This window comes from Galleria mellonella, unplaced genomic scaffold (genome assembly GCF_026898425.1).
Source record: "Galleria mellonella isolate WM207_F2 unplaced genomic scaffold, CSIRO_AGI_GalMel_v1 utg182, whole genome shotgun sequence".
NCBI classification, from domain to species: Eukaryota; Metazoa; Arthropoda; class Insecta; order Lepidoptera; family Pyralidae; genus Galleria; species Galleria mellonella.
The window spans coordinates 2,601,954-2,863,437 of NW_026442023.1; the positions used below are offsets into that span (position 1 = coordinate 2,601,954).

General features: G+C 31.3%; 1 protein-coding gene across 5 annotated transcripts; it reads left to right on the plus strand.

Annotated features, from left to right (window-relative positions):
- Positions 1-45,618: 45,618 nt before the first annotated feature.
- Positions 45,619-211,499, plus strand: LOC113513009 (fasciclin-2). Of its 5 annotated transcripts, XM_052893594.1 has the most exons (17): positions 45,619-46,079; positions 195,363-195,525; positions 196,289-196,449; positions 196,807-196,931; positions 197,575-197,715; positions 198,204-198,338; positions 199,026-199,333; positions 200,541-200,662; positions 200,904-201,054; positions 201,489-201,681; positions 202,408-202,682; positions 203,080-203,227; positions 203,807-203,999; positions 207,177-207,369; positions 207,651-207,719; positions 208,330-208,350; positions 209,079-211,499. In XM_052893594.1, the coding sequence occupies exons 1-17, from the start codon at positions 46,013-46,015 to the stop codon at positions 209,206-209,208; spliced, it is 2,595 nt and encodes an 864-aa protein (XP_052749554.1). In that variant the 5' UTR covers positions 45,619-46,012; the 3' UTR covers positions 209,209-211,499. The 5 variants fall into 5 exon arrangements, with proteins under 5 accessions (XP_052749554.1, XP_052749553.1, XP_052749555.1 ...); XM_052893593.1 differs by lacking the exon at positions 208,330-208,350 and having other exon boundaries at positions 207,615-207,719; XM_052893595.1 differs by lacking the exon at positions 208,330-208,350 and having other exon boundaries at positions 45,620-46,079.
- Positions 211,500-261,484: the final 49,985 nt, after the last annotated feature.

The following is a 261,484-nucleotide window of genomic DNA, read 5'->3' on the forward strand; positions in this document are numbered from 1 at the left end:
GCCGTCCTTCCTAGAAACTATCATGCTTAATTCCTAGCGAATTAATCATGGTGGGCTAACTGACCTGTCTTTTCATCCTCACTTATTATCCTTTACTGGTGCCCAGCTAACGTATACGAATAGATATACGATGCGCAGGCGAGATTATCATCACAGATTCATCTACAAAAAAAAACCGGTGTTTAATAGATAGTTCATTCGGTACTAGTCCGGACTCAAATACTCTAATACAATTTTAGAATTATTCCAATTACAAAACTATTAGAAAATATGAAATTCATATTTTAATAATGTGTTCTCCATTTATATTGTTCTGGAAAGGTTAAGTATATTGTATTACGTCATAGGTAAGTAATAGGTATTTTTACGATCACGCACGTAGTTAATTATAATGGTATTTCATTCGTTTATCGCCTATTTTTGGGTATGGATCGCCCACATATATAATAATACAAATGAATTTTCTCCCCCGAATGCTCAGGCTATGGGATGAGCTCACTGCTGAGGTTTTCCCTAGAGACTACGGTATGGGGTTCTTCAAAAAGGGTATATTAAGGTTTCTTTAGTGTCGGCAACACGCATGTGACACCCCTAATTTTGCAAGCGTCCATAGGCTACAGTGACTGTATACCATCAGATGGGCTATATGCTTGCTGGCAGATTCGTGGTTGTCAAAAAATTAAAATGAAAAGTGTCCTTACACTTTTTGTAATTACATTATCTATACAAGCTGTTTATTGTGACTTTGTTCATGCAAATCCGTTCTCGGTTATTGTGCTTTCATAGTTTGTTTCAATAAAATTTAATAAAAATGTAAATAAATGAACAATTGTCTCGACCATAAGATGTCTGTTGGTGTCCAATAACAAATGAAGTAATTACAATGAAGCTTAATTAGTTTTTGATTAAGTTTTATTTAAACATATTATAACAATTTCAGTGATAGAGAATCTTTCTATTGATATCAGAATTTTGAGATTCGCTTTTCGCCTATTTTAAACATACCTCTTTTTTCAATATTATCCCCTCTCCCTTTCCTTTCGATATAAGTGAGTTTGAATAATGTTGATACACGTGTTTGTAATTTTGTATGGATGTAAAAATTTCAAATAAATGTAATTGTTATTATTACTTTAATGCTAAAATTTTTAATACAAAATCTCAATGATCAACGAAATAGCATTTGACGGGACCCAATGTATTTTTTTATCCTAATATTTGTATATCAATAAAACAACAGATTAAATTATGAGGGCTCCGATTTTGCAATTCGGTTGTTAAAAACATCTATTACATTATTTGGGGAAAGTACTTAAACACAAGTAAGTACCTATGAACAAGTATTACGTTGTTTTTAGTAGGTATTTTTCTACAGACCACTAGTTGCATACCGCCATTTTTGTATGTATATATTCGTAGCTAGCGATCCGGCCCGGCTTCTCTTATGTAGATAAAATGTTCGAAAATAATATATGCACTACATTACACGCTGATAATATAGTTTTTAAAGGTGAAATAATTTTTAAAGTCGGTTGAATAGTTTTTGAATTTATTCGTAACAAATAAACAAACAAACAATTAAATTATTCCTCTTCATAATTTTAGTATACATAGGCATATATAATATGTTAATTTATAGTATATAATTATTTATAGTATTAATTTATAGTGTATAATTATGTAGTTAATCGAGGATATTGTCAATCTCTATATCAAAGTAAAATTGTAACGTTATTATATAATTGTGTAATCTTCATTATTATGTTGTTTTGTCATATAATTAATGAAAGTTTGTTTAGTGTATGTGTAAATAAAATAAATAAAAATAAAAAAAAAATCTATTCAGTCGTATAAGCGTGATTAATTAATCAACAACCATCTTTATAAATTTTCCCATTTATAATATGTAGCTTTTACTTAGCGTTCATTCGTGGGACCGGGATATTATATAATGATAAAAAAATATTTTTTTTATAACACAGGGGGCAAACGAACATGTGGCTCACCTGATAGTAAGTGACTACCGCCGCCCATGAGCAACCGCAATATCAGAGGAATTTAAGTATGCTGCCGGCCTTTTAAAAAGGAATGTGCTCTTTTATTGAAAATTATTATGTCGCATCGGTTCGGAAATACTGTTGCTGGATGTTGTTTCAAAAGCGAGGTTGTGCGTGGACGAAAGTGCCGTGAAAAACGTACGCTGAAGGGCCGCCTATATCCTATATCTTTCTCTATTCAATATAGTGCGTGCAAATTTCATAGTGAATGGTTAAACCTTTAAGGTAACAAACAAACTCACATTTGCATTTATAATATTAGTAAGGATTTAGTGGCAGTAAAATAAAAATAAACGTTATAAATTGATTTTCTATTTAAAGATGCCTTTTTCTTCAGCTATATGAATGGATTTATTTTTAATATTCCGCCATTGCAACGACACGTTTAGTCAATAAGGAGACATTTCCCTTCGCGATTGCTTTTCTTACTTTACGCTTAAAGCAAACAGGGGGCGTCGTGTTCGCGTTGTTGATATTTCAACGAAATCTTCACGTGTCCTCTTATTTGCGTTTTCATTTTAAATATAAATGTACTTGCTATGAAAACGTATTTGAATAAAATATTTGACAGCAATCACCGTGACGTGTTATTATTGTTATGTTACTTTATACATATGTCTATATAATATTTTATGTATGAGAAATGATCTATTGTATTGTTGACTATACTTCAAATTATCTGCAATATTCTCTTTATTAATCAATATTTATTATTTATAATTAAAAATTAATCTCAATAATTTCTTAGCCGTGTAGGTCCTGACATAGAATAGGTCACCCTTTCCTTTCTCGTGGGTGTCGTAATAAGCGACCGGCTTACGGTGTAGGTATGGGCAGCAACGTCCCTATTAATTTTTTTTTATCTAACTTAGAATGGCAAACAAGCTGAAGGCCCACCTGATGGAAAGTGGTAACCGTCGCTTATAGACATGAGCAGTACCATGGACATAACAGAGTATACTGTTTCACCCATGATACCCCCCATGCGTTGCCATTCCTGAGGACTCGGGTGTTATTCCTCTGTACCCTGTAAATTCACGCCAAATCTCACCCTTCAAACTGAAACACAGCCATGCAAACACGAAATATTATCAAAAGCCAAACTGCGGTTGCTAACTCGTTTGCCAAGCATAGAAACTACTGTTAAACCCTCCTTACGGGGAAGCCTATGTTCAGCATTGGACAGTTAATGGCTGATACCACAATCTTAGATTATAAAGATAGTCTCCATACAAATGCTTCAAGAAAAATGGGTCAACTTTTTCATACAATTTTGCGTGATAAATAGTTATGAGTAGTACATAAATATAGAATTATATTTATTTGGTTTTACAACTTTTTCATTTTTCTAACGCGTAAAAACTCATTTTATTTATTAAATAATTTAATATAAATAGGTCAAGGTATATTATGTGCGTAAATATATAGAGCACTAATGAAAAAAAGGAGTTAGCTAATTTGACAACTAGCTGACAAAAAGTTGACCCGTTTTTGAGATTCGAGGCTCTATCTATGTAGACCGCAATATTATTTCTCTGTAATATTTTTAAGTCTTTAAGCTACATTTCTTTTGCTAAATGTGGAAAATAATGTAAAGTTATAGGTAAGGCTAAGGTATCAAAAGACATGCATTGTCTAATTAATGCTTTGATTGGTTTCATTTCGTGGAAAAATACCGAAAAAAAAAACGCCACACAACCAACGACGTGAGCAAATCTAGTAATTTATAAAAAAAGCCTACGCAAATAAAATTATACTCAGCTTAGGAGAATTTCCAGTTATTCTGGAAAATATTTTTTGTAAATAAGGGATATTCAATTACCAAGGGGCTTAGGTATACACGAAATACGTAAACGGTTCAAGTCAGTTACGGGCAAAATATTTGAAGCAGGAATATTGGTATATTAAAAGACTGTTTACTCGTATTTCGCTAATAAAAATACGTAGGTTTATTATTTATTCAAGAACTTAATGGTTTTTGTATATATAATCTATAGATTGTAGAGAATCGTAGTTTATAAGAAATATTATTTGTTTAGCTCTCTTGCTTGTATCAAACACGTTTGAAGACCTTACCATGAATTTTTATGTAGTTACGTGTAGCTAAATTTAGTACTTTTGTAAGTAGGTAGGTACTATTTTTTTGTTTTTTTAATGGGTGAAAATGGATTGGTAACCCCACCCGCGCTATCGGTATACACAGGCGGGGCACCAGTGAAGGATGATAGGTGAGGATGACGTAGGTCAGTTAGCCCATCGTGACGAATTCAACAAGAATTGTTCACGATGGTTTCCAGGGGGACGGGATAAGGCATATTGCTAGCAATGGGGTTGTCAAACTCCATTGCTAACAATTCCTTTCCCCCCAGGTAGGTACTATTAGACTTTTAGGTATTACTAGTAATTCGTCCCGGCTTTGCACGTGTGCAATGTAGAAACAATATTATGTCAGTGTAAAGTGATTAAAAATATTAATATTGTATTCATCAAAATAGCTTTCTAAACTCCAAAACATTTATATTTTTTTAAACATTTTAATGGTTATAGTAAGCTATCTCAATAATATAGAATGCCATCTCTGACTTTTTCATAGTTCTAATAGAGTGACACACTCTATCTATTGACGACAATTTCATTAAAGTCTGTCACGTAGTAATTAAAAATCTAATCGTACAGACGGCGGAAGCGATTTTATTTTATATTATTATTAGGCGTAATAATACTTGTATTAGTAAATATTTGCTGAAATGAAAAAGTTTTATTTTAATGTTTAAGTAATTTATAAGTTTACTTAATTAACGTAACGTTAAGGTTAAGGTATAAATATTTAAAAAATATTACTATTTGTATAGTTATTTTTGACTCCATTTTGTATTAGGTCGAAGACTTTTTTCTGAACTTTTTTTTATTTTTTTTTTATACAACTTAGAATGGCGTACAAGCTGACGGCCCACCTGATGGAAAGTGGTAACCGTCGCCTATAGACATGAGCAGTACCATGAACATAACAGAGTATACTGTTTCGCCCATGATACCACCCATGCGTTGCCATTCCTGAGGACTCAGGTGTTATTCCTCTGTACCCAGTAGGTTCACGCCAAATAATAGAGAATATACTAAAGACCTCGACTATGCTTAAGGATTTGTTTATTATTTCTCATACCATTTATGTTAATTTGTTTTGTTAATATGATTAAACTTCAATATACCAATATTATTGATTTCTTTTAGTGTAATTTATTAAGTGGTTATATTTATGTCAGTTAACGTGACAATCATTAAGTAGTTGTGGTTTGGGTTTGAAAACGTTATGGTTACGGGGTCATGTTTATGGAGTTCCATGATAGTAAGCAACGTGTTATTTAAATTTGTGGTTTATGTTGTGTGATGTAGGCGTAACACCTTAGTCTTTTTTTAATGCTATTTAGAATGGCAAAACACAGTTCTTAGGAATGGCGATGCATGATCGTTATAGGATTCTGTGGTGTTTTTAGTTCAGCTCCGATCGTTGTAGTTGTCTATCACTTTATTTACTATTGTATGTTTCATAAAAAAATTTACTAACTAATTTTGTAGAGTACTTTAAGGTGACTTGGTTTTCTTAAACCACTACGATTACTGACACAAGACTAACAAGACATATAGTATATGTAGTAGATATTTTGATACTATATATACTATCATCATGTTAGCCTTTAACTGCCTACTGCTGGACATAAGCTTTCCACTTGGGGATGGGGGGTTAACAATAGTTGCCACGTTTGATAGGCGGATTGGCAATCGCAGTTAGGGTTTGGAGCCATTCTCAGAAGGATGGTGCTGCCCATTCCTCGCCCTCCCTTAGTCGCCTCTTACGGCACCCACGGAAAAGGAAGGGGTAGTCTATTCTATGCCGGGACCACACGGCTAACTACACATACTGGGTAGAAAAGGATTGTTAGTAATGCGGACTATTAGTCCCATTGCTGGCAATATACTCTATCAGGTCGACATCGTGATCCCCACTGGAAACCATCTCGCTGAATTCCAGGTGTATTCATACGATAGGCGACCGGCTCTTTCATCTCACCAATCATCCCTCACTGGTGCCCCGCCTGCGTATACCGTCAGTATAGGTGCGGTTACCATTCCATTATCATCCATTGAAAAAAAAACTATATATACTATATGTGTGTATAAACATGTTTTACGCTTATAACAAATAATAAAATCCGATAAAAATGTTCCACATTTATAATACCTAGCTATATTGATAAAGGACGTATTACATGTTTGGTGAAAACATGGTGTTAGAAGTTGATAACGCGCACACATCTATTTTCTTTACCTTTAGTTGTTCGATCACCCTAAAGTTCAATATTGCACTGCAATCTTTGTGGACCTCTACCAAATAGTTTTTGTCAAGGAAAATGTGATTTCCGGTACATTAGGCGCGAGCTTTGTCCTCACTGAGAGTCGACAAAAAGTCCTCACAGATTGCCACTCGATCCCGAACTAAAGTAATGAAATATTTCAGCCAAAGTAAAATAAAGCAAAGCGATACAATACACATTGTCGCTTTTAATTGTATAAAAATAAATCTTTGTTTGATTTCCTATTAGGAATATAATAGATAGATAGATACTCTTTATTCTTTCCTCCAAAAGATTACAATAGTAAACTTATTATAAATATAAACTATTACAATTTAATTAAAATGTAATTGTAGTGTAGCATCATTACTTTTAATGGCTAGGAGTTCGTATTTCGTTAGTGAAAAAAAGTAAATTGGAACAGCCTACAGCTGCTTATTCATTCCAAATCGATATTACTTCCTCATATATATATTTCTTTATTTTGTTAAGATAAATAGGCAATATATAATTAACTATAATCTATATAAAATTAACTATATATCTAAAGTTTAGAAAATCAACGTTTTAGGTAGATTTCTTATAATATTTGAATATTTTCAATTGTAAACGTATCACCCGAAATTTCCACGAGCAACCTGCGAGAAAGAGTTAGTCTTTACATACGTCGTTATATCAAAACGAGAATCGTAAACATCTGATGTTACGGACGTGTTCCAAGCTAAAGTACTCGGCATTGCAACGTTCCACGTAGAAACCATAAAATAACGAAGAAAAGTGACTCCTCTGAATGTAGAGCGACCGCGATGTCTACTCACATCGGGCTGTGCTCATCTTTTAAATGGATACATCAAGAATGCTCATCCCAACATTTTATTACAAAGTTACTAGGATTATTTCTAAGATACGATATAAAGTTTGTAGTCCACGAGATTAAGTACAAGTACCTACATTTTGCTCAATAAAAAAGTAGCGTTTTCAATTGTAAGAAAACACCGATGAGCAATAAGATATTTTGTGGATACATTCTATTGAAAGTAATTGAAACTAGAATGCGGAATCATATCTATATTTTAGTTATTAATAATAACATCAAGTAACTCGATTACATCATGTACTTTTTTTTGGTGCTGAATTTGTTTAAAAAGGAAAATATAGGCAAATTGATAGCCGTAACAAGCCTCTCTAGCCAGTAAGCGGCTTAATATAGAATTTAAAATTATCATTTTCATGAGTATGAGTATTATATCTTGTTTCTCAGTTTCAAGTCATTTCTTTGAATACATAATATTAGAATATAATAAGCAGGGATAGTAGATGAGTACGTTATATTACGCTATGATAATATTGGAGTCAATATTAAAGCAATATTCTCTGTCTATAAATGTAAAATTCCCCTTTGATATTACAGCTAAATTGACTTTTCTAAGCGCTAGTATAAATTATTTTTGTAGTTACAATTTACAATTACGTGAGAACTGTTTTACATTTAATTCTCGATAAACTATCAAATTGTAATTTTAGAGATATATTTAGGGAATATCCTACCATACTAGCCGTTAACTGTCCACTGCTGATTATAGCCCCACTCCCTGAGGAGGGGATTTGCCAGTAGTTGCCTCGCTTGGTAGGCAGGTTAACAACCGCAGTTAGGCTTTGGTGATGTTTAAATAGGGACTAGGATAGGCTGCTGTAATTTTGGGGAATAGTACCTCAAAATCCCAATAGTATTGTGATTAACAGATACCGTACCAATTCCGGTATTCGTTCACCCATAAACAGAATTTTAAAAATATATAATGACAAATTTTATAATATTGATATATTTGCTACTAAACCATTAACATTCATTAAATGGTAGCTAAACAATTAGTAACCTCCTCCCTCCCTCAATATTATAATTAATACTCGTATAATTAAAAAATTATAAAATAGCTGTATATTTAAATATCTTCTTTTCTTTTTTGTTTTCTATAATTGGTATCTACTGGTGATGTAGTTGTGGCAATGTTATTTATAAATTTAATATAATGAATAGATATAATGGTTAGCTCCACTTCTCGGCAATATTTTCATATTTATATACTTTCTTTCTTTATAGAGCAATCTGTAGTTAACATTGTTGGTAGTACTAAGTATTAATCACATTTAAATGTAATTTTATTATAATATAATTATAAATATATTATAATTATTGTATGACTGTTTGTTAACTTTAATAAAATAAAAAAAAAAATTAAGTAATTGGATAGATTTTTATGTTTGTTAAAGTTAGATCATATCTTATAGCATAGAATAATTTTTATCCTAATTCATTCGGGTATAACTACGAGACGCAGCAGCACTATATTAGAACGTCCATGAAAACGTAACATTTCTACTGAATTGTTTATGTAAAACACAGCAAATCAAATCCGTTTCACATGTCAGTGAGGGCAGTTCATAAACAATGTAGACGAGTTCAGGATTACCTATGAAACGTTCGAGTGCGGCCCAGTCTGAACAAAGGATCACTTTACGAGCAACAGATTTTAGTTACGTTTAAAATTTAGTTTGTGCCGAATTCGAAACTTTACCGGATACGATAGGCAGTCTAGCGTTTTGTAAATCGTGTAATACGTTGTACAGTTTTCGGGAGAGTTTAACAAATGAGATTCTATTGTGAAATAGACCGGATCGTGTTGCATTGCGAAACAAATAGATAGCTTAACTTTTATCAGGGCTGCCACTAAATTTACTTTGTATTATTCGTTCATTCACAGAAACAAAAAGAAATGAAATTTTTAACGGACAGTCATTGATATTCTGTAAATGAATTTATGGGAATACTATGAATACTTGATTCTGATTTGAGTTTGTTACTTTTTTTATTTGTATTTTATACTTTAGTTTGTATATTTTATTTTCCTAATGTAATACTAGGTCTCTTACAAGGTACGTATAGGCATAGAGCACTGAATATTAATAATATTTATTCTTATATATTACATACATTTTCTTGCTTCATTCTATTATAATTATTTAGATTAATTCAAAACATTTTCCATTAAAATACAATCTCTTCATCTTAATAGATCACCACAGGGCATTTGTAATGATATACGACGGAATCAAACAAGACTTGACGGATTATAGTCCAGCGGCTTGATTCTCCTAAAAAATAAATCGTTTAAATAGAAAAGTTGTTTTTATATAAAGTTTGAAAATGTTTGTGTGAAAGTAAGTTCGTTTGTTTATTTCTTACCTGATCGCACCTTAACGGCTTAACCAATTACTATGAAATTTGTTGAATACGTACTATATGGGATGTAGAATGCTATAGACTACTTTTTCTCCCGATCAATAACATATCTCGGTCATGCGGACGAAGTCGCAAGTAAAACTAGTAAATTTTAAAATTAAAGTACATTCGTTTGTTACCTTTATGCGTTTTAATAGATCAAATAATCAATATTAAATTTGATATACATGTAGGGTTTGGGATGGAGGAGGTTATAGTTTACTTTTTATTTAAATCAATAAATATACCAGTTACGTAGTCAATTTCGCGGTTAAAAAACAAGTAATGTTATAAAGTAACAAACAACTACAGAATATTATATATACATATACATATACATTTATATATACAATTATATTATATTGTATAATTACATTTTATATATATATATATTTGATAATACAAGTATGTACAGTTAATCCGAACCAATTTACAACTATATAGCTTAACACTTGCCGGCTAATTTATACAAAATGTTTGCAAACTCTGAAAACCAATGCGCTCAGAGTTTGCGGTGTACCACGAAACATTTATGTGCATGTAATAAATTTGTAACAGCTAGTTCAACGTAGCTAGTGCTCGCGTCTCAAATTATAACGAATGGTTGTATAGATCATACGGCTAAGCCGAGTCAGGTGTTCGCGACTAGCTGATGCTTCGTAATTTCACTTCCCCTTTTATCGGATTTGTTGTAGGCTGTATTATTTATGGCTGGAATTTTAATACTTTATTTGGGTCATATTTTTAAATAGAATATTTTGAATAAGTATAGAGTATGGATATTAGACATAAAAATATTGAGATACTTTTACGTCTCAGTGCTAGCACTTGTTCTATCAGCCGTTAACTGTCCACTGCTGAACATCGCCTCTCCATAAAGAGGGTTTCACCAGTAGTTGCCATTCATGGCAGGCAGGTTGTTAAACGTAGTTTGGTTTTTTATGAAGTTTTAAGAGGTCTGTTGCTGCCTATCTCTGGATCATTAAGTTTCCTTAGTCGCCTCTTACAACATCCATGGGAAAGGAAGGGGTGGTCCATTCTATGTTGGGACCACACAGCAACTTCAGTTGTATCATATTAACCCTTAATAGCCTGATTTTTTAAATCAAATTAAAAAAATATATAAGTGTAGGTTACACTGTGTTTACTAATGGGGGAAAATAGTAAAAAAATCAAAACGATATTTTTATATATTTATTTTGAAAAAACATTTGGTAACATGTAAACAGCCAAATATTAAAATAAAATCGATTGTAGGCGCCCAATGCGATTTATAACCCCGGTAGCAAATTTTAAACTTCAGGTATTTGAGAGTTAATATAGGACCAATATTTTTTTTTTAATTGGCAATGCTTCGACGTTTCCTCTGGTGTAACGATGTTGCCAGTATTCATGTGCTGCGATAATCACTTACCAACTTTTTAACTTACCACCTTTTTAATGAAACAAATTATTGGTATTGTTTATTTAAAATATCAACATACGAATAATTTAATCCTGCTAATGAAAAAAAATGTTTCGAATTTCTTATTAATTTCATTTACATTGTCTTTTTAAGATAATTCCTTTTCATTAAATTCTGTTGTAAGAGACTATTTATTTATTTATTTTATTTATTAGGCGCACATAACAGAAGTTTACAAATACAAACTTAAATTATAACATACAAGTACATTAATGTATTGATCAGGTAAACTTGCCACAACATGTGCACACAGCATGATCCAATAATAAATGCGACTGCAACAAAGCCATTCGGTTGCAACTATTAGTGAAAAAATTAAACATAAAAAGAAACATAAACATAAAGAAAGTTAAGAAAAAACAAAACAAAATTATATAAGAAATTTCTAAATATTAGATAACTATTAGATACCATGGTGCATTCTGAGTAACTTAAAGCAATGTTTAAATGCTTAATCAGTAACTTGAGACATTTCAAAGCGGCTTTTCATCTACGAGAACCTTTTACTACATTATATATTTATCATTTTTGTAGTTTCGTTCCTACATACAGGATGAAATATAACTAATACTCTAATGCTATTATTAGTATAACCAATTTACTAATGGACTTCAATAAATAAATAAACCAAAGAATAAAAGCATGTTTCACCACGCTATTTATTTTTATAACTTAATTTAAAACGACGATATAACATCAATCGTTAAATGTGTTTACACAGCATCCGCGAAGCACTTACGAGTGTAGTTAACTTGATTTGGTACAGTTCCATAAGGATTTAATTGTTAAGAAACATTGGGGCGGCCGTTCCTTTGCCAAATGACATTTAGTATAAGTGCACCGAATACTGCTTTTGTGAATTGAAATTGTATATAATATATGTGTACGCTTCATTATAGTGGATTTAATGTAAATACGAATAGATGTCGTAACTGCGTGCCAATTTTCTTAACATTAAATGGGTTGAAAGTGTCTATTTGAACTTTGACTAAATTTTGAATTAGCATGCAGGTTTTTCCTACGTAAACAGTGACAACATTGAGAGTGTCAAAATTGATATGGAATCAACGTGATAGTAAAGTATTGTATATTGTATATTGCTGGCACTTTTAAAAAATGTAATATTTTTTGATTGAAAAAGAAATATTACAATTTTTAAAAGTGCCAGCAATTGTACCAATGGTCTGGTCCTTAAGCTAAAATACCCTGTGTAATAAGAAACCAGGTAATTAATATTTGGAGGCACAACCCAGAACACTTAGAACCAAGATAATTAAGAAAAGTTCATTTTCCAAAATTGGTCCGACCGAAATCGAACCCGGGACCTCATTAACACAATGCGATGCGGGCACCACTGCGATACAGAGGGGGGAAAGGGATTGTTAGTAATGGAGACTGAGAATCCCATTGCTAGCAATATACCCAACCAGGTCGACCTCCTCGCGGTTCCCCCTGGAAACTATCATGGTTAATTCCTGATGAATTCATCATGATGGGCTAACTGGCCTGTTTTCATTCTCATCTATCACCCTTCACTGGTGCTCCGCCAGCGTATCCGGTTAGCGCAGGCGGGGTTACCATACCATTTTCACCTCTCAAAACAACACTGCGATACAGAGGCTGATTTTAGTTCAGAATCAGTGAATATATTTTTTAGTCTCAGGAATGGCAACGCATAACATCATAACATATTCTATGATGTTCATGATGCTGTTCAGGTAATTGATTATACATTATTATTACCTATAGATGTGATATAGATATAGAGATAAAAAGGATATATTAGGAAAGTTATTTTTTGGAAATAATTTAAAAATATATTATTAAAATTACTATTTAAAAAAATCATCTCTGTTGTGGTACCTAATACAATATATTAGTATATTTGTCTTTATATAAATTTATATACGTATATTCATATGTATGTATTATTTATTTGCGTCTATTTTTGTAAGTATATTATTATTTGTTTTATTTATACTGCAATTAATCAGTCCCTTTTCTCTTTCTTTTTTAGTCTTATTATTTTTCTGTTACGACTTGATCAGACACAATTTTTATTATTCTTCTCCATCCTAAAGTTGCCTGGAAGAGATCTTTACCTTGCTTTTATGAATAGGTTTATGTAATTATTAATTTTGTTTGTGTATATACAGTTAATCTTTATAATTTGTATCATTTTATGAAGGTAATAACGAAGAGTTTTCATTCATTTATTCATTATTAACTTTTTTGTAAATTGTATTTTTAGCTGATTTGAAGGTTTGACTGTAACATATATAAATAAAACAATCTGTGCCTTCGTGACCGTTGTTGCTATGGAGATAGGGTGAAGAAATCTTGTCCCGTATAATCACACGTCGACTCGCCCTTCTGTGGCGTCATATCGCATTTTCCAACTCATAAAACTAAGTGGATTTCTCGACGTTTCAATAACGTTGCCCATGTCGCAGGTTTGCGGCATAACATTAAACATTAAAATAGTAGAGTTACATGTATTTACATATATACAATAAAATTATGTAAAAATAAATACTATAGTAGTAGTATAGTACATATAAGTATCACATAATCATAAAATTCGCCTAGTGTTCAAGCTAAGGTACTCTGTTTTTTTTTTAATGGATGATAATGGAATGGTAACCCCGCCAGCGCTATTGGTATACGCTGGCGGGACAACAGTGAGGGATGGTAGATGAGGGTGAAGCAGGTCAGTTAGCCCATTGTGACAAAATCAACAATAAACCAATCACGATGGTTTACAGGGGGAACCGCGAGGAGGTCGACCTGATAGGGTTTATTGCTAGCAATGGGGTTGCGAATCCCCATTACTAACAATCCCTTCCCCCCGGTACTCTGTGTTATGAAGAACCAGGCAATGTACGACTGAGGGCACAATCCACAACATCTGGATCTGAATCATTTCATTAAACTTCATTGAAATTAAATAAAATGAAATATTTATTTGCTTTAAACAGACATTTAACGTAGTAGAGGCATTTTGGAATCTATTTAATTGCCTTAAAATTGTAGGCATACAAATTTTCATTTCTTAAATTGGTCCAATCGGGAATCGAATCCGGGACCTCATTTATACAAAGCAACGTGCTTACCACCATAGAGGTAGTTTATATATTGACGCTTGTAATTGCATCATCGTCATATCAGCCGTTATCTGAACACTGCTGAACATAGGCCTCTTCCATAGACTGCCATAAGGAACGGAGCTATTCCTTATGGCAGTTTAACATTGGGGGTATTTTGCACCAAATTAAATATACATACACATGAATATATGTATAATATAGATTTATTGACTATGTTATATGTTATTATTGTAGGAATTAATTATTCTATTAGTACAATTTTTTTTATACTGGCATGACACATTGTCTTCATAACCACTTGATGGTAGGAGATTATGAAAACTGTTCGTGTGCTGCAGGTCCAATGCAAATTGCATCTAAACTGCGGCCCAAAATATGCCAGTTTATATAAACGCTTTCCCACACCTCTCTTAAAGGAATCCAAGTTATATTTGGCAGGAAACAGATACCGGGAGATAGGAGCTGCCAAACTTTTAGGTCCTAGTATAAATGTTATAAATAGTGTATGGATCCATCTTCTGGCCAGTTCCGATAGTTCTGTGATGAAATTAAAGCGGAAGGGTAATTTCGAATTATGACTCAGAACATTCCCCACGAAATAGGTAATAAAAAAAGCAAAGGGAGGCAATATCATGACGCAGTTGTAAGGGTTCGAGATGTTTAGAAAACTTCGAATGTCCTCTAATTCGAACAACGCGTTTAAATTAAATTGAAGGAGTTCATTAGAGTATATATGTTTATATCGCAGAGCATCGCCGTGTAGTTTCGGCATAGAATAGGCCACCCCTTCTTTTGCCGTGGGTGTCGAAAGAGGTGACTAAGGGAACTTAATGATCAAGGGATGGGTAACAGCTTTCCTTTAAAAATATAACTAAAAGCCTAACTGTGATTGCCAATCTGCCTGCCAAGCGTGGCAACTACTGGTAAAACTTCCCTTGTGGGCAAAGTTCATGTTCAGCAGTGAACATCTAACGGTTGATATAACGATAATTAAAATTTGCCCTTAATATGGTGGAATGTACAGTCTTTATGTAATTTTTTTATACTATTGAAGAGAATCAGAAAATATAAAATTGTTCCATCTAGTGGAATACCTAGTTTCAAAATAATTAATATTGTTTTCACCAAATTTTATAATTTAATCTAAAATCGTACTAAGGGCACCCGTAGTCGTACCTTGATTTACTTGTTTATTCTACTTTAAGAGAACTAACTAGGACTAGGAAACGTCTGTAAATAGAATTCTATAATTAATTTATAGTAAATACAATTTGAAGATATTCGATAAATTAAATTAATAACGAGTGAGCAGTCGGACACAAGGGCAGTAGATCCAATTTTACGACAGTAATTTATACAAATGTCCCAGTATCGTCCTCCATTTAGGTATTGATAAATTTATGTTATTCATTAGGTCTGTATTTGAATAAACTTTGAACTGATGGACTATTTCTTGGATTAACACATTTACGTTGATAATATAACAAATATAATATATTCCTATTTTTAAATACTCACAAGGTTATTTATAGAAATATACTGGTAGCCCTCTCTTAATATACAATTTGAGCGAAACTTAGAATTAGGTTAATTAATTCATTAGAGTTAATTAATACATTTATTTGCTTGAACGGAGGTATATTTTATAGATGTTACATCTAAAGGAAATTTTAGTTCATATTTTATTCTGCCACAATGTAAGCGTGCACATATTAAAACATTATTAAAACTTATTACACACATTGAAAAAAAAAACTATCGGAATTTTATACATACATATTGCAGTAGTATTTTACTTTTTATATACTTAATAGTTATAGTGATCAATTCAGTAATAAAATAAATTTAATAATAAGGATATACATAATTAATTAAAAAAATGACAATTTAGTTCAATTCTATAACAATATCAGAACTGGAACTTTAAGGTCATAAAAAAATTACAATCATCATAAATCATATCTTGTTATTCTTATTTTACAAGTTCATTTTGTTTTGCAAGAAGACAGAGAGTCAACTATATAGCTCCCTGTCGAGGTTTTTCCAAGAGACTACAGCATAGGGTTCTTTAAAAAAGGGGTAAAAAGGTGGTTTCTTCAGGGACAGACGGGTCGTATGCTTGTTTGCAACCCTAGTAGTATAAAAAAAAATTGTGGCTAATTATTTATTTTGTGTCTTATTCTCAGAAATGAATGACGATCGATACTATTTTAGAATTGACGATTACACCTCTTGATATACATCAAATAAATATAGTCGAATTGAAAGCCTATTTTTTAAGTTGGTTGATAATTAATTCCAACATATGTCATTAGCCATCTATAATTAAAATGTCCACTCGTAATTATAAAATTGAATATAATTATGGAGAACTTTTTATATCTACTGACTTTAAATTTTTAAAACGAATTTAAATATGCAAAACTGTGTCTGGCAGTTAAATTATATTTTGCATAGGTACTGTGAACATTTCTTCATAACGTAATAATAGCGCTCGACTGTTTTAGATCTCGAATGTAAAATCGGAGAATTTGTGACTTGTGACATTTTTTTCTGTGCATACTATGTTGATACGGCTTTTACTTGAGTGTGTAATGAACATAGTTTCTATATTTTTTTTTATCAATAATACACACATACACACATATCTGTCACGCCTGTCTCCCATTAGGGTAGGCAGAAACAATGGAACGCCAAATGCTTCGATTCAAACAAACTTCTTATCAATAAATGTTAAACATATATCATATATATTACTATTTTTTTGGATTAAGAGAGTGCCATAATTATCTAAATAATAACTAATAATACCCGAGGTTTTCCCAAGAGACTACAGAATGGGGTTCTTCAAAAGGGGGGTAAAGAGGTTTCTTCAGGGTCGGCAACGCGCGCGTAATACCTCAGGTATTGCAGGTGTTCATTGGCTACGGTAACCGCTTACCATCAGATGAGCTGTATACTTATTTGCCACCTCAGTGGTATAAAAAAAATATATTCAGTAGGAAATTCTTACATTTTAGTAAAAAGTTATTTTAAACAAGTAGCGCTAACTGGGTTAATATAAATACGCGTATACCTTTAAAATAAATTCAAAGGAGGAAATTGTTATTAATAAAGACCTCCACACGACATTTCTGGGAACTATCGTGGTTAATGCCTGTTAATGCCATATTGTGTATATGCCATGGGCTCGCCCCATTCCAGAATTGTCTGGTGCCCATCTTAGAATCGGGTGTAGTCATAACGATGCTTAAAGACATGTTTGAGAATACATAATGTGCCTCTTTAAGGAGGTAGCCCCCCCTGGATCTTACGCATATTGCCAATAATGGTAAAATCTAATCACATCGGGCCAAGTAATCTCATTTCATCTCCACCTTGATAGGTTAAAATTTTTTTTAGTTAGAGGTGCATATATTTGGGTGTGGAGTACAAGTTAGAAGACATAGAGTAAGTAAGATAGACGGCTTAAGAATGCTACTGAAATAAGAGAGTGGCTGATCATCGACTGGGTAACTCCAAACATCTTCCGATCGCCCATTCGATGTTTGATCGGTCATCGGTCATCAAGAGTGGCACGGGTGTCTATAATGGGTTAGATAGGTTACCAGTAAGATAACGTGAACCCTTACTGGTAATCCAATACGTGCGAGTTTACCATCACGTTTTCATTCGTTAAAAAATCTGAAAGAGTGGGGCCTGAACGAATATTCATTAAAACAAAAGAAGGTAAAGCATAAATATTCTCCTGGAATCACATATTTATTAAAATCTGAAGCACATGTTGCCATTCTATTTAGTTCCTGAATATTTCATGAGCTCTCCTGTAGTCAAACTAATGACTCGGTATGTAAATTAAGTAGTGATAAATGTATTTATTTAAGTCGCGATCTTATTGCGACTTATTTTGATTTACGGGTGGTTCACAGAATAAACTAATTTTTAATTTAGAATACTAAACAAGGTAATGGCTCACCTGTTAAAAATTAATAAAACTTCGCCTAGTTTTAAAGAGTACCATGGACAAATGTGTTGCTATTTCAGAGTACTATAGGGAAATAAATTGTTAGTAACAGATTCTAACATCCCCATTGCTAGCAATATACCATATCAGGTTGATCTATACGCGGTTTTCTCTAGAAACCATTGTGGTTAATTCTTATTGAATTATTCATGATGGGTCAACTGGCCTGCCTTCATCTTCATTTATCACCTATCACTGGTGCTCCGCTAGCGTATACCGACAGTGCAAGCAGGGTTACCATTCCATTTTCACCCATTAAAAAAATCAACTTTATAATTTCATACTTCAAAAAACACAGCTAAGCAAGTACAGCTGCGTAAAGCAGTTGAATAGAAATATTCAAGCAGACGATCTTTATAATAAAGCTTCCCTCTGATTGGTTTGTTACGATATTGCACCAGAATATATTATTTATTAATTAATTAGATTAACAATGAATATTCAAATTTTTACAAGTCTATAACTTTATAATAATTGAAAAATTGCCGTATAACTAGAGGTATATATTTGTAAAGTGGTAAATGTTCGCTCGTCATGGTTATTTGAATAATTTAATTAGCACGTAGCACGGGATGAGACTAAACTTACAGATTAGTAGCAAAGGGTAATAATATATAGGAATATCTATATATTGTAGTTACAATATCTATAAATAGTGGCCCAATAATAGGTATATTAGATATCGGTTATACAATGTATAATATCGAAATAGAGAACTCGATCGAAAATTGTATGATATCGAAATAGGTGATAACTTTTTACACACTTCAATGTCACACCTAATATATAGATATCGGGGGGAAAGGGATTGTTAGTAATGGAGACTGAAAATCTCATTATTAGCAATATACCCAACCAGGTCGACCTCTTCGCGGTTTCGCTTGGAAACCATCGTGAATAATTTTTGTTGAATTCGTCACGATAGGCTAACTGACCTACTTCATCCTCACCTATCACCCTTTACTGGTGCCCCGCTGGTGTATACCGATAGCGCGGGTGGGGCTACTATTCCATTATCATCCATTAAAAAAAATATAGATATTTAAGCGATACTGATATTACCCATGTCTACAATCAGGTACGATGAAGTCGTTAAATATTTACAGGTAGAAATAGTTATAAAGGAGTTAAGATTCTTTGCAAATCATTATGATTATTTCTGGTATTTATTTTGGCCTATTATTTCTCACTGGAACACTGCCAATGTAAATCAATAGTACATGCGCGTATTATTTTAGTCTTTTTGACATTTTCTGTAGCGAACAGAAATAGAAATTAATAATAGGTATTATTGAGTTACTTTTGGTTGTGCCATATATTGTCTATAATAACTTAATGTTTAAAGGGTAAATATTATTTGACGTAATTTTTTGCAGCTCATTTTATAATGGGATACACCTGCAATATTATCTATATAATATAGCATTTCCTGCCTCTCTGATCAGCGAACTATGAAGAGAGCTACGTTGAAATCTTGGTTGCGTTTTACTATCTAATACGAAAATGTCAGCTGAAACTGTCCAAAAATGAATATGGCTTGATTATAAACATTGTCATAAATATTATGTTTAATATCGATTCACAATAAGCGTAACGTGTAATTATATGTGACTCGAAAAAAAAAGTAGTACTGTCTTACTCAATGTTGTTAATTATACATGTAAATTTTTTTATTACAATTGGTTGAGTCGTTAAACCCCATGAGGTGACTGAGAAATAAACTCACTTCCATACAATATCAGTAAGGATATTATCATATATTTTTTTACGAAAATAAATCTTCTTAAATTTTGATAAAGACAGACTGGGACCATTACAGACGTAAACAGCCATTTATATCAATACACAAAAGTACATATAATAAAGTAGTCGAATTGGGAATCTTCGCTTTGAATTTATCACAAATTGATTACTTCGCAATCATCAACTGTGTAACAAATAATATACTTACTTCGTTAAATTGGGAAACGGAACGAGACGTTTTAATTAAATTCGATCTATCAAACGCTGATAATATAGATCTTGAAAGATTGGAATTAAGTTGAGATGATGTCAATATTTTCTGGAACAATTTGATAGGCCTTTCACAATTTTAATGACGTATAAATTGAATCGAAAATTGCGGTTAAGAGCATTAAGTATAAACCGAAAATATAACATTGGTATTATTTCCGTAAGCTATTGTTTTTCAGATGAATTGTTTTATAGTAAACTGAATAAAGACTTATTGTATAGAAATAGAATTGTATTAATTTAGTTATATAAGTGCATTTTTGGATAACATGATATTCTTTTTAATGTAGGAATTGCTATTTTTTTATTTGATTTTATATTCTTTCACTTATGACATTTTAAATAAATAAGTTTATTTGATATTTGAGACCATTTTTGTACGACTAATCAAGAACTAACGTGACAATTGGATAAAATGCGTTCAATATCTATTATAGTTTGGTCACTAAAAGAATTTTGTGGTCAATGAGAATCTCATGTTAATTTTTTATTTTTTTCGTACAAAAAATAAATAAAAAGAATTTTAAAATTCGAAACTAATTTCGAATTGAGAATTTTCCTTTTTGAAGTCGTTTAAAAATAAAGTATGTTGGCAAATTGTAACCAGTTCACTCATCTGTATTCCATAGGCAGTGAAACATCGCGCGGCGAGCGTGCCGAGCGGGAATCAAACACATTAGTGCATACACATGAGCGAACTAAATGATTCTCTAAATGATTCTAAAACTATGAGAGCGGATATATTCGTCCCTAGATCTAGAGACTATATACGAGTATATATTTATACACTTGTTGTAATCCGCATTTCGTGAATTAATGTAGCAAACACTGGTGGCGGCGTGATGGGCCGGATCTTTGAGCTCTGTTAAATTAGGTTGAACACAATGATGGCTAACTTATTCGTCACACTCGTGAACGGACATTGCTTAACTGGTTCTGCTTATGTTTACTTGTTTATTTTTTAATGAATAATACATATTAATAGAATTTAATGATAATTATTGCTATAATAGGTATCTATACAAAGGAAAAATATGTTGTACATAATAATTTGAAAAGAACAACTGTTGAGTTTCTTGAGAGTTCTTATGCACATTCACAACCCAATATTATTCATAAAATTATAAAAAATTTACGATTTGGCAGAGTTTGTAAATAAGTTTCATTGAATAAAGATTATTTCTATTCTATTTCAAAAAGTATCTTATGTGTTTATATAGGATAAGGTCCATTTGTGTACTAAATTTTATTCAAATCCCTTCAGTCGGTTTACGTAAATATATATCTATGTTGACACCAAATCCCTTGTGGTGTAGGCAGAGATAACTGAATACCAAAGGCTTTTGTCCTTACATACATCTTTTGTTTCGTGCATTTTCATAATTCGTTTCATACATACATGCCGCTGGTTTCGGAGACTCTTAAGTACATTTAGAATATGGTCTATCTAAACATGATAAGCGTAGTTAAAGATTTATTATAATTAATAAAGGATTTGCTTTTAATTAATAAATAATAAAAAAAAAAAGTAAATCACGTTCGATTATTATAAACTAACTTTTACCCCCGATTTTGTTGGCATGACCCGAATATATTTATTCAGAGGAATAAAAAGTAGCTTAAGTAGCCTATGACCTTCTTCATGCCATATAACACATGTATACCTACCGAATTTCATAGAGATTTGTTAAATCGTTCAGGTACTTTAAGGTATTAAACAAACAAACAATCTCACTTTCACATTTATAAATAATAACTAGCGAAATGCCCTGATTTTGCGCGAGTGCAAACTAGTATGTATTGTACATACAAACCATCCATACAAAATATTTTAATGACATTGAGACTCGTGCCAAAAAACATTAAATGGTTTAGAAAAATAAGCAGAAAAACAAACAGACGTGGACAGAGATATTGTTCACATTTTTAGAAATAATGATATAAATATAATATAATTTCTCAGAAACGATTTTGATTATAGAAAGTGGATTAAAAATATATAATATTTATATTATTAGTAAGGATAAGAATTACTATATAGTTCTCTGTCTTCAAACAAATTGAATGTTAATACTGCTAATATATCTAAGTATAATAAAATAAATATGAATATATTAGGGCTGGAGCTAATACGTTTTTTTTTAATCAACTCAATTCACCCGAATGCTCTTTGAAATGCACAACTAAATCCTGACAATGCACTGACAAACGCTCCCTGTCGTTCACATGTCAGACAATATGACAACCGTCAGTCAGGGGACACGTGGTGCTGACATATTGACTTCAGATTAAAATAATAAAAAAGAACGTCACGACTCAGAACTCATGGTTATCAGTAGACAGCCAGTAGTAGAAATTGTTTCAGTTAATTATGCAGTTATTGTTTTGTTTTGTTAATTGAAAAAAAAAGCATGTGTCAGAAAAATATAATTTGGGATATTAAAATATTAAAGAAAATGTAAGGACTCAGAACTTGAGTAAATCAGCTGACAACCAGTTGTAGAAATTGTTTTAATTATGTATTTAATTATGATTGTAGTGATAAATCCAATTAGATTCCAATTTTAGATATCTAAATGTTAAAGATTTTGTTAATCTAAAATTAAAGGTAAATGTAAGGTTCTTTTTTTAAAAATTAATTTATCTTTGACATATTATTAGAAGTAGGCCTGCGACAGTCAACATCATTAATAAAATAACGTTTTGAATGACATTGTGTTATCAAACTGTAAAAAATCCTACCATTGCGGATTTCATCTCGAATAGGAGTGCTATATTGACAAATACATTTTTGTATATAAAAATTACTAATATGTATTTTGAGAAATTATGTAGTAATAAATAAGCCTCTGGTGTTGCTTGTTGTCATGATTACCCATGGGCGGCGGTAGTTACTTATCATCAGGAGAGCCACGTGTATTTGTAATCAGTGTAATATAATACAAAGTATAAACGACTTTTTTAGGTCAATTTTCAATAAATTGGAACCGGTTTGTAAGCAATAATTATTATAGTTAAGTAATTAAAGTTTGTATGTATTAATTAATTAACTTATTTATTTATTCATTTATTAGTGGAGCTAATTTCTATGCTATGTTACAAATTTTGCTGAACTTGTCAAATTAACTAAAATCCATTAGCGTTGTTCCTGCCATAATTTTAAGTACATTTTTTTAAGATAAATTGTACCTAAAATTATGTATGAATTAATTAATTATATATATATTTAAAAGAAAATAATGTAGTCATATCATAGTTATGTGTAATTGTAATAATGTTATAACTACAAACAGGGCTATTTCTCTTATATGCATAGAATATAGTACGTATATATTCGTTAGAATTGAATACGTGTTTTTTTAAGATGCTGTTGGACTCGGTTCAATATTTCCAATTATTGTTTAATATGCAAAAGTGAATTTGCGTTACTCACCTGTCAAAATTATTTGATTTAAAATTGTAGTAAAGTAAAATAAAGTAAAATAAATAAAATAATAAACACAGATACTTAGCATATTTTTTGTAAAATTTGAAAATTTATATTATATAATAGTTAGGTTTTTTTATAGCAACTGTTGATATCGACATATTGGATGAAGGCATACATATGTAGGTAGTGGTACAAGACTATGGATATTCTTTTATTATAATTTTCATTGTGTTGTTACTTAGAAAAGGCATTACAATTTCCAGGTTCTGTTGATATAAGGCTAGCGTCAACTCTTATTGTGTTATGATTACTTGTTCAGTGTTTAGAAAAAACTCAAATTAATAATCTTTCAACGCTAATAAATAATATAAAAATAATGTAAAAATATATTTTTTTTTGTTTTATACAACTTAGAATGGCAAACAATAGACATGGGCAGATTAGTAAGTTATTAGTTTCCTTTAGTTAACTTAAAGGAACATTAAAACTACTACCAAAACGTAGCTTTGCGCAACTATTTAATGGGTCATTATTGTTTATAGTAGTTTTAAAAATTTAAGAGAGCGTTTCTGCAGATGCAAATGTTACAATGTTAACTCTTTTAATGGTAACTCTTCAATGCTTTTTAAGACTATTTTCACATGAAAGAATTCTTGTAAAAACTCGACTATGATGCATATAATGTGAAGAAATATTACTTTTATTTACCATTATAGTGATATCTTAAATAATTTTTCATGATACTTGAATAGCAAACAAGCTGACTGCCCACACTAATTATGGTAACATTGTAACTTCGTAATTGTAATGCCATTGACTATTTAACCATTGTAGTCACTGTTTTGTAAGAAATAGTATTAGCACAATGACCGCCTTTTTCTATGTATCCTTTGTCTAGAATTTAATCTGTATTTTATGTTGTTTTGATCTGATTTCTAATTACTTTTTTTTATACAACTTAGAATGGCAAACAAGCTGACGGCACACCTGATGGAAAGTGGTAACCGTCGCCTATAGACATGAGCAGTACCATGGACATAACAGAGTATACTCTTACGCCCATTCCTGAGGGCTCAGGTATTATTCGTCTGTACCTTATAAATTCATTGCCATATCCTACCCTTCAAACCGAAAAACAGCCATGCAAACACAACTGCTTCACGGTAGAAACACGAATGGGACAGAGGTGACCAAACAATCGACTTTTGTACAAAGTCTGGTTACTTACTTCTGTATACTTTTACGTTTTTTTTTCTGTGTACATATTGTTAATCTTTATAACCTGTACCATTCTTCGAAAGGAATAATAAAGAGTTTTTATTCATTCATTCATTCATTTTTATAATATAAAGTATAATAAAATGTTAAATAATAACTGTTTAAATTAAAAATGTTTTTAAATCTATCAAATTTCTCATGCAATCAAATATATTTCACCTTGTTAAATATATTAGATAATTTCAAAACAGTGAATAGATATTGTTGAACAATACAATGCACATTTTCCCCTAAACGGTCCGGGACAATAGCAGTTAAGTCGAATGCTAAACACGTGTCAAACGTCGTGACATCGCTTTTAACATATAAACGACAGTGTGCAATAAAATAACCGTTTCGTATCTGATCACGGTAGGGGAATACAATAGGCTTAGTGCAGTAATACTCAACTTGCTCTTCAGCGGACTGTCAATGAGGCCGCATTCGGGAATGCACGCTACCCGCAGTGTAATACAATAATTCGGCAGTGCACGATAGTTACATTTTTACTACTGTCATAATTCCAGAGACATAATATATGCATAGGTATGCATACCACATAGGTTAAAATTAATCTAAAGTTAGTATTTTTTGTTGAAATTATTTAAAACCATATAAAAGAAGAGCTTATGGAGAAATAACCAATCTACTTAATGCTTTTTGTAGTTGCACATTTCGTAACAACATTCTTTATATATCTATTAATATTTCGACAGTTTGCTGTGTTATTGATGTAGGTATAGTGCGTAACTACGCCTAAATATCGTAGAAATGGTATCCCAGTAGTCCAAGATACTCTTCTATATTAGGTAAATTATTGGATAAATTCTTAATATTTTTGCTTAAGTATTTGCTTTTATTAAAATTTAATTTATTTACTGTTTTGCATATAGTTTTAATACTGATTTTTATTTTTTCGATGGAGAGTATTATCGATTGAATTATCACAAATATGTACATTTAATTTTTTTTTTATAAAAGTTGGAACGGTATATTACTTAATTGATATAATTTAATTGAAGTTGGTATATCATCTATCTAGAAGTCTGATATCCATGGTATCATATAAGTGTTGTTCCTATTTCTAATAACTACAAATTAATGCCACGTTTTCAACAATTTTTATTAAAGTTAAATATATCGAATATTTATGATTTTGAAGAGTGTTTAGAACAGCGAGGAAGACAAATTACTAGCAAAGTAAAGCAATGTATGCGCGAGAATAAATGGACGCGTCCGTTGATTGTGATCTCGTAATAAATTGGCGGTATTCTGAAGAGAGGTGACATTAATAACAGTTAGTACCTGAAACCGACAAATATTTTATACAAGCTGTTTCCCGCGATTTTGCTTACATGGATAGTACAAAATATATGTTAAAATAGGATATAGCCTATCGGTATATCAAATTTCATTTAAATCTTTTCAGCCGTTCAAGCATTTGATTTAACTGAGTAACAACCATATGTATATAATACATATAATTTATAATATTTTCATATGTATAATACTATTAGGATAATTGCAAATTAACTAGAAATATAAAGACTAAATAATTCCTGTGGGTTTTTCAACAGTAATAAAGGGCATTAAACATTTTTGTTTATGTGAAAGAGTGGCGGAGAGTTCGCGTCTCAACAAGGATGTTAAGTGATCACCGCCAGCAATTGCCGAACGTTGTCGGCCTTTTAAGACTGAATAAACTGTCCTCTTGAAAATCCCCTTTCCTTACTCCGTCTTCATCACGATGAGGCATGTAACCTGCTTTCATCCTTACCTATTATCCTGCTGCCCCGTTAGCGTGTATCAATAGTGCAAAATTTATTTAAAAACTTACTCGTAAATTAATTAAAGAACATCGCCATATGTAAACGATATACTTAAGTAAAGTTAGCATAGATTACTTGATAGTATTGTGACTTTCTGAATACAAAAAACAGCGTTCTTAAGTTTGGTCGTTGATAACAATGTAAACTTAAACTTAAATATAATGTTTAAATAGATTTGAATAAACTTTATAGGATATATAAAATTCATAGAATAGTTTTAATTCTTTTTCTTTAAAGTAAAGCCCCAGAATACAGTTGGTAAACGCAAGGACGCAAAGAGACGAGAGTACTATGTCCATCCAAGAATTGTCCGATGCCCACTCCAATGTACAAAAAGAGCTTTTGGCTATCTGTAAAAGCCTGTTTGAGAGTATATGGCGTTTTCTTTTTGATAGATATATCACCTGCCTCTTGGAAAATTGTCTTAAATACGCTATTGGGTAAACGATAATGTTTAACAACAAAGTTTTGTTTACTATAAGCTATATCCGCCTGAGATATATGAAACATCCTATATAATAAGATATAACCGCTATATTTTTTTTTAAATTTGTTCATTAGTCTTTGCGTGAAAGAGTAACACACATCCATCCAATAATTCTCACAAACGTTAGCATTTATAAATAATAGTAATAGAATTTTTGATTATTATAAGCAGCTTTCGTTGCACGATCAATACTATAGAGATGATCAGAACAATAGATGTTCACGGGCCGACAGTTGATTGTATCTGGTTTAGCGCTTTGCGATAAAGCGTGACGAATAGAAACACCCTGTACACGACAATGGGGCGATGTGTCCAATGACGTAACAAATGGATTTATACCTATTAGAAATTATTGTAGCGTGAAATATAGGAATATTGTTAAATTCTTGTTAGCTAACTCATATGTCGAAGACTATTGTTACTAGCAGTATACTGTAAATTTGCCCGCTTGAATTAGTTTATAGAGTACTATAGGATATGGTCTATCTGTGTACTAAATTTTATTCAAATCCGTTCAGCCGTTTAATCCTTTATGTGGTCAAAATACAACATGGAACTAGGTAAATAAAATCAGTTCTGAATTGATATCGCGTAATATGTATGCAAATACAGATGAATTAAGGATTACTCCTTTTTAAAATAGTAATCCAGTTTACTTACTTTTCTCATAATAGATATGTGCGTTATTTACCAAATTAAATAAAAAAAAATATAAAGCAATGTTGATTTATTGTTTAGAATCATGAAATATAGCGTGCGAAGAAGAAAATACATTTTCCTAGTAATAAAGGTTAGTTTTCTGTAAACTTAGGAATAGTTCTTTAGGACAGGTTTTGATTAGATTTTTATATAGCTATAAACTATTAATATTGTGTAACACTAACATTAACGAAACTGACAGTTTGGCAGACTTGACAGACAGACAATTTTGTTTTCCATTTTTATAGTATTTTTAGAGAATTTTCATTATATTAGTTGTTTACTGTCCACTGCTAAACATAGGCCTCCTTTTTGAGCGGTTTTGTCAGTAGTTGCCACGCTTGGCAGACGGGTTGGCAACCGCAGTTAGGTTCTCGTGATTTTTTTTTAATGGGTGTAAATGGAATGGTATCGGTACACACCGACCCACGCTATCGGTATACATCGACGAGGTACCAGTGAAAGATGATAGGTGAGAATGAATGCGGGTCAGTTGGCCCACCATGATTAATTCGACAAGAATTAAACATCATGGTTTCCAGGGGGAACCGCGAGGACGTCGACCTGGTTGGGTATATTGCTAGCAATGGGATTTTTAGTCTCCATTACTAACAATCCCTTCCCCCCAATTTTCGTGATGTTATAAGAGGGACGCTGCTACGCATCCCTCGACCATTGAGTTCCTTTAGTCGCCTCTTACGAAATCTACGAGAACAGAACGGGTGGTCCATTCTATGCCGGGACCACACCGCTTTCGAACTATACGATATTACACGGCTTAGGGATTCTTACGAGTATCTAATATCGAAAGAAAGTTTAATTTCGACAATACTAGTAACTACGATCATTATCATAATACTTAAAAATTCTGATTGATCATTTGAAAAAGGTTTCTGTTAACAGACGTTAGTCATGTAATAATATTCTTATTAAGCTGTCGTTAAAAAAATAGATTTTAAAGGCAAAAAGTCATTTGAAAATTTTTGAAGCAAAAAATTAAGTAGGAGCAAATTTATCACCAGTTTTAGTTTGCTAAAAGAATACTTTATAAATAATCAGTCAAAAACATTAAAAAATAATTAATTAATTTGCTTTTGAAAATTGACAGATAATTGCAACAAATATAATCTGCATTAATTTAAGGCAAATGTGAATAGGCTATTCGTGGGCCCACGAGCTCTATCTTAAACCACCTCATCACTTTCCATCAGGTGAGATCGTAATCAATTGCGGGACCCTTCAATAGTAAAAAAAAACATTCAAGCAAAATTTATGAATGTTCTAAAAATATACTTGTAGCATACTTTTTTTATAACACAGTGGGCAAACGAGAATGCAGATCACCTGATGATACTCATAAGTTATTACCGCCGCCTATAATCACCCACAAAACCAGAGGAATTGCAGGTGTACAGAACTTTTATCCCGTATATATTACACATATGTAAAGACATAGGTTACAGGTAGTAAGTATTTTTGACCTGATTGAACTTCCAATGCTAATGCAATTAGTGTGACGAAGTTTGAAGAGCATTAGGCACTACTTTACCAGTGTGTGTGTGGTCTTGTATCCATATAAGTACATAAGTTTGTATGAGCAACTCCTGTTTCCGTTATAACTTGCATATTCATGAGTCTGTGAGAAGTTGTCGAGTGAGATCAGTAATCTGCTAGCGTGGAAAATTGGTTTACAAGTTGCATTTGTAATGTTAACTATGAGCTACGAGGATGTAGTTTGTTTGTGAAGATTTTATCTAGGTATATTTATTGCTATCTTTGACTGTAGTATTAAGTCGGCATGATACACGAAATTTAGTAATTTTTTTACAAATTTAGTTGTATATTTTGTATAAATATAAATAGAATCAACTTCCAGCAGCAGTATTTTCGAACCGATACGCCAACATAAAAGAGGACAGATATTTTAAATACACTATCAGGACTTAGCGTGATGGAAAATTTACTTGTAAATTTTTCATCGTGTAGTCTCGATAGTGTATTCGATTATTTCGAGTTCATACTAAAGTCTTATTCAAGGTTTATATCACAGCGATTTACCTCGCTCTGCGGGCCGCAGCTTAATTTAGGTCTGCACATTCTCTTTGTACATCTGTAATTTAGATAGATAGATACTTTTTATTGTATAGACTATATCCTAATTTCGAATATAAGTTACCTTATATATGTTTAGATATATTTCTCTCTAATTTTATTCTTGTTATAGTCTTCATTGTTGTAGTTATTTTTTTATGTAAAAAGTCTTGGATTTTTTACAACACAGGGGGCAAACGAGCATGCGGCTTACCTGATAGTAAGTTACTACCGCCGCTCATGAGCACCCGCAACATTAGAAGCATTGCAGGTGTGCTGTCGGCCTTTTAAAAATAAGGTTGCTCTTTTCTAGAACGTTACGATGTCGTATCGGTTGGAAATACTGTTGCTGGAAATTCATTCCAAAAGAGTGGTTGTGTGTGAAAGGAAGTGCTTTAAAAAACGAGTACGATGTAAAAAATTTGTACGATGGTAAAAATCAGCAGCAGGTATCAATCCGAATAATCCCTCAGAACACTCCCCATAGTCGATAAAAATGTTTTTGAAGGACGGGCTATGGCAGTAAAATTACCGAACGGAGGAACAACAATTTCGTTTTCAGAAATGGCACCGCATGAGGGGTACTGTGGACGTCGGAGTATATTTTGTGATAACTATGGTACTGTTCATGTCTATTAAGCGACGATAACCACTTTTCATCAGGTAGAATATCAGCTAGTTTGTTGTGTCAGAGTTATCATATCAGCCTTTAACTGTTCACTGCTGAACATAAGCCTCCTCCTAGGGGATTTTGCCAGTAGTTGCCACGGTTGGCAGGCGGATTTGCAACCGCAGTTAGGCTTTGGAGATATTTTAAGAGGTATGCTGCTGCTCATCTCTCGCCCTCTCTTAGTCGCTTCTTACGACACCTACAGAAAAGGAAGGGGTGGTATATGCTATGCTGGGACCACCGGGGAGATCAGTTATATCTGTATATAACTCGGATACTATAAGATGTAAAGTATTTTAACATGATTTTCATGTAAAATTTGTCAATAAAAACACGTCCCTTATTGACTAATTCTATTTTAAGCGACATTGACCCGATTGTGCAACGACCCTTCGCGGTAGGTCGTAAGCATTCCGTGTGAAGACTCGCGTGACTGGAACTCTTGAAATAACAATCTTTTATATAGGTTACCCTTATGTATATAAGCCAGCACTGGGTTTCTATGACAGCGATATTTTTGTTTATTTTTATTTTTAAGTTCTTTCATAATATGTCTACTTTTTACTCTGGTTTTGGCTGAAAATAAATAAGTACAGACTATCTATGTTTCGCACTTCCATCTTTTTACTTCTATGTATGCGAACATTTCAATGGCCGTGTGGTTCCGGCATAGAATAGGCCAGTTCCCGTGTGGACACCCACTAAGGGAGGACGAGGGATGGGCAGCAGCATCCCTCTTAAAAAATCTTTAAAGGCCTAACTGCGGTTGCCAACCCTTCTATGCCGGGGCATACACATAGTTGTAATGTTTCCTATGTATAAATTTATGATATAACCAAATTCTGTCCTAAATACCATTCAAAACTCTTCAACCGTTTATATGTAAATAAATAACAAACATCCAGATATCTTTATAAGTTTTTACATTCGTAATATTAATAGGATTAAATAAATATTATTTAAACGCTGTTAAGTTGGTACCTACCAAAAAAATTCTTTCCATCCTCATTTCTAAGCTCGAAAGGAAATTGCGTTACTTGTAGGAAGTTAAAAACAAATGGTTCTTAGAATATTAATTTACCTCGATATACTGGCAATTTGACTTATTAAAAATCTTTTTTTTTTCCTTTTAAACGAAGGCCAGGAAATTAATTTAGATGCACGATATTGATACACGCCTGAACGTTTGGTACTGGCAACATACATTGTTAATGAATTTGCTCTTGTTTCCTCATAATATGCTTTTTAATTTTCTAATATTAATAATGCGTTTGGTTTATAAATATAATAGTTGTTAGCCGCGGTTTCATCTGCACATGATTAATTTTTCATAGAAACTGCCACTCGTTTAAGTATTGCCCTGTATTAAAATCAAATGATCGTAGGATTAAATTTATTCTCATAGTTGAAGAGTGGGATATAGTAATGAAATTACTTTGGGTACAGAGGCATAAAACTTTACTTCTCAGAAATGGAAATGCAAGAAGAGTATCCTGGGCGATACAGTATATGTCCATAATACTGTTCATGTCTAGAGGTGACGGTTACCACTTTTCATTAGGTGAACAGTCGGCTTGATTTCCATTCTAAGTTGCATAAAAAAAAAAACTTTTTAGGACTTCTGTCTTGATCAAATTGATACTTTAGTTAAGATTGAAGGTTATTTTCTTCAAGAACAACACTTAAAAATGAAACAAGAATTGCCCGGTGTAATTATTCGGTAACGCTGTACGCATGACTGCTCATGAAGAAATCTTTTGAGTTTTTATAAAGCTGTAGTAGTAACCTTTGGGAGTCTATTTCAAGGAACTCATTCCATTATCTGAGCATTCGTGGAAGTATTTTTTTCTACAGTTAATTTTTTTAAAATTTATTGGAGTTGAAAATATTTTTTATTGATTTATCCAAAGTTTGTATTCTCCTACTTATAAAGTGTGTTAATATCAATTGAATGTTTGCAAAAAAAATGTATCTAATCTGTTCTAATATTACAAATGTGAAAAAGTCGAAAGTTAAATAAGTACCCAGATGCAAGTACGTTTTAGACCTAAATACATATATATTTGTATATGCACTCGTTATATATAAATGTATATATATATATATATATATATATACATACACCAGTGACGGATGATAGGTGAAGATGAAGCAGGTCAGTAGGCCTATCACGACAAATTCATCAAAAATTAATCGCGATGGTTTCCAGGGGAAACCGTGTGGAGGTTGACCTGTTAAGGTATATTGCTAGTAATGGATCTGTTAGATCTTACTATTAATAAACTCTGTCCCCCACATGTATATTCATTACCATATATCTTATAGTGTCTCCAAAAAATACATTTAAACCATATATATTTACATTAAATTATAATTCTCGCCATGCGAAACAAATGGGGAAAACTCGATATAAATCATTAGCATTAAAATTTACAAATAACTTATATTAAAAAAAAAAGAAATCTATTTTGCAATTAAACAATAACATGCGTATTTAAAAATAATACACGAGGACTGTCAAAAGCCCCGAGGTGCAATATCCGTTACCAGGGCAATTGGAATGATTTAAAACAACTCGTGCATTTACCAACTCATAGTTTTAAATGTAAAGTGACGATGAAATGTGAATAATGGACCGTATAGTTTACAAATAATCGATAATCGTGCGTCAACCGATAATATCGAGAGTATATCGATATATAATTTCACGATCTAAACATAGAAATAGAAGGACCATTCTAAAAGGGGAAATTAAATTAATAACGTAATATACAGGTAGGTATATGACTTAAGTGGGCGTTATAAGCGTGTACATATTACAAATTCTTACAGACTACTCGTATTTTCTTAGGTTCATTTGTATAAATTAGGATAAAAATATCTTATGTATTATTTATTAATCTGAGATATAGTTCTCTATTTAAAGTTTAGATATTTAAGCACGATACAGTAACAATCAATTGATTAATTTTCCAAGACTTAATTATTTTAGGAACAATAATTATCCTCTAAGTAGATGATGAAGGCTTGAATTTATTTATTTATGTTACAGTAAGTAACGTGTCTATGGTTGATTATACTAAACGTTGTTGATCAACAAGTAATAACTTATTGATGGGTTATATTTACTACGGATTTCTACCTATAATTATACAGCACTAAAGTCATAATACACTGGCCAGATGGCTCGGTATAGTGATTTATATCGAGTTTATCTTCTATGCATTATGTATATTCACCTTATTGATACTTGGCTATATTTTAAAATTTAAAATCATCTATTCAGACACGCGTATTATTTTTATAATGTTGCTTATAAGCAAAATTAAATGAAATTTAAGAAACTTGATATTATTGAATTAATTATAGAACGATTCTTTATAATTAAACCTTAATCGATATATTGAAAAAAATATGCTTAATTGGTTCAGGTGACGTAAAACTGTAAGTAAAGATACTTAATATTCCAAATTGAACAAAGAGAAAGCACAAGCAACCGATATAGAAATGAATTGAAGATTAAGCTGAAGTAAAAGAATTTTATATGTTTGAAGAGTATACTATGAAGTCAGAGCATTTTAGATTTTTGTAGATCTAAAATAAAATCTGAAGTAAAAGTAATTTACATGTTTGAAGAGTATATTGAAGAAAAAAACATGAATAATAGTTTACCTGTTCGAATATTTTATTAAAGGGAAGGGGAAGAAGTTTAAATATTCAAAGATTATATTGAAGTAAGAACATGTAAGATGTTTCAAGATAATGCTGAAGTGAAAACGTTTTGTATTTTTTTCTTTACTGTTGTAGGTTCTTGCGATTGATCACGATCTCACCTGATGGATAGCGATGATTTGATATAAGATGAAGCTCGCGGGCTCGCGAATAGCCTATTCACATTTGCCTTAAATTGGTGCAGATTATATTTAGATGGAAAAACATAAGAAAGATTACTGTGCAATATAACTTGACTAGTAAGCTAGTAGGTATCGCTAAATATTGATAGATATAATATATATATATATATAATAATAATAATAATAACAAATTAGGATTTAATATCATAAAGAACAGCAATTTTAATAATAACAAAATAATGTAGTATGTAAGTATGGGAATACACTCTACCGATCGGGAAAATATAGATCAATTCCACAGAATTATATGAATCTAAAAAAAAAATTTACATTTTTAAATTACCTATAGAATTTTTTTTATAAGTATTATAGTGGTATCAACTGCTAATTATAAGCTGCTTATTAATAAACTTATTCAGCCATTGGTAAACCGGGCTTTGAGTTTTTCCAGGCAGATACTATTGACGAATCAGGCTTTAGTTTTTTTCAGACGGAATGATCGACATTTCAAACAATCGGACTTTTGATGCATTCGTTAAAAAGTCATTGGAAATTCGGAAATGAGTATTCGGGATTACGTAATTGTTTTTCATCATTTGGTATAGTAACGAACCCATCTACGAGTATATGCGTTATTGGAACACAAATTTACTATTCGGTATGATATTTATTGTTATGTCAATTTATATTAATAGGTAATTTTTTTTGTGTAATGTACGTTCGTTACCACTGTCCTCAAACGTTTTCTATTTTTACTGAATGGTAAGCTTACGGAAAATTCCACATGGCACTAAGCTTGTAATTTATATAAATTTTATTGCGTAATAAAGGATAAAAATAAATAATTTTATTAGTCATTATTATGTGTACGACTAATCGACTGACCAATGATATGGACTTCCACAAAATAACGCCTAGTTTAGTAAAATATTTAAAAAGAAATGTTTATTGTAAGGATTTCTTATATGATCTACTTGTAAGGATTCTCTAAAAAACGGATATGTTTATACATTCTTTCCTTCTGCAATGTAACAATAAATGTTATTATTAAAATTGTTTCGGGTATTAAATTTAGTTAATGCGATAAGGCACAAAAATGATTACTTAACATTTTTAGACGTGATTGTTTAAATAAAATGCAACAAAAATCGTCTCCTCAATCTCCGTTACAGGCAAATTATTCATCGTTAACACTCTATTAGACGAAATGGCGCCCTAAAATGCGAGCAAATAAATAAAAGCAATCGCTGCTAATAAACTTTATTAGAATATACGACTTCCAAACTTAATTGAGTGCAATTGGAATTCGAAGTTCGGATAGTGTACCACCCTAGCCGAACACCGCATTTCTAGGACTGCACCGCATCGCACGTTATGACTTGGAAAATGCGACACTTCGTAGCCCTAAGGGGAGAGTAGACAGTATTTATGACGTCTCTTGATTTATTACTAAAACCACCCCAGCGTTGAGACGTTTTATTATTCTTTGTCGCGACTCGCGAGATAGGTCGACGAACTTTTCTGAGTCATACCATAACCTCGAATTCTTCACATGGAATTTGGAACATGACTTTTTACTTTCAATAATAAACTGAGACAACTCTAATGTACTTGAAACATTTTTCGTGCTTGGTTTGTATGTATGTATGTGGATATGAATGACGATGTAGGGCAAAATTTAATTTTTTAATATTATTAAAAGGAAGTATTATATCAGGGAAATTAAACATTTTTCTCAATGGAATATGAAATAAAAAACGACAAATGTTTTTCTGTCGTTTGTTTTGTTAAAGGTTGGCAAGCCCTGACATATAGTACTATCAATATAAAACATCAGTCTTTAGTTGATATCGAAACAAATAGACAGGTAGGCAGATAGCCTTACAGTTACGATTACAAATTTAATACCAACCAGGGCCCACTCCCTTATGCTCGTGATATTTGTACTATATACAAGTAAAATAAGATGTTTTTAAGAAAAACCCACAAAATAATTCACTAAGAACTGTCGTTAAGCTCGTTGCAAAGCAGTGATGTCGAAAAGGGTGTGATCAAAGTATCTACGATAAAGTAGGTACGACGCATGTCAATTTACCAAAACAACAAATCTATAGAAAGAACTCCTTCGTAAATCGGACCGTAAGAGTGACGAGGGACGGCCTTTGTCGTGATATACTTATTTCCTTGTTTTTATAATCTTGAATTCTTAAAACATATTTTTTATGCAATTTCAAAAGTCAAGTAAGTGAACGGCTAACTTGATAGGAAGAAGTAAACGGTTATTATCATACACCTGAACACTGTAAGTTTCATACTATCTTTAATGCCTAGATATAACTGAATACTAAGGTATTTTTTATAAGGTGACAATGGAATGATAATTACGCTGGAGCGATCGGTATACATCAGGGAGACATCAGTGTATGATGACAGGTGAGAACGAAGTCAGGTCAGTTAGAATTCGAATTCGTTAGGATTTAACCACGATGGTTTCCATGGGGAACCACGTGAGGTTGCCCTGATAGGGTGTTACGTAACTAAATATTTTTTTAATGCATAACAATGGCATGGTAACGCCGCTTGCGCTAACGGTATACACTGACGGAGCACTAGTGAAGGATGATTGGTGAGAATGGAAAGACAGGTCGGTTAGCCCATTGTGATGAATACACCAGGAATTCAGCACGATGGTTTCCAGTGGGAACCTAATTGCGTATATTGCTAGCAATGGGGCTGGTAATCCATATTACTAACAATGCTTTTGCTTTGTAACTAGATATTAATAGGAGAAACCAGACTAAATTCTCGTAGCTCAGAGCAGAACAGGTTTTAAACAATTAAAAAATCACCTAGAATTAATTCCTTTCTATTTTTTTTTTGTGTTTACGATATCTTCGCTAATTCTGAATCAATTTTCATAATTGTTTTTACAATCCCTAGGATTTACATTCGTATTGGTTTTATTTTATTATAATCGAAGCAGTTGTTATATTTTTCTGAGCACAATTTTAAATTATGTATCGTGTGAACTAGCACAGAACTATATATACACTGTGACGCTTATATGTAAATCAAAGATTTCCTTGTTCTTAGATGTAAATCAAATACTTCGTGGCACGTTGTGGTGCTAGCACAGATTAATATGTCACGCGTAGACGTGGAAAATAGGTTTTATTATTTTGGCGCCAATTTTTTTTAATCTACTATCGATCATAGACTATGAGTCATAAATTAAAGATAGTACCTGCTACTTAGCCTGCTACATTATGAGCAGATATGACTATGTAATAATGTGTCTTACCTACAATATATGCTATTTTAAACGCGTGGAAAATCTTCATAAGACCATCCCAGCTATTGGAGGGAGGGTCGAAAGGGTATGTGGGATTATTATCCATTAAACACAAACACGGCACACCTACTAGCGCATTGTCAGATTTCTGGATTTCCTATGTTGACTACCGGAAATCTTGTGCAGCTAGAAGATATGCTTACGTCAATTGTTAAGTCAATTACGTCAATTGGTAATGGGTCATATTTCAATTGTTATACCTCAATTTTACCAAGAATAGTCTAAATTTGTTAACGTAACCACAATCGATCAGAGTTTAGAAAATCAGATAGATTGGAATTCACGACCGTTGTTGTCTTCGTATTAGTTGGGCTTAGAAAGTCGAGATAGTACCTAAGCTATAATATTTTCACTATGATAAATGTAAAGGTAAATTAGTATATTTACAAATTATAATTATAAATTAATAACATCAACACACTACAACACACACAACAACACTGGAATGTTATATTCATATTTAAACAACATTTCTACTGTAAATCATGTTACGTTACACTATATTCGACACACGTATTTAACCAATTAATAAATCCAATTTCTCGTACTAGAACCATTTTACAATATCATTAGTCGGATTTACGTTGTGAATATTCCAGCATATTCGAATTTCATGCACGGCTTACGCATATTGCTTTATTTAGAATTTCGTAATAACATTTTGCCCACCTTTCCTTAACGACATCGTCCGATCCAGATAAGTCCAGTGGACTGAAAGTAATACGTCGGGACATAAGCGAGGGTGCAGAGATTCAGTGTTAAACAGGGTTACTAAGCTACCGTATTGACGGAAATAAATTCGTTTAATCGTATTTTGCTGGTTCGAAAATATAAAAATATTACAGTAAAGGTCTGTTTAAAGATACTGTTATTGACTGTGAACTTTTTATCCTTATGTTTTGTGTGTGACCATATACAGACGTGGTACTTCGTTCGTGTTTCTGTGTAACCGTCTTAAGTAATGACGCCGGCTAGAGGAGTAATATATTCCTTTGTCGAAACCTTGTAAATATTTTTACTCACACATTTTTAAATCTTCGGTTTTACCTATGTAATATCTTAGTAAGGGTTTTGTTACCTATGTAACAAAACTGTTAGTGGGACTGAATTTATATTAATTTTCACCAGTGTGTTTAGTTGTTGTATATAAGCCCCATTAGGTTAAGTGCCGACTGGGTTTTGGTTTTCGAAATTCATTCTAAATAGCCAATGGTTATCTTATTAGAATTTTTTCTTTGTCCGCTAACCGTGACTGGGATATGTTGTGTTATTGCCTATGTTTTACTGCGCAAATGATACGTGTATACCAAATTTCATGACAATTGGTTAAGTCGTTAAGGCGCCAAAAGGTAACAAATAAACAAATTGACTTTCACATTAATAATATTAGCACGGATTCTCCAAGATAACGGTTTGGTTTCTAAAAGTAAATTTATATCTATCAGTGTAAGAACCAATCAATTAGCATGACCTCTAGTATAGATTAAAGAAATATAAATTTACAAAATTGCGTTTACGGCCACTGAAATACAACAATGCTTCGAATTATACTCAAATTGAAGTCTTTAAAATAGAATGGTAACGAGTTTTAGATATCGCGTTTAATAGACCGTTCAGTATTGAAATATGAGTTTTCGTGGTATTTGTCCAAACAAAACAAGGGCTAGCCCGAAGCCCCTTTTCAATTAATTTATTGAAAACGCAGAATGGTTTTTGGGGAAATGGTAAAAAAATAGGTGTACATTGAAGGAATAAATGTCGAGACTAAATTTAGTTTTCTAATACGTAGGCCTAATCTTATTCTTTTTTATCATGAGCGAAACAGTATACTCTATTATGACCATGATATTGCTTATGTCTATAGGCGAAGGTTATCACTTTCCATGAGGTGGGCCGTCAGCTTGTTTGCCATTCGAAGTTGCAAATCTAAAAAGGCTAGGTGGCGTCCCGCTACTTTCTTGTCAGTAAGCGACTGGATTGGATGATCAGATAGACATTTACGGGTGGGGAGGGGGAATTCGGATGTCCTCGCAGTCTTCAAGTTAGGTTATCTATACTAATATTATAAAGAGGAAAGATTTGTTTGTTTGTTTGTTCACTATAAACAGTTATTATTCAAAAACCAGAGGGAGACTTTGTACAAAAGTCGATTGCTTGGGTACCTCTGTCCCATTCGTGTTTCAACCGCGAAGCAGTTGTGTTTGCATGGCTGTGTTTCGGTTTGAAGGGTGGGATATGGCGTGAATTTACTGGGTACAGAGGAATAACACCTGAGTCCTCAGGAATGGCAACGCATGGGGGTATCATGAGCGAAACAGTATACTCTGTTATGTCCATGGTGCTGCTCATGTCTATAGGCGACGGTTACCACTTTCCATCAGGTGGCCCGTCAGCTTGTTTGCCATTCTAAGTTGTATAAAAAAAAACTACTTAATCGATTTTGAAAATTCTTTTATCTATAGAAAGCTACATTATCAACGAGTAACATAGGGTATATATTATTTTTGAAAATTCTATCCTACCGTGTAAAGCCTGGCCGGATCGCTAGTATGAGTTTATTAGATTAGAATTGACAAAATCCTTGTTGCGATAACATTGAGAACTTTTTTAAATAATAAAATTCTAGATTGAATTGTGTTAAAACGAGAAATATGTTTTGATCTATAATTAGAAAGCATGTTATTAAAAAAAAGGAAAACGAAGTAAAACGCTTCTTAATTTTTTATGCCTTGTAAATATCTAGTTGAAAGTTTGAATGAGGTATCTTATTAGATTTTATTTATAATGGGGATGTTTTGTACACGTATAACAAACGAACAAAGGTTAAATGTTAAATGTTTTAAACAATTATAACATAGCCTACGGTTAACCAAATTAATATAAATAAACTACATATTTGGCGGTTGAAATTAATTTTACGTTGATATAAGATGTATATTTTATTATTTAAAAAAATACATATATTTTTTTTTATGATAGATTCTCTTTCATTATTTTGTTTTAGTATTTAAACTTGAGGCATGCGAAATGTTACGATAGGATAAATCGTAATCACTGTCTAGTCTGATGCTAGTGTTTTCCTTGTATATAAGTGATTTTTCGTTTGATATTATTTATTATTATATAACGTATATACGTATCTATAAAGTATATATATATATATATATATATATATATATATATATATATATATATATATATATATATATATATGCATAGCTGTATTTCAGTTTGAAGGGTGGGGTTTTTTTTTCTTTATACAATGGATACGGTAGTGAAGTTACAGAGCATTATTTACGAGTCGACCGTAGACAGGAATAAGAAAATGTAATTGACGGTGCAACGTAATGAATAATATTAAATTAAAACAGTAATTTAAAAATAAAGTACATATAACACTCATTTTATCTGCATTATACATATTTTTTTATGCCACTTAGAATGGCAAACAAGCTGACGGCCCACCTGATGGAAAGTAGTAACCATCGCTTTTAGACATGAACAATACCATGGACATAACAGAGTATACTGTTTTGCCAATGATACTCCAAAACGTTGAAAAACATTTGATTAAAGATTGCAAAACTTATAATTTTTAAAACCCGAATGACTTTGAACAAATATTCTGTTGTGAAAATAGTATGTGGAATATCTATTTTAACAACTTTAATTTGAAAATTAATCAAGTTTGATTATGATTTCGAAGAACCTAAACCCATTATAAATTTCAAAGCGGATATATCACCGGAAAGATAAAATCAATTGAAAAAGAAAGCGCCATTAAGTGTAACTGATAATTTTGAGTGAATATTAACACTTTAGTGGCATAGTTGTGCTAATTGTATTAAACTTTATTGAACCTTAATAATATGAACCATAAAGGTGAAAATGAAATAATGTGCCCTCAAATAGAAATAACTCGACCATCATATAATAAATGCTACAAATATTGTAATTTGAATCATGACTTTACTTTCAGTGATTTCACTTTTATTAGGTCGGCTTAAGTGGTAATGTATAATGCGTAATATTTTTTACTATTTTTTTTTTTTTTATTTGGTTATATATAGTATATTATTTTTTACTATATTATTTTAAAAAATACTGAAGATATTGAAATCTATTTTGCTTTCAATATATGAAGTTAAAACCCAATAAGAATACCCTCTCATTTGAAAATTAGGGTTCGGGTTCTTGTTGGAAGTACAACACCCCTGAATTAGATTTTGGATCCCATATTGACATGATGGCTACAGTCACATTTTATCATCCCACCGCTCGTCATCGGCAGGGAATTCATTCTCACACCTTAGAACGAAAATGGTCACACACAGTGTAGTCTTAGAGAAGTGATTTTCCTGTCGAGGTTTCTCTTAGAGACTACAGCATCTGGTTCTTCAAAAAGGGCGTAATAAGGTTTCTTAAGGGTTAGAAACGTACTCGTAACATCATTGGTATTACAGATATCCATAAGCTACGGTAATCCCGTTTACCATCAGATGGATCGTATGTTTGTTTTTCACCATAATAGTATTAAAAATAAGTAAATAAAGGCATCAATGTGGAAGTAACTTGTAAAACAACATATAGCAATAAGACAGTTTGAATTGAATTGAATCCCAAGGGACTAGGAGATCACTATAGACAAAGTTAAAGTCAAGAGATCAGTCTCGTGAGATGGAAAATGTCAATTTCTTATGTAGAGAGACCTCTGCTCTGTATTAGAACGAGAATAGGTTGTTTTTGTTATGTTTATTATTTAAATAATTAATCCAAAGATTACGTGATATTTGTTTTTGAAAAGCTATACATATAGGTGCCTTCTAGACAAATATTACTTCAATAATTCATGTCAGTCGTTGACTGTTCACTGTTTAACATTTAAGGTATAAGGAGGGTTTTGCCAGTAGTTGCTACACTTGGCAGGCGAATTGGCAACTGCAGTTAGGTTGCTGGGTTTCCCCCCTGGCCCGGTTCGCCCCTCCTTAGTGAATGCAGTTAGGTTTTTAGTGATGTTTTAAGAAAGACGCTAATCGATTTCTCTTTCTTTAAGTACCTTTAGTCATCTCTAACGACAGCAACGGGAAAAGAAGGGGTAGCCTATTTTATGCCGGGACCACACGGCTATATCACTTATTAAGAGATAATAAGAAATTTTAATAATGCATTTGTAATTATAATTAGAAAAGAAACCCTTTAAATAGTAAAAATCTGTTTGTATCCCCGTCAGACAAGAATGAACCCGGGTAACTTCAACAATGGGATAAGAACAGGCATCCAATTAGGATTGACAGCTTTCGGGAAGTTCCGCCACATTGAAAATATAAAGAGGAAACTATCGTCTTCGGAAATATTGCTGTATTTTTATGTTTGAATGCTTTAACGGAGAGAAATGTGTTTCAAGCAATCGGCGAGTAATGTAGTTTTTTAGAAATCTGTTATGGTATTACAATAGTGAATGTTTTCGTGATTTCATATTTAAAATACTAATTCATACCCGCTTCTTCGTCTGAATGATCGGGATATTTATTTTTATCGCAACAACAAGTAGCTTATATCCTTCTCCATCCCATATAGTATGTGTAAACCAAATTTCATAGCGTTTGGTTAAGACGCCACAAGATAACAAATAAACTCACTTTCACATTTGTAATATTAGTAAAGATGTATGTATGTCCGAGCATCGAGTGCTAAAAATTCTACCTACTAAAATCGACCCTCTAACTATTGGCTGACGAGTTTTTTTTTTTATTTTATACTGTGCAAAAGTATTATTCTGATAAAATAAAATATATAAATATTAAAATGACAGGTTGTGCAATTCAAAGATTACAAGATTAAAATAATTCACCAGAGGGAGACTTTGTACAAAAGTCGATTGCTTGGGTACCTCTGTCCCATTCGTGTTTCTACCGTGAAGCAGTTGTGTTTGCATGGCTGTGTTTCGGTTTGAAGGGTGGGATATGGCGTGAATTTACTGGGTACAGAGGAATAACATCTGAGTCCTCGGGAATGGCAACGCATGAGGGGTATCATGGGCGAAACAGTATACTCTGTTATGTCCATGGTACTGCTCATGACTATAGGCGGTTACCACTTTCCATCAGGTGGGCCGTCAGCTTGTTTGTCATTCCAAGTTGTATAAAAAAAAAAAATATACATTTCGAAAAGGGAATCATTTTTAAAAAGAATGTTGGTTTTCTTATTCTATTATTTTTTTTCTTATTTAATTGATTCGAATATTTGGTATAATATGTAGCTACAGCTTGATAGGCTTAAACGTTTATAATATAAAAATAATATGGCAGTTTTATAAAAGCCATAAAAAAGAATTTACAGATTATTCTGTCAAAAATTTTCAAAATAAGTTACGCTCTATAAAAAGTCAGTTATGTCATGGATACGTGATGCGTTAGATGGCGTTATATCCAAGCAATTTGGGCCAGGTAGAGCTTAGATAGGTATTAAGTATAAACGGCTATGATTTATCTAGCGGGGATGGTGGGACTCATGGCGGGGCGCGTACGTGCAATGAGTAGACTGTATATTATACATTGAAAGGTTTTATGAGCTACGGTAGATTTATAAATTATTCATGTCTGCACCTAATCGATCATTTTAATATTATGTACTAATATTATGAGAACTTTGTTTGAAAATGTACAGGTGAATCCAAAATTATGACCATCTTTTAAGCACATGATGGAAAGTGGTAATGGTCGCCTATAGACATGAGCAGTACCATGGACATAACAGAACATACTGTTTCGCCCATGATTTCTCCTATTTCTGAAGACTAAAGTGTTATTCCCCTGTACTCTGTAAATGCACTGCTATATTGAGCCTTCAAACCGAAACACAGCCATGTATCTGTGTGTTAAATTTATATTGTGTTTGAATAACAAATTACATATATTTTCTCATTTATAGTATCAAGAGAATATCAAATTAGAAAATTAATCGAAGAAATTTCTTAATAAATTTGATCTTATCTTGTAGTAAATTTTGACATAATTTTATATTAATATTTATATCATAATAATATAAATACATTGAATATTTAAATAAAAATCGTAAAAGTAATTAAAAGAAAAATTCGTTTATATTTTGAAATATATAGTTAAGTAAGGTGAATTTAAAATTATTGATCATATTAAGTCGGTATTTTTTAATGGATGATAATAGAATAGTAACACTGTGCTATCGATATGCACAGAATGAAAGCAGGTCAGTTGGCCTATCGTGACGAATTCATTAAAAATTAACCACAATGGTTTCTACGAAGGGTCACAGTTGTTACGTCTACCTTCACGGTCGAGGTTATATTACTAGCAATGGGGCTGCCAGCCCTGTTACTAACAATCAAGGGGGTGCTCTACCAATGAAATTAAATATTTGCATGAGCTGACTATTTTTAATTCCTCATACTAATACGGCACAGTAAACATAATTTATATTACACACGAATAAATCACGTTTCACTCTTATTTTCAGCGTTATTGACAAGTATTTTAATTTCAGTTTAGACTTCCGCGATACAACAAATTCATTTTGCAACGGTTTGCGCACAACTACGCCAAACTCGTCTTGATCCTTGCATAGCTACCTTGTGCAACGCCGACGCCTTGTAGTTCTACCGGCGGCCGCATGTCGCTCTCATCGCGTCAGTACTGTCTAGCACTTGTGTGATACGGACGTATACTGCTCGCATATTAGAGCTCTTACGCTGCACACGAAACAAGTTTTATACTTTACATACCAGAAATTTCTAATCTAACAATTAAAACAAATAAAAATCATGATCGATTTGAGTGTATTAGTGCAAAAAACATTTAATTCGTCGCGGTAGAGACGTTTCTTGTGCATTTTGTGATTACTTTATCAACTTTATCGGATGATACAATACAAGGTGTAACAGAGACTCGAGTGTAATTGTTTATTATTTTGAAACAAAGACTTTCCGTTGAAGACGTGAAGTTTAAATAAAACTCTGTTTTCTTGGTTTTCTGAGGACGCAAACGAATAGTGTGTTGAAAAGAGACAAGATGAGGGCCCAGCGCGTTAGAGCGACAGGTGTGGCGGCTTTAGTGGTTTTGTTGGCATCAATAACAGGTAAGTTAGTTTTATACTGTTTTAAATTTCTGATATTACTTATTATATCATCAATATTAGAATTTGTTTAACAATCTAAAGTTTTTCGTTCTAAGTTAGTTACTAAGTTTAACTAAGTATGTATTTGTATAAAAAATATATGTTGTTTACTTATTATTTTATGGTTATGTTGGTAACACATGTATGATAGTGATTCATGCCATTTGTAGAAATTATCTGATTAGTGATTATCAATACTTTATTATTATTGTATTAATCGTAATAAAAGATTTTTGTCCAAAGATAGTAGCAGACTTATTTGAATTTATAATTGTGAATTTCTTATTTTTTTTGGGATCCTTAAAGTTGACCGTTGCACTTAATCTATATAATTATTTGTATTGAGGTAAATAATCATTTAAATTTTCAATTGTTCATTTTTAAATAAGTAATGGACAATAGTTTATTTTCATTAATTATATGACTTTCATTATTGACTTAATTATTTTTAATTAATATATTATAACTATTACTATTATGGGTGAATTTCATTAGTCAATAGATGGAATCTGTAATGGTTTACAATAAATGATAGTAAATATCTTATTTATGATTCAGAAATAAATCGATATTTATATGTACATATTTAATGTAAAAACATCATTATTATGTTAGGTTATAGCTACCTATTACAAATAAAAAATCTATGATTATATCTATAATTATGACTGTTTGCACAAATGTACATTATTTGTGCAAGAATTAACGCTATATATGCATACATATATAAGCTTTATACACATATATGTATGCATATATACAACATATAAAAAATATTTCCAGATTTTTAATCCGGAAATATTTTATATACCTATAAAAATATCTCCAAGAAAATTATTTTTTTATATTCATTAAACACCAAGATCGATTTTAATATACTAAAATTTACAATTTAAAAATAGTAATTTTCATTCGAAAAATTTTAATAGGGGTAGGTACCTATATACGAGTACAATGTTTGGTCAGTGGATACCTTTAGTTTTTTTATAATATGAAGGTTGGTACAAAAAAAAAAATAAACAGTTAAGCTAAAACGTGACCGCAAGCCAAGACCCAGTTGTGCAAAAACCATTGTCGCCCGTTAACCGAACAGATGGTACAATACTACGGAAACTCACTTTCGTGGAACAATTGCGAATTCTGCCACATTTGTTCTGGGCTCGTTCGTGCGTTACTTTCTCGTCTGACCGTCAGGGAATCAATCAATCGGAAATCTGTATCCGTCCGTTTATTTTATTGTGACTCGAGCTTGTTGCATCGTTTGTCTAATATTTATCTAAATTGGACAAGCGTATAATGATTAATCTCTTTGAAGCCTTTACCAGATTTACAAAGTGACTGAAAGAATGAGAAAGTGTCGGAAAATAGAGTTCGACCATGCAAAAGGATTCTTTTCCTCTTAGACTTTCAAAAATATGCTACATTTGCATTTTACGAATGCTCTTAGACCATCTTACCTCTCTTGACTGCATTCGTTAACAATTTGTACATTGACCCTGTAGTGTTCTTTAGTTTAAATATACTTGGTTTTATGTTCCAGCTCTTATGTGCTTTGTGCTTTTACAATTTAACTCCACTTTCATATTAATACAAATAGTTGAAATTAAAATAAAAATTGAAAAATATATAGATGTCTAAAAAGATATCAAATCAAAGCAACTACGTTCACTTAATGACACAGCAGGGATTGCATTAACTGCGTGAGAAACTTTTACCATTATTTGATTTAATTGACCAAGACCGCTATTATATGGAAATTGAGTTAATACTAATGTAGACCGATATTACATTACCCAACAATATGTAACTCTCCCGTTTTGGGGTAGATATAAGATTATTTGATCTCATTTTGTTAGATGTCACTTCTTTTGCTTAATTTACGTTCATTTAATCGTTCTTTTAATTTTTTCATACTATATAATGAGAAACATCATCAATATCAACAGCTACGTTAGATTCATTAATTACTTTAATTACTGTATGTTACTTATCATTAAGTATTACAATAATGGCTACATATACCGATATTCCTTTATGATCTAAGTTACAATTAAACCATAATATTGCTTGATTAACATGTGTACTCAGATACTGTGTACACGAATTCCAAACATCTGCCATGTCATTACCCTTACTCATTTAGACTGTTAACGTTGTGAGATTCTCGTAATGGCATGTTGATGGCTCTTTCCCGACCATGACCGTTTGCCAAACGGTCATGAACAGCGGTTGAAACAACAGAGATAGTATTTGAAGTAGTTAAGATGTTATCTTAACTATCAGACAAGAATATTAATATAATTTCTGGAAGCCGAAACTGGAGACAAATTATACGCTTCACGTGAAATAAACTTTCGTCTCTCATCAGCCAGTTAATAGAGTAGTCTAGTTGACAATTTATGTGTAATTACATGCTTCTAAATCTTCTTGAAGGTAACTTTGAACTTGCCGTATTTTATAAGACCAAAACTACATAATTTAGTTTTGTTTGTATTGGTTATAGACTTAGAATCAAGTATTCTGTTGACTAGATAATGATAAGATAATAATTAGTAATTATACGGTAGAATATAGTTTTTTAGTTGGATATTTTGATGCAAGCTGTTAACTTGCATCAAAATATCAAACTTAACATAATAAGGATAAGGTATAACTATCTTATGCTTTAACAAAATATTTAAAATAGAAATATATTTTGTGAAAAATAACGAAATTACCAAGCACATGATTTCATTTCATTTATATTCTATTGTTACAAGAGTGCTGAAATTTATTACGAGTTATGATGATGGATTATCTTTGTGTAAAATGAAAAGCTTTGATTTTTTTCATAGTTTGGTTAGACACCAAATATAATACTTTGTATATTTTGATCGATATATTCAAAGAACTATAAGAATGTTAACATAGTATTTATTCAGAGCTTACTGAACGCAAATAACTAAGCTGATTGAGTCAGTTATATTATGTGCTATATATTTTTTAAATTCTTTTAGTTGTGCCTTGATACCGGTTAAAGATGTTTTAAAATCGTAATAATTTAGTTCTTTTTCTTTTCAACATTTTGAATTGTTAATAGTAAGTAATTTACAATTAAAATTGACTTGTATTTATTATTAAATCATACAAGAGATAAATTGATATTTAGCTTTGTTCATTAATATTTTATAATAAGCTTAAGTCTGATGGATAGAAAGAAAATTTAAAGTTTGCGTACAATATAAACATAAGCTGCTGCTCATTAATTAAATTAAATTCTTAAAACTTGTTTAAATAGAAAAATGTGTTCTATGGACATTATATGGTAGAATTAAAACTAGAATAAAGTGACAGTTCTATATTTTTTAGTTTTCTTTAAAAATAGTATTTATTTTATTTCTTATCATTCTTCGTAAATTTTTGGGGATTTTTTTCTTTAGCCTAATAATGTTTTTGATTGTTTTAGTTTTATACTCCTATTTTTATTTTATTATCTGAGATCAGGGCAATACTTACATTTTCATTTTTCATTCATACTTACCAGACATTCTTTTTGATCTCTTTGATGTAACATAAATCTTCTTTGTTAACTTTCTTATTCAGAACTTTCCTTGATTCATACTTTCGTGGTCTCCGCACAAGTTAGCCGTATCAAGACAAATCGTTGGAAATATAATTCCTTCAATATATGTTTAAAGCAACAATTATAAAACCGTAATGAAATCACAGATTAAATCTTTTTGAAATGTGTTTACAAAGCGATCTATGAATAAATTTTCAACAGTTGAAAAGTTTTTTGTGGCAAGTAACTTTTTGTACAATTAGAAGTAGATACTTATAGAAGTTACATTTTCTCTTGTGTTGCAACTTGACCACTAAACCGTAAATGGTTTTGTAATTTTGACTGTGTACGTAAATGAATCACGTCACATTTGCCACCAACAGTACATTAATTCGTGATGTGGGTCGATGTGATGTATCACACGTGAACGTTGTCAGTCTTCTTAACACGTTTTAAACGCTACGTGACAATATAATCCACGATTTTACTAGGCAGTCATAATGTCTTCACATATAGTCGGATTGCTTCGCTTAACGGTATGATGAAAATAAAAACAGTCAATTCCTGGTTGTCAAGCTACAGTTCACTAGTTAAATCTTTTTAAGCGACTTCAAAAATAAGCAGTCTTTCAATTTGGTTGTATTTTTTTATTTTTTATGTTTGTTACCTCATAACTTCGTCAGTTATAAACCGATTTGCAAAATTTTTCTTTTATTTGAAAGATTTTTTTATTGGATGAAAATGGAATGGTAACCCCGTCTGCGTTAACGGGATACGTTGGCGGGGCACCAGTGAAGGGTGATCGATGAGGATGAAAACAGGTCAGTTAGCCCATGATGATAAATTCATCTGGAATTAATCATGATAGTTGGAAACTTCCAAGGGGAACCGCGAGGAGGTCAACCTGGTTGGGTATATTGCTAGCAATGGGATTCTCAGTCTCCATTACTAACAATCCCTTTCCCCCCTATCTGAAAGATTAGGCCCACAGAAATTTTATTAAAATTGATTCAGTAGTTTTTAAAGCAAAATAATTGATTTTGCTACAGTTGAAGTCGTTTCTTATGGAACGCAATCTAAAATTATTTTTATTTACACTTTATCTTTCCTATCTCTCTCATATCATTGTTGTAATAACATTTATCTATCTTAATTATTAACTGAACTGTTCAATCAACTGGTTGTAATAATGCACGCAATAAGAAACCAAACTAGGAACCATCTATGCTCATCCTATTTAGAAAAGTTAATTTCCTAATTTCCTAAATTGAATAATAGAACTCGTTATGTGGCCTCGTTTAGTTGCAGGAGCGTGCCTTAGGAATTTAATTACATAATTAAATAATATCTAAATTATATCAAATGCACTTTAACTGTTATTGTTGTGATAAATATAGAAAAATGTAGGTAAAATGTAACAAAATGTTTCACCTTGTTTATATTGTCTCGAACGTATTGGAAATCAATTTGGTAGAAGTAAACCTACGCCTACGATCATCTCATAGATTAATCATTAAGTTTATTGACTGTGTTCAACATTACTAATCTATTCTACATATACATATATATTGGAGTATTCGTAACTAGGCTATGTCATCCGTGATAAATTTTATCTTATCTTAAGGTAGTCCCCAATCATGAACAAACATGTATTGCGTAGACGAAATATTCGTTATTATCAGCGCAAACTATTGATTTGTCTTTATTGGCATTTAAATATAAATTGTATTTATAATTTATATACAATTTATATTATTTACATTTTTTACCTTTATACCTTTAGTTTGTACTTATGAATTACAAAGGGCGGTCTTATCACTAAAGCAATCTCTTCCAGATAACGTCTGGGTAGAGGAGAAAAGAAAAAAGACGGTAGCTATTTGGTGCTAAAATTGTAACTAATAAAAAAAAAGGAAAACGCTCATGTTAATACAAACATATGCAAATAATCATATGCACACCTTACATCTTCGTACGTATAATAGTATATGTTATATAAATAAATATATAATAAATACATAAAATACGTAAAATACACATACATATTGTAATGTTAATATTTAATATTACAAAATTATAAATTAAAATTAAAATTTCTTAATTTAATTTACATCTTGGCTTATCAATATTAATTCATTGTCCTTATTTAATTAGTTGGTTACATTTATGCTGTTTCGTAATCAGAAATAAAAGATTCAGGATATTTTAGAGTAATATAATTCATTTCAAAGTGTTAAAATAATTGTAATCGTTTCATTATAATTAATATTCGTGATTAAAATTAATTTAAATATGCTTGAAACCTCGCAAGTGTAAAATTATATAACTTTGATTAAAACTTTTAAACAAGATTATTACAGATTTTGCGCAAGATAATGGTCCAGCTGCTATTAGCTATGACTATATGATCAGTAATAGATAGTATAATACTATATGTATCAGTATTGTGACTCATACAAGTATAATGAAATGCTGGATGTTTAAATAATTATTCATATACGTATAAAATAATTGCTAAGTTTAGAATTAAGTGTTAACAACACATTTGATTTACATTGATTTGCTGTGTGGTTCCGGCATAGAATAGGTTACCCCTTTCTTTCTCGTGGGTATTGTAAGAGGCGACTAAGGGAGCGCGAGAGATGGGCAGCAGCGTTCTTCTTAAAATATCTCCAAAGCCTAACTGTGGTTGCCAATTCGTCTGCCAAACATGGCAACTACTAGCAAAACCCTCTAAGGAAGAGGCCTATGCTCAGCAGTGGACAGTTAAAGGCTGATATGAGGATATGATGAACACATTTGATAAAATCGTATTCAATTGTACAAGAAATATTGTATAAGAAAATTGTTTTTAATACTACTATCAAAATCATCAATGCCTAGCGGTACTTTGTACCGTGTTTATATACAATCGCAAGTTGTCCCTCACTTAAAATGGTCAATTAAAAATTTTCCGCTAAAAATAGTTTGTGAGCATAATAGGTCTAAGAGACCATGGGAAAGTCGAGATTTATGTTCGTCAAAATGACAGCAATCATCAAAATATCTCTGACTACACCATCTGATATTACAACTGTATGCATCAAGCGCTGATATTAATCAGATTTAAGTGCTTATTCTTAGTATTCACTAATGTTCGCGGTTGTAATGTCTGATTTGTCTTGTTTTTTAATGATATGTCTATATCCACTTTCTATCAGGAAGCTTTTAATGTATTGTGTCTATAGAAATAAAGTTATAATAATCGTTTTGGTATTTTTCATGGGTCTGTTTATGTCCCTTGGGAGACTCAGTAGTTACCTCCTTTAAACTATCTATGTATGTCTTTTCGACTTAAAAAATAAGAAATAATTTAAGAAATAACTACTAGAAATAACCTAGAAAACTGACTTAATACTAACGTTGCAGTGAATGCTGTCACATCTTGAGCTTAACTAAACCAATTAACCCTTATTATTATTATGTCAGCCGTTAATTATTTTCCTTCCTTCCTTCATAAGGAGGATTTTGCCCGTAGTTGCCAGGCTTGATCGGCGGGTTGGCAACTGTAGTCCGACTTTGAGGAAATTTTAAAAGGGACGCTGCTGCTTATATCTCGATTTTTTTTTTATACAACTTAGAATGGCATACAAGCTGACGGTCCACCTGTTGGAAAGTGATAACTGTCGCCTATAGACATGAGCAGTACCATGGACATAACATTGAGTATTTAGTTTCCTAGTCGCCTCTTACACGCTCACGATTAACCTTCACTGCGTAATAATTATAATAGTCTTTTTGTCCATTTATGGATCCCTGGGATTAGGACAATTCTTATTTTTCTTTTCGAAAAATATTTGAAAAATGAAACTCATTTTGACTGTGCATTTTTTCTAGATCATTTAAATATTGTTCAGTTGCTTGATCTTATAGAAAGAATTTTGATGAATTCTTACAAATTATATCTATGAATTTAAATATGATTATTAATAAGTATTGATAAATATTTAAAACGTAATATACCTAACAAACAAGCTTGTTATTTATGAGCATACAATACCGGATGCTTAACGACATCTCTCAACAACTTCGATTTTCTTGCTTGTGCAAAAACAGTTTCCACTAGACTGATTTCCCAGGAAGAACATATCCGTTTTCTACTATGTATAGAAATTTACTTTATCAATACTGCATCGGTGAATCACCAATTCATTAATTGACTCTAGTAATTTCCGCTATAAACTAGGATTAAATTCGAAGTTCCATACTGCGGATAGTTTCTGCAAATATCACTTAAAACAGCCAGTTCACTCATTCCCAATTCTCCTATATGGCAATGGTAACTGGATAACTTAGCTAATTGGAAAATGCAATGTATTTAAGCTCATAGTTTTCCGTACAGCTATCAGATATTAAATACAATACGTGATTTGAGTTATTAGTTTTTTCTAAAGAAAAATGATGTATTGCCACGATAAAGCGTAGCTTTTGCCACAAATTATGTTTTTGATCAAATTGTCTCTATTTGAATGTTAAAAATTAACATGTACTCTTCCACATTTATAATTTTTGTTACGACCATAATTTTTCAGTTTCTAAGAAGCAAACAAATATTAAAATGATCAATGACGAATCACAAACGAATACCATAATCAATAACAATTCCTGAAGATACTCAAGTTTTCGATTCATCAAAATCATCATCAATCATTAGTGTAAAAGAAAAAGTAAGTCTTAATTATAACTAATCCAAGTACAATAAGTAATTCTTTTTCCTGATTCTTTAAAACTTAAAGGTTTTAAAAATATTTCTCGTTGCAGTGTCCACAATTTTAGATATCATTAGTGACGATTTTTTTTTTTGCATTAAACAACATTTAACTCTATAAAATATTTAAACATAGTATATTTATATATACAGTTAACGTACTATTGCAACATTTTTAAATAGAAACTTACCACTGTTACTAGAAGTGTAAGATTAGTCATGCCTTTTGCCTTGAAAATTACTAATTTGCTTCACTTATATAATGTGGCGTATCTACATAATTTGGAGGGAAAGTAGTGTGATTTTCTTTATAATTCACTTCATTTAGGCGAGTATGGTTCAAATTCGCAGGCATTTTTATTTGCAATACCTTTCATGGTCGGCTGGCTGACGACAGTGGACTCTTGTAACGGGCAACGACGACATAATTATCACTCATTCTCCGCACAATTGGGCAGCAATTGCTTTGCGTCTGTAAAAAAAAAAAAAAAAACTTTAAGCAAGTTTTAAATTGCATTGGTATTTTGTAATATTTTTGTTATGTCTTTACGCAAATTATGCAGGTGCAAATCAGATGAAGTAGTATCGGTATTGGGTCTCGAGTTAATTTGGGAAATGCAACCCAAACCCAAATTCGTTCGCAGAAAATTGATAGTTGTAATTCTGACAGGAAAAATACTTGTTTGCTTTTAGTTGATTAAAGAAAAGTGTTTTTATTTATTTATTTTTTACTTTTTTCTTTTAGTTTATTTATATGACTTCAATGTTTTATGAAATTATTAAATTTTTATAAAAAGATTTTATACTTTTTTTTGTTGATCACAAAAGTTGGATATAATACGTCTATTTGTCCGACAAATGATATTTTACAAAATTTTACAAAAGACTATATTGTAATATGAGCAAGAACCTGTTTATTATTCAGTAATACTACTGAATAAATGCTTTATGTTAATGGAAAATAAAATAACCAAAGCTGTTAAAGAGTAAACGATTTAATGTTCATAATGTGCTCGTGATATTCCTGATTTTCCAGATTCATAAACAACAACTATCAGGCTTACTCTTATTATCCGGATAAGTTATATGCTTGACCACCTTTGTAATTTATACCACAAAAACCGACTATTATAAACTTTGCTGATATAAAATAGGTTTTCAAATACTTTTCTTAAGAATTGTGACCTCAAATATAATCTATAGGGAAATATAGTTATTAAAATTGGCTTTGATATTCTAGATTAGATTATTTAGCTTCAAATTTGTTGTCTTGTACAGAAGTAAGTATTAGATTTATTGGTCTTTGATATAGGTAAATATAGGAGTTTGGAACTACAAAGCGTTAGCTTGGTCATAAACTATGGACGATATTTTGCGTTAACACATAGAACGATATTACATTATTCATAACTGAGATGAAGCGTGTACAATTACTTATTAAGATTTCTAGAGCATATAATGTGATTACTACGTATAGAACATTTCTATACATGCCTAATAGATAGACAATATCGTTAATAAAAGAGCACAAAGTCAATTTCGTTTCACCTTTGATGATTGAGTGTATTCACGATATAGACTCGTGAACAAAATTGATGTACCCATTTATAAAAAGTACCCAAACAATCACATCAATAGACTGCTTTTGAAACAAGCAAACTTATCTTAAGGAATATCAGAACTAAACATCTTGGAATTGGAACACAAACAGTGCAACGTTCGGGATTCTTTACTTAAATTAAACCTTATGTCATCGACACAAGGTGTATCAGTTGCCACTAGTTAGCTTACTGGCATAAAACTTGCAGAGATATAAATCAGTAACGTCGAAGTTAGATAGGTATTTACTTGACTTATTGAAGATGAAGTGTAGTGCTCTCTGTGTGGTGACAGAATCAGAATACAATGTGTCACTACTCTATTTCATCACTTGAAATACTACTTGAATTTTAATAGATGTAATAAGCCACTCCAAAGAACATTACGCTTAAAGATACATTAAAAACGACATAAATGTAATACATTAATAAAGATAGATGAGTTTTAATTAGTGCTGTAAAAAAGGATACTGCTATCTCTAGTATAACAATATTTTTTTCGAATTGTGTTTAAGCACTGGAAAGTGATGGTAGTACTTAATGGGTTAATATTAAATTCAGAACAGTAACAATATTATGCCTATTATCATTACAATTATTCGTATGCCTCGATATTACATGAATTTCTATTGTAGCGGCTTCGAATCGTAACACGAGACACACACTTACAAATTGTCTTACTATGTGATAGATTGAAAAGAAATACATACGACGCAAAACTTGTTCGATCCTGGTACAAATATTACTAATATTAACTTTCTTTTCTCGATAGCAACAAAAAAGGGAACGTTGCATAAAAGGTCTCCTAAATCACTTTTTCCTAGTCTTCCAATAAAGCGATCCGCAAAGCAATATAGGAGAATACGGGATATTAAGCGTTTCAATTTGGCCTGAATTGTATTCTATATATTATTAAAACGCGCGTCCGCAGTTTGACAAATTTAGTCTTCGCCGTCAACAAAAACGGACAACGTTGGACAATTCGTGCCATGAACATAAAAACGTCACATGCATTGTGTATTATGACTTCGTAAATTGAAATGATGGACACTGCGGCACAAAATAAAAGTGCGATCTAAATCTTCACAATTATAAATGAAAAATGATTTGAAATTGAAGCAGTTGTGATCTTAGGTTGGTTTGTCGCTAAGTCGTTTGGGTTTATACTGTTATGAATCAGAAACACAGACACAACAAACTTTATAAACTTTAAGAGTAAAATATAACTAATTTAGTAGATTCTAATACTATTAAATGTTAATATATCAAGATATAACTCAAGAGTTGAGCTTTTTTTTATACACCGAATAGCAAATAAGAAGTTACATAACGAAATCCTTCATTCATTTTTCATGTTTCTCTAAAGAATTGTATTTGTTTGTGCATGCATTAATTTATCAGTCAGTTTCTTCTTTCAGTTAGTAGAATCTAGGTAAGATAACATTAAAAATTGAGGGATCCTAATATCATTATATTATACGTAATAATTGATTGATTTATTGCATTTACTTGATATTGAATTTTACATAGAATTTTTTTGTTAACAGTAATATAACCAGTTTCAACTTTATCAGTAAACATGAACATTTAAGTGCTTGCCGTATTCAAAGTAACTATAAACTGTTTTAACACTTGACTGATAAGTGAGTTTGACAGGTCGTAGTGTGGTTTTGTTTAATATTGTAAACATATTTAACTTTTAAATAGAAGTGGACAAATGTATGGGAATACAAACTGACAGTATGTGTATTGGATTCCATTCGCTCTCTCTGTTGTTATTGGAATAGTAACTTAGTTGTCTCTAGGTAATATATCCGCCGCGTCTGAACTTTTAATAAATATAAGTATTATCTATTAATGTTTGGAATGTGGGGATGGAAAGGATAAACTGTATTGAAAAAGTAGCGAAGACAACATTTTTCTCCATATCTGGAGGTACTGAGAAGAGGCAAAATTGGGTCAAGAAATTTAACGAACTTCATAAGGCAAAGACAGAAGAGAAAAAGGAAATTAAAAAAATATTACATGGGTGAAATAAAAATGAATGTTGTTGTCACGTCATATATATGAGTCATGAAGATGATCTGGGACAGAGACAATTGGAGAAAAATATATGAGATAATGAATTTTTTTATGCCAACTGAATAACAGTTCACTTAAAGCCCGTATTTATTTTAAAAAAGTTATTATTATTTGTTACGTGATCTTAGTATAATACCTGAGGTTTCCTTTATTTCACAACGGGTTCTAGTGGTTGGGAGGCCGGTGTGCACCAAACAGAGTGTGTCCGAGACCGGAATGTCGACGGCGACCGTACGCTGCGGACCTTGACGCTGCTTTATCCGTTTTGCCTGGCTTTTATTTAAATAACAACTGCAGTGTTGTCAGATTGGGATTTTTTTGCAATTTTGGCTAAATATTTGTTATTTCAAATTCATGATCGGCAATAAAAATCAAGCATCGCGTAGTAGTTACGCGTTAAGTAAATAACAGTGCCAAACAACAAACAAGTGTAAAATTAATTAAATATTTTTTCTTTAGGAAATGAAATAGTTGATGAAATTTTTGGAGAAACAGTTTATTGTGGAGAGTTAGGGTAATCTAATTTTAAATTTTGTCCCTAATGTCAAGATTCACTATCACCAATCTAAATGGAAGTAATTAGGTATATCTCTTTTGTTTATTTTTTTTTTATTTTTCTCGTTTAGAAAAACAATATTTTGTCCATCAGTATTTTTAATATTCTGCGATATGTTTGTTATTTCTGAATACTTACTGTGGTGTCTAATCTATACTTAGTTTGTAAATATCGAAAATAATTTCCTCCTATTGCATATTGACTACACAGTGAAAATATCTGTTTAGGCATCTTGTGGGTATTTAGTTTTGTTCACGTTTTTCTTTTGATTTGTATATTGTATATAAATTTTATAATTGTATTACTTTCCTCGAAAACACAGTAATTTTTCATGCCAACCTACGTCTTTTTTTCTATATAATTAGTTTACTCTGTTATGTCTGTGTATGTTTATGTCTATAGGCCACGGGTTACCTCTTTCCAGGTGGGTCGTCAGCTTGTTTGCCATTCTAAGTTGCATAAAAAATATTACCAATGTGGCTAATTATCGTCGATACTAATTATCCCCTTCTCACAATAGGTAAGTACATGATATATTTTTACAGTATTTATATGTATACTGTCACTATTCCCAAGATGACAAATGTTTTAATTGAGATCGGCTTAAACAATTCTTGTGAATTCCCACCATAAATCTTCATGCTACATTGCTAAAGTTGGTCGACACTCAGTTTATCTATGAATCTGTATCTTTGTTTCGTATATGTAATTGTGTTAGTTAGAATTATTGCATTATCTGCTACAATATACACAAGGAGTTTCGCCTCTAAATGGGATTTCAGACAATCTGATGAGTTAATTGTGATAGTTTTGTTAATGTGATTATGAATCTGTACAAAATATTAGGTATAGTTAAATTTTATCCACTACGTATTGTGCTTAAGTTACCTATATAAAAAGTGTGTAATATTATTATATTAAAATTAGATAAAGTTATTTATTAATCTGTTTTTATTGTATATAAATGTTTTTAGTTTTTTTTTTTTTATATTATTTTAATATATAATAATTTCATGATTAAATATCATGATTTATTTATTTAACCGCGCTGATATTTTGACCTCATTACAAATTATTTCACTGAGTGAAAAATAAATAATTTATCCATAATTTATTATTATTCATCAAGTTCTACTTAACATTGCGTTAAGTACTTAAGTCACGTGATAGAAGAAACTCGTAATCAATCGTATGTTTCCAAAAATAAAAACATATCAAGAAGGTATTTTATACAGTATTTACATTACACTCTTTTTTAAGTGATCTTTGCCTTGGCAAATATTGAATTGAACGAAGAGAAATGCAATTCACTTTGCAAAAATGTTCTCACGAGCGTAAATGCTCTTTCTCACAATTGTTCTTGTTGACTATTCGTATATTCGCCACCTTGTCTGTTTGTATTTACTTGTCATCCGATCGTATTCCTTTGTAATGTATGTTTTTTCTTTGTACAATATTAAATATTTTTGTTTAAAGAGGGTGTTGAATATGAAGAGGATGGTGGTAAGAAATGGTACATGGATTATGTAAAAGATAATACTACTAAAATAAGAAATAAAGTATACCGCGCTATAAGCATCACGCCATGCGTGTATCATGTATGCTGTTTTTCGCTTGCGAGAGTAAAAATTTTTAGTATATATATATATATATATATATATATATATATATATATATATATATATATATATATATATATATTACTAGAAAATAATACAGCAAGGTAGTTACACCATCTTGTATTATTATTTTCTTGTTATACATATCAAACAATGAAGACAAGACGCCTTTAAATTGGACTCCTCTATCTGTTCTTAGCTTCTTATTTGGTCCTTTGTATACGTATAGAATATATGGCAACTAAGATAGCCAGCGAAGTTCCATTTAGAAGCTGACTTTTTCTGGTATCTTCACAGGCTTTACGTAGTGACCTTACTGTTCCTATGTTTTGTAGACCTTTCAAAATTGTGAATAATTGAATGAATGAATGTATGAATGAGTATACTTTATTTGCATTATACAATATAGGAAATAAACAAGACAATTTAAGTAAGGCGGTCTTATTGCTGAGAGCAATCTTTTCAAGACAACCTTAAGGTAATGGACTAATTGTTGTACAAGTAGGTATAATAGTGCTTTATAATTAAAAATCATCTTTTGCAAATTAAAAATATATAAAAATTATATACATATATACACACATATATACGTACATATACACATACATATATATACATACACATACACACACATATATATACATACACATACATATATACATAATCACATACATACACATATCAATCAAACAAAATTATATAATGCATATATGTTAAATATGTACCCAATATTAATAATTATAGGCACAAGGAAAACAATCATAAAATAAATAATTATATAAATACATAAATAAAGAATGCCAATTTTTTAAATGAAGAATAATGCTATAATAACTAATGCTAGAAACAGTGAAGGAATTGTGATAAAATTTAGTGGAATGAGAAGGTGTCATAAGGGAAAGGTTTTCGGAAGAACGTAATGTTAAAGTATGGGTAGAGGAGATGAATTTAAAACGTTCTTTAAGATAGGCAGGTGCACCAGGGTTAATAAAAATAATATTGTGCAATAACTTTCAAAAACATTCCAATTAATGGATACGAAGGCAAAATGATGAATATAATATTAGTTTCCGTATTTTATTTGTATTTATGGCGGGGAAATAATGTATACTTTATAAAACAGCAGCAATTCTTATTTGTGCAATGAGAATATTTATTTATTTAAAGCAAACATATAATTTCTCAAAGGTCGATTGTAAGAGATATGTATGGGATAAGTCCGCCATTGTATGTCATCTTTTTATCTTTTTTTTTTGTGTCCAATGTGCGAGTAAATTATGTACAATAAAGATATTACAATACAATAACTTTAACAATACATATAACAATTACAATTAAATAATTTGTTAGACAATAAAGTTAGCACTGATTCATAATAAAAGTGAAAGAGACATACAAAAACAAAAATATATTGATATAAGTGGACCGATAAAGTACCTAATAGAAAGCATAAACTTAACCAACACAGCAGTTGAACTACTTACTTACCCAACTTGAGAAAAGTGCTTTTCTTTATAAATGCCGCTCAATGATAATTTTTATTATACTTTTAATGCTACTTAATAGGTACAGCTATGTAAGCTTTATATTATTTACTACGTTTTAATACTTTTTATTCACAACTACCTCCATATATGATATATTTATCTTGAATATGTTGTTTGATCAGGATAAAATAAATCCATTATTAAATAGGTATTATAATAATACCTTTTTTATTATTAATAGATTATATTTTTGAATAGCACATCAATATACGTGTAATTGCAATTTCTTTTCGTAAATTCAATTTTTGTATGACAAAAATTGAACTTTCAGATTTCAGCTGAAATTGCATTCCGAATTTGGTGGCACATTTATAAAAATGACTAGGTATTAAAAAATTTATTATTAAAAACAATATTTAATATTAAAAATAAAATTTTATTCAATAAAAAAATATTCTTATTTATTTATTGAACGGGTTCTAGTTTTAAGAAAAGTCAGTTTGGGTTAAAGGAATATAGGTATGAGTATGTAATGGCAGATTTGACACAGTTGCCATCGAATTGAGTTCGGATCGCGGTCGTGATCGTGTCACAGTGAACGCAGGCTAAACACGCGATACGCTTATAATTACCTAACGTGAGAACAGACAAAAGATGATCTTTTGTTTGAAGTGTAAAGATATTTCTGAACACAATATTTGGTTACGAAAGACAGACGTGCTTTGAGATGTTAAGTGAATGGAAAATTCACAACAATAGAATCTGAATCCAATGGTTTTACTTTTTACAGAGGTTGTTTTAATATGTTTGTTTGGAAAGTAGGATATATTAGTATTTTACAATACACCTTAGTACTTTAGTTAGCATTTTTATTTAAAAAAATAATTTGTCATATAATTGATTTTTAAAAATTATCTCTTTTTTTCTTAATAGGATTCATCAAATGATATCTTAATTTGTTCTTAACGTTATCAATTAATATAATTTGAACACATAGGGAAGAAAAAGAGTAGTATAATAGTATGTGTGTGAGGGATGACCTCACAAACATACCACCTTACATTTACGTGAAGATAGGAAAATAAGTAGTGGACAGCAGTAGTAAGACAGACAAAGAAACATAGGAATAGAAAGAAGGTTAAAAAAAGCGAATAAATTAAAATTACTAAAAAGAAATATATAAAAGAGGCCCACGTTGTGGACAGTATGCTTCTTAAACAAGTACGGTATCTATTCCGGTACTAGCCAATCTTATAGTCATGTGTTTATTATTATTTCATCTATGTATAGATTTCTTTACCGATTCAAAGATATCAGTTCTAAAATAACTGTTTATGTTGGAGCACTCTATTAACAGTTATTACAGTAATATTTGCCGATGTTGATATGATGTTTGATGCCGATTTAGCGGACGTTAGCGGCTACTAGCTGGCCAACTGCCAGATAATAACCACTCAACCCCATCTTACCCTGGTTCTTATTGGGTTCATGACCTAACAAGTTGCAATAGTAAAGAACGAAGAAATTCTGCTGACTTCGAACGGCTATGCATTTTTGTGATTTTTCAACGTTTATGTACACATAAACGTTGATGGCTATATACTATGATATGGATACCGATCCGATATCTATATATTGAGTTCTTCTGGACATTAATAGCGAAAAGTATGGCACCCATTTTGATACCATCCATATCGGTTATGAAAGATTTTACCGATTTTTCTTTTAAACACATATACATATCGACGAGTATATGGATTATATCAAATGAATTTTTAGAGTACAGATATATACTGATTTAATCCATATTTGTGCTTTAGACTATATAATAAAGTCCTTAAGCCGTGTGTGAAATATTTTGTAATGTAACATTCGCTGGAATATTAATTTCAAGTGAATTCTTATATTTACTTGCGATTTTAAAAATCCTTTTTATATTTTAATATTTATTTTACAATAAAACGTGTACTATAACTACATTAATTACATTTTGTTGTTTCACTAAACTGCAGATAAATGTAATTACTACAATACCCTGGAGGTATGCGGCAAAGGAAAATGAAAGAGTAGTTAGAGCTCTAAGAGCCTGAAGCACTTTAAAAAGTTTCTTAGCAATAAAGCTGGCACAAAATTATCTATAGAGGGGACAAAGAAAGAGTGCGTCTCATAAAGAAACCATTAACTAGACATTTTCATCCAAAATAATATTTAATAGTACTTAAATGATCATCAGAAAGTGCTCGATAAAGAGATTCAATGTGTTCTTTTGCTCTTTACTGAATGTTAAGGAGTTATCGAGATATGTGATGCAGGTTATTTATCTTATTGCTGGAGAATGAAGGATTATGTTTTTGGATACATTGGCGTAATATTTAAGTTAATGGTTTGGTAAATTTTAATAAATACACTTATAAAGCAATGTTTTTTAAGAGAACACAGGTTCTTATCATATCAATGTTTTAATTAATGAACTAGTTATATGAAAATAAAGGAATTAATAATAATAATTAATTAGATTAAAGAAAATTAAATTATTATCAGTAATTCATCTTTTTTCTCTTTTGAGTTCTCAAGGTTGTCTGGAAAAAATCACTTTAAGCAATTTAGGTCCGCCTGTGTACATTTTTGTTATAATTTAATACTTATATCATAAGTAAATGTATAAAAGCCTGTAAATAAATAAATAAAAAAATATAAATTTTAATGTAATTATATTTACTAGCAAAAATACAGTCAAGTTTTCAGTGATTTTATCACGTACATGTCTGGCGTGATTATGTGGCGCTTCTTATTTATTTAATATAATTTATGGCGTCTGAAAGTTAATGATTTAGTACTGTATCGAGGAATAGTATTTATTGTTATTATTACAGCTGTTAATTGTATACTGACCATAGGACTCCCCGTGTTGGGGTATGTTGCCAGTAGTTGCCACGCTTGGCGGGTAGGTTAGCAACTGCAGTTACTCGTAAGTTTTGGTGATGTTTCAGAGACGCTGCTGTTAATCCCTCGACCAATAAGTTACCTTAGTCGACTATGATGTATGACTTTATAGCAGAAGTACATTATTGCATCTTACAGTAGGAACATCTTTGATGTTAGACGATACCGCAACTCGTATTTACGTTGTCATTCGCAGATACGCGAGGGCTCTCATCTCAAATTAGAGAAAACTACAGTAATTATCAAATATAACATAATGATTTGTTGACATGAATGTATATATCATAGTGTATTCTTTTATATCTATGATACTGTGCTTTATATATATTAAAATATACATCTACTCGTTTTCATATTTTTGCAATAAAATTACCTACCGGTTTTCATCAGGCGGCCCGTCATCTTATTTGATATATCATACGTCATAAAATAATAGGCATTTACATGTGTTGGATATATTTATGTAAAATTTTTACATTTGGATATTTTTAGACATTATATTATTCAATTTAACTAATGAGTAATCGTTGAAAATTTCATCTAACTCCCCTCGAGTTAACGAGCTAAGTCAATTATAAAGGTGACTGCGATTAGATACGCAGTCTTAAGAAGTTGTCATGATAACAACTCCAGGGCTGTCAGTTTCATAAATATTAATAGGTCTACTCTGTCTACTTGTCTTTGTCTGGTATTAAAATTAATGTTCAATTGGTTGGGTTGAGTTAGAGCGCCTTGAATGCGCCCGGCGCAATTAACTTACGATTCCCTATAAAATTTGAAGCGTCATACCCCGATGCTGGTTTCTGGGTGCAATCTTTTATTGTTATGAGTATGTTTTAATACTTGGCTTGTTCATGCTTTTACTAATTCATCCTTATGTGAATGCGAGATTGTTACTTCGTGGTACCTTAATTAATTGTCATTGAATTTGGCTTAGTTACATGTAGTGGTTGGGATGGAGATAAAGACTTATTATTCTTATTAATGGACTGGGATATGTCTCGGCTATGCAGACGAAATAGCAGATATAACTTATATATATATATATATATATAGCACTACAAGCCATATCTATCACTTGTTTAATTCGTATTGTAAGCAGACTACACTTGTCAAGCGTAACTTATAATTAAGACGTTAATGTTGTATGTACTATTTTATGATAAAATTGTAGAATAGTGCAAGTTATTTTAAATATGATATTAAAGTTTAAGTTCTACCAATTGACACTATTAATACCAATTCTGTTTAGATAGTTTGGAACTATATGATGGTGTTATGTAATTTGCCCAAATTTACTATTAATTTATATTCTTGGTTGTTTATATTTGTTATTTCTAGTAAGTGAAAATGTTTATTAATTGAAATAAAGTTCGGGCGAAGGAAGAATGAAGTTTGCAACAAGCGTTATAATTATGTGGTTGCAGCAATCTCGCAGCATTCAAACAACATGAAACTGTTCTATTCTAGGTTATATTATTATATAGAGGAGAACTTTAAATTGCAATAGTTTCGACTATCGTTGTTTGAAGGGATCTGATGTGTTTAACTGTGCTAAACTTCTGCAGTTTACTAAATAACACTTTGTTTATATTCACTTAGAGTTCCTGAAGAATGTTTGTAACAGTCGACGCTACAAACAATATCTACTATTTGTAGTTTGCATTTAAAATATATCTGGCTTCTAAATTTCAGCTAAATTAAAACTATCTTCATTTGTATATATAATTAAAAAAAAAGATTTAATTTTTTATGGAACTTGGAATCATAAGAGTACTGACTGACGATTTAACTGATGGAAAGTAAAAATTCGACATGCAAAATTTAATAAACAGTATTTCTTTGACAAAAATACGTATACTCAATCAAAATATGTATACTTTGTGAACATATATACAAAAAATATACTACAAATTGCGTTTCTTTGTAAATCAAATTACAATTTCAACTTCAAAACAAATGTATTGTGTAGTATAGTTAGATTTACATTCAATTTTATAAAACAAACTGAAATGAATTCATGTAATCAACATGAATGAGCATAATTATAATTCTAAAATAATTTGGGATTGTGTTAAAAAAACTGACTTCAGTTGTGACAAAACCAGTTATTATGATTTAAAAATTAATCTACACAACTGATTTTGATAAATTTTTGATGGGGCATATCTGAAAGTATATCCTTTCAGATAAAAAATTTAATTTTCCAAATCGGTTTATATAACTCATAACTCACAACATAACCTTCAAGAAAAGAGTGTATTCCTTTTTAAAAGGCCGGCAGCACACCTGTAATGCCGCTGGTGTTGTGGGTGATCATGGGCGGCGGTAGTCACTTACCATCAAGTGAGTCGCATGCTCGTTTGCCCCCTGTGTTGTAAAAAAAAAAACACGAAGTTATGATGTAACAAACACAAAAAAATACAATCGAATTGAGAAAGAACGTCCTTCTTTTTGAAGTCGTTTCACGAAGAAATACATGAGGACTGCTATAGACTATATATGGCATTGTTTATGATTCTATTTATATTTATAAGCCACAGTAAGACTATCTAAAAGGCGTCAGATTATTGTCCATTTTAAGCAGAATAAAAAAAGAAACTAAAGAGCATATGCGATTATTCTAAGGGGTTATTAATTTTATTTCTTCGTTCTTGAGTATTGTTGTCCAAGAAACCTCTGCAAACTTAGCTATTCCCACTTGAACTTACACGCTAGCGCATGCACAGCTATAAAAGTTTCATCTACCATTATTACTCATAAAAGTTTATATGTTTTTAAGTAAAACAGACAGTGTTAATGTGTCATCAAGTCGTTATTTACGATGTATCTCAACAAGATCCCGCAATTAGACATCCTGTGGGAGAGGCGAGGGGAGGAATTTGGAACTGCATTGTAGTTACGTGATGAGAAGTTGGTATAGCACTCCTGTTCATGCAAACCATAGACTCAGATGGACGTAGATGACGCAATTATTACTAGCAAGAAAACTAAATGTGTAATTATTTAACTATTTATTATGATGTAAGCTTTTGTAAGCTTATAAAGTTTGTTGATATCAAAGGGCCTTCCGAATTGACTACTTGTAATAATGTTTTTGTTAATACTTAAGTTAAATTTTTGATAAGAATTCCATATAGAAATTTAATCTTGATCCATGGCTCTTTGGAGCTTTTACATCTCTTACTTATCGGCTCTTCTTACGTTATAGCATGACGGTTAATAGATGACTATAATAATAATAATAAAAAAAAAAAAATATAACTTATAAAGATTCAATGTATTCATTAAAAACGGTTTGATAGTTGAAAGTATCAGTTATGATTGTTTAATCAATTCGTCAAATCGAATCGATCAATCAAAGTCATATAAGACTACGGGAATTTCATTCAATACAGTTCTGTTACAGTAACAAATCCCAAACTGATATAAGCAACATCCGCGCCATAATATAATGCACAGAGTATAGATAAAAACATATATTTAGTGCGATACCTATTGCGATACCTGAGTTCTCAGGAATGGCAACGCATGGGGGGTATCATGGGCGAAACAGTATACTCTGTTATGTCCATGGTACTGCTCATGTCTATAGGCCACGGTTATCACTTTCCATCAGATGGGCTGTCAGCTTGTTTGCCATTCTAAGTTGTATAAAAGAAATCTGTTGAAATCTATGTCATCGACTTTATTTTTGGTGATGGAATGAAATCTTTAAAAGGATGCATGTATATTTAAATTTCATTCTGTATAGAAATGACATAAAAAATAATAATAAAAAAAAAGAAATTATGAATGTAGGTACATTTCACTACTATTTCCACTAAAATTAAAGGATGCGATGATTGTTCACATCACACGTCACAATGACTCATCTGTTAATAACCGTCGGTTTGGGCAACATTTATTGACATTAACAAGTAACGCGTCCGGTACACTCGGTGTGTGTGACATATCGTGTTACTTTTGAATAAACAAAGGGCACAATTAGGGTCCCAAACTAAGGAAGTTTAAAGTTGAAGTAGTCTAATGAAAACAGCTGTATTGGTTAGAGAATGACCATATATTGGGAGATTGTGGGAAGTAAAAGTAAAATCTAAAACAGTATAAATTTTATTATTTTATTTATATACTTTATTGTACACGCAAATAATAATGTTCGTGTTTATAGTCGACGATTCGTTCCTACTTTCCATCAAGTGAGCCGTCAGCTTGTTTGCCATTCTAAGTATCAGAAAAAAAAGAAAAAATAAGTATACATACATATAGTGACTGAAACTGAAATAAATATACAAATGCGATCTTAACTCTGTAAGAGACTTTTTCTTGTATTGTAATAAAGAAGCACCAATGTCAGTTTGTTAGTACAGTGTTAAATATGTGAGAATTTAAAAACGAAAGAATAAATTTACATATAATAGTTTTTTTTTTATTCGAAAGAGTGGTAAATGACCATCCGGCTTATCTGATAGTAAGTGATCTACATCAGTCCATTGACACTAACGATACCATAGGAGTACTCTGTGTGTTGCTGGTCTCTTAAAAAAGAATGGTATTTAAAAAGAATGGTATTTTCTTCTTGAAGTCCCTAAGTCGTATTTGATTGGAAACATCGCTGTAGGTAGTTCGTCTCACATTATAATTCATAATCATCATCTTCAACATCATATCAGCCATTAACTGTCCACTGCTGAACATAAGCCTGGACTCCTCTCTTGTCAATATTTACCATGCTTGACAATGCGGTTGCCACCCTGCCTGGCAACCGCATTTAGGCTTTTGGTGATCTTTTAAGAGAAACGCGGCTGCCCATCTCTCGACCATTAAGATCCCTTTTACGACACCCATGGAAAAAGAAGGAGTGGCCTGTTCTATGCCGGGATCACACGATAAATGTGTACAATATTTAATTAAAATTGTATTAGTAGACTTAGATAAATAGACGAATTCATGCTTATTAATTATAAATTATATACTCGTAGAGAGCTAATCTATTGTTTCTATTTAGAATCCTATCACCTAAAAACAAACATTATTATTTATCAGGTAAATGCTATTTTGGAACTTCAATGGAGGTTGAGCAAATTGCTCAGCTGTATATCGAATAGTCCATAGAAGAACAATTGCTTCGGGAATGGCCAAAGTTATTCGATTAACGACATTGCCGTATCGAAATAGAATTTAGATTTCTTGTAATGTACCTGTCTTAGTTCAATGTCTGGTTATATATACAGAGTGAAATCAATACAATCAATATGTAATTATAAGAGAGTATTATCATATAGATTATTAGAGAGTATATTTTAACCAGTGAAATAGAATATTTTTTCCAAACAAACATTGGAAAACAATTCAATTTCACATACTTATTTGACAGCTAGATGTGTCTTGTACATATTAGAGATTAAAAATTTAGTAACGTTTTGTGACTCATGTTTTTTGTAGTAAGAATGTTTACTTTCACTGGTAGGGTACTTGCTTAAAAAGATAGAATAGGCTATCCCTTTCTTTTCTCGTTCTTTTCTCTTTCCGTGGTTGTTGTAAGAGGCGACTTAGGGAGGGCGAGGGGTGGGCAGCAGCGTCCCTCTGAAAACATCTCCAAAGCCTAACGGCTGCCAATCCGCCTACCAAGTTTAGTAACTACTGGCAAAACCCCCTAAGAGGGAGGCTTATGTTCAGCAATAAACAATTAAAGGGTGATATGTTCATAATGATAAGTTTATCCTATTAATATCAACTCCTTTTACTATTTTTTTTAATTACTTTACTTAATGAACGAAATTGACTTTAATTTATATAAAGCACTGTGCATTCAGCTTTTTTATCATCATCATTACAAAAAAATTGTAAAATATTCAGCCAAAGTTCATCGTAATTTATATTACGAATTAAAGGAGACGTTCCTTTAATTGGCGCAATTATGAATGCGTCACGGCCCCATTCCGCAGCTTAGCGTTGTTATCTAAACGAGACATTTTATTATTTTAAACTAGCGTCTGCATTGTCCGTATGTAGAGCATAAATTATTTTGATATTCTTTGTCATCCGTTTAAAAATTTCCCGACGTAATATTATGCAACGGAACTGCAGGATACAATTTACGAAAATATTGCTGAGAAGAGTTTGAGATACGTGTAGTTGTATATAATTCCCATGTAAATGCATTTTTACATGCATTTGTTAACTGATAGGTACTTCATCATATCAGCCATTTACTGTCGACTGCTGAACATAAGCCTTCCCCATAAGGGAACTTTTGCCAGTAGTTGCCACGCTTGGCAGGCGAGTCAGCAACCGCGGTTAGACTTTTAGTGATGTTTTTAAGAGAGATGCTGTTGCACATTCCTCGATCATTAAATCCCCTTAATCACCTGTTACGACACCCACGGGAAAGGAAGGGGTGGCCTGTTCTATGCCGGGACGACACGACGAATCATTCTTATCTATGTAATATTATGAAGATAAAAAAAATATTTTGTGTTATGTTAGATATGTAAAAAAGCTTATTATAATGGATAAATTAAAACAATATTGCATCGATTTTAAACAATCTTGCTTATTGCAACTCACATTGTCAGCGAGTAATATGGGTTGATATATTATTAAAAAAAAACCGTGACAAAACCGTAGTGGGTCGTTAGACTACATGTGAATAAGTAAAATATCGAATTTAAAAATAATAACGAATAATAGTTTTCAGTTCAGTTCAGAAATGCTCCAATTGTATATTGGAGCATTTCTGAATTACAGAATGGGTCAACAACTGGTACCGTATCAGTCCCTCAGGTGTAGGTATCGAAATATCTCAAGAGATATTTGGGAAATCGGTATGGGAAACAACTTAGAAACGATAATCGAATCTGGAACCCAATTTATGGCCGGTAATTATTTATGCATTGTTCTATGACCGTACAGAATGTTGACCTCAAAAGGGAATTAACGTGAAACATGTAGTTATCACAATTTGATTTGGTTAGCTTTTAACATATTAATTGCCATAATTGGTAAATTAAAAAAGGTTGCAAGTTTGATTATATTTGATAAATCTAAATTGCTATGAATATTGAAGTCAAGAAACATTGCCATTGTAATGTGTATTTTTTATGCAACTTAGAATGGCAAACAAGCTGACGGTTCACCTGGTAGAAAACGTTATTCGTCGCCTATAGATATAAGCAGTACCATGAGCATAACAGAGTATACTGTTTCGCCCATGATACCCCCGATGCGTTGCCATTCCAGAGGACTGAGGTGTTATTTTTACACCTTTTGTACTTTTGTACCTTGTAAATTTCCTGTAAATATGCAACGAATTGAATGTAAATGAAATAAGAATTGATTTGTATGGTTTGTCGGGTCTTTGCAATAGCTGTTTAACTAAAGAATAAGCCCCTTATTCATAAAAAATAAAGCCTCCTACAGACCTATTTTAACAATTCTATTTTAAATATTTGTCGCTTTCTTTCAAATTACAAATTTATTGCAAAAGAAGAAGACAAAACATTTCAATAGTTAAAACAGGTTTATGTTTAATATTTATGGTAGAAGTTTGACATTTTTATGAATAACGGGGTATAAGAATAGCAAGTATGAAGCCACTGTTTTATTTTTGTGCAGTACAATACACTTGTTTCTTGAATATATTCAATAATAATGTCTACCTGCAAAAAGTTTGCCAGTTTTTTTTTTTTCAATGGACTGCCCATTGCACTGTCGCGTCGAGACGACATGCCGGCGCTCAACACTTGTTCCGGGTTATTTAACATTTTATAAGGGCACGAAATGTTACTCGGGGCGTGGTAATGCGTTTAGGGTCTTAGAAGGATACAGTATACATTCAATATATGTACATCTAACTAGATATTATCATCACTACGTAGTATAAAACAAAGTCGCTTCCCGTCTATCTGTCCCTATACATGCTTAGATCTGTAAAACTACGCAACGGATTTTAATGCAGGTTTTTTTTACTAGATAAAATGGGAAGGTTTATATGCATAATACGTGCGTAATATGCAAGTGAAACACTGATAATTTTAGAGATTTTTTAATGTGATGTAATGTAATATACACCCATGCAAAACCAGGGCGGGTCGCTAGTATAAAATAAGATTGGATTTAACTGACATGGCTATTATATTGAACGTTGTATAATATTATATTAATAACGGATTGTACTTTCGATAATTAATGATAATATTATTTCAAAAACAACGATTTCCAACGTGAAACATTTAATATGTGATCAAACAGAGATGAGTTCTACCGATTGCCAATTTGCCAATAAAAAAAAGTACATAATCGTTACAAAATTGGTGTATACTATGGATTTATTAGTATTTTACATATTTTAATTTTTTTAAGGGATGACCATCGAATGGCAACCCCGCTTGCACTATTGGTCTATACTGGCGGGACACCAGTGAGGGATAAGTGAAGATGAAAGTAAAGATTAGCCCATCATGACAAGTTTACCAATGAATCAATTACGATGGTTTCCACGGGGAACCGGGAGGAGATTGACCTGTAGTAGAGTATTGCGAGTAATAGGGTTGCTAATCCCCATTACTAACAATCCCTTTTATCTCCATTTTTTAAGTTAATAACAATAACATTGTAGTAATAACAAAATGGTTTTAGTATGATAATAATTATTTAAATGTAGTTACATCTATTTCAACGCTACGTCGCATACTAGGGTCGGTAGAACCGAATAAAGGACTCTACCTTTTTTTGCTTCGTTCACTTTTAAATCTCGGCACATGTATACACGCCGGTTCCGGAGGCTCTTGACTTGTCCCTCAGGTAGAACATATTATTTCTTGTTAGAGTATATTTTCAAGTGTTCTCTAGTGTATGTACATCAAGCAATCCAAATAAAAAATATAAAGTATTCACTCGTGTATTACCAATGAAGTAATATGTATATATATATATATATATATATATATATATATATATATATATATATATATATATATATATATATATAAAATAAGTAGTTACATAATGTTATATATGTTAATTTACGAGTACCTAAGGGTCATAGATAATACAATATATATAGAATAAATAGGCATATATATATATATATATATATATATATATATATATATATATATATATATATATATATATATATATATATATATTCATTTCATTGAATTTTGAAGTAAAGTTTTTCCAATAACTGCATCAATAAATCTTGAAATGTTACGATTTTGTTGTAAGTATTTACGTAAAGTAATGTTTAAACTAATTTGGTTTATTCATAAAAAGTTGAATGTATTTACAAGATGCAAACACGCCTATCTAATAAAGTTGTTAATTACCATAAATCGAGCTGAATAGAAATATTACATGCCATTTTCACAACCACTTGCATCTACAAAATACGTTGCAAAGGAAAAAAAAAACAAAAGAAATTATAAACAATAGTGTGCGTGATGCAAGGGAGTCTGAGGAGCGAGCGTTATACAAGGAGCATTGTCCTGTCCCCAGAGTTGGCGGGGAAGTCGGATTTTTGGACCCTCCTTAGGGTGTGGCGTCAATAGTAGCGGTATTGTACCAATATTATCTTACATAATATTATAAATGTAAAAATGAGTTTCTCTATTTAGAATAGAGAAGGGCGTAGGTTACTTTTTATCCAGGTCAGTCAATATTTCAGTCATGTGATAAGATCGTTGTAAAAACTACTTACTACAAAGTAAAACTTCGCTATAACTTGCTGTTGGCTGTCCTTGTGAATATAGTTCATTATGCAATGAGTACGGAATTTCCTTGGATTGATGACTGTATGCAAATAAATATGTAACAGAAAGTAAAATGAATAGAAATGGTAGAGCCATGGCTAATAGCTAGTCCATTTATTGTGTACTAGCTGTATTCTGCGGCTTCAGCAACGTGAAATACTATATAAAGTTTTCTATGTACTAAGTTAGGATTATATGTATTAAGTAGGTTATCTACTCATATACCAAATTTAATTCAAATCCGTTGAGTAGTTTTTATAAAAAAATATTACCAATTATAATGGGACGCTATAATGACAACCACTTGTTAGAATTTCTATTATGTTATATAGTCGATTGCGTATTGTAAAATGATGACCGTCTTTGAAAAATGCTATTTAACTATCTATATTTTCTATCTTTATACGAGAGTTACTACACAATATATTTAGGTAACATATTTTTTTTATTTTTAAATGTTTATCTACTATTATTATGTTTTGTAGCTTCTTAACTCACCACCGCTGTAAGCGAAGCCATAATTTATTCGATACCATTATTTTGTTATCTTTTCTTTCTTCGAACTCGATTTAGAACATGCATCATGCATTACATTACGTCATGAATTATGTGCATTATTTTTTTTGTTTTTGTTTTGGTTCAGTATCGTCAACTTTAAACGAATGTAAATATTTGATCATAGTGATGCGGTCGATAAATCTATTGTCTATTTTATTTATTTTAAATCTATTGTTTTTTTTTAATTATTATAAATTGGACCTTGGTGTCATTTGTGTGACCGAGATATTATTATATTGATTATTGGCAATAAAAATGGGTCTATATTCTTTTTTATTACTTCTGGGGAATATTAGCTGGACTATGAAGGGCTCTTTTGAACTGTTTGAAATACGAGTATTATTGCAATAGTCTTAGATTTCAAAAGTGAAATTTATTTAAATTTATATTGTATGATCTTATCTGTATAGCTATGTAGAACTACGATTCCCGTATTCGGTACTGGTCGGTCATACTCATTAAAAATATTAAAGTTTCTTCGACTCTTTGTTGTTAGAAAGTTGAAACATTTCGCAACGGGCATGAAATCGACCTAGAAGATTACAATACTCGAGCATAAATGAAACGATTTTACTTATTTATTTATTTATTAGAAAACGTAGGAAGTGGAATTTAAGAGCAGCCAAATAACAGTTAAATTAATAAATTGTTTAGAAATTAAGGCTTTTATTTCATCATCGACCGTACGGTTGAATCCGGTCAGGCGAACTAATTTAATTTAGTTAGGAATTAAACTTTTCTAAGTTAATACGGGTTTGGGTATTCAAGGTTATGCTCTCAGATTTTTTTTTGGATAATTCTATTATGTACTATTATAAAGCCTGCTAAGCGTGGCAGCTACTGGCAAAACTCCCTTTATGGAAAAAGCTTATGTTCAGCAGTGGACAGTTAACGGTTGATATGATAATGACTTGCAGATGGATGTTTATTACTTTTTCACGTTTAAATAGCTCAATGGATTTGAATAAAATTTGGTATACAGTTAGGTTGTATTCTAGCTTAACACATAGGGTATTTTATAGACTATTTCACGCGAGCAAAGTCGTGGGATAGCTAGTTTCTTCTAATGTAAAGTAGGATGATAATTCTAGCTTTACAATGAGACAATTATTGACATTTTAATTAAATATTACCTAATATTTTTATATTCTTGCAAGCTTCAAGAACTCTCTGTTCATCCAGATCACTAACATTTTTAGCATCAATCGGTCCAATAATCGCTCTTAATGTGTTCCCGTCTGAAAATAACTTAATGGCTATTCAATTCTCAAGTGCATCTTGATTTATTTACCGTATGTAATTGAAACTGCATCCATCACTGTATTATTTCACTGCCAAGTAATGAATAACTGTACTGTATAACCGCTTTATAAGATAAATTAACTTTGTAACATCTTGATCCTGTTTAAATTTCAACGGTATTAATTACAAATTATATGAAAGGATTCCCAAAGGATTAACAAGGTCAGCAAATAATATTCAAGAAAGTGGTAGATGATTTTGTCTGATCTATGTCTTGTAATTTTTGTTTCTGATAAGTTCACAAGAGGGAAACTTTATTCAAAAGTACGGCAATAAAAATACAGGGTACGCAGGCATAATATCTTAGTTGTGAGGAATGACAATGCATAAGGGGTACCATGCATATTATATTGTATTCTGTAATATTCATGGTACTGTTCATGTGTATACAGTTATCATTTATAAAAAAATAGGTTATAACCATAACTTAGTGCGATTGGACATATTATTATTTCAACTGATTTCAAAAATCACGAGGTTCCAATTCGGTTATATTTTTTTTATGTTTTTTACTTGCATCAGTTTAAAACCGATTTGGAATTTTTTTTTATCTGAAAAGATATATTTAAAGATTAGTACTATAGAAAATTTATCAAAATCGCATCAGTAGTTTAATTTTTAGATCAAAATAACTGGTTTTGTCACAAATGAAGTCGGTCTTTTTGTGAGGTCTTTAATACAATAACAATTAGTGATAGAAAATAAACCCAATTTTAGTTTTTATTTCATAAAAATAAGTAAGTACATTTAATTTGATTTACATGTCAGATATTTGTAAAATTTGTCATGCATGTAAATTCTTTTGCATGATTTCTAAGATTACAAATAAAATCTTTTATTTTCCGAATGAAAAGATTCCTGTTGGTCTGCTGGCATGGAATAATTTTATTATTGTCAAACGTATCCCTCCTCTTTGTACGGAAAATATGATATGAATTCTTAGTTACCGTGTGCAATGAAAGGCAAAGCAGTAGAAAATGTATACATTTGATATTATAACATGTATGAACACAATGGATATCTTTATATATAGGTATCTATATATGCTGGTTTTTAGCTAAGATTTTGTCTCTGTGACCGCAACATTTTCATTGACTGAGATGAAATGTATCCTATGTCCTTTTCAATACTATACATATAGTAAATTATATTTTGTTGAGCCGTTAATTCGACAAGAGATAACAAACTCTTTTTTGTATTTATAATACATATAAAAATATATAATACACACACATACACACATACATATATTAAGGATTATGCATACTGGTTACTAATTTCTCAGCTCTAGACATAATACCTAGTTCCATTCTTAATAAGTACTTTAGTGAAAAAACTTTTTTAAATACTTTGTTTTGTTTTTGTTGTTATTTAAATTTCTGTGTAGAGCGATAAGAATATACAAGTAAATGAGTGTTGAAAACAAAACAAATGAAATTTGCGAGTTGCGTATAAAAATTACGAGGTATACAAAAGTTGACATTAATAATTTACAAGTTTGCTGCAAAAATAATTCCAGTTATTATAAACGTAGGTACCTATTGTTCAGGCGAGTACTGAGCCTATAAACGAAAAGAATGGAAGAAACGTTGGCTGTAAAGGTATATGAATCGGTTAGGGTCGTACAATGACCCTGATTTTAAACATTACTACCTGGTAATCTGGCCGCATTGCGGTACAGCTTAGCAAACCAAGAAATTGTTTATGGTTTTACTATTGTCTTTGTCACGTATTTAATACCAACTTTAAACTGTAATTACAGCTTTAAATTGCATACGTTTCTACTGTTTGTATAAGTTGATAAATTTATTATAAGTGATAGATTATTATACAATTAGAGAATCAACCGTGATAATTATAATTAATGCCTTTAGGACAGAGTGAACTTTGTGTTGAGAGTATGAATTATCTGGCATGTAAAGTAGACGGAAAAAATTTAAGAAGAGTAAGTGATGGAGTAACATCATTAATATTTTTTATAGTAAGAATTGTCCTATCTTTTTAATATCATGTGCTATGTATTCTAAAAAGACATCTGAATCCTATATAACAAAACGTCACGAACATGTGGGTACAAAAAGATTTAGATATAACTTTTTTTTTTTAATTTAATAAGTATAAATAATAATGTTAATCAAGTAAATGGAGTAATCAACAATTCTCATGAAAAAAAAAAAGAAAATAATAAGGCACCGAGGTAAATGTCGAGCTTTTAAAGCGACGCATTTCATTTTAAAGAATACTCATTCTAAGAATCCTTACATATTTTTGTTTTTTTTTTGTTCGAGGTTTGTTAAAAATACTATGGAATTAAGAGTTAATAATTTCCTGCTTAACAATGTCTTTAGAAAATATTTAACTTCTTTATTGTCAACTGACATAACATTTAAGAGGTTCTATATACATATATATTAATGCGACTATTTGTTTGTGTATTTTTACATTGATTTCCAGTACTGAAATAAGTCTGTGGGGAATTGGTAACATACAGCAAGATTAGAGCCTTTTAATGGTTAAAATTAGGTTGATGGGTCTTAATAAATGAATTTTTCAATATACATAAAGTATACCAATTTAGTTCCGTTATTTCACGATATTTCAATTATTTAAATTTTACTTAAAAAATAATAAAAATATTTGTTTCTTTAAAACAATTTGTAGCTGGTCTTTTTTGTATAGATATTTGTATTTTTATATTATTATTTTTAATTTTCTTTTTGGTATATGTTTTTGACATCTTTTTTGTGAGCTCATAGATATAGTTTCAAATGATATATGTTCTTCAAAAGGGGGGTAAAGAAGTTTTTTCAGGGACGGCAACGCGTGCGTTGTACCCCTGGTATTGCAGTCGTTCATAGCCTATGGTAACCGCTTACCATCAGATGGACCGTATGCTTGTTTGCTACCTCAGTGGTATAAAAAAGTTTCATTGTTATCCAGTTACAAAATTGATAAGATTTATCGTAATCGGTAAATATTAAAAACAGAGTGCCTTTTAAAACAGGTACAGGACTGTATTATGAAATTAATGTTTTACCTTACAGATTTATAAAGAAGAATTTAAAAGAAGCTAAACTCGATTTTTTGTGGCTAAAACTTATTAAGTCATTCAAATCTTAATCCGCCGCTTTGAATATTTCATTTAATGACGGTTTTTTACCTCTAGCTAGACCATCTTTTACGGTGGATTTTATCTAATGTATTTACTTAGGATCTTTTTATTTAGAGATAGACAATTTTAATTAGGGAAATTTTGGTTTTGCATACATTTATGCTTAGGTTTTAGAAAAAGAGATTGATTACATACTAATTTAGTAAATAAAGATATATAACTGATCCAGCAAGATTCCACTATGGCCTTATTTTCTGGGCGTTAGGTTGAATTTTTAATAATTGATTAAAAATTCAACCTAACGCTATATATATATATATATATATATATATAAGATTTCAAAATTTCCTTTCAGATAAAAAAGAATTTTCCAAATCAGTTTATAACTGAGGTAACAAATATAAAAAAAAATTCAACTGAATTGGGAACCGTCTTCTTTTTGAAGTCAGTTAAAAACACATTTCTTTACAATGTTTTCTTCCATATAGTCATTTAAAACATTACCTACTGATCCTTATGTGAATACCGAAATTGTTTGAAATCCGTATTATAACGCGTTATATTATCTGTGATATTCGTATTAAAATGTAAACCACCATCTTTAACTTAACTGACAGAGACACCCGCAGTGGTCATAAATTAATACAATTAAGCGTAGACTCAAAGAAAACAATACTGTCATAGAGCAATTTCGAATTATTACCACAGCATATCCTTCAATTAACGTTAGAGACGTTATTTCAATAACTTTTATTTTTAGAGTCATTTGCTTACTTATCTTTATTGTTAAGACGTTGTTAAAACGGTTGCTTCCGAATGCTTTATTTTAAGCCTCTTAGATTGGTACTCTGTGGGTGGGTAATTGCTGTCGTTGTATCTTTTAATGGCTGGATATTGACACTAAAATTTATAGTTTACTTTTATATATAACTATATTCCTTTGAAAAAGCTTTAATATGCTGCATGGAAGTTATGAAATTTAATATCGGTGTTGCTAAGTTTTATCCATATAGAATGTTCTATTCAAGTCCTTTTATGATGACAAAGGGAGCAAATTTCACAGTACACGTATTAATATGAGCAGTATTCACTATTACTTGCTTTCTAGGAACCATTAGTTCGTTACTTGCTTTGATACAAATTTTAGATATATATTAATAATTCCACAATACATAACCTGTTTCCTCTGCCTGTGAGACTATGTCACCCCTTGTCCGTGGTTCCGTATCTAGTTCCAAAGAGACAAAGGTTTAGAAGGGCAAAGTTACCCGTGGTGCCTCCGGAAATATTGCGACAGGTAGATGTAAATTACTATGTCACTTGTAATAATGATTATAATATGTTAATTGTTAACGTTACAGAAATACTAATAGACTCAATATTTAATGTAACAAAATTGTAATTAAACGATGTCTGTACGATAAGAAATATTTAGGAAAAAATAATATGAGGGGTCTCATAACAATAATAAAAAAAAAAAAACTCAGTGTCTATCAGTTTATTTGTCTGTTTACTTGTATATTTGTTCTAGCAACACGCAAAATCTTCTTCACCAAATTAGGTGCGGTTTTCACAATTGTACTCCTGAAGGTGTAACTTAAAATCTGGTGTAAATTCCATGTTTACACATACCACCAAAAAAATATTTATTTAAATGGGTTTTCTATTTCCACGTATAAGAAATAGCGAGATAAAACTAGTAGGCGAAACATAGAGCTAATAGAACGTGATTGGCAGAACAATAATAAAGACAATGTTTACTTTTTTTTTTTAAATTAATCGTAACAAAATTTGTGTAGGACAAATACGTAAAATTATTTTTTTTTGTTTTATACAACTTAGAATGGCAAACAAGCTGACAGCCCACCTGATGGAAAGTGGTAACCGTGGCCTATAGACATGAGCAGTACCATGGACATAACAGAGTATACTGTTTCGTCCATGATACCCCTCATGCATTGCCATTCCTGAGGACTCCGGTGTTATTCCTCTGTATCATATCTCACCCATCAAACCGAAACACAGCTATGCAAACACAACTGCTTCACGGTAGAAACACGAATGGGATAGAAGTACCCAAGGAAACGACATTTGTACAAAGTCTCCCTCTGGTAAATCTGGTAAAAATATATAAAAATAAATTAAAAACGAGTAGAATTTAAAATCTTTTATGTTGATATCCTTTTAAATAAAAATTTATTTTGCATAATGAATGCTTTATATATCACTTTTTAAAAAGGGATAATCTTTTCAGGGTTTACGAATGGGAGTTTCTTATTCTATTATAATTTCCAAATGTTTTTTTTTTTTGCGAAGCAAAATATATATTCACTATTATTTATATATTGCATTCTATCCAGACTGTAAATAGGAGTGACCTTAATATCTGACATGTTCTTGTAGAAATTTTATATTGATCGGAATGCATATAGGTAAATGCCATGGCACAGATAATGTAAAACTATACTAGTAGCTATAAAGTTAAAACACCTTGTTAGTGACTCACACATGTTATCTACACGTCACTGTGTGTAGATAAGTATAGTGGTGACACATCGTCAGTAATTGAGTTTATACTTTTTATTATGTCAAATGAATGAATGAATGAATTGTGCTAGCAAATTAATTGTATAAGTTATTCAGAATTTTTGTTCAGTTTAGTATAATTTAAATCTCTAAGACTTAACAAATAAAGAACAATTTTCCGTTTACTTCTATATAAGTACATATAACAAAATTGTAATTAGACAATGTGTGTATATAGGAGATATTTAACAAAACTCGATATGAGGTTATTATAAAGGATTGAGGCTTAATAAGAGAAATAGGATGTTCATCATATTAGCCTTTAACTGTCCACTGCTGAACATAAACCTCCCCCTTAGGGGTTTTGCCAGCAGTTGCCACGTTTGGCAGACGGATTCGCAACCGCAGTTAGGTTTTAAAGATGTTTTAAGTGGGACACTTCTGCCAATTCTTCGTCCTCCCTTAGTCGGCTCTTACGACACCCACGGGAAAGAAAGGGGTTGCCTATTCTATGCTGGAACCACATGACCATTGGCCTACAGTATGTTATTTGGTATAAATATACTCGTATTTGAATTTTTGTCTATCTGTCCCTTTATATGTTTACTTTGGTATTACGCAATAATTACTGCACCAAATCGGATACGGTTTTCACAGTTGTACGGTGATGATGAATTCAACTGAAAATCTGTTATGTTACTTATTTTCAAAAGCCACGTGAATTAATAACAAATTTTTATTGTTTAGTTATACTGTATATCCTTGTATGTCTATAGTACTGTTTACGACGCTTACCACTTTCCATTAGGTGGGCAGTTAGTTTGTTTTACATTTTAAGTTAAAAGTTATTAAAAAAAAGTTATTAATTATATTTACATAACCTTTATGATAGGATTATGTTAAATGTTGCGCCATTATTAATAAGCTTTGTGAAGTGATCTTATAATTTTAAAATTGTATTGCTTAACAAATTAAGAACTATACCATTAAAGGCGTATTCACATTCACATAGACCGCCGTAAAAAATACACAGTTAACCGTAACTAACAATGAAACCACATCTCTCATGGTTAGCGTGGTAAGCAATTAATTCTAAATCCATTGTTTCTGTTTACTCTTTATTTTTAAATTAACTGAGTGGCTATTTTTTAGTAGAGAAGTCAAGAAAATTATAGTGTACAGAAGCGTAATATCATAGTCCTCAGGGATGATTTAAGAAAAAGTCATGAGGGATATCATGGTCGTCACAGTGTACTTCTGTGTCGTTTTCATGATTGTTAGGAATATTTGTTGTCATTTTAAGTTTTATTCCATTTAAATCGATCTTTTGGAAGATAAATTTTAACTTTTTTAACTTTTTTTTTTAAATATTATATAGATTAAGGAAATCAAGTTTTTGGAACATCATTTGTTAAGGGGATTTTAGGTACCCATATACTTTTATATTTTTTATCACCTTTAGAAACTACGGGGCTTTTTATTACCTAAGTTGAGCATATTCTTTTATTTATAACACTACTCTGTGAAGTTTTAGCTTAAATTGATTCTATACGAGCTCTAAGAAGTAGGATACAATTTATTAATTTAATACATTTTTAAATAATAAGTAATCTTCGTATAATTTTCATAATTGTTTTTCTAATAAATAGAACTTATTATCATATTGTTCCCATATTAATTTTGTTACGATTTAATAAATTGTTTTAAAAAAATATTATTATTTTAAAAATATTAATGATATCGTCAATCTATTGAACACTACTATATTACTGCTACAATTACTGTACATATTTTCACTAATATTAATTTAAAATAATAATTTAACTTTTTGATGAATTTCATATATAAATATATTTAAAATTTTATATTGTTTTGTTGCAGGTATGCAGTAGTACTCGGCAAGAATCATGAACTAAGTTACTCAAGTAAGAAGTAACAAGATAAAATATTTCTTTTTTTATTTTGAAAAGAATTTATAGCACAGGTGTAAATATTTTTCATAAAAAGAAGTAATCTTCTAAATATAAAGCCGGGTAAAAATGTACTAATAATTTTTTTACCTAAGGCAAATATGCTGTTGGGCTAATTTATGGTGTTAACCATCGTCTAAACACACGATAGATTCTTATAAACTGTGAGAATACTATATGGAAGTTAATTTTAAACTTTTGCATTATTTATTCATATTTTAAATATATTATTGGGACTTACTTGGATCGTGACCACGGTGCAATCTACGTTGAAATGTCGGCAATAAAAAAACTGGTATGTAAGTGCTATTTACTTGTAAAAATTTTTTCATCGCGTAAAGTCCCGATTGTGTACTTAAAATACTGTATAACGGGAGCATATAATTACTATAGTGGATTTAAATGTAGAAGTTATGCATAAAATATTTGAGGTTATGTATGGCCATCGCCACGATTTTTTTTTTTACAACACAAGGGGCAAACCAGCATGCGGCTCACCTGATGGTAAGTGACTACCGCCGCCCATGATCGTGTTCAATCCACAAAAAAAATCGACTTCAATTGTGGCAAAACCAGTTATTTTGATTCCAAAACTACTGAACCGATTTTGATAAAATTACTATGGAAGCAATCTGAAAGTATATTCTTTAAGATAAAAAAGATTTTTCCAAATCGGCTTATAACTGACGTTGTTATGAGCTAATAAACACAAAAACAACCGAATTGAGAACTCCCTTTTTGAAGTTGGTTGATAAAGCAGTATTTACTGCTCCTGAAAGTACAACAAAAGATAAAACAAATATCAATACAATAGCATCTCATCCCTAAACTTGGCGCGGACAAAAGATTTTTGTTCTATCATATTTCGTATAAGTATATACCCTCGAAACAACTATTGGAACAAAGGTGCGTGCGTGACGAAGGGCCTTTAGGTTGTTATGAGGATTTTCAACTTGCGTTTTATAATAATAAAGTTTGTACAACAGAAATGGGACAGATTTGGATAAAATACAAATAAGTTGTACTAATATGACGTAAAAAATATCAAAGGAAGAATAATGCCACTTAAAAGCAATTAGTTAATTTACATTAACATAAATTAGTGTTGTCAACCGCCTTGTTTTCCCAGAAGTTGTTATAGTTTTCTCCCGGGGAGTTCTGGATAGTTTTTAAAGCGTTCTGATAATGCCATGTATTTAAAAATTCGCCCTCTAGACACATACACTTTATAATATTAGAATATTTTTCCAAAACTTTTAATTAAAAAATAATGGTTATTATTACTTGAATTTCATTTAACCTATTTTCAGTACATATTATTTAATTATTGCGTATTGTTTTCACACTAAATTGCCCTGACGTAAACTTCCAATCCTTATTTTTGAAATTCGGAGGTCGGCAACTCTAACATATCTATGTTGGGGTTGCCGATGAATCAATTTTACAAATTTGAGAATTTGTAAAGGTGAACAGAATTATCTAAAGAATCTTCAATTATTTCTTGAAAACAATACTAGATATTTTATCCTTCTCTTATACCGTTTCTCCAACTAGTGAAGGTGGACTATTATTACTCAGGATTTGTCCTTGTCTCTTGCGAAATAATAAATAATTCGGCTGCATTCGTAATGTAATTCGTACACTCACGGATGTTCTAACTTTTCTCTATAATAATTATTTATTTATTTCTTTATACAAAGATAGTTACAATACAGGGTTTGGTATCTTTTGTTAAGCAAAGATTGCTTGTGTTAGGAGAAACCGCTCTTTCAAAACAATTAATTATTTGTCTACTAGATTATAATTATATCTATAAATTTGTTCATTATTTTCTTGACTCATTTTTTTGTTGCTACTTGTATTTTACTAAATACATTGGTTTCTAAATATATTGAATATGCCTATTTTCTTGTTTGGATCTTTGTCACTCATTTACGCTTGTTACACAACTTACGTATATTTAAGCGTAAATAAATGAAATTTTGTACATATTTGATATTAACGTATAGGATACTCTTTTTTTTTAACACAGGTAAATGCGCTTTATCTCGGTGACATACTGTACCAATTTCTTTTAAAATTCATAAACTAATGTATATTATCGTAACTTCGCTCTGTCTGATCTACAAATGCTATCGATAGTAAATGTATTTATAAAGTCTTCGATATAATTACAATCGTTTTCATCAAATATGCCTAAAAATATTTTTCTCATTTTATGGATTACGTTGTGTTTTTTTTATAGTTTATATTATGTATAATAAGTACTTTATTGATTATTTAAAATGACTACACGCTCCATATCACAAACGTATTTGGTTATGTACGCTGTACGGTAGTAGGTCAGTAGCGAGGAGATTTACAAAGTTTGCCACGATCGTAGCTCATTGTATACGTATTTAGTTCACTGAACAGGTTAGGTAATAGGTACTGGCCTGTGAAGATTTGAAAAGATAATACTGTAAAAAAATTGGTTAAAATAGACATAACAAAAAAAAAAGTTGCTTATTGTACTGTTTGTAGTATGATGGAATTGAACTTTTTTTTTTGATGGGTGAAAATGGTATGGTAACCCCGCCTGCGTTAACGCGATACGCTGGCGGAGCACCAGTGAAGAGTGATCGATGAGAATGAAAACAAGGCCAGCCCATCATGATGAATTCATCAGGAATTAACCATGATAGTTTCTAGGGGAAACCGCGAGGAGGTCGTGGTTAGGTATATTGCTAGCAATAGGATTCTCAGTCTCCATTACTAACAATCCCTTTCCCCCGAATTAAACGTTAGAACTATATGGATAAAATAGTTTCTGACTTGAAAAATTTGTATTTTTTGTTTTAAAGTAACGCTATATCTTTGAAAATAATTATAAAACAATCTTAATAAATCCTTTATAATTAAAACAGATTCCTTTTATTATGTTTCTATAAACTTTGTTAATATTGAAGTTGGTAGTTTTGTAAAAAAAATAAAAATAAATGTATTATATAAATAGCTTTTTAAATGTGGTAGATTACATGCTTTGAATAATTTATTTATCATTTATAACAAATCCTATAATAAATGTTAGTAAAGAAACAGCCAATCCCACTTATTAGTGTGTTATTTCTAATAGTCGTGTGGCTATGAAAAACCGGTTAATTTATCGACCGTTCCAATAATAGCGCCTTAGGTTTATGGCTCAACGGTCGAAATGCGAGGAATTTTTATCACAAGCGCCGGTAGTTGTTCAAGTCGCATGCCGCCATGAATTAATACGTGATGAGGCATACACGCCGAATGGTCGTAATGAAGAAGAATGCTTTGTGGGCCTTCACCTTGAGAACGTTCGATATTTACGTCCGTTTTGGAATTCTATATAGACGTATGTCGTTGATAATAAAAGTCATATAACTGGCATCTTAAAATTATTAAAATGATTTAAAAAAATGAAAATAATTATTTTAATTTTAGAAATATTTATATTCATAGTATTAAGCTGTGTATAGCATGTGTAAGCCACATAATATTTTTATACTTAGACGAAAATTAATGTATATTACTGCATTTTTTTATTATGCAAGTAAGGAATACTGTTTTATATAGGCATGAAATAATTTAAGATTGTTTGTTTTCCAGAAAAAAATCTAATTATGGTAAAACCAGTCATTTTGATTTAAAACTAAACTACGCAGCCGACTTTAATAAAATTTCTATGGTAGTAAACTGAAAGTATGTTCTTTCATATAAAATAAGAAATCTAAATCGGTTCATAATGGATAGAGTTATGAGGTAACAAACATAAAAAAATACAACCGAATTAAAAACCTCTTTCGTTTTGACGTCGGTTGAAAATTGAATTAAATTCTGGGGCAAACTTCAAAATATCATTGAGATGAAAGTTGCGATTTGATTCGAATATTTTTTTTATCGAGTTTCATTGATTCACGAATACTATTGATACAGTGTTTCGACACTTAAAAGTGGGGCATCGTTTTTTTATTGTAAAAGGTTTAAAGAAAGTTTCCTTTTATTATTATTTTTCGAGGAATGGATTGTATTTGGTTTATATTTATTACTTCGTAGTAACATTCGGTATTCACGACAGCACATAAAAGTTTTATTGGCCCGTTAAAAATGTTTCACGATTACTATCAGATTAAATCAGATCTTTGTAAACTATTTAATTTATATAAGTGCTTATACTCGTATAAGTTATATGGTTTAGGGTATCGCATATTTACATTGTTTGAATTAATTGCAATGATTGAAAAATAAGAAAAATCTTCCTTAGTAGATGGAGTATGCAACTCTGTGCCTTATGTTTATTACTAACTTTTTGTGGATTTCAGAAATAGGAAAACCAATGGAATAGATAATCGAGATGAAACGTATACAAGATTTTGAGTTGGACCTTCAGGAAAACATATGCGAAAATCGCATCTAATTTGTTACAGTAATGTTTGGGTGATACTGGACCAAACATATAGACAGACAAAATTTCTAAAAACTATTGTTTTGGCTTCTTAAGCTCATATTATTTTTTCTTAAATATCTCCCATGCAGTTATTGTTTACTTACAAATTTTATTATATCAGATATAAAATATGATTATTTCATCAAATTGGTAATGGTCTCGCCTTTGTTTTTAATTATAAAAACAAACATCGCTCCCAATATGGCTAATAACAAATCGTGTTATTTTAATGCAAAAAATTTAAATGCGCTCGGGCACTTGTAATAATAAACACAAAACAGAAACACAGAAGTGAAATTAAGCAATGCATAAACACCCGAGGCCAGTAACTTACCCCTGGCTGTATACTGCGACCCCTTGATCCCAATTCTCTTTAGTGTTTTACAAAGTCGTGCAAACACGCCCAAGCCTTTTAGCATTTCGCGCCTATCCATTCACCGTGTCCCTAATCCAATCCAAGTACTGACCACATCATTAATTTTCTACAATATCGCACCCTCAAAAGCTTCGACTTCGATATGTCAGCGGGAACTATTTATATTTCTCGAGCCAACAAAGGCGCGCACCATAAATAAAGGTTCTACACCCCTTGGGGATGGCGCCTTACTGCCTTTGATACGGCCCCTTTCTTATTTTGATGCGGTCTGATGTAACTGACTCCTCTTAGTATCACTTGCTTTGTGCGTGCTTCATAAATCATTACGTACCTGTTACGTGGAGCTTTGTGCCTGAGGATAGTTTCGGGATGTGTGTAAACGAGCGTGTAATATACTTTAGCAATGTGTAACGCGTTAAATACAAATTAGGTGTATTGACATAGAATTAAATTATTTTTAGAAAAAGAAAAATAATCAACTGACTTTATTTTTCTTAAAGAGTGTCTTAAAGTAGTCAAGATTAGTTGCTGTTTGTAAGTAAAAAGTAATGAATATTATTGCTATAGATTTTATTTCTTTATTTCAAATCGTTTAGGTAGCGCACGCCATATTAAAAGACATATTTAATTTTTTAAGACTTCAGTTACATTTATTGTGATTAATTAAACATAAAAAAGTATTTTCATAAGTTTCAAGCACTTAAGAATAATACACTTTTCTAACTGTGAATTTATACTAATATTATAAATATTAGTATAAATTATAGAGGAATATAAAGACTCATAAAGATGACATAGATAATCAATATACTTACTTCTATTGTATCTACTTATTTATGAGTATAGTCTATGGTTATTATATTATATAAAATTATTTTTATACTCAACATTCTTAAACTGTACATGACATGCTAAATTAATGTTTATTTATGAAGCTAGAATGAATAATTTATCAGTACTTCCAAGAAAATTTATAGACTTTAAAGGTATTTCACCTTTACGATTTACCAAGATCAATTTTTAATATACTATTAAATGCGCTTTGAATAGACAAGTATATAAGTAAATGTCAATAGGTATACGTGTACTCGTAATTACATTTGTCGCATTCAAATTAGGTTATTATTTCAATAACCAAAAGTTTTGTCGATCTTAAGTTTGTTGAACAATAGTACTATGGTGATTTGGCATATATTACTGCTTCTGTTACCTACAGAAGTGTACAATAAGAAGCAAGAATCTGTACATTAAATATATTTTTTTAAAGTTTAAAATATTGCTCCACAGAAAATATCGTTTAAATATATATCAAAATTATTATGAAATTATTGCGGAAGGAAATCGTGTTGGCTGCATAAAAAACATTAAAAACGATTTAGAATTGACAAATGTATTGCGCATAAAAAATGAACATCTAAAAATATCATTGAATGGAATGGAACTTCTTTTTTTAAATCGCTTAAAAGATACGGTATTTCTCGATATACATATTAACATGCAGAATGTGCACAGTTAGGGTTAAATATCATGGAATATTAAATTTATGTAAATATATATTTATTTTATTTTTATTAAATTATTGTACATTATTAACGTTCTCAATTACAGTAAAGAATTCATAAGTGAACACAGTTATATATGGCCCTTGACAGGGCATATCAATTTTTTACAGTAAACAGTAATATGAAGTTACAATTTCATTATAGTTACAAATACATATAAATATCAAGTTTTATCTATTTATTACAAGTTGTTTATTTAATAATAATCTTACTAGATATATAAACTAGAAACATACATATTATACAAAGCTCTGTACCAGAACTTTGAGTTAAACTCTACAACGAGAATAATTATAGCCTCCACATCAAGTTTCAATTGCATATCTCATAAGTTACGGAAATAGAAACTGATGCGCTTTGTAGAATTTGATATTTACAATAGTCTTTGAAAATATGAGAAAGTGTAACACGATCATTTGCATTTTACATTTTATTGTAACTTTTTAGTCAATAGTACAGTTTTTGTTTCAAATTTTGTAACAAAAATTGTCTGTCTATTGTGATAGAAGATTGCAAAGTTGTAATTGAGATTTAAAGTGATTTTAAGTATTGGAAACCAAAACAATATAACCTTCTAGGAATAAATAAATAAATTTTATTGTCACGATAAATTCTTAAATGAAATAAATATATAAGGAAATTATATTATTTTTATATCCCGGGCATTATTTTGGGTTATAAATGAAGCGAAATATTTTACAGAACCCCAAACGCAACGAGGGAATCTAAAATATAATACTGAGCAAAGCGGTGGATTCAATAATGTAGCCCGAGGTAAAAAAGACCGAGCGTTTCATACTATTTCATCCCCCTCTTCATCAGGGTTTATTTAATTCATGATTACGCAATTATTATTTTTAAAACAGATGGAATGAACATTGAAAAACATATATCAATATTTATGCGGACAGTTTTTGTTTTTGTTTTTGTTTTTTTAGTAATTTTGAGAAGTAATAAAGATAACTATATACAAAGTTCAAAATATAGAATACCATAAAAGATAATATTTTTATCTTCAGTATTAGTTATTAGCGTTATCAATATTGTATTTGCCTGTTTTCGGTAATAGCCTCTCCTTTTGATCCTCGGCGTTTCAAACACTTAACTTTGAAGCTGCGCTGTGAAGATAAGCTGATTTAAAAATAGTCTCGGCTTAAGTCGTCGAGTGCTGGTTTCTGTATTTTGTATGATTATAACATTATGTGTATTAATATTACGTATTATTTATAATTACATGAAAATTTTTATGATGAAGTTTCTTGAATTATCACAGAAACACTCAAATAAGGAACGAATCGAAATATCGATCAATTAATCGATTTTTATTTGTACTACTGGACATCAGCAGATTATTTTATGGTCATGTTAATTATAATTTTGTTTAAATTTTCATTAGGTTTTTATTAAAATGGACGATAAGTACTTTAAGTAAGATATAGATGTAGTTAGGGACATATGGTTTAAGTGCTTCAACTTAAAAACCTAACCTGTTGTTACTAAACCTTAATTAAAAATGTTTTAAATCGGTCAACAGCTTGTTTAGCTGTTGCAGTTCTACCACAGTTGTGCTGTCATCAATGTACCTTTTTGTAACATTAACTTTTTTTATTTATTTTAAAAACTCTATCGAAAATGTTTAATGAGACTTATTTGATGGGCTCCGAAAAAAAATTTTTGTATTTTGATATTAGAGATATATCTTCTTAGAAGGACATAACGCAATTAAGCATAAAGTTTTTCATAACTACTCAAATCAATCATAGCGTAAAAATTTTCCTTGATGGGAAATATCAAGAAAATGAAAAAGTTAAGAATTTGTTTTAGCATAAAATATTAGTATCTAGATCTTTCTAAGATATAGATAATATATTATAGAGAAATATATTATATACAAATAATAGAAAAAAGGAAACCTTCGTGGCATATACCGTTTGTCAAGATTCAATATTGAATGATATAATTTTAAATACATTATCGGGACTTAACGCGATGAAAAATTTGTAGGTAAATAGTACTTACATACCTGCTTTTTTATTGCTGACGTTTCGATTTAGATTACTTACACTACGTCATGGTCACGACAGGATTGAAGTGAGCGGCGTCTTCGTCTAGCAACCTGCGCAGTGTCTTCGGGTCGCAATAGTGTATTTAAAATATGTGTAAAAAACAAAAATGATTATTTTAAAGTACTGTAATGATTTACAATAATATTTTATGAATAGTTAATAAATTTGAAATGGATAGATAAATAAATAGATAGGCACTCTTTATTATTTCCTCCAATAGATAATAGTAGTAAATTTACAACTACAAACAATTATAACAAATTATATCACAGTGATAAAATAATAGGAAACGTTATCCTTAAACGCCTTCTCTTTCAGGCAATTTCTGGATAGAGAGAAGTAAGTTTTCCGCGACTTTAACTGTTTGAATTAGAACTTATATATTAAAAGTATTAATTTAATTTAAATCCGTTCTGTAGTTTTTGTGTCAAAGTGTAACAAACATTCATCCATCCTTACAAATTTTCGGATTTATAATATTTATTAATATTATAAATTCGAAATAAATAGAATTAGTAGGATTTTTAAAACTCTAACTTTAAAACCACGCACAACCATTCTTTGGAATCAACTTCCAGCAGCAGTATTTCCGAACCGATACGATAATATAACCTTAAAAAAAAGACTATATTACTTTTTAAAAGGCCGGCAGCACACCTGCAATGCCGCTGGTGTTGTGGGTGATCATGGGCGGCGGTAGTCACTTACCATCAGGTAAGCCGCATGCTCGTGTGCCCCCTGCTTTGTAAAAAAAAAACTTAAGTTATTTTTATTTCACATTTACATGTAGCTAAATGGAAATCAAGATTTTAATTAATTTTACTATGCTTGTTGTTTTTAACAATTGTTTTAAGGTCATCTAAGTGTCTTATTTCCGTATTTCGGTTATACTTTTTTTATGAGATTAAAATGACTAGCAGGTATAGAATAAATATATAATATAGGGCTCACACGACCATTATACCTACCTATTACAAAAATAATTAACAAAAGTAATATGTTAAAATTATCGTGTAACCTACAAAATTACGAATAGAGATTACCTTCTCTTTTTCGTAGTGTCTTAAAAACAAAAATAAACTTTATCGTATTCCCGTTATTTCTGTTAAGTTCTCGTCTAAATTTTGCTTAATAAGTTCAAACAACACTAATTCCTTTCTGGTTAAACCGGATATGTACACATGAATCATTGTTTGGCGAGATTAACTTCTAATTATTCAAACAACGCCGTCTAATTACCAATTCTTAACTGTTGGCAACTTGCTGCAAATGTGATTTATCTTTGAAAGTTTAGACCAGCAAATTTTAATGAGAAACACTCTATATTATTCTCGTGTATAATTTGTTAATATCTGAATTCGATCCTATGGAAACTTTAAGAGTTGGGTTGGATAATAAATTTCCAAAGTGACATTTTAAATTAGGAGCTTTTCAATTCGTATCCTTTTTTTGTGAATTTGTTATGTAGTTATTTCCGTGTGAGTTTCATTTTCAACTAACCGCAAAAAAGAAGGAGGTCTTTAATTCGGTTGTATTTTTTATATTTGTTATTTTGAAAATTCGTTAGTTGTAAACTGGTTTGGAAAATTCTTTTCTTTTTTTTGAAGTATACCCTTTTAGTTATCTAATACTAGTTATCTAATCTCATATCGGTCTCACAGAAATTTGATCAAAACTAGTACAGTAGTTCATTTTAAATCAAAATAACTGTTTTGCCCATGATTGAATTTTTTATGGAACACAATTATAAATTGTAATTATTTGACAGTTGAAGTTGTCGTTTTTTACTGCGTAAACTGTTCGTTACGAAATAAAATTTACATGTAAATAAATATGCGATTTTGCGTTCTAAATTCAAGTATTTACAATGTAAATGGTAGTTTCGAAAAATCTCATTGCTTATGTGTGTGTGTGTATTATGGATGTGCGTGCGTGTGTACGTGCATGCGTTATTGCGTGCGTGCGTTCGTGCGTGTAAGTGTGTGTGTTCACACGTCACTGGTTCACAATTGTAGCCCTTTTTTGCGGATTGTCTATGTGGGTATACAGCTTTGTTCATATACTTTTGAGTAAATAAAATATTTTTAAATTTTTATTGTAATTACGTTACATTTTATTGTAATTATTAAGTCTCAATACTGACGAGACTCGTAATTTATAGGTAAATTATATATATGGGCATTTAATGGCAGCATGGCGTACACTGTCATCATACATTGAATATTTAATGTCATTAATTACGATGCTTCTACCCGTGCTTCTACTGTAATTGTACAGCATTTAGTTGCAAGCGACTGACTAAGTTGTGTTAAGGTGGCTCCTATTCGCATTATCCATGCCGATAATTTCAACGGAATCCGATTTTTAATCGTTTTACGATTTTACTTATTTATAAGGAAAGAGTTCTTTCCATTGTGTTTCTACTAGATAGAGTTTGACTTCAATAGCAAACTAGCTTCGACTCATATTTACTAAATTGTGTTTAGATGGATTCTGTTCACATTATGTGTGCCATCAATTTTAATGAAATTTTATTTTTAAACGCTGCATACAATTTAATATTTTTTAGATTGTGTTTCTATTATTATATTTTATTTTTGTAGTTGATTTAGTGATTTATTATATTTAGTTAGATCTATAGGATCTATGCCAAATTTTATGGATGGAAATGCCAAAAGCTAACAAATATATAAATAAAAAAATCTAAATTTTAAACATTTATAAATTTGTACTATAAGAATTGTCATTCATGTATCTGTGTGTATAGATAGACCAAGAAACTACATGCGTTATGGAAACAGGACCATCGGAACCTTCCTTTGTGAATAAGTTATTAACGTTTCAACCAGTCCTTTCGATTTATATATAGACGTGAGTTGTTGGTAACTATTTTAAAATAGCTACACATTAAATAGATTTTAGAAAAATAAATTTGATCTGCAAACAAAATGGGAATAGGATAGAGAGGTTGTGGTAATCGTCGAGGTTAATTCGCCATTGTTGACCACCTGCTATGGCTTCATTATTCTCGCTAGTGTGTTAGAATAATTTCGGTAATGTTTTTTTTTTTTAAATTTGATGATAATCAATCATATCCGCTGGCACCAATGAATGTTGATAGGTGAGGATGAAATCAGGACAGTTAGCCTATCATGATAAATTCATCATTAATTAACTACGATGCAGTTGCCCTGCGAGAAGCTGAAGACCGTGCAAAATGAAATAACATCATAAGAGAGGCAACAGACACCTTTCAAGGACACGACCTTCAGTAATGAAGAAGACGAAGAGGGAGAGAGAGAGATAACTACGATGGTTTTAAAGGGACCGCAGGGTCACTGATTTGATATACATTGTTAACAATGAGGCTGTTAGTCTATCCCTAACTAACTATCCCTTCCACGAACATTACTATTAGGTTCAACTAAAGTCTATTCGATTTGATCCTAATATGATTGTGTCAAAAGTTACACTGACTTTTGTTTCTCGACAAGGTTAATTTGATATGAGAACTTGGGTTATTACTATTACGCAATTACTGTTTGTCGAGATCCATTTATATTAATGTGACCAACATCCCGTCACCAGATGTCAGTTTCAAATATTTTTTGTCCACTTAATGTGAATGAACTTTCATATAACTTCGCTAAGTTTTGTCAACTATAAGACCACCCCGTAGTTTGTCATCACATCGCATCAAGTCGCCTGTCAGGTTTCACGCAGTTCACATTCAATTTATGACTTTTTAGGTTTAATTTAGAGGGAACGATACTTGAAAATATTTTAAATTTTCCCATTTTATTTTGAACCGACTCTATAATAGAATAGATTCGGAATTCGATTGTACTTTTTGTCTCTGATGTCGTCATCAACAAGAGATCACCTCTGTCCCACTCATTATTCTGCCGCAGAGCGGCTTGCATAGCTGAATTTTAGTGTAAAGTGTGGGATGTAGTAATCCATAGTTCGTGTCATGCGATGATTATCACTTTTTATCATGTGGACCATCAGCAGGTTTGCTAGTTTTAATTACATAAATAATTCGATAGATTCGAGGTGGTCTCATACTACATTGAAATAGCTGTTTTTCGTACATATGCAGTATGTATTCGTTCACATTCGTGGGGTCTAGCATAGAACGGGCCACCCTTTCCTTTTCCGTGGGTGTCGTAATAGGCCACAAAGAGAAGTAAATGGTCGAGGGATGGGTAGCAGTGTTTCTCTTAAAACATTACCAAAGCCTAATTGCGATTGCCAATCTATCCGCTAAACGTGGCAACTACTGGCAAAATACCTCTCATGGGGAAACCTATATTGCCCGTTAGACAGTTAACGGCTGATATAATAATAATAAAAAAAAATGCAGTGTGTGATCTTCGAAAAATCGGAACCGATTCAGATGATCCTTTTTCATCGAAAGGGGTTTATCCCGTGTTGGTCTTATACTAGCTCGATCAAGATGGACATAAGTTTTTCTGTAAACTAAAATCTTATGATTTTGAACTATAATTTTTGTAAAGGTGAATGCCCGCTATAACGAAACTTCATCGGACCGTGTCAGGTAAAGTTAGTGTCTAGCGGACACCACAATATTGTCATATTAAATAAAAAACCTTGTATGCCAGCATTTAAAACTCATATTACATTGCACGCAAATCAATCTAGTGGTCATACTCTAATAGCATTAAAGTTTTAGTTATGTTAAAATTGATTATCCACTGTTGTATGTTTCGGTGGTTTTTTCCAATGGCCTTAATTATGAAATGTAAGTAGAAATGTAAAAAAATGTAAACAAATATAATTACAGCAAAAACATTGAAAATGTAGTTTTTTTTATTTTGTATACTACAATATATAGTAAGAGATTAAGTATAACATGACTAGGACGAATATTAAAAATATACATATGGAATTCTATCATTAACATATACATAGTGAGTATTGACCTTTATTTTTTTTTATACAAATATGTATCAGATATGAGTATATCCTTAAAAAGTATAAAACAGAATCCTTGTCTATGGTTGCCTGTTTCTCTGCTTATTATTTCTAATCCACAGAACTGTTTTAGGTACAGATTTTACTGTTATTATCGATTGACTTCAAAAAGAAAGAGGTTCTCAATTCATTTGTATATTTTTTTTATTTCTTATTTCATAACTTCGTCAGTTATAAATCGATTTAGAAAATTCTTTCTTATCTGAAAGGATGTACTTAAAAATTGTTTCACTAGTTTAGCTTTAGATTAAAATAACTGCTTTTGTTACATTGGAAGTTGTTTTTTTTGTAGGGCACGAAAATACGAAGGGTATGAAAATACTAAATAAAACTTTTCTATTTTGAAACTTAATGGAAATTTTGTGTTCAGCAGATAAATTTAATATTTCGTTATAAATTGCGCCCATACAAACCCGGGGCGGGTAATTTTTTTCATTCCATTTCCAAATTCATATTTATATTGACTTCATTTTAATATATAAAAATGTCGTATCAAGATGTTTGTTCACGTTAATCTCCGAAACCGTTTACCTGATTTGGAATTTTGTAAATGTAAATACGCATTCATGAATGTTGACAGATTCTGAATTTTACCAGATTTTAACAAAATGTGGCGACTGGAGTGTGCCAAAAGATAGATAACAAACATTTTACATATTTTTACTACCATGTATATCTGTGGTAAAAAACTGTAGTTGTAAAATAATGAAGCAAGCACAGCAGTGCTTGTTTCATAATTATGCTTTATCTCGTTTTCAAGTGGTCTCCAACTCTCCAGGTATTTTTTGCGATAAAAAAAGCGGTTGGGACATGTGGTTGCAATTTTGTGGGCAAGTTGTCATGGCAACGGCAACTTACAGAGCGTTTATTCTTGAAGAATATTATGGACCGAATAATCGTGTATGTGTGTGATTTAATTTATATGAATTATTACTACTTATATGACCTGTTCAACCTTATTTAATTATTAATAAAAATAAAGATATTACACTTATTTAGGCAACAAAAAAAGAAAGTATCTATGTATGTATACATATATACATTTTAAAGCATATACGTATTTATTGATCGAAAGACTAAATTGACGTTAATACTATTTAAAATAATATGTGCAAAAATTAATCTCTGACTAAAGACTGATATTGAATAACTGAATGTATTTGACCTTTATTATATTATACTATACTATTTTTGTACGTCATCGCCTCACTTTTATTCGAGCTGTGCTAGGATGCAGACATACATTGGCTTTCTAGTTTCAAATTAGTAAAAATAATATAAAATAATATTGGATTGCTGCTCTTAAGTTTTATTTACACATAGTCCAATTTTCTTAAAATAAAAACATGTATGGTTGTGTAATATGTTTAAATGTTAGGACATTTCGATATTAAACTCAATATTTTAAAACTAATTTTGAATCTGTATTTCCCTAATAAACAGCTTAAAAATAAATAAACCAATAAGTTTCGACATGAAAATTAATGTGTATATATTTGCTCATTTCTGACCACATGGTACGTATGTACAATTTTCAACAAGGAAACAAAACATTTGGCGTGTTTATTTAAACTGCAACGTTTTCTCAAAACAAATATTCTGACATAGTATTATGATTACTGGCAGATTTTCCTATAGGTACGCAATTTCATTCAATGATTTCCAAATGGAAGACTCAAGTATTCGTGGATTAATCTTTCATACAAGCTGCTGGTGTTGCACAATTAGCCCTAACTACCCTAACATTTAGTTCACATATTGCTGACACAGCGTACTGTCGCTCAATCATTGCTCACACTTCTATCTTGTTTTGTTTTCTCGGAATATTGCCACAGATTGGAGGAGCCGTGTGCGCGAAATTGCTTGTACGAAACTTCGTCTAATTGGATGTTTTCCTGAGAACTGATACCTATATACCAACAAGGGCTTTTTTATTGATATTGCTGTACTAGTCTTTACCTGCGATTTCGTCTGAGTGACCGAAGTAATATTGATTGACTAAGATAATGTTGTTTATGTTCTTTTCCACCACATATAGTACACGTATGATAAATTTCATAATGAATTGTTGAGCCGTTAAAACGTAGATATCAAACAAAATCGCAAACTCATTTTCACAGGGGAGAAGGGATTGTTAATAATGGGGATTATTAGCTTTATTGCTAGTCACCAGTCAGGTCGTACTCCTCGCGGTTCTTCCTGGAAACCTTCATGTTTTATTCTAAGTGGGCGACATACATACATGCTTAGAAAGTTTATAATAGTAATAGGATTAGTAATGGGGGGGAATGAGATTGTTAGTAATGGAGACTGAGAATTCAATTGCTAGCAATATACCCAACCAGGTCGACCTCTTCGCGGTCATCCCTGAAAACTATCATGGTTAATTCCTGATGAATTCATCATGATGGGCTAACTGGCCTGTTTTCATTCTCATCTATCACCCTTACTGGTGCTCCGCCAGCGTATCCTGTTAGCGCAGGCGAGGTTACCATACCATTTTCACCCATAAAAAAAATAGGATTAGTAATGTAACATAAGGATAATTAAACAAGTTTTTTTATTATCCGCGTAATCTCGTTTTAACGATTAAACCAAAATTAATAAGTACCAAACTTATTGATATGCATGTAATAATGCCAGTTTCTCAATCTTGAATAAAGTACGCATTTATCGCTTTACTTTTTCACGAAAGTTATATTTTTACTTGGAATATCTGTGAATACATGAAAATCCTAACTAATATTGTAAATTCGGAAGTGAGTTTGTTTGTTTGTTTGTTTGTTACGCTTTCATGCCTAAACTACTAAGTAGATTATGATGAATTTTGGTATAAAGATAGATAAGACTCTGGAGACAGTTACAGGCTATTTTTTCTTATAACATATAGGAGGTGAGGTGAGGGACGGAGGAAATTTTTGTATGAAACTTTTTATTATGTCGTCCGATTTAATTAATTTACTAACTCCTTTAAGGAGTAATTTAGGGGGTAAATTTTTACTTAAAGGGGGTAAATTTCTTTTTGTAACTATTTTATCTCTACCTATATCAACAATCAGAATTTTCCGAACTCTGCATTGTATTAAGAAAAAATGACGATTTAAAAGTGCTTTTAAACAAGTCTATTTGAATAAAACGATTTGATTTGGAATTTGCAAAAAAAAAAAAAAAAAATAAGGACGCGAGCGGAGTCGCGGATAAAAGCTAGTCACTTTATAAATCAATACTTTTCGATTTGTTATAGGCAGGTCCGTACTTACAAATAAAGTAAACAATGAGTTCGTAATCTTTATTCTGGTGCACTTGTCACGTCGAGGAGTTGGGGGTCCCTTTATGTATTCAATAACTTTGATTTGGCACGTATGCACGTTCCATAGCACGACTCGTTCCCTAATGCTTAGTGATGTTCTGGATCAGGTTGACTTGAGTAGTGAATTGAACATTATTGGCTACTTAGTTATTCGAGTACTCAGTATACGGAATTTGGATATACGACACTCGAATAGTGTATGTAGGTTTTGTTTCTGTTTCATGGTTACATTATTTTTTTTTCTTAATTACTGAAAGCTTGTTATTAAATAACTATTTATTAAATATTAAATTAATAATTTTAATTTAATACAAAAATATTTAATAATTGAACTATTATTATGTTTATTAAAATTAAGATTCAAAATCCTTTCGCAAAATATTCTAATCCGTTATTATTATTATTATTTTTATACTTGTCCTTTAAATTTTCAGCTTTTAGCGCTGATAATTATTATTATTATGAAGAGTTCAGACATCCATACAAGTATTCAATTACTTGTTTGAGTCTGTAATTCCGAGTCAGCAGAATAGCAGAATTTGAGTTCTTTTTACAAATGCCAAAATACTTGAATACTTATAATGGAAAATTGTGTTCCAAAACCGACTTCAATTCTGGCAAAACAAGTTATTTTGATTTAAAAAACTAAGTAATTTTAATAAAATTTCTATAAGATCACTCTGTAAGTATATTTTTTACAGATAAAAAAAGAATTTTCCAAATTAGTTCATAACTGACGGAATTATGAGGTAACAAACATAAATGAGTGGATGTCTGAAGGAAACTTAATAGTCGAGGGATGGGCAGCGGTATCCCTATTCAAACATCACAAGTCTAACTGCGGTTGCCAATTCGCCCTCCAAGCGTGGCAATTACTGGCAAAATAGGGGGAGGTCTATGTTCAACAGGGGTCAGTTTATGGCTGATATAATAATAATGAAAGGGGGGAAAGGGATTGTTAGTAATGGAGTCAATTAGCCCCATTACTAGCAATATACCCTGTCAGGTCGACTTCCACGTGGTTCCCCCTGGAAACCATCGTGGCTAATTCTAGTCGAATTCGTCAGGATGGGCTAACTGACCTGCTTTCATCCTCATTAGTCATCTATCACTGGTACCACGCCATTGTATACCTATAGCGCAGGCGGTTACCATACCATTATCACCCATTAAAAAGACAATGTAAAGAAAAAATATACATAAAAAATATAACCATAAATGGAGAACTTCTTTCTTTTTGAAGTCGGTTGAAAAAGGGCGAGCAGGCACATCACTACTGTTTGTTATTGTAACAAGCACCCAAACGTTACGTTTGTTTTGGCTGCAGAGAACAAAGGTTTCTCTATCTTGGAATTGGCGTCTCCCTCTTGATCTTTTACGGGAGCACTTGTTGAACTCATTGTATACAATGTAACAGTTTGCATTATTGCACTTTATTTACAACCAGATTTATGGCAGGCAATTTTACCCAGTTTACTATTATCGTGTTCCCGTCTCGAATACTATGTCAGTATGTAATGTCTTATCTATTTTTATTATTGCTTTACATTCGATTAATATTAGTGTTTTTAGAATTGAAATTTAAAACACTTTTAGGTTATACGAAAAGAAAAAACTTTGTGTCGCAGGCGTCTATAAGCTACAGTAACCGTTTACCATCAGACGGGCTGTAAGCTTGTTTGCCACCTTTGTGGTATAAAAAAAAAAAAACAAATAAATAAATAACTGCCAGATGAAGACACAGCTTACTGCAGTCCTGTCGGGATCACGACGTGGTGCAATCCACGTCGTAACGTCGGTAATAAAGAAGCAGGTATGTAGGTACTATTTACCTGCAAAGATTTTTTCATCGCGTTAAGTACCGATTGTATATTTAAAATAGTCGAATGTGTAAGCAACTCCAAAATTAAAAAAAATAGGGGTTTTTTTTATCTAATAATAAACATCGTGAGTCATACTGTATTTTAATTATTTATAAAGGCTACAATCACGTAGTCAATTTGGAGATGAATAAGGTGTTTCTATCGAGTCCGAAATTAATGAAATAAGTTTCTTTTTTGGATAGTTAATGATCCTTGATATCACTATTTTATTATAATGTTATTACAAATTACGTTATTTTTTTTATTTATATAGTTTAATTTGTTTTGATGACCTGTAATACTGGTCTTCTTATACCTATCTCAGGCACCAGTCTCTCACAATTATATTTATAAATTGATTACTTTAATATAAACATGTTTTATTGTATTTTACTGCGATGAATTGTGAAGAGAAAACAAATCGATTATTATTATTATTAAATGCCAATAAATACCTTTTTCTCTAAAATGCTTGAAAACTGGACGAATATCTATTATTTATCCCTCTGAGGAAATAATGTTAGCATGTTCCGTCTTGCTGAGTGGATCCAGTAGTTAAAACTTAAGCAACAAACTTTAGAGTACTAACTTTACGAAGACAGTTCGAATTTATTACCGTTCTCAGCAGATAAAATGCAATTACTTGTTTATTCAGAGTTCCGTAGATAAATTTGCATTATATTTTTGTAGTTGCTTAGCTTTTGATCTCTTTAGGGACATTATAAAAGTAACTGATGGCTTTTTTGAATAACAATACCTCACTCTGTAAAATAATGAATAGAATTCAGTATTATTTTCATAATTTTAGAACCAGTATGGTATCTATGAATATACTATTTCCCTTATTGATAAAAACTAAAACCTCCTAGAAATCTATTTTAACTATTACACTGTTTTGTCACATTCTGGCAAATTAAAAATTTAGTGCAAAAGAAAGAGACAAAAGAATGTAATAGCTAAAATAGGTTAATGAGAGCTTTAAAGTTTTTTATGAATAAAGGAGTTAGTTTATATCATTGTAATGAAATTAATATATCTATTCATAACACAAATGATTATTTCGTACAAATTTATTTTGGTTTTGTTATTAATATTGCTGATGATAATAATCTCCTTGCTCCTATGATGTTGGTATACCAAGAGAGTGCATCATTCCGATCTCTGTCGTGAAATATCGATTCATGCGTTGTTATTTTTTAGTGTAATGATAGTTATACTTGTGCTTCAGAATATTTGGGATGGTAAAAGTGGTACATTATTATATTCTAATTTATAATCACCATGTTTTTTAAATCACTTTTATCAGGTCAGCTATATTGTATTATATTTACAATAGCACTTATAGTAAAACGATTCCGTCATTTTTGTCAGCATATAAAGTCGATTTTCAAATGTAGATTTCCAAAATCTTTAAATGCTGTTACAAATACATGTTTGTTACTCCAATTTATTAGTACTAGAGATAATTAATAATCTTAAAATGTATGTATTAATGTTAATATCTATCAAAATTATTGTTTCATTTATAAATTGATTTAGACCAATGCACCGTCGCTTACTTTCTCTGTTCAGCGTAACGGTTGACTGGTAGAGAATGCCATCAGGCATTAAATCCGCTTTGTTTTAATTGTAATTAATGTGAATTGTGTGCAAAATAATAAATATATAAATATATTATCATAGTTAAATGGAGTAAGTTATGCAGAGAACAGCTATCTCTATTGGGGTACCCATAAGAGAGGGTTATTTCCAACTGACTTCTACAAAAAAGGTCATTTATAAATTATTTTTTTCTGAGATGATATATGAACTGTTAGATTGGTCCCATAGAAATTTTGTCGAAATCGGGCCAATAGTTTAGAATCAGACAACTGATTTTGGTACAATTGAATTCAGCTTCTTTTTTTAACTATTTTAAACTATTTGAGGATCTCTAAATATCTAGCCGACTATATAAGTACAGTGAATATATACATATTTAACGGTATTAGAAATCTAGGTGTGTTAATCGACTTTAGATGCAGACCGTAACTTCACAGACATAGATTTAAAATACCGCAAGTGCACCCATTTTAAGTGCCCATTTTATGCCTTTGTTAAGTACAAAGGCTTTCTCGTACAGGTTCTGCGAGCATTTCGTTGTGAGCTTTCGACTGCAGATTGATATAGAGGATTTTAATGATGCATGTCTTTAGAAATATTTTAGGTACTGTTTGTTCCTATTAATTCATGCAGCTACTAAAGTACTTTAGTATAGAAGCAATAATTAATTACTATTAAGCCGTCAAAAATCTTCATTTCTAAGCAACTTTGATAGAAACTAGGTCATCAATTTGGTTGTATTTTTTACTAGCTACATCCCACAGTTTCACATGAATCAGTACAAATAGTACTCTATATGCATAGTTAGGACATAACTTCATTTATCAGGGGGGAAAGGGATTGTTAGTAATGGAGACTAAGAATCCCATTGCTAGCAATATACCCAACCAGGTCGACCTCCTCGTGGTTCCCCCTGGAAACTATCATGATTAATTCCAGATGAATTCATCATGATGGGCTAACTGGCCTGTTTTCATTCTCAACGATCACCCTTCACTGGCGCCCCGCCAGCGTATCCCGTTAGCGCAGGCGGGGTTACCATTCCATTTTCATTCAATAAAAAAACCTGATTTACCAAATTTCATTCGTAAAGAGTAAAAGACATTGAATAGATGTTTGTATTCTTACAAATTGTCGCATTTATAATATTAATAGGATATTTGAATGAATTGAAAGTTTCAGTGTATGAATGAAGATCAAACATTTCAATCCGATTTACATTTCGCACTGCGGATCTCTAAAAACAACAATAGTTGTGTTCACGTTCATTGTTCTCAAGATCAAGCTATCGTTTTTACTACTGCTACATTGTAACTGAAAGTGTTTAATATGAATGAAGAAACGAAAGCTATAAATTACAACGTCTGTTTACCATTTGATTTCGATCGTGAATTGAAATAGATAGATGGATAACTTTATTATTATATCTATCTATAGCATCTATACAAAACAACATAGATGAACATGTACAAAAAAGGAAAGTACATAAAAATACAGTAGGTGCAAGAATAGTCAATGAAAATACTAATAAATTAAAAAAATAAAATATCGAGTTATCGATTTTTTCCATGTATATTATACAATATCTGAATTACTCGTAAATGTAATTCGATTTTAATAGAGACATTTTTGACTGAACAAAGTCGTTTGTATCGAAACCTTTATTTCACTTGTGTTTCTTTTAACAATAACTTGTGCGTAGGTACATGGCTGTATTCAATTTGAAGGGTGGGGTATGTAATATGTCAACGTATGAGGGTTACCATGGATGTGTACAGCAAACTGTAAAGCTGTTGTAGACAGAATGGTGCACGGACCATACTATCCTAGTTTATAAGTGACAGCTCCCACTTTTCATCCGATAGGTTATCAGTTTTAATGGTCATATAAAATAATTTGTATAACAATAATTCTCATTAATAATTATTGTTATTACTATACACAAATAAAAAAAGATATGAAAGTAACTTTACCTTATATTTGATGTTTGATAAAAAGTTACCCCGCAGGCTAAAAGTTCGACTTCTTTCTGAGAACCTTTGAGTTTTTTTTTATAAGGACATTTGTGGCGAATATTGAATAATTGATCCGAATATTCGTCATACATTGTAATCGATTCTATAAATCTTTGATACGAGTTTGTGTAGTTTTATAAGCAATTTATCGTTCAAAAGAAAGGAAAAAATCGAAGAGGGACCGGTGCCAATATAAACAAGACAAACATAAAGTACCTACCGATTTGAAGATTGAAAGCGACTTCTTAGGAAACTTCGCCGAAAACTGTCCAAAAGTTATGATTTATGTGCATTTTGATGATTTCCATCACAACTTATTCGAAGGCAAACATTATATTTCATTTGGATTAATAAAATATAGTTTTATCTTATATATGTATATGTGTAGAGTATAGTGCGTGTATCTGTATGTAGTATTAGCCGAATCCGCGGCTTTGCTTGTATGCTCCTCAAATTAGCTATTTACCTTCTCCACGTAATTTGGCCTTAGCTATTTACGTGGGGAGAGATTATGTAGTATATTCCTAGGTTACGATATCGTTATACTACTCTGACTTCAAAGGATGTGGTCGTAAGTTGAAAACTGCCCGAAAATTCGAGAATTAAAGTTATATTATTGTTTAAGATGTTGTTACTTCTGGTAACATAATAGCCCCTATCATGTTGACCTCCACGTGCCGCCCCTTGGTAATCACGGTGCTTATTTCCCGGCAAATTTATCACAATGAGCGAACTGATATTAATTCATCATGGGTAAAGGATTGTTATTAATGAGGATTAGTTGGAAACTGTTTATTTATACTTTATTATACAAATTACATAAAAATTATGACGATGTAATCATTATTATAATTTATTTTGAATAAGGAGGTAAAAAAGGCTAGCTTAACTCCGAGAGTTCTCTTACAGTAAACTTTGATTGGTAAGAAGCATTAATACCAGCGGACAGTGTGCGTATTATAAGTGGAAATAGTATGGTTATTTCTACTAAGAAATAAATGCTTTTACAAAGAAATAAAAAATGCAGACTTTTAATCTACATATACTAAATACATACATATACGTACTGTCGTTATTAATTTTTGATGAAATCGTCACATTAGGCCAACTGAAGAAAATGGTAAGAGATGATAGGTGAGGATGAAGCAGGTCTTCACCTTCGCCTATCATCTCTTACTAGTGATCAGCCAGCGTATATTGATATCGCAGGCGGAAGTCGTCATTCCATATACATTAACAAAAACGTTCTTCTGTGAGGGTAAATACTGCTATCAAAATATATGTTAATACATATCGTCTATTAATATAGATGGTGGTAAGTTCGCGCTTTGCTATTCAAATATGTATACACGGAAATAACAATGGCTGATGTTATAGAATATTCTATCTAATTAATATGAGACAATACCTGCTATCAATATGAAACCATAGAAATGTCTTACAAAGGATTCTCTATAATCACTATTATGGCTTCATTGATCACAGTTTAATTTACTAAATCAATACCTATTAGATATTAAATATTTTATGGGACATTTGAGTTTACATATAGGGCATTTGAGGCCTTACATGAGGATTTACATATAGAGTATTGGGTATTACAAATTAACCATGTATATTTTATATGTCTTTGATTTCAATAAATGTATAGATAGTCAATACAGTTTGAACATTTTTTTTGTAATTGGGAATGGAAAACGAACTATCTTATGGCCTGATGGAAGGAAGGAATGAGTGATGGTAACGGACACATATAGACATAAATAGCAATGTGGAATTCACAGAAGTCATTATGAAGTTCTCTTCCTCCTGACATATCATTCCTGAGGATTGAGATAAATTTTATTGCCTAACTATCAATTATAATCATTGAAACCTTTCACTAGAAGCATTTAAACTTTCTCTAAAAAACCAATTTGTTTCTGTCTACGGGAGTCCGGTGTACAATGAAAATCAGCTTTACCCGATCACGCCTGCAAAGTTCCCAGTCCTCTCTCATCTAGATAAGTGAATTTATTGAACTACAAGTTAGAAAGTAAACTCATTGTTTAGATAAAGATTGATAAACTTGATTATACCTCCTTTTGTTGTGCGATTTAAATTAACGCGAAAGAGGGACTGAGTGAATTCACTTACCTACGATTTTAGAACGCCTGTACGATTCTGTATTACCTTTCTATATAATTTGGAAAAAATTCTCATTAGTTTTTTAATATAAATTATTAGATGGATATTTTATTAGTTAATTATTATAGTACATATATTATATAGAACGAAAATAATAATTACTATCCATTGAAGGAAATGTCCTATCAAGAAAACTGAATATTTAAAAAAAATATATGTTGAAAAATTTCTACTAATGGTAAGGGAAGTTCAATATTCTTTTGCCATTTTTAATTATTCCAGGTCCATATTTAATTAAATGAGAAAAATTTAGTTGATTCACAGAAGTAGCTATATGTAATTTTGGGCTAGTAGAAAGGATGCTAATGTATTCGACATCTTATTTTTAAAACTTATTTGCTATATACATATATAACGGAAAATTAACGAACTCACTGTGTTTTGTTCGAGATATCAAGCTTCATAAAAAACTTGCATATTGCATTGAAAATACGTTGTTTTTAAGTGAATCGCTGATAGAGTTCTTTTCATTAGATTTTTAATAGACAGATTTTACAGAACACTTGTAAGAGGCAATATTGGGACACGTTTGTCAGAATATTGGAAAAAGGAGAATAGTAGTTGGTAGCTGAAACTCAATATTGCTGGCTCGGTGCAGCGTTGTTTGGAGACATGAACACATGGTATATATTCGCACGTTCTTTGTCCAGTAGTAAGTGTTAAGTCATGACTGCTCATATAGGTACGTTAAATTAATACAGTTATACCTACATTAATAGATTTAAAATATTAATAAAATATTATATATAAGTATTTATAATTTTTTTTGTCATTTTCAAAGTATTTCATTTATAGAAATTAATTGATGCTTTCACTACAATTATATATAAATTGATAGTTTTTGTTAACATATTTTGATATTTTTTATATCTATTTGTATGTCTATTGAAATTTCTACCTATTTGAAACCGTTAAACCGATTTAAATGATAAATAATAAAGAAATATTTTATAACTCAGTATTGAAATTGCATATGACATAATCCAAAATTTGCGATTCATTAGTAATATATTTATTGGAAAATATATTTTTTTTTTATAATTCTCAGTTTTGTTAACTCTATAATACAGCTGCAAGTTTGATAAGTGCATTTTGAATCATAAAGAAACTTGATTATTTATTTGTCAATGCATTCTAATCCGTATGGTCTCATTAGGCATATGTTACTATTTGAACTAGTCGAAACCGCATTGCGATTGTTCGATTATTCTACTGAAATTGTACGTGATTCGTGTTACAATGCGACATGACAAAGTCCGAATACTCACCATCGAGGAAATTGCATCTCTCAAATCCTATTTCAATGCCGGCAGGACGTGTTCATGCGCGGTCGACTTTTGCAGTTCATTTAGTAACTGGACGTTCGGAATAGACAGTAGGACGATTTTAAAATGCCATCAATTTAGTTTGTACGTCATAACAAAGGGCTTTAAAATGTTTCTGCTTAAACAAAGATCCAGGTGACACAGTAAAATCGTGTCCGTAATGATTAAATCTAATCTAAAATAACAATCTAATAAAAGAATATCTGAGTAGCCAATTATTTGAGATGACACGCGTCCGCCTTTCGAGACAATTGACTATTTGATGGTCTGCTTAGATTGTGTTAACATCCATATAAAATGTCTTCTTATATGTAGATATATGACAAAATATTTGAAGTCTCCCGTAATAACATGACACATCCAGCTTTTTTTCTCATAGAATGGTAACTTTGCCGGCGCTATTGATATATGCTGGCAGGGCTGTAGTGAAAGATGATAGGTGAGGATGAAAGCACGGCAGTTAGCTCGTCGTGCACGTTTTACAACACTTCTAGGAGGAACCACGTAGGGGTCAACCTGATAGAGCATATTGCTAGTAATAAGATTGCCAATACTCATTACTGTAATTTTCCTCTTTCCCGTGTTCAACTATTGTTTTTTTATATGGATGATAATGGAATGATAACCGGTCGGTATACATTGGCGGGGCACCAGTAAGTGATGTTTCACCTTCACCAAGAAGGTGAAAAGGCAGATCAGTTAGCCCATCGTGACGAATTTAACGATAAATTAGTAACAATGGTTTCCAGGGGAACCGCGTGGAGGTCGACCTGATAAGGTATATTGATAGCAATGGGGACAAATTTCCCCATCACTAACAATTCCTTTCCCCCGTGTATATAGGTTAGTATCATCATATCAAATCATTCATTATCTGTTTACCACTGAAAAAATCCCCGTAGACTGTCATAAGGAACGGGGCCGTTCTTTATGGCAGTTTACCATTGGGGTGACTTTAGCAGTAGTTGCCATGCTTGGCAGACTTGACAGGTTATTTGGCAACCGCAGTTTGACTTTTGGTGATGTTTTAAGAAGGACGCTGCTGTCCATTCCTTTACCAATAATTTCCCATAGTCGCCTCTTAAGATTCTCATGGGAAAGGAAGAGGTAGCCTGTTCTATACTAAGACCACAGGGCATAACAGGTAAGTATGGAAAGCTCAAAATTTTTTGTCCTTTTTGAATATCGAATTTAGTAAATTTCTGTCCCAATATATTGTATGGCGTTCGTAAATTTTTAGTTTTATGTACAGCCAATGACTTCGATATCACCTTACATATGTTGTGGAAAAAACCAAATACCAAATTAACCACTTACCATCAGGTGGGCCGTATGCTTGTTTGCCACCTCAGTGGTATAAAAAAATGTAGATAAAGTTTCTTAGTATTATATCCTAGTAGAGTTACTATGCAATGCAGTTGCATACCATTCAATAGAATGGTATGCAACTGCATTAGTATTGAGCTACAAGTGTCAGTCGTCTTCCGTCTATAATTGAGGTATTCTACATGTATATCTCATGGGTGGCAGATCCCTATCGGCGAATGCAGATTGCTTTCCTCAGAAGGCCCTTCCGGTGTCCCCTCGACGAACCCTCGTCGTTCGCGATACTTGCGGAATTTTGATGGGCCGCGACAAATACGAGTTAGTAATAAAAGTACTTGGCGGCAAAGTTTTGTCTATTTTCTATCTTGGACCTTTATATATATATAAATGGTTCTGTATTTCTGTAACATTTTTTATTTATATTATAAATGTGGAAATGAGTTTGTTTTTTGTACATATTGCCATCTTAATGATAGGTTTGGTCCATAGAATTTTAGATGGAAAAGTGTAGCAGCTAATATCGCGGCTAAAAACTAGTCATAAATAGATTTTTAGATAATGCTTACTAATATTATAAATGTGAAAGTGGGTTTTTTGTTTGTTCGTTACCTCTCAGCGTCTTTACGGTTTATTTAATTACTATGTGGTGAACACATACTGTATGGGCTGGAGAAGGGTATATAGGCTTTTTATTCTACTCAGTGAATATACAGTCGCGTCGGAAACTATTTGCGCGTTGTAAAATGATCAAGAAATTTTATTTTAATTGCAATTAGAGATAACTAAAAAGGAAAATTATGCACAGTCTCGAAGATTCATGTGTTTAAAAGAAAATAGACACATGTGGGTTATAAATTGTTGCTTGTAATAAACAAAATTAAATATTGATCATAATTAGTTAATTCGGAAAGTATTTGCGCCAAAAGTTTTTTTTTAGTTTTTCGTGTTTAAATTGTATATGTTACTAAAAAATAAGTGTTTTTTTGAATGTTTATGTTTAGATTGACTTTACATCTCCTAAAATTTTAATTAATTAATTATTATAATATTAATATTCTTATCAGAATGCCTAAAAAAATATAATTAACGGTTCAAGAGTGTGAAATAACAATTAATATGAAAAATAATGGAATAAAAATTTCTGAGATTGCTGAAAACATGAGTATTCCACTAAGAACAATTCAAGATACAATTAAAAAAAATTCTGAACGAAATTCAACAAAGTCTTTGCCTCGAAGTGGCCGTAAACGCAAAACAAGTCAACAGAACAGACAAACGAATCGTTTGATTAGTGAAGGAGAATCTAAAGATAAGAGCTACAGAAATAAAGGAAACTTTAAATCTCGATCTGGTTATAATACAAATTAAGTTCAGGATTGTTGAAGCTGGATTTGTAGGCCGTATTGCCACACGAAAGCTATTTATTAGCGAAAAAAACCGAAGGGCGAGATACACAATTGCCATCGAACACCAAGATAAACCATTGGACTTTTGAAAAGCGATAATTTGGTCTGATAAGTTGAAATTTGATTGTATTGGATCAAAATGACGACAATATCTGTGGCGAAAACCAAATTCAGTGCTAGAATCGAAAAATCTTGTGGGTACTGTTAAGCACGGCGGTGGATCAGTACTTGTATGGGGATGTTTTTCATATAACGGTGTTGGAAATCTTCAGATTATTAAGGGCAGAATGACCGCAGACTCTTATATTAATATATTTGAAGATAATTTGAATTCATGATAAAATTAATGTTAATAAAATGAATTTAAATAATAACTGGATTTTTCAACAAGTCAACGATCCTAAGCATAAGGCTAAAAAACTATGTTTTGGTTTGAACAAAAATAATTTAAACTACTGACTTGGCCTGTTTAAAGTCCTCATTTGAATCCCATAGAGCATCTATGGCATCATTTGCATGAAAATGTAAAGAAATCGGACCGACAAACAATTAAAAATTTTACAAATCGCCTTGAACAAGAATGGCATAATTTACCATTACAAGAACTACAAAATCTTGTCGAGAGTATCCCAAGGCACTTTCGAGCAGCCATCGCAACTAAAGACGGCCCTACAAAATACTAGAAATAATTTATTTCAAATTATAAACAATTTAAAATTAAATATTAAGTCAGCGCAAATAATTTCCGACTGCATGGATTTGAGAATATTTTGAATATTTTTTAATTTATAAATAATTTTGATTTGCAAATACATTATCTGAATAATTAACACTATATTTCACTATTTTCTTAAATATCTTGAATAATTTGAATTATATTTAACACACAAATTCATTAAAATGTTATAAAATTTTGCGCGCAAATAGTTTCCGACGCGACTGTATACTGATTACGTGGATGAAGTCGCGGTTAAAAAATAGTATTACATAATGAATTTATTATATTTAAATAACGTAATTGACCAAAGGAAAATATGGTACAAAAGGTGGATTTAATGTTAACCGCATTATCAGTAATTTTACTTGTAATGCAATTTTTATTCTAGCTGTTTGTTCCCACTTATTTTAATAAAAAGATAGTACGCGTGTCTGTTTTATATACAACGACTGTGTGGTCCCGGCATAGAATAGGTTGGCCTTTCCTTTCCTGCGGGTGTTGTAAGAGGTAACTAAGAAAACTTAAGGGTAGAAGGATGGGTGGTAACGTCCTTCTTAAAACAATTCTAAAAGCCTAACTGCGATTGCCAACCCACTTGTCAAGCGTGGCAAAACCCCCCTTATGTGGAAGGTTTATGTTCAGCAGTGGACAGTTAACGGTTGGAATGATGATAATGACTAAAATTAAAAAAAAAACATATATAATAACTATTAATTCGGTGATAAAAATAGGACATTTTTAGCAGTCAAGTCAGTTTTATTCAAATATATTTTGTAATTTTTTCATGAAATTAAGTAAAAATAATTCCACGTTTATTACATTGAGAAGGAAAATTTATGAAATTCAGTATGTAAAAATATTTAACATGCTTTTTTAATAGACACCATAAATTAAAACTGTTCGACAGCGTGAGACCCCGAATAATAGCCTTATCACTCATAATTTTTGACGGCTCTGATACCTATCGCAACTTGATGAAAACAAACTTTCTCTAGGTGCCAAAATGTCAATCTTTGAATAAAGCCACTCTAGACACGATTTTTTTCTATCGAAAACTTTATTATTTTTTCACACGGTAAATAAAAATTTAATAAAAATATTTTACTTTTTTATTTTCATGCGGAAACTTTCTGGTTGAATTGAAAAAGTTTCGCTCTTGTATGTATTGCGATATTTTTCAATAAAACATTATTCACTACCTGTATCCCGCGACTTCTCCCGCGTGTATCAGCTCATGAACTACCCTGTATTCTAAGTTGGGATATAATAATATTCGTAAACCAAACTTGGTGTGGTCTATTACATGCCGTACGTTTTGTTTTAATGGGTGAAAATGGCGTGGTAACCCTGCCTGCATTATCGGTATACACTGACGGGGTACCAGTGAGAGGTGATCGGTGAGCATGAAAAGACAGGTCAGTTAGCTTATCGTGACGAATTCAACGATAAATTAATCATGGTAGTTTCTCTAGCGTGGAGGTCGACCTGATTCCTCATTGCTATCAATAAACCCTTTATTGATAGCAATGAGGACTAATCTCTCCATTACTAATAATCCCTTCCCTTCATTATATGCCTTACGGTTCCAGCATAGAATAAGCCATCCCTTACTTTGCCGTGGGTGTCGTAAGAGGCGACTATGGAAACTTAATAGTTAGGGACGGGCAGCAGCATCCTTCTTAGAACATCACCGAAGCCTAACTGCGGTTGCTAGTCCGCCTGCAAAGCGTGGTGGCAACTGGCAAAACAACCTAATAGGGGAAGACCGATGTTCAACAGTGGACAGTTAACGGTTGATATGGTATAGTATGATAATTATGTTTTTAAATGGAAAATGTTTTTTCTTGACATTAAAAATGATGCATTGACAAAAATTGGCCAGACAGAAAATCAAACTTAAGACTCATTTAACACAAAACAATGTAGGTTATATATACACAAAGGTATACGACGTGTCTACATAATTTGTTAATATAATCAACGATTTTCTAATGCATAGGCAACCAAGACAATAAATACCATAAATAATTTGAAAACCATAGACAAGATTCCGCAAGGCCGCGCTGAAAGGGCAATTAAAATTCAACCTTCATCATCTGTTTGCGTTTCACAAACATTACACGTGACGATAAACCTCCTTACGTTGGCTCCCCAAAAGACTACTAAATTCAAATTAAATTAATTAAAATTGTTGCTAAATATGCAAAATAAATCCGGCGAGCAAATATGAACGCATGTGTGCCCTTAGTGTTATTTACAGCTCTTCATAAGAAACGACTGTAAATAACAATATAGCATGGGGCTCGTGTTATGGAGGTAGATAAAATGGAACGGCCATGGTAACATGGTTTTAATTTATCCATAAATGTTAATTTGTAACCCGTTCATTCATGAAAACGTCAAACCTCTCATAAATTTATTTTAGCTATTGAACTGTTTTGTTACTTTGTTTTGTGTTAAATTCCTAATTTTAAAGAAAGTGACAGAACAGTGTAATAGTTAAAATAGGTTTTAGTTGTTATAAATAAGGGGGTAAATGTATGACAGTTTCAAATAATATTAGTCGTAAGTTTAGCTTTGCTTTTACATATTAAAGGCACATTTGTACACTAAATTCAATTTAAAGTCGATTTAGTAACATACACCTTAACATCTTTACAAGTGATAAAAAGTACTTCACTAGATATAACGGTACGAATTAAAACCTAGAATAATATTTTATGGCATCCAACTAATGTTATAAATTAGTCTATGAATTTAATTTTTTTTTTCTTGGCGCATTAACAGCTTAACAAATTGTCATGAAAATTATTAATTTGAATCGATAGTAGAGCTGATTCGCATGGTATAAAGTAAAAAACATAGAAGATTTGAGATTTAATTTTGATTCTGTTAAAAGAATGAAGTCCTTTCGGCATCGGACGACCAAATAGGGACAGAACCTGCACTTTTACATTAAGACAAATTTGAATAGGCTGTTCGTGGGTCTGCGAACTCTATCTTAAACCATATCATCGCTTTCCACCAGATGATCAATTGCGAAATCTTCAAAAGTATAAAAAAATATTAAAAATTATTTTATTTAAAATGTACTCCAAAACGGTTCTTCCATTAGATTCAGTTCTACGACTCCGACATAGGGTAAAACACGGTGATCTATATGCAAATGTTATAACGCGCTTATTATATTTCTCGGTCGGGGAAAACAGTAAGCCGCAAAGTATGTATAGCTCACGATGCTCCATCAAATTTTATTGAATAAAGTACAGTTTCGTACACTTTATGGCGTTCGGGTACGGAGAACATGTTAATAAAAAACCCCTATATTTCATAACCTCGAAGAGAATATTGAATACAGTGTTTTAGTTTATAACAACCTTAGGTAGATATATACATATTTTACTCACTGTTCTAGGCGCTTTTGGGTTGACTTGTTGCCCATGTATGGAGAATATGGTCAATAAAATCTATTATTTCCTAGGTTATGAAATGTAATCGTGGAGACAACATAGAATGTAGTGTTTAGGTTCTTTGTAAGTGAAGAGAGACCTACAAAAATCGTTTGCTCTTTTCACTCGTGTTTCTGCCATTAAACTGTGTATCAGTATGAAAGGCCTTTTTGGCGTATATTGGCATGCAATACATATATATATATACACTACAATAATAATCATAACCTGGAACTTAATATCCGGGAAAAAGCGTGATCCTTAGGGGGAGCCATAAAAAAAAAACTACAAAAGTAATATATAGCAGCAATAAACCCCGTACGGGCAAATTTAGTGTGGGACAACCCCCCACTAGAGGGGGAAAGGGATTGTTAGTAATGGAGACTGAGAATCCTATTGCTAGCAATATACCCAACCAGGTCGACCTCCTCGCGGTTCTCCCTGGAAACTATCATGGTTAATTCCTGATGAAATGATCATGATGGGCTAACTGGCCTGTTTTCATTCTCATCTCTCACCCTTCACTGGTGCTCCGCCAGCGTATCCCGTTAGCGCAGGCGGAGTTATCATACAATTTTCACCCATAAAAAAAAGACTCCCCACTAGATGGAGTGACGACCTCAAATACATTGCAGGAAGTCAATGGATGCAGATGGCTCAGGACCATTCCTTACGGCAGTCTGTGGGGAAGGCCTATGTCCAGCAGTGGACGGCTAATGGCTGAAATGATGATGGTGATGATAGCAGTATGAACATGAATGTTGGCTATAAAAATCTAATTATGTTATGAAACATTTTTAACGCGGGCAGCGGCAAAGCGCGGAACTGTCTTTATTTGTATCGGTATCGGAAACAATCGGTGAAAGCAAATTACTTCGGACGGGACAAAGTCGATTAGTGACTCGTCTATTTTTATTTTCTTCTGTGAAAGCGCGTCTTAACGAATTAATCCGGGCATGTCCGCTTTAGGCCGATTCACTTTGACTCCTTTCCGGGCACCATTTTCTTATTAGGGTTGTTACGAATACAATGTTTTATCTATGAACTCTTACTTGGTTATTATGTAGTATTTAGCGTATTCGTTTATACTCTTTTATTTACTTATTGGAATTTTTATTTGAAGTCTAGCTTATACCCGTGACATTATCCGCGTGATCGGGATATGTTCACTGATCGAAATAAAAAGTAGCCTATGTCCTTTTTCATCTCATATGGTATTTACGTGTGTACCAAATTTCATAGTGATTTGTTAAGTCACCAAGACACCAAGAGATAACAAACAAACTCATTTTCTTGAAGGAACTAGTTAAAACAAATAAATTATTGTCTTAATAGGAAGGTTTTTCATATGACAATATTATTTTAATGTAAATAACATTTCTAAAGTAAATTATAATATTATGGAAATCGCTGTACATTAAACTATATATTGTAGCACAAATAAAATTGATAATTGACAACCCTAATCATTCCCCCTAGTTTAGGGACATTCCCTGCTGGAATTCCATATTCATTTGCGGCATTACATTAGGCGTATTGTCCTAAAATGAGGCGTTCAAAGAAAATACAAATTGCTTTCTATAGCTTTTTTGTACCAACTTATAATGTAACACTGAGGAGAATAGAATAATAAGAATGCCATAAAATATTTCAATACTGACTATAACTCGCGGCTTTACCGTGAATGAATTACGACGAATTGTATTCTTTTAATTAATCTAGGATAGGATTTATATTTGGGCTGAATTTCATTAAAATTCTTTAAGTTAATTTTTCAGTAACACACATGTAAATCTCTCGGATAGTTCGTGAACATATTTGAGACAACAAAATTCACATATTATCTAATCTCGCCAATACTGGGTTCATAATCTATTGCATGCAATGCAATGCACTGTTATGCCTGAACGCTTATCAACTTTCTTGTCATAATGTTTAATTTTTTTTTTTATATAATCTATATTGATTGTATATTGACACTATATGTAGAAAATAATATATGGATATTGTTTTCTATTTACCCATGAGAAGCCGGAGGAGTCTCTAGTATCTATATATAGATGGTTACCACTTTCCAACAGGAGGGCTGTTAGCTTGTTTGCCATTGCAATATATTTGAAAACATGAAGTGTCGCAGTTTACAGAAAGTTTTATTGCGTGCCTCCAAAGCACGATGCAAATGACAACCGTCTATATCATAGTGTAAATTGAAGGCAGAAAGTTAACAGCAACCACCAACCTGCAGAAGCACCTACCTAGTAGTAACAGAGCATATTGCCAAAGTTCCAATAAGTTCATTCCAGTTGATATTGTCGTTTCGCGTCTTTGCTCCTACGATATGTTCGCGTTATGATTTTGTGAAGTGTCTTCACCATCAGTTATTGCATTCTCCTCTTTATATATTATAAGATATTTCTTGTAACTTGAGAAGTAATCGAGATTCACTCCAAAATTTTCATACCGTTATATTGAGTGAGAGCACGATGTTTGTCATACAAGATTATGTTGATATTAATCTTTGCTCGTACGCATCGATTTTAGAAGTAGGAAAACCAATGAAATAGGCCACCTATTATAGATGGCGTATTAAGATAAAACAAAAAAGTGTAATTTTAAGGTAAACCTTAAGTTATACAATTGTGAAAACTGCTTCCAATTTGGTGTAGTAGTATTTGCATAATGCCTAAACAAATTTACAGACAGACTAAAAAAATGTTTCAAGATCATTGTTTTGCCATCTATAGGTTCAATTAAGACCCCGCATATTATTTTAGTACGAGTATCCCTCCTGTACAGACATCGTCTTGTTACAATTTATACATGCATACATGTGTACAATATTAAGCACGTTTTTAAATCGTGTATTTAGAATATAAAAGACAAGATTTTTCTATTCATTGGATTTCAAAAAGAAGTAGGTTTTCAAATTGGTTGTATTTTTTTATGTTTACTTCTTCATAATTCTGTCAGTTGTAAACCGATTTGGAAAATTATATTTTTATCATATTATTAAAGGATAAATAGATTGATCTCATTGAAGTTTTGTCAAAATCGGTATTTTAGTTTACAAAACAGAATAGCTGGTTATGCCACAATTGAAGTCGGTTTTTTGTGGAAAATAATTTAATTATTTATTTTACATTTTATACAACTCAGAATCTCAAATAAAATTACGGCCCAATATGGAAAGTGGTTACCCTCGTCAACAACACAGTACCTTGGACACTGTAAAATACACTGTGAGGTTCATACTGTCTTACATGCGTTTACACTGCTACGCCTCCGTAACCTAATTTTGCTGTAATATTTAAATTCCTACAAACCGAATCACAGTCATGTGAGCATGGATGCTTTAATCAGAAACATGAATAGATAGATGTATCTATGTAGATACTTGTATATAGACTTGTATAAAAACTCTTTCTCGTTTTACTTGAAAAATTACTCCTTTTACTACATTCTTTGATAAAATCCTTTTTAAAAAAATGTAGTGTAAATGTGGCTAAAATTTGTTCATATAATAAATATAATGAATAGACTTAATCGAATAAACATGAGTCCATACATGACAATAAATCTGCCGAAATATGCCTTGGGCTTTGGGGAATTAAATCATGTTATTATAGGTACGAATTATTGATATGGAAAATTGAATCTGCCCGAGTGCACCTTTATTTATTCGGAGTCAAACAGCCGACGTGATTAAAACGACTTCTTTTGATTAAATATTCGAAATATCGTCACCCCGCTTTGATTCTTCGCCGAGAAATGGTGAAAATATTTTTCGAGATTCGGCGCCCGTATAAGATTTTTGTCATTTCTTACGGAGGTATTGTCCCTTTCTTATATTTATACATTTATTATTATTCATGTAAGGTTTTATTATCACCTCTATTGAATATATTGAAGTAATATATTTAAATTAATAAAAATGTTAATTAAATAAAAATTTATACCGAAACTGGTCGAGATTTTTCGATCTAATTACACGTAAGTTAAACCGGTAGTTATTACATTAAAATATAATAAAAATGTGTTGCTAAATGTGAGTTGTTATTGCTTAGCAGTTCGAGTTGGCTAATTTATTTTTCCATATATTTAATGAAGTCTAAGGAAGGTTCTAATAAAGAGAAAATTTGGGAAAATGTCCATAAAGGCTTAAAAGCCCCATTTTTCTTTTTTTTATATTAACGGCAATTTTACCAACTAGAATCATTTTCTATGAGAAAAAGCCAACAGCTTATGATAGAACGAAGTTTGTCGGGTCAGTAGTAATTAATTAAGGATGTGGTGTGGTTACTCATAAAACAAGTACACAAGGCAATATTATAAAATCGAAGTATAAAATAATTTGTTGAATAATTTATAACCAATAATAAAGACTTTGCTTCTAATAAAAATACACCAGATTTTAAATTGGGCTAACCTATACAGGTTAGTAATATTAGCATTACAAAAGTCTGTTGAAATCTGTTCAGGAATTAATTGCTTCTGGCGTGCCCAGCTAATTTTCGTTATTAAATCATAATTGAAACATAGTTTTAGATTCTTATTATTATATAATTATATAGAGATGAGATACATTTAAAAAAAGATACATACATATAAAGTTATACAGCCTACTTATGTATCCAAACGATACGTAATTGAATTGTGTTGTTTATACAGTTGTACATAATCTAGGCGAATGTGTGATTCATGTAACAGGTATAATGAGATCAATTCTGAAATTCGAATTGGCATTTCTCTCTGTGTCATTAACAATTCAGACATACTTATTTATATCCATCGAAAAATAATATAGTCTCCTTATTTGATCGTTGCATGTATTGGGTAAAAAATTCGTGAATTATGTTCACGAACTTTGATGCAACAAATTGAAATAAAAAAATTACGTTGCAATAAATATATTTTGTATGCTATATGGATAAGTAGTTAATTGATTTAAAGTGTTCTGGTTACAAATTATTTTGGAGTCGAATTTCAAGTCATATTCTTTAAATTGTTAAATTATATTAAAAGTGATGGTTTGGTTTGATATACGATTTTATTTAAATGGATTTTTTTTTAATTATGAGTAAAATGTCTAATAACAAGATCTTTTTTGTCTAGATAATAGTTACATTTGTAATGGCATGGAATCGATAAATTTGCTGTCACTAAAATGTTAATAATTTAAACACTAGTGCAACCTTAATAACACTTTCATGTTATCATTTATAAAATTTTTAGTTTAATTGTAAACACTCCAGAACTGATCGCAATAGGTTTTGTTATCAAATTTTCAATTTCTACAAAAGCAGTCCCGTATGTGAACCACAGGTATTCCAATTCGAACAGATCTATTTCAATAGCGTAGGAAAACAAAATTTACTTACCTATTGCCACAACCCTCCTGGTGCACACGAGATATCCCTGCATCCCATCTCACCCCGCGTATCTAAATCATCCTCAAATAAATCAACTGGAAAATTGAAAATCGTAGTCCGCTCTGCTCAGTTGCTCGATGCTGAAAACTAACTTTCATTAACTCCCTTCGTTACTTGATTAAATTTCAGAAATTGTTTATTGAATCACATTGTTTTCTAACAACTTATTCATCGGATTGAATTAAACCATCGAGCTTTACGGGTAAATTAATTGTCAACAGAACTCAAAATTGGAAATAACAAATTCGATTGGTTCATTTCTGATAATTTTCTTGCGTTTCTATAATTTTTTAAACGACTTCAAAAAGGTTTTCTATTTTTTTTTATATGTCAAGTGATATCTTCATTAGTTTTAATAAGTATTCTTATAATGGATATGTTCTACTTTTGTATTAATATTAATTATTTATTATAATTATTTTTTTGTATTCATAGTAATTTTGTCATCGGTATGAACTGGCCATTGTTGGATATAGGCCTAATGCCACGCTTAGTAAGCAAACCGGGGGGTAGACTTGCTGCCTATCCCTCGACTCTTAAGTCCTTTTAGTCGTTCTTACGATATCCATGGGAAAGTAAGGGGTGATCCAATCTATATCAGGACTACATGGAATTCAGGAATTATTTTAAAACTAAGCGAATAACAAATTGAAAGAAATGATTTCACAAAACTGTACTGTTTTCCATATTTAAAACATATTTGGTCAGAGTACAGTAATATTTTACATGTCTTTGTATTTTGAAACTGGACATTGCATGTAACAACTTACTCCATACGATTCATATGTATGAACCTCAGTTTTGAATATTACATAGTTGTATTTTTGTTCAAACGTATACAAAATAAATAAATACGTTTGTGCATTTGTGCAAATACAGTCTAAACTTTTTTATTTTGAAACTGTTACGATTTTACTACCTTCCTTTTTCGTTATGGACAACTATTACTATATGAATATATGCCAATAATTCAGATAGAATTTGGAACAGAAAATAAATTTTAATTTTAGTGTAATCTAAAAGTATATTTATAACAAAAAATATTATGTGACGTCATAAATAATCAGTTTTTGTCGTCAGTTTAGGGTTGTTATATACTTCATTAGGTTTTGATACTGCAATAAAGATCTGTAGTCGAATAAATTATAAGTATCATTACATTTCTATTTCGTTCTTCTGTAAACATATCGAAACAGGAAAATAGAACATTACAATCGTCAATCAAAGTGACTTTTGTGAGCAATCAAGACTAGTTGATAACACGAGTCGAAACTCAAGACAATTGTCGATAGTATCAAGTTATCTCGTTCGTGTGTCGATATAAAATCAAATTGCATTGCAAGTGGACAATCACTGTATCGATATTTATATCGATACGAGGGGTTTCTGGAGTTCTTGAGATGAAATTTAGATAAGATCCGTCCTCACGTTCCATGCTTGCTTGGTAAGTAATTGGAAGGGGAGTGTGGGCCTTATCGATTATCGTCAATCGCAATAAGATTCTGAAAATCGCTCTTCGGATGCATTCGATTACATTATATACCTGTGCAATTGTAGCTGAGTACGGAAGACTCGTATTATCTTCTAAATAAATCGTCCATCATAACTTTTTACCTCCGATACAAAAAGTAAGGTCCAATTTTAAGTAAAGTAAGTTTAAAGCCTTCTCTTTTTTGGTTTGAGGGTATAAGCGTGTACTCGTCTCGTATATGTGTTTAATATAACTGTTGGGTTGTATTTTTCTAACAGGTCAACCGATTTCAATCCTATTTTTATTTGTGAGATAACATACATTGCTTAGATTTTTGTTCTTTTTTTAAAAGTTTACTACTGTAATCTTATGGATGGAACAATGAAGAATATCTATCTTTCCAGCTTAGCAATGTTTGTAACGTCAGAGTTTTTTTATTAAAAAAAATCCAATACAACCTATTCACGTTTCATTATTGTGCATAGGTAAAATCATTCATTAAAAAATAGCTTGGGTACTATAACAACTAATCATGTTTATGTCTTGATGATTATTTCTTGATTTATAACCAGGCAGCTTATTACTGTGTTTAATTTTGAGTTGTCCTTTTCTTGTACCTATTATTATTTTGCGCTTTATTCTTCCTTAACTTTGGTCACCCTATGACATCCTAGGATTGAATAAGTACACTAATATTTTTTATAAAAATATTAGTGATGTAACATTGTATATTATTAAAATAAATATCAAATGAGTTCAATATTTTCATTGGCATACGTAACAAATTACCTTAATGTAATTAAACAAATAGATGTTTTTATATGTCAGTGCTCATTAAATCTGTATTATTTTTATTGGATCTATTTAATGTTTGTGTTACTAAAAACAGGTGAGGTGGGAATTGGACCGAGCATATTGACGGTCTGAATCAACAAAAAACAACTATAAAATAGACGAAAAACTTAAAAAAAATAATTAGTTTTTTACTTTCTAAAATAATTATGATAACACGGGTATGAAAATCTACAAATACTTAATTTATATAAATTCTAAAATGTCTTTATTTCATTTCAGGTATTAATTTCTTTGAGTTAATTTACCACTACCGTATAAGAAAGGACTGAAATAATTTTGGTATGTATTTACTCCTATATATTATTGCTATTTTTTTAAGAGTATTTCGATACGTATAGGACATTAATTCTTCTTGCAAGCAGACTAATTTTTAATACTATAATTTCAATTGCTCCGATAGTCTTTTAATTCTTATCGATCGAAATATCAATTTGTAAATTTACCACTTTTCTGTAATAAGTATTTTCCAAAATCTTTGAATGTAGTACAACATTTCTCCTAAAGTTTACACACAACGTTTCTGAAGTTTAAATTTTTAAGTAAACACAATGTAAATTGTCTCGATTCAAAACTCCTGTATATTATTAAACATGTCGTGTTCGGATTTCAAATATTTCTTATTTAAAATTTATTATTCTTTTTAATTAATAAATTATTAAATAGAAAAATATATACTTATATTTTTAAGTAACTGCTAGATCATATTAAATTAATGGTAACCATTAATTGTAAGCCCGTCACACACTTGCGATAACCCCACGACCGCCTCCGACATTTTAGCGGTATGTCTATAAATAATTTGTAATAAATATGTCGTTAAGCGCTTCGGTACGTTACAGGATATTGTCGGTTTTGGTGGCACGGTGGCACCCTTATATTTGTGCGGTCCAAATTGAGATCTCAGACTGTTTTAATTAATATATCCTAATGAAGTGTGCACGGGTTATAAAACATAAGTAAAAACGGAAGTTATGCGGGTGAACGTTAAGTAACACGGTATTAATAAATTTTATACAGCTTTGATATGGAAGTAATATGCGTAATAGTGAATTACATAAGTTAACAAATACATATAAAAAGTACTTACTTAACTATTTAAGTAAGTATTTTTTATATGTATTTAATTATAAGGTTGGTTTATAACTTAGTAGTTCATTGTCTATTAGATTTTTTTTTATACAACTTAGAATGGCAAACAAATTGACGGCCCGGAAAGTGGTAACCGTCGCCTATAGACATGAGCAGTATCATGGACATAATAGAGTATACTGTTACGCCCATTCCTGAGGGCTCAGGTATTATTCGTCTGTATCTTATAAATTCACTGTCATATCGTTCACTGTATCACTGTATACCCTTCAAACCGAAACACAGCCATGCAAACACAACTGCTTCATGGATGACACGCGAATGGGACAGAGGTATCCAAGCAAATGACTGTTGTACAAAGTCTTCCTCTGGTGAGAATTTACACGTACATAAATACAAACCATAATAGTTTGTCCGTGTATCAAATTTCATTGAAATTCAACCTATTCAAGCATTTACGAGTATGCATGACTGAGTAACGGACATCATAACATTTTTACAAAACAATAATAGTTTTGTTAATATACTAGTGCAATAAAAAAAAGTCCATGACAAATATTCCAGTCAACAAAATATAACAAACGACAAAAAGGAATCGAAACAAAGGAGTTTTATTTCAGACAGTCAATAAATTTTAATTCGACTCCCTTCAAATTAGTAGTCATAAGTACAAACCTAGTTTCAAATTATATTGATCCCCGAAATAAATACTCCATTGTTCTGAATTGATATTTGAAAAGGGAACTCTGTTAACGGTTTTTTTTTCTACAAATGAACAAAGAGTCTTCTATTTTTGAATTTAACTGCTATTACGTCATTACACAAAGCGTTTCGTTCGCCGCCAGTGCAGACAAATGGAGTAATGAAATACGCGTTACGTGTTACGCATAATATCTAAGATGCGTTTTGAGATTAATTATAAAGAGTCGTTGTACGTTTTACTTTTACAACTATAATTTATGAAGTATCATCAAATAAATACTAGCTAACTAATTAAAACTGTAACATATGGAAGACATTTTAGGAACCCAATAGTTTTGTATTGTTGTACGTCTACATACTTGGGCAGAGGTTCTTAGTAATGGGGACGTAAGTATCCATTGTCAGCAATATATTCTGTTAGGTCGCTGACCTGACAGAATGATGAGGATGAACCTCAACATTTCATCCTCCACTGGCTATACTAATGCATATAGCCTGGTACAAGATTCCATCTCCATTTATTAAAAAAATGAGAAAAAAATTATAATTTATTGCTAATAAAAGTTCAAGAAAAAATATAAGAAAGATCACACTCTTCTAGAAAACCTTTGGATTTGGATTTGGAGAGGACAAATTATAAATTGTTTGGTCATAGATTATTTATAAATGAAGAAAACTATTTTTTTATACTAGTAGGAGGCTTGTTAGTGATTAAATTTTAAATAACAATTTCATGTTAAATAGACAAATAAAAGCGCTACGCAATTACAAGATGAGAGAGGTTTTCATCGATAAATAGTCAGTCATTTATAACGGAAAATTTCAAATATATTTCACAAAGTATTTAGTCATTAGTCTTTTAAATTTGGAATATATTTCATACACCATTTAGTCATTTCAGGCATTTTGTTGGCCATTACTGAAATAGGTCTCTTCCATCTCATAGACGATAAACAGCGGTTTTGGCACAGACACATTATATTTGCAATAATTCAAAGGAAACTGTGAAGATGAATAGATAATTTCAAGAAACCTCAGTTCTACAATGACCTCTTTCGTGATTCATAATAGGGACCTAAAGACTTATATTATTATTTGCACTTCGTCTATTTGACAGTTTTTTTTATGAGAATCACAACCCTATTGATTTATTGATATGTTATTTGATTAAAAAAAAAAAACTATAAGTTATACGCCCAGAAATTAACTAACAAAAGAATTCACACCTAATGACAGCATATACTCGTATAGGCATTTTATTATATTCTCGATTAATTTAAAAGGGATAGAGTGATTGTAACAAAAAAAAGTGTACGTAAATGTGAAAGTGACGCTAATTTTGCGTCGTGTCCAGGTTTTATTTTCGGCGCGCTTATAACGTATCTACTTTTTTCTTTTATTATAATATCTATACCGATGACAGATATTGATCCCAAACCAGGCTAAAAAGAATTTCTGGCTAAATTTATATTTGGAGAGAATTTATACACATATTTGCGTCGAAAAATTTTTTACGATGTACAACAAAAATAGTGCTGATGGTGTTTTCGCATTTTGGATCCTAATTTTAGGATTCTATAAAGTTTAATTTTAAAACTATATTTATATTTATCATAATATGAAGTATTTGCTGGAGAGAAACTTTACATAGAAGTCGTCAGCTTGTGCTGGTGTTTTTACCGCCAAACAGCTGTGCTCGCGAGGCTGTGTTTTGGATAGAAGGGTGGTATACAACTGTGAAATTACAGGGCATGGTGGCATATCATTAAGATGCTATGTCTTCGTGCCCTGTAATTTCACTCCTTAGTAAAGATAATTAATGCATCAGGGTACCATGAACAATACTGTGTATTTTATAATGCCCATGGTGTGTGTTCATGTCTAAAGGCAATGGCTATATTTTTTTTATCAAATGGGCTATCATCTTGTTGTTCTAGTTTATGTAAAAAATTATATAATAAAAAATAATTTAAGGAACGACATGTATGGAGGGCCTTAAAACTCATTATAACATGTATTTTTGCTGTAAAAATGAAAAGATTTATACTCGTCTTATTTTTTTATGATCTTGAAATAAATAAATAAAAGATATTAAAGTAAAAATAAACTTGTCATAAGTTTAAGTATTATTTTCAGATAAGCGGATGATCTGTTTTTTTTTATGTATTGCTATGTCTTATAGGCTTGAAGCATTTGGGTTTTAGTAGAGTAATTGTCAATACATAGATTTTACGTGTATTTTGCTCATAGATTAATAAGTGTATCTTCAAAGCTAGCCTGTAAAGCATATTAGCATATTATTATTTTTTATTTGATAAAGGTACTTTTTTAATTATACAGCACTATCGTACCAACAATTAGCCTATTATCTATCTTAAGGTTGTCTTGAAAAGATTGCTCTTAGCAATAAGACCGCCTTACTGTACTTATACAATTGTATCGTTGTGTTTGTAAATTGTCTTGCTTATTTTCTATATAGTATAATATAAATAAAGTATACTCATTCGTTCATTCAAAAAGAAATGCAGCAGGCCAAGAAAAATTAAGTTGCATCTTCTATAGCTTTATAGTTTATCGCTTTGGTTCTAGTTATACTTTATTTATGTATTTATTTATTAAACTTGAATATTGAATAGAAAGTGTAAATGGCAGATTTAATACCATATGGCGTTATCTATTAGTCGACCGTAGACAAGACTACTCTTACATACCTATATATTAGCTTTGGTAAAGACCAAAGCTACTAATATATTATTTTTTCTATAGTATATTTAGTAAACAATTTTATCATGCTTTTATCTATTTATTTATCAATATTAAAACGTGAAAATCTGTAAGCAAATATGTATATTTGTTATTTAATCGCACTATAACTGCTAAATAGGTTTAAATAAAATTGGGTATATATCCTCGATTAATTCATAGCATACCGTTCATCCTAATTCACTTGATAAAAGTCATGGAATATACATAGTTTAAAAATATAAATAAAAATTATAAAATTTTTATTTTCTCTATATTTGTACTCGAATAGTAAATAATTGTTAATAAAAATTTAAGTTAAAATAATAGTACTATTGTTTGTTAAAAGAAACTAATCTCTTACATTTACTCGTTCTGTGTATTGTACCATACAAATATGTAAGTATACAGCTATCAGACATCCCATAACGCGTCGCGTCGCATATGAAGGCACGATCTCTTTATAGCTCTCCCATGTTATAAGCGAGAAATATGTCGTACTCACTCACGAAATATTACCAAACATTAAATTGATTTTTATTGTTTTTCGTTTCAGCTAACACATGGCTCTTTGTGACAGAGCGCCATTTTGTTATGGGATTTCTTGCGTAATACTACAACAGATGTAATGTTTCGTAACGGATTAAATCCTCTTATTCATAAAAACGCCAAACGAACCTATATGAGCTTTGAAGTGTTTTGTCTTTCTTTTTTGCGTTAATTTCTCAATTTTAAAGAGAGTGTAATAACCAAAGAGTAATATAAACAGGTTTGTAAGAGGTTTAATTTACATAAATAATCGGATGTATTTACATCACAATGTTAATTCTATGAATTCGTAGATCTATTTAAGATTGATTATCGTTATAAGTGTTAGATGAGTTAGTGAGATACGAGTGTGATATTTGTAAACGTAAAATTATTTTAATAAACTGCGTATCTTGAGGTATTAATATTAAAAACTAAAATTTAAATTATTAAAAACTCTTAATTTCCCGTAGGTGTCGTAAGAGACGACTAAGAGAACTTAATGGTCGAGAGATGCGCAGCAGCGTTCCTATTAAAACATCACCAAAGCTTAACTGGGGTTGCCAACTCGCCGGCTAAGCGTGGCGACTACTGGCAAAACTCTCCTTACGGGGAAGGCCTACGGCCAGCAGTGGACAGTTAACGGCTGATTTAATAATAATAATAATAAGCAGATTTGTAATAAGATGAATATATAAATATAGTGTATATGTTTTTATATAGTTTGCATATATTTAAAAGTATCACTATCGAATTTTTTTGTTTGCCACATGTTTGACTGCCTTTGTAGCTTACTTATCTATAAGAAAGTTAAACAAACAAATAAATCTAAATTGTTTGATTAAAAAAAATACACAAGATTAGAAACTTGTGGTAGAGGTTTCTCTTGTATAGTAAGTAGGTGTATCTACTAAGGAATTCAAAAATGAATTCATTCCATTGAACGAGATTGAACCATAGTTATTAGTATAGTACATGCAAATTGTTAGACAAATATCATGACAGATCCCGAAAAAAACATATTTCTGTTTATTATTTTTTTCATCACTGAAGTGCCAAACAAGTATTCGGCCTGATTGATGACAAGCACTTACCGATGTCTGAACGAATGATATTTTTGTTTCCTTGTGAGCTTGTATTACTTCATATCTTTAATTAACATGCTCACGTTTATAGGCGACGGTTATTTCTTTTTATAAGATAAATTCCTAGAATATTTGTCACTCCTAAGTATATAAAAAAAATATTACATATTTTTCAGTATCACAAAAAATATTAAAAAAAAAAAAAATTCTCAATTCCTAGTCGCTTCGTCAGTATAGGCATTTGATAAGCTCGATGTGCATTCCGCAGCGAGGGTAGTGTTTGAACCGTTAATTACATTGGCAGAATGGACGGAACCCGCTCACTCGTGCGTGGTAACCGTACGCGACAAAATTGAGTGATCCGTTTCTGTTTATTATACACATACAGTTATGATGACGAAGTTAACCATTAGTACGTGACTATTACATATATGTACTATTTCTCGCGGACTTTGCTCGCGTGGATCTGTATATAAATTATCCTATGTGTTAAGTTAAAATAAAACCTACTCGTGTACCAATTTTCATTCAAATTCGTTCAGCCATTTAAGCACAATTGAGTTAACAATCATCCAGATTTCTTTATAAATTTTCGCATTTAAAATAATGGTAGGATTTTATTTGGATATTATTACAAAAACTGTTGTGCTCTTCCATAAATTATTACAATAAATGACAAACCCTGTGGTGCAGTAAATGAGGTTCTGGATTTGATTCCCAGTTGAGTCACTTAGAACTGTTTTGAGTCTGGGTGTTCTGAGTTATACTTCTAGATGTTCGTTGCTTGCCAAAATATATCCTGCCTTAAGAATCAGACGATTGGTGTGAAAACATAAATCTTAAAAAATAATTCAATCAAAATTCAATTTTAAGATCATCGGACTGTATTCAAGTACGTTCAGATGATCTGTTACTCTTGATCAGTATCAAACATGGATTTTCTGATATTTCTGCAGAAAAGAGACAACAGACTTGTGTGAGCGAAGTCGTGTAGTCTTAGTAAAGTAATAAACCGCAAGCATTCCTATAAAAAGATATCGTGAATTATATTTTAAGCGATTTTTTTTTTCATAGGAATGTAATAAAAATTCTCTGATGTAAGTAATATTAAAGCCATACTTTCACAATGTCACTGCGTTTGAAAGAAAGATTGCTTTTTACGAGTGAACGCGGACCACATGATTATGGTAAAGCTGTCAGCACTCTCAATGTAAAACCATTCGTGTGATTTATATGGGATATTTAGGAATGTTGGAAGTAAGAGTTATGACGTCACCGAGATGGTAAGCGCATTACAATGAAATATTATGTTTATATCAGGAAATGAGTTGGTACTTAATATTTGTGGACTTAAATTATAAGTTATTCTTTACGAACACATAAAAATCCCGAAAGCAGCAACGTTATATGACATTATTACAATTTTGAGTTTATATTGATGGTTTTAATAATATTAACTACATGACATGGCTATGGAGGTATGTCGAATACGTGTTTAGACTACATTGTAAATCATAAATTAAAAACCATATTATGTCCATAGGTATTGTGGTAGACTAGAGTAATAATAATAATAATAGCCACACAATCACCCTCACTATATCGTCTGATCCTCAAGTTCCAAGTCCAGGGTGTCTTACCCTGTGTTACGATAAATTAGGTGACGAACATTTACGGGCGCAGCCCAAAAAACCCAGACCCGAGCTAATTTAGAAAAGTGCGTTTCCCAAAATGTGCCGATCGGGAATAGAAGCCGGGATCTCATTTACGCAAAGCGACGAAAGTGAGTAGACGATTTGGACCATTTTGCCAAAAAGACATTGCCCGACTACTCTCAGAATATCTGAGACATATCTCTATGTGGAAACAAACGTAAGGGTTCTATAACAAGATCTCCAAGATCTCCCTCCCAAGACAGAGAAATTAAGAATTTAAAAATTAGACAAAGCGTATTGTATATATATGGTCTCTCTCCATAAATAGCAAAAAGATTATGTAGATGGGACCATATACGTATAGCTAAAGCCTTCATGGAATTATACATGTCTGTAATCTTTAGATATATATTAATTTTTTTTTAAATTTAGTCTGTGATGAACATATATTTAGTTACAGCTTTCGTACGCACTTATCATTTCCTAAAGGTTAATTGTAAGAGAATATCCTAAGTTTTGGATATTAGTTATACAAGTGTAAGTAGCAAATAGTAAATATTAAAACAAAATTAGTATTTAAAAGCTTATTCTTTTTAGCAATACACCTTTGTATGTTCTCATGATTTTGATTGTGATAAAAAGTACATACCTTACGTGTTAATTTAGGATTAGTCTATTTGTAATGTGAATCATTAAATATCTTAATATTTTTATAAAGTTTCACGTTTATGAAAATTACTAGGGTAAACGAAAGATATTTGCTTATGAAAACTAATAATCCTGAATATTGCCATTCTTATCCATATTTATTTTAATGATATTGCCAAACACAAAATAACAATAAAGGCTCGAGTTTGTATAAAATAAACATAATATAACAGATATAACCGTTTACAAGATTGTCAAAGTAAAATTATATGCCTTCTCATAAGCTGTCTGAAAGAAAAACTATTTTGCCTTTAGGAAAATAGCAATAAATAACAATGTGTCATAGAGTTAACCAAGGGTGCTGTCTCCACAGGGGATCTCGGTTCATGTAGGGTCTGAGTACTTTTATTCTTCTCAGTGTTAATGCACTTCAGTTGATATATAAACCATAAAGAACATAGAATTTTATATTCAACACGATTTTATAAAAGAAATTGCAAATTAATTATTATAATCTATTACACTACATATTTTTTCATTAAACAAAACTGTTCTACAGTTGCATACTCGTAGAATATTGGGATTGTGTCGGTGTAGTATATATAACAATATGGATGACATATTTCTGTATCAGTTTTATTATGTTATGGGCCCAGGATATATTTAACAATTCGTTTTGAAATAGCGCGGTAACCGTTAAATTACTACGCTCTTATAAAATTTAATCTTATGTCAAAATAGGATACGTTAGGAATCGATGACATATCTAAACTAACCAAAAACATACGATTAAATCTCCAAACATATTTGGCCCAAACTAGCTATGTATATCTATTCAAAAATCAGCTCCTTTGCAAACTATACTTATTTCAATACGTTGGCATGTTATTGAAGAGTGGTCCTTTGAATTGCAAATGGTCGGGACTGAGCTGGGCCCCATTGAAATGTCAATTTGTTTTCTATTGGGGTTGCCTGTTTGGGTTACGTTGAGACATATCGCCTTACTGTTGTATATTTTGGCTTCAGTGTCGCCCGGGTACGTTCTTAGACTTTCGTCTTTGAGTGTATAAAGCTTTTGTTTACTTAAGATCGCTCTCCTTTCGCCTGTCGCAGCCATAAATTCCGCTTTTTTATAGTCTATTAACCGTTCCCAAGTAAAACCTTTCTCTTAACAGTACAGTGAAAGGTGTCTCTTGGGTTTGTCATTACTGGCAGGCATACGTAACAAAATCTGTGCATATTATCTCTTTCCCAAGGTAGATAAAAAGAATAGGTAATAATATAATCTATCACTTTTTATCTCGAATTGAATGCATAGAATATACTAAAATTCTTTTGAATTAAGAACCGTTTTAGTAATTGTTTAAAAATATTGTTATTAATTTTTAATTTTCCTATTACCTACACTTTCATCAAAACATTTGCTTATCCCTATTTTTAGCATGATTATATACTAGTATTTTAGTAAAGATTTAATTAATTTGATTACTAGATTGATTCAATATGTTTTAACTTGTCCAATTTTTGCAAAAAAAAATCCAATAAATATAAGGTTTATTACTTAAAAATTACAATTGTAATATTTCACATCGAAGTTATGTTTTATTTATGATTTTTTTAAGTGCCACGCAGATTTCTACATAAGTTTCTAATCTTATTAAAAAAATGTGAATGTCAAAGTAATAAAAACGTTTAGTTCGCCAAATGCGTTTGACAAAGTGGTCTTGAAATTGTAGATTCCTTTGTGGTTTTTATAGCGAGGGGTGGTTTGCGGTGATCGCATCCGGGCATATCCGCTCATATCCGGTTTTTATTAGAGCCGGTATCGAGTGGCTTCCGACAGCTTTTGTGATTTCGGATACTGAACGGGCGTACTCATTGTGAATAAGATGTCGCCTGATATTGTATTTATAGGAAGCATGAAAAATGAATGTTTTATTAGTGGATGGATTTGTTAATATCAGAAAATGTTAATATAATGTTGTTATTATTATATTTTGTATCATATTACAATAAAGTTTTATATTAAATTAATTTGGATTACTTCAGAATTTCTATGTGTGTTCTTTCTCTATAGAAAATGATAATCATCGTTTAGAAACTGTTTTTCTTGTTGAAAAAAGCCCAGAACTATTTAATAAAGTTATCTATTGTAAAGGTTAATCACTTTTTATAAATTGAGGTTACAATGAAAGAACGATACAAAAATATGAAGGAAACATTTTATTACTTAATAAGTCTTATTACACTTTTGAAGATTTCCTATTGGGTATCTTTTATTTTAAAAGTAATAAACCCCGTGAGATCAATTACACCGACTCGTACTTTTTAAATACAGAATTGACCCTTGTTGACTCTTTGAATTTACCAGAGATGTAGAACTTGAGAATCTAACATTAAACAATAATGGTATTGAATCGTGGTGTGAAAGGGGACAAAAGATAAACTCAACTGAAAAGATGTTTCAAGTTTTAAATCATTCTGAGCGTAAACAGTAAAGTTGGTAAGGACTTTAATCGTTTGCCCTTAACTCGATTACCCTTTCGAACTGGCGAAATTTAGATTAAGCATTTATTTTAAACACGCTCGGAGCCGACCTAAATGTTTATTGTAGCTGTATTAAAAATGAACAGTCTTAATGGCTTACTTTTTATTGGTTTCAAAGATCACTGTAGATCTAGCTTCGTCTTTGAGATTAAAATGCTTGTAGAAGCAGCTACTATTTTATAATATTTTGGGTACTATTGGGGAATATATAACTAATATCTTAGATCAGTATTGTGTTGCTGTATTTTATTTAGAATGGCAAAAAAGGTGACGAGTGGAAAGTGGTAACTGTCGTCTGTAGATGATTGTATGTGATTTATATTATAAATAAAACTTTGTTATACGTTTATTTTTGGATAAAATTACTGTTTCATATATTATCCAGAAGATAAGCAAGCTGAAGTGGCGATGAGCTAGTCACACAGCTCGTAAATACGACAACAGATGAGGAAAAAGGTTCTTAAATGGCAACCTCGTAGAAGCAAACGCAGTGTAGGAACAATGGCAGTTTATGGGGAAGGCCTATGTTCAGCAATGGGCTATAATGAGATAATGATGATGATGATATTATCCAGTGGATTAATTTGAAATATTGCTATTTTCTATATATTCAAATTATCACTCTTATATATAAATTTAATATATCTTTTTCTGTAATATGGATGGAGCAGATCGACAAAAGTAGAAAGAATGTTACGATTTGGCTTTTGGCTTTGTTTGTACTTTAACGTTCAAGTTTGTGCAGTATTTTTTTTATTACAAATGCAATCAAACGCCTTTGACAGATCGCAAAATACTGTAACGTGGTTCTGTGATCTTTTCCGGGAATAAAACATGTATTTCATGAGCTATTTACATCTGCGTCAAATGGAATTTGTCGATCGTGCAATCAGAATATTGTATTTTATGTATAACTAATTACTGCTCACGGCATTGTCTATATTCCGTACACGTAAAACTATTTTCTTCTAAGTGAACTATGATATTTATATTGCTGTTATTACCATTTTTTTTTCGTTTTTAAATATGTATATATATTTATATGAAACTTAAAATTTGCTTAATATTTATGTACTTAATCTCATACGGTAAATTAAAAGACGATATAGATTAATATAAACATCTAAAATACGTTTTACATGTTTATAACAAATAAATGTTTGTGACATACGTTTAGAGTTTAGATTACTGTTTACTTTCGCATGTGATCTAAGTTTAAGATGGCTTTTTCCTATTCTTTATTAGTTTATTTACTTTTTTGTATCCACTGCAATTAAACATAAAAAAAAAAATAATGATCCAATGCTGTTTATATTAGTTATATTATTATAAATCTAAGGGAGCATTGGATTTGTACCATATGTCAATATCCAGGGGGTTCTAGAATTTACTATAAATCATTACATTTAATAAAATTAATTTTTATTTATAAATAATAAATAAGTTTGGAGCCGTTTTAATTGAAATAATGATCTTTTAACATCGTTTTAGAAGAATTCACACTGGAATATGAAAGAATTGGATATTTACCAAATAATGCTACTTAGTTACGTGTAAATTTTGGTAGAATTCTGCTTACTAGAGTTGTATCTTTTTTCTCTGGAAGGATTTATTTCAGATAGGCAATTTGCACGTAGTACTTTTGGTTTTAGATATCCGTAATTCGAGACAAAGGGTCGATTTTACTTTATTGCAACCGTTATAATAGAGATAAATGTTGAGTAGATATACAATAAATAATTACATTAAAAATTTAGAACAGGAAGTTAATTTTAATAAATATTCCCTTTACTTTTATCAGTTGAGAACGTGACCCATAAAATTGGATAAAACAGCATTCCATTATATTCTAAATAAAATAAGATCATTGTTTACCAAAGTAATTAGTAAACAAGCGACGTAAACTCGTTGCGAAACAGATTAGGCAGTCTCTCTATTATCCATTCAGAGGATGCGATTGGCTTTCTGAGGCCAATGCGTTATCTAAAATGGTGGAAAACGTACTTACAGTTTTATCTGTTAATTCGTTTAAGTACATTTTGTCCTGTAAACAAGTATATTTAGTTCCATAAAACGACAAACTTTAGTCGTAGTGAAATTATTTTGATTTAAAAACAAACTGATTTTGATATTTTTTTTAGGACTATTCTGAAACTATATATTTGGGCCAAATTGTAACATTCGAAAGAGACAGACAAATTAGGGAGATTGAGAGAAGAATTCAGTTCGAAAGAGTAGCTTTAGCAAGTTTACTGATATAGGTACTAAAGAGCAAACGAGTACCAATTTTCCTCAAAAGACGCGTGTATGATCAGTGCATTGTTCCTGTGATGACCTATAGAGCAGATACTCTAATTCTTTCAAATAAACTTGTGCGGAAGCTCCAAGTTGCGCAAAGAGCGATGGAACGAACTATGTTGGATATCTCGCTCAATGTCCACTTTTCAAACATAGAAATTCGAAAACGCACTGGATTCAAAGACCAGTAGTTTCTAGGTTGAAGTAAGGATAGACGTTTGAGCCGTAAGACCACAAAGTGGAGACCAAGAATGGCCGAAGCAACGTGGTGAGACAACTCATGCGCTGGGCCGGTGATATAAATAGAACTCCAGGCAAGACCTGGATGCGCATAGCGAAAATCGAGCCATTTGGCGGAATCATGAAGAGGCCAAAAAAGAGTGAACCCGGGCTGAAATAGATACATAGAATCTAACACTATATACCTGTTATCCTGTCAAATAAAAAGAGAATTTTCCAATGTCGTTTATAATTGACGGCGTTCTTTTTTTATGCAACTTACAATGGCAAACAAGCTGACGGCCCACCTGATGGAAAGTGGTAACCGTCGCCTGTAGACATAAGCAATATCATGGACATAACAGAGTATACTATTACGTCCATGTTACTTAAAAAGACTGTGCTGGTATGTTGGTGTTGGTACTAGGCGATAATGTGAAATTCACGCCCCCTTCCCATTTTAAATACACTTATGAGCAGAAATTTGCTTTGTAAAGTAATACGGTAACTTCAATCACTACAAAAACAATATCATCACGGATATCAATATATGATTACTACAATTATCAAATCTCAAAAACAAAAACACAGACATCTTATATGTAAAGAAGTTTCTCGAAAAAATTTAATTGAAAAATTATTTTTAAATCAACGGGTATTATAAAGAGGAAAGATTTGATTGCTCATATGTTTGTAATGGATAAGCTCAAAAACGACTTGACAGATTTTTTAAATTCTTTCATCTATAGAAAGCTACATTATCAGCCAGTAATATAGGCTATATTTATTTTTGAGAATTCCATCTATATGGGTAAAGTCGGGCCGTATTATCACATAAGTACTCATAAATGTCATTTTCTATCACATAAAATCTTTAATTTCAAGGCTTTTTGTGTTCCTGATAGTAAGAAATGTTAAATTATTTATTATTATTTAAAGTTTACTTGTATAAAAAAAATTATTATACTGAGTTACATACCATAGTTGGTCATTTGTTGTTACCTGACATACTTAATTCATTTACAGTACATTCATCTTTTCATATGCTCATTATTTCATGTACTTACACTTAATTTACCGTCGGTCAACTTTATTCGCATTCATGTCTCATTTTAATTAAATTTTGTAATTAAATTCTATTATCAGTCACTGCTGACTGATTAATTTTGAATATTAATTTATTTTAAATAATACTTTAATCGATGTTTCCCAGTGTGCAATACCGATGATATCTTTCTATTTTCACTTTGAATTTGCAATATAATCGTAATTATTTGTCGATAAAAAAAAAGAAAGGCAATTATTCTGCAAAATATAGCACTAATGAAAAAAAAAGTACGATTGATTGACGTTAAAACTTACGCTTTCGAGTTCATATTATTCACCTCCAATGAACCCATCATTCGTCGCTTTCTCCAATGATTCCCATGATTTCTGCCTCAACTTGCGACATTGTCCATCAGATACCTGTTGTGTGTTATTAATCACCTTAAAGAAGTTGTAATGGACTGTGCCGTTTAAAGTTGCCGATTCAGCTTTTTGTTATGCATAGAAAAGTTATTATGAATAAATAATATGATAATAATTATCGTGTGATTGTAAATGAAAATATAAAAATGGCTGCGCCTCTTTTCGGAGAAAAGTTTTTATTTTTATCGTATAATCACATTATAAAGACGTTTACTTTAATCTGGGCTTATAATAAGGTAGATTATGTTATGAAGTGAAATAAGTATTCATAATTAAGCTAAAGAAATATATTATCAGAGGATGATCCAGCTTAATCCGTTCATTATGTAAAAAATAACTAATCATTTTCTGTAAGTAAATAATGTAGAAATACAATAATTAAAATAAAATACTATTTGACATATTCTTGCCATGTGGTCCCAGCATAGAATAGACCATTGCTTCCTTTCCCGTAGGTGTCGTAAGAGACGAATAAGGTAGGACGAGGGCAGGGAATATAGGCAGCAACGTCTCTCTTAAAACATCTATAAAAAACTAACTGCGGTTGCCAACTCCCCTTATGGGGAAGGCTTATGTCCAGCAGTGGACAGTTAACGGCTGAAATAAAAATAATAATTTTATTCATACAGAAATTATACATAGGCGCTTTTATTGAACTGTAAATATACTGTTAACTTTAACAGCCCTTATATTGGAAATGGCAATCACAAGGGCGGGAGGATAACCCTAGTTTCATTATCATGTTTGTGTTACGTAGGTAATTTAAGTTGGTCGACGTGCGTCGATTCGGATTGTTCATATACCTCACGCTTAATCCCTGGGAGGGTACACAGACGCTGTTCTGTATTCGTTATTAGTATGTTATTTGTCGAGTCGAGTTTATGTATATTTTGTTCAATATCTTCTATCCAAACTGTAAATATTATAAATTATTTATAAAATAAGCAGTTTAGTGCAGAAAAAAAGATCATGTTATGAGGAGAGACTCGTGTTCAGTATTGGACATAAATGAGTTGCTATGGTTACAAATAATGTTCCCCTTAAAGAGTCCAATTTAACCAGCTACATATCACAGCAATGTATCGCGAACGTCGAATGATGAATCGTAAACGGAAGTTCCAATTGGATTCATTATTTTTTTTATAGCACGAGTTCAGCGTTTGTCTTAAGCTTTGTCTGACACATTTATTCATATCGGTAAATGTGAGCCGTTGTTAAATAAAGATTGATTTTTTATGGTTTTTATAAATCTTATTTGACGGGCTCGGTGATTGGTGATTAACGCATCGCTTTGTTTTGCGATAGTCACAGTCAGATTAGGCAGTCTCTCTATTATCCATTCAGAGGATGCGATTGGCTTTCTGAGGCCAATGCGTTATCTAAAATGGTGGAAAACGTACTTACAGTTTTATCTGTTAATTCGTTTAAGTACATTTTGTCCTGTAAACAAGTATATTTAGTTCCATAAAACGACAAACTTTAGTCGTAGTGAAATTATTTTGATTTAAAAACAAACTGATTTTGATATTTTTTTTAGGACTATTCTGAAACTATATATTTGGGCCAAATTGTAACATTCGAAAGAGACAGACAAATTAGGGAGATTGAGAGAAGAATTCAGTTCGAAAGAGTAGCTTTAGCAAGTTTACTGATATAGGTACTAAAGAGCAAACGAGTACCAATTTTCCTCAAAAGACGCGTGTATGATCAGTGCATTGTTCCTGTGATGACCTATAGAGCAGATACTCTAATTCTTTCAAATAAACTTGTGCGGAAGCTCCAAGTTGCGCAAAGAGCGATGGAACGAACTATGTTGGATATCTCGCTCAATGTCCACTTTTCAAACATAGAAATTCGAAAACGCACTGGATTCAAAGACCAGTAGTTTCTAGGTTGAAGTAAGGATAGACGTTTGAGCCGTAAGACCACAAAGTGGAGACCAAGAATGGCCGAAGCAACGTGGTGAGACAACTCATGCGCTGGGCCGGTGATATAAATAGAACTCCAGGCAAGACCTGGATGCGCATAGCGAAAATCGAGCCATTTGGCGGAATCATGAAGAGGCCAAAAAAGAGTGAACCCGGGCTGAAATAGATACATAGAATCTAACACTATATACCTGTTATCCTGTCAAATAAAAAGAGAATTTTCCAATGTCGTTTATAATTGACGGCGTTCTTTTTTTATGCAACTTACAATGGCAAACAAGCTGACGGCCCACCTGATGGAAAGTGGTAACCGTCGCCTGTAGACATAAGCAATATCATGGACATAACAGAGTATACTATTACGTCCATGTTACTTAAAAAGACTGTGCTGGTATGTTGGTGTTGGTACTAGGCGATAATGTGAAATTCACGCCCCCTTCCCATTTTAAATACACTTATGAGCAGAAATTTGCTTTGTAAAGTAATACGGTAACTTCAATCACTACAAAAACAATATCATCACGGATATCAATATATGATTACTACAATTATCAAATCTCAAAAACAAAAACACAGACATCTTATATGTAAAGAAGTTTCTCGAAAAAATTTAATTGAAAAATTATTTTTAAATCAACGGGTATTATAAAGAGGAAAGATTTGATTGCTCATATGTTTGTAATGGATAAGCTCAAAAACGACTTGACAGATTTTTTAAATTCTTTCATCTATAGAAAGCTACATTATCAGCCAGTAATATAGGCTATATTTATTTTTGAGAATTCCATCTATATGGGTAAAGTCGGGCCGTATTATCACATAAGTACTCATAAATGTCATTTTCTATCACATAAAATCTTTAATTTCAAGGCTTTTTGTGTTCCTGATAGTAAGAAATGTTAAATTATTTATTATTATTTAAAGTTTACTTGTATAAAAAAAAATTATTATACTGAGTTACATACCATAGTTGGTCATTTGTTGTTACCTGACATACTTAATTCATTTACAGTACATTCATCTTTTCATATGCTCATTATTTCATGTACTTACACTTAATTTACCGTCGGTCAACTTTATTCGCATTCATGTCTCATTTTAATTAAATTTTGTAATTAAATTCTATTATCAGTCACTGCTGACTGATTAATTTTGAATATTAATTTATTTTAAATAATACTTTAATCGATGTTTCCCAGTGTGCAATACCGATGATATCTTTCTATTTTCACTTTGAATTTGCAATATAATCGTAATTATTTGTCGATAAAAAAAAAGAAAGGCAATTATTCTGCAAAATATAGCACTAATGAAAAAAAAAGTACGATTGATTGACGTTAAAACTTACGCTTTCGAGTTCATATTATTCACCTCCAATGAACCCATCATTCGTCGCTTTCTCCAATGATTCCCATGATTTCTGCCTCAACTTGCGACATTGTCCATCAGATACCTGTTGTGTGTTATTAATCACCTTAAAGAAGTTGTAATGGACTGTGCCGTTTAAAGTTGCCGATTCAGCTTTTTGTTATGCATAGAAAAGTTATTATGAATAAATAATATGATAATAATTATCGTGTGATTGTAAATGAAAATATAAAAATGGCTGCGCCTCTTTTCGGAGAAAAGTTTTTATTTTTATCGTATAATCACATTATAAAGACGTTTACTTTAATCTGGGCTTATAATAAGGTAGATTATGTTATGAAGTGAAATAAGTATTCATAATTAAGCTAAAGAAATATATTATCAGAGGATGATCCAGCTTAATCCGTTCATTATGTAAAAAATAACTAATCATTTTCTGTAAGTAAATAATGTAGAAATACAATAATTAAAATAAAATACTATTTGACATATTCTTGCCATGTGGTCCCAGCATAGAATAGACCATTGCTTCCTTTCCCGTAGGTGTCGTAAGAGACGAATAAGGTAGGACGAGGGCAGGGAATATAGGCAGCAACGTCTCTCTTAAAACATCTATAAAAAACTAACTGCGGTTGCCAACTCCCCTTATGGGGAAGGCTTATGTCCAGCAGTGGACAGTTAACGGCTGAAATAAAAATAATAATTTTATTCATACAGAAATTATACATAGGCGCTTTTATTGAACTGTAAATATACTGTTAACTTTAACAGCCCTTATATTGGAAATGGCAATCACAAGGGCGGGAGGATAACCCTAGTTTCATTATCATGTTTGTGTTACGTAGGTAATTTAAGTTGGTCGACGTGCGTCGATTCGGATTGTTCATATACCTCACGCTTAATCCCTGGGAGGGTACACAGACGCTGTTCTGTATTCGTTATTAGTATGTTATTTGTCGAGTCGAGTTTATGTATATTTTGTTCAATATCTTCTATCCAAACTGTAAATATTATAAATTATTTATAAAATAAGCAGTTTAGTGCAGAAAAAAGATCATGTTATGAGGAGAGACTCGTGTTCAGTATTGGACATAAATGAGTTGCTATGGTTACAAATAATGTTCCCCTTAAAGAGTCCAATTTAACCAGCTACATATCACAGCAATGTATCGCGAACGTCGAATGATGAATCGTAAACGGAAGTTCCAATTGGATTCATTATTTTTTTTATAGCACGAGTTCAGCGTTTGTCTTAAGCTTTGTCTGACACATTTATTCATATCGGTAAATGTGAGCCGTTGTTAAATAAAGATTGATTTTTTATGGTTTTTATAAATCTTATTTGACGGGCTCGGTGATTGGTGATTAACGCATCGCTTTGTTTTGCGATAGTCACGGATTCGATTCCTGCACAATACTAACTATTGCATTCATGAGACTGTTTTCTATGTATAATACATAATATACATAATGTATAAAAAAGAAGTATTTAAGTATGTTCCATGAGTGATTTATTATCCATAGCAGCTACTACACGTGCAGACGTGTAACTAAACAAAGCAGAGCTCAATCTGGAAGGCACTACGTTGATTTTTGACGACCTACTTTGGGATTAGTATGTTTTAAATATACGATGAAACGTTCAAGGAATAATAAATTGATACGCAATAACTTATTTTTTCTCATTTTAATCTAACAAGTTGTATATGTATAAACATATTACAATAATGTCATGTTGATAATTTAGAGAGTACTAGCGACATGCCGCGGCTATGCACTTTTTTTTTCAGATAAAGTATAGGCCGTATTATTCGTTGATAGTGTAGATTTTTATAGATGAAAGAATTTTTTAAATCGGTTAATTATTTTTATGTTTATCTAATACAAACAAAGAATAAACTCTTTTCTCTTTATAATATTGGTTTATGTTATGGATGTTATTGGGCGCAGTAGACGAGAATGGTCATAGAATAGCATTATTTCATAACAATACGATAAAATTTTTTCTATATTAATTACAATCAAATCAACCGTTAACTGTCTACTGCTGAATATAAGCATTCCCATAAGAGAGATATTGCCAGTAGTTGCCACGCTTGGCAGGCGGATTGACAATTGCACTTAGGCTTTAAGATTTTGGTTTAAGGTTTTTGGTTTAAGGCTTTGGTGATGTTTTAAGAGGGATGCTGTCGTCCATTGCTTGACCATTAAGTTTCCTTAGTCGTCTCTTATCACACCCATGGGAAAGATAGGGGTGGCTATCTATGCTGGGAGTACACGACAACATATTGTATATTAGTGTGTTTTATTTTAAATTAAAAAAAAAACACCAGTAAGGTATGTTTTATATTATCAAATATGTGTATTGTTAATATTCCAAGTATGTTTTAGATACTTGACATACAAATCGATCGGAAATTACAGGAAACAACAAGAACACGGAATTAATATAACATCAAAACATCTCGCGTTATGTTATTACAGAGTTTTGTTCACTGAACATTTATTTTAAAAAATTCTCATCTCTATGCATCATTCAAATGAGCTGTTAAGAATGAACATAGTAGCAATCAACATAATGTCGTTGAGTGCTTTCTCCCCTAACTGACTGAGTCACTCGTTCAATAATAGCAAATGATTCTGTGTGGAGCTTTTTGTCAAATGATTCCCTAGGAAGCCCTTCCTATTAAATTGAAGGAAATTACTGCATATCATCTTATATTATCGGTATTTTATATTTATGTACCAATGCATTAGTTTTATTCGTTATAAATTCACAATTTTATATTCAACTAATTTTTAACTACAACTTCGTCTGTATGGCCGGAGGCAATTAATGAATTTAATAAAAGTTAAAAAGTAGCCTATGTGTTTCTGTCACAAATATTTATTTATTAGTTACAATATAATACTAATTTTGAGTTCCACTCTTATCGGATGTTGGAGTTGTCGAATCTGTATGTTGATACGGTCAATCTTTATTTTTAAAGTTGCCGCTCTAAAGAACGAGATGGCTACAGTTAAATATACCCTCTCAGGTCGACCTTCACGTGGTCCTCTCTGGCAACCATCGTGCTGAATTCTCATCACGATGGGTTAACTAACCTACCGTTACCGTCTCATTTGTCACTCCTCATTGGTGCCCAGTCTGTTTTATCATTAATTAAAAAAAACCGCTGCCGCAAGATTTCAGTCAGGAGTGCCGCCTCCTCCCGGCATTTTTTTTAACAGCAATCTTGCTTATTATCAAATTTCATGACGATCGGCTGAGCCGTTAAGACGCCAAGAAGTAATAAACTCACTTTCACATTTATAATATTCGGTAAAGGTAAAGTATAATTTATGGCTTTATTTCAGTCCTTCCTTTATTATATAAATTTTATATTAAATTACATACTAAAATAGCTATAGAAAATGGCTGTTATTAAATATTTCATGTGCAGATAACGTGTCTGAGCTTATTTAATATCCTGCTTTTGAGAGCAAAGCCCTATAAGACTCAATTTATGATATGATTAAAATCAATACTTACTCGGTATTCAATCATTTATTGTTACTATGCTATTTAAAGATTTTACTTAATTCACTAGTATAATGTTTCGCATATTTAGAACTCATTGCAACTTTTGACTTTGCTTATATTAAGGTAAAAATGTGTGTTAAGGATGTAAGGATGTAATATGTTCCATACTTCGGACCACAAAGTCCTTGTCTCTCATAATAGAGGTTTTTTAAATAGAGTAAATCATTAGATTTTTTTTATAAGATTCTGGTCGAATTTTTTAAATAGAATAATATTTATAATACTGCCCTGATAGGTAGGTCTTAAAAACTTGTCTTTTTTATGCTCAAATACCTCAAATGTGTTGCAGGGAGTCAGTGGATAGTAGCTCAGGCTTGTTCCTTATGGTAGTCCATAGGGAAAATCTATGTTAAGTAGTGCACAATTAATGGCTAAAATTTGCATGATAATAAAGTCTTTTACCGTATTAAATATAAAAGTTACAGAGACATATTACTCTCTATCTATATTGTTGTTACCTGTATAGGTATTTCTGTACTCTGTGTATTATTTATTATCTGTACCTTTATATTACAAAAGTTGATTGCTTGGGTACCTCTGTACCATTCATGTTTCATTAGATATCCATTATAAACACACAAACAATGAATCTAATGTTTCTTCTCTGTAATAGCAGTATAGAAAAACAGATTCGTGTTTTAACCGTGAAGCAGTTGTGTTTGCATGGCTATGTTTCGGTTTGAAAGGTGGGATATGGCGTGAATTTACTGGGTACAGAGGAATAACACCTGAATTCTCAGGAATGGCAACGCATAGGGGGTATTATGGGCGAAACAGTATACTCTGTTATTTCCATGGTACTGCTCATGTCTATAGGCGACGGTTACCACTTTCCATCAGGTGAGCCGTCAGCTTGTTTGCCATATAAGTTATATAAAAAAAAATTTCGTAGCAGACTGTACTGTTATTTGAATTGAACACAATAAAATATTTATGCGGCAAGCAGTCAGTTTCAACAGCGATGTTTCTTAATATCTTATTTTATGAAGCGTCTACAGAGAATGGTTAGCAATTTGATCACTTTCATTTCACTGCTCCGGTGCTAGGGGGCGGTTTGAGCGATGATACCCATTTCGGTGTTGTTTACATAGATTAAATTCGTAATTTTTTGTGAGTAACTAGGTGCAGAACAATTCGGAAATTATTAATGTTTTTGTAGTCTAAATATTTGTTTTTATTTAACTCAACTTAGTAGCGTTGATTTTGGAAGTTGAAAAGCTAGCTAAAATAGACTTTTTCTAGATGACATATCAATATAAAACATACATTTACAAATACAAATTTTATTTTAAATTCAACCTTCAGACATGTAAATTTAAAGCGCTTTTCATAGGAAAACCGCTTTAAATTTGTTATAGTAGATTATGAGCGAGTTCGACAGAAATATACAGGGACAAAAGTCTAGAAATTATTGATTCTTATAAACACTCCTTGTATGAATTTTTCTTAAATGTTCCCGTATATATTGTATATATCGAGTGTTTGTAATTTTATTACACGTGTACAGATTTATAAAAAATATTAATTAGTTATTTTTTATTTAACAGATACACCTACCTGTATATCTGTTTTACTAACTCATCTAAGAGATTCTTTACATGATGTGAAGTTTTTGAAGCTGATGAGGTTTATCCGAGCTTCAGTCCATAACATTAACCATAATTTTATTCCAAACATGAGTTAAAAATTCATAAATTTAAACTGGGTTTACATTCCTTAACGACAGTTAAATGTTATGACTGAATTGTTATGAAAACTCACTACACTATTATGAAAAATTTATTTGTTTGATGGAATACAATAGTTCATTGTATTCCATCAAGCAATTTGTGTAAATACGCATTTATATTAATCATATTTATATGAAAGTAACAAGTTTTAAAAATAAATAGAAGCGGTCAGGGGTTTTCTGATTGACAAGCTCACATTTCGCTGGTTGTTACGTATATAGTATCGTTACTGAAGTCACGGTATTTATATATCCATTTATTCTTTATTGACAACATTACAAAAAACGTTTGGTACAAAAGACGGACTTAATGCTGTATAGCATTTTCACCCAGTCAACCTTTGGCAAAACTGAAATGTAATTATGCGGTAAATAATTTTAAACAGTATTTGTTTTTATACAACTTAGAATGGCAAACAAGCTGACGGCCCACCTGAAGGTAAGTGGTAACCGTCGCCTATAGATATGAGCAGTACCATGGACATAACAGATTATACTGTTTCGCCCATGATACTCCTCATGCGTTGCCATTCCCGAGGTCTCAGATGTTATTCCTCTGTACCCTGTAAATTCACGCCATGTCCCACCTTTTAAACCGAAACATAGCCATGCAAACACAACTGCTTCACGGTAGAAACACGAATGGGACAGAGGTACCCAAGCAATCGACTTTTCTACAAAGTCTCCCTCTGGTATCACTTAGAAGTAGTCATATTAATAATATATCTTCATCATTGAATATGATCAGTGTTCACACCATGCCCTTACACAATGCTAAAAATATAACCAATATGTAAATTAAGTATAAGAGCGTTCATATATGTATAAAAATAAAATCCTTCAAATAGCACTTTGGGTTTGCTGGAAGAGAGCTCTTTTAGAGTTAAGCTTGCCTTTGTACATTTACTTTGTCATATTTTTATGTATTATCAGTGTGTATAATAAAGTATAAATAAATAAATAAAAATAGCAGTGAGTTAAAAAATATGAATTGCTAAAAATGAAACATTTTAAGCCTGATATTTTAAAAGATAATTACATTAAGAAATAAGAAACGACGGTTATACTGAGCCTTTGCAAAGACGCGTCATTTAACTAATCGGATAAATTCGATGCGAGTACCCTCGACGATTTTTACCCTAAGCTAAACGAGAAGGTAGGTACCTAATCTTTCAATCGTTTAATGACATAACTTGGAAGATTACAATTGTCGATTCCACTCAATCAAGAGATTATAAATACCGCATGACAAAAATTGGTCTCTGAAATAGTTAATAAGCTTTACTATCAAATCATGTAGATATCTTTTTTTTATTGAAAAGTAAGGAGATATATTGTAAGGGATGGTTGAATAGCATATAACTGAAAATATTATTTATTCCTATGTATTTTGACTTATAAATCCGCGATGACTCTAAATTGAAAATTTAACAAACTTCCTAAAGACTAGACCAGATAAACCGAGATAAATAAGATTTATAAAAGGAGAGCCTCAATTAGACGGCTTCAAAATATGTACATGTATATAGGTATGGCATATTATGGCATGTTATCATCATATCATATTAACAGGTGTACTTATTATTAATGATGAGTTAGTAACTCATCAACTGTCTATTTGTATGCCTAGATGATTCAGTTCAAATTTGATGTAAAATATAATTAGTAACATTTTGGTGTAGACAATATAATACATATTGATTTATATATTTTTAAACAATATAATGTCCTACTATATGTCATGTTATACGTCAGTTAGCAAACTGCAATAATAGTAGTGTAAAATGGCGTACTACGAAATGCCATCACTACACTCATCAACGGTCAATTACCGAGAATTACCACGTGTCTAGGAGAATTACCAGGTTTTACGACATTGAGTTACTGCATCTGGGGGAGACATATTGGAAAAGTTTTAACTGGATTAGATTTACTTATGGCGAGCGAGAAACGCAAGTTTGTCGTGTCGTGTCGCCGACTTTATGACGCATGAGTTACTTTCTAATCTAGAGTTTTGATTACATCTTTTTATTATTGGGGTGTGGATTAATAGTGCAAAAATGTGGAAAGAAGTTGACTCTGGACTTTGATATTGTTTTATTAGAGTTTATTACCGAATGGCTGGTTGTTGTAATGCCAATCAAAATGGTTCTTGTAATATTACATTCGGCTGCTGCGTTGCCAATTCCTTTTTCTTTGAACTTGGCTAGACACGCTGCCGCATATCTAGATGCCAGTACATTGAGTATTAGTAATTAATTAATATAGTATTAGTAATTAATGTAGTATTAGTAATTTATTAATTGGGGTAGATTATTCATGTTTAGTTAAATCCATGTGGTGAATGATGATGACTACTTTTCGTTATCCTTAAAAGCGACATGGGAAAATGGCACAAAGCGATTAGGAAACATTGCTTTAACTTCCGATGAACGTGGGTTCAATTCCTCCGCAATATAAACATTTGTATCGATGAGCATGACTGTTTACATTTGTCTATGTGTTTAATATGTATGTATTTAAAAAATATATGTGTATTTTTTTTTTAATGGGTGAAAATGGTATGGTAACCCCGCCTGCGCTAACGGGATACGCTGGCGGAGCACCAGTGAAGAGTGATAGATGAGAATGAAAACAGGCCAGTTAGCCCATCATGATGAATTCATCAGACATTAACCATGATAGTTTCCATGGGGAACCGCGAGGAGGCCGACCTGGTTGGGTATATTGCTAGCAATGGGATTCTCAGTCTCTATCACTAACAATCCCTTTCCCTCCTGGTTTATGTTTTTATTATGTATGTATTAAAAAATATATGAAATCGCTGATAATGTAGCTTTTTATACGTGAAAGAATTTTTAAAATCTGTTGAGTAGTTTTTGAATTTATCCATTACATTCATACAAAAAATCAAATCTATCCTTTTTTTAATATAAGTATAAATATAGATAATATTGACTGTTGGATTGGAGAGTTAGAATAATAAATAGGTATATAGTATTCGGTGTCCACTAGATTCGGACAGATGTACTTCGGGTGGTATATCACTACTACTATTGGCTTACGAGTTTTTCACGAACAATAAGTACTTATTTTTTTTCAATTACTCAGTTGGACTAAAACGTAATAAGCTTTAAGTTTAAGTTGTTGTTATTAAATTAACTGGAAACTTAAAAGTCCTGTTCAATGTTTAAACTGTAAACAAGATAGAGCGTACACACTTATAAAGTTATAATATTTCATACTCCTAGACCCAGTAGTCTGGTGCAGTTAATGTTTTAAGAACAAACAAAAGTAACACAGTTAAAGTGCTTGAGTGCACCTCAACTGAATCTTAAGCTGGTTTAAGCTATAAGATTAGGCGAGAGTTATGTACTTCTTGTGTTTTCTCTGCGGTGACTGAGTATTACAATGCATTATTGTTTCATTCAAAGTTATAAGAAGCGATTGAGGGAATAAAGCAAGCACAAATGCAATACTTAATACAGTACCTTTTTTACCATCATCGTGCCACTTTTTATCATCGCACCGCTTGCCATCGACAGGGGATTTGTCCTGACACACTAGAACCTAAATAAATGGTCGCGTATAGTGCGGTTTCAGAGGAGTTGTCTACCATAAACTCTCAGACTTTGGAATGAGCTTCCTGTCGAAATTTTTCTTAGAGACTAACATTATGGGGTTTTTCAAAAAGAGCGTATTGAGATTTTTTTAGGATCGGTAACGTGCACGTGACATCCCTGGTGTTGCAGGTGTACTCTGTATACATACATACGAGATGTTAACTAACTAACATCACGATAGGCTAATGTCCTTTTCTTATGTGAAGAGACATTTTCTTAGTAGTGAGAAGTTAATGGATTATTATTTATTAAACTAAGTTTTTTAATTATTATGTAATCCATTTTACTTGAATGTATTAATTAATTGAACTTTTATGTAGGATATGTTTTTCTTTTGATTTATAGATACAAGTATATATAATATACTAAGTATACGAATATGTTACATTTACAATAGTTTATAGATGATCAAATTTTTACAATAACAATTAAAAATTGAAAATTAAAAATAGTTTTTAAAAATAGTTGCAAATAAAATTTTGTATCTATTTATGACCTTTGTAATTTATTATTTTGAACCATACATTAACGAAGTTAACAAAGCGAAGAAAATATCGCATTTACTCCAATAACAGAGCTTGGTCTCTTTTGAATTTAATAAACAGCATCTGCCGAGTTAAAATTTACCCCAATTAAATAAAATAAAGCTCTCACATCGCAACTCCAAACGTATTTACTTGGAGATTATGAGGTTTTGTTGCGGGTTGCATTTTAAACGTACTTTAATAATAATGTATGATAAATGTGAATAACAATATTTATAAAATAAATATAAAAGTAAATCTATATATAAATTGAATAAAAAAGAAACTACAATTTTAAAAAGTGACCTAGCACATATAATAAAAAGCAAGTTTTTAACCAACTTGAAAAAAACTGAGGTACTCCGTATATCTTCGTCAATTTCAAATAAATTTAAATGATTAGGTCCCATACAAATTTTGACAAAATTTTGTTAGTTTTTATATGGTTGTAATAAATATTATGTTTCTTATACCACTTTAAATTAATGTCATATTAATCATATAAAGCAAATACAAGCCTAATCGTATATCTCTTACTAATGTAACTAAATTGTAACCAGTCGATGTGTGTACAATGAATTTATTTAAAAAAAAATATGAGAGATTTTAATAATATTATTATATAAAAAATATTATTTCGAAATAATACTTTTTAGGAATGTTGTCTGTCTGTCTGTCTGTCTGTCTGGATGTTTGTTATCGCATTACGCAAAAATTATAGCGCTAAATTGGATGCGGTTTTCCACAGTAATGTTTCTAAAGTTGTACATTAAAATCTGGTATAATATTTATCTTGACTCTAGAAGGGCTCTGTTATCTATAAGTGATCTACTCTAATGTTTTTTTTTTTACTTTTGAAATATACGCGTACGAAGTAGTGCAAAAAGCTAGTCATAAATATAGTAAATGTATTTGTTTAGTCCAAAACTGCATATTAATCGAATTTCACATAATGTAAAAATGTAATGAGTATGGGGAGATTAAAATTAAATTTTATACTGAAATCAAAACCTTCCTAAGCCGTAAATGGATAATAAATAATCTATATTACTTACAATAGTATCTATGAAAGGTCAGGGATTTGTTTCAATATCTCGGCAACTTGTAAGATGAGATGAGATGTGGTTAGTACATCTAATACGCGTAATCCTATTGTATTCAGTTGTACAAATATATATATTACTAACGTCACTACAGTATTACTCAGACTTATATTTGTATAGGATTTATTGTCATTGCTCTTTAATAATTTCAATATATTTTTCCAATTTCCGAACAGATGTCATACAAAACGAAACGGATTATTATTATAGCTGGATTATTTCTCCACGTTCTATTTGTTAATACAGATTAACTGCATCTAGATAGAGAAATTCCTAACAAATGTTTCAATAAAATTATTCTATTATTTTGACATAAAAAATTATGATTCGCTTTTAATATTACTTTATTCTTGCCTTTGGTGATTTATTGCACAAACCATGATTTAATTTATTTCATATAATCTGACATTAGATTGAATATTTAAACGCTCAGTATGAAAACGACGCGTTGGTCAGTAGTTGGTTGTTTTGTTGGTTGGTTGGTTTTTTTATTTTGATGTTTGTTGTCCTATCTAGATGTATTTAATACATGTTGTTAATATTATATATATTTACTTAGGTATGTTAGGAAATAAGAAGATATTTATTTAAATATATTACATGTACAAATACGCTTTATTTTATTGAAAATATACTACAAACAAGATATCGTTCTTTCTATATAATGTCATTTTATTAACTTCTACTTGTAAGATAATTTAATAGTTTAATCTCAGATCTTATTATTATTTATATATATTTTTTTGATGTGTGAAAATGGAATGGTAACCCCGCCTGCGCTAGCGGAATACGCTGGCGGGGCACCACCACCACCGGAAGGGTGATCGATGAGAATGAAAACTGGCCAGTTAGCCCATCATGATGAATCCATCAGGAATTAACCGTGATAGTTTCCAGGGGGACCGCGTGGAGGTCGACCTGGTTGGGTATATTGCTAGCAACGGGATTCTCAGTCTCCATTACTGACAATCCCTTTCTTCTCTATTATTTATATTTGAATTGATAATTTATGATGAATAATCTGTATTAATATAGAGATAAGATTTATTTATATAGTTAGTTTAAATGTAATGGTTAACTTATAAATTATTTTTAGTGATATATAACATCTACTGTAGTTTCATGACAATAAAAAAGAACGTGTTGACGCGAAAAGCAACGAAAAATAATAAAAAAAAAAACAACATTACTCAATTGGCCGAATTAATTTAAATATGTAAGATATAATTCAATATTAAATAGACGCATGGATTACTTTTTATTCTAAGGAATGAAGGCACAAGTCGCGAATTATACTAAGGATCTAATATACTCGTAATAATATATGACCGTGTTCCCGGAATAGAATAGGTCACCCCATCCTTTCCCGTGAGTGTCGGAAGTGGCGACTAGGGGAACTTAATGGTAGAGAGATGGGCAGCAGCGTCTCTCTTCAAACATCTCTAAAAGCCTAACTGCGGTTACTAACTCGCCTGCCAAAAGTGGTAACTACTGGCAAAACTCCCCTTATGGGAAAGGCTTATGTTCAGCAGTGGACAATTAACGGCTGAAATGATAATGATCTAATATAATAAACGCTGTATTTAATTAAAATTTGTGAGAAAAGTGCATAACGTGTTTGTGAGCAGAACGGTGAAAAATAGCTAGTTTTTAATAAAAGACTTACTTTATCGGCTAAAATAAATCGAATATTTGTTTTATAGATAGATAACATTTTGAACATACAAATAGAATATTTTATAGTTTTAATATATGGAGAGTGAAGTCGTGAATTACACGCAGTATTCAATATAATGAACGTATTATTCAATTTAAACACGTGATATATATGCAGAAAAAGTTCCTCTATTAAGACACTGCGTCTTTAATGGACCATTTTTTAAATAAATATTACACACAGGTGCGGAGTTTATCATTAATGGTGGATTAAGTTACCCCTCGTATTGTCCCTCTCACTCTACCATATTCTATTCTGTTGTTGTCTCTTTCATACTTATTAAAAGTCCAAATAAAACAGGTCCAGTTTTTGTGCTCTCATGAAGACTTATAAGTGGCAGATTGGCTTGCGGTTTACCCCTTTTGGTAGGGTTAAATAAAAGGAAGGATTTTATATATGTATACTAATATGCTTTATATATAATGTCAGTATTATTTAATTTTACTGGAGATGTGATAAGTTATCATCAACAATTTGCTTTTATGAATATATTGTTACTTTAAATAGTCTTTCTGAAATCTTTTTTTTTTATACAACTTAGAATGGCAAACAAGCTGACGGCCCAACTGATGGGAAGTGCTAACCATCGCCTATAGACATGAGCAGTACCATGGACATAATAGAGTATACTGTTTCGCCCATGATACCCCCCATGCGTTGCCATTCCTGAGGACTCAGGTGTTATTATGTCCGTTGCCGACCTTTTTTTTATAATGATTAAATTGAAAAAAATTTGATTGATTTCTGAACATGAGTTATTGATGTGTTGCTTGAGGCAACCAGCCTTGAACTCCGGAGAGTGTACGTAATACAACAGCGGAGTGTCAAGGTCGCACTTAACACAGAAAAACTCCAAGAACCGGTTACGTTTTATGATATAACATACTATAACGGAAATAAAACTGTGTCAATGAGTCTCAGACATTAGCCGCAGGCGTAGAAAAATAAGGAAAGTCAACTGCTAATAAAAGGAAGATTTGAGGATACTGATTGAAAACCTTTTTAGGATAAAAAATAAGGTTTACGTTGTATATATTGCCTGTAGGTGCAAACTGAAGATCAGTGTTAAACGTACATTAGTTAGGTAGGCTAGGCATACGGGTAGATCATAATGTATTTATTAATATGTTCCACTAACCTTGTAATTATTGTACCGAATTTGTAAATAAGGTAATGAACATATTTATTATTAATTAATTAAGTAGTGATAAAACCCGAAAAAACATTATTATTAGATTAAAGTATTGAAAATTCTTATTAGCAATGTATTTTTAACTAGAAAGTTATTAATTTTATATTAAATATTGATACAGTTTCGCAGTATTAATTTAGTAGAAGAGATTTTGTTAAAAAATATTGTTAATTCTATTTAAATTTAAAAGTAATAATAAAACTTTTTTGAATTTGAAAATTATTATTTTTCTACCTTTATTTTTATGGTACCGTAGCATTGTAAACAGAAAATAAGCGGAAAAACTTTTCAAATGACATTCTTTGAATAAGTGTCTGTGAAAAGTAAGGTTTTGTTTATTTTGTTTCGATTTAGGAGGGTAAACATTGCAAGCCTAGTCACGTAGACCGTAACTTTATCTCTTACTCGACGACAGGCGAAAAATGCAGCGTTCAACTTTTTTGTTTCAATTTGGGGAGGTACAATTTTACTGAGATAATGCCACGCTACAGCTTAATTAACTTTATTAGAATTTATTTGGAGAGACGTGCCTACTCGTTTAATACAGTTTTTACCCCTTTTGTATTCGAAAAACTGGAAAAATCTGGTTCATACCGCTTTAGTGAAATAATAAGGCTTAAACAATTATATTTGGTGTTTGTTTACGTAATAATGTCAGAGAGCAATGTTTGTATATACTTATTTATATTTAAGAGTGAAAAGGTAATTAACAGCCAATGTTTATAGTATTTTAGAAGTATGAAGTGAGGCGTGTGATCACAAATATGTATTTAACAAGCATAATGGAACTATTTTAAAAAGTATTTTTTTTTCATTCAATGTCTATACCTATATAACGGAAAATGAAACGGCAAAACATGGTGAGTTCATTAGTTTCCCGTTATATATGTATAGACATAATGGAATTATATTACTGTGGTAACAAATTGTGAGGTCAAAATAAATCACTGCTAAAAACATATTTAAGTATATAGCCCTATTTGTCTGTAAAAATTTAAATAAAACAAAAATTATGTAATTGATACATATGGATATTAAGACATAACTATATTGAAATACAAAAATGTATAGTGTATATGAAAGCATATGTATATAAGAATACAATTTGTTGTTAAAGAGATTGTACGCGTAGAAATGATTAGATGAATAGAGCTACTACATCTACCCACTAGAGTATTTATTATCTAAGATTAAATATTAAAACGCATAGGTAATATGATATAAACGAATCCTGCCAAGTATTTGTGCAAGTCAGACGTTTATATAAGCTAAGTTTTTTGTTTTAAAATACTTAAGTTAGTTAAGTAAGCTATCGATAAGTAAATTAGTGACTCGTAAATATGATTTTCATCCCTAAATTAATAAAATAGAAACCGATTTAAATAATCAGTTTCTTAAGTTTTATTCATTTATTGATTTATTGATAAATTGAATTGATTTAAAAAAGAAAAACATTGTCGTTAGTTAGAACTTTTTTCGATTCGATTGTTTCTAAAGTAACAATAATAGATGAATGTTTTTCTGGGAAATAAAAAGAACTGAAACAAAATTCGACTTACACTTACCAATTTAACATTTGTCAACTCAGTAAAAAGAATGAATCTCGTTGGTTGGAGGTCAATTCAAAAAGCGTTTACTTTCTTCTGAATTCGTGAATACAATTTGGAAAACTCAATTTTGCAAAGTCCTGCTATCAACATAATTTAAGATTGTGCCTATTATGCAAAAAATTTAAATTTAAAAAGTTGATCGCAATAAAATTAATATGAGATAAACATGGGAAGTAAAACAAAAACAGCATATAACCAATGCGGGAGTAAATCCTATCGATTGTAAAAACAATTATCAAAGTCGAAGTTTGAGAAGCAATTGCGTAACATACATACATAAAGGCAAATTGAGAACTTCTTCGTCTTTGAAGTTGCTTGAAATTTAATTAATGATTTCAAAAAATTATTATAATATGTATATATGTGTGAGTATGTATAATGGAAAATATATATGTATAATATGAATTACTGTTTTAATTAAATATTGTTAATACGTAGCATCTTTAATTATACTTTCTGTTATTCCTGTCTACGGTCGACTAGTAGATAATGCCATATGATTAAAACCATTAATCCGCCATTTACACTTTCTAAGTGTATTTAAGTTTAATAAATAAATAAATTACCACTAAATTAATGAATTTCTTATTAGAGATAAGCTCGTCTTTGTACGTTATGTTTATAATGAATTGTGATTAACAGTATATTTTGTGTACAATAAAAGAATAAAGAAAGAAAGAAAGAAAGAATTTATGAATGTAATTATTAAATTCGACAAATAACAAGAACAAAAATAGAGACTTGTATATTTAGAATTCTGTTTCGGTTCAAAATAAGCGCATACTACAAATAAAAGGGTTGTTTTATCTCAATGAGTGCTCATAACGGTGCATATTGCTTTCTTGATTGTTTAAACGGTGTTCCCTTTCAACTTTGTCTGCTTAAGGATTTAATGGGAATTTATTACATTTGATGATGTCTAATCCTCTGCTGATTTCATTTGGGGGAATTTTATTGAATAAAATACAATTAATGTTTACAAGTACATGTGAATTCTATGGATTTGCTCACGTGCATTTTCCTAAGATAATTTAAAGTTTATTTATTTATAAGTAATTCTGACAAAACCAGTTATTTTGATCTAAAAATTAAACTAATGTATCGATTTTGATAAAATTTCTATTTTTGAAATTTACGTGTACAGAGTAACGGTCAAAAGCTAGTAGTTAATATTAATGTAATTTAATCCTACATATTATAATATAATACACCTATTTATAATAAGTACATGAACACAAATAAATAATAGTACCTTACTCTTTATACAATTGAGTTAAAAAAGCATGTAACTTCACCATTCCAAATTGCATTCCCTGACTGAAAGGCTGATGTTAAGACCAAGCTTGTGATTTAATACATGTAAAAGCTAAGGGAGGTTGCAAACGTCGCGAGTGTCTCACATTAGTCAGTGTTGCTCGCTTCGGGACTTGGTCGTTTGTTACTCGTGACAACCGAATTATTTGCCCATCATTTCGCATGCAGGGCACAGTTTTTTCTTGAAACCTCTTAGTTGCTCTTAGTTCTTATAGAATCTGTGACATAGTTACTTTACTGGAGGTGCGTATTGTGATGAGGTAATATTTGCTTATAATCGGTAACTAGCTTCATGTATATGAGTTATTGTAAATTTTGTTATAATAGTTCTTGAGATCATGTAGGAATTTCAAGATTTACTTATATCATATTGTGATTCGGCATCATCTTGTTTATTTATGGCGCTCTGTGTGCCCGGTATAGAATGGGCTATAGTATATATAGCTATAGTATATAGTATATAGTATATATATATATATATATATATATATATATATATATATATATATATATATATATATATATAAATACTACATACTACATACTTAAAAATTAACTGCAATAGCCAGTTAATTAAATATGGAATATTCGATACTGAGAAAAAATAAATTATTTACTTGAGTACATCTACTTCAAAATTTTATACTGATTTTAGTATTTACATAATAAATTTCTGTTAAAATACCTTTTATGCCAGTACTGTTTATTATTATCTGATGAAAATTTTAACACGTCACACGAAGAACAAAGCTCGCTTTTGACCCATAATGTAATAACAACACACCTGACCACTGTTGCCGGAGTATACAAGAGACCTTTCACCGCGTCACATCTTTTGTCATGTTCTGATGTGAATTTAAATTAACAAAATTTTACAATGGATTTCCTGATATATTACTTAACAATTAATTTTATTTTAACATTGCTTTCAAAATATGTTTGGAAAAATGATAATAATATTATTTTTTTTATGCAACTTAGAATAGCAAACAAGTTGACGGCCCCCGTAATGGAAAGTGGTAACCGTCGCCTATAGACATAAGCAGTAAAATGGACAGAACAGGGTATACTGTTTTGCCCATAATACCCCCATATGTTGCCATTCCTGAGAACTTAGGTGTTATTCCTCTATACCCTGTAAATTCACTGCCGTATCCCACCTTTCAAACCTAAACACAGCCATGCAACACAAACTGCTGGGGGGAAAAAGATTTTTAGTAATGGGGTCTAACTGCCCCATTGCTAGCAATATACCCTGCCAGGTCGACCTCCACGCGGTTCCCCCTGGAAACTATCGTGGTTAATTCTAGTACAATTTATCACGATGGGCTTACTGATTTGTTTTCATCGTCACTTACCTCACTGGTGCCCCGCCAGCGTATACCGTTAGCGTAGGCGGGGTTACCATTCCATTATCATCCATTAAAAAAAAACACGAACTGCTTAATCTGGTAAATTGTTATCTGCACAAAGAAGTAAATACAAGATCAGTAAATAAAATACAGTATATGAACAATATTTAAAAAGAAAATATAATATAAGAGGTCTTAATAAGATCCATAGATGCCAAAACAATATTTTTTATTCGTCTGTCTACTATCTGTCTGTCTGTACGTTTTGTTCCGGCATCACGTAAAAACCACTGCATTAAATTGGATGTGGTTTTATGCATTTGAAGATCTAACTTAAAATTTTGGTGTATGCAATATCTTGATACGCATACACCAAAATTTTAATGGTTAATAACCCATAACTTTCATGAAATGATGATGATGAAATGAATGAGCTATGAAATGCATAAAGTTTTTCTCAAATTCGACTACTGGAGATTAGTGCGAACAAACAAACGAAATCTTCGGCTTTATTATATTAATTCGGACGAGGAATAATAATAAATTAGATTATAATTATTATAAGTCGCACACTTCTAAGAATTACTAGTTGGTTAATGTTGATCGTCCAGGTTAATCAACGTTGAGTGCGGTCATCCCAAGGGTAGTATAGATTGACAGAAACGTTTTGGCTTACCGTCAACCTGACATTGGGTCAAATGGACATGTTAACTTAAGCCTTACTGTGATTCGGAGCTTGTCACCAAAAAACATTTGGTGACCCAAATTACTCTTTCAAACAACAAGAAGAGCAACTTGAAATTCAACGATAATACTTAGTAATGAGTCTGAACAAGTTTCTGTAAAGAAAGTCGAAGATTGGAGTAAAAAGTAGTTAAAGATTTTGCTGTGTAAAGTATCGCTTAATAGATATTGGCAGTAGTATAAGGAGATATTAATAGTAAAATTAGTACACACAAAACGGGGAAACAAATACCATCGTTAGATTTCGGATAATTTTTTTATATCTTTTAATCTTTATACGTCACTTTATATTAATATAACTTGTCCGTGTGGTTGATAGTGAGGGAGCAAGAATTTAGTGTAACATCAGGATTTTATATCCACAGGATGCTGTCTTACAGCAACCTGGTCAAAAATAGTGACTTTAAAAGTAAATAAAACAAGTGTTATTTATTTAAAGAATCTTAGTGCCTGAATAGTCGCATATTGCGAGGTTTCAGAGATGCTTCCTTCTACGAATACTCAGGTTATGGAATAAACTTCATGTAAGGAGTTTTTCAAGAGAGTACAACATGAATTTTTCAAAAAAAAAAGAGATAAATAAATTTCTTTAGTGTTAATAACGCGCACAAAATGCTCCTGGCATTGCTGATTACGGTAACTGCTTAACATTAGGTGGGCCGTATGCAGGTTTGCCACTTCAGTGGTATAAAAAAAGAAAGCACAATACTATTATATTTTACTTTCTTCTCTTTTATTGGTTAATATAACAAACGGGAGAAACTCTTGTCCAGTTATTGTTTAATATTTACACTGCTGTAATATTTCGATTATTGATTTGAATTTTTTTTTTACAGGTAGGAGAACTATTGGGCGTATATAATCGTTGGCAAGTATATATTTAATGTTTTAAATATATATTTAAGCAATTTAATAATAATTATGACCTATTAAATATTATAAAGTTCGATTAAACGTCGAAGTTTCAATAGTAGTAACGTTCGATAATTGCTGATTGAATATTTAAACGAGTACCATTGCATAGAATTTCCGTGACAATTACATAATTTATCGAATCATTTAATATTAGGTAACTTCAAATAGCTTCAAATTCCAATTTATATTTCAAATAAAGATTAACTGTAGAAACAATAGACATCAAATATTTCTTTAAGATCGTAGAATATTTTATATAGATTTTCTATTTATTGTTTTTCGAGAGAAATATCTTTCCAGTTCTTTACACAACCCTTCAGTAGACTTGATTTACAATACTAACTTACTTCAAGTGGTTCAAAGTAAATAATACTAGTTCCTTGAAAGCTACTGTTTACACAATTCTACACAGTACTTTTAGATAAGTTTTGTATACAAAATTTGAAAATCGTATTACTTATTTATTTTCTAAAATATAGTTGAGCGTAATGATGGCTGGCTCATCTGTTATACTTGTGAACGGGTGCTGCTTGTGGGTACTGGTCTGCTCGTTTATTTTACATTTAAAAATACATATAAATAGAACTTAATTTTAATTATAAAAACAAAATCTCTAAAATGTAAAAATGTCTTGTAAATATAATAATTTGAAAAGAGTAACTGTTGAATTTCTTGCGGGTTCTTCTCAACAGATACTAACATCACAAATCCAGCACTATCATAAAAAAATTACAATTTACTAAAAGATTTTTTTATACCACATAGAATGGCAAACAAGCTGACGGCCCACCTGATGGAAAGTGGTAACCATCGCCTATAGACATAAGCAGTACCATGGACATAACAGAGTATACTGTTTCGCTCATGCGTTGCCATTCCTGAGGACTCAGGTGTTATTCCTCTGTACCCAGTAAATTCACACAACTGCTTTAAGGTTGAAACACGAATGAGACAGAGCAATCGACTTTTGTACAAAGTCTCCCTCTGGTAAATTATTTATTTTGTAAACAAGTCTATTTGAAGAAAGATTATTTCTATTCTGTCATATAAGTCAACATAAGTTTAGGCGTGTTTTGTTTCTAGTAACTGTCACCATAAAAAATATTACGTACACTTATTACTATTCTTGATCAGTAGAATCCTACTTTCTTAATAAATCTAGTAACATCATATAATTCTTAGTACATTTGTTTATCCCTGTCATATTTTTATGTATTATTAGTGAGTATAATAAAATATAAATAAATAAATAAGCTACTGTTTACACAATTTTAATGGAACATCCAGAAATGAATGTTTTAGTAAGGTAAACTGGTACATTACTCAAATATTTACTTACAGCCGTATCGTACCTTTCGAATAAGTTTTGTAAATAAAATTTGGAAGTCTTATTATTCAATTTGTGAGTCAACATAAGTTTAGGAAGTTTGTGATTTGTTCCTACAAACAGTCACTGTAAACATTGAAAATATAAAAAAGGGATGGACTATATATATTAATATCTATATATCTATTGTAGTTACAATATCCATATAATGTCCCAGTACCTGATATATTTATATCAGCCGTTAACTGTCCACTGCAGAATATAGTTCTCTCCAATAAGGGGTTTTTACAAGAGGGAGATTTTGTACAAAATTCGATTGCTTGGGTACCTCTGTTCCATTCGTGTTTCAACCGTAAAGCAGTTGTGTTTGCATGCCTGTGTTTCAGTTTGAAGGGTGAGATATGGCGTGAATTTACTGGGTATAGAGGAATAACACCTGAGTCCTCAGGAATGGCAACGTATGGGGGGTATCTTGGGCGAAACAATATACTCTGTTATGTCCATGGTACTGCTCATGTCTATAGACGATCATCATCAGGAAGGACGTTAGCTTGTTTGCCATTCTAAGTTGTATAAAAAAAATTGCCACGGTTGGCGGATTGGATCTTTTAATTTCCATGGGAAAGAAAGGGTATATTATATATCAATTATCAAATATTATAACATTAAAAAGAAGGATCTGAACGAAATAGGTGTAGATATTTGACTAGAAAATCCTAGTATATAGATAGAATAGGCCACCCCTTCCGATCCCATGGGTGTCGTATGAAGCGATTAAGTGAGGGCGAGGGATGGGCAGCAGTGTCTCTCTTAAAACATCTGTAAAGCCTAACTGCGGTTGCTAACCTGCCTGCTAAGCGTGGCATCTATTGGCAAAACCCCCCGAGACTTATGTTCAGGAGTGGACAGATATAGATAGATATAGCGGTCCCAATATTACCCATACCTTATATACACTTGTAATAATTAATAGCCAATGATTTACCTATGTATATCGGTAAGCTAACTGAATATTAGAGTTGACGTAAAGTTAAATTAGTTTGACTTGTAAAGTTGTACACCAAGTTATGTGTGTTAATAAATTTAACTTTCGAGTGAATTAATAACAATTATAGGGCTGTGGGAAATCATATTATCCAATTCTAAAATTAACCTGTTTTCTAAAATTGCGTTAGTCTTGAGAATTTAATTTTACTTAAACTTGGACGGTTTAACACTACCATAGTTATGGGATCGATTCTCACAATATATATATATATATATATATATATATATATATATATATATATATATATATATATATATATACTCTGTGTAACTTCCTTGGTATATTATGATTATCCTAATTTTAAATTATAAAAGAAACTAGCTTTTACCCACGAATTAATCCGCTATAGGATCGAGGTATGTTCACTGATCGAGATGAAAAGTATCGTATGTTCGTTTCCATCCCTTATATTCCATAGTATACCAAATTTCATAGTGATCGGTTACGCCGTTAAGGCGATAGGCGATGACAATCAAATTCATTTTTACATTTATAATATTTGTAATGAATTTTAATTAGGATAAAAAATATTTAAATCAAAACATAAAAATACGTAGAACAAAATATTTAGAAGTAAAAAATGTATAAGAATGTGAAAATCGCATATGAATGGCGAAAATATGACGTAAAAAACATTATAGGCAAATAGAGACATGGAAATATTATAGCTTTTAATAAAATTCACAACATGTCGGTCTTGAATGAGATGTTGATTCGAGAATATTAGTACCAGGATGTGACTGTGACGCGTAACATATGCGCTCCAGTCCCACCGATCCCGCGGGACTCTGTTTGCTTTACGGGTTAGCTCTCTCTGTCGCTCTCGCGCAAATAGAATGAGATCGCCCTATTCGAGAATCTAATGTCATGTAACGTAATTTTCAACCAACTTCAAAAAGAAGGAAATTTTCAATTCGGTTGTATTTTTCTTTTGTTTATCACTTCATAACTCCGTCTGTTCTAAATCGATTTAGAAAATTCTTTTTTTTATTATATATAGATTGGTGCCATTGGAATTGTAGTAAAATTGGTATTTTTAAATCAAAATAATTGATTCGGCCATAGTCGAAATGAGCTTTTTTCTGGGACATAATCTTTAATCAATTTAAAATTAATTGAAGTATATAATTTTATTTAATATGAAGAGTAGAAATATTTGATTTACTTACACAAATTTTGTTAATATCAACTCAAGTAAAAGTTTATCGTCGAAAAGAAAATGATAACTTATTTATTTATTAAACTTTAGTAAGTATACTTAGAAAGTTAACACCATATGACGTTATCTACTAGTCGACTGGACAAAACAACGTACACAAACAGAAAATATAATTGATGGTGCAACGTGATGAATAATATTAAAATAAAAGAGTAATTAAAAAATAACATAAATATGTTACTATTATTCGGAAACCACAAAACTTAAGTTATTTAATTCTTAATTTAAGTAAACATTATTTTGTATATATGCAACATGTTTGTCAATATTCGTCAATAAAAAAAAAGTTTTGAGACGTTTTGTATTGCGAAGGATGTGGCAAAAAATGATATGCTGCAGACATGTCGCTTGATCGTGAACATGTTTTAAATACTTGATGGCAAAAATTCGTATTTCTGCAAACGAAGAGGAAGGAAGACAAAAAATAAGCAACTTCAAAAACATGATTTTTAATTCCATTTTTTTTTTGGTATATTTCTTTGTTGCAATCTGTAGGGTTCGTTTCTGTGTTAGTTATGTATATGTAAATTTTAAAGATACTGTTTTTAAAGAGTAAAATAATGATTTCTTTGTTATATTTTTGTTTTTGTTTATTGCGTCTGTTATATATTTTTTTGTTTACTCCGTCATTTATAAACCAAGTTAGAAAAAAATTTTGTTTTATCTGAAAGGTTATACAGATTAGTTTAGTAATATATATTTTAAATATATATTTTTTATAGCTTACCAGGCTACGGTAGCCGCTTACCATCAGGTGGGCCGTATGCTTGTTTGCCACCTCAGTGGTATAAAAAAAAAATCAAATTGACTGGTGTTATCACGTTGTTTTATTGTGAAACAAAATCTTAATTTTTTTTTTTTATATACATACATACATACATATCTGTCACGCCTGTCTCCCATTAGGGTAGGCAGAAACAATGGAACGCCAAATGCTTCGATTCAAACAAACCTCTTTCGCTTCTTCCACATTCATCAATCTTGTCATACACGCTCGTCGGTTACGGGTACTTTTAATTTGGCCCTTCTTCAGCACGTCGCCTATTTGGTCGACATACGTCCGTCTAGGGCGGCCCCTACCGACATCTCCATTCATTCTTGCTCGATAAATCTCTTTCGTAATTCTTCTTTCATCCATCCTCTCCAAATGACCAAACCAACGCAACATTCCTTTTTCAATTTTTGTCACTACATCGTCTTTCAGTCCACACTTCTCTCTAATCACACTGTTTCTTACTCTATCTTTTAAAGTAATACCACACATACTTCTCAAAGCTCTCATCTGTACAGCATTTATCTTACTTTCATGCTTCTTCTGCCATACCCACGATTCGCTTCCATACATGAGTGTTGGTGTCAGTACTCCTTGAATTATAGCAAGGCGAGCTTTGCTATAATTTAATTTATATCTATTACTTAATTTTTTTTCTCAATATGTTGACAGTATAATAAATACTTACTAATAGTAATTATTGCTAACACTTTGGTGTTACCATAAAATACATAATAGTCAATAACCTAAAGTTTCATAATTTACACCATAACGTATTCAAAATTGCAAGTACAATTTAAGCAAGTCATCTCGGGCAGGGCTGTGATCTCATATGACAAATTATACGACGTAGGCGAGACAATAGCACCTGAGCTACGCTAGGACATATGGGGCCATGGTATGGGGATCTGACGTGCATATGAATAGTAATACATCGTGCACAGGATTATGTCGCTGTCTAACTATTAGTTGCCGCATTTGTATCGTGGTGTTCTGTATTATTATTAAATGATATAATAACACTGGGGCTTATATTTTAAAATAATGTATTTAATTTCATTTTGATAATAAGAATCATCGCTTAATAATGATTGGATTCTGAACTGATTTTGATAAAATTTCTATAGCACCAATATGAAAGTATATCTTTTTAGATAAAGAAATAATTTTCCATATCGGTTTTTATAAATGACGGTGTTATAAAGTAGCGAAGAAATAAAAATGCAACCTTCATTTTTGAAGTCGCTTGATTATAATACTATATAATTATATTATATAGTTTTTTCCGTAAAAAAGTGCCTTATATTAAATATCGATGAATGACGAGATTTTTCGTTGATACAATATTATTACAGTATAAAGAATTACTATGTTATTGTATTAATATTCGCATTTAGAACGAATAACAATCATGGTAGCTTCAATCGATACAAAATTAATAGATACGTGACCAACACTATTGATTACAAAAGGAATTTTGAATATTGGTTTAAAATTAAGAACCTCTTTCATTAGAAAGTCGCTTTAAAATGTTATTAATGTGCACTGGTAGGAGGGAAGGGCGATGGCAATAAATAAATATAATTAGAGGCTTACCAGCTTTATTTTCTTCACAAGACGTATATGAATGTTAATAAAGTAACAAACAGAAAAGTTATACGAAGACATTCAATATAGAAAAATATTAACTCTTTTTAGATTTAATATTTTAAAAAAGTTTACCTTTTTAGGTAAACTTTTTTTTATGCAACTTAGAATGGCAAACAAGCTGACGGCCCACCTGGATGGTAAGTGGTAACCGTCGTCTATAGACATGAGCAGTACCGTGAACATAACAGAATATACTGTACTCCTAAGTTTACCTTCTTTCTTTTATATATGAAAGGAGATCTGTCGCCAACAAATGATATGTATAATGGGTTTGATCGTTGAGATGTTTTGTTTTATCGTTGTGTAGGTTTTGTGGAGAATAAGGTTTTATGATTATGTAAATCCTAATCTAACCCTATATGTTATCAATTTCTTTTTATGTAGTTGTTTTGTTTGGTTTCATGATTTTACATCTAAGGTAACGGTTGTTCATGAGCCTGGTTTTTTCAACAACGAAAAATACACAGAATCAATTTAATATATATTAAATCCAGTTTACTTTTAATTATACCCAATAAAAATAAATTCTCGTGCGACGCAGCAGTTCAAGGATTCCGCCCCGTACGTGCGGAACAATTAGGACGAACTTTCAGTTGGAGTTGGTAGCCGGCTCGTTACTATATAAATACATGTACGAGTATATACGTGACTGGTCTATAAAATTTCTAGAAGTTTCTTGTGTTGCTATGCTCTGTATATTCTATAAGTCGGTCAAACTTATTCGTCCGACGATTTTTAGGGTTCCATACCTCTAAAGGAAGAATATATACGATACATTTATAGAATCTCTTTGTTGTTCGTCTATCTATCCATTTGTTGAAGCTATTTTTTTAGGAACGTGTAGGGGGACCAATCTGAAATTAATATCAACTACTCAAGTTTGTAATCCCTTGAAGTTGTGAAAAAACGTAACTTTTGAGTTAACGCAATAAAAAGATACGGCCGTTCATAGCGTATATTTTGATATTTGCAAGGGAATCAAATCCCGTTGATCGAAAAACCTTTACAAGAAACATGAATAGTGTCATACAGCACAAGTAAAGAAAAAGCTGAAAACCGATTTGTATTTCCACCACATAAAAACATTCTTTTTCGCATTTTTGTTTTAAATATTATTTATACGGAAACTACTTTATACTTCAGGGTCGGCAACGCATGCGTAATACATCTGGTATTGCAGGTGTTCATAGGCTACGGTAACCACTTACCACCAGGTGGGTCGTATGCTTGTTTGCCACCTCAGTGGTATTAAAAAAAAGTATAAAAAACAGTCATAGTATAAGATAGTGTAAGTAAAACTCAGACGGTGTCAGATAAGATAACAAAACTTGTGTCCCACAAAAAAACCAGAACAAAATTATATTAGTTGTCTGTTGTTGTTCAATGCTTCAATCAAAAAATCTTTGCTCTGCAATAAATGTACGACATTTATTAGTAAATATCGTGGTGCGGTAACCGTAATCTTCCCTACTAATGAAATGTTATGGTTTTTGTATGAGCTAAATAAATTCTAGCTCTTTTTGTGCAAGAGGGTTTTCACAAATTAATTATAAGAGGGGATCCCCCTCCACTTTTAGATTGCGTTTTATTTGAATTCATTTGAAAGAACGACGGGAGCTTACTAATGAGCCTTTTTATCCGTTCACAATTTATCCAAACACAGAATTGGCCTGCAATTGTGAACCCTCCGATACCACTCTTTATAGAATGTTAAAACTTATAACCTCATATCTATAGTACAACGAACTCTTGGGGAAATTTGTTTAGTTTCACGAATACTGTCCTTGATTTGTGAATTTGCATGGAATTCGGTACATAATTAGACCATATTCTAGATTTATACAAAAGTTAGTTTGGCTCGTCCAGTAAATTCCATACGGATGAATTCGCGGGATACAGTTAGTTCAAGATTAATAAACCGTGAATATACACGGTTGTAGTACCAGATGGGAAACAAGAGGAATCAGTCGACTGCAGTTGCCATTGTTATGAAGAACGTAACACTTGATGTTTATATGTGCACATTTTTAACAGAAATACGTATAACACATGTTCAAAATTTTCCCTCATGGACGTAAGTAAACACACCATAAATAATACAGTGATTAGGAAATATTCAATAACACTAAGCCACTTATTACACAATAATTTTTTTTGTCAAATAAGAGATCGACATTATTAATCATCATGCATCTAATAGTTATCAATTGAATTTGTTTATTTTAAAAAGTAAATTTAAAATAAGTTTCGCGTTGTTTACACGTGTTTTAAATACACTATTGAAACTTAACGGGATTAATTTTTTTACAGGTAAATAGTACCTGGCCCACATTTTTTTTTTTTGATGGGTGAATATGGTATGGTAACCCCGCCTGCGCTAACGGGATTCGCTGGCGGATCACCAGTGAAGGGTGATAGATGAGAATGAAAATAGGTCAGTTAGCCCATCATGATGAATTCATCAGAAATTAACCATGATAGTTTCCAGGGAGAACCGTGAGGAGGTCGACCTGGTTGGGTATATTGCTAGCAATGGGATTCTCAGTCTCCATTACTAACAATCCCTTTCTCCCCACACGAGTAGGTTGTATTCTAACGTAGCACATAGGATTTTTTATGTAGTTATTTATGCGGACAAAACTGCGTGATAACAAGTACTTAATATAAGACTGCGTAAAAAAAACTAACAAACTATCGTTTAATTGGCGTCTATGTTAATTAATAACTAAACGAAATCACCGTAAAAGTTTATAGGCGACTTCTAGCATCTGTCATAAACAAATTTAAATTCCAAATCCAGCAAACTTCCAAGACAAGTTAGCGCTTTCTGCTTTGTCCGAAATCAGATTATGAAATCTGTGGCGGTGATTGAAAATAATTATTAAAGTTTTTGTTAGTTCATTAACTATTTTAGTCTATTTATTACTACATTATTGATTTAGTTATTTTTTATATTTATGGATGGTTTTTTTTTAATTAAATCTTGAATTTTATTACACTAGGTATAAAATGTTCTTTTTTTATATTTTATTTTTTATTGAAGTAACCTTGCTCTTATTCTATTATTTGGACAATACACTTATGTATTTGTATGTATATATTTTCTATGTCAGCCAGCATTGTATTCGCAGTCCCACAGTTATTATATTTCAAACAATTCATGCATCTTTTCTTCGGTGTTATTTTCACTTAATTGTAACATTCTTGTCCAATATTGTGTTTGACGAAATAAATGTTTCACATAATTCTGTGATTTAGTTTTAGACATAGTAAATCTCATACACAGAATTATACTAATAACCATCTATTATTATATAATTACTTATACATTTTGACATTTGAATATAGTTACATATTAAATATATACAAAATTTTATATATATTATATACAAATATGTAAAAATATAGTCTATCTATTATAATCACACCTAACATCTACGCGCTATAAATATCAAGAACAAGTACTTAAAAATTAATTATCTATTATTTATTTTTATTCTCCCTTAACCCATTAACATCCCATTGCTGGGCATGAATCTATCTGCATAAGATGTCTACTATTATGTCTTTGGCTAGGCGGCTTAGTATAGTTTTTTAATTAGAGTTTTTTTTTCTTTTAATATTTTACCCTGTTTTGTACTTTAGTTTTTATAACGCCTTTTGATTTTAAACTCATGAATATTTATTCTACGTCAAAGCGGATAGTAGTGAGGGGTATAGGCTGTAGTAATAATAATGTCACATAAAAATGTTTTAAAAGTGTACACTTTTTATATAATATGAATATTATATAAAAAGTGTACACTTTATGAATGAATTCATATTCATAATATTTATTCATTCAATGTACAGTTTAAAGACATGTTAGTATGTGTTCTAATAATGAAGCAAGTTTCGATGTGTATAATTAATTATTATGATTGTTTATTGATGACTTGATAACTTAATGATTGAGGGATGGGTAGCAGCGTCTCTCTTAAAACGTTATCAAAATGCAAACTAGGGGAGGATGACCTATGTAACTAAACATGGGGGAGGTCTATGTTCAGCAGTGGTCAGTTAAAGGATAAGCGGAACCATAGAATAAATGAATAGATAATTTATATTTATGTACTTTAAAATAATAGTCATCGTAATTTCAAAAAGTTGTATAAAAGAAAAAAAAAACTTTGCGGAAGACTCGAACACAATTTTTTAAACGAATATCATCATCATGTTGTACTCGTATCAGCCATTATATACCCACTGCTGAATATAGGCCTTCCGTGTAGACTGCCATAAGGAACGGTCCCGAGTTATACACATCCACTAACTCCCTATATATATTTAAGATCATTAAATAAATAGAAAAATAGCTAGTAAATCAAGATTTAAGCAAACGAAAAAATTCATTTAGATTAACTTATTTAGATTAATTTCAACTAACATCACTCCAACAACTTAACTTTAAGCGAACTTAATTACGAGATACGCACCTAGGTTTATTATAATTATTTGAAGCACTCACAAAATTAAAGGCTCGTATATTTCACTAAGAAAATAGAAAATTCCGTGATACCAAGTTAATTTCGCGAAGATGGTTTTAATACAAATTGAGAATTTTCGGAGGGTTGCACACGACCGCAGCGCGGGTATCTGTGGCGGTATAAATTAGAAAGGGGTGGGATACACGAGACGCGAAATGAAACCAGCGGAAAAACTGATTTGATATGACTGAGTAAAATTATATATGTTAAATAGTCTAATAAATGTATTTGTATTTATGAGACAATAAATACATTTATACTAATATTAAAAAGAGAAAAGATTTGATTTTTTGTATGTTTGTTTGTAATGGATAAACTTAAAAACAACTCCACTGATTTTTAATTAACGGCTGATATGATGCTAACATAAAATGTTAACGTGTGATTTAAGTTTGAATTAAGAATGCATGAGTACTCATTTATTGATATAAATAATATTCTCGCACAAAATAATATTAATCCCCATATTGTTGAAAAAATTAATGGTCATTTCAACTAAGTATTTACGTAGTAGTAATTACAACAATTAATGCTCGTTTTCATTCCTACTTCATTCGCGTAGATTGAAATTTTATAAGACTTCAAGTTTAATTTCCAAGTTTTCATTCAAAAGTATATCTCCAGCGTTTGTTAGTTCAATCTACGCCGTTTTGTTTTGTTATTGCAGAAATCTTTTATAAGTTGCCCGTTGGATCTCGTTTCTTATCATTATTAAACTTTGTTTGACCGAAACCTATAGATTCTATTTACTGACTTGCTTTTTGTTAATTTTTTCGTACACTTGTATTTCAGAAGTAAGAAAGCTAATTAAATAGATCACGTCTAGAAAGCGTATCAAGAAAATTTATCACCATTATTATTATCATTTCAGCCATTATCCGTCCATTGCTGGACATAAGCATCCCCCATAGACTGCCATAAAGAACGGTCCTGAGCCACCTGCATCCACTGACTCCCTGCAATGCATTTCAGGTCGTCACAAGAAAATTTATATCATATTTTAAATACACAATCGGGAGTTAACGCAATAAAAAATCCTTTACAGGTGAATAGTAACTACATATTTGCTTCTTTATTGACGACGTTTCGACATGAATGACGAAACGTTGTGTATTTAAAATATATGTAGACAACGAGAAAGTTTATAATTAAACTAATTTACACCAGATTTTAAGTTAAAATTTCAGGAGAACAATTATGAAAACCACGTTCAATTCGTTGCAATAGTCTCTCGATGCTGAAACAAATATTCAGACAAACTAAAAAAAATTTTTTGTTTTGGCTTCTGTTGGTCTTATTAAGACATCTTATTTAATTTTTCTTAAATGTCTCCCATGTAAAGACATAGTTTAGTTAAAATTTTATCATATTAGTACCTAATATAAAATACTAGTAGATATTTGAATTTTAAAAAGTATGTTTTCAAAGGTGGACTGGAAGAAATTTTTTGTATTGCATAATTCCCCAATTGTACTCATTCATTTCTTTAGAATTCTGTATTCTATAATTAAATACCTTACTATACAATAAAGTATGTTTGTAACAAATAAACACATTCTGTGAAATAAAAATGGAAACATTCATAATCGAGGTAAAATTCCATTCGACTAATCGAACCCAAAGCAACATAGCTCCCTCGCATGTTATTATAGTCGCCTGGAAACGCTTGTGTTTATTTAGATATCGTTCACTTTGTATACGGTTCAGTTGCCGTCACATCACTATTGCTACTATTAGCTCACTTTTAAGAGCAAACAATTGCTCGTTCGGTTTCACTAAAATTAGGTTCGACACTGACATCCCCTCGTTTTATTGCCAATTCACGGTTGAGCGATTGCCACTTGGTGTCAGGTTTGCGTATTTCACATGATACGAAGTGGTACATTATGTTTTGAATGATGACTAAAGTTTGTTTGATAAAATACAGTCATCCAATTCCACACTTGATTTTTGGATTGACTGTTTAAATAATTGTTACCTATGTGGTACTTATTAAAAATTGTAAATAAATATTAATTAAAGTAGAAGAAAATGTTCATTAAATAAGTATGTATTTAGTTGATAGTATAGATTACTATTAGTTATTTGAATATTTCGTTTAATTCCGCTACAATTAGTATGTGTGTGATTACCAACACTCGACCATCACTATTACTACCAGATCTTTTATAACCTTTCCTATTAGCCATCAATCTCCGACTGCCATTTTGTTCACGCATCTTTTGCAATACGTGTTTTACTTCTAAACAAGGCATTTAGTCAAATTAATAGATTGCTACTCGGAGCCTAATGTTAACTGTTCGGTGACCAAACTGCAAAAAGCTTAGATTAATAATTAGTATTATCATTAATCTAACCCGAAAACTAAGGGCAATTAAATTTGTTATTAAGATTAATCATTAATCTAAAATTAATCGATATATTAAAATAGCAAATTTTAATACTATAACAGATTAACAAACAAAATATAATTTCAAATTGGATGGTATTTTTTCGATTATTGCGTCATAAATAATTGATCAATCGTATTGATACAAAACTTAGCAGATACAAGAAAAAAAGATTTTTTTAAATGCGGTCGGGGTAAATATTGGAAACTAACAAAAAGCCAGTAATTGCTGTGTACCTGACTCCTACACATAACAAATAGACCTAAGCACCCCTCACTTATTAAACTACGCAGGGCTGCATTTGACGAGTGCCGCGAGCGACACCTCGGAAAATTGGACTGAAAATATAATTGGAAAATTGTAAGGGTTCCCTGGTTCGCCACCTTCCCATTAGAGTATGTAGTGCCCCCAGCAAACAATTTCTATATCAAACTGCCCCTTAAGTCGGCTGAAGTTTAAATTAAAAATTGTCAGTTAGCTAGTTATTGGAGGCAAGAAATTACTTTCCAATTTACTGCGTGGAAAATTATTTTCCGATCATAGCTTGTTTCGCAACTAGTTATGAAGTCTGAATAAAATTCTAGAAGAGAATTTACTTGGAATTATAATGTCTGAACAGGTAAATTAGATCAGAGGTGGCGAGGGGACTAACCTATTATTGCCATGTTGGACAAGCAGTATAAATAAGGTTTTATTTAAAATTATCTTTTGACTACAAACCTGTACGCGTGGATTTTGGAAGTAAATCATTTATTACCTTAATATGACTATGAGAATTAGCGAAAGAAGCGAATAGAATAATTTTTAGAGAATTTGCGTGTCTGTATGCTTGGTCAAACATACACCAGATTTTAAGCTCGACATTTAAGAACACCATTATGGAAATTGTATCCATTTTGGTGCAGCACTTATTGCGAGATGTCGGAACAAACGCACTTCTTATATTAATATTTTTTGATATTTCCTCTGTAGAGATATTGTTTAATTACAATTTTATTATATGTATGAAGATAACTTTTATTTCTTTCAATTTTATACGAAAATATATTCTAGAATTAACAGTAATTTTGATAGACGAATATATATATTTCGTGTTTACCCTTGTGTGGAATATTATTATCTCCCGTTCCTGTGAAAATATTATTAATCCTTTCTTAGTACTCACTTATATAAGAAACTTTTGTGAACTTTTGTTTATCTAGAATTAATCACTTTCTCCTTTAATTACATGAATTTTTAATAGAAAAATCATCTTATCCGTTCTATTTGGCAAAGAGAAACATCTTCTAATAACTTCTGTTCATTATTATTGCTTCTATATTATATTTCTTTTAATATTTGAAGGACATTATCATTGGTTCGACTAAAATAAATATAAATTGGAAAACAACTTGACACTACGACCAGTGTGACCTGGTCGAAACGTCAAGATAATTTAGGTAAATTATTATTTAAATCATGATCATGATTATTATCATAACTTAAGCCATCACCATCATCATGGCTTAAATTATAGCGTTAATTCCCGTCTCTTATAAAACGTAAAACATGCAGCATGAAAGTCTAAAAGTTAAACTTAAGACGATTTGATTTCTAAACTGAAGTTGGTAACTCGAGCTATACCTGGTATCTAAATTACTAACATAATCAGTTATTTTTTACGATAAAAAAGAAAATACTCCATTTTTCCTTTTCCCGCCCTCCGTAATGTTGTTGGTAACTTTTTTATTTTCTAGTCACGTGCACTCGTATTTTTGTCGTTTTACTTCACTGATAAACATCTTTCCACGCTCTTATACGCTTACTGTTGCATTGTTTTATTGCTGTAGTTATAAGGATGAGTTATAACTACAGAAATATATAACTAAAGTATATATAGTTACAATATCTATATATTGGATAATTATATATTGAATTGCACGATAACTATATATTGGAATAGATGTTGAATTATTTTCACATCATAATTTAGAGGAACCCAATATATAGATAGCGGGCCTAGTATAGCCGTATCAAAATAGGTGATGATGATGACTTTGTTTTATCGCCTATACCATATTTTAAAAGTCAGACAAAACTAACATATAGTTATAGAACTTGGTATATTCTTCATCTAAATATATAGATTATTGCTTTTTTTTTATACAACTTAGAATGGCAAACAAGCTGATGGCCCATCTGATGGAAAGTGGTAACCGTCGCCTATAGACATGAGCAGTACCATGGACATAACAGAGTATACTGTTTCGCCCATGATACCCCCCATGCGTTGCCATTTCTGAGGACTCAGATGTTATTCCTCTGTACCCAATAAATTCACGCCATATCCCACCCTTCAAACCGAAACACAGCCATGCACACACAGCTGCTTTACGGTTGAAACACGAATGGGACAGAGGTACCCAAGCAATCGACTTTTGTACAAAGTCTCCCTCTGGTAAAATTGCTTTAAATATATCATCATGTCAGCTGATATGTTTCCACTGCTGAACATAGGCCTCCTTCATAGACTGCTATAGGAATGGTCCTAAGCCACCTGCATCCATTGCTTCCCTACTTTACATTTAAGGTCGTCGCTCCATCTAGTAACAAAAATTTAAGATATATAGAAAACCAAATATATCGTTGCGATTCGAAATTGCACATAATCGATATTACTCATGCCACAGATAATAATAATACTATTATAGTAAAGACAACAGCTCTAATCCGTCGCTGGTGTCGCACGCAGCTGAATAATGGTTATGAGGCAAACCGCATTTCGTTGGTGTTGATGGATTCTAAGATTTCATACATTCTGGTTGAGAACTGTCATTTTCAGCTGCCACAGGATTTACCGTAGAACATCCATTTATATAATTATAGTATTATAATAATAATAAGTAGATTTATTTCTCTTCACAATTTATCACAGTGAGATACAATGAGACATGCTTATATTAAAGTAATTAAATTATAAATTATAAATTATAAATATATATATATATATATATATATATATCTGTGAGAGACTGGTGTTTGAGATAGGTATAAGGATACCTGTATTACAGGTCACCCGGGTTAATAACCCGGGTTATTATAATAAAAGTAAGTCGATAGTTTGATTACTTTATATTGAAATAAATAAATGTATAACTTAATATTGTAAGCCATTAAAACTCACTACATTTTTTATGCGTATTACTTATTATGCGGTTTGTTTACCACTTTTAAACTAGAAGAGCACTTCTCATGCTTTTGTTAAACGTCTAGTAAATATTTTTTAGTAGCAAACTTATATTATTTTGTACTAGCTACTTGATTTATTTGTTTAATTTCATTACTATTAATATGTGTGTAACTATCAACATTTGACACTGTGGCGGCGGTAGTCACTTACCATCAGGTGAGCCGCATGCTCGTTTGCCCCCTGCGTTGTAAAAAAAAATCACTGAGCAAGTAGTCATTATAAAGTATATACATCATCATAGCAGCCCTTAACCGTTCATTGCTGACCATAAACCTCCCCCTGGGGGGGGGGGGGATTGCCAGTAGTTGCTACGCTTGACATGACTTCTTGATGTTTTAAGAGGGACGTTGCTACCCATCTCTCGCCCTCCTTAGTCGCCTCTTACGACACCCACAGGAAAGGAAGGAGTGATCCACTCTATGCCGAGACCACACTGCCAAAATTATATACATATCAATAGATATTATTTGTACATATTAATACATATTATTTGTAAAGTCTGATATTGTATCTAAACAACAAATCAATGAATCGTTTTATGTTACCTTTAACTTAGTGGGTTGTTATCAAAACCAATAGCGAACAAAGGATTTCGAATGAACAGAAGCGGATAACTGTAATATATAGGCCGACCCTGCTCTAGATAAACTGGCAAGGTCTTTCGGAGTCAATGGATGAAGGTGGCTCGGGACTTTACGGTAGCACAATATGTAAGTAATAGTACAACTTCATACGATATGGTCACTCTTTGTCCTTTTTTCGTGATAAAATTTATGTAGAAAAAAGTTCAAAGGATTGCCAAAACGGCTAGAGATGATATTTTTAAAGAGGGTTTAGTACAGAAGAGTGTTTGCCATTAATAATATCTTTTCTAACATTTAGCTTTACATTTTTTTAATGCGCCATCTATCCATTCAATCTTTAAATTCCTTCTACTCAAAGGGTGTCGGGAAGAGATTGCTCAGCAATAATTCGCCTCTTGTACTATACTATGCTTACTCGTATTTAAAATCATGTAATATTTCATCATTCATTATATATTTTATCATTCATGTAATATTGGTGCAATAAATTGTTAAATAAATAAGTAACTGTAATACAAGTTGTCAATCGACATCCATTTGTTCACATATTTTCTCTAAAACAGCTAGTTTGTTTATTTTAGTTAATATTTTAACAAGAACACTTTAGGATCTGCGCAAACGAAGGATATTTTGTCAGAGAACAGAGTTTCCCCTTTGTATAAAACAAGATAATTTTAAAAGTTTTATTATTATGATCACATTAAAATTTACAATGAAAGTTGTCACTCGTCGGATTTAAATGTCTGTTAAAATGCGCTAAATGTAAAGATATATTTTGTCCATAACTAAGTAACTTCTTTTCGCAGGCTTATAGTCTCTGTTATATATACGTAGAAAAAAATATTTAATAACTTTAACACACAAGGGAGTGTCGTGCAGTTACAGAGACGGGTGTGTCACACAGCATGAACGTAAAGCCCGTGCCGGCTCCAACCCTCGTAATTGATGAAACGAAAAGTAAACAATTCGTGATCGAAGACACTGCAATAAGATTTACGTATCTTCTTATGCTTTGTTTGATCGGTAAGGGAGATTAGGTGTTCTACAAACGCATGGATTTCCCAGCGATACATACTCGTAAATGTGCTAATCTTTTGGAATGTGCTTTTGTATTCATCATATATGCATGGGGTTGAATAAATAATATACTGCATTTAAGGGAACGTTATTATATTAGCTAATTATTCATTTGGGATATATTACTACCATCATCATCTCAGCTGTTAACTGTTTTGCCAGTAGTTGCCACGCTAGGTAGGCGGATTGGCAATCGCAGTTAGGTTTTGGTGACATTTTAAGAGGGACGCTGCTGTCCATCCCTTGACTTTTAAATACGTCTAGGATATATAAATAATTCCACTCCTGAAGATTCAGGTGTTATTTCTCTGTTTCCCTAGTAAATTCACTGCCATATCCCACCCATCAAACGGAAACACAGCCATGCAAACACAACTGCTTCACGGTAGAAACATGAATGGGACAGAGTTGCTCAAGCAAACGACTTTTGTACAAAGTCTCCCTCAGGTAAATCTGTTACAAAGTAGATAAAAGTTTTTAATAAACATTTTTATACAATCTTCGGAAGAGTTCAGTTTTATACTGAGCAATTTAACAAAGTATATTTGCAGTACATTAAATTCTATATACATGTAATAACTTCGCCTTAATCTATAATTCCATAAGTAGCTGGGTATTAGTAGGATTACGTATCCACTTACTCATAAATGAGTACATGCGGAATATATACACTTTATTGATTCATCACGGTGGAATATATCCAAATCTGAGTATAACCGATTTAATCAGAGGGAGACTATACAATGAGGGACTAGAGACTATATCATGGATATCACAGTGTTCTGTGACGACTATGGTGCTGTTTATGTCTATAGACGAAAGTTACCGCTTACCAACAGGTGGGCAGTAAGCTCGTTTGTCATTCTAAGTTAAAAAAAAAACAAGTAAAATATTAAAAGTCTACCATAACAGAAAATTTACGCTGATTTTGTCAAAGGATTTGTAGGGAGACGTACAAAGATTAGAACTCTCGATATCCCACATAAATCAGGCAGAATTATCGTATCTGTTCTGCTTTCAATACCTAAAACAGATTACTTTCAACGGAATGCTATGGATTAATACTGAAAAGTCACGAGCTTGCCTTATTGGTAAACATGGTGGGGTAGCGTCTGATAATTAATCTGGGCAGACGGATGGCTCGGCGAGATGTGCGGAATACAAATGGCACGACGCCGCAGCGATGTGACGGCCGATGAAAGCTCACTAATGGAATATTCGAACAAAATATGATCGGAAAATTCTATGCTCTGTTACCACATTTTTTTTTATATTATAAAAGAACGCATGTCTAGAGTTTCGTTGTAACGTTGAATTTTAAATAAGTTGTAAAAATGTGGAGGTTTTTTATGTGTCTTTGTGTAACGCGATCCTTGCTAATTGTGATCCGTGATTTTATATTTACATATAGAATGGTATTAAATTTATTTTTCCCGTGGGCTGAGTAATAAATGTACATTGTCATAACCCTATTCACGCATGCATGGTTAAAAAAGTAAATATGTTTTTGAAGAAACATTTGTATGGAGGCACTTTATTTGCGCAATTTAAGTTCGTAATATTATTGTATCAGCCATTAATTGTCCGCTACTGGATATAGGCTTCCCCCATAAAAAGTGTTTTGCCAATAGTTGCCATACTTGGCAGGCGGTTTGGCAACTGCAGTTAGGTTTGGGAGATGTTTTAAGAGGGACGCTGCTGCCCATTCCTTCACTTTTAAGTTCTCTTAGTCGCCTCTTACGACACTCACGGGACAGGAAGAGATGGCCTATTCTATGACGGGACCACACGGTGGGCGGGTAAGCTCGTAGTATAAATATATAAAATGCTGAAGAAGACAAAAAGAACTTTTAATGTCGATTTAGTTTGCATTTCAGACAGATGAGAATTTATTTCAGACTTAAAATGGCGTCCCAACGAATAAATTGGAATATTAATATCGAAATAGATTGGATTCTATAGAGGCTTGCTCTGAGTTCCAAAGCTGGGAAGTGCTCACTTAGGATCTCTGTAAAATATTTTTGTATTATAACTTGGTTTGATTACTCGCAGATTCCATAACGTTTAAGAGGTAGTTTAAGAAAATGAAATTCTGTAGCAAAGCTACAAATCTTTCGCTTGTAGATGAAATGAACATTTCATCATACAGCGGAAACAGATATTTTGTAAAGTGCCTCTTCTTTTTACTATTACTTATTATCATTATGAAAGTTTTATTATTACGTTTGGTTTTTATTTTCTGCCAGGATCTGATTTATTGCAATTTAAATGTTTTTCTTTTTTTTTTGTATTTTTATAAATTAAAGCGTTATTTAAGAATTTAAATATATTTAAATGTAGATATCTGTGAAGTTATGTATGTTGATTTATTTTATGTAAGTTCTAAAGATTCCATTTGGATTATTGGACTTGATAAATTTTGATCAATAAAAGTTTGAGAATATATGGGTACAAACAAGCTTTATATGTGATATTTTCTAAAGGAGATATGGATATTAATTTATAAATAAATAAATTGATGAATGAAAACTCTCACTACTATTAATCGTGCGTAGGACGACTTACAAAAAGGTATTTTTTTGTATTATAATTGAAAATGTCTGTTTTTTAGACGGACGTATGTCGACCAAATAGGCGACGTGCTGAAGAAGCCAAATTAAAAGTACCCGTAACTTTTATTAAGTGTATGAAAAGATTGATGAATTGGAAGAAGACAAAAGAGTGTGTGTTTGAGAAAATCGAAAAATTTGTGTTCCATTGTTTCTGCCTACACTAATGAGGGACAGGCGTGACAGATATGTATGTATGTATTTTCTAAAGGAGATATGGATATTAATTTATAAATAAATAAATTGATGAATGAAAAATAAATAAATTCTCACTACTATTAATCGTGCGTAGGACGACTTACAAAAAAGTATTTTTTTATATTGTAATTAAAATGTCTATTTTTTCTGTCACAAATTACTGGTTGATTTAATTTTTAGTTATTAGTATGGATCACGTGATAAAAAATAATCATTGATCGGATTCTTCAAATTTTTGTAACTATTGATAAAGTTATTAAGGTATTAAAAAACAAATAAACACACTTTCAAATTTAAAATATTACTAGGGAAGTAAGGAGTAGTTGAGGTTGTGAATTAGATTCAAACGGTTGCTGATTACATCCATGAATTGATTGTAACAATTGTGTAGGCGATAACTGCTCTCTAAACAGTGAATGGGTGTACTGACATATGATGTGATGACTAGATTTAGCTGTTGTAGTAAAACTATAAGATGCTTGATACCCATTCCTTTTATTTTCAAAAGTAAGTAAGTAGTAATAAGGCACTATACTAATATAATTTGCAGGAAACAGTGTTTTGATGTATTATGTATATGTTGTATTAAGATGTAACATGCATCAGATTTTCAGTTAGACCTTCAGAAATACGACTGAAAACCACATTCAATGTAGTAAACAAAAATATACCGACATACAGATAGATAAAATTTAAATATAATATATATATATATATATATATATATATATATATATATATATATATATATATATATATATATATATAATATGTATTTTTTATAACATAATCTTACCTGTTTGATGCCATCTATATTGATAACAATTGTATTGACATTTTCCTATGTAAATTGAAAGTATTTATAACTTTGTAAAGTCAATTAACTACGAGAGAACTTCAAGGTACGGTAATAAACAAACTCGGGGTGAAATGATGGTTTGTTTGTGGGATATAAAGCGAGAAGCAGGCTTTGAAGGGGCAGCCGGTAGGTATCAGCCAGTAATTAATGGTCCGACGGTACGCTGGGGTGAAATCAGATCAATTTGCAGCTATTCTTATCTTTGGGGAGACTACAAAATATATATTAGCAAGAAAAATCTAATTACGTATGGAATTTTGCTCTGCAAAAAGACATACATTTCAGTTGTGACAGAATTAAAAAGTTGAAGATCTTCCTATTTGAAAAACATTTAAAAATTATGAAGTAATGTTTTTAGATTAATGGTACACTACGAAACGATAGAGTTACGATAGTGAAGACCAATTAATAATCTAAGGTGCTATTATTTTTTGAATAATTATAATGCTCACACATTATAATTTGTAGAATATTATTTATATCTTCAATTCTAAATGTATTTTAATAATATCTTTGCATTCGATAGAGTTCACTCTCGTGTTAGAATATTAATAATTATTGAAATTGTTGTTTTTTTTTCTATAACCGAATGAATAAAAATACGCTAGAAGGTAATTATTCTAAATTAATCATTTATGATGAGTTATTAATTTTGTAAAAGTAATAAATTGTTATCTTTACACCTAATTCATATCTTCAAAACCAACATCGCATATATTTAAATTTAATTTACATTGTTTTGAAATGCAACCGAAGTGTATTGCACCCACGGGACGCTATAAATACATACAATAAAGGTCTCCAAATCTCCCCCATAAAAATTCTTCGAATTCAGCACATATTGAGTGGTCTCCTGTTTTAAGTATAGGAAGCGCAGTAAAGGTGCTATCCCTACCCTTGTAGCTATTGTTTTAAGTGTGCTACACTTCGTTACGTGGGGGCACTCAGCTAAATTTTGAACATCGCTTTTTATGTTTTTTACAAGGGCCCTCGGACTAAACTGATAATGACGCCGGCTCAAGGGGAATTCTATCCCGTAGTCGAATTTAGCAAGGCTTTAACGGTGAAAATTTATTGTAACCGTTGTTATGCTATTCGTTGGTAATAGCTCCGTTAATGGTGGTCGTTGAATACTATCACCTATGTCAGGGAACTGCAAGGAATGTTAGACTGTCCGTGCGATGACGAAATTCCCGTAATAAAGAATATAATGTCACCACATTTACTCATCTCCAGGATATCATACAAAGCGATTGAGGAAATAAAGTACAATTTAACAGTTGCATAGAAATTAGGCTACTAAACAATAAAATAGACTACCTACCTCTTTTCTGATAGTATTTGTTACTTATTAATTTGGATTAAAATGTTAAATAGTAATGATTATGATGGTTACACACAATTAATTTTATTCATTTTTTTGTCAAGGAATCTCCCGGCTGGCTTTTGACCACAACAGAATATCAATGTTTTGCTCTTTTGAGGGTAAATCAATAAACTGAGTTATAATAATTTTGTGTTACTGTGGCACAATTACGAAATACCCAACTGTGCTTGCTAATCCACAACAAATGCCAAGCGTGGCAACAACTGGCAAACCTCTCCTTATGGGGGAAGCCTACGTTCAGTAGTGAACAATCAACGGATGATATGATGATGATGACAGTATGCCAAGCTGCATAGCCAATAATATAGTAATAGTACGCTAAACTCATAGTAAGAGATATGTCTTTTGTAGTATTCAGTGAAGAGCACATGTATTTTGATTACATAATTTACTTAAATAAGAAAATTACTTGAAAAAAAAATATTCAAGTAAACTTAATTTTAGGCATTATTAAATTGTCATTTTTTAAAGTTTTAAGTGTAAATTACTTGTGTTTGTTGTATTCTTTGAAAATGTTAGTAAGATTCATATTACGAGGAAAAATAAAAAAAAAATTAAATTAAATTTACACATAATTCTATAACAGATTATGCAATTATGTTTCCAACTATTTACTTTGCCTAAAGTCATTTTTCTACTGCATAACTCCATCTTTATGGATGCGCCAGCCCCAGTCTCCCCTTTCACGGCACAAACGACCCGCAACAGTAATTTATCTCATTTCCTTCAATTATGGCCTTTTCAGACAAAACGGAGTCACATGTTGATAGGGCGGTCTTGTCTGTCCGGGCATAATAATAAAGATACAATTACCCCGTTCTATACAGGATGCTCGAAATAATTAGTGTCCTTATAAAGGAGGATTTTACTAGTGAAACCAAATATTTCCCAAAGAAACATTGTTGATAAATAACAAAAAATTTGAATCTCTGGTATTAACACGACGTTGTTGTTGATGAAATGCGCAATTTTTTTTGTCTCATTAATGACAAATATTCGGTTACGTTGGTATAACACGTTGACTTGAAAGGACAATAATGACTTTTATATCAATCTGTAATTATTTCTGTGTGAACTTCTGCTGTTGAGATATATACATAGATATAGATAGAGTACTTTTTACTTGTAGCTTTATCCCGTAATTTTACCCGCATAATTTAAAAATGATATTTGGTACATAGAAGGTGTACTAAATGTTTTTCATGACCGTTTAGTTGTTTTTGTGTGAAAGAGTAATATTTATAGCGATAAGATATACGCAACCTAACACAGCTCTTAGGGGGGAAGGGATTGTTAGCAATGGAGTTTGACAGTCCCATTGCTAGCAATATGCCCTATCTGGTCAACCTCCGCGTGGTTCCCCCTGGAAAACATCGTGAACAATTCTCGTTGAATTCGTTACGATGGGCTAACTGACCTGTTTCATCCTCGTCTATCATCCTTCACCCGATAGCGCGGGTGAGGTCACTATTTCATTATCACCTATAAAAAAATAACACAGCTCTTATGACAACTACGTATTATTACTAAACCTCGATTATAATAATTTATATTGACTTTATACAATAAATTATGATTCAGAGGTGTCTTTATTCACATGTGTTGCGAGCAACAATGTAAGTTTTATTTAACAACACTCGGTCTTGTTACAAAAGTTATTTATTGATCGGCAATCCTCTCCCTTGTATTAAACCCTTCCGAAAATACCGTCAGTGGTGTTATTTTTATCAATTCTCCATGTTTTTTTCCGACGTAGAATATATGTAGGGATTCCGACTATAATTTAGCTGAAATTAATATAGACTCTGTTGGACTTAATTTAGGACAAAAAGTTGCGGTAGCTATTTTCAATTCATATTGACGATTGCATCATTCATGATAAGCAAATTTTATCTTTTTTTTTTTAATTCATTATGGTTTATTATTGGTTGTTATAATTTACAATTAATAATTTTCAAATACTTTATACATTTGTAATATTAGTAGAATTATTGTATCGTAGGACTAACAAATTTACTTAGAATGAAAGATTTACGATATTAGGTCATTATATGAAATACATTTTTTATAGGTAATATTTATAAATAAATATTACCTTAACAAAAAAATATATATATAATAATAATAAAAATAATAAACAACAATTCTTTATTTAATATTTATATTTTTTTCTCTTACTCTTACTCTTTAACAAGTTTTTTTTTGTGAGACCTCTGAAAAAAAAGCTAGTGCTCTATCTATGTCTATGACATTGACGTCGGAAGTTCGTATATACAGAAGTATGTATAGACTGATGTCAAATTTTTTTTTTTAAAGGCATGTACCACACCTGCAATTGCTCCGAGGTTGCACGTACTCGTGGCGGCAAAAAGTCACTTACCATCAAGTGAGTCGTATGCTAGTTTGCCCTATGTGTTATAAGAGTATTAAATAAATAATAAATATTACTACATATAAATTAAAACTACAAATAAACTAGTAATATAGTCCCTACACCAGGTGTAGGGACCTATGTAAGTATAAATATTGTCTTATAAAGAATCAGTTATATGACTTGTTTAAAATACTAAACTGCATAATAATTAAACTCATGAGTATTTTTTAATTTGCTTGTTTGGCAATTGACAACGACGTAAAGCCGAGTGTTACTACAGCTTTGATGTTAGATTAAGGGATATGGAGACAGATATATTCCTTAATCTAAAGCTCAGGTGGATTGTCTTACGATGGCAGCAGTAACTTACTAATATTATAAGTGTGTCTTGATGCTTTAACGGCTTAACTAATCACTATGAAATTCGGTATACTTTGACGAAGTCACGAGTAAAATCTAGTGTTACATATACTAATCTATAATATATCGATTCTGTTACTTTTTATTCAAATTAATTATAATAACTGTTATAATAAATAGAAAAAATGTTAATGGAAATTTAACCCTTAATTAATTACGTAATTTAATCTTGATTACATTTGAAGTATACAAGAAAATATTTATTTAACGAAACCTTCTTTAAAATTTATAAATAACCTTTTTTGTAATTATAATTTTTTTAATATTTTCATCTTAATTAATAAAGATGAGATTTTGTTATATAAATAAATCTACTTCAATTTTAACAAAATGTAAATGTAAAACAAATATATGGTATTAACACAAAGAAAAAATAAAATTGTTATAACGATTAAAAGATAAATTAATCCATAATTTAAGAATGTATTTGTTTAAAAAATAACTTTAAAATTAGTTCACAATTGGTGAAGATAATTGTCTACCAAAAATATAGAGATGAGTTGACAAGCTTTTCCTTTTTTAAAGCCAGTTAAAAATATTAAAACCGCATATAGATATTCCTTTCAGATCTTCGCTTTCACACTATTTGTGTTCAAATTGTTAATTCTATAAACTTTCGGATTTCCTGGTCTATTAGAACATTTGTATTTGTTTCAAGTTTGCCGTTCCTTCCCGGCAACGTAACGCATAGCCGAGGGGAAGGTGGGCTTAATTAGGGAATAATGTCTAAGCGATTAATCACAATACCCTATGCGCAGTTTGTATACAGGTATATGTAGACAACCTTTTGTTTCCAAATTGAGCCCCAACCGTGTGGTCTTGAGACTGATTTCCAATGGGACATTGGCAAGGGACGTCTCTGCCAGACCTGAAACTGTCTCGGTTCGTTTCACATCACCGTACTCCTATTTGCGTATTGTTACAAAAAGTCAAAGGTTTATATATTGAATGGGTCCGGATTATTGGAATAACCCAATGTTTTCTGCTTCACAAACGTGAAATTTAGCAGGATTTTTAAATCTTATTTTTAAAGACTTCGTATTTTAAAGTGTTCTTAGTTGATAAAGTTTTTCTGGTTCATCTCTCTTTGCCTAATGGAATAAGGAATCAGAACAGTTGGAATTATTATAAATAATTTTATAAGAAAAAAATATGAATATTGCCCTTATATTGGAAGCTAGAGGTTCATTACTATCTCTACTTCATTATGATTAATGAATTTTGGACTACACTATAACTATGTCGAGAGCTTGTTACGAATTAAATGAACATAATTGGTAATACAAAACCACGTAGGGACGTGGTGTCGTTATGAGGCATACAAATTTTCCACAAACCCTTTAATCCTACGCTCGCTTATTTCACTTGTCCCCTCGTTGGCGAATTTGCCGGTTCTCCCCTCTCTCCCCAAGCAAGTTGATGAAATTTTGGTGATGCCTCCAAGGTACAGACTTTGTAAAATTCATGTTAAGCTTTTGATGCGGTAGTGTCTACGTAATATCTCGCAGGTGGGGATACTTTTGTGAAATGGGGCTCAAGGGATTAAAAGAATTGTTATGATATATTTCTGGCTTTATATCATTTATATTACATTACATCGTATATGCATTTTATTTAAATATCTTGTAGATTAGCAAACAAGTAAAGAATGAATATTTTTAGGAATTGTTTTAGGGGATATGTTATTGTCTTCGTATATCATCCATGATGGGGCATTATGGGTAGACTATGTTAAAGTATTCTCAAAGTCTCATGCTATAAAATGTTTGCGGTAATAATATTTTATGTGCGTCGGGTTATATGTTTTTTTGGTGTGCGTGTAACATGCCTAAAACTCATATTACACACGCAAAGAATTTCTTGGAGACAAAACAAGAATAATAAGCAAGGTCTAGTAACGTCGTATTTTAAGACACATATAAATAATAATATTTGGAGAACTCCGAATAACAACCGACTTCATAATTAAATTGTGCTACACAAAATACATTTAATTGTGATAAAACTAATTATTTTGATTTAAAAACTAAGCTACTAAACCTATTTTGATAACATTTCTATGGGACCTTACCCTTTCAACTAAAAAAAATTCCAAATCAGTTTACGAGTAACGGAGTTATGAGGCTACAAATATAACAAAATACAACCAAATTACAAATCTCCTTCTTTAACTCGATTGACAAAAGGACAAAGTTAAGAGGTAACAAACATAAAAATATACAATTGAATTGAGAACCTCTTTCTTTTTTTTGGAAATTCCTTAACGCCTATTTTAATTACCAGAGGGAGACTTTGTACAAGAGTCGATTGCTTGGGTACCTCAGTCCCATTCGTGTTTCAACCGTAAAGCCGTTGTGTTTGCATGGCTGTATTCCGGTTTGAAGGGTGGGATATGGCGTGAATTTACTAGGTACGGAGGAATAACACCTAAGTCCTCAGGAATGGCAATGCATGGGGAGTATCATGGACGAAACAGTATACTCTGTTATGTCCATGGTACTGCTCATGTCTATAGACGACGGTTACCACTTTCCATCAGGTGGGCCGTCAGCTTGTTTGCCATTCTAAGTTGTATAAAAAAAAGTGTATTTAACTCCCTTTAAAAATAGAGATAGTCGCCTCTCGCCATATACACGTACCTATTGATACCTACTATTTACTTTTATTTATTTTCAAATTGAACTGAGTAAGTTTTTGTCACGTTCCGTGGATATTTCCGAATGGGAATTCAATACAAATTCCCCTAGCCAATTTGCATCGTCGAAAGAAGTTATAAAACTTATTTTTTTTACTATATAAAATTCTGCGGTACGAATAACCCCCAGGGAATTCACTTTTATCATTCATAACATTATGTTGTAAATCAAAATAAATCCTCTTCCACATACTGCCCTAGAGGGTAAATTTTATAATACTTAGTTACTATAATACTTACTATATTGTTTGGATTCTATGTACTCGTATATAAACATCATATATTAGTTTTAAAACAAAACTTAAGGACTTTTATTTGAGCAAGTTGTCATCTTCTTAATATGTTTATATGTCTGGTTAGCATACTTATTTCTTGCATACTTTTCGTGAACAGTATTTATATATTTTTATGTATTTGTGTAGGCGTTTATATGCATGTATGTATATGTGTTGTGTATGTATATATGTATATATATATATATATATATATATATATATATATATATATATATATATATATATATATATATATATATAATGAGTAGGGATAATATTTATATTATTATATGTATCACATCTCCCATATTTAGAACTAACAAAAATTTTCATTGTGCCTCCCACCAAATTGTTTATAATTACTCCTCTCCATCCAAAGGTTGCCTGGAAGAGATCGCTCTTAGCGATAAGGCCGCCCATTGTTTTCTCATTGTGATTATTTCTTGTAATTATTTATATTTATAATAAGTTTACTATTGTAATCTTTTGGAGAAAACAATAAAGAGTATCTATCTATCTATCTTGTCGTTGCTTGAAAAATCTATAACAAAAATTTTGAACGACCGAAATATTTGATATGTACGTATATATATATATAAAAGAAGAAGCTGAATCAGACACAAAGCAGATTAAGTAACTAGCTGCCCTCCTGTAGACTAAGGTGATATGTTTATTATGTTAGAAATGTAATTGCTATCATGCTTATCATTCTTATTTGGATTTCATGAAATGCCTAGAGTAACTCGTGAGGTATTTTTGTACATTAATGAATGATGAATTTGTATTGTCCATTCATAGATTTCAACGAACTCTCTGTTAAAATAATTTAATATTATATTTTGACTTATAATTTATACCCTGATTTACCTGCTTGAACAGTATTCTATAGACATATTATATTAATCTAAATTAAATAATGCATTATATCTACCTAATCAACCATCCTGGGGGGAGAAGGGATTGTTAATAATGAAGATTAGTAATCCCATTGCTAGCAATATACCCTATTAGGTTGACCTCCACGCGGTTCCCCATGGAAACCATTATGATTTATTTACGTAACATTGAATTATCGTATTGTTGAATTCGTCACGATGAGTTAACTGACCTGTTTCATTTTTAGCTATCACCACTTACTGGTACCCTGCCAGTGTATACCGATAGCGCAGGTGGGGTAACTATTTCATTATCATCCATTAAAAAAAACCAACTTACCTAATCAAATAAATAAACCGATATTATTGAATAACAAAGATACCTATGTAATATAATACCTAAATATATAATTAACCAGAGGTAGACTATGTACAAAAGTCGTTTGCTTGGGCACCTCTGTCTCATTCGAGTTTCTACCGTGAAGCCGTTGTGTTTGTATGGCTGTGTTTCGGTTTGAAGGGTGTTATATGGCAGTGAATTTACAGGGTATAGAGGAATAACACCTGAGTCCTCAGTAATGGCAACGCATGGAAGATATCATGGGCATAACAGTACACTCTGTTATGTCCATGTTACTGTTTATGTCTATAGGCGACGGTTACCACTTTCCATCAGGTAAGCCGTCAACTTGTTTGCCATTCTAAGTTGCATAAAAAAAATATCTAAATATTTTTAGAAATACACATTTGTATTAATGTAGGCTTAAATAAAAATTAATCTTATTAACATAAGAGTAACTGCTATGATATCTTTATAATATTGCAAATAGGCAAAAAAGTCTACTTGTATTTTCTTTTGTTGAAACAACGAAACAGAGTGCAAGAATATAGTAGGTAAAAGAATGGTAAAAGCTTCAAGACACGACGAAACTGAAGGGAGGCGTCGACGTGAACTGCATACTTAAAATATGGTAAAAAGAGTCCGTTTTTCTAAAGGATAAGTATGGGTTTGCGTCTGAACAATGCAATGCTTATACATTTTTAACTGATTTAAAAATGGAACTTTCTTTTGGAAATTCAACAATTTTTAAAGCTCTTCAATGATGTTATTCTATGCTTTAAAGATAGAATAAAAATTACTGTATGGTCTCAAAAGAGATTTCTCTCGAGAGCATTCCCGAATAAGTTACCTCGAAGTTTTCCCAAGAGGTTGAAGGGTTCGTCAAAAAGGTATGTTTTTAGTTTTATGTAGTTTCTTCAGGGCTGGCGATAAGCTACTGATATTAATGACATTGTATACGTAACATTTAGCGGACGTTATATGGTATTACTTTACTGTCATTAAAATATTAAAAATATGTATTTTTAAGAGACAATTTTAAGTTTTTCAGAATATTAGCGATTATGTAGACGTAACAAGGTGATGGCGGGGGAAGGCGATTGTGATAGATAGTAATAAGATCTAATGGCCCTATTGCTAGCAATATACCCTAACAGGTCGACCTCCACGTGGTACCCCCTGGAAATCATCGTGATAATATTTTGATAAATTCATCACGATGGATCAATGGGTCTGCTTCATTCTCACCTATTATCCCACCCATCATATATTTTCATAATTTTTTACTTTAAAGGGTACATACATGTCTACATTTGTTATAACTATATATTGACAACTTAGAAAGCTTGTGACGTAAATGAAAGAGACAAAAACATATGGGGAAAAAAGGATAAAAATCCGGCAATAACGAAACGTACTCGCGTGAATGACGACAACATTTCAGTTGAAGCTGCGACGAAAATACCTACATTGTATATGACCGCTTATAGCTGTCATTTATATCATGGTTTATTCTTTTCGAGTGACTTCAAAATGGAATATGTTCTCAATTCAACGATATTTTATTCATTTCATCTTCGTTTATTATGATTATTCCTTTTGCAATCTATAAATGCATATATTTATTTTATCGTGTTTGAAAGAACTGGGGGTCTACCATGAAATGAAATTCCGAATTTATGGACTCAATTTTGTTTTTTTTTTGTTTATAGCGAAATCAGCCCAGTAAATGGAGTTAAACATTTTATTCGTCATGAATCCTACCATAATAGTCGAAGGAAACGATATTTTAATATTTTTAAACGGTTTTAACATCAAATTTGTGTTTCGTTCGGTCCCGAAATTTCGGAGAATATTTCACGGTAGGCCCTCTGTTTTATTGTTTGAGTAGCAAAAACCTGCTTGTTTATTTGTCTTTGCCAATATTAAATCGACTCCAAAAATCCTTTTTATCGATTCTGTTTGTCTTATACCAAATTTATTAAGACTTATTTTATGGAACAATTTTAAATTATTAGCTTAATCGTTACCGTGTTGAATGATATATAAAACGATTAGTTCTGAAAATGCAATTAGGGATCTTGACTACTAAGATGGCAGTTGCAGCAGCACGGAAGAATAACTGCGTTAATAAGTAGCATCGTCACGTGCCGATGAATAAATTGCGGTAAAGTTAATTAAAGAGTTACCAGGTCCGTCCACCAAGCGGCCGTTTCTCTTTCGGAATACTTTGCAACTGTTGAACGTAGATGTTTTATGCAGAGTTGTCTAGTTTAATGCGATTTTTTTATTTTTTCCCAATAGGTATTTTTTATTTTCCAAAAACTCCACAACAATACGAACTCTTCAATCAATCAATCATTTATTTCCAAAAACATTTTTATATGGTACAAGTGGTAGGTCTCCGCAAGAAGATTGTTTGACTTAACAGTAGGTATACACATTCTATAAACACTAAAAAATGTATATTGAAAAAGTAATAGTATATGTAAACATATGCAGTTAACCAATTAACTATTTCAGGACCCCAAATAAAATATATGTCATTATTCAACATACATAATTACAAAAAGAACAATGATATATTATGACTAATGTTACAGAAAACAAGAAATATATGTTATATGTTCCATTAGCATTTAGAAACCACGTAGGTTTATATTAATACTAAATACATTAAAATTATTTAGATTGTATTAAAACCATGCAAGAAGTATATATATATATACATACATACATACATACATATCTGTCACGCCTGTCTCCCATTAGGGTAGGCAGAAACAATGGAACGCCAAATGCTTCGATTCAAACAAACCTCTTTCGCTTCTTCCACATTCATCAATCTTGTCATACACGCTCGTCGGTTACGGGTACTTTTAATTTGGCCCTTCTTCAGCACGTCGCCTATTTGGTCGACATACGTCCGTCTAGGGCGGCCCCTACCGACATCTCCATTCATTCTTGCTTATATATATATATATATATATATATATATATATATATATATATATAATATTGAATGTAAAACTACGAGTAGTTTTTGGCACAATTAAATAATCTAAATTTTCCCAAACACGATTCTGTACTATTGAATCGTTTTCACTACGTGATAAGACAGATAGTACATGTGGTTTCTACTATATAGCAACGAATGAAAAAAAAACATTCACTGCTAACCAAAACGAACCTTAGGTTTGGACCAAAGCTTAGTCAGTTCAAGTCCTCCTTCATGCATTGTGCAAGATACAAAGGGCAGGACAGGTGATGAGACAGAAATAACACATCATTTCGGCCTGCTGGCCATCAGTTCTGACCTGCAGCAACCAACCTGTCTATAAGATAACATATACACTATAAGATAGGTACTGTGAATATTATGGTGCATTCTGTGAAACCACAACTTTTCTCTAAGTGACAATTGCTACATTACATCAGTTGGACCTTCATTATTTAAAGTTGTATAAAAAAAATTACAATATTTTTTTTTTCACAGGATGCGTGGGTCAGAGTTTGAAGATATTCCCAATGCAAAAGGAGCAGACTGTAGCTATTGGAAAGTCAGTTGTCCTCACATGCCAAGCAGATGCTCAGGATCCTTCATTGATCACACAACCCCAGTGGAAGGATCCCAAAGGATTAGTTATAAATGAAGCCGCGTAAGTTTGAGTTTTTGATATTAAAAATATATTTAAAATTTGTACTCTCTATCCTAATAGAACGACCTTTGATCCAATACTATGAGATTCAATAATGCAATATCAAATCTTATGACCGAATTGAAAGTGGATCCAATATTGCTTATATTGAATCTTCTTTTATACGACAATATCTCCGTTGTTAAACTAAAACAAATGTATTATTCGACAAATATTTTTCGTTTGTCTTTTTTATACTTACAGGAAAGATTTTATTTGATAATTAAATTCTGATTTAATAATTAGAATTAACTGTAATATTTAAGGACACTTATACTGCATAAGATTAAAATCGATACCAGCCTTTTTAGGGAATGTTCTACCAATGCAATTAATAATTTTTGCTAAAGAAGTTTGATTTAAAAGCGACTAAAAATTTTAAGCCTCCCATACTAACATATGTTATGAAATTATATTAATTATATGTTTATAATGTATAAATATATTAAGTATTAGCTTATGTTTTCTCATTTTTTAAATGCACCATCTACTTATTTCTCTGTATACTCGTAATATTGACTGGTAAAGAACACCATCCGGTGTTAAGTCCGCCAATTGTTTTATATATTCATACTGTGCATTTAAGTTTAAATAAATAAATATTCAAATATCAAGTTATTTATTTATTTACACTTTATTGCACCAAGTAATTTAATTTTAAAGTTAATTTATTTCGTTGTTCTTATTTCTTCTAATACCTAATGCTGTTTTATTTGCCCTACAGACCTGGTACTCGACCGGAAATCTACACGGAGGCGATGCCAACAAAACAATTGCAGTTGCTTTATATATCGTCAATAACTCCGGCGATGGCAGGCAATTACACATGTGTAGCGACATATACAAACATACCTTTAAGTGCAAGCGTTATTTTGGATACTTATGGTAATATACATAATCTTTCTTTTCTATAAAAATACCATATTTAATGCTTGGCTTAATAAGAGATGATGTGACGTCTTGTTTACTTCCTGATTTTTTATTTTTTATGGGTGATAATATAATGACAATTCTGCCTGCGCTATGGGTATACGCTGGCAAGATATTAATAAGAGATGATAGGTGAGGATGAAAGCAGGTCAGTTGGCTCATCATGACAAATTTATTAAGAATTGACCACAACGGTTGAAGATCGACCTAATTTAGATTATTGCTATTAATGGTGCTACTAGTCTCTATTAGTAACAGTCTTTTTCTTCTGCTAATTTCCTATTTCAATATTTATAAATATTTTTTTTCTAGTTGCTATCACATTCACAAATGCCAACGAAAATCAATATGCAACAAAGGGACAAGAGTTTAAAGTTATGTGTGAAGTGACTGCTGAACCCGCTCCCACAATAGACTGGTTCAAAGAAGGAGTGCCTGTAAGTAAATTTGACTTAAAAGTGCAATAATGTGATATATCATTGATACAAATAAAACCGAAGATTCACAAATTGTCTGTCCTATTCAAGTTACTACTATAAAGCTGTTATGTTTACATGGGCATGTTTCGGTTTGAAGGATTAAGATATGGCAGTGAAATTACAGGGTACAGAGTCGTAACACTTTAGTCCTTAAGAACTGTAATGCATGAAGAGTATCTAACTCGACACAATGTACCCTGTTATGTTCATGATACTTAATGTTCATGTCTATAGACGACGATTACCACTTTTCATTAAGTGAGCCGTCAGCTTGTTGGCCATTCTAGCTTGCATAAAAAAACAATCGTTAACTGATTATAAAATTCATTCATATAAAAAATACGTAAATTTTGAACCCTCTAGTGACATTAGTATACAAACGTAGTAAGATGTTTTTTAAATTTTGTAAAAATATATTGTCTAGAGATGGAGTTTTATGTTTATTTCATATTATCAACTCTACCAACTCTACCATGTTCTGTCTTGTCTTAATAACTATTTATTTCTATAGACTATTTTAGTTCCAACTTTTTATGGGAATGAGAAATGTACAAATATTTTAATTTCTTATTTTGCTTATTCGATATATTTTCTTTTATAGATTGAAACCGGCGATAGATATGTTATTCATGCCAATGGATTACTAATTAAAAATGTACAAGAAAGTGATGACGGATCTTATATGTGCCGAGCAGTTGTCATTCACACTGGTGAATTATCTGAACGGGAAATCAATGTAGAGGTAAATGTTGATCATTGTTATTTGTTATATGTTTATAATTGTAATTCAGGAATGTTGACAGGATGAATGACAGGCTACCTAATTAATGAATAGATTGTCTACGTTAACATGGCACGCCCTAACAACTTTTTACTTTATTACGTTTCACCATATACAGACATTGATGCGCTGTTTGTGTTTGTGAAGAAACATCTTCAGTAGCGGTCCGGCCAGTGAATATTATCCTTGATTTAAAAGTTTGTAAATAGTTTTAATCACATAATTTTTTTGGTTTTGGAGTGGCGAATCATGTTATTGTAGACAATCTAAACTTAATGTGCTATCTAATTGTCTATATTATGAATGAAGAATAAAAACTGTTGGAAACCGGTGAATAGTAGAATATAGTGTGGAATTAATGAAATAATGAAAATGTTTTATTTTATAATTTTGCAAAAATATAAAAATATTTCTAAAAATTGTAATATAATTGATAAATAACATTAAAGGTATATACTGCGCCAGAAATGGAAGAAAGAGATCAGGTAGTAGTTATTAAAGAAGGTGAAACGGCTCAGATTACTTGCAAGGCCCGAGGGAAGCCACCACCAACTTATAGTTGGATTAAAGCTTCAACACGAGAAGTAAGTTTTTTTTTTAATAAAATATTTTTTTTTAACTTTTTATGTACAAAAAAAAAATTATAAAGACAAAACAATAAGGTGTACGTTAAAAAATTTTAAATCTTTGTTTTTTTCTCAAATTAGTTATTTAAGATAATTATGTCAATCCAAATTAAGGGACGATTTTCATCATATAAACAACATTCATAGATGAATATATTATGATAAACTAAATATAGTTAAGTCGAACAAATGTTTACATGGTACATTACCTTGCATACATAGTACATCATCGGTGCATTGAAATAACGCAACGCTTTACTAAACATGTCGGAATGCATCTTGGAAAGTGGGACATTCATCAACGGATGAATCTAATATCCATTTTAAATTCCATTTCATTGACTGTTGACGTCGAATTAATCAGAGTTTAAAGTTTCGTTTTTACTCAGTTTAATTTTAAAATATTGATGAACTTAAAATAATGAATAAAAATTTAAAACCTTCAAATATTAACAACCGTAATTGTCAATTTGTTATAACAGTTGTGGAAGAGTAAAAGTCTTTTTTCTAATATTATTAAAATCTAAATAATTTATATTTCTACTTATTTATGGTTTTTAAAATATTTTTTTCTATAATTTCAGTGTACAATATAAATGCATTTTCAATAACAACAATACATTAAATTGTTTTTCTTATATTTAGAACTTAGCAACAACAAGCAGATTTAGTGTGAACGAAAATACTGGATTGTTAACATTCAGTCGTGTGGAGGCCAGTGATTACGGCAAATACATCTGCAGTGCAAGCAACCCAGCTGGACAGAACGAGACAGAGATCGAAGTGGAAGTTCTTGTACGACCCAAAATTTTCGAATTATTCAATGCGACTGTATCAGAAAAAATGGACGGCAGATTGGAATGCAAAGCGACAGGACGGCCGGCTCCGCGCATAAGTTTCAGGAAACTGAGCAACCCTGACCGATTCACAAATGGTGCTTACGATAATGGAAGGTAATTATTAATTACTTGTATATTTTGTACTTTGTGTGGTACCGGCATAGAATAAGCCACCCCTTCCTATCCTATAGCCATAGATTTATAACTAATAAGAAAGGTCAAAGCTTCTACTGATAGTAAACCATTGATAATTGCATGCATAGTAGAATTAAACAAATCTAAGGTCTTTCGAGGCTGAAGACGCCAGTACATTTTACTAGTTTTTACGACAAATCGTTCACTGTGCAGGCTATATGGCTATGGAATGTGAATGTGAAAAAGACTCTATTTTCCGCGCTTAGCCTCTCATTTGGGCCATTGTGTGTATGAGTCGTGGCTAGTACAGCCAACCTAGCTCCGCCCAGAAGCACAGAAGCTTCCTGGGTTCTTCACAGGCCTCACGGAGCGACCTCACCGTTTCGAGGATTTCTAAACGTTGATGGGCCACAGCCTCACATTCCAGGATTACGTGAGCAGCCGTATGTGGCCGCATGGCTATGGAATAGTTTACGAATTTCTATTGGATATATACAATGTCCGCCGAGTTTCAAAACAAAACTTAAGAATTTTTATCTGAGCAAGTTGTTATGAGAGCTGTCTGTCTAATTAATTATATACAAATCTAAACATAACCATTTATATGTGTTATTTTGGTTTGAAAATTTAATTACTATTAAAATTGTGGGCATAACATTTTCAGTAATTATATTTATTTTGCTATACACTTAAATTGAGTATGTTATTTTAGTAAATTAATTTCTCTTTAATGTTTGTTAATACTAATAAAATTATTTCGTGGAAATTGAATATTTATGTATCTTCAAAGGCTTACTTAAAAATAATGAAATTGTTATTAATAAATTTATTATAAAGATAGCGTGCATTTCCCATACAATTGAAATAATTAATATTCTATTAATAAGATTACGTAGAAACTAGATAAAATAGTTATATGGAATGTATACATAGTTATATATGGAATGGAATATTAACCTAAGTTGATGGGTAGAAAAAATTATCTTAAAATTGGAATACGTAGGTTAGTTGGTTTTTACGTTAAGGAAGTGATATCAATAAATAAGTTTTATTTTAATTTTTTGACATTGGATCAAATTTTTATTATTGTTCCACCGCATCTATTAGTTAAGTAACTTTATGGTGAGTTCATTGTCCACTTTTTTATTATCTTCTAGTTACGTTATGTCTTATTTTTTTTCTACAGAATCACAGTCGAGACGAGTTCTCGACAAACCGGGGATCAGATGGAATCTAGTGGCGTTATCACAATTTCAAATCTAAATAGAACGGACGATGGCTTGTACGAATGTTTAGCCGAAAATGATGGTATGATAATATTTAAAGGCCAATCACGAAAAAAATTAACGTTTTTGTTTTTAATATTATATTTTACACGATATTTGTCCAATTTTAATTATTCTATCTTTAAACAAAATAATTAATATTCATTTATCAATCACATACTTTGAAAAATATTGGAATTAATTGATGAAAAATCAAGTCTGTTTTTTTTAATAATAAATTATCCAGCTACTTGGGAATCGCCTCATTAAATATTTTTACACAGGTGGAGAAGCAAGAAAGAATGGTCATTTAACAGTTCAATTTAAACCGACATTCCAAAACATGCCCGATATTCCAATCTGGAGCTGGAATGGCCAACCAGTGAACATAAGCTGTATTGCTGAAAGTATTCCGAATGCAACTATTAAATGGAGGTAATTATTGATGAATTACTACTATTATTGATTTAACATTTCAAAAATTATATATTACGATATTGAGTTGTAAATTTACAACATCCATCACTCTAGAGGTGCAATGTTTGTTTTATGTTCTGAATTCTTAGCCAAAACTTATCTTGGTAGAAATTATATTTTTTTCATACTACTTTGGTGTCAAACAAGTATATGCGCCGTCTGATGGTAAACGGGGTTACCGTAGCCTATGAACGCCTGTAACACCAGGGATGTCACGTACGCGTTGCCGAATCTTAAGAAACCTTAATACGCCCATATGAAAAACCATATCCTGGAATATAGATTGTTTATTTATTCAATTTTATAATTATTGTAAAAAGTAAAAAAAAAAATACTTAAAAAAAATTATGTTTTTTTAGATTTCTGTATATATAGTTTTTCGGTATTTACAGGCACAGGGATGTAGATTTAGTAGAAACTCCTCACATAAAGATCTTCGGTTCTGGACCTATTAGCTACGTTACAATTAGCCCAGTCGATAGAGCTATGTTTGGCGTGTATAAATGCATAGCTACGAATATACTCGGCGAAGCAGAACACATAATTGAGTTGAGGGAAGGTTTCCCACCAGGCCGAGTTATCCAAGTAAGTTATCGTCAATAAATTCTATCTATATAGATTTATACATATGTATATCTCTATCTATCTCTATTTTCAGTGATATTACCGAATATAAACGTTATCATTTATAATTTATTTAATTATTGAAACTTTAATGCACATTTATGTACATTTGGCGGACTTAACACCAGACGGTGTTCTCTACCAGTCAACCATTGGGCAAACTGAGAAATACGTAGGCGGTGCATTATTGATTAGAGGAAAAGTAAAGAAATACTTGATATATTCATATAATATTTATATTCGGTAATATAAACTCGTTAATAATGTCCACTTTATAATATACAACTAGTAATTTTTATAATGAAAAGCCATCGACTTAAAATACACAGTTTAAATATGATTTTATTTCAAAGTAAGGTGCTTTTATTATTTCCTTGAATGAAATTAATGTTGGTATAAACGAGAAAAAAAGATTATTGAAATACGTATTGTATTTCAACAATACGATACGAATATATGTTATATTTAAAATACAAAACAGTGTTTTTATAATTTTACAAGTGCATTATACACAAACTATTTGTTTTTCTAAAAAAATCAAAGTTATAAAATACAGGAAAATAAACAATCTACACCTTTCTACTCTTTATTTATTCGAATGATAGTTGAAAACTAGACTTTATAGACTGCTAGAAAAGTATCATTATATATTTTTCGATAATTAATATGTTTTCATTATTTTTTTAGGCAATACAAGAAACTATTACGGCAACATCGGTGTCCTTTAACATTGTCGGTCCAGCTGAGGACATGGGCCCTCCTATATTAGCATTCACAACTCAATACAAGGAAAACAGCAATTTCGATTGGAATCTCGCAAGGAACCGAACTTGGTCGATCAACTCGCCATATATCGTTGAGAATTTAAGGCCCATGTTCACGTATGACTTTAGATTTGCTGCAGTGAATCAGGTCGGCGCAGGAGTTTGGTCGGCGCCTTTGACGGTTATAACGCCCAAAACGTAATTTTCTTTTCTATTATATTATCTAATTATATGTAGGTGATAATTATATTGCATGTTTCTCAAATATAATTTATATTTTGACTTATGCTATAAATTGAGATACTATAATTAATTTAACTTTAGTAAATTCTTGGACTTTGTTTTAATTTGTATAATTATTAGTATTTAGACGTTTAATAATTATAAATTATATTAATTAATTCGTATATCAGATTTCTTCACAATTTTATAGTAAATTAAAATCTGTTACCACATTGTTATCTTAGTTTTTGAGCTATCATTTTCTTAATCACCATTTTTGTTTATATTTATTATTATTTTTTGTAATCTATCACATAGTATCTATAATTATTGAACTTTTATCAATAAGTTAAATAAATATGCATTCCCCCAGATCACCTCCGCAACAACCAAAATGGAGAGAAAATATCAGTTCAGATTCGCTTATTTATGGAAAATACGCAGATAAATATGAGTTAAAATGGAAAGTTCCAGCTGATAATGGTGAACCCATCGATATGTATGAAATCAGCTATTGTCCTGTAAGTATTTTATGGATATATCTATAGAGATTTTTTAACATTCCATCATCGATATATTTATTGCTAGCTAGCTATTACCCGCGACTTCGTCTGCGTGATCTGGACATGTTCACCGACCGGGATAAAAAACAGCTTATATCCTTTTCCATCTTATACAAAATTTCATAGTGATTGGTTAAGGCGGTTAGGGCGCTATAAGGTAACAAACCAACGAACTCACCTTCATATTTATAATATTAATAAGATTTTTATCAGCGACTTTGTCCGCGCAATTGTCATATGGCCCATTGTTGTATGAATATTTTTTGAAATTGTTTGTATCTATTTATAATAAGTTTGCTACAGTAATTTTTGAATAAAACAATACATATTATCTATTTATCTATGAACACTGATCGAGAGAAAAAGTAGCCTATAACCATCTTCAGGGTCCTATCTATTTCTATACCAAAATTTATCATAATCGATTCAGCGATATAGACGTGAAAGCGAAAAGAACAATTCACTTTCGCATTTATTATAATATTATGAAGTAAGTAGTAGTTAAGGATTGTATTTATTTTTGCATATTTCAACCAGGTCGTAAAAGTTAGTGGAGAATGGAAAGTAGTATCTGAATCACAGTGCACAATAGAAGAATTAAAATCCTACGACGCTATTAGCTATGAAGTCAGAGGACTATATCCTGACACGCGTTACCGAATGCACGTGAGAGCGCACAACGTTCTCGGATACTCGTTGCCAGTAGAACTGTATCTGCAGACTGCACTCGGTGAGTATAACCAAGAGAGTAATCAGCTGCCAATACGGGCTGGCTTCTACGACGTTTACACTGCCCCAAACCCACTAATTCCTTCTGCGGCGTCCGCCATATCCTATGCTCTCAGTTTCGTCATTCCGTGCGTTTTGTGTTTCATTGTGTGAACTATGACTGTGTTTTATTTCATTCTATAGTACTGCTAGTAGTGCCTTAAACATATGCTCATCAGAGTAAAGGAGTTTCTCTTCCAATGTTTTACTGGTAATTATTTTTTTTATCATCTTTGCTTCTTTGTGTAAGTACAATTTTATTTTTTAGTATTAAGACATTTGCTGTCTATCGATTTGTATTTTTTTGAATATTTGTTTCGCTTCGTATCTTATTTTACTTTGTGTTAATAAATCTTGCCCATGTTTTGTATTTTTCTAATGAGAGTAATTATACTGATTAATTGTTACTATTTAATGGTACAAATAATGAATTATTATTATCGGTCTTGTATGAAAACAGTGCTTTTATATTTGGTACAAATTGTTCATTTAGATTAGTTATATCACAATTTTATGTTAATGTGCATTTTAAAATAATATTATGATTTATATTTAATGCTATATTTTGTTGGTGTTAATTTATTACCAGTGTTATTTTTTTTATATTATTTATCTCACGCTAGTGCATTCTTTTTCTTTCAAATCTTGTACGTATTTATATTTATGAAATATTTTCTAGGTAATCCAAATGGATGTTCAAGCCATTTCGGATGGGCTCACACTAAAGTGGATATCATAACTGTAGTTATAATACTATTTCATATAGTGTAAACTATAAATCCATCTATAGGTAAAATCGTTTGAACTAAACAAGTCCAAGACGGTTATTGTTATTTAAGCCTACTTGTTGTGATAAAACTATTTGTTGACTGTATGTAAATTAAACTTTTTAAAAAAATTGTGTTTGAAATTAGATAATATATAATAGTTAATTGATTAAAATTAATTACATGAAAATAATAATTACAAATAGTGTCATTAAATGATTAAACATTAAAATTGAGATGTTGATTTGTTGAAATGAATTCAATTCAATATTAGATGATTTTATTTAGCGATTTGATTATAAAAAAACGACTATGATAGGTTATCGTTACTTGATAGGATTAAAAATAGAATCTCTGTAGGTAGTTAGTTAATGGCTAATAAATTAACACTGCCAAAATATAAAATGATAAATTAGTGTTAATTTAATAAATATACCAAAATAATGATTAAACATACATAGTGATTTGTGTAAGAGTTCTAAATAAAATGTGTCAAATTTTTCGATGAGTATTTTAACTTTTTGATAGAATAAAATATTAGGATACTGTATCGAGGAGAATGTCGTCCAGATAAAGATATGTTTGTATTTGTAAGCGAAAGATATGAATTTGTACATATATTATTAAATGCGGGACTTTAATAGGTAATATTAATGAAGAATAATGATTACAATTGTGATCTATTTCAGAAGAGAAAATTGACCAATGTGAAAAATAAATGTTTTAAAAACATGCATACATGTATTTCTCGTGTATAAAAATGAATGAAACACTTGTATATATTAATTTAATACAAATTCATTCATTTTTGAAGTTGTTTGATTCCTTTATTTTTACCTTTACCATTTCCAAAACTATCTGAGAGTAGCCTACAACTCCTTACCTTAGTTGTAATATCTGAATGACCAAATTAATTTATACCTAAGATAACCTAAAAAAGAAAGCTGTCAAGATGCTTATCAAGAGACCAGTCCATTAATCCTTTAATGTTGATCGTTTGAAGTGTGTTTGTGTCGCCCTCAATGAAGTTGGGTAAATATATTTTATCTTAATAATCTACCTATATCCATTAATGAACTTGCTGCATAGTTTCCCTGGAATGAGTTAATTACCCACTATTGCATGACCTTACCGTTACTTTGTGTACACCCTTTAAAATACGGAAAGTTCACATTTCCCACTTAGCATGATCAGCATTAACATAATATGTTATTATAGGACTAGATAATACCTTAATCATTATTTATAAAATGATTTTATATTTGTCATTAGATGAAAATATTTATTTATTTTATTTTGGGAAATTTTTTTTTCCTAGTTGTTAATTTATTTTATCCAAGCATGGATGGAATAGCGATGGATCTGCTAATATTATATTTTGATTTAATCTACGGCGCATAGCTAATTTTATATTTGAATTAAATTCTGAAAGTTAAATTTAGCATACATTTAGTTTATTATCATTATTTAGAAATTTATGTAACATTGTTATTTGAAATGACTCTATCTCTATCTGATAATTATATATTTGATACAACATCTGGATTTACTAAATAGTAAAGCATCATTTCAAATCACAAATATATTTAAATAATTTTAAAATAAATTAGAATAGGGTTAACAACTCAGGTGATGGTTATTAGAATTCCATCAGACCCGTAGTTTGTTGTAAACATACTTGTTGTAAATTTATATTTATCTATAGATTTATCGTATCGCTTTCGATAGATTCCAAACTTTTGTCATGGGGTTTGAACTTTTATTTTGCGTTAAATCAATTTGGAATGTTTGCATCTTGACAACTTTTCTTTTTAATATTTTTTTTCGTTACTTCTAAGATTACGACATCGCATCATCTATCATTATCATCATAAACCATTATTTCATTTCCATTCAAACCCCATTTCATTTTAGCGGAGAGCTTTCTACTTGCGAAACTCAATTTGTGTATTTCTTAAGTACTTATTATACGAATTACTATCGGTGATTGGGTGCACGTATGGCCGATCTGAAAGCACTCCTTACTTCGTCACCACAACTTGATTGTAATAAATATCTAAATCGCTTATAAAGGATAAATAAACTAATTTTATTATCACTATTACTATGCACAAGCGCTGCGTATGAATTTGTTACAATCACTGTCATGTGTCATCTAAATCATGTCTAACATCTTCAGCTTTTGTGACATGATATATAAACTAACCAAAACAAGAGCAGTAGAAATCAGAACAGTTCCTTTTATCATTCAATGTGCTTAAATTTTTATCAAAATTCAAGAGATTCACTAGATTATGTTTATCGTTTCTGCTGCTCTTTAGAAATAGATTTACCTAACGTTAGTTATGTCTACAACAAAAGTATTTCAACAGGTGTGGGTTCCGGATTTGCACCACCTCAACTATTGTCAAGTGGAGCGATTATTGGAGTGGCATTAGCTGGTGTATTCATCTGCTTGCTAATAGTAGATCTTCTTCTACTATGCTTCAGGCGACAAGGTTTTATTGCCACAATCTGCGGAAAACGTGCGAAGAAGCACAAAGAGGACGAAGCTAAACTGGGAAGGTAAAATCAATTTTTATTAATATCAATTTACCGTAACTGTTCAATGTCAAATTAATCACTGTCAATAAAAAATCATTGTGACAGCACTTCATCGACATCTTAACAGATCCTCTACACCATGTTTGTGAAATTAACTTTTTATGTTATGATCCTGTCGTCAATCTAGTTTATTCCTTTTAGTTTGTCCTATCCTTTGGTCCCATATTTAAGTGTTAGTGTCGATGAGAGATGTTTCTGCCCGCTAGTCTGTACGGTTGGCGCTTCCCGCTCCCTTATTGCAGCACGAAGCCGCGCGCGCCGCCCTCCCCCGCGCCCTTGCCGCCACCCGTGAAGCTCGTGCCAACACCAACGTAAGGCACCATACCAAACCTAAAGAGTTGCCTGCATGCTTTGTTTGTGCGGATGCTATGGTAGTCCTTTTGACGAGATTTGATTTAACCAAAGTTTCAAATAAAAATCTAACAGTGAAATAATGGAGATAGATATAAAGGGAGAAAAATCAATTGTAAATATGCAACGTGTAAATATATAATGAACATCGGTTACAGCAAGCTTAGCATTTTGCCTCTTGTATATATGGCTGATAGAGTTGTTTTAATAATTAGTTAGATATTGTGCTTTGGTTTCGTTTTGAAATAGTAAAACTAAAAGTACAAGTGCAATTCAAATTAAATATTTTTTAGAATGTAAAATAATGTTTGAGTTCTCATCTTATGCACGGATATTTGTATATTTTTTAATGGAATTTTAGCAAGTTCTATTTATCCGGAACATCTCTTACGGCAGTTAATTGATTCTTTGATAGATTTCGTTGATATATTTAATTTTGTATTTATTTAATATTCCTTTTATGTAATATTTCTTGTGTGCCATTTCATAGATATTTTATTAAATAATGTTCCTCTGCACAGTTATCACTAACAATTGAATTGTCTTTCACGCTGCTCCGGTCACATTTAGCTATGTCCCAACTACGCCAGTGTAAGAAATTTTAATAATCATCATTTAATGTATTGTTAATTTCAAAATAACATGAGCTTGTTTTTGTTTCTTTTTTTTTCAGTTTTAATGCAAAGTGAAATGTGTGTTGTGTTTAGCTTATAATTACAATTTGCTTGTAAACGGTTTTGTAAATATATTCCTAATCAACCATCATAGTCTGAACAGACGAGCAACTTTTCGTTCATTCAAAAAAAAGTTTTTTTTTGTGTATACATAGGTCTTGCAAAGGACCAGCATTGCTTAACCCTTCTTTGCATACGGGTGGAAATTTCCATCATAACATTGAATGCCCAAAAATTATATAAAAGAACAATTTCACTTTAAGTTGATCGTGTCTGGATGCCTTTTTAATGTCTATTGCAGAAAAAACTATAGCTGTCAAATTTATTTTTTAACCATATATCTTTTAATTTTTAAAATGAATTATATCACTTTGATTAATTTCACCAATAAAAAAAAATATGCAAAGAAGGGTTAATTAATGCGTTATAAGTTCTATGTATTATGTTAAATAAAAAAGTATATCTAAATTTGTCGCTCGTTTGCTCAGGCTCTTAATCATACAACCTTAGTTTATACCATTGTACATAAAAAATCACAGAGTAGAAATTAAAAATGTAAAAAAGTTGGAATCTGTGCTGTAAATTACGCTAGCCATGTAATAAATCTGAATTCACTAAATAAGTAATTGCTATTTTTTTCTGCAGAGATGAGAAGGAACCGTTAAAGGATACTGGCGATGATGGATTAAAGAGGAACTCTTCGGTGGAATTCGACGGTCGACGGGTTTATGCAACTAGTGGAGGAACGATTATTGGTAAAAATTCAGCTGTCTAAGAAGTATTCTTATATTGTTGTGGTATTTTTTAACGGAGAGAATAATCGTCTTCAATTGACGTTTTTATTCGATATTCTTTGAATGTCACTTATATTTAACGAGTATAACAGCTTGTGTATTTGTGAAAGGCGCGACCAGTATTCGAAACTGCCAAAAGTGAATTTATTACTTTACTATTAAGTACTTTATCAGCTTTACTGTCTATCGTTATTAATTAGATCTAAATGAAATCAGTTTTGTAACGTTAATTATAATTGAAACGCTTTTGAAAATCAATTCAGACATTTTAAGATGTAGGCACAGTTGCTTCAAAAGGTACGGGATGTGCCTTCTATTATGTACTAATGAGGGTATAACGTAGGTTAGTGTATATAGATAAGACCAATATGCTATGTTCATGTCACAATATTGAAGTAACTTATTATAATAATCTCATACACTGTGACCATGACCGCGTATACAGAGACTCTTTTTTTATCGTTTCTAAAATTAATTATAATAATAAATAGTATGTTATAATAATGCCAGTATCAGTGTAAAAATATTAATCTTAGTTAATTCTTTTAACATCTTAAAAAATGACAACCGTTTTAAAAATTTCTCTGAGTTATATAATAAACCATTTTTTTTTTAATTCAATTATTTTTAATATTCAGATTTATTTTTCAAGAACAGCTACGAATTTGCAATTAGTATTTAAGACGTGTATATAACTAGGTAAATAAGTAATTGTAAATAATTACCTGTTTGTTTTCTTAATATAAAATGATCTCACATATAAGGACAATATCTTACATATATTGTTAATTGTAATTTGTATGTTATTTAAACACTTAATCTCGCCGAATTTTATTATCCTTCTATGTGAGATAAATATTTAAGACTAAATGTATGACGAACTATAGAGTACTAGCTTTGTAGTTTGTTTTATATCAAGAGATAGTGCCAGTGAAATGGTTTAGGCATTATTATTAGGCATTTTATATAAACAACATATTACTAGACTAATTTGATGACTAATTAGTAAACGCTAATAGAACAAAAAAGAACTAAAATTATTATAATCCTAAAATGAGTGTTTATTCGCATAATTTTTTTTTTCGAATTTATTATTTAATTCTGATTATTTGAGGTACTTAAAATTATCTACTTTACTCTAATATCGACATTTTGTTCAGAGCACTGTCTGTTAAAAAAAGCACACCTGTTTTATTTAACAACGATGTTCCCAAGTCTCAAATACGTTTCTAATACATATTTAGGAGTAGATTACTAGGTTTCTAAAAATCTCATAGTCTATGATTTTCATAAACTATGTGATTTTTAAAATGATTTTTACATCCTAACATAGTAGGTATATAGCCTATTTACTATCTTTAAAAAGAAAAATCTCATTATATTTGTTTAATTTCTCATTGCTATTATTATTTTTATCCTTCATAAACGTTAAGAATATTATTTCACTGGCGTCGTCTATTGATAAATAAGTCATCACTAGCATTTATAAATATAAGATGCAAAAATCCCGCTTATTCAAAGTAAGCTCGTCGTAGTTAAATGTTTAATTTTATAAACAAAATGTTGGTAATCATATACCTGACGTAATCGGATAAAACATATATTTTATTAAGAAATCGCTTTTACGCATAATTGTAAACATTAAATAACTTAATGTTATACTTATATCCACTTTGTATATCAAAATTATGTATAGGACCAATACATTTAAAATTTACATAAATTTATGTACCGAATATGATTTACATTTTCGGTTTACATTTTTTATTTGTTTCGTAAATAATAATTCTAAGTTAATTAAAAAAAATGCCCAACGGCATAGTGCATACATGTAATTATTTTGTTTTTCAAATTAAATATTACATTAATTTTTTAACTTTTGTAATATTATTCTTTAAAAGTAATATTTTTATTAATTGATATATTTTACGACATGAGTCAAGTAGTGGGGCCTATTTTATAATTATTAAACGACTTTTGTTAATAATTATAAGTAGTAACTTTTTTATAAGTACTTCAACACAATATTCGCATTAAATACATGTATGGACAAAATACAATATACATATATGGACCATTTTAAAAAGTAATCCAATGAACAAAACTGTACACCATTTTTGTATTAATATTTTAAGAAAAAAAAAATATAGCTTTTATTTGTCATAAATGTCGAAGCTTGTATATTACTCTCATGAGTTTGTGAATATGCGTACAGCGTATGTTGAACAAAATAACGGCGCATTTTTATAAAATAAATGTCATGAAAAATTAATGTTTTTTTTTTTTTATTCGAACATTTATATTCGTGTACAATACCTGTAAAATATTTATGATACGGCTGTGCACGACTTGGCGGGGCACTGTCGTACCCCCTGAATTAAGTTTTATATATTTCCTGATACTCGTACGTAAATAATAATTTTTACTTGAGTATGTTCCGACATGATAACTGCATGTACATTTTTATTCATGTTTCTTTATATAACTTGAAATGAACTAGTTGATTGTTAACCCTCTGATCGCGTATTTTTTTTTTTCGCTTTATTTTCGCACGTCGCTTTGACAACAAATAGCAGTACGAGCCATCTAGCGAGATTCTAAGAAGCAAAATCGCGTGATAACAACGTCAATAAAAAAAAAATGCGAGCATGTCTAAATCGCGAGATGCGTAAAATTAAACTAGTAGATACTGCACACGGAAATCGCGGGATGCCCGATCCGAGGGTTAATTTACTAAAGGTAACCATTAGCTATAAAACACACCCATACATATCCATGTTACCCGTTATGCGCTGCTATTTCTGAGGAGTAGGGTGTTATTTCTCCATACACAGAAATTTCTCCACATATGATGTGTCCAGAAATCACGCACGATATTTTAATATTGTACATTGAAGTTTACAAACATGATGAAATTAAGCTAGCTCATGTCACAGCCGCTCATGATTAAGGATCATGAATTGATCCTGAAACTAGTCGAGTTTATTCGATCTAAATACACATAAGTTAAACCGGTAGTTATCATCATCATAGCCTATAAATGTCCACTGCTGAATGTAAGTCTCCTCCTTGGGGGTATTTGCGAGTAGTTGCCACGCTTGGCAGGTGGATTGGCAACCGCAGTTAGAGATTGTAAATGTATTAAAAGGGACGCAACTGCCTATTACCCAAGGGGGGCCCCTTAGTCGTTTCTTACGACACCCACAGGAAAGGAAGGGGTGGCCTATTCTATGCTGTGACCACATGGCGAACCGGTAGATAGTATTTAAAATATGATGAAAAATGCATAACTTTGAGAACATCAAAAAATAAAATCAAAATAGAATAAATCAAAACATTCACGGATCATCAATATTAATATGCTATATTCATTTGTTATAAAAAAGTTTTTAACGCCCAAAAAATTTGATCGCAAAGAATGGATTCATACAGAATGGCAGTAAGGCACTAATGCATTTTGTTACGCATTTTAATGATTCCTATTAGACGTGTAATCTTTTGTGAGGGGGTACACATTGATACAGGCGGGTGCGCAGTTTTGTTAACAATAGAGCAAATGTTATGTAACAACACTTACAAGGACAATAGGCATAGTGATGTACAGTATATATTAATATAATTTTACTTTTACAAAATTTCATTAACAAATCCCAGGTAATAATGTAGTTTTTCGCCGTGTAAACCCGGCGTAAAATGGGCTACCTCTTCTTTACCTGTGGGTGTCTTAAAAGGCAACTAAGGAAACTTTTTTTGCGATTGTCAACCCACCTGCCAAACATGGCAACTACTGGCAACTCCTCAATAGGGGAAGGCCTATGTTCAGCAGTAGACAAAGGCTGATATGATGATGAATACGAGTATAATTTTTGTATGGTACTCGGAATAGCAAATATGTTGACGGTTTACTTGGTAGAGGTGGCGACCGTCATACAAACATGAACAGCACCACGGATACCAATACTAGCGAACACACTATGACGTCCAACGTTCTCATTATGTATTGCCATTATTGAGAACTTATATTTCACTTAATAGTCGAGGGTTTTTTTAATGGGTGAAAATGGCATGGTAACCCCGCTTGCGCTATTGGTATACACTGGCGGAGTACCAGTGAGAGATGATAGGTGAGGATGAAAAGGCAGATCAGTTAGCCCATCGTGACGATTTCAACGATAAATTAGTCACGATAGTTTCCAGGGGGAACCGCACGGAGGTCAACCTGATAGGGTATATTGATAGCAATGGAGGCTAACTTCCCTATTACTAACAATCCCTTCCCCCAATGGTCGAGAGATAAGCAGCAGTGTCCGTCTTAAAACTTCTTCAAAGGCTAACTGCGTTTTGCCAGTATTTGCTGGCAAAACCCGCCTTATGGCGAAGTTCTATCTTCAGCAATGGAGAGTTTAATGACTGATATAATGCTGATGATGCCCACACACGCTATGCAAGTATATATTACATTTTGTTTATATTTTTTTATAAAAAAAAATTACGTCTTACTGCTAAACACAAGTATTCCTATGAGTGAAAAATATGTATATTTTTTATTATGGTAATCTTCTATCAGCCTATAAACTTGTACTCGGTCAGGAATAGCTAAGCACTGTTCAAAAACAACATAAGACTATACTGGTCTCATAGTAGGTACTTATATTATTTAAGCTTTGCCACTCGTGTAACTTGGACTAAGTAGTAACTGCAGCAACAGACATGAGAGAACTTCGACTTCAGCGCTCGAGTTTGTGGATATTGTATGTTAAGTGAAGGACTCTACATATGTAGGTAAGTAAATTTTATAAGTGAGGTAATATAACTATTGTTGTTTAAGTACTTATCTTGTAGGTAAATATCTATAAAAAGAAATAAAGAATTTAAATTTTAAATATATATTTGTTTCAAACAAGAAGGATTAATTTCGTTAGTAAATGACATAAAGTAAGAATAAAAAAAAAATACATTTATGTATATGTTTAGTTTAACAGTTATGTACCAATAAATACTATAATTGAAAGTTGAATTTGATAAATAAATTTCTGATAGATTGATTTACAACAATCTTTTGCAATGAAGTTTAAATTTTGCTTTTTTTTAAAACAATAATTTTATTCACGAAAATATAAAAAAAAAATCCTACAAAGTAATATTACAAAGGCGAAAATTTTTAATGATATTTACATACTCGTTACTCAAACACGCTTAAACAGGTGAATGGACTTGAATGAAAATAAATACAAAGTTATATTCTAACTGAACACATGAAATACTTTTTTCCCTAATTCACGGCCTCAAAGCGAAGGAAAATTGTTAGTACTGTATAAAAATACCTAACAGATTGCCTTTCTACAAACTTACCGTGTGTGGCACTATGTGGCACTAAACTGACTGATCAATCTCCGCGTATATAGTGATCACTCATAACCCTCGTCAAACCCTGATCAACGTTTAGGACATTTTGTCCCGGAAAATTAAAGATCTTTTAACCTAACGCTCATTGGAACGATATCGCGAGCACAGTTAATGTAAAATTACAGTTCATAATTGCGAAAGTACCTAGGACTCCATGCCGTAGCTATTAAAATATAATAAAATTATACGTATCAATATTTACTGAATGTTTATAGTGTTTGAGGTATAAGTTTATATTTTATATATATAATTATCAGTCACTATTTGTTCGCTAATATAAATATTTAGTAAGTATAACAATGTATTTATATATAATAGCCTCTGATCATTTTATCGCGGATTACAGACAAGATTTTACTATTGTGTTGGTCATATACAAATTTGATTGATACGCAAGACAGACAGAAGTCTTATCAATAATTTATTTCACAACAAGCCAATTTTAATAGATATATTACGTACGAGTACTTGGTATTTGTATTTGCATTATTGTCCACGTAAATTAATATAAAAAATATGTTCTATTTAAGTTGGGACATTCTTTTATATAGATAAGTAGTTATTGGGTAAAATAGTAAAAAAACACCGGCCATCCTCGCAAACTTTCATATTTAGAATAATTGGAGTTGAGTCTATATTTGAAATAAGCATATTTCAATTTCAACTGACGGATACTGCAATATATCGATAAACCAAAATGTCAGACTGTGTTCATCCTAATTGGACTACGCTGACAATATCGATGTTGTCCCCACACTGTCCCAAAAAGCTATGCGTCATGATAATACGGGTACAGTCAATCGCTGCGGTTTAATACATTTCCGAGGAACGGACGCACAATGACACACCCCACAACAAAATAATTTATGTTTCAGCTTCTACTAGGGTCTTCGGAGGTTATGTGTGCGCTATCTCTTATATCCCATAGCACTGCATGATAAATTAATTGATATATCTGAGCGTATTATTTTTTAATATAATTTTATGTCACGCCTGTACCTCATTGGGGGTATGATGTGACAAAATAATGGAACACTAAATGCTTCAATTTAAATAGTCATCTTTCGTCTGTACCGATTTATTCGTCGAATTTATTAGTAATAATGAATATTTTTAACTTGCTCCTTTTTCACTCAGTTATTTATTTGGACGAATATGTCTGTCGAGGTGAGACCCTAGTAATATAATACATATTATCAGGCGTATTAGCCTTTACATGTCCACTGCTGAATATAGACCTTTCCTCGTAGACTGCTAAAAAGAACAATTTTAAGCCATCTACATCCGCTAACTCCGCAATATACAGTATACAGTGTGTAAATATAAAAATATACAATACAAAGTTAACATTTGTTTAGTGGAAAAGAAAAGGTATTGTTAGTAATAGGGATTTGCAACCCCGTTCCTAGGAACATACTCTATCAGGTTGACCTCCATGCGGTTTCCCCTAGAAACCATCGTGATTGATTGGGCTAACTGACCTGCTTCATCCTCACCTATCATTATTCACTGGTGCCCAAAAGTGTATTTCAAAATTAACCATTAAAAATAAACATTTATTTAGTAGTAAAATTTAGTATTTTTAAATTTCTACATCGAAGACCTACTTGATGAAAAATGGTAATTATAATATAATTACCGTATATTACGTAAACAAAAAAAAAATCCCAAAATCCGTTCAGAATAGCCGAAAAATCTTATCGAGTAGAATGAATATAAAACATATGTAAATAGAGATACGTCTTTCTTTTCTGAGGTCGCTTAAAATCATCATGAATTTATAAGATAATGTGGTGGCCCTACAAATCCATATTGGTTATCAGATGCAACAATTAGAAGCCGGCACGTGCATGGGCTTACTGTGGTCCACCTCGCTCCCTTTTAAATGATTACCCCACAGCAAAATTACCCCGGTAGCAGATGATACGGATTATCCTCGAGTATTATAATAGTCACCCTACTCGTTACAGTGTGAAACTAAAAGTACGGATCGATTCCCTATCGGCAGATATACCTAAATAGTAATTAGGCGTGATCAAGTTTGATGTTATATTTTTTTTACAAAGTGCATAAGAAAGAATATACTTCCGTTTGGTGTAAATCTTATCAACAAACTATTTTTTTTTATGTAATTTAGAATAGCAAACAAGCTGACGGCCCACCTGATGGAAAATGGTAACGGTCACTTATAGCTATGAGCAGTACAAGGGACATAACAGAGTTTCGCTGTATATACTGTTTACATATACTGTTTCGCCCATTATAATCCCCATGCGTTGCCATCCCTAAGGACTCAGGTGTTATTCCTCTGTACCCTGTAAATTTAAGGTCATATCTTACTCTTCAAACCGAAACATGGGCCTGTAAACACAACTGCTTCACGGTAGAAACACGAATGGACGTGCGAACAGAGGTGCCCAAGCAAACATGAATTTAAGCAACAACTCTGGTGTTGCTCAAATTCATGGTATATATGATCAAACATGATGGGTTAATCAAATTTAACAAAATTATTACATATTAGCTGTATCTTACAGCTTCGCCCACGTGAATCAGGGCATAAAGTTTCAAATGTGTTAAGGTAAGATATAAACTACCCATCTATTAAATTTCATTCAAATCAGAAACAAACATCTATGCAACTATCGTCACAAACTTTCGTATTTCTTATATAAACATGCTGAGTGGTGGCCATGTTGGCAACAACAAATAAAAGGTTGGTTTTCTATTGTTCATAAGCATTATGTTGTTTATAGTTTCATATGGCAACTGTAAGTAGTTGTTAATTGACGTGGTAACCCAGGTGCATAGTATTATATTTTTGCTCAACTTTCATTTACACAAGTTTCATTAAACAGTCTTATAGTTGCAATCAGCGGCGAGATCTTACGCTACTATGATTCTACGTGATAACTCTAGCTCTATTTTAGTTCCTTATCCATTATCATCATCATTTTAGCCGTTAACTATCCACTGCTGACCATAAACTTTCCCATAAGGGAAGTTTTGCCAGTAATGTTTTAAGAGGGACGCTGCTGCCAATCTCTCTACCATTAAGTTCCTTTAGTCGCCTCTTACGACACCCACAGTAAAAGAAGGGTTCTTTGTTATTTTAGTGTAAATCCACTTTAACAATATAAACGACTATCGATTTCAGCGGTTCAGGTATCGACACGTAGGCAACGCTATCCATCAAACTAACCGGTTACCCCTATTTTAACGTCAGGGGTAATAAACTCGGTGGAAAACTTGCAAAGAATAAGGCTATCGGTCTTTTACAGCTAACTTAACGATAATGCCGCAGAATAATGTTTTATAGGATGAAGGGGTTGCATATAATGGACGGATACTACTTTAAGATTTATTAAGTACTAGCTCTATAATGTAATTTTTTGTATCAGCCATTTATTGTCCAGTGCTGCACATAGCCTTCCTTATAAGTGTGGTTTTGTCAATAGTTGTCAGACTTGGTTAGTTAGAAAAAGAAGGTAGACTTTAATGATGTTTTAAGAGCGACGTTAGTGCTTATTCCTCGAACATTATGTTCCCTTAGACGGCTTTTACGACACCCATGGAAAAGGTAGGGGTGGCCCATTTTATACCGGGACCACACAGCAATATGTAATAATATGATGTAAAAATTAATTTATTAAGTTCCAGGTTCCAGTAAAGAATGATTGATGGGAATGAAAAGACAAGTCAATTAGCCCATTCTGGTGAATAGATTAGGAATTTAGCAACATGGTTTACAGAGAAAACCGTGAGTAGGTTGACGTGATAGGGTATTGCTGGCAATGAGGCTGGCAATATATATTATATTTTCCTCTATTCAATAATGCACCGCCTACGTATTTCTCGGTTTGCCCAATGGTTGACTGGTAGAGAACACCGGCCGGTGCTAAGTCCACCAAATGTACATAGAATTTTACTGTGCATTAAAGTTTAATTAAATAAAAAAAATATATATATAATAAATATATTGAAAAATTGTACCTGGATGAAGCTGGGACTGGCAGCTAGTTTAAAATATTAGTAAGATTAAAGATTTCTTATTAGTTACTCCGCCATTGTAAACCAACTTCCATACAAAACTTCACCCATTATATTTTAATCCTATTGTAAATTTTTAATATCCTTTTTAGTTCTCATTACGTTATTTATGGAACGGCAGAGCGAAATTTCTCAATTAGATCGATGGGTCTAGTCTAGACCTATCGATCTTGCTCGTCTGTCAGTTAGTAGGATTTTACTGAAAATACTATACAATATACCTCATTTTTTTCTAGGAAGATAGTAACGAATGCTCATATTTTAAAAATATTCTAATTAAAACTGTATTTAAAAATAGTAAAAGTATTTTATAATACATTTTACATATATTTATATGTAAAATGTAGTCAATTAATACTACATTTTGCATATATTTATATGTAAAATGTAGTATTGATTATTACACTTCAGCTGCTAGCTTTAATTATTTCTCTCTATCCTTAGTTTGCTGGGAAGAGATCGCTATTTATCGAAAAGGCCGCCCATTGTGGCCTCTTTATCTTGCTTCTTGTGATTAAGGTTTTTGTTTATGTATCTACACATTATTACTCTTATGTAGTCTGTATCATTCTTCAAGGTAATCATTAAAGGGATTTTTGTTCATGTATAGTGTAACAACATGCACTCATAATTGTACTTGTAATTGTGTTATTATTTAATAATAATAAAAAGTGACCCGTGTGGTCACTTTTTATCACACTAATCACTTAACCTTCAAGTTAGGTTACTTTGTGTATACATAAGCCAACAAACTTTTAGAGGCACAAACGAGAATTCTAAGACTCAAACATTTCAGAAAAAAATCTTTCCTAAATTGGTCCAACCAGGTATCAAACCCGAGACATAAAGCAACTGTAAAGCGTTAGTATTTTTTGAGTTTATCCATTATAGACAAAATATCAAATCTTTTCGTTTATCAGTAGTTTCTGATAGCTAGCTAGATAGGTACATAGCTTTTACCCGCAATTTCGTTCGCGTCACCAGGATATGTTTACTGACCAGGATAAAAAGTAGCCTATATCCTTCTCCATCCCGTACAGAATGTGTATAAATTGTATTGTATTGTATTAAATTGTATTATATATAAATTTTATAGTATTTGATTAAGCCTATATACTATATAGACATAAAATAGCAAACAAATAACGATCAAACTCACTTTCCCATTTTTAATATTAGTTTAGACAAATTATAAAATTTAAGGAAACAAAATTATGTATGTGTAGAAGCACAGATAATATAATACTACACTAGTAGTAGAAGTCATTGACATTTCTCTGTATCTAGTCCACAAGGGACCCCGTATAGTATATATAGATACCTACATAAACATATTATTGGTACTACCCACGCAAAGTTGCGTAGTCGCGTCATTGCATTGTGCATTCATCACTCAGATCAGATTAAAACTTTTGTCCGCGCAGCTGAGTTGGCTGAGTTGTTGCACATAATTGGGGTCCGTCTAGCCCCGTTGTCTAGACTGTTTGACATTAATTTGAAACGTAACTTATTGAAGCATAACATTGTTATACACGATCACTTCAATAAACACAATTTAGCGAGGAGAAGAGATTGTTAGGAAAGGGCATTAAGGACCTCATTGTTAGCAATATACTAAATAGATCGAGTTTCATGTGGTATTCTTTGTAAACTGTTTTGGTTAATTTATACTGAATTTATCACAATAGACTGTCACCTGTATTCATCTTCATTTATCATAAGATACTAGTACCCAGCATATTCAAAAATATCAGCATATAAAAAAACAAAATAGAATTTGGCGCAGGGAAGGAATTGTCAGTGGCAGGAACTAAAGGTCCTATTATTAGCAATATAAGTATATTTAGAGTAAGAAGCATTTTTTACGTTGATATTTTACTGAACTAGGTGTTATTTTGCAGAAGTGGATATTTGACTCAAATTATTTTGTTTAATTCTGCTACCATTAGCATGTGTGTGACTGCCGACACTCAAAGATTAACTATCACCTAATAATGATACTTAGATTGTTCAAGTGTCCACCAGAAGTACTACAACCTTCCATATTAGCCTTCAATCTCCAACTGTCAATTCGTCTGTTTGTGCAGAACGATTAACACTATGGTCCGAACAGTGATCGAAAAATTTCCCTGAAGATGCCTCGTTTAGAGGTAAAATACGTGAAACAAAATGTGCGTGACAAAATGGTAGTCGGAAATTGATTAGCCATCGATCTCCGACTGCCGATATAAATAGTTGTAGAAATTTTGGTAAATTGTTACCAAAATTTGTTTGTTGAATGTTTAATTGAGTGGTAGTTAAACTTAGAGTTTAGGAATTCACACGCCTGTTAATGGTAACGGAATTAAACAAAATAATTGTAATCAAATAACCAGTTTTGAGTCAATCTCCACACAGTTCCTTTGGAATCCATCGTAATTCGTTCCTGATAAATTCATCAAGTTGGACTAAGAGACTTGACGTCAGCATCGCCTATTTATAGTCCAATAGCGTAGGTGGAAGTTCAATTTCATCAATTATAAATCAAGCATGACCGACATGATACTAAAATCAAACGACTACATAAAGAATATTCAAAATCGGTTTACACACAAAAAACAGATCAAATTCAGAGCCACTTTTACGAAGTTGGTTAAAAATATCCACAAATACCTAATCAATTCGATGAACATACAAACCTAATCATACAGTGTGTTTGTTTATCTTGGCGAACCCACGGCCGATATGGTTCTAACGGTGCAAACAAAGGGTGAGGATTATGCTGTTACTCTAATTGACACCGTTATTTCAGCCGAAAACGGAGCACCCTTGTTTCGTGCTGATGCATGCTGATTAGAATTTGTATTGGTTAATCCGAGATTATAAATCGGAGGCTTGTATTGATTAGCGATAAAAGCGGCCTCTATAGTCTGTTTCAATACTTTTAATTTTTAAAATTCAATATGTTATAAAAATTTTGTGAAAACGTAACCAAGCTTTGTCGAAATTATCATAAAAACGCTCTTAACGAAATTAGTAACAAATAGAAAGATTAAATTATAATTACAACACACTTTGACTCATAATAGTTGTTATTCAATATCATTCCGTTAATTGACTTTTATTTTTATATTTATTTTGGTACTGCTATTGGATAACATTGGATAGGAGTTCATCCTCATGTCCTACAGCCTCAATGGTCGCGTACTGCGCGGTTTCAGAGATGTTTCCTCCCACGAATACTCAGGTTGTGGAATGAGCTCCCTGCCGAGGTTTTCCCAAGAGACTACAGCATGGGGTTCTTCAAAGAGGAGTAAAGAGGTTTCTTCAGGGTCGGCAACGTCTGTTATTGCAGGTGTTCATAGGCTACGGTTACCACTTACCATCAGGTGGGCCGCATGCTTGTTTGCCACCTCAGTGGTATAAAAAAAATCTAGTAGCAGATTAAGATCTCACTACTAACTTCTGCAAATGTAAAGTTTTTTAATAAAACTTAGTTAAATGAAAGATGAGGGAAAATATAATGCAATGTTCTCAGTTGCAACTTAGGGTTGCACCAATACTGTAAATTATTAATATTTTCCTGGGGATTCAAATGCTTTTTAATTCTTTTATTAAAAAAAAAAAAACTTTATTTCACTTCAATCTTTTGTTAAGTTCACGATATGTCTGTACTAAAATGTATGGAACATTTTATCATCATCATCCACTAGATACATAGATGTATTCGTAGTTTTCGTATATCGCTATTAATTTAAAATTCACCCTGTATACAACCTGTATATAATAGATTATCACACCTTGTTGGAAATTCATGCGTTACATCAACATCACTATTAGCAAACATGTGCATAATGAACAATCAACGAAGTTCATTCACCCTCGCGCCGACCGTAGTTCGCAGATATTATATGCATATATAATGTATGCAAGTAAGTATAATAGATTTCCCTGTATACCATAAATATATATATAAATAATTGTGTTAGACCTCTGAGCGATCTATTTCAATTTTCTTATAAATTTTGATGATTAAAACCACCATCTTTCTTTACGGGGCTAAGTATTGAAACCCCGATTACGAAACAAAATCTACTTATAAACTTTCGATTGAGCGTTGTTATTTTAAAATCTTTCTGATTAATGGTGTCTACGAAATATGTTTCATTGGTGTTATTTGTTTGTTTTAAAACAAAAATAACGCAATTTTAATTTTGCTTTTAAGGTATTTTTTGCAGAGTAAAATATTCTCTTCATAATCTGAGTAAGACTAGGTATGAAGTAGTAATATATTTTTTAGTATTATCATGTATGAAATAAATGAGAAAGTTTGAAACGATGAATGGATGGATATTGATCAGTCTTTCAAGTAAAAACGATTAAATGGATTTGAACAGAATTTGGTACTTGGATAGGTTATATCCTAATTTAGAACATAGAATATTTTAGGTACAGATTATTACGCGGGCGGAGTCGCGGGACACGAACAGTTTTGAATAATCTCATTTATTGACTCGCTATTAAATTGCTTAAATTCATACGAGAAAATCTACAGTTGATAAATTGTACTCGCATTAGTTCGGGGCATGGGTTTATAAAACCAATGTTACACACGAAAATCACCGTAACCAAACATTTATAGAAATCCTGCCTAACCCTACGGCACAGATGGCCAGCCAATTGACCGGGTATGTTTCTCTGGAAACTCACCTAATACTAATATTGCTCTATAGCAGATGTTATTTGTGGTTAGAATCGATATGTGCCATTTTGTTTGACTTTAAGTTATCAATAATAATATTGTATGACATTCGTATTAATAAACATTTTTTTTTTCGTAAAACATATTATGCTGATTTCAAAATTTATATAATTGGGATATAGGTAGACATAATGATGATGATATAATCCTTATTAATATTATAATTATGGAATTTTATTGTCAGGAAATTTAACAAACATAATATGTAATATTAATATGGAGAAGAATATTGTATAAACTACCTTATATCCTGATAAATTAAAGTTAAAATCAAATGAAAACTGTAATAATTACATAATAACAGTGTATTATGTATTATATTGTTTTTTCTGTATAGAATTTATTTTTCGAGCTTAGTTTTCTCTTAATAAATTCCGTAGATTTTTTCTGGAAGATAAAATATATATTTTTTAAATAGAGGTTATAAAACACGGCCCGCACATACGCTATAAAAAGAGAAACTTAGCGGAAACCCCTGGGACGCCAGTGTGATGGGGTCACGTAACAAAACTTTTTCGGTATTTAACAAAAGACGGCTTTGTAAGAGTTTTACTGAAATTGAATTATATGAGAAGTTATGATACATAAGACCAGACTAAGAATGATGGAGGACCCATTTGTTTCTATTAAATAGTTATCTCATATGTACTTTATAGTTTTGGTACATGTTTTTGAAAGGTGCAAGTTCAAACCCTATTGGAACGGTAATCTAATAAATTTATTTATTTCTTCTTAAGCAAGATATGAATTTTAATAGTTTACTAAAAAGAATAAGTATTTAGTAAGTTCTTACAAAATTGTTTTCCTTTAAGTTTGTATGTATATCTTTCACATTTTATTGAAAATTATTGATTCTGTTTTGAACTATGATTTTTAATTTTTAATTAAAATTAAATAGAATACATTTAATTAACTATAAATTTAAAATTATAAAATATAGCTGTAAACAGTGTTTTAGCCTCTGATTATAATGTAATCTGTTACTAACAGAATGTTGTTATTAACTAGTACGGTTTACAACGGTTTGAATTAAGTATCCGTACCCTCATTATTATTATTTGTAATGACAATAGTTGCCGTTAGTATCTTTTAGTACCTGGCCAAGATCTAGATACACAGATAAAGTGATATTTAGAAGCGTAAACAAAATTATAATAAAGATAAAGGGGGATGCAAATTGGTATTTTACAATGCACAACAATGACTCCTTACACAATTTGTATGGACATTACTTTTACAATCTTACCGCGTTACAGAACAAATGTAAAAGTTTATAACCCCTTTATTTGGCACGTAATAAAGTTTTACGATATGACATTTACTTTACTGGCAAGTTGACCCTTCTGCGCGAGCCGGGTTGGTTACAAAAGTTTATAATTTAATTATAACGCCCTTAGGAGCCGTTATCTCCGGCGCTCACTGATACTCACCGGATCCCAGTATAGTAAAAAAATAAATATTGTCAAAAGATTGTTTTAGTGTGTTAATTAAAATATCAATTATGTAGGGACCTAGAAGAATAGTATAGTTCAATAAATCTATTGGGATTTAAAGTTGACACGAATTTAATTTGAATAAAGGTATGATATTTAATTTGAAATAATAAAAAGTATTATTTAATTCTAAACTATATTAAATTGGTTTTATTTTAAATAATGCTGGAGTAAATATAAATATATTTCATAATTATAATTATATTAATAAATATTACAAAGATTTGCATGCTATTGGATATGAATCCAAATTTTCTACACCATGGTATGAACAGTATATACAAATATGTATTCAGATATACAAATATCTTTCCAGTTATACCAATTTGAAATAATATAAATTAAAATAAAATATTATCATAATTTTGTTATTATTACTTTGAAATGTTAGAAATGGCCGTTGCATTTATGTATTTATGTAGTTATTTTTGTCTTAAGGATCTAAAAGGTCGCTTGTACATTGAATATACATTAATATTAGAAATATTAATAGTATTATTGAAGTTGTAATAGGTATTTTCAATATCTGCACATCACATTTCCCAAATGAAGAATTAGAATCCCAAATTGAAAGAGATAAATATTGAGTCGCATTATCATAATTTCGCTTGGAAAGTCCTTTATACTGATTTAGTCTGACGATTTTGTGTAAATTCTTTGGAAATTATTTAAAGCAAATGATAAATTTACAGTAAAAGTTTCACAAATATTGCCGAGCATAGACAGAGAAGTAGAAATAAAAAATATATAATAAAAATATTTCGGACGGGAATTAATTTTTTATAATTCTACCAATATTATAAATGTGAAAGCGTATACGAGTATGTTTGTTATTTAATCACGTTTAAAGCTAAAGGTATTATGTTCCATCGTGTATTAAAATGTGAAAGGATGTTAATTAAATTTAATACATATATAAATAATATACTGCTAATACATATATAAATAATATACTGCATATAATATAATATCGATAGACTTTGTACAAAAGTCGTTTGCTTGGGCACCTCTGTCCCATTCGTGTTTCTACCTTGAAGTAGTTGTGTTTGCATGGCTGTGTTTCGGTTTGAAGTGTGGGACATGACAGTGAATTTACAGGCTACAGAAGAATAACACCTGAGTCCTCAGGAATGGCAACGCATCATCATTATTCATCATTATCATGGCTGAAATAGTATACTCTGTTATGTCCATTTTACTGCTCATGTCTATAGGCAACGGTTACCACTTTCCATCAGAGCCGTCAACTTGTTTGCCATTTTAAGTTGCATAAAAAAAATATTAAGCTCCCAAACAGGAGGCCTATGTTTAGCAGAAGAGTTGAAGGCAAATAACTTATTATCCAGGAATTATCTATTAACTTAAAAAAACAATTCGCGGAACAGAGCTACGAGTAGTAAACATTGTTTGCTCTAAAAGGATTTACAGATACAATGTTATTCATAGATTTACTACTAAATATGATTTTTATTTTGGAAATATTTTGAAAGTACATATTTCAACTTGTTAGAGGACAAACATTAAGGGCCCGACCATTAATTTAAGGGCATGACACCCTGTGTTGATTTACGACCGATATCGAGGCACGAGGTGCGAAACTGACGTGACAATAAGAAGGCAACAAGTTGATCTATTCGATAGTATATATTATAAACTGCCAAAACGCTCTTGAATTTTTTTATACCACCAAGTTTGCAAACGAACATACATCTGATGGGGATAAAGGGTTAGGAAGGTTAATAATGCGGACTACCAATCCCATTGCTAGCAGTGTACCCTGTTAGGTCTACCTCCACGTGGTTTCCCCTGGAAACCATCGTATTAAATGTTAGATATATTTATCACTATAGGCTAACTGTTCTGCCTTATCATTCTCACCTATCATTCTATCATCTTTTACTGGTGCCCCGCCAGCGTATATTGTTAGCGTAGGCCAGGTTACCGTTCTATTATTAGCCATTAAAAAAAGCCCATCAGATGGTGAACTATCTGTATTTACTAGTTAACTACTGCTGCATTTGAAGTCATTGCTTTATTAAATGATCATATATGGTAGATAATCATCATTCTATACTGTGTTTGCTTATTCAAATAAAAATGTAAAACAGTATTTTTTTTTTATTTATTAATTTAACGAAAACTTAAATTTACAACATATATATATATATATATATATATATATATATATATATATATATATATATATATATATATATATATATATATATATATATATATATGATATAATGTAATAAATAATTTTACTATATGTAGATATAATTTTCTAGTAGTAGTAGTTTCTGTTTTGATTCAATATCGTGAATTTAATATGTCGGCGTAGACTCGTTTCCTTCGCTTACAGACACCCATGAATTCAAATAATATATTTTCATTTCATATTATGAACTAGAAGCACATTCTGCGCCTTCGCTCGCGTGTAACTCGATTTATATGGTCACGTAGTTGTATGTGGACGTCTACTCATATAATATAAATACTAGGTGCAATTTTTTTATTAAATAGTTTAATTTTTTTAGTGTGCTTTATTGACCAGATATAGGAATATTATTTTGTTTTATATTGCTTAAAAAGCATACTTTATTTATCATACAGATATAGGAATATTATTTTGTTTTATATTTTAAACAATCTCAAAATAATTATGATATAATTTCTTAAATAACCTATCTGTGTTATATCTAAAAAAAAAGTATCCTATATGAATTTAAGTTTTTAAACGGTCTATCCTTGTACTAAATTTCATTCAGATCCATACTGTAGTTATAGTGTTATTGAGCTACAAACATTCGACTTCTTTATAAACTTCCTTATTTAAAATATTAGTAGGATACCTATAGATTTGTTTACAAAATGAAGTAGGTATCTATAATTTATAAATGAAATTCAATTTAAACAAAGCATGCAGGACAATTTTTAAACTGACAATTTTTTTATTTAAATTTCAATAACTAAATCAGAACTTTGTTTTAAATTACAGCTTTTAGCCTTATCTATTTTTTTCATTCTATTAAATATTTTCACATTGCTTACAATTAATATTATTTTAAACCCATTTGCTGATGCAAAAGCAGATACACAAAATGAAAAAATGTGATTCTTACAATGTCTGTTATTTATAGTAAAAGGCATTGTTTTGTAAAATTTAAGCAATTTCAAGAAGGAAATTTTCAATTTTCTTGTATTATTTTTTTTATTCGCAATTTTTTTAAATTCTTATTTTCATTGAATAGATATATAAATCATTGATAATTTTTAACTTTGTTTTAAACCTTTAAAAATTTTTTCGGCGAAATACAGCTTTCACCAGATGCAAACCTTACAATCTACCTTTTTTTCATTCTGTTAAATGTTTTCACAGCTGTTGCTTGTGAGAGTGAATTTACCATTTATTCCAACCTTGAACACTCACCCGATGGTGGCCAATGCAATCCTTTCAATATTGTGCGCGACCCTTTAATTTTAGAACCCCTTAAAAAATGTGATTGCTTACAATGTCTATTATTTATAGATATATCGAAAAAAATTATTGTTTTGTAAAATATTAAGCAATTTCAAGAAGAAAAATGATTTGTAAGGGGAAAAAATTAATGTATTTTCCAATTTTAAATTGTATTATTTTTACAGTCAAAATTGTTTCAATCTATCTATTACATTTTGTAAATAGATATTATAAATATTATAATTATATATTTCAGATTTTATTATTCATTTTATATTTTAGTTTTAAATTTTGTATAAATTAATATGAATAAATTAGTTTCGTATCTACATTAATAATTTAAGTAACTTTATTCAAGCGACTGAATTAAAAAGTCCAATTTATTTAAAGATGATAATCTTCAACAGGGGAAGCTATAAATAAGGTTTTAAAGGCGACCAAAATGAAATTATTTTTATGGTTTTTGATTTTATTGAGTTTAATTATAAAATATATTATATAAACAGGAAAAAAATGTTTGTTGCTCTTTTTTTTGAAATTGATCGATATGACACCCTTAAAAATGAAATTTTTAAAAACAAAAAATAATATTCCATTATTTTTCATTATTTGTATATAGTTCATAGAGAGTTGTTTTAGTTTTAAATAGTTATTTTACAGATGTACCGTAAGTTAAATAAAAATTTTTTGTGTGTTGTTATCATTACCTGAAAGTAGATAAGGAATAGAAATTGTAAAAATAAATAGAAATAAGCAAATTGTAATAAATAAATAGACACCAGATTCAAACAGAGACATGATGTTGCTATGTTTACAACTAATATGTACCTATACGTATAGTTACTAATGATAATGTACCGTATACACTAGCAAGTTTGGACCCCTCGCAAACTGGCTATAAAGTTATCTCCCTTCCGGGCACAGCTGTTGTCTGAGGTGAGAGTGAATTTGACCATTTATTCCAAACCTTGAACACTCACCCGATGGTTTTAACTGGCCAATGCAATCCTTTCAATATTGTGCACGACCCTTTAAGTCTGGTTTGTTTTAGAACCATTACACTGGTAGATAAGCCCCTGCTTAGACTTAATTGCTTTACTAAATTATATTAAAGGAATGTTGCACACTTTATAGTTAGTAGATATATCGAAAAATAGTATTTTTTTCTTCTTTTTTTTTGTATAAGTCGACGGTGGCAAGCAACCATACGTATGATAGTAAACAATTACTGTAGCCTGTATATAGACGCGTGCGACACTAGGGGTGTCACGTGCGTGTTGCTGACCCTAAAGAAACTTTAATATACCTTTTTTGGAAAATTATTTGATTTGTAAGGGGAAAAAATATATTTTTGTCTTATGTACGTTAGTTCGCCAATTTTAAATTAAGAAATATAAATTCGTCAAAAATAAAATACACACAGTCAAAATTAAGTTAAAATTTTTATCTATTACATTTTGTAAACAGATATTATAAATATTATAATTATAAAAAAAATATTGATTTCAGATTTTAATTAATTTCATTTAATATTTTAGTTTTAAATTTTGTATAAATTAATATGAATAAATTAGTTTCGTATCAACATTAATAATTTAAGTAACTTTATTCAAGCGACTGAATTAAAAAGTCCGAAAAAGTTTGTTTAAAGATGATAATCTTCAACAGGGGAAGCTATAAATAAGGTTTATAAAGGCGACCAAAATGAAATGAGAAAAGTATACAGAATAATATATATTTTACATGGTTCCTTAAATGGAATATTCTAGGGAGATATCTTGGCGTAACAAATCATACTATTGTCCGACCCCTCTAAGCTCATGCCATTTTCCACTCCATAAAATTAAATATTACCTCAGAGAAAGTGTAATTTTATTATGAGCATTTCGTTTAAGAACGAAGATTACCTGTGTATGCTTGTTGCGCTTTAGAATATTTACAATAGGTATTATATACCTATTTTCTTTTTATCATTAACTGCTTGTATTGTAACATCTTAATAGTTGTGTATGTATATAAGACACCCTTAAAAATGAACATAAGTTTTAAAAATAAAAAGTAATATTCTTAATAGTACATTATTATATAAACAATTAAAACATTATACAAAAAAAAAGCAAAAGAGCAAATGTAGATATCATAAATAATTAATATTTATCGCTGATATTTTATACCTAAATAATATAAATTACTGTACTTATACAATTGTATCGTTATATTTATTGCCTTGTTTATTTCCTATATTGTATAACTCTCTCAATGTATAAGCTTCCAATGACGGTCAAATACTTTACTGTAACAATAATAATATTATATAATAATAATATATTTATTTAATCAGACTACATAAGGCCCATTTTGTTAGTTATAAATTGACTTAATTTATGTTAGTAAATGAGCGGTCATGACACTCTTGCGTTGATAACCTGTCCCACCCAATAATTTAGAATGGGACAGTCCATTTTAGCAGCAATTGTCTTCAGGACTCTGTTTGAGCTAACACGCACCCTACCTAACAGCGAAACAATGCGTTTGCGCCGTATTGCGTAAAAATCTTGCAAACATGTGTAACGCACTACAGCAAGACATGTTTTTTATTTGCGAATTATTACTGTTATTATTTGTATAAAAATCTATTTTTATTCAAAATAATGAATATTTTGTAATATTTAGTATGTTAATATATTTAATACATATAAAAAATTGTGTGCACATTTTTTTGTTTCAATAATTAAAGTTTCGAATTTAGCCTTTAATGTCTTTGATTGATATAGTTAAATTTTCTATTAAATATTAGTAATAGATATTTTCTTACAAGATCTTATTAAAAGTATACACTTAAGCTGGTAATTGTCAGCGATATAAAAATTGCTATTATAAAATTATCAGGCGCTAGCATTAGCCCCTGATTGTTCCGTAATAGCAGTGAGTGCTAGAACATATTTGACACAGTTTTTTTTATTATAAGATGAGCATGTTCTTGACCCTACCTCACCTGATGGCAAGTGATGATAAGATCTAGGATAGAGCGCGCTTACCGAGAAAATATTTATTCTTTATTGACTAAAAGAGTCCCAGGTATTTTGTATTTCTTTGGATATACAGACAGGGTTTTACGTTTATAATTTTATCTTTGCATTTTTATCTTTATAATAAATATGTCATGTTAGTTGTAGACAGATAAGTCTGCGTTCTAAATTCAAATATCTAAAGTATTATATTGTATAAAGTATTGATTTTATATTTGTTATGGATTAACTCAAAAATACACGTACTTAACCAATTTAAAAAATTCTTTTACCTATAATAAGCTGCATTATTAGCAATTAATATGGGCTATATTTTTAATTACCCGTGCGAAGCCGCAGTGAATCATTAGTTTTGTTTATAGTTTGTTATTGTGTAGTTGTGTACACGCATTTGAGAGATTTTTATGGAAAAAAAAATATAGGAAGAAATGTTATTAATTATAACTGTGAAATCCTACCTATATTCATACCTTCAATTTCAATGAATAATAATGCGTCATCTGTCGATTGACCACACAAAACTAACTTGGAACTGACCCTCGCCCCAACTCGTGCCCTCCGTATTGTGTGTCAATTAATTAATTATATACGCTCGTTGGACAGACGGATTTCATCCATGTGAACCAAAATTAATTATCGAAATTGATGTCTGACTTTGATTATATTCATTTGGATTTGGCGTAGTGTTTTGTGGATTTTAGTTGCGTTTCGTGCGCTCTAATCGTATTTAGAATTATGATTAATTATTTTAGCCAGAATATAAATAGTGTTTGAAGGTGGTGACAGATAATGTGGGGGATGACATGTATATGCTATAATTGAATGTATTATATAAATATACCGTATGCGTGGGCTTACTTAATAGTACGACTATATTAAAGTTAATTATGTGACTAATTTCCCATAGAATACCTCGTAGTCATTGATGTATAAAAAAATATTAGGAAAACAAAACAAAATTATCCTACAAGAACTCACTAGAAATAAACTTATTTAATAGCTATTGTCAGTGAGAGATTGTAAGTATATTTGTCATTTTTCAACCCATTTTTTTAGGAAGAATATTAATAATTATTAACATTTCTCATTGGTAAAACACTTTACTTCTTTCTTCTTTTTTTGTTTAAATTGAATTCGGTACTCTGTGCAGGAACAGCATAGAACTTCTTATTTATAAAATTGATGTTTTATGGCGTATTTTATGCAAGAATATTATTTGAAATAAGCCCAAATCCTTCTTTATTAACGTGGCACCAAATATCAACAAGATTCTCTTATAGTTATATCGCAAAATACAATCTTTTTCACTTTACTACCTCGAGAAGAGCGTATAAAGAAAATGTAGCCGTGCGTTGGAAATAAAGAATTTATTAAGGGATACGGAGGCCGGTCAGTCACTGTCCCACTGGGTCTTGGGGGACGTATGGCTTTATACTTTGTTTTATAACATAAATGTGCATGATTCTGTTATCCGCAAAATTAGATTTCTGCTTATTAGATATAAGATATCTTGCATGAGATTGAATGCTTTGTTGAATCCGTAAAGTATGTTTTTCTTTAGTATAGTTTTAGGGGCCTATAACGCGTTGGTGTTAGATCAATATTCAATGAGACTCCTAAAAAATTTATGTACGGAACGTGTTCTTAATTGTTCTGAGTTTTACAAATAATTGTAGTTACGAGTGCTTCACTAAAGTGAATTAAGTCAAATCCGTTTTCTCAGAACTTTTATATTAGCTAAACCTTTTTATTGTTACATTGCTGCACAAAAGCACAGAAAATAATCCATAAATCCATAAAGCAGCATAGGATATTTTCAAATTATTTTTTCTCTATTTTTACTTTATCATTATTTTCTAAATGTATTCATATCTTGATATTTTATACATGGTCCATCTTATTCTTTTCAAATGCATCGAACTTATTTCACCATCTTCTAAGTAGTTTCCATTTTTATTGATAAACGCATCTATTTCATATTGCTAAATTGTATGTAGCTTATTTCCTTCTTTTTAAATTCTTCCAATTATTTGTCATTTTCTTCATGTCTATTCAATTTTTCTAAATTCCTTTAAATGATCTACTTAGCCAAATTTATTCTTTTTAAATTCGTCCGACTTATCCTGTTTGTGGTTTATCTCAACGCCAGCTTCCAATAAATATAAAACCTAAAAACAATTATTTCTATGCGAACGCACAATAATTGCGATAAAGATAAAACTTCCTAAAACAACGAAATGTCGTCACATAACTTACAGTTAACCCCTAACCGCTGCTCCTAATAAAGGGCTAAGTACAGTCGGACGCGTCGAAAGGTGAACGACCCCTGTCCCAGCGGGACACCTGCTGATGTTATTGACAACAAGCCGCGCCGTTTCTTTTATTTCGCAGTGCAAGGGGGACACGTGAATTGTTACTTTGTGCACTTCGTTTGCGGTTGGATGTGCGAGGAAAAGTTTGCTTTGCTTATTTGTTGAGACATCATTTTGCGTCATGTGTGAGTATTAGGACAATATTTTCCTGTAATAGTGGTTAGTTTAGCAATATATAACAAAAGCCAGAAAATTTGACTAATTGTTAGGTACACAAGCTAGGATTTCTACGAACCAGACAACGATTGTCTGTCAGCCGGTTTTGAAGACACAGATTAAAGATCATTTAAAAAGTTATCCTCACAAAATAATGTGGATGGCAAACGAGTTGGTGGATCACCTGATGAAAAACGAGAAATATCATCTATTAATGAATTCCACTGCTCTCGTGTGTTGCGGTGACTTTTGAACATTGCTCTCTTATAATATTTTAAATATTAAAGAAGATGGCTAAAGATGCAGAAATAGGCAAGATATAAAAAGCCAAATAGTTTCATTCAGACCAAGGATTAAGGTTATTGACAATGACCCCAATGTCGATTCAGCAAAACAGCGGTCATCGAATGCAGTTTTGTTGACAAATTATGGGCTAACGAAGAATCAAAATTGAAAGCTTAAACGACATTTCTATTGTATTTTTACACTACAATGAGGGTCAGGTATAAACATTAGGATTGATCTTGCAAGATGCATAAGGATGCACAGAGTTATCAGTAGAATAAGAAATAACAAAAAATAAAAACTTGTATAAGTATATCGTATGATAACACGACAAATATTATATTTTTTATACATTTGTATAGATTTCTACAATACATATTGTCTAAGTCTTGTTCTTAATATAATACAAAAAATAAATAATTATTAATAACACGGTTGAAAAAGGTAAATAAAACTAACGAAATGAATAATTAAAATTAATAATACAAATTCTTCTTTAATTTATAAGGGTTCAGTGATTCTATTAATCAAGCCAGTTAATTTTAGAAAATTATTTGGTGTAAAGTATCGTAGTATTAAATTGTTTAAATTATGATTTTTTAAAAGAAAAATTTTAATTAAATGGAAATGAACAAACAAACAATAGTTCTCTCATGGTAGGCAGCGCGTACGTGACATCCCTGGTGTTGCAGGCGGCCATAGGCTATAGTTAACGTTTTACCATTAAATGGGCTGTATGTTTGTTTACCATTTTTGTGGTATAAATAAATAACAAACTGCATTTACACTCAGTAAGAAAGAATGAATGAATGAAATAGAGGAATGAAAAGGTAACTAACTTTTATTGAAATTATCACGAAAAAGCTCTCCAATTGAAGTTAGTAACAAAACATTTAATCAATAGACGATATGATGATCAGGTGAATGAATCGTTTGTTTACATTTTTATTAAATTCTATTTTCAATGTGGACGAACTTGTAGACAGAAACTAGTACGTCATAATAGAAATGCAACAATATAATTTTTTGTATTTATTTATTTACTTTATATTGCCATATAAAGTAAATAAATTATATATACATATACACTTAAACTTTACCAACTCAATACTTTTACTAAAAGTACCTAGAGATATTCCTTAAATTATAATATTTTAAAATTTAAATAAATATTAAATATTTAAACCACAATCGTGTAACGTGGTTCAAAATCAGTCCTTTTATCTCACTGCACTGCACTGTCTTATATTGTATTTTACTTCAAATTTATTTTATGCTGATCCCGCTCTCCTAGATACGACCACTAAGGGAACAGTAAAGCTGAGGCTTACACTGCCAAAACACGTTTTACAAACCTACCGACGAATAAAGAATTCATATCAAAGGGAATACTTGAAATAAGACGTAGGCTCTTGACTGTTGTTTGCACATGTTTTCTTTATTTCATGGTAATACATTTGTATTGCTCGTCGCTTTGCGGTGTTTAAATTGTATTGTCATTTATATGGCATCCTTTATAGTATCCTTTGAGGTTTTCACATCGAAATTAAAATTATGTCTTTTTATTTTAGGTATGTATTTCAAAGGTTGTACTCGTGACTTCTTTTGCGGTAAATGTATTTTCTGATACATTTATTTTCTGTCTTAAGTACTACGTCAAATTTAATGACTATAATTAAGTTGTTCAAATATATTTGTTGCATTTAATTCAAATATAAACATTTTTCTCTAAAATATTTGCTATTTTCAACCGACTTCAAAAAAAGGAGGTTCTTAATTCGGTTATTTTATTTTATGTTTGCAGCAGTTCTAAACCGATTTGGAAATTTCTTTTTTTTTGAAAGAATATGCTTATAGATTGGTCAGAGAGATGTTTACACAGAAATTTTATCAAAATCTGTTTAGTACTTTAGTTTTTAAGTTATAATAACTGGGTTTGCTACTAAAAAAACACTGACTTTAAGTCAGTGTTTTTTTTTTTGGAAAAAAAAATATTTATTTTAATAAAGTCATTTTAAGAATATTCTATGAATTTGTGACGAGCTTTAAATATGCATGTAGGAACAATCACCATCATCATCTGCTGTTAACTTTGTACTGTTGAAGGACTTTCTCACAAATTATTATAAGAACGATCCTGGGCCATCTGCATTCACTGGCTCTCTGCAAAGTATTAGAGGTTACCACTCCACCTAATGAGGAGTCGTCCTATACTGTGTTTACCCATAAGAGGTTGCCACTCAAGAAGCTTTCTTTCCCATCGCTTATCGTTTCTTAGAGCTATTTTACCAGCCCATTGCCACTTTAGGTTGCTTACCTTTTGGGCTATATCGGTTATTTTGGTTCTTTTACGGATATCCTCGTTTCGGATTCTATCACGCAAAGGAACTTCGAGCAAATCCCTCTTCATAGTTCGCTGAGTAACTTTAAGTTTTTACATATGAGGAACCATGTAGGACTATGTTTCGGTTCCGTAGGTCATCACTGGCAACACATAGTAGATAAAGACCTTCGTTTTCAAACTTTGTGGGTATTTTGGATGAGGAGATTTGGCGTAGTTTTCTGAACGCCGCACATCCAAATTGGATTCGCCGGTTAACCTTTCGGTCGAAGTTGGACTTAACGAATTCGAAAAGTTGTCCCAGGTACATACAAACTGATCGACAACTTCGAGCGTAGTTTTCTCAATCATAGGGGATATGAATGTTAGACATGATTTTAGGCTTGTCCGTGTTCGTGCACGTTAGAAGCACTATTAGGGTCATCAAACTTATTATTCAAGTTCTCCAGGGATTCTTCTATGATTACTATATCATCGGCAAATGGAAGGTGAGTGATGTATTCCCCATTGTCGTTTATACAGGAACAATCGTTATCGTCTCAGGCATTATCTGTCCACTGCTGAACATAGGTAACAATGTATGTATTAAATTACTAGCTATATATATAATTAGTAAGTACATAAAGTATCTTATATGGAAAGAGCTCCCTGCCGAGGTTTTCCCAAGAGACTACAGCATGGGGTTCTTCAAAAGGGGGATAAAGAGGTTTCTTCAGGGTCGGCAACGCGCGCGTAATATCTCTGGTATTGCAAGCGTTCATAGGCTACGGTAACCGCTCACCATCAGATGGGCCGTATGCTTGTTTGCCACCCCAGTGGTATAAAAAAATGCTAAGTTAGGATATAACCTACCCGTGTACTAAATTTCATTCAAATCTGTTCATTATTTTTACATGAAAAAGTAACAATCTTTCATCTATCAATCCATTGTTACCAACTTTCGCATTTATTATTATCTAATAATAGCTTTTACTCGCGACTTCGTCCGCGTGACTGGAATATGTTTACTGGCCGCAATAAAACGTAGCCTATATCTTTCTCTATCCCATATAGTTAGTGAATATTAAATTTCATAGTGACTGGTTAAGCAGTCAAGATATGAAATAAACAAACTCACTTTTACATTTAAAATATTACTCGTAGTAAAGATAACTATTTTAATGGTATTAAAAGGATTTGTCAATGTGTCTAACTTTCATCTGAACATGTTTTTGAACGTTCATCGTAAAATGAAATTTAATACGAACATAGCCACAAATATATAAAGTATAAGGAGAAAAAAGCGAGAGTTATAGCAAGTGAAGCGTAAAATCGGAAATAGCGAACGGCTCACAACCACCCTAAAACGTTTGCTACTAAATCAGCCTCGCAATAAAAGCACCACTAAAAAGAAATAACATGAACAGAGGGAATGTAATCGATGTTGTAATGATTTCTTTAAAAATATGCTTAAAATAATGAAAAATAAATACATATTTTCTTATTTTTATAACGTTTTCTTTAAAAATATATAAATAATAATAAATTATCAAATATGTAACTATAATAAGATGTAAATACGAATTTCTTTTAGCCGTGTAGGTCCCGGTATAGAATGGGCTACCCCTTCCTTTCCCGTGGGTGTCGTAAGAGGTGACTAAGGGAACTTAATGAATGGGCATTAGCGTCCCTATTAAAATATTCCTAAAAGTCTAACAGTGATTGCCAAACCGCCTGCCAAGCGTGGCAACTTCTGGCAAAACTCCTCTTATGGGGAAGCCTTATATTCAGCAATGAACAGTTAATGGCCGATATGATGATCAATCAATACTATTATACTTATTATACTACTATTTACAATATTAATGAACGCTACAACTATTTACTCATCGACTCAAATAAATTCTATATTTCCAGTATAATAAGTAAGTATGCCGTTTTTATTATTTTTCCCCCATTATAAAAACGTTTAGAGTAAAAATAGTATTTCATATCTTTTGTATTTTCTTACTGTATACCTCAATATTGTGTGGAATCTCAATTTGTTATGATATTTTCTCGTTGCTATCGCATAGACTTGCTATAAAAGTCGCGCTATTGTTGTAGTTGACTTGACGTATTACACTCATAACAATGCACTGTGTGTATGTAGGTACATGCATATATACATTGTTCTTAATATTATTTGTTTAACTTAGGTCTATTTATTTATCTATAGCATGGCACTAACTTTTTAGTACTTACTTTAGTATTCACCTAATGAAAAGTGGTACCTGTCGAACTGAAATAAAAACTGAGTTTGTAATGCTCTAACTTATTGATATAAGGACATCGATTTTTTTATTTTTCAGATTCCCCTGTTGTTCTAATTATTATCGACTGTATTGATTATGAAATTAAATAATTTTTTTATTTTCTAAATTTAACATTACATTTATACAGTAGCATAATAATTTATATGCACGCAAAAACAATTTTGAAACTGTCATCAAGATATATCTATATATTGATAATTATGTATTTATTTTTATTAGATCGTTCAAATAAAAATTAAATTTTATAAAATGAAAGCTATAATTTTTATTTATTTTGATTATATATAATAAACACATTTTGAGATTATTGAATTTAATTGGCCCACATCTTATTGTCTAATAAAATAGTAACTAGACATTGTTTGTTCTGGCATTACGCAAAAACTAGCTATTCTTCTAAATTAGATGCGGTTTTCCCAGTTGTATTCTTGATGGGCTAACTTGATGTAAGTTTTATCTTTATACTAAACTACCTCCTAGCCATGTTGGCAATAGGCTGGATTCTTTATACATGAACCATTGTGTTGCGTTGCATATCGGAAGAATCCAATTGTAATTGTAATTATAATAATTTGTAAAATAAAAAAAGTATGAGTTCTGGTAACTTTAATAAAGAATTTATTATTAGGTATTATTAATATTAGGTATTACTAAAGACATCTCTAAAAGCTTAAGCTTAGCTGCGGTTGCCAACCCGCCTGCCAAGCGTTGCAACTACTGACAAAATTCCCCTTATGGGGAAGGCTTAAGTCCAGCAGTGGACAGTTAACGGCAGAAATAATAAGTTAATACATCATCTACGAGTGATCTAAATTAATTGGTTCTCTTACGTCTGAAATCATCGCGTATTTAAGTAGCGAGTAATACGTTAATTTAAATAATTTAGTTTATGTATTGGAATTTTGACAGCTAACACCGACGTTGCCGCAATCTCGTGGCGTAAACTCTCATATCAAATCATGCATCATAAGTCGCTTAATATATTATCTTTATCAATTCGTGGGGGGAAATCAATTATAATTAATAAATTTTAGCAGAGGACAACTTTACACATGAGTAACACTGTTCCATGAGTGTTTGATCATGGCTGAGATTTTGGCGTTGAAATTACAGGGTACGGAGCATAATATGTTCGTCCTCTAAAATGGTAACACAATAGAGGTACCACTGGTGTCATAGTATCATAAATGAAAAATTAGAAAAGAATTTTGTAAGTTCAATATCTAAAGGTAAAACAGGATTGAAAGTTGTATGGAATTTTGTCAATTTAGATGCATGAAATTTTATGCAACGAGAAATCGAAAACTACACGCGAGCGAATCTGCGGGCTAAAGTTAGTATAGGCGATAGTTAATATGAGAAAAAATATAACAACACATTTTGCCTTAAATGTATCCATCTAAACTGTCTCATATTAACGAAAATGTGGTTTTCTGAATATGAATAAATCATAAGGTTTTCTCTTCCTATTTGTGATGGCATGCATAAATTGATTATGTATGAATGAGGGTCATTTATAGATATAATGTGTAAACAGACACTGTAACATACGTCCTCAGAAGAATAATATTTTCCCATATTTCTGGTCCTATTGCTATGACAAAACATTATTGAATGAACGAATGAATCAACGAACAAACAAACGGACGAATGTATGTATGAATTAATTATTTAATAAAATTAATGAATTAAGTAATAAAATAAATAGATTAAATTAATTAATTAATTAAGTTATTATTCCTCTCAAAGAATGGTACAGATTAGATTCATAAGTTAATGTATACAAAAAAATCTTAATTACAGGAATAAGGTAAAGACTTTAAATTTGTCCTTTAATTATGTAGAGTTAAAATAACCATAGTGAATTTTAATGTAAACACTTTCTGGAGGTTTATGATAGTTAAAAGTGTATGCAAGCAAGCAAACTTAAAAACCGCACCGAAATCTTAACAAATAATAATCTTTATAATCCGTGTATTTTTTTTATACAAGAAACATGATATATATATTTTGACTTACATATATACTCGTATCATAGATTGAGCCATCCTTTCCTTTCCCGTGGGTGTCGTAAGAGGCGTTTGTGTACCCGCCTGCTAAGCGTGGCAACCACTGGCAAAATCTCCCCAATGCTAAAATTGCCATAAGGAATGGTCCCGTTTTTTAAGTCAGTTTATAGCGAAGGCCTGTGTTCAGTAGTGGACAAATAACTGCTGATATGATGATGATGATGATGATGACATCAATGTCTTATAATGTCTATAATACTTAAATAAATTTTTAACCAAAGAAAATAACTATTATAAATTATTTTAAGAATCGATAAGGCGTCTCAGTTCAACTCTCACTTGACCGGTTTTTTATTTTTATATGAAATATTCTTTAACATTTATTACTTTGTAATATCCTTAAGGTCAAGAATGATGTACTTTTATTGTGATATTTATCGGATCAATACTTTTTACACGAATTCTAAATACAAAATACTGTTCTCATGGGAGGACCCATGTCTCATGGGTAATTTTATTGAGAAGGTAAATTAGTCGATTTTAAAGTAAACATTTGAAAATTTATTCCGTGATTCGAAATTATAATTAGAATGTAATTTTTTTTTATTTGAACATATACTATGCTTACGACTTTGTTCGTGTGGTCAAGATAAGGAGTTGCTTTATCTTCCTCTGTTTCAATTATTACGTGTTTTTTAAATTTTATAACGATTGGTATTGTTATAAAGATACCAAAAAAAGTTATCAACTATACTTAAATGTAAAATAATATATAAGTAAAGGTATATAATAATATCATCATTAAATAAGTACTAAAAACATGTTTATAACTAGTTGTAATCAGAATTTTTTAATATCAGTTATTTTTAATGACAGAAGTAATACAATTATACAGCTTAAATTGTTCAACATTGTGATTTCACTCTGAGAGAAACCGAAAAGTTTACTTAAACATCTGGTTATTTGAAATTTACAAGAGATTCTGAACGCTAATTAATTCTAACTCATCTGATACGGTTAATTTGAGTCAAAGCTGACTCCCGTGATTTATATGGGGGATTATTACTATTCTCGTATTAAAATTGGTTCTTTGAAGTTATTTATTAATTTTTTATCCCTTTGTTTCTTTCTCGAATTTTCAAAATTTTGAAATTAACAAAGAAAATTCAAAACAGAAAAAGATCGTTAAATCTATGGTACTTTTCACGTCTATAGGCGATGGTTACCATGTTCCATCAAATGGACAGTCACTTGTTTGTCATTCTAAGTACCATAAAAAAAGATACATAATATACGTTAGAGTCAATACATAGTAAATCATGAGCAATGACGGTCAGTGTATAGTTACTGCTTCTTTCTGGTTTGGCGTCTACGTCTGACATCTATACAAAGCTATACTCTAGATATCGTCATAGTCGTAGAATACTGACGGATCTTTATATGTAATATTCGGCAGATCCGTCAGTATTCTACGGCTATGACGATATATGTAGCTCTTGATAAGTCCTATACTAGTTTTGTCAAAATTAAAGTTGGTTTGTTTGTGAAGCCGAATTCCTACTAAAATAATATATAATGATAACATATGGTCCTGTTTGTCATTCTTCATATTACGTCACACTTGATCCTCGCGTCGGGAGCGTCATTATGGTATCCACCCACGTCACTTCACGTGAGTAGTGTTTTATTGTGACAGTTTGTTGTGTTTATGTCCTTTGTGTAAATTGTATATAAATAAATTTGTCCATACACATATACATATATATTAGTATATATATGCATATATATTTAAAAGTAATGTTTATATATTATATGTGTTTCTTATGTATTATGTGTATGTATAATTATTTTAATATGTAACCATAATTTTGTGACATATTTTTCAACACCACTGCACTTTATACGCTTTCTGTTTTTAACTGATGGTTAGCAGGTAGAGAATGCCATATGGCATGAAACTCGCCACTTGTTCAAAGTTTTAATATAAAATAAAGAATAAATAAATAAATATATGTGTACCTGAAATTATATAAATACACATTCAGGTATATGAAATATGTACAGAATGGTATAGAATGGGCTATCCCTTCTTTTCCAGTGTGTGTCATAAGAGGTGACTGAGAGAACTTAGTGATCAAGAGTTGGGTAGCAGCGTCCCACTTTAAACATTACCAAAAGTCAAATTTCGGTTGGTTCGGTGTGGTCCCGGCATAGAATAGGCTACCCCTTAGGTGTCGTAAATTGCGATTAAGAGAACCTAATGGTAAACGGATGGGCAGCATCTCTCTTTATACATCTTCAACAGCCTAAATGCGATTACCAATCCGCCTGCCAAGCGTAGAAATTACTAGCAAAACTCCCCTTATGGGGAAAGCTTATGTTCAGCAGTGGATAGTTAACGGCTGAAATAATAATAAAAATGGAAGTGTAGTTGCGAAAATAAATTAGTTAAACTTGTTTTTAGTTAATAACCTAAATTTGGAGAAGTCAATGGACTTGACATGGAATTAGATAAAAATCAAATTTATAACTTATAAGCCGATATAGAAAATAAAACAATCTTAAACTTTATAACTTGATTTGTGACTTAAACCATACTTAATCGCAAAATGATTAATCACATTTTACTTCATGTTAGGTTTGATATTTAATTAATATAGCCTCTACAATTCAATTCATACTTTATATATATATATATATATATATATATATATATACATTAATAATAGATTAAAGTATAAATTATAATGTAGAGAAAAATAATTAATAAAAAAAATAATGGCAATTGGTTAAGAGTGTACGTAATGTGTCTATTGTAGAAAAAAATAAATAGAAATGTAAAAATAAAAATATAAAATGGAAAAAATTATAGAAATAATAAAGAAGTGGAAATATATTTATATAAATCAACGTGTATTTCATTGGTTTATGTAACAAACTAGGGAAATTTGCTAACCATACTATTAAATAATATTTAAAATGAGGATTGTTGCAAAGTACAGGTGTCAATCATATCATCACGTTATTTGCTAACATTGAAATATCAGTATCACACAGTTGTGAGTGTCAATTTGGTGAATGCACACGTTTTTATGTTGACAGCCAACTGGCTGAGAGAACTGAAGGCATTTCTAAATTTGCAGTCCATATCAGTATTCCGTTCTCGTAGTGTAGGGGGCGGCTGGCATTTCATTACCTATCCATATAACTTAGTATAGACTTCAAGACCATCAGGACACGAATGTGAGTTAGGTGAATAAAAGCATCGCTTTACTGCTCACCGAATATGGTTCAAATTTCGCCAGCATGCACCACATGTGTGCAGACGAATTTTTTTTTATCTAAAAATATGTTTTCTTCTTATAACACGTCACGTTGCTCATGTTGATGTGGGCTCTTTTTATTTTTTCCAGTACAGAATGAGCAGGAAAACGCCATGTTCTTAAATTGTGAAGTAACACAACAAGCTACAAGATAGGGAAACCTCTTATATTTATGACTTTTACTCTATATAAATGATAATTCATTATGGTATTTACAGTTAACGGAGACGACATACAAGTATATATTCTTAAGGATGGTAAAAGGAAAATTTATAAAAAATTCAACAATGAAATCAAGTTTGTCGTTTTCTGCTTTTCGGCTCTTTATGGCTGAATCTCATTATTTAACTTACATAATAAAATTGTAACTAGACGATGTCTGTATCTACATGGAAGATATTTAAGAGAAATTAATTGGTTTGGTAATTTGGAGAGGATGGATGAAAGAAGAATTACAAAAGAGATTTATCGAGCAAGAATGAATGGAGATGTCGGTAGGTGCCACCCTAGACGGACGTATGTTAACCAAATAGGTGACTTACTGAAGAAGGGCCAAATTATAAGTACCCGTAACCGGCGCGCGTGTATGAAAAGATTGATGAATGTGGAAGAAGCGAAAGAGGTTTGTTTGAATCGAAGCATTTGGCGTTCCATTGTAACCCTAATGGGAGACAAGCGTGACAGATATGTATGTATTAATGTAAGAGATTTTAATGGGACCAATAGAAGCCAAAACAATATATACTTTTTTAAATTATATCTGTTTGTATGTTTGCTCTAGAATCATGCAATAACTACTGCACTAAATTAAACGCGACTTTGAATACTGTATGTTCAATGTAAAACGTTTTATCTCTAAATGCCATCTAGAAGTCATCTTTTTAATTTCTTTTCTACTTCTGAAAAGTACGTGTACGCACACGAAGTAGCGGGTAAAAAGCTAGTTATTAGATAATGAAGCCACTGTCTGTCTTAAATAATTGAGAGTCAATAAACAAATACACAGTTTTAAACTGTTACTTATCACTTACAGTAAGCAATATAGCATTTCGATATAATCGAAAGGCTACGGTAACCACTTACAATCGGGTGGGCCGTATGCTTGTTTGCCACCTCAGTGGTATAAAAAAACTAATGCTCCGATCAATAAATCCCATCTCCAACATTTATTTTGACTTTGTTTTTTTCTATTAAATGATTATTACAGACATTTATTTCGGTAGCCTACTTAGAACATACTAATATTTCAAAAAAGAAAATGAGTTTGTACCTCTTAAGGTAACAAACAAACAATTAAGGCGCCTTAAAGGCTTAATCAGTCCCTATGAAATTCGATATACATGTACTATTATATGGGATAGAGATGGATATAGATTACGTTTTACCCCGATTAGTAAGCATATCTCGGTTACGTAGACGAAGTCGTGAGTAAAAGCTAGTACTGAATATAAGTAAGGCCTATTAACTATTTATGTTCCGATCCATTTATTGTGTGTAATTATCATTTATTCAGGAGGATAAACGCTTATATATTGTATAATCCAACTAATTATTGCATTATGATATAATATATTTAATTTATTTATCATTTCTTTTGGAGACCTATGTTGAGCAGTATTGAGTTAACGTTTGACATGATGATGACGATGATGATGATTATTATTATTATTATGATATAATTTAAATAACACATAGATAAAAATAATTAGTCTGTGTATAATATTTATTAAAGAGGATATTTACTCTGTGCATGCTTTTAACAAACGTTGCTTCCCTTCTTTGCAATTTAAATACAGTCATACTTCAGAAAGTAAGACACATCGCTTTGTTCACCTGATATTCAGTAACTAAGTCGCTGACTTAGTTTCTGAAGATCAGGTCCAGTAAAGAAAAAAAATGTATAAACATAAGAGAAAATTTAAACTTCGAATGTTTCAGTTTTTACTATCCGGTTCATTGGATTTACTTCATTCAGGTTCAGCCAACTAAATACAATTGCAGTAATATAATTATGCAATACAGAAATGGAAGTATTCAGGTACCGAAAGAGACGAAGTACCATTACGTATTCTATGCTTATAGTCTCGATCAATGAACGTCTAACGAACTACGTCTTATACAAGTAGGAACATTTTGTTCTCAAAAAAATAACAATGATGACCAAAAAAAAGGACAAGATGTTTTTTAAACTTCTTAGATTCAAAATATTTGAATTCTGAATGTGGAATTGCATATGTGTATATCATTAGATATTACAATAAATTTATTTACACTTTATTACACCATTTAAAAAACATTAAATACAGTAAATTTTAATGATAAATGATACAAAAGGCAAAATTATATATATATATATATATATATATATATATATATACATAAACATACATATATTTAATAATATAATACATAAGATAGGAGAGAATGATAAAGATAGATAAAAAAAGAAAACAAAAAACATAATACTAAAGGGAGAGATAGTAGGACTTAACAGATTATTTGAAACTAGTGAAAGTTTGAGCGTTTAAAATAAACGATTAAAATAAATTGTTTATTTTAATAGTTTATTTTTAATTTATACAGTTACAATTGTTACAAAATCAATATTGGTTAACACAGAAGTAATGTTTATTTAAATTGAAGTCACCATTATATTGTCATGTATTAACTAATTTATAATGTTAACTATAATTCATTTGTATGTTATTTTTATTTTATAATTTAAATCTTATTGTTATTATTTATTTTATTAATTTCAAAATTATAATGTAAATATTGACTTGCCATTGTGTGACGAAAACTGTTACATTGATTAATAAAGAAATATAATAATAATAATATTGATTGCAAAGAATAATCAAAATCTGTTCACAATTGGTGATGTAATGCGGCCAATAAATACATACAACTGAAAACCTACTGATCTTATAAAATGTTATATCAACTATAATATAAATAGAACAATGTGGCATTGTACAGATATTGGGCGACAAAATTCGTATTATACTCGGGTTTCCAATAGACAATGGCCTAATATATTCCCCCTTCTACACTTGTAAAGATTAGGCTTCTTATTCGTTGCACGTTTTGAGTTTTATTGGAATTAAGCTATCCTGAACCCTTTGCCTGTGTAGACGTTTTGGCGGCATTACCGTGGATTACAGTTTTTAGGAGGGAACATTGAGGATCGACTGTATTGTAAAGCCAGGAGCACATTAATGCGGTGTTTTGTTTGAAACACTTCATAAGAATGAGCTATGGGTGGCTTAATGTACTTACATATAATAAATATGTACTGTTTCTAGAAATTTCTATTGAAATTGCTAGCAAGATTTATAACATGCATTATTATATGTGAATGTTATAAATCTTGATGCTTTAGGTGTTATGTTTTTTGTTGATATTGTATGGACTTTATTTTGTTCCATACCGAAACATTATTGAATTATTCGGATATTGACAATTATCTTTTTTTTTAAAGGATTTTATCAGCCCTATTGTATATTTAAGGTGGTTTTGAGTACCTTTTCCTTTTTATTAAAATTAGTTGTCAAAAATAAATCAATTAATAATTTCTGTAGTGCAATTGTAGTTATAAACAATGCAATGAATAGTAAATAAGCTGACAAAATACTTCGTGAAAAGTCGTAACCTCTTTAGAAATGAATAGCGTCATAAACATCTAAATATAAACTGTGCATATCTCCTAAAATCACTGTCATACCTCACATTTCAGTCTGCTTCATGGCAGAAACATAAGTAGTACAAAGATACTATTACACAAAGGCTCCCGCTGGTAAAGTTTATTTGTCTATCTATTTGGTTGTGGCTCTAAGAAATTTACCAATTTTACTATACACTATAGTTTTTGTGAGGAAGGAAACATTAGTTGCTTTTCATCCGGATCACGCCAACTCAGATAGGATCATTTATATTTATAGTCCACTAAAATGTGTTAATGATTGTAGACTTTGCTTTAAGTAAACAGTTTATGTCGAAATATAAAATCCCTTTTCAAATTTGCGAATCCCTGCAGAATTACTTTAGAATTTATTTGTTATTGTAATGAGAATCAACTAAGTAGCTCGAGATTTTTACCTTTGGAGTTTTCAGTAGCTGCTAATACATGCTAATTTATAGGTTATCATTCTCATTATTTATTATTTGCAAAAGAATCAAAGTAACCGATATAGCCCGAAGGATAAGCAAGCTGAAGTGGCAATGAGCTGGTCACATAGCTTGAGAACCGACAACCGATGGTAAAGAAAGGTTCTTGAGTGGCGACCCCGTATGGGCAAACGCAATGTAGGACGACCCCCCACTAGATGGAGTGACGACTTCAAATGCATCGCAGAGTGTCAGTGGAGGACCGTTCCTTATGGCAGTCTATGGGTATACCTAATAAAACCTTATAACATTGACCGTACGGTAGAATGTACGGTGTTTGTAATCCTTAAATTTGGAATAAATTCAACACATAAGAATTTTGTGGCAACCATACTCTATATTAAAGGTCATACAAATTTAGACATTATGCCACGGTAATAAGGGATTAGGAATATGGTTGGTTATGTCAATACATACATATGTACCTATAGACGTAGGCTATAAAGTGTACTCGTAAACTATTGTGCGTTTTTATGATTCATCTCGAATGTTTGCTGAAACCCTCACGTGTAATAGATATTCAGATATATATAGGATGTAGGGTGTATTGTACAATCAGTGGAAAAACGTATTTAAAAATTTCATTTTTCCACGACAAAATATACATTTATTTATTAATAATTACATATTTATAAAAAAAAAACAACTATTTAATTATACAATTTCACAATATGCTAGAAAGCTGAATAGCTTTAAGCACATACTGAGTTGCCTGTTGCGTACTTTACACGTACATTCTTACACAATACTGTGCATAAAGAATATTTTCAAAAACATGTCACATTTTATACACGAACTTGTTATTTTCATTCTCATATAAAAGAATTCGAAAAGAATGTTCAACAATTTACCAACAAAGACAATTTTTACACAACGGTCAAAGAAAGATAAAGATCGAGGAAGGAAAAGAGGTGGAAGTTCAATACGACGAGAAAGTAAAAAAGCAACTGAATATAAAAATCTGTGAAGTCTTTCATTATGTGAAAGACCGCAAAAAAATGGAGAGAATTTGCTCAGAGTAGCTAGTGTGGGTTGTAAAGTGATTTATGTTGTGGCTGCGTTCCAGTTTACATTGGTATATGTACTAGCTGTATCATATGTCTTCTTTCACATAAATTATGGTAGAAAGAAATGCTATGTGTTAATCTAGAAAATGGCAGGACCACGTCCATTCGTGCTTTGTATCAAATTTTAATACAAATCTCATTTCGTGGATAAATTTATTTAAATAAATAAATTCATTCATTTTTTCAGCTTTCTAATATTAAATAAATGCCCAAACATCAGTACAAACTGTTAAATTTGGGTGCAAATAAATAAAATACTATAGTGTAATGTTGTTTTCAAATAAGGATTCAACACGACTGTACAAGTGCGAAATTTGTGCAGTACTCGTGTCTAAGTAAATTTGGTCATCTCACCCAATCTCTGTTTATGAGGGTAACTCCCCTGCATGAAGTATCGAGATTTAAGCACACTAACAATGAATCATAGTCTTGAAGACGTTTCTTATTTAATTTACCCCCAAAGTGTTAATGTTCATCCAAAATTTCAGTTTACTAAAATAAGGTTATTATTTTTTTTTTATCAAAAACATAAATTCGACAATATGTGTATTAACAATTTGTGGATTTTGACAATTTTTTTTAATCAAATGTATTTAATCCCGTCTTTGTTTAGTAATGAAATAGTTATTTTGCAATCACGTCATTTGATTGCGTTTCTAAGAAATTCGGTATTGCAAATAAGTACATGGATGATCCTATAAAAAAAGTGATAACTGTTGCCTACATATATGAACAGAATAATGGGCATTAGAAACGTCCTTTGTTCTTCTTTACATTAAGATTAAAATATATTCGTACGTATCTTATTCCAGTTCTAATGGTTGTAAACATAACATGTGGTATACAACAAAGTGCTTTAATAAATTTGCAATTCTGTTTGCAACTTTGTTTGCGTAGACTAGGTACACTGTTGATTTATACAGGAACAGTGTATGTTAGAACTTATACATTTTATTGAAGTGCAAAAAATGTATAAATTTTGTAGTCAGCGCAAGGAGGTTCGAGTATTCGAACCGTTAGCGGTGCCCTGATATTAATGTCCTCTCCGTCAGGTTAGGTTCGGTCTTATGTAAGCTTTCTCGGACTTAGAATACCATTTGCACTCGTCTCTCTACTTTCAGTGACACTGAATAGGCCATTTATCCTCTTTTAAACTTGTAAATCCTTACAGATTTGTTATAAAATATATTAGCCTCCAATCTCGCCCGCGTGACCGGGATATATTCACTAACTGAGGTAAAATTTAGCCTTCTCTCTCCCATATAAGATTGTTCAATTTAAACTTACTTTTATATTTAAAATAATCATCATATTAGCTGTTAATTGTCTAACTGCTAAACATAGACCTACTTCTTAGGAAGTTTTGCCAGTAGTTTCCATTGCTTGTAAATTGGCTAGTAGTTTTTATTATTTCGTTTCAATGTGAAGTGACAGATAATACTCGATCTTTCTCCGAATGAATTATAGCCCATACGATCGCAATGTTTCTTACTAGTACCATATATGTTTGTTTTTACAAAGTCTTACAATATAAGAGAATAAACACAAAAATTATAATAAATTATTATTATATCGGCGAATTAAATAAAACAATTCACCAATTTATAAATTTTACCTCAATTTGTATTTAATTACAAAATAATCATTAAATATTCTCTCTATTCTGTACCTAAGGTATTATGTTTCTTAATTATATTAAGTAGTGTATTGATTCTATTTTATTTGAGATCGAAATATTGTTGAATTATTCGGCCATTGATAATTATTAAAGGTAGTATTAAAAATCATCTTTCTTTTTATTGAACTTAACATATAAAATAATCAGCAAAAACGACGTCTCGATTCTAGCGCCATCTAGTATTTCATGTCCAATTTTGTTCAGTGATCAACCACCTTAAAGATTTCTATGTGCAATAAAAGCGAGAAGAATTATTGATATCAAAAGATGTCACATTCATTATGATTAATAACCGTACAAATTTCTTGTTCGAGTCAAACCAAATTAAATAATATTCAGAAATTTGTTGACAAGAATATACGTGTCAACGCCTACTCAATCTCTGACGTCGTTTGACAAGCTATTGCCTGCCTTTTGCAATTCCAAATCTTTTAAACTGGCTTTAAATTTCCGTAGAAATTTAAAGCTTGTTTGATACTTGAAATTGAACATTTTATGAAATAACTTGCATAAGCGCATGAAAATTCTAAATATGTTGAATGTTTAATTATAATTAATTTAATTTATATATTTTTTTATTAGTTTCATAATATAATATTCAACATTGTACTCGGCCATAAATTAATATTAGTAATTTATATTTATGCGTGTGTCATTTTTTTATAATACTTATAGACAACGGGTAAGTATTTAATGAGGTAGCACGGGGCAATTACACGCGGTGCCAAAAAAAATTAAACCTATGCCCAGCAGTGGATTAATGTGGGATATGAAGTCATATTTATGTTAGATTTTTTTTATGCGACTTAGAATGCCATACAAGCTGAAGGCCCATCTGATGGAAAGTGGTAATCATCGTCTATACACATGAGCAGTACCATGGACATAATAGAGTATACTGCTTTGCCCACGATACCCCCTATGCGTTGTCATTCCTGAGATTCAGGTGTAGTTCCTCTGTGTGCTGTAAATTCACTGCCATATCTGAAACACAGCCCAAACACAACTGCTTCACGGTAGAAACATGAATGGATCAGAGGTGCCCAAGCAAATTTCTTTTGTACAAAGTCTCCCTCTGGTGAATGCATGTATGTATCGTGCATGTATTGCATGGTATGGTAGCATAGAAAAATTGCTACCATACCATATTATTTACTAAAAGGTTTAATAATTGCCAATTTAACATATCACTTCAAATGGACTAGCTAGATAGATAAATAGATGATAATTAAAACGGCAAACAGACTAACGCCCTACCTAATGGAAAGTGGTAACCGTTGCTTATAAAGATGATTAGTACCATAGATATTGGCAATATACTGTGATGACCTCGGTACCCTTCAGTCATACTTCTATTTTTAAGGACTAATATGTTAAGCCTTCTTACCCTGTAATTTTAATATTAATAAGCATAAATTTTACACAATAGATCTATGTAATTGATTCATGAATTAGTGGTTACGTATTTCAAATGTGCTGCGACTCTGTGTAAAATTTTATTTTGTGGTTTTATTTATTTTTAGTCTATCCTTTTATTACATAAACTAAAATATAAAGGACGGTCCTGAGCCACCTGCTTCCACTGACCTCTTGCACTGCATTTGAGGTCGTCATTCCATCTAGTGGGGGAGGGGGTCGTCCTACACTGCGTTTGCCCGTTACGAGGTCGCCACTCAAGAGCCTTTCTTTCCCTATTCGTTGTCGGTTCTTCATGTTATGTGACCAGCCCATTGTCACTTCAGCCTGCTTATTACGAACTATACTCGTATACTGAAAATAATTATATTATACCTTTAATAATAAATGGTTAGGTAGATATTTCGTAACATACATAAAATTACAATCAAGTTGAGAACCGAGTTTTTTTGAAGTTAATAAAATGCTAAAATATTTTCATCACAACATGTCGAAACAGCGGTCCTGTAGGCAGCTGACGGCAACACAAGGGTTCGAGCCGTTGAAAACTGGCCAGTTATAATTAATTTGGAGAGTCGGTACAAACGGAACATGATCTGACGACAAGTGCCAATGATTGAACATCGTTCGCTGTTGTTTCAAAGGGTTCTTTAGGGGTCCGTGATAAAGTGTTCGGTTTTTTATAAAATGTTATCCGATGAAACGGTAAAGAGAAAAAACGCCCAAGTTCTTTGTTATGAGTGAAAAAATAACAAAGGGGTGATAAATAATAATGAAGTGAAAAATGTGGTGTACTTTGTCTTAAAGACATAGTGTTTTTTTATACAACTTAGAATGGCAAACAAGCTGACGGCCCACCTTATGGAAAGTAGTAACCGTCGCCTATAGACATGTACCATGGACATAACAGAGTATATTGTTTCGCCCATGATACCCCCCATGCGTTGCCATTCCTGAGGACTCAGGTGTTATTCCTCTGTACCCAGTAAATTCAAGCCATATTCCACCCTTCAAACCGAAACACAGCCTTGCAAACATAACTACTTCTCGGTTGAAACACGAATGGGACAGAGGTACCCAAGCAATCGACTTTTGTACAAAGTCTCCCTCTGGTAAATGTAATGCATAACTATAAGTCATTTCAGATTTCACAATATGCATGGACTTGGTGACTACATAATTGTAATGTGTTCATAAAGAGAAATAAGACATCAAACATAGAACAAACCACATAAATTTAAATCTCAAAAATTTACGTATACTCCATATTATAACACTGCATATAAATAAATAAATTATTTGCTTTTAAAATTTATTATGTTTTTATTATCATAACTATTGACATTCAGTCAAACTGCGGAACCTTGGAGTTTATTCGTTATTCATTTGTCTAATATTTTTAATCAAATCGTACTCAGTCTCTTATTACGTTGACATAAAGTTAAAAACGAAGGGAAGAAAATAAGCAATATTTTGTATGCAACATGACTGGTACCCATTGCCCTTTTATTGCGTTTGCTCTGAGGGAATGAAATCACAACTTTTGGAAAGAAATGAACTGAAAGGGAAAGGGTTGGGCACGAGTGGAATGGAAAATAGATAGTAGGTACGTTGATTTGTTAAGTCCTCATGTGCATACTAATGCTTGGGTGGGTTTAATTTAAATTGTTTTGAGGGGACATACCTATTGTTTGTTATACATGAGGTATTTTTTAATAAAGTCCAAATGAAAATTACGCTTTAAAAGTTGCCTATTAATTAAGATTATAATAACTTATTAGTATTAGTAGCAGTTTTAGCTGCTTAGCTATAGCTATAGCTAAGTAGCTAAGACTAATTAGCTATTAGCTTTAGTTAATAAGTCTTAGCTATAGCTAATTAGCTATATAATTATAGCTAATTAGCTATAGCTAAGACTATTAGCTATAGCTAATTAGCTATAATTATGTATATATGTATGAATCTTTAACCTCAGTAATAAAATATATGAAATGTGAAAGGTCGTTATTGGCATCATTTCGAAAACAATAACTATCAATAATTATAACTCAATACAGGGCAGTCAAGGTATTCCCAAAGAGGATTGACGTCAGGCAGGTGGCCGGTCGTAAAAGTAAAAACCAAATCTTTTTGTTATATGGATAAAACCATATTATGTCGACCGCAAAAAAGTTTGGGATAATGGTAGGAAGATGATGACATGGCAGTCAAGGTGACTTCAAATGTTGGAGTATGCAGAAACACGTTATATCAGCCGTTAATTGTCTGCAAAGCTGTGGGGCGAAACTCAATCAATAAATCTGTAAAATGTTTGTTTGTTCAAGTTAGTTAAAAATACTTTTGACTGAACAGGTTGGTCCAAAAGTGGTTTTGATTAAAAAATATTGGTTACTTGTACATTTGACTGCAAATTTGCGGTTAGGTTACGTACTTTTAACTGTTATTTTAGTCAAAAGTGTTATTGACTAAAGCATACGGTCATAAGTACATTTGACTGATTTTGCTTGTACTTTTGATTGGTTAAGAGTTTTGAATGCAATATATAAACTACCAATGTTAGCGCTACAGCCCGAGAAGCCATCAAAAAGGAAGACGTCACAAGTCTATTAGCGTTATGGGCATACGCATCGTGCCCACAGCGGTAGATCTGTGCTTGCGTTCAACCAAGCAGGGATATTATTAATAAAAATTTATGGAAATTATAATATGTCCATGTGGTCCCGACATAGAACAAGCTACCCTTTCCTTTCCTGTGGGCGTCGTAAGAGACGACTAAAGCAACTTAATGGAAGAGAAATGGGAAGAGTGACGCTGCTGGTCACTCCTAAAACATCTTTAAAATCCTAACTGCGGTTGTTACCTCGTCTTACAAGCGTAGCAATTCTCTCCTTATGGGGAAGGCTTATGTCTAGCAGTGGAAAGTTAACGGTTGGAATGAAAAATATCTGAGTATTATATTTTATATTTATTTTTTATTTGTAAATTGTACAAACAGGACTGGACGAGACTTCTAAAACCTAATAAAATCTACAATGATTAATCATGTATTTTAATACAAGGATGTAAAGGTGAAAATTGTGTGGGCGGCGGTTGCATTTTGAACACAATTAGAGGGGGCTGCTACATCGTAATTTATCAGTAGGGAGTAGAGTGCAGTAGCGACAATCACGAAATGCTTTTATTTTTTCTCACCAGAGTCTTTATGACGTCATCAACGGTGGTTCTGGTCGGTATACTGTTTCCACACGTGACCTGGGGTCAGTGCAATTTATATATATAGAGGGTTTCCCTTATTGATTTATTAGACTATACAGTAGTTGTACTAGTGGAATTATGTTGATTTTTTTTTCAAGTAGCATTTTTTTTACATTACATTTTATTTAAAAACACATTTTAAAATGTCGTGTAGTTATGATATAGAATAGGCCACTGTTTTCTGTCCCGTGGGTGTCGTAAGAAGGCGATTAAAGGAATGTAATGGTCGAGGAATGGGCAGCAGCGTCCCTTTTAAAACAATACTAAAACTTAACGTTTGCGGTTACTAACCTGCCTGTCAAGCTTGGCAACTCTTGGCACCTCCCTTATGGGGTCTATATCTAGCAATGGGCATTTAATGTCTGATATTATAATAACATTCTTGAAATAAATAATAAAAGTTTTGTCCAACAGTGGTCCGTAATAGGCTGATAACGATGCTGATAATATAAAAAGTCAAATGTTAAAAAAAAATTAGACATTAAATTAAAAAAAAAAGACAAATTTACTTTGTATTATATTTATATTATACGGTTTCTTATTATATGTATCCCACAAATAGTATTATGAGAGGGATATTGTGAAGGTCATAACCATGACCAACATTTTTTTTACAACACAGAGGGCAAACGAGCATGCGGCTCGCCTGATGGTAAGTGACTACCGCCGCCCATATTCACCCACAACACCAGCAACATTGCAGGTGTGCTGCCGGCCTTTTAAAAAGGAATACTATGAAATATCACAAAATACACCACTTTTACTGTAATATCTACGGTGGTAGTCGTGTCTAGATGCAGTGAAACGTTAACACTTTTAATCACGAGAGTTACTTCATTATGTTTGCTATTTTAAATAAAAAAAAATGTCTCAGAAAAACATATTGTTATTTCAATATAATTTTAATAAAAAATGAGTACATAAGAAACAAAAATTTGCAGTTTTATCGTTAAGAGTTGATATCTTCCACTAAATTAGCAATATTCAGCATCAGTAAACATGAACCGGTGTGAATGCATGAGATATGTTTCATAACTTATGAATATGAATGAAGCAAGAGACGTGTAAAAGTTAGACGCTTAGTATCTCTCTGCCTACTCCGTATAAAATCTAGCGTAAAGATGCATACATGTTGTGAGCATAAAATTTTGTTTACTCGATATTTTACTTCAAAATTCAATGACACAATGAAACATTGGTGGTGTATATTGTATCCGACCATACTTGGGCTGCAGCCAACCTCACCTGGAACTGACATGATTTGCTGAAAAATTACCACTTTAGCTGAATATAACTTATGTGTAATGCTTTAAAATATTATAGGTAATAATATTAAGCTATATATCATTTTATAAACTAATTTAAATAATAATACAGTATTTTTTTTTTAAAGAATGAATAAGAGAAAAATAAATATTTATTTTGTGTGTACAATGGCCGTGTAGTTCCGGTGAAGAATGGGCTACCTCTTCCACTACCGTGGATGTCGAGAGAGTTGACTAAGGAAACTTAATGATCGAGGGATGGACAGCAGTGCCCCTTTTAAAACATCACCAAAGCCTAACTGTGGTTGTTAACTTGCCTGCTAAGCATGGCAACTCCTAACAATCCCCTCCCCCCCATGGGGGACGCCTATATTCAGAAGTGAACAGTTAATGGCTGATATGGTATAAAGTAGTGTTTACAACTTACTACAATACAATTAGTATAGTAAGTACTCCTTGATTCGAGAAATGATTGTTGGCATCATGATTTCCGACCGATGTTAGTTCATTTGTTTTCAGGAACAATGCGCTCGGTATATTTAGACATTGACAAGCTAGTAATTAACTCTCGTTGTAGTTCCACATTTCAACATTTATTCAGGGTTGGCAGTTTTAAATTTTGCAATTGAATTAAAAATGATATTTTTTTTTTTGTAATCAAATCAAAGTACTTAAAATATGATGTAGGAATATCATACCATTTCAAATATTTGTAAATCTGCTTTTCAATAACTTCTTATTATGTTTTCAATGAATTTTATACTCTTGATAAAATTTATATAAAATTTCTATACAAGGATTATTAAGGTTGTTTTTTTTAAATGCTTTCGATAAAAATAAAATATTTTCATTCATTGTAATCCCTAATAGGACAGTTATTAGTATTTGTTAACTATTATTTCCTATTTTAGAAATATATTTGGCGCAAAATATAAAATATTATGGTATCATGGTGTCAATTTGCCAATTTTCACTTTAATGAACTGTATTGAGTGTAATTTTTACTGTAAGGAGAAGTAAATTTAATTAATTGTTGTTTATACTCTATAACTCTATAAGTTACATCACGCCATGCTGAATCGATATATATTTGTATATGTGTATATCTTCATATCTTTTCTTTTAATGGGTGATAATGGAATGGTAACCCCGCCCGCGCTATACACTGGTGGTGCACCAGTGAGAGATGATAGGTGAGGATGAAGCAGGTCAGTTAGCCCATCGTGACGAATTCAACAAGAAATGTTCATGATGGTTTCCAGGGGAAACCACGTGGAGGTCGACCTAATAGGGTATATTGCTGGCAATGAGGCTATGCAACTCCATTGCTAATAATTCTTTTCCCCCCTGTATCTTCATATCAGCCGTTAAATATCTACTGCTAAACATAAACTTCCCCCATAAAGGGGAGTTTTGCCGATGGTTGTCACGTTTAGCAGGCGGGTTATGTTTTAATAAAATAATAAAGCAAATTTTTTATTCGATTGCCATGTCTCACTCGGGACTAACAAGATCGATACCTGTAATTTCCAGACTACATCCCTATCACGTTGATTATATTGGCTAATGGATTAGACAATATAAATGAGTATGGTTCTGTTGTGTAGCGTATAATTAATTAAACAGCATTCTAATGTTATGTCTGGCCTGATGTGTTTGTAGCATTTATATAGAATTTAATGTCTCAATTGCTCTATCAGATTAAAATTGTTATCTATCTTTAAACCTGGTTAAAGAATTTATTATCAAACTTTTTATAATTACTGCTCTCGGTAAGAGATCGCTTTTAGCGATGAGGTCGCCCATTGTTTTCTCATTGTGATTATTTCTTGTAATTGTTTATATTTAAAATAAGTTTACTATTGTAATCTTTTGGAGGAAACAATAAAGAGTATCTATCTATCTATCTATTTATCTATCTATTTACTAGTTATATCATGCGGCTTTGTCTGTGCGAAGTAGTAGGTTAATGGATAATAGTGGAATAGTAACTTCGCCGGCTGTCGGTATACAATGGTGGGGCAGCAGTGAGAGATGATAGGTGAGGATGCAAGGTATTAATGGAGCAAGATAAAGCAGGTTAGTTAGCCCACCGTGACGAATTTAACAATAAATCAATCACGATGGTTTCCAGAGAGAACCACGAGGAGGTCGACTTGACAAGGTATATTGCTGGCAATGGGTCTACTAATCCTCATTATTAACAATCCCTTCGCCCTAATTTAGTATGAAATATATACGTTTTAATATAAGACATGGAATATATCATGATATATATCATGATTGAGTGACAAATAGCCAAATATTCAGGAGATTAAATTTGAATTTGTCGACTCTCACGATGCTTCCTTGCTAGGTCTATCGTGGCCAATTCCTAGTGAATTCATCACGATGGGGTGAAAATGATTTTACTTCACTTTCATTCAATACGAGTATTATCTCTCACTAGTGCCCCGTTAGCGTAAACCGATAACACAGACCTGAGTAATCACCCCATTTTCATTGCACTAAAAAAACGTATTGCGACGTGGGAAACAAAATTGGCAACCCTACTAAAACTCTAAGGGTAAAAATTGTCGCTTCTTGTCATTATGTAAAGAAAAACAAGGAGTGAACTTGTTCAGAGTTCACCATACTATGAACATGCGATGTACGATCGCGAACAAAAGTTGTAACAAAACTTTAATACTCAAAGTTTCGTGATAGAAAACTCCTTTAAAGTAGCTACTTCTTTGTTATATTGTGGTTCGTTCGTTTTACGATGTATTTGTATAGGGAATTTATAGTGAAAATTGTTGTTTACATCGATTGTCAATTGCAATAAATAACGAAAAAGTCAATATTTAAATGAACTCTGTTACAATACGATACGACGGATTCAGAAGCAATTTGGGCAGATATATAGGTACGTTGGGATAATGTTTGATATTGTTTACTTTTTAATTGAATGTAAAATGTAACATAAACCCAAATTGGGTGTCGCAATTATAAAAAGGTGGCAAATTGAAGTGAAATTCTGAAAATAATTTGTTCATTTTTCAATTGACATTGTTTAGTCCCGTTTTAATTTTACAGGAATTTTGTAACATTTGAAGCAAGCAAGTTGTTTCTTTTCTATGCAAAGCAAAATCCTGTTTTTATTGCGATATAAAATCTACATCTAAACATACGATTCTGCATTCTAAATTCAAATATATTAAATATAATGTGCTAATATCGAAACATTTTTATTTCATTTTACAATAATAATTTTGTCTTGTAGAGAACTTTGTATTGACTTGTAAAGTCAATATTAATTTTGATAAGTCAGAAATCGTTATTTTTGTTTTATGGATCAAAGTCTGTTCGTATTATCAATTAATATGTTTCGGTTAACTTAAAAAAAGGTGACATGATATGATTGTTTGTAAGTGTTGAGGAAAAGACATTGAAACTAAGCAGCAGACTGGTAGTATATTTTGTGTAAGAAAGATGCAGGATAGTGAGACATAGTATAATAGAACGAAGTTACAGATATTAGAAAGAGAATAAAATGTAAATTATAAATAAGAAATACAAAAAAGGCCACTTTGTGGATAATATTGCTACGAAAGTAATGTATGAGGATGTATATATATATATATTATTTATTCAAACACTTATCTACATGACTGTGTGTACAAAGTAGTAATCACTGTGCTTAACACCCCGTTATCGAGGCACTTCCGGTGTCTTGTGTTGTGAGCTAGTCCGCTATATAAACAAATGCCTCTGAAATTTACTTCCGCTTTCAGAACTTTGCTCATGGAAAGTTTTCTGGATAATTTAATAGTGGTTTTTCTTTATAATGGCTATAATAGTAAACTTACTTCAAGCGTTGCCTTTATTATTAATCTAGCACTATAGTAACTAGACGTCCAGTCTTCGTTCGCGGAGGATATGTTCATTGAAGGAATATAAAGAATCTTTCTTCAATTATATAGTACGTGTATATTATATACGGGTTTGATTAAGTCGTTAAGGCATTAAGAGTTAACAAAGAATTATCAACTGTCCCCATCTTCGTATATCTTATATATTCGTAAGTATATTTGTTATGTGTATATACATATACATGTAGGTATATATTTATTTTGGTATGTACGTATATCAATTAATACTGGTACCGCATTCGGCTACTCTAACACTTCTCTAAGGTTGACTGGGAGAGAACACTTTTAGTATTAAGTCTTTCTTGTATACTAAACCTATACTAAAGAATAAATATGTAAACAAATAAAATTTGTAAAAGTAACGGCTTAAAAAATGCACTTTAAAGTAAATCTACTTCTAACTTTTAATATTTCCAATTGAGAAAGTTTTGATTAAATTAAAAGAATTTTTGAAAATCACCTAATTTGTGAATAGCACCATGTATATCCCGGCATAGATTAGCCATGTAGATGCGGCATAGAATAGGCTACCTTTCCGT

Excerpts from the sequence above, each read along its gene's own strand:
- LOC113513009 (XM_052893593.1), top strand. The coding sequence starts at position 46,013 with ATGAGGGCCCAGCGCGTTAGAGCGACAGGTGTGGCGGCTTTAGTGGTT. Across the intron at positions 46,080-195,362 it reads TTTGTTGGCATCAATAACAG|GATGCGTGGGTCAGAGTTTG; the intron begins GTAAGTTAGTTT and ends TTTTTTTCACAG. Across the intron at positions 203,228-203,806 it reads ATGAAATCAGCTATTGTCCT|GTCGTAAAAGTTAGTGGAGA; the intron begins GTAAGTATTTTA and ends TATTTCAACCAG.